The sequence below is a fragment of the Oryx dammah genome, unplaced genomic scaffold (assembly GCF_014754425.2).
Source record: "Oryx dammah isolate SB20612 unplaced genomic scaffold, SCBI_Odam_1.1 HiC_scaffold_16, whole genome shotgun sequence".
Classification (NCBI taxonomy): Eukaryota; Metazoa; Chordata; class Mammalia; order Artiodactyla; family Bovidae; genus Oryx; species Oryx dammah.
The window spans coordinates 15,322,915-15,611,272 of record NW_024070200.1 but is presented as its reverse complement, the minus strand read 5'-3'; the positions used below and the strand labels follow the sequence as shown (position 1 = coordinate 15,611,272).

At 37.8% G+C, this 288,358-nt stretch overlaps 1 pseudogene; it reads right to left on the bottom strand.

Moving 5' to 3' along the window:
* Window positions 1–99,843: 99,843 nt before the first annotated feature.
* LOC120875313 lies at window positions 99,844–268,696 on the bottom strand (annotated as a pseudogene).
* Window positions 268,697–288,358: the final 19,662 nt, after the last annotated feature.

Below are 288,358 nucleotides of genomic sequence, written 5' to 3'. Positions count from 1 at the left end.
TCCTTCAGAGCCTTCTGTGTCTTTCAAAGCTCTTTACTGTACAAATATCCTTGAAAAGAGACCAAAACAAGGAAAAACCAGTATTTCCTTTGACAAGCCTGAAGAAATGTGACAAACCTGTGGAAAACTGTCTCCCAATACTACTTTTTTTAAATGAATGATGCCCAGCGACAAAGGTATGATACTGTTTGGCTTCTCCCTCCTCTCTATATGATTAATGCTTACTGATGTTGAAATATTGGGGTGCCATCAATCACTCAGTTGTGTAAATATTTTCTCTTTATAACCATCCTTGATATTCCCCAAGCTAAATAATAAAGATTTTATCCCCCCAACTATATTTTAAATCTCTCATTTTCCTCCTATTTTTAACACTAGTGCATTAATCCTAAATGCTTCAGTGTTCTCTTATACCTCAACTTTAACAACCCAACTCGTGAAACAAGTATCTACCTTGACAGAGCACTATCATTTTTATAATGCAAATCTGGTCATTTCATATCCTTCTACCACAATAGCCTTAGAAAAAAATTAAAACTATAAATGTTGCCAGCAAGGTCCTGCAGTTCCTGCCTTTCCATTTCCCTCCATAAAATAAAAACCCTCTTTGCTCTCACTGCTTCTTCCTCACTGGCCATCTTCAGGTCCTCCTGTCTCCCATACACTCGGAGTCTGGGCTTTACTGTTCATTACTCACCTAACTGACTCCTCAACATTTTAGTTCATCCTTGGCAACTTTTCTGCAACCTGCCTTGGTAGTTAAATGTCATAACTGTGTGTGTACTCAGTCACTTCAGTCATGTCCAACTCTTTGCAACCCTATAGACTGTAGCCCACCCAGCTCCTTTGTCCATGGGGTTATTCAGCAAGAATACTGGAGTGGATTGCCATGCCCTCCCCCAAGGAAATGCCCTAATTATGAGATCCTAAAGTCCTGGGTATTTTTCCTTTATAAACAATTGAGACATACACAAATTAACATTTGCTGTGTGATCATTTAAAGGCTGCTTCTCCCACTAGATTTTAAGTGATTTTAAGGCCAAAATAATATCTGATTACTATTGGTAATACCTCATCTAATGCCCTAGAAGTAGTAGGCCCTCAATAGATGTAGGAAAATAAACACAAACTATATTGCTGAATTCACCACTGTGTGGATTAAGAAAAAAAGGGAAAAAATTGTTTAACAATGGCTAATTATTAGGTAAACAATATTATAATCAAATAGTTGATTATTGTGTACAACAATGATAGTATACAATATATATCTAAAACATATAGAAATTTTACAATATATTATTAAACTAAGTAAGTAGGCCCTGTGCTTAGTCGCTCAGTCATGTGTGACTCTTTGCAACCCCATGGACTGTAGCCCACCAGGCGCCTCTGTCCATGGGGATTCTCCAGGCAAGAATATGGAGTGGGTTGCCATGCCCTCCTCCATGGAATCTTCCCAACCCAGGGAAATAATATATTCTAAGTTAAACGTATAGATGTAAAAGTATATGAAAGTAAATACATCAAATTGCAGAATGGTTTGTTTCAAAAAAACTATTTTTAGCTAGCTAGCATTTTTGTACATTTTTTTTTTACCTCTTCTAAAATTTAAAGTTTTAAAAATTTAGTTTATTACCATACTGCCAAGTCTTACATACACCTCATAATAGTCATTTCAGAAAATACTGTACATGACTTGCAGTGCAACTGAATGATTTTAAAGAAATAAAATGTGTATAAAACTATCCTATGGAGACTAGAAACACATACACTAAGCTTATAATATCACCATAATGTCATGAAAGAACATATAAAATTGAATCATGTTGGAGACTTGAAAATATAATTCTTATACTTCACAACTTTTATTATTCAAGTAAATCAGTGGAATTTTCCCTTCCTTACATAAGAATCCACAGTTGTAATCAATATCCTAATACAGATCTGAATTTTCTCTTACGTTTACAAACCCACAATCGACACTACAGAACAACAGCAATATTTGTACATTATTTTCTGCTATAGTATGTTTTAGATGGATCCCAGATGGCCCACAGTAGTTATAGATTGTTCTCTGAGCATATACCTGAGTTTCAGAGAGTGACTGTACTACTGAAAAAAGGACATTTGAGATAGTGACTTTGATATTTCCTCTGAATCTGTTAGGGAAGTATAAAGAAAACTTTAAAAAGTAGCAGTCAGAGTTGAAATGGACTTTTCCTGGATGTAGGGAAAATGGTACACCAAAAAAAAAAAAAAAAGTGTACCAAGGAAAATCTGAAACACGCACTAGCATTTGGAAAATGAATAAATTATCTTTCATTCTTACCATAAATAGAGATGTCAACAGAATTATACTGAATCTCACATCAGGGAGCCAATTTTAGTCAACATATTCATAGTCATTGTAATCAATGCATAAAGAGTGACAGAAATGTTAGAAATAAAGGATAAAAGGATAAATTTATAAATAGCCTCAATTGTTTTCCTTATTTCTGTAACTCAATATTTAAATATTTATGGATAATCTTTAGTTGTTTGAAAAAAAGTAGTGATTTATTAACTACAGTGACAGAAATTCTGGTAAAGGCAGCAGTTTTAAATGCATGCTTCTAATAAATCTTGTCCTTAAAAATCAACCTTGAGTGAACAGAGAAAAGAAAGAATAGGTGGTTAAAGAACATGGAAACCCAAAACTGAACCTACCTTTGACTGTGTGGATAACAACAAACTGTGGAAAATCTGAAAGAGATGGGAATACCAGAACACCTGACCTGCCTCCTGAGAAATCTGTATGCAAGTCAGGAAGCAACAGTTAGAACTAGACATGGAACAACAGACTGGTTCCAAATAGGACAAGGAGTATGTCAAGGCTGTATATTGTCACCCTGTTTATCATGAGAAATGCTGGACTGAATGAAGCATAAACTAGAATCAAGATTACTGGAAGAAGTATCAATAACTTCAGATATGCAGATGACACCACCCTTATGGCAGAAAGTGAAGAGGAACTAAAGAGCACCTTGATGAAAGTGAAAGAGGAGAGTGAATAAGTTGGCTTAAAACTCAGCATTCTGAAAATTAAGATCATGGCATCCAGTCCCATCGCTTCATGGGAAATAGATGGGGAAGCAATGGAAACAGTGACAGACTTTGTTTTTTTGGTCTCCAAAATCACTGCAAATGGTGACTGCAGCCATGGACTTAAAAGACACTTGCTCCTTGGAAGAAAAGTTATGACCAACCTAGACAGCATATTAAAAAGGAGAGACATTACTTTGCCAACAAATGTCCAATCTAGTTAAACCTTTGGTTTTTCCAGTAGTTGTGTATGGATGTGAGAGTTGGACTATAAAGAAAGCTGAGTGCCAAAGAATTGATGCTTTTGAACTGTGGTGTTGGAGAAGACTCTCAAGAGTCCCTTGGACTGCAAGGAGATCCAACCAGTCCATCCTGAAGGAAATCATTCCTGAATATTCTTTGGAAAGACTGATGCTAAAGCTGAAATTTCAATACTTTGGCCACCTGATGCAAAGAACTGACTCATCTGAAAAGACCCTGATGCTGGGAAAGATTGAGAGTGGGAAGAGAAGGAAAGACACAGAATGAGATGGCTGGATGGCATCACCAAGTCAATGGACATGAGTCTGAGTAAACTCCAGGAGTTGGTAATGGACAAGGTAATGGCATGCTGTAGTCCATGGGGTAGCAAAGAGTCGGACATGACTGAGCAACTGAACTGAACTGAATGTTATTACCTTATATCACAAATATTGAGAGACTTCTTCCAGGTAGAAATCAAAGACAATCCAAGGATTCATTGTGAATCCAGGAAGAGGGAATTCTGGCCATCAGTTAGGGAAGTAAAATCTAGAAGCTATAGCAAGCCAAGGAAAGAATAAGAGCCATTCTCATCTAGTACACTCTTTCATGTACCAGATAAAGAGATGAAAACTTGCAGTGATTCTGTGTGGCTTGCTCTAACAACATTTCTTAAAAAGCATGAAGATCCACAAATAAGTGGGTTAGAAAATTTCTCTATTGTGAATGGTAAAGTGGAGCTGAATTCTGAAACTTTAATAGGCCTGAGAAAGATGGACCCAGTCTTGTTGTTGTTTAGTCTCTCACTGGGGTCCGACACTCTGTGACCCCCATGGACGGCAGCACACCAAGCTTCCCAGCCCATCACAAATCCTGGAGCTTGCTTAAACTCATGTCCATCAAGTTGTTGATGCCATCCAACCATCTCATCCTCTGTCATCCCCTTTTGCTCCCGCCTTCAATCTTTGCCAGCACCAGGATGTCTTCTAATGAGTTAGTTCTTCACATCAAGTGGCCAAAGTATTGGAATTTCAGCTTCAGCATCAGTCCTTCCAATGAATATTCAGGGTTGATTTCCTAGAGGATTGACTAGTTTGATCTTTCTGTCCAAGGGACTCTCAAGAGTCTCCTCCTATAACAGTTCAAAAGCATCAGTTTTTCAGCGCTCAGCTTTCTTTATGGTCCAACTCTCACATCCATACATGACTTCTGGAAAGACATAGCTTTGACTATACGGACCTTTGTCAGCAAAGTAATGTCTCTGATTTTTAATGTGGCATCTAGTTTGGTCATAGCTTTTCTTCCAAGGAGTAAGCATCTTTTAATTCCATGGCTGCAGTCACCATCTGCAGTTAATTTGGAACCTAAGAAAATAAAGTCTGTCACTGTTTCCATTGTTTCCCCATCTATTTATCATGCAGTGATGGGACCAGATGCCATGATCTTAGTTTTCTGAATGTTGAGTTTTAAGCCAGCTTTTCACTCTCCTCTTTCACTTTCATCAAGAGGCTCTTTAGTTCCTCTCTACTTTCTGTAGTAAGGGTGGTATCATCTGCATATCTAAGGTTATTGATATTTCTCCTGACAGTTTTGATTCCAGCTTGTGCTTCATCCAGCCCAGGGTTTCTCATGATGTACTCTGCATATAAGTTAAATAAGCAGAGTGACAATATACAGCCTTGACATACTGCTTTCACAATTTGTAATCAGTGTTTCTTCCATGTCCAGTTCTAACTGTTGCTTCTTGTTGACCTGCATACAGGTTTCACAGGAGGCAGGTCAGGTGGTCTGGTATTCCCATCTCTTTCAGATTTTCCACAGTTTGTTTTGATCTACACAGTCAAAGGCTTTAGTGTAGTCAATGAAGCAGAAGTAGATTTTTTTTCTGGAATTCTCTCTTTTTCTATGGTCCAACAGAGCTCGGCAATTTGACCTCTGGTGCCTCTGCCTTTTCTAAATCCAGCTTGAACATCTGGGAGTTTTGGTTCTTGTACTGCTTAAAATAAAAAAGTTGAAGAAGGCTCTGCTGGTAGGAAAATTCAAGTGGCCTTTCCAAACAAAAACCCACAGAAGGCAGTACTCTTAATTCACACAGAAGTAAGAAAGAACTTTCAAGAGGTGGGACAAAGCATACATCTCAGAACTAGAGAGGACAAAAGTGTAAATAAGGTTTGAAAATAAGCACATTATGTACTTGGAATAAAAATATGAATGAGAAGAACTATGGCTAAAGAACACTGGCTACCAGGGTGTCATTGAATACAGAGGAAAATTGCAGAAGAATCAAGTCCGAAATCTGGGACTGCCCAGAATCCCTGGGCATATACCCAGAGAAAACCATAATTTCAAAATATCTATACACCCCAGTGTTCACTCTAGCACTGTTTACCATAGCCAGGAGATGGAAGCAACCTAAATGTCCATCAACAGAGGAATGTACAAAGATGTGGTACATATCTACAATGAAAATAACTCAGCCACAAAGAGGAACAAAATAATGCCATTTGAAGTGACATGGCCGCACCTAGAGATTGTCATTCAGAGTGATATTATCATATAATATCACTTACACATAGAATCTAGAAAAATGGTACAGATGAACTAATTTGCAGAGCAGAAACACAGTCACGGAGGTAGAAAACAAACCTATGGCTACTAAGGGAGGAAATGGGGGCAGAGTGAATTGGGAGGTTGGGATTGACATATGTACACTAGTATATATAAAACAGATAACCTAATGAGAACCTACCACATAGCACGGGGAACTCTATTCAGTGCTCTGTGGTGACCTGGATGGGAAGAGAATCTAAAAAGAGTGGATAAATGTTTAACTGACTCATTTTGCTGTATGACAGAGTGACAGTAAGTTATAACATTGCAGAGCAACTATACTCCAATAAAAATCAATTTTAAAAAGACTGAATGAGAAAAAAAGACACAATGTTAATGTTAAAAGAGAAGAACTATGGCTAAAGAATACTGGCTACCAGGGTGTCATCGAATACAGAGGAAAATTGCAGAAGGATCAAGTCCCAAATCTGGGACTGCCCAGAATCCCTGGGCATATACCCAGAGAAAACCTTGATAGAAGATTACTCCCAGCTTAAAAAGAAAGAAAGAAAGAAAATCTGGCATAATTACAGTATTACCAGATTCTATATACATTGAGGAAAAAGGATTGCTAAAGAAAACAGTCACTGATTAGTAAAGGATAACAAAACCTCATCTCCTTTTCTAAGGACACAGTTGACCTTGAGCTAACTTTCTGTCTCTATTGCCCTAGAAACACAATAAAAGTTGCAAGTCAACTGTGTTACCAGGCAAGATTTGTGAACTGCATTTGACTTAGAACACACAAGTGTGTGTGTTAAGTCACTTCATTTGTGTCTAACTCTTTGCGGCCCTGTGGACTACAGCCCTCCAGTTTCATCTGTCCATGAAATTCTCCAGGCAAGAATACTGGAGTGGACTGCCATTTCCTCCTCCAGGGGATCTTCCCAACTCAGAGATCGAACCCACATCTCTTATGTCTGTTGCACTTGCAGATGGGTTCTTTACCAACTGCACCACTTGGGAAGACTAAGAGTACAGGAGTGAGTAGCCATTCCCTTTTCCAGGAGATCTTCCTGACCCAGGGATCAAACCTGGGTCTCCCACATTGCAGGCAGATTCTTTATCATTTGAACCATTAGGGAAACCAATCATGTGGGATCTTAGTTCCCCAATCGAACCCTTATCCTTTGCATTGCAAGGCAGATTCTTAACCACTAGACCACCTGGGAAATCCCAGAAACATGATAAAAGTTGCATGTCAGCTGTGTTACCAGGCAAGATTAGTGAATTGCTATTGACCTTAGAAATATGGATGGATGCTAAAAACCTATTAGAAAACCATAACTTTAGATTCCTTGAGGATAGTAATCTTTGTGCAGTGCTTATCTTTTATGGATACCTTGGAAAATATACTTTAGACATGTGACAAGAGATATTGTCTCTACTTGCATAAAATTCTGAGCCAACGTGGAACCCATGTTCACAAATGTGGAATGATCTCTTGCTCCTGAGCTCTCATCTGGAGGCCAAAGGAAATAGCTCCTGTATGACTGCATAGATCATTGCAAAGACTGATGCAAAAACCACATCCCCTGAAGAGTATGCTGCACTGCTGGCAGGCTATACTTCCTGACTCTGTCTCTCTGCTTAAATTAATGCCATGTGCACCCTATTCTGATTCTATGAGTCTGAATATGTTGTTGACCTTGAAATTCCCCTAAATATACACTGATGAAACATTCAGTACTTTATTGATGCTTCAGTACAGCAGCAGCAGTACATATAATAAAATATTAAAATCCTAAAGAGACATAACAATTCTAAATTGGTATTCAACTAATGTAATAGTTTCAAAGTCTCAAAATATATCTTAAAATTGATAGATGCACAAGGATAAGTAGGTAAATCTACAAGTATTGTGAGTTACTTTCATGTAGCCCTCTAAATATGAACATATTAAATAAAAAACTTAAGAATAAAGAAAAATTGATAATACAATAAGCCTGAATTAAAGCATATCTATAAAACATAGTGTCTTATTGCTATAGATGACACATTGTTTTCCGATCAACAAAGTTTGAGGCAAATTTCACAACATCTTGTATTATGGTATAGAGTAAGCTTTACTTTAATAAGTGGAAATGAACAAAGCAGACTTGTCAGTTGTTGGTTAAATAGCTTGTTCTGTCAGCCAGTCTTATTTAATGCTAGCAGTTTTTGGTGGTGATGTCTGGGAAACCCAGATTTTAGGAACCAATGGAAATTGCAATTTCCTTGACAGAAGGAGGTATTATCAGTTCTGTGGAAAGCTGAGCTCAGATTCAGTATTAAATTCTGAGAACATGGGTAACAAACAAAGTATACACACCACTCATATCCAGAATACTCAAAGCATTCCTACAAATAAATAAATTAGTTAAAAAAAATTTGAATAGATGTTTTATGAGAGACTATAGGTGGCTGAAATACAAAAATTGCTCAGGAAAATACAAACTTAATTGGACAGATTAAAATACATCTGATTAGTATATATTCAAAACCTTGATAATGCCATATATTGATGTAAAATATTAAGAACTTTGGATATTGCTGGGGTTAGTGCAAATTGGCTCTCTTTTTAAAAACACTTGGGTATTCTCTGGTAACATAATTCTGCACTCTATTCCTTGATCCAGAGATTTTCACAACACAGCTATACCAGGAAACATGCACGAGAATGCATATACCAGAATGGTTAACAATAGTAAAAAATTGGAAACAATACAAATCTCTTAACAGTAGAAGTTATATAAATTATGGTATTTTCCTGCAATAGGATAATCTGGTTGAACATGGATAAATCACAAGAGAATAATTTTTAGTGAAAAAAGAAAGTCAAAAATTATACATATAGTATGACCCTTTATGTAATTTCCAAATGATATTATATAGTTCAGTAGTTTAGAGGTACTTACATAGATAATAAACTATAAAGAAAAGCAAGAGAATAATTATACATGGTTCAAAATAGTGGCTACATCTGTAAGGAGTTCAGTTCAGTCGCTTAGTCATCTCTGACTCTTTGCAACCCTATGAACTGTAGCACACCATGCCTCCCTGTCCATCATCAACTCCCTTAGTCTACTCAAACTCATGTCCATTGAGTTGGTGATGCCATCCAACCATCTCATTCTCTGTCCTCCCCTTCCCCTCCTGCCTTCAGTCTTTCCCAGCAAAAGGGTCTTTTGATATGAGTCAGTTCTTCACATCAGGTGGCCAAAGTATTGGAATTTCAGCTTTAGCATCAGTCTTGCCAATGAATATTCAGGACTGATTTCATTTAGGATGGACTGGTTGGATCTCCTTGCAGTCCAATGGACTCTCGAGAGTCTTCTCCAACACCACAGTTCAAAAGTATCAATTCTTTGGTGCTCAGTGTTCTTTATACCCCAACTCTCAGATCGATACATGACTACTGGAAAAACCATAGCTTTGACTAGACGGACCTTTGTTGGCAAAGTAATGTCTCTCCTTTTTAATATGCTGTCTAGGTTGGTCATAACTTTTCTTCCAAAGAGTAAACATCTTTTAATTTCATGGCTGCTATCACCATCTGCAGTGATTGTGGACCTCCCCCGCCCACCTCCAAAAAAATAAAGTCTGTCACTGTTTCCATTGCTTCTCCATCTATTTGGCATGAAGTGATGGGACCAGATGCCATGATCTTAGTTTTCTGAATGTTGAGTTTTAAGCCAACTTTTTCACACTCCTCTTTTACTTTCATCAAGAGGCTTTTTAGTTCCTCTTCTCTTTCTGCAATAAGGGTGAAGTCATCTGCATATCTGAGGTTCTCCCTGCAATCTTGATTCCAGCTTGTGCTTCATCCAGCCCAGCAGTTCACATGATGTACTGTGCATATAAGTTAAATAAGCAGGGTGACAATATACAGCCTTGACGTACTCCTTTCCAATTTGGAACCAGTCTGTAGTTCCATGTCCAGTACTAACTGTTGCTTCTTGACCTGCATACAGATTTCTCAAGAGGCAGGTCAGGTGGTCTGGTAGTCCCATCTCTTTCAGAATTTTCCACAGTTTGTTATGATCCACATAGTCAAAGGCTTTGGCATAGTCAATAAAGCAGAAATCAATGCTTTTCTGGAACTCTTGATTTCTGATGATCCAACGGATGTTTGCAATTTGATCTCTGGTTCCTCTGTCTTTTCTAAATCCAGTTTGCACATCTGGAAGTTCACAGTTCATGTACTGTTGAACTCTGGCTTGGAAAATTTTGAGCATTACTTTACTAGAGTGTGAGATAAGTCAATTGTGTGGTAGTTGGAGCATTCTTTGGCATTGCCTTTCTTTGGGATTGGAATGAAAACACCTTTTCCAGTCCTGTGGCTACTGCTGAGTTTTCCAAATTTGCTGGCATATTGAGTGCAGCAGTTTCACAGCATCATCTTTTAGGATTTGAAATAGCTCAGCTGAATTCCATCACCTCCATTAGCTTTGTTCATAGAGATGCTTCCTAATGCCCACTTGACTTTGCCTTCCAAGATGTCTGGCTCTAGGTGAGTGATAACACCATCGTGATTATCTGGGTCATGAAGATCTTTTTTGTATAGTTCTGTGTATTTTTGCCACCTCTTCTGCTTCTGTTAGGTCCATACCATTTCTGTCCTTTATTGTGCCCATCTTTGCATGAAAATTTCCCTTGATATCTCTAATTTTCTTGAAGAGATCTCTAAGCCTTTAATCAGGGAGGGAAATAAAGAGAGTTTTTTAAGAGACAATTTTTTTTAAGAAAGTGACATATTCTCTTTCTTATTATGATAGTAGTAAAGATGCTTCATTTTAAATTATTCTTTAAGAGACTTATACTTTGATAATTTCAGTATGGTATTTTTTACAATGAAAATACAACATTTATAATAAAAGCATAGTGTTTCTCTCTATGTTTATCAATATATATAATCATAAATTCAAAGTACTTGAAAATAAATCTAATAAAAATTGTAAATATTCTGTGCAGGAACCTTAAAATATGCTGAAATATATTAAAATGGGCATGAATAAATGAAAATTTCCATTTCTGTAGAATACAGGACTCAGTTTTCTAAAAATGTCAAGTTGAACTACAATTTAATCAATTTCAGTCAAAAAGATTTTATTATACAATTGTGAAGCTGATTATAAAATTCACAGTCAACTGCAAAATTCTAATAACAGCCAACACATATTCTTAAAAGAGAAAAATAATAAGAAATTATACTACTAGATATCAGGATTTATTATAGAATCAAATAGAAAGCCCAGAAATGAATCCATATGTAACTGGACACTTGATTTATTCCACTACAGATTAATGGAGAAATGACTGACTTTTCCATAAATAGATCTAAGATATTTACTATACGTAAGAGAAAAAAAAGGATTTCCTTATATCATACCAAGAACCAAAGAAATAAATGTGAAAGACAAAAATATAAAACTTTTAAAAGATAATATATAACAATATCCTTCTGATCTTAGAATCTTAATACTTGAGGAAATGTAAAGATTAAAGAGAATAGAGATTTTTGCCATGTTAAAAATTACTCCTGTCAATCAAAAATTATATAAAGACACTGAAAGACAAAAGAGATACTTGGAGAACATATATGCCATATATATAGTACTATAAAAATATTTGCAGCTAGAATATATATAAAATTTTTAATAAATAAGAGAAAGGCAAACAACCTGAAAGAAAAATGAAGACATAACATGAAAAATGGTTGTAGAAATGAAAATACAAATGTCTTAAGCTTAAGGATAACTGTTCAACTACATTAATCATCCTAATAATGCAAATTTAAACCAATTTGATGGCATTTCACAAGCATCAGATTAACAAAAAAAAAAAGGTAGAGTGACAATATCACATATATCAGTAAGGATGTGGAGCAAAGGTATCAAATACACTCAATGGAAGAGTAAATTACTACACTCACTTTAAAATTTATATTGGTATTCCCTGGGAAAGGTAAAACCGTACAAACCCTAATACACCATACATTAATTGGTTTACATTTTAGTGTCCCATGATTTATCATACCTCTTATAACAAAGAATAGCTTACTCTCACATATCATCCTTATATGTGAGGACATATTTTTTTCTTCACTGGTTAGTTTTAAAAACAATTAGAACTTTGTCTTTTCTAATGACACACTGTACAAATTTTGTATTCTTATGAAAAATAAGCATCATATAATAGGCATTTCCTCTAGTCATTTGCCAGTCATATGATATTTTGAAATTAAGACATATTAAAATTCAAAGATTATAATATGGCCATATTATTTTCTAGAATGATTCTTAAATGGAAAACTACTTTTATGTTAAAATTAAAGATATACAATATTTTTTTAAATGTACAATATCTTAGATATTGCAGGTACCTTAGCCTTTGCAGGTAACTCTTTCAAAGCCAATAAGCTTTTTGTTTTGGTTTCCTTTCAAAAATGTCAAACAATTATTTTTTTTTAACTATATACAAATAAATTTTTTTCTTTCAATTTGTTGGTATGCTTGAAGAAACCAGTGAAAACCGCTAGACCATTCAGTTATGACCTAAATCAAATCCCTTATGATTATACAGTGGAAGTGAGAAATAGATTTAAGGGCCTAGATCTAATAGATAGACTGCCTGATGAACTATGGAATAAGGTTCGTGACATTGTACAGGAGACAGGGATCAAGACCATCCCCAGGGAAAAGAAATGCAAAAAAGCAAAATGGCTGTCTGGGGAAGCCTTACAAATAGCTGTGAAGAGAAGAGAGGCGAAAGGCAAAGGAGAAAAGGAAAGATATAAGCATCTGAATGCAGAGTTCCAAAGAATAGCAAGAAGAGATAAGAAAGCATTCTTCAGCGATCAGTGCAAAGAAATAGAGGAAAACAACAGAATGGGAAAGACTAGAGATCTCTTCAAGAAAATTAGAGATACCAACGCAATATTTCATGCAAAGATGGGCTTGATAAAGGACAGAAATGGTATGGACCGAACAGAAGCAGAAGATATTAAGAAGAGGTGGCAAGAATACACAGAAGAATTGTACAGAAAAGATCTTCACGACCTGGATAATCACGATGGTGTAATCACTAATCTAGAGCCAGACATCCTGGAATGTGAAGTCAAGTGGGCCTTAGGAAGCATCACTACAAACAAAGCTAGTGGAGGTGATGGAATTCCAGTAGAGTTAGTTCAAATCCTGAAAAATGATGCTGTGAAAGTGCTGCACTCAATATGCCAGCAAATTTGGAAAACTCAGCAGTGGCCACAGGACTGGAAATGGTCAGTTTTCATTCCAATCCCAAAGAAAGGCAATGCCAAAGAATGCTCAAACTACCGCACAATTGCACTCATCTCACATGCTAGTAAAGTAAAGCTCAAAATTCTCCAAGCCAGCCTTCAGCAATATGTGAACCGTGAACTCCCTGATGTTCAAGCTGGTTTTAGAAAAGGCAGAGGAACCAGAGATCAAATTGCCAGCATCCGCTGGATCATGGAAAAAGCAAGAGAATTCCAGAAAAACATCTATTTCTGCTTTATTGACTATGCCAAAGCCTCTGACTGTGTGGATCACAATAAACTGTGGAAAATTCAGAAAGAGATGGGAATACCAGACCACCTGACCTCCCTCTTGAGAAATCTGTATGCAGGCCAGGAAGCAACAGTTAGAACTGGACATGGAATAACAGACTGGTTCCAAATAGGAAAAGGAGTACATCAAGGCTGTATATTGTCACCCTGCTTATTTAACTTATTTAACTTAACTTATTTAAGCAGAGTACATCATGAGAAATGCTGGGCTGGAAGAAACACAAGCTGGAATCAAGATTGCCGGGAGAAATCTCAATAACCTCAGATATGCAGATGACACCACCCTTATGGCAGAAAGTGAAGAAGAACTCAAAACCTCTTGATGAAAGTGAAAGAGGAGAGTGAAAAAGTTGGCTTAAAGCTCAACATTCAGAAAACGAAGATCATGGCATCTGGTCCCATCACTTCATGGGAAATAGATGGGGAAACAGTGGAAACAGTGGCTGACTTTATTTTGGGGGGCTCCAAAATCACTGCAGATGGTGATTGCAGCCATGAAATTAAAAGGCACTTACTCCTTGGAAGAAAGGTTATGAGCAACCTAGATAGTATATTCAAAAGCAGAGACATTACATTGCCGACTAAGGTCCATCTAGTCAAGGCTATGGTTATTCCTGTGGTCATGTACGGATGTGAGAGTTGGACTGTGAAGAAGGCTGAGTGCTGAAGAATTAATGCTTTTGAACTGTGGTGTTGGAGAAGACTCTTCAGAGTCCCTTGGACTGCAAGGAGATCCAACCAATCCATTCTGAAGGAGATCAGCCCTGGGATTTCTTTGGAAGGAATGATGTTAAAGCTGAAGCTGCAGTACTTTGGCCACCTCATGTGAAGAGTTGACTCAATGGAAAAGACTTTGATGCTGGGAGGGATTAGGGGCAGGAGAAGAAGGGGACGACAGAGGATGAGATGGCTGGATGGCATCACTGACTCGATGGACGTGAGTCTGAGTGAACTCCGGCAGTTGGTGATGGACAGGGAGACCTGGCGTGCTGCGATTCATGGGGTCGCAAGGAGTCAGACATGACTGAGCAACTGAAATGAACTGAACTGATACTCCCATGACAAATGCTGCATTTCCATCTTTCCTTGTTATTATAAAACTGAACTATGGCTGAGTAATATTCCATTTTGTATATATACCACAACTTCTTTATCCAGTCATTTATTGATGGACATCTAGGTTGCTTCCATGTTCTAGCTATTGTAAATAGTGCTGCAGTGAACAATGGGATACAGGTGTCTTTTTTAGTTTTGGTTTCCTCAGGGTATATGCCTAGGAGTGGGATTTCTGGGGGATGGGTGGGAGATAGGAGGGAGTTTCAAAACAGAAGGGATATATGTATACCTATGGCTGATTCCTGTTGAGGTTTTCAGAAAACAGCAAAATTCTGTAAAACAATTATCCCTCAATAAAAAATTAATCAATTTTTTTTAAAAAAAGCTAACTTTGCTTATTATATCCTAGAGTTTTCTTCATTGAATTTTTGGCATACATTCTTATTTAGGATGGTTCAAATGACAACTTTATGATTTCATGACGATGTGAAAGCTATACTTAATCAGTAGAAAATGTACTTCACATTTTGAATTTTGATCTTTTCCCAGGCTGACATATGGTACGATACCCTCTTACAATGCTAGGCAGCAGTAGCAAAACCATAGCTACCAGTGAGCACCAAGATTATGAAAGTAAACACCCAATATACTTACAAGCATTACGTACCCATACAATCATTCTGTTTTTCACTTTCAATACAGTATTCAATAAATTACATGAAGCATTTAACACTTTACTATAAAACAGGTTTGTGTTAGATGAGTTTGCCCAACTGTAGGTTAATGTAGGGCTTTTCTGGTGGCTCAGTGGTAAAGAATCCACCTGCCAATGCAGGAGGCCTGGGTTCAATCCCTGGGTCAGGAAGATTCCCTGGAGAAGGAAATGGAAACCCATTCCAGTATTCTTGCTTGGGAAATTCCATGGACAAAGGACCCTGGTGAGCTAGAGTCCATGGGGTTACAAAAGTGTCAGACATTTAGCTACTAAAACAACCACCACCACAAAAGCTAATGTAAGTGTTCTGAGCATGTTTGAAGGTAGGCTAGACTAAGTTATGCTATTTAGTAGGTGAGATGTATTAAATACATTTTCAACTTAATGATATTTTCAGTTTATGATGGGTTTGTTGGGAGGTGATCCCATTGTAAATCCAGGAAGAGCTGTAATTTTCTGCTTTTCTCTACCTTTATTTTCTTTATTTGTTCAATGTTTTGATCATTTTTAATGTATTATCTTCAGGAAAAGCATATTTGTATTTATTATAATGTGAATGTAGGTATAATATCAATTAACTGAGGAATAAAATAAATATTTTTTTCTTTCTAGTATTTGGAAAACTATCTGGATTATTCTTAGCTATTGGCAAAGTATTACTTTTATCAGATTTTTTTGGCAAACTCGCCAAAAAGCAGAGTAAAGATTAAGTTACTCAAAAAAGTCTCCTTCAAAACACAGCTTACACTTCCTGCATAAAATTTTAGAATTTATAAAAAGCTACAACTGGATATTTCATTTAGATAGCAGATATGGTTAAGTGGAGAATAAGATAATTCAGATATATATTCATATATCTCTGAATATATTTGTATATATGATATATATAAATGATATTTATTTCTCCAAAGAAGACATTTTTCCAAAGAAGACATACAGATGGCTAACAAACACATGAAAAGATGCTCAACATTACTCATTATAAGAGAAATGCAAATCAAAACCACAATGAGGTACCATCTCACACCAGTCAGAATGGCTGCCATCAAAAAGTCTACAAACAATAAATGCTGGAGAGGGTGAGGAGAAAACAGAACCCTCTTACACTTGGTGGGAATGCAAACTAGTACAGCCACAATGGAGAACAGTGTGGAGATTCCCTAAAAAACCTGGAATTAGAACTGCATATGACCCAGTAATCCCTCTGCTGGGCATACACACTGAGAAAAACAGAATTGAAAGAGACACGTGTACCCTAATGTTCATTGCAGCACTGTTTATAATAGCTAGGATATGGAAGCAACCTAGATGTCCATCAGCAGGCAAATGGATAAGAAAATTGTGGTACATTTACACAATGGAATATTACTCAGCTATAAAAAAGAATACATTTGAGTCAGTTCTAATGAAGTGAATGAAACTGGAGCCTTCACTTTAGATGAGTGAAGTAAACCAAAAAAAGAAACACAAATACAGTATATTAATGCATATATATGGAATTTAAAAAGACAGTAACAACGACCCTATATGCAAGATAGCAAAAGAGATACAGATGTAAAGAACAGACATTTGGACTCTGTGGGAGAAGGTGAGGGTGGGACGATATGAGAGAATAACATTGAAAGATACATATTACCACATGTAAAATGGATGACCAGTGCAAGTTCAATGCATGAAGCAGGGGACTCAAAGCTGGTGCTCTGGGACAGCCCAGAGGGATGAGGAGGAAAGGAGGTGGGAGGCAGGTACAGGATGGTGGGACACATGTATATCCATGACAGATTCATGTTGATGTATGAAAAAACCACTGTAATATTGTAAAGTAATTAGCCTCCAATTAAAATAGATGAATTAATTTTAAAAACTATTGAGGAATAAGTAATTAAACTATTATAGAGTTTATTCGCCTTGTATGTGTGTGTCGGTAGTTCAGCTGTGTCTGGCACTTTGCGACCCAATGGACTGTAGCCCTCCAGGCTCCTTATTTGCCTTTAGGTACCTCATTTACCATCCAACCCACCACCCTCCCCATACCACCTTAACTTTTTCTAGTGCCATGTCTTTGCTAATGCTCTCTGCTTTTTATGAAATCTCTCTCTTCCATTTCTACATATCCAAATCTTACCTTCACATGCCTTTGCAAGCTACTTTCTCCATGAAGCTATTTCTAATCATCCTTAGCCAGATATAATCTCTTCCTTGTCTGAAATTTACAGTCATAACTCACTTATGGCTCTTTCACTTTTGACCTCATATTACGGCTCATTATCCATTTATACTGGGGCTTCCCAGGTGGTGCTATGGTAAAGAATCTGCCTGCCAATGCAGGCAGAGAAGGCAATGGCACCCCACTCCAGTACTCTTGCCTGGAAAGTCCCATGGATGGAGGAGCCTGGTGGGCTGCAGTCCATGGGGTTGCTGAGAGTCGGACACGACTCAGTGACTTCACTTTCACTTTCATGCATTGGAGAAGGAAATGGCAACCCACTCCAGTGTTCTTGCCTGGAGAATCCCAGGGATGGAGGAGCCTGGTGAGCTGCCGTCTATGGGATCGCACAGAGTCGGACACGACTGAAGTAACTTAGCAGCAGCAGCCAATGCAGGGGATTCCATCCCTGGGTCAGGAAGATCCCCTGGAAAAGTAAATGGCAACCCACTCCAGTATTCTTGCCTGCAAAACTCCATAGACAAAGGAGCCTAGCTGGCTGCGGTCCATGGGGTTGCAAAGACTCAGACATGACTGAGCAACTAAGCATAAACACACACACTTATACTATTTCCTTACTAAAACATAAATTCATCATGGGAAGAGTTTAATCTGAATCACTCCTATTTTCTCTTCAGCAGCTAACAATATCTTATAGTAAGCATTTGTTAAATGATTGAACAAATCATAGTGTAATATCTAGATAATTAATAAACTAAGAAATATGAAAAAATATAATTCAGAGATATATTCATATGTCTCTGAACATATTTGCATATATTCATATATATGATATATGTATCAATATATATTCAGAGATATATGAATATATAATACATTCAGATATATATGTATATTTATATATAGGGATATATAAAAATAGCTTCATTAATACGTATATCTACATAAGTCACTTAACCAGCTATTAAAACATTTCCTCAATATAAAGGCTTTCATTAAAATATATAAATTTAGATTATATTGGCCATCAAAATTCACCAACATATTGCTTTTGGAGTCTAAAGGGAGACCTCAAAATTAAAAGATGCTACTATTCCTATTGGAAATACAAATGATTTCCATTTACTATAAAGCTGTTTCTTAATAGTTTGGTTTTTCTAATCTTCTAAATTGCTAACATTTCATCATATAACATTCTTCCACATGCTCAGTATTCAGAGATATGCAAAGTAAAACATTTCAGTTCAGTTCAGTTGCTCAGTCGTGTCCAACTCTTTGCGACCCCGTGAATCACAACTCACATCCATCGAGTCGGTGATGCCATCCAGCCATCTCATCCTATGTCGTCCACTTTTCCTCCTGCCCCCAATGCCTCCCAGCATCATTGTCTTCTCCAATGAGTCAACTGTTCACATAAGGTGGCCAAAGTACTGGAGTTTCAGCTTTAGCATCATTCCTTCCAAAGAACACCCATGACTGATCTCCTTTAGAATGGACTGGTTGGATCTCCTTGCAGTCCAAGGGACTCTCAAGAGTCTTCTCCAACACCATAGTTCAAAAGCATCAATTCTTCAGCGCTCAGCTTTCTTCACAGTCCAACTCTCACATCCATATATGACCACTGTAAAAATCACAGCCTTGACTAAATGGATCTTTGTTGGCAAAATAATGTCTCTGTTTTTCAATATGCTATCTAGGTTGGTCATAACTTTTTTTCCAAGGAGTAAGCGTCTTTTAATTTCATGCCTGCAGACACCATCTGCAGTGATTTTGGAGCCCAAAAAGATAAAGTCTGACACTATTTCTACTGTTTCCCCATCTATTTCCCATGAAGTGATGGGACCAGATGCCATGATCTTCATTTTCTGAATGTTGAGCTTTCAGCCAACTTTTTCACTCTCCTCTTTCACTTTCATCAAGAGGCTTTTTAGTTCCTCTTCACTTTCTGCCATAAGGGTGGTGTCATCTGCATATCTGAGGTTATTGATATTTCTCCCGGCAATCTTGATTCCAGCTTGTGCTTCTTCCAGCCCAGCATTTCTCATGATGTACTCTGCATATAAGTTAAATAAGCAGGGTGACAATATACAGCCTTGACATACTCCTTTTCCTATTTGGAACCAGTCTGTTGTTCCACGTCCAGTTCTAACTGTTGCTTCCTGACCTGCATACAGGTTTCTCAAGAGACAGGTCAGGTGGTCTGGTATTCCCATCTCTTTCAGAATTTTCTACAGTTTATTGTGATCCACACAGTCAAAGCTAGTGGAGGTGATGGAATTCCAGTTGAGCTATTTCAAATCCTGAAAGATGTTGCTGTGAAAGTGATGCACTCAATATCCCAGCAAATTTGGAAAACTCAGCAGTGGCTACAGGACTGGAAAAGGTCAGTTTTCATTCCAATCCCAAAGAAAGGCAATGCCAAAGCATGTTCAAACTACCACACAGTTGCACTCATCTCACACGCTAGTAAAGTAATGCTCAAAATTCTCCAAGCCAAGCTTCAGCAATATGTGAACCGTGAACTTTCACATGTTCAAGCTGGTTTTAGAAAAGGTAGAGGAACCAGAGATCAAATTGCCAATATCCACTGGATCATGGAAAAAGCAAGAGAGTTCCAGAAAAACATCTATTTCTGCTTTGTTGACTATGCCAAACCCTTTGACTGTGTGGATTACAATAAACTGTGGAAAAGTAAAACATTTAATAATCCACAAATCTCTATGGCAAATAGAAAGATTGGGAAGTGTTATTTTGATTCAAAAACATAATCCTAAGGAAAAAAGTCATTGAGTCACAATAATAATCAATCATAATGAAAAATAAATATGTAGAAGTATTCTTTAGTATGTCTAATGTATCCTGTTTTGAAAAATAAAGCATGTGAATGCAAATGAATGGAGAAAAATAAAACAGCTTGGAAAATTGGTCTAATAAATCCTAGCAAAATCTCAGAGATACAATCCCTGTTTAAATACATACTTTTGGAATTTTTCTTAATCTGCTTTCACTCCATAAATGTTCACTACGATTGTGACATAAAATGTAAGTGAGTATTCAGAGTTTAGGAGAAGCAATGGCACCCCACTCCAGTACTCTTGCCTGGAAAATCCCATGGATGGAGGAGCCTGGTGGGCTACAGTCCAGGGGGTCACTAAGAGTCAGAGACAACTGAGCGACTTCACTTTGACTTCACTTTTATGCATTGGAGAAGGAAGTGGCAACCCACTCCAGTGTTCTTGCCTGGAGAATCCCAGGGACGGCAGAGCCTGTTGGGCTGCCATCTATGGGGTTGCACAGAGTCGGACATGACTGAAGTGACTTAGTAGTAGTAGTAGTAGTATTCAGAGTTTAGGTGTTTATTTGTGCCAGAATTCTATGTTCAGAGAATATGTTCAGAATTCTATGTTTAGGCAGTTGTCTTGAGAGTCAAAGAAACATTTTTTTGAGGGAACAACTGATGAACTTAACTCTTAACACTGAAATGCCTTATACTTACTCCTTATTGTGTTCATATGGTGTCTAGGCAGGCATATTAAATAGATATACTGATAGATTCTGACTCACTTTAGAGAATAACTTTGCATTCATTGAATCATCTTCTTAAAATTGAATATTTCAGCCTTTGTTAACTGTGTCACTTTTAGAATGCCTGAAGGCACTAATCTACCATATAAATTAATGAACTGAAAAACAGAACTTAAAGCAGATTTTGAGAGAGTGAAAACAAACAGAAAACATTCAAAATTATTTCTACCAATTCTATATGTTAAAATGCTGAAAATAATTTTTTCACCTAGAGAGATAAAATAAGTTCACATCAGGATGAAAATTTATGAACCTGTTTTATTTTTTTAATTTACACCTATGAAAAAATATCTGAAGAATAATGCCTACTGAAAATGTAAATATGGTAAAGAAACTATACAGCAGAAATGAATGAAATGTAAATCAACTAAACTTTGATAAAAATTTCTTTAATTTAAAAAACTTATGATAATAATACACTCAAAGTCACCATAAGGATCCCAATGTATAGAACCAGAAAAGCTGACTCTTGAAAACTGCAAAAGGAAGAACAAAGAAATGCAATAACATTCTTACCCAAGGAATTCTTCAACCTCCATGGCTACAGAGATGGAAAAAGAATAGATTTAGCAGCATGGCTTATGATGGCAGAGAACAGAGTCTAGGGATAAAAGATAAGATGAAAATTCAACTAGAAAACCTAAGAGAACTTCAAAGTGAAACTGCCCAAGTGCTTGGCTAATCTCAACTACTTAAGTACAAGAGAGACTCCGAGGACTCCAGTCAAAAGTAAATAAATAGGTAGATGATGGAGAGATGATGGACAAATAGATGATAGATAGACAGACATAAAACTGTTTATCCCTTTTTTTAGTTCTATTAGTTGTTGTTTTATGTATTTTGGCGCTCCAATGTTGGGTGCCTACAATATTTACAATTGTTGTATCTTCCTGAAAAATTTACTCCTTTATCATTATTTAATGACACTTTACAGGAAGCATCTCATTGGATTTTGGGGTTTTCTTTGTAATATATTCAGCCATCCTATATCTTTTGATATGAAAATGTAATTCACTTATGCTTAAAGTAATTATTGCCATTTTCTTAATTGTTTTCTGACTGTTTTTTGGTTCTTTTTTATTCCTCCATGACTGTCTTCCTTTCTGATTTTATGATATTTGAGGCTGTATGTTTTGACTTCTTTATAATAATTGTTCATGAATCTACTACAGATTTTTCTTTTGGGGTTACCATGCAGCTTGCATAAAGTATTTCATTAACCTTGTTTCTATTAGACTTGATCATTTCTAAAGTTTCTCACAGACTGCATGATAAATTTGAAGTTTCCTACTCATCACTTGGGCCTCCCAGGTGGCACTAGTGTTTAAGAACCCACCTTCCAGTGCTGCTGCTGCTGCTGCTAAGTCGCTCCCATCGTGTCCAACTCTGTGCGACCCCATAGACAGCAGCCCACCAGGCTCCCCCGTCCCTGGGATTCTCCAGGCAAGAACACTGGAGTGGGTTGCCATTTCCTTCCCCAATGCATGAAAGTGAAGAGTGAAAGTGAAGTCTCTCAGTCGTGTCCGACTCTTCGCGACCCCATGGACTACAGCCCACCAGGCTCCTCCATCCATGGGATTTCCCAGGCAAGAGTACTGGAGTGGGGTGCCATTGCCTGATGTAAAAGACACAGGTTTGATTTCTGGGTCAGGAAGATCCCCTAAAGGAGGGCATGGCAACCCACTCCAGTATTCTTGCCTGGATAAACCCATGGACAGGAAAGCCTGGCAGTCTACAGCCCACAGGGTCACAGTTGGACATGACTGAAGGACATGACTATCTTCTCAAAGTACTTTCCTCGGGACATTTCCTCTCTTGGGAAATTATCTACACATCACCATTTGTCAGGCCAACTCCTACACACACATTAGGTCTAAATCTGAACATTATCCCTCCCCAAATCGTTCCTCATTAATCTATATTTAAGTAGAAATTCAACCAACTATGTGTCAGTTATTATAATTGCCTATTTATTTACCCATGCTTCCCACTACACTGAAAGTTCAAGGGTACTTAGTAGCCATAATAAAGACCTAATAGGAAGGTATCAATGAATATTAATTAATATAACAGTTCAAGCATATTTCATATTCTCTTTCCTATTACAGTTAATTTTTCATAAATATATATATACAACTATAAAGCAAATGGAAAATTAAATATCCAAATGTCATAGTAGTAGTTTCAATATCTGTAACTTGGTACATTTTCCAAAATGTTTTCATGCTGGAGTATGCATAACATACTCCAGGGAGTTTCAAGAGTAAATGAACTGGGCTCATATAAGGTAGTAACATATAAAAAGTAAGAAAATTTCACTATGTAACTTACTCCACTGGAATGGGTGAGATATTGTACAAAGTACTAGTGATAAAATTATAAGTACATGTCATCTAGAACAGAATCTACTGGCATCTGCAACTGTGTGTCATTTGGTTACTTACATGTTTTGGGCCTCAATTTTCAAAGATTCTATTATAGGAAATATGCCTTTCTAAAAGTGTAAATTCCAATGCATTATGAAAATACTTGACACAAAACAGATGATTAGTAGATATACATGTAAAAATAATAAATATATAAAACAGAGACTATAACTCCATTCTGAGATGTAATAAAGATTAAATAAGAAAATGCATAACTATAGTTAGTATAGGCATGTGTATTAAGGCAAATTGAGTCTTACAATGATCATTAAAGAAATACTAACAAAATAAAAAAAGAGCACCAAGAATGGAATGGAATGGAGAGTTATCTACTGGAGGTAGCGAAATGTACAGAAAGACTTCACAGACAACGCTGATCAAACTCAGTGTTGAAATAATTTTACAGAGGATGATACAGAAGGGTTTTCCATATGGAAAGGTCTGTGTTATTAACATGAAAAAAAGAAAAATCAGAAGATAAAGGCAGAGCTCTTGTGTGCTAATATTATGACAGAGTTTAGCCGGTGTCTGATATGATCTGATTTCAATTTCCAAAAAAATCAATTTGGCAGCAGAGAATGTGTTAGAGAAATACAAAACTCAAAGAAGAGAGACTAATTTTGAAACTCCTCTAGTAATTCAGGCACAATATGATAGATGCTTTAATTATCAGTAGCTCTAGGGATAAAATGAAAAGACTAGATATGATAGATGATATGGAAGTTCAATCTATAAAGCTTGATGATTGAATGGGGATGAAGAATGAAGAAAATGGAGTTGTCTATAATGAATATAGGAAATACAAAGTTATTGTTTTTAGCTAAAAAGAACTAGATTTATATTTTTGACAAATCATCCTAAAGAATGTAGGGGAAAGAAGGGAGACTGGAGGTAAGTAAACAGTTTAAGAAACAAATGCAATGTTTCAGATAAAACTTGTTGGGGACCCAAAGTAACATAAAAGAATAGAAGCAAAAAAAAAAAAAAAGAATAGAAGCAACATATTATAAGTCTTGTTAAGACTCACCAATCCTCCCAAATTGTTCACGACTTCAGGTAATTCACATGGAAAAGAATGGCAGAGTCAGACATAGCCTAGGAATATATCTTTAAATAGAGATATAGCTATTCAAAATATCTTTGAATAGTTGGAGAAGAATCTGAAATTTTCAAGCATGTGTGTGCTTTATATATTAACATAAGTTTTCTCACTCAAAACCAATTATTTTGACAAGAAAGATACATTAAAAATTGAAATTTCTTATTTTGGACCATGATTGTCTACTGTAGAAAAATTTCAAATTTAACAAAGATTATCTCTTAATGTTTAGGAAAAATGTGTTTGAAAAGAACATTTTATTTATTTAGTAAATGTATATTGATAGCCTATTTTATATAGAGAGAGGCAACATACGAATCACATGGATATAGGTATATATTAATATATCCATGTATGTGGCTTCCCAGGCAACCCTCGTGGCAAAGAATCCACTTGCCAATGCAGGAGATGCAAGAGATGTGGGTTCAATCCCTGGGTCAGGAAGATCCCCTAGAGAAGGAAATGGCAAACCACTCCAGTATTCTTGCCTGGAGAAGCCCATGGACAAAGGAACCTGGTGGGCTGCAGTCCATAGGGTCGCAAAAGAGTAGGCATGACTTAGTGACAGAAACAAACATATACATAGCACTCGGGCCTGTGCCACAAATTGTATTAAGACAGCATAATTAAATATTTTCATCATCTTAATTATGTAATAGGATTTCAGTAGAAAAAAGAAAAGGCCTACAAAACTCTATGTGTGGTAATCACGTAGGTTCAACAGAAAAGGTAACGTCTAACTAGAGACCTAGTTGATGAATAGGAGATTGGTGCATAAATAAGTTAGTGATAGGCACATGTTGCAAAAGCATAAGAGGCAAAAGTATAAATTTTCCTAGTTCAAAATGCCAAAATGAATAGCCTAAGAGAAAGAACATTATCTCTACCCTCATACCCCCAGAGAAGGATCAGATCTGAAACCAAAAATTCATTCATGTTGAGTTAGGTTAAATATTAATACAGAATATCCAAGTGAAAACCACCGTAACGCTCAGACGAAAGAGTCCCACTCTGAGTTTCACATATTAGGAACACACAAAAAATAAATGTGTTAGAGTGCACCTCTGTCTCTTGGGATCTGGTGCTCAGCACTGACAGAATAACCTATATGCTTAAATTTTTATTCTCATTATTGACTTGACTTGAACTCCAGGCAAATGGTTTTATGCATCTCTTGGTTTACAGCATCATACAAAAGGTGAATGTCTCCAATAATTATAAATGCTTGTGCATTAGAGCTCAGCCAGCTCCAAGTATTGCTTAAAGAGCATCAGGTGTTTTCACCACTGTTAACCGTTTGCTCTCTGCCGTGAAAAAGACACTTCCCAAAGGGTTTCTCCTTCAGAATGAGACCCAGAATAATAACACAGGGGAAAGAGCCATAGCAGAAAACCACCAGGAGCTGATTTGTAACAATAAATGTCTGTTATTATACCACTGAGATTTGAGCGTTATTTGTTACTGCAACAAAGCTGACTGATAACATTAAAAAGAAATAAAGGCAAAGAGGGCATAAAGGAGAAAGAAAGAGAGTGTGTACTCTAAAGAATCCTTGATATGAAAAAAAATAATAACCTGTCAACTCTAAACAAAATTGGGGCAGTTCAGTTCCATTCAGTCGCTCAGTCATGTCCGACTCTTTGCAACCCCATGGACAGCAGCACGCCAGGACTCACTGTCCCTCACCAACTCTCAGGGTTTACTCTAATTCACGTCCATCAAGTCCATGATGCCATCCAACCATCTTATCCTCTGTAGTCCTCTTCTCCTCCTGCCTTCAATCTTTCCCAGCATCAAAGTCTTTTCAATGAGTCAGCTCTTTGCATCGGGTGGGCCAAAGTATTAGAATTTCAGCTTCAGCATCAGTCCTTCCAATTAATATTCAGGACTATTTCCTTCAGAATGGACTGGTTGGATCTCCTTGCAGTCCAAGGGACTCTCAAGAGTCTTCTGCAACACCACAGTTCAAAAGCATCAATTCTTTGGTGCTCAGCAGTCTTTATACCCCAACTCTCACATCCATACATGACTACTGGAAAAACCATAGCCTTGACTAGATAGACGTTTGTGGCAAGTAATGTCTCTGCTTTTAAATATGCTGTCTAGGTTGGTCATAACTTTTCTTCCAAGGAGTAAGCATCTTTTAATTTCATGGCTGCACCCACCATCTGCAGTGATTTCGGAGCCCAAAAAATAAAGTCTGACACTGTTTCTACTGTTTCCCCATCTATTTGGAATGAAGTGATGGGACCAGATGCCATGATCTTAATTTTATGAATGTGAGCTTTAAGCCAACTTTTTACTCTCCTCTTTCACTTTCATCGAGAGGCTCTTTAGTTCTTCACTTTCTGCCATAAGGGTGGTGTCATCTGCATATCTGAGGTTATTGAGATTTCTCCCGGCAATCTTGATTCCAGCTTGTGCTTCATCCAGCCCAGTGTTTCTCATGATGTACTCTGCATAGAAGTTAAATAAGCAGGGTGACAATATACAGCCTTGACATACTCCTTTTCCTATTTGGAACCAGTCAGTTGTTCCATGTCCAGTTCTAACTGTTGCTTCCTGACCTGCATACAGGTTTCTCAAGAGGCAGGTCAGGTGGTCTGGTATTTCCATCTCTTTCAGAATTTTCCACAGTTTATTGTGATCCACACAGTCAAAGGCTTTGGCATAATCAATAAAGCAGAAATAGAGGTTTTTCTGGAACTCTCTTGCTTTTTCGATGATTGCCAACATCTTGCCAGCACATGTTGGCAATTTGGTCTCTGGTTCCTCTGCCTTTTCTAAATTCAGCTTGAGCATCTGGAAGTTTATGGTTCATGTACTGTTGAAGGCTGGCTTGGAGAATTTTGAGCATTACTTTGCTAGTATGTGAGATGACTGCAATTGTGTGGTAGTTTGAACATGCTTTGGCATTTCTTTTCTTTGGGATTGGAATGAAAATTGACCTTTTCCAGTCCTGTGGCCATTGCTGAGTTTTCCAAATTTGCTGGCATATTGAGTGCAGCACTTTCACAGCATCATCTTTCAGGATTTGAAATAGCTCAACTCGAATTCCGTCACCTCCACTAGCTTTGTTCGTAGTGATTCTTCCTAAGGCCCATTTGACTTCACAATCCACGATGTCTGGCTCTAGGTGAGTGATCACACCATTGTGATTATCTGGGTCATGACGATCTTTTTTTGTACAGTTCTTCTGTGTATTCTTGCCACCTCTTCTTAATATCTTCTGCCTCTGTTAGGTTCGTACCAATTATGTCCTTTATTGTGCCCATCTTTCCATGAAATGTTCCCTTGGTATCTTTAATTTTCTTGAAGAGATCTCTAGTCTTTCCCATTCTATTTTTTTCCTCTATTTCTTTGCATTGATCACTGAGGAAGGCTTTCTTATCACTCCTTGCTATTCTTTGGAACTCTGCATTCAAATGGGTGTATCTTTCCTTTTCTCCTTTGCTTTTCACTTCTCTTCTCACTGCTATTTGCAAGGTTGGGGCAGAAGAAAATAATTATTTTGAGACAGTAGAGAATTGAGCATATTAAAATTCTAATCTAATGTAAAGGCGCTGTTAAGAAGGGAATATTGTACATACAGGAGAAGAAATAATCCAAGAATGAGATCCCTAAAAAAATGAGATGAGATGGAGTTCAGAGTACAGACAGAAGAGTTCTCTTTCAACGGAAAGGAATACGTTTTTTCTTGATAATAATCCGTCATCAAGTGAAAATATTGGGTACAGTGCATGTAAGTTAGTAACTGGGTAAAAAATTTAAACTCACTGTTTACCTTAACTATTGCACTGCTACCACACCCACAATATTACCACACTTACAACAGCAGAATTATAGGTTTTCCATACCAGGAAATTCTGACACTAATTACCTAGAGTTAATGAAGACTATACAGGTTAAAGGCTCAGTTCCACACACGTGCCCCTGCCTCTGGTCATCAATCACAAGCAATAGGTCCCTAGGTTACCTCCAACATCTGTCCAACTTGGCTACAAAGCAGAGGGTACTAAGACCCTCTCCTTGGTTCAATCATTTGCTAGAACATGTCACAGAACTTAGGAAAACACATTTGCTAGTTGATTACATAATAAAGTACATGAGAAAGAATAAAAATGAACAGCCAGATGAAATACATGGAGTAAGGTCTGGATAGGTCCTAAGCATAGATGCTTTTGTCCCTTTGTAGTTAGGGTGTGCCACCTCCCAACACATAGATGTGTTCACCAACTTAGAAACTCTCCAAACAACACACTTCAGGGTATTTTAATGGGAGCTTTATCATATAGGTATGATCAATCATGAACACAATCTCCAGCCCCTCTTCCATTCCCTGAGGGTAGAGAATGGGTTTGCAAGTTCCAAGCTTCTAATCATGGTTTGGTCTTTCTGGTCACCAGCTCCCATCCTGAAGTTACACATGAACCAATCAAGAGTCACCACTTCAGAACAAAACATACTCTTATTTCCCCAGGAAATTCCAAGGGATGTAGGAACTTTGTGTCAGGAACAAGGCCAAAGACCAAATATTAGGACAAAAGATGCCCCTAGTGATCTTATCACTTGGGAAATTACAAGGATTTTAGGAGCTCTGTGCCAGAAACTTAGAAGCAGAGATTAATAGATTTTTTTTCTATTATTTCACAGTAGGTAAACAGGAGTTGAGGGATTTTTTTCAGTGAAGAGACAAGATAGCTGAGGCTATAAAAAGGAAAGATGGGAAGAGATCAATTTCGAGGCAAGTTGACAAGTGTTAAAATATTTTTTTTAATCTTCCTAGCAATGGCACCCCACTCCAGTACTCTTGCCTGGAAACTCCCATTGATGGAGGAGCCTGGTAGGCTGCAGTCCATGGGGTCGTTAAGAGTCGGACATGATTGAGCAACTTTCACTTTCACTTTGCACTTTCATGCATTGGAGAAGGAGATGGCACCCACTCCAGTGTTCTTGCCTGGAAAATCCCAAGGACGGAGAAGCCTGGTAGGCTGCCATCTATGGGGTCGCACAGAGTCGGACACGACTGAAGCGACTTAGCAGCAGCAGCAGATAAAATATAGAAGAATTTATGGACATCTTGACAGACCAAATTAATTTGGAGATAGTGACTTTAAAATCTGCCACACTTCTTAGGAGTGTTTAGATGTCAAAGAACTATCCAGAAAAACCAAGACGCATCTAGGGTTGATGTTTTCCAGGCTAGTGCAATGGAATCATAGTGATACAAGGTCTCAGAGGATATCAGTGAGAGAAGCATTAACATGATAAAAATGATATTTAAAACTAAGGAAAAAAGATACTAATAGTAGGTGAAAAGATAGCAAGAAATGGGCATCCTATATGGGTCCAGTGAAGAAGGTAGTTTCAGTAATTAAACAAGAGTGGGTTATAAAAAGTTGTGGCCATAGGACATTATATAGATAAATATCACTTAGTTTAAAGAAATTAGTTCCTACTGAGCTTTCCAACTTTTAGGTAAGGTAGTACATGACATTCATTCAGAAGTTCCTCCTCTATGTCACTCCATGCAGCTCCTTATTCAGCTATTGTGTAAAATCCACTAATCTCATGTCAATTTTTAAAACCGACTAAAAACATTCCAAACCAACTGGAGTGATATTTTTAAAACTGTCTATTACTATTATTGATTTCCACTTCTCCCAAACACAGTATAAACTTTCTTAATGAGAAATAGATTAGCTTGGTTCAATTCTAACTTTGATGAAAAAATGAATAACAGACCAGAAACAAAACAAAAAGTATCTTAGTATGTATGCTATAATTGATTTTATCACTGGTATTTTTCTTGAAACCTTGTCAAGATTAAAAGAAAACATGCTGATATCCTCAAATTCTTTTTGGATCACAGACATGGAATTTCTATAGGAGATAATCGCAGGGAACCCACTTTTCCATTCTTCTTGACCTCAAAAATCCAGAAGTCATTGAAATTTAGGACTGTGCTAAATTGGGCTCATATTGAAAAAATCATTTTATAGCTCATTTGTCAAGGAGAGAAATTTTGAGGTTCAAGGTAACCTTCTGTCATCTTCCATTCTTTTGAAATAATGTGTGTTTTCCACCTCCATACACATACTGTTTCCCCAATTTTAGTCTAAAAGTGTTCAATCTATAGTGAAGAACTTTTGAAAGGGCAAGGGGAAGAGGTTAAAGAAAAGACCTAAGGAAGCACAGAAATCTATTTGAACCCAGTTCCTAAAATCCATCAAGAGTCTTGGAGATCTCTGTATGATGATCTTCTACTACCATGAGTTTTAAAATACCAAAGGATAAAAAACAAATATAGTCCTTATTTCAAAATCTAGAAAATACCCTTATATATTTAAAGGTTAACTATTTTTATTAATTGGTATGCAAGGTGTATCAATGATTCTCTGGTGGCTCAGATGGCAAAGAATCTGCCTGCAATGTGGGAGTATCAGGTTTGATACCTAGATTGGGAAGTGCTCTTTTTAGCTATAACCTTGTCTATCATTAGCACTTTCATTAAAACCACTTGCAAGGTAGGATTCATCTTTCTCATTTTGGTTTCTCATCTTAAGGCAATGATGAGTAAAAAGGAAGCAAATGACTCCCTCTGTGAAAATAAAGGTATTAATCTTTCATCTAATAGTTTCAGCATGTCATCAGTCTGAAGGTTTATATGATCTTCTGATTCTGGAGTCACAGGTTCACTAAAAGATAGGTAGGTAGTGAGGTAGATACATACATATACACATGTATAAAAACATAGGTAGGTTAGGGAATTTTAAAGCCCTCTACAACTCTCAAATACCTTTTGCCTTATTTTAGACCTATGTGTTCTCTGCCTCTTTGTTTTTACCTGGCTCACAGAATGGGAAAGACTAGAGATCTCTTCAAGAAAATTAGAGATACCAAGGGAACATTTCATACAAAGATGGACTTGATAAAGGACAGAAATGGTATGGACCTAACAGAAGCAGAAGATATTAAGAAGAGGTGGCAAGAACACACAGAAGAGCTGTACAAAAAAGATCTTCACGACCTGGATAATCACAATGGTGTGATCACTCATCTAGAGCCAGACATTCTGGAATGCGAAGTCAAGTGGGCCTTAGAAAGCATCACTACAAACAAAGCTAGTGGAGGTGATGGAATTCCAGTTGAGCTGTTTCAAATCCTGAAAGATGATGCTGTGAAAGTGCTGCACTCAATATGCCAGCAAATTTGGAAAAGTCAGCAGTGGCTACAGGACTGGAAAAGGTTAGTTTTCATTCTAATCACAAAGAAAGGCAATGCCAAAGAATGCTCAAACTACTGCACAATTGCACTCATCTCACATGCTAGTAAAGTAATGCTCAAAATTCTCCAAGCCAGGCTTCAGCAATACGTGAACCGCGAACTCCCTGATGTTCAAGTTGGTTTTAGAAAAGGCAGAGGAACCAGAGATCAAATTGCCAACATCCGCTGGATCATGGAAAAAGCAAGAGAGTTCCAGAAAAACCTCTATTTCTGCTTTATTGACTATACCAAAGCCTTTGACTATGTGGATCACAATAAACTGTGGAAAATTCTGAGAGAGATGGGAATACCAGACCACCTGACCTGCCTCTTGAGAAACCTGTATGCAGGTCAGGAAGCAATAGTTAGAACTGGACATGGAACAACACACTGGTTCCAAATAGGAAAAGGAGTACGTCAAGGCTGTATATTGTCACCCTGCTTATTTAACTTCTATGCAGAGTACATCATGAGAAACACTGGACTGGAAGAAACACAAGCTGGAATCAAGATTGCTGGGAGAAATATCAATAACTCAGATATGCAGATGATACCACCCTTATGGCAGAAAGTGAAGGGGAACTAAAAAGCCTCTTGATGAAAGTGAAAGAGGAGAGTGAAAATGTTGGCTTAAAGTTCAACATTCAGAAAATGAAGATCATGGCATCCGGTCCCATCACTTCGTGGGAAACAGATGGGGAAACAGTGGAAACAGGGTCAGACTTTATTTTGGGGGGCTCCAAAATGACTGAAGATGGTGACTGCAGCCATGAAATTAAAAGACGCTTACTCCTTGGAAGAAAAGTTATGACCAACCTAGATAGCATATTCAAAAGCAGAGACATTACTTTGCCGACTAAGGTCCATCTAGTCAAGGCTATGGTTTTTCCTGTGGTCATGTATGGATGTGAGAGTTGGACTCTGAAGAAGGCTGAGCGCTGAAGAATTGATGCTTTTGAACTGTGGTGTTGGAGAAGATGCTTGAGAGTCCCTTGAACTGCAAGGAGATCCAACCAGTCCATTCTAAAGGAGATCAGTCCTGGGATTTCTTTGGAAGGAATGATGCTGAAGCTGAAACTCCAGTACTTTGGCCACCTCATGCGAAGAGTTGACTCATTGTAAAAGACTCTGATGCTGGGAGGGATTGGGGGCAGGAGGAGAAGGGGACGACAGAGGATGAGATGGCAGGATGGCATCACTGACTCGATGGACATGAGTCTGAGTGAACTCCGGCAGTTGGTGATGGACAGGGAGGCCTGGCATCTTGCGATTCATGGGATCGCAAAGAGTCGGACACGACTGAGCGACTGAACTGAACTGAACTGATTGTTGGTCTTGATTCCTTTGATGACCTCTTGGTTCTGCAACTCTTCGTCAGACAATAAACACTATTTTCTTCTTTTGTTTCCAAAAAGTCCCACTAATCAAAGAATGTTTTCCACACCAGACTTTCACTACAAAAAAGTTATCAGTTGACATGTCCTACCAGCCTTGTTAGGCCTTATATTTCCTCTTTCTTCCATCCCTACATTTCTTGTCATCACCATATCTCTCTAGGCAGAAATTTAAATTATTCTTTCTGGATTATGCAAAGCAACTGTAGTCTAGGAACCGTGGTTGGAGTGGTAAAGAGTCTGTTGATGCACTTTCTTTTTTAAAAACTTTTCCTTATTGAAATATAGTTAGTCCACAATGTTGTGTTAGTATCAGGTGTCCAGAGAAGTGATTCAGTTATACTTATATACGTTATATATATTTGTTGTTTGGTCACTAAGTCATGTCCAACTCTTTTGCAACCCCATGGACCGTAGCCCGCCATGCTCCTCAGTCCATGGAATTTCCCAGGTAAGTATACTGGAGTGGGTTTCCATTTCCTTCTCTAGGGGATCTTCCCAATCCAGGGATCAAACCTGCATCTCCTTCATTGGCAGGCAGATTCTTTACACTGAGCCACAAGGGAGGCCCAAATTATATGTATATATATATGTGTTTGTGTGTGGGTGTGTGTGGGGGTGTGTGTGTGTGTATAGATAGATGCATGTGTGTATAGATAGATAGGTTCTAATTAGAACATAGAAAATGTTCTAATTTCATTCTTTTACATGTAGCTGTCCAGTTTTTCCAGCATCACTCATTGAAATATATATACATACATGTACATCATATTCTTTTCCATTATAGGTTATTACAAGATATTGAATATAGTTCTCTATGCTATACAGTAGGTCCTTGCTGTTTATCTTATGCATAATAGTGTGTATGTTAATCCCAAACTTCTAACTTATCTCTCAAAACTCTACTCCCTGCTATCTTCTTTGGTATCCATAAATTTGTTTTCTATGTCTATGGGTCTGTAAATAAGTTGATTTGACTCACTTTTTTAGACTCCACATATAATTGATATCACATATTTGTCTTTCTCTGTATGGCTTACTTCACTTAATATGATCATCTCTAGTTCCATCTATGCTGCTGCAAGTGGTATATTTCATTCTTTTTATGACTTACTAGTACTTCATTGTAAATATATACCAAATCTTTATCTATTCATCTGTCAATGGACATTTAGGTTGCTTCCATGTCTTGGCTATTGAAAACAGTGCTGCAATGAACAATAGGGTGCATGTATCTTTTTCAATTATAGCTTTCTCCAGATACACACCCAAAGATCACTGGATCATATGTTTAATACATATTTAGTTTTTTAAAGGAAACTGTACTGTTCTCTATAGCAGCTGCACCAAGTTATATTCCCACCAACAGTGTAGGAGGGTGTCTTTTTCCAAACCTTAGCCAGTATTTCTTATTTGTAGACATTTCAGAGGATGGCCATCCTGATGAGTGTGATACTTCATTGCAGTTTTAATTTTCATTTCTCTAATCATTAGCATATTGAGCATCTTTTCTTGTGCCTCTTGGCCATCTATATGTCTTTTTTGGAGAAATGTCTATTTAGATCTTCTGCTCATTTTTTATGGGGTTGTTTGTTTTCAGATATTAAGTTGTATGAGCTTTTTGTATGTTTTAGAAATTAATCTCCTGTCAATTTCATCATTTGCAAATATTTTCTCCCAATCTGTAGGCTGTCTTTCCATTTTGTCTATGATTTCCTATACTGTACAAAAGCTTTTGAGTTTGATTGGGTCCCATCAGCTTATTTTTGCTTTTGTTTCCTTTACTTTGGAGACAGATCAAAAAATTGCTGCAATTTATGGTGAAGGGTGTTCTGCCTATGCTTTCCTCCAGGAATTTTATAGTATCTGATCTAACATTTAGGTCTTTAATCCATTTTTAGTTTATTTTTGTGTATGGTGTTAGAAAATGTTCTAATTTCATTCTTTTACATGTAGCTGTCCAGTTTTTCCAGCATCACTCATTGAAGAGACTGTCTTTCTCCATTGTATATTCTTGTCTCCTTTGTAATGGATTGATTATATGTAAGTGGGTTTATTTATGGACTTTCTATCCTGTTACACTGATCTCTGTTTCTGTTTTCTGCCAATACCTTATTGTTTTGATTACTGTAGCTTTGTAGTATAGTCTGAGGTCAGGGATTGTGATTCCTCCAGCTCCATTTTTTTTTCTGAAGATTGCTTTGATTATTCAGTCATTTGTGCTTCCATACAAATTTTAAAAATTTTTGTTCTAGTCGTGTGAAAAAGCCATTGGTGATTTGATAGGGATTGAATTGAATCTGTAGATTGCCTTGAAAAATATGGTCATTTTAACAATATTGATTCTCCCAGCCCAAGAACATGGTATAACTTCCCATGTGTTTGTGTCATCTTCAATTTCTTTCATCAGTGTCTTATAGTTTTCAGAGTACAGGTACAGGTCTTTTGCCTCTTTAGGTAGGTTTATTCCCAAATATTTAATTCATTTTGATGCAATAATAAGTGGTACTATTTTCTTCATTTTTCTCATACTTTGTTGTTAGTATCTAGAAATGCAACAGATTTCTGTATATTAATCTTTCACCCAACAACTTCACCAAGTTCATGGTGAGTTTTAATAGTTTTCTGGTTAGGTCTTTAGACTTTTCTATGTATAGCATTATGTAATCAGCAAACAGTGACAGTTTTACTTCTTTTCCAATTTGGATTCCTTTTATTTCTTTTTCTTTTCTGACTGCTGTGACTAGGACTTTCAAAACTATGTTGTATAAAAGTAGGCATCTGTGTCTTGTTCCTGATAGAGGAAACACCTTCAGCTTTTCACCACTGAGCTGATGCTAGCAATGGATTTGTCATATATAGACTTTATTTTCTTGAGGTATGATCTCTCTGTGCTCACTTTCTAGAGAGTTTTTTATCATAAATGCTGTTGAATTTTATCAAAAGCCCTTTCTGCATCTATTGAGATGATCATATAGTTTTTATTCTTCAGTTTGTTAGTGTGGTATATCATGTTGATTGATTTGCAGGTATTAAAAAATCCTTGCATCTTTGAAGCAAATCTGACTTGATCATGATATATAATCCTTTTAATGTTTTGTTATGGGCTTTCCTGGTAGCTCAGACAGTAAAGAATCTGCCTGCAATGAAGGAGACCTGGATTTGATCCCTGGGTCAAGAAGATCCACTGAAGAAGGTAATGGCAACCCTCTCCATATTCTTGCCTGGAGAATCTCATGGAGAGGAGCCTGATGGGCTACAGACATGGGGTCACAAAGAGTCAGACATGACTGAGTGACTAACACTTTCACTTTTACAATGTTTTGTTGGAGCTGGTTTGCTAGTATTTTGTTGAGAATTTTTGCATCTATATTCATCAGTGATATTGGTCTGTAACTTTCCTCTTTTGTCATATCTTTGTCTGGTTTTGGCACCAGTGTAATGGTAGTCTCTTTCTTAAACAAAAGAACCAAACTAGAACATTTTCTAATACCATACACAAAAATAAACTCAAAATGGATTAAAGATCTAAACATAACACCAAAAACTATAAAACTCCTAGAGGAGAACATAGGCAAAACACTCTCCAACATACATCACAGCAGGATCCTCTACGACCCACCTGCAGAATATTGGAAATAAAAGCAAAAATAAATAAATGGGACCTAATTAAAATGAAAAGCTTCTGCACAACAGAGGAATCTATAAGCAAGGTGAAAAGACAGCCTTCAGAATGGGAGAAAATAATAGCAAATGAAGCAACTGACAAAAAACTAATCTCAAAAGTACACAAGAAACTCCTGCAGCTCAATTCCAGAAAAATAAATGACCCAATCAAAAAATGGGCCAAAGAACTAAATAGACATTTCTCCAAAGAAGACATACAGATGGCTAACAAACACGTGAAAAGATGCTCAACATCACTCATTATCAGAGAAATGCAAATCAAAACCAGAATGAGGTACCATGTCACACCAGTCAGAATGGCTGCGATCCAAAAGTCTACAAGCAATAAATGCTGGAGAGGGTGTGGAGAAAAGGGAACCCTCTTACACTGTTGGTGGGAATGCAAACTAGTACAGACACTATGGAGAACAGTGTGGAGATTCCTTAAAAAATTGGAAATAGAACTGCCTTATGACCCAGCAATCCCACTGCTGGGCATACACACTGAGGAAACCAGAACTGAAAGAGACACATGTACCCCAATGTTCATCGCAGCACTGTTTATAATAGCCAGGACATGGAAGCAACCTAGATGTCCATCAGCAGATGAATGGATAAGAAAGCCGTGGTACACATACACAATGGAGTATTATGCAGCCATTAAAAAGAATACATTTGAATCAGTTCTAATGAGGTGGATGAAACTGGAGCCTATTACACAGAGTGAAGTAAGCCAGAAAGAAAAACACCAATACAGTGTACTAATGCATATATATGGAGTTTAGAAAGATGGTAATGATAACCCTGTATGCGAGACAGCAAAAGAGACACAGATGTATAGAACAGTCTTTTGGACTCTGTGGGAGAAGGAGAGGGTGGGATGATTTGGGAGAATGGCATTGAAACATGTATAATATCATATATGAAACAAATCGCCAGTCCAGGTTCGATGCATGAGACTGGGTGCTTGGGGCTGGTGCACTGAAACGACCCAGAGGGATGGTATGGGGAGGGAGGGGGGTTCAGGATGGGGAACGTGTATACCTGTGGCAGATTCATGTTGATGTATGGCAAAACCAATACAATATTGTAAAGTAATTAACCTCCAATTAAAATAAATAAATTTATATTTGAAAAAAAGAACCAAATAAACAATGATTATTTTAGCATTCATCTAGGAGGCATCCATATTTTGCTTGCCATGGCCATTTACATATACTATTACCTAAGCATATAAGGTTGGCAGTATGATAGGGAAGGTGAAATGTGTACAAATATTTGGCAGAGAAAGTAGAAGAGCAGTGATAAATTGTGACAAAATTGCCCAAAGCTAATCTCAAATACTAAGTATATATAATTATATGTGGTAAGAAATCCACTAAGTAAAAGCAGAATGTTTATAAATGTGTCCTAGGTCAACAAATGTCCAAAACATTTGAATTGAAAGCAAAAAGGAGTATATCATACGGCAAGCAAGTGAAATTTTCCAACTGCCTCAGAGTGTTCAATAATTTTCTTTCAATCTGGTCTACTTTGTCCTAGATCTCCCACATAGTTCAAACCAAATCAGCACTTCTTAACAGCAGGCAATTGAAAAAGGAAAATAAGCTTATTTAGAGAGCACATGGACAAAAGAGAAAAGCAGAAGCAATGTCAAGTATCAGAAGCTTCCAATATTTCATGTCTGGCCCTTGAATGGAAGATTTAAGGTCTCCCACTCAGAATCAAGGCGTTTACATGTTTTCCGTGGCTCCCCTGAACATACTGCAGCTTCATGCATGCCTCTTGTACTGTCTCAATTAAAGCTAAAGCAGGAGGAGAAGGGGACGACAGAGGATGAAATGGCTGGATGGCATCACTGACTCGATGGGCATGAGTCTGAGTGAACTCCAGGAGTTGGTGATGGACAGGGAGGCCTGGCGTGCTGCGATTCATGGGGTCGCAAAGAGTCAGACACGACTGAGTGACTGAACTGAACTGAAAGTGGAAATACCCAACAAGATGAATGTAATTGCATCTAGCATGGACATCAGTTCATGTTTGGGGCTTGCGACTTTTATAGTGCCTCTCCTCTCTTCCTAATGTTCACCCTTTTGAATAATGGGGCATATTTCCCATTTGTTTTTGCTCTCAAAACTTAGAAGGAGAAGTATTTGGATAGTACTCAGCTTCTTTGTGTATTATATTGACTGTCTGACCTGTCACATGATACATTAGCTTCTTTTATTTTACTTAGGATAGAAAACTATATCCAAAGGAAGAGTCAAATACAGGACCCCAAGTTTAAGTACTTATAAACAGAACATATATATATATAATATATATGTATATATAAAACCATATGTTTTCCAGTATTCAGGGTTTTGTACCCAGAACCACTATATTACTTAAAATGCAAATGTTGAATTTCACATAAGCAGAAATCTCTAAGCAATGCCTTAATGATCACTCTCATCAAGCAATCTTGAATTTGTGTTATAATGGCAGCAGTGTGTTCTTGCAGTGATAACTATATAGCAATTTTTTTTTTACTATGTCAGCATTTTGGTTCTCCAGGCACTAAAATTGGGCAGCATACTTGCTTTTTTAGTGCTATTTTCCTCATGCTATTAAGTGTGCTGCTGAGTCACTTCAGTCGTGTCCGGCTCTGTGCGACCCCATAGACGGCAGCTCACTAGGCTCCCCCGTCCCTGGGATTCTCCAGGCAAGAATACTGGAGTGGGTTGCCATTTCCTTCTCCAATGCATGAAAGTGAAAATTGAAAGTGGAGTTGCTAAGTAGTGCCGAACTCTTAGCGACCCCATGGACTGCAGCCTACCAGACTCCTCCGTCCATGGGACTTTCCAGGCAAGTGCACTGGAGTGGGTTGCCATTGCCTTCTCCGGCTATTAAGTGTAGCTCTGTCCAAAAGTCAAAGAGTTGGAAGGAAATAAGAGTCACCAATGCTAAAAAGACAAAGAATCACTAAATCTTATTTAATTAGATATAATCTAATTCTACATGTACTGCCACTCCAACTTTGAGACTGCTTAGCAAAGAATTAGTGTCAGCAACAGTGCTAAGATATCAGCATCATTTAAACACATGCTCGCTAATAAGCCATGCCCAGATTGGAGCCAGCCTTACAGATTTCACATTATGACAAGAACATTAATTTAAGCTGAGGCAGCTTAGCATAATAGAACTTACATGGTAAAGCACTTAAGCTTTTGACCCCTTGGTTACAATAAGCCTCTAGATTCTCATTTGTAAAACAGTGATAAAAGGAGTATAAATCTCAGGAGTTTTCTGAGGATTATATGAGCTATCGCAAGTAAAGCACTGAATAAAGTAAAAGAGCACATACTAAAAAAAAAATGGGCAGAAGTTATGAATATTGTTCCTTTTTGTCTTTTTTGCTAAATTGCAACTGAGTGGAGAACAGTGAATAATGATATATAAGAAGCAAGTGGGATTTATACATTTATGAGAACATTTAACATTTTCTCATTAATATTAAGATCAATGACCTACAGGAATCAGTGATATTTTCAGTCTATTATACTCTCCTTTTGGTATCTCTTCATGTGAAATTCTATATTCCTACCAAAACCAAAACAAAAAAACTGTCCGTTCATGTTTGGTAAACTCTTTTCCGACATGGGAATATCCTTTTGGTAGTTAAAGACCACTAATTCATTGCAGTAACCATTCAAGTGAATTTAATGTAAAAAGTAATACTTGGATACCTGTGTGGAAATTGGAGGTTCTATGAGTCAATAATAAATAAATCCCAGTACTAAAAAGAGATGTATGGTTTTCCTATAAAAATCAACATATTTGTGATTAATTCCCACAGGCATATTTAAAAGAATAAAAGCAGAAAAAGTAAAAGCATTTCACAAATACCTAGTCATAAAGTTACAGATAATATCAACATGCTGGGAGACTAAGATAAACACCAACATGATGTGACTGCTTGATAAATAACTCTTCTGTGAAGGAGATACGAATATTGATTAATTTTAAAAATTAAATTTATAATCATAGAAAAAATAACATGAATGGCTAATAAAGATATGAGGGAATGCTTAAACTCATTTTTAATAAAGAAAATAAAATTAAAACAATATTATGTAACTTTATACCCATCATATTAGCAAGTATTAAAGTTTTAGGTAGCATAAATTGTTGGAGATTTCATGAGAATATGGAAATATTTATGCAGTACAGATGGTAGTTTAGACTGTGGAGCTATTATGGAGAGCAATCTGATAGTATAGGATGAGATTTAGTATATAAATACTTAAAAAATAGCAGCATTCCTTTTCCTGAGCATATATCTTAGAGAAATTGCTACTAGGTCCAAAAGGAATGACTTCTACAGCAATGCTTGTCATGGTAGGAAATTGGAGGCAATCTAAAGGGCCATTTTTAGGGAAAGGACATAAAAACATGGTGGATTCAAACCATGGAGTATTAGAAGGCCACAGAAAGCAATGGGCTAAATGTAAATGTAATTTAAATAGTTCACAGAAGCATTGCTCTATAAAAATTATGAGATAAAATGAGACCTATAATAGTTTATAAAATAAAAATATGTACTTATAAAAATAAAATGTATTTTTCAAGAATACCTATATAATAAAAGGATACAAAATAAATATATTAGAATGATTACCTTTTCAGGCTAGCGGTAAACAACATGATAAGAGATAGAGATATAAGACCTCATAAATATGTTAAAGAGGAGGGGCTTTTTTACATTTCCATTGCTACATAACAAACTACTACAAATTTAGCAGTTTAAATAATGCAAATTCATTATTTCACAGTTCCTGTATGTCGGAAATACAGACAAGGTTCAACTGGATTTTCTGCTCCAGGTCTCATAAGACTGAAACCTAAGTGACAGGTGGAGCAAGGGTCTCATCTGATGTTCAGAGTCCTCTTCCAAGCTAATGTGGTTACTGGCAGGAATCATTTCTATGAAGTTGTGGAAGTCATCAGCTGTACCTTCAAGACCATCAGAAGAGCATCTCTTTGATGCTTCAACTTCTTTTAAAAGGCTCATCTGACTAAATCAGGTCCACATAGAACAGTCTCCTCTTTGGTTAATTCAAAGTTAGCTGATTAGTAACTGAATAACAGGAGTATTAGCCCATTATATTCACTGATCCTGTCCATGTTCAAGAGAATTTGATAAAATAGGGTACATGTATCCAAATTTTATACATTTTCAAATAAATATTTTATCAGCTATATCAAGCAGATAAAAATGGGTAAAGACATAGAATATCAAAACATTATATTAATAACTTTGACTTAATGAACACACACTGAACTTTGCACCCAAAAATTGGATTATAAAGAAAAGGATTTTTAAAGATGTGCAATGAAAATTAGAAACAGGAAAACACTATAACTTGCATAGCTTGCTTGATTTTAGAAGGAACAGATGATATTACATACTTCAGTTCAGTTCAGTCATTCAGTCGTGTCTGACTCTTTGCAACCCCATGAATCGCAGCACGCCAGGCCTCCCTGTCCATCACCAACTGCCAGAGTTCACTCAGACTCACATCCATCGAGTCAGTGATGCCATCCAGCCATCTCATCCTCTGTCATCCCCTTCTCCTCCTGCCCACAATCCCTCCCAGCATCAGAGTCTTTTCCAATGAGTCAGCTCTTCGCATGAGGTGGCCAAAGTACTGGAGTCTCTACTAATATCATTTTATTAGTATTACTTACTAATAAGTAAGTAAGTATTAGCAAGTATTACTAATATCATTTATTAGTAAGTATTGCATACTTACTAATATCGTGTCTGACTCTTTGTGACCCATAAATGATAGCCCTCCAGGCTCCTCTGTCCATGGAATTCTCTAGGCAAGAATACTGGAGTGCGTAGCTGTTTCCTTCTCCAGGGGATCTTCCTGACCCAGGGATGGAACTTGAATCTCCTGCATTACAGGCAGATTCTTCACTGTCTGAGTCAATTGCGATATTTTCTTTATTTCAGTGGTCTAGAACTGAACCCACAATAGCATCAATAATATCTCTAATTGGCTGCTAAGTGAAATTAATAAATTGATGAAAGTTGATGTCAGGATTCTTTTCGAAACCTCTGAATCACCTCTATGAAAAGTTTGCAAGATGCCTGACCGGGAAGCTTTCCCACATAGTCTGCACACAGCTGTCAGTCTTTCCTCAGGCCATTCCCTATGCTGGAATGTTTTTCCTTGCCAGGGTCTCAACACCAACCAATCTCTTCAGGAAGAGATTTATACCTCCCACACCCCTCTTTGTTGAGCCTGCTCAGGTTGACCCAGACAGAATACATGTCCTTTCTATCTGGATCTATTGCTAGTCCTTCCTGTGCTTTGCTGTGTCAGCATGTTTATCCTCTGCTGAACTCAACTGTTTCAGTAAAAAGTTAGTGTATCACTAACAGTTAGCATACTGAGTGCCTCTCACAGAGTCAGTGTTTGATAATGACAGTTTATTTATAATTAATTTAATTTTTTGAAGAGTTGTTGCTTTACAATATTAGTTTCAAGTGCACAAAGTAGTGATTCAATATGTTTATAGATTTTACTGCATTTAAAGTTGCTATAAAATATTGGCTATCTTTCTCATACTGTACATTACATCCTTGTAGCTCATTCATATTTTACCAGGTAGTTTATATGTTTTAATCTCCTTCCCCATGTTACACCTCCCTCAACACTTATTTCCACTGGTAACCACTAGTTTATTCTCTATATCTGTGCATCTACTTCTGCTTAGTATATTCATTCATTCTAGTTTTTCATATGCACATATAAATGAACACATACAGTATTTGTTTTTCTCTGTCCAATTTAATTCACTGAGTATAATACTCTCCAAGTCCATCCATGTTGTTGAAAATGGCAAAATTTCATTCTTTTTTATGGCTAAGTAATATTTTATCATATGTGTTTATACACACATGAGAGTGAATGTGTTAGTTGTTCAGTCGTGTCTGACTCTTTGTGACGCCATGGACTGTAGCCACCAGGCTCCTCTGTCCATAGAATTCTCTAGGCAAGAATACTGGAGTGGATTGCCATTCCCTTCATCAAGGGATCTTGCTGACCCAGGGATTGAACCCAGGTCCCCTGAATTGCAGACAGATTCTTTACCATCTGAGCCACCATGTATATGCATTATATATAATATAAATATATACGCCAAAGAATGTTCAAATTATCGCACAATTGCACTCCTCTTATATGGTAGTAAAGTAATGCTCAAAATTCTCCAAGCCAGGCTTCAACAGTATGTGAACCATGAACTTCCAGATGGTCAAGCTGGATTTAGAAAAGGCAGAGGAACCAGAGATCAAATTGCCAACATCTGTTGGATCATCGAAAAAGCAAGGGAGTTCCAGAAAAATATCTACCTCTGCTTTACTGACTATGCCAAAGCCTTTGACTGTGTGGATCACCACAAACTGTGGAAAATTTTTAAAGAGATGGGAATACCAGACCACCTGACCTGCCTCTTGAGAAATCTGTATGCAGGTCAGGAAGCAACAGCTGGAACTGGACACGGAACAACAGACTGGTTCCAAATAGGAAAAGGAGTATGTCAAGGCTGTATATTGTCACCCTGCTTATTTAACTTATATGCAGAGTACATCATGAGAAATGCTGGTCTGGAAGAAGCACAAGCTGGAATCAAGATTGCCAGGAGAAATATCAATAACCTCAGATATGCAGATGACACCACCGTTATGGCAGAAAGCAAAGAATAACTAAAGAGCCTCTTGATGAATGCGAAACAGAGTGAAAAACTGGGTTAAAGCTCAACATTCTGAAAACTAAGATCATAGCATCTGGTCCCATCACTTCATGGCAAATAGATGGGGAAACAGTGGAAACAGTGACAGACTTTATCTTTTGGGGCTCCAAAATCACCGCAGATGGTGATTGCAGCCATGAAATTAAAAGACGCTTGCTCCTTGGAAGAAAAGTTATGACCAACCAAGATAGCATATTCAAAAACAGAGACATTACTTTGCCAACAAAGACCCGGATAGTCAAAGCTTTGGTTTTTACAGTTGTCATGTATAGATGTGAGATTTGGACTATAAAGAGAGCTGTGTGCCGAAGAATTGATGCTTTAGATCTGTGGTTTTGGAGAAATTCTTGAGAATCCCTTGGACAGCAAGGAGATCCAACCAGTCCATCCAAAAGGAGATCAGCCCTGGGTGTTCATTGGAAGGACAGAATTGAAGCTGAAACTCCAATACTTTGGCCACCTGATGGGAAGAGCTGACTCATTAGAAAAGACCCTGATGCTGGGAAAGACTGAAGGCAGGAAAAGAAGGGGACGACAGAGGATGAGTTGTTTGGATGGCATCACCAACTTAATGTACATGATTCTGAGTAAACTCCAAGAGTTGGTGATAGACAGGGAGGCCTGGTGTGCTGCAGTCCATGTGGTCACAAAGAGTCAGACATGACTGAGCTACTGAACTGAACTGAACTGAATATCATTTTGGTTAAATCTAACTTAAGTATTAGTTAGTATAATAAGAAAGTAAAAGAGATAAATTATATGGTTTTGAAAATTATTTTAAGAAACTGTCATTATTATGCATATGTCCATGTAACTATTAAGAGAAATGATTAGAATTAGAAGATTGAATTTAAATGTTATTTAAAGTAAGTTGGTTTGATAGACAATAAAAATTATTTTTATTTTTATATGGTAGCAACAAGCAGATAGAAAAGAAAAAGAGAAAAAGAAGTTGACAGGGAGGTTTTAGAAGCAGTTATGATTGGATTCTGAACCAGCAGCTTATATTATTTACTATTACCTTGTGTTTATTAATATCTACCTGGGCTCTGTCTTGTACATATTATTTACATTTCACAGTGTAATTCCATTGTGCTCCTCCAATTACATATTTCATTAAATCACATAATAACCAGTTCAGGCAGTCCAGACTTGGAGTACTATACTGTCCGCTGTTGAGGTGTCTTCCATGGCCCATGGAGAATAGGCGTCAGTGAAGTAAGGCATGGTTTTCTCTAATTTCCTTTGCAGATGCATCTCTATCTGCCATAGATCCTCCCGATACTAAGTCCTACACCCAAGTAGCAGGGGGACTTGGGCTCGGGTGGTCTTGCTCTATTCTAACTCCAGGCTAGAAACTGAATGGTAGATCTAGAACTTGGACCACAGTACAACTCACCGCAAGTTGTTGATATATGTTGTCTTCCAGATCATATGGAAGATATGATTTTGTCTCTATAGTAGGCAAAGTAAAGAGCAAACAATTTTTTTTCTAACTTATCTTAACATATCTCAAATAAACACGAAAAACTTCAACCACGTGACAGGACCCCAAACTTTTACAAGATATAAAATCTACTCTCCAGAATGCACATTTAAATAGAGTCCTTGGTTCTTAAAACTCAACAGGTCGGGGGACAGCGACAACTACAAATACTTTGCCATTCCTCCCATTGAGATGTAAAATTGAATTTCCTGCCCCTTGAATCAGGCTGGCCTTAGTGACTGACCTGCTATAGAAGTGATACTGTAGGACTTGTAAGGCTAAGTCAGAAGACTTAGAACGTCTACCTTGAACCTTTGGAAAGCTCATTCTTTGTCACGGCCTCTTGGACACTCTCTCTCAAAACCATGTAGCCATGCTGTCAGAAGTCCAGGTCATATGGAAAAGTTATGTGAGGCGTTTGGTCTATAGCTCCAGCTAAGTTCCAAGCTGATTGTGTATCAATGTCAGTCATGTGAATGAATCATCCTGGATGCCCAGCTTAGGCAGGCTTTCAAACAACTAAATCACCGACCAAAGAGTGAATGCAACCATCATGTGTTCCAGCCCTTCCTAAATTCCTTATATCCAAAATTATGAATTAAAATGACTGTTTTAAGCCACTAAGTAATTTATTATGCAGTAACTAGATAACCAAAGAAAGGTCTAATTGGTGTAACATTATCAGATATTCTCTGTGATATCAACACTATCTAGTTACTCCCCAAGTATATTAAGATAGAAAGCAACCAAATGGATGGGGCCCCAAGTCAAGAAATAAATAAATGCTTTTGTCACTGCTATATAAGAGTAAAATGATTTTGATTTTCTTTAATTATATGCATGGATGAATAAGTATTTGAGAGAGAAAGTTTCATACAAGCAATTAGTGGCTAGGCTTACTTGTGCTAGTAAAATATACAACTGGAAATGGAGCTGTAAATTAGCACAACAACCTGATTATATTTATCATAATCTACAATACTGGATCTCAAAATGTAGTCCCTAGATTAGATGACTTTGGATGTGGAACAACTTCTTAAGAAATATATTAAATAATATATATCAAAAATAATTAAATATAAAATATTTCATAATTTAAAAACATAAAAAGAAGTCACAGAGGAGCAGACATTCTACCTAGAATATAAAAAACCCTTTTAAACCAATAAGAAACAGAAAACAATCGAAACCATCGAACTACTTCCCCAAAATGGTCACAAAGCATGAATAAGCATTTCACAGATTAAAATACATGAAAGGCCAATAAACACTTGAAAATACACTCAATCCCACTGACAATTAGGAAAATGAACATTAAAACCAAAAACACCATTTCATTTTACAGCCTCTACAGTAGTAAAAACTGATAAGAATGCAGGGTAACAAGTAAGTTTATAAACTGCCAGTAAATGTGAAAGTCAGTACAATCACCACGAATCTAATTTTTAAAACTATACTTACCTTATAAGGTTGAAAACATGCCCCCCATGACCCATTAGTTCTACATGTGTAAAGCAGAAATGCTCGTACACACGGGCACCAAAGCCATGTGTAAAAATTTCACGGTAACATCATTTGAAAGAGCAAAAAAACTGAAAACAATGTCCATGGCCTTGAGAGTAGATAAATAAATCATGGTGAAGCCACATAAACAAATATTATATAACCTTAAAAAATTAGCAAACATAGCTACCAACAACCCACTCCAGTGTTCTTTCCTGGATAATCCCAGGGACAGTGGAGCCTGGTGGGCTGCTGTCTATGGGGCTGCATAGAGTCAGACACGACTGAAGTGACTTAGCAGCAGCAGCAGCTACCAACAACCCAATATGGATCAATACTGGGAACATAACATTGATTAAAAAAGCAACTCATGAGAAATACACTATATTTAACTTATATAAATTTTAAATGTAAAATATAAGAGAATATTAGAGAAATATAACATTTATTCAACTGAAATTAACATTTTTGGAGGACAAAAAAAGGACAGGTATTGGAAATTTCATATGGTTCAACTTAATATTGATAAAAAGGGCAAATTATAAAGAAAGGCAATGAAGTGATTGTTAAAAATTAATAAAGAAGAAACTCAATTAAATAGAGAGGCTTGAATGGGGAGATTTCATGCCCTATAATAATAGCTGAGCCCAATATGAAGATGAAAAACTCCTTCTTTCCCGGCAAGAGCTCAGCCATTGAGAGATTGTTACAACTGATCATCATAGACTCTTTGTTTACTCTGCTGCTGCTGCTGCTGCTGCTGCTGCTAAGTCACTTCAGTCATGTCCGACTCTGTGCGACCCCATAGACGGCAGCCCACCAGGCTCCCCCGTCCCTGGGATTCTCCAGGCAAGAACACTAAGAGTGGGTTGCCATTTCTTTCTCCAATGCATGAAAGTGAAAAGTGAAAGAAGTCGCTCAGTCATGTCCAACTCTTAGCAATCCCATGGACTGCAGCCTACCAGGCTCCTCCACCCATGGGATTTTCCAGGCAAGAGTGCTGGAGTGGGGTGCCATTGCCTTCTCTGTTTACTCTAGTTCTCCCAAATTCCTCTTCCCCTCTATACAAGAGGTCTCCTCTTCATTTTTGTGGGGGATTTGCAGGTGGCTCACCATGGCTGTAGACCCTAAACTGCAATTCTTTCATGATCCTTAGTAAGTCCTTTTTTTTTTTTTGACTGAAGAAATACCTTGCAGTGTGTTTCGGTCAAAAAACAGTTCTCAAACTTGTTTACAAGCAGCATTCATTTTAGTGGTAAGAGAAACAGTAAATAAATTTATTTTATATGGTGGTTAATCCTTGGAAAAGTAGAAATAAAGCAGATAAAGATGGATTTGGTGAGTTTGGAGGTAGGCTGGCTGCTTTATACAAGAGTCACAGAAGATCTCTCCAATTAGGCACAATTAGAAAAGATATTGGATGGAAAGGAATGAGGTCCAACAGCTCTCTGAAGGGAATGGCATTATTGGCAGAGTAAAAGCAAGAACAAATGCTCTGAAAGAGAGTTGTGCTTAGATCATTCCAAGAACAGCACAGAGGCCTGTGTAGCTGGGGAAGAATAGTTTGGCAGTGGAGTAGAGAGAGTAAATGAACTGAAGTCAGAGAAGAAGCCAGGGGCCAGATCATCTATGGCCTACAAGACATTAGAAGGACTTTGTCTTATACACTGACTCAGATGAAAAGTTGCTGGAGAGTTTCGAGCAGAGAAACAGATTAATTTGACCTTTTACAAGAAATACTCTGGGTATAATACAGAGAAGAGATTATAAGAGGAAGAGAGGGAGATAGAGAAGCAATCAGAAAGAAAGTGCATTAATCCAGGCAAGAGAAAATTATGGTGTGGAACTAGGATGATTTCCCTGGAGGTAGTAAGAATTGATTCTGGATCTAATTTTGAATGTAGACTCAAACAATTTCTTAATCCATTGAACATGGTTATGAGAAAAAGAGGAGAGTCAGAGAGGCGAAGATGTTTGGATTAGGCATCCGGAAGAGTTAAGGGAAATGAGAGAGGCAAACATTGTACAGCAGTGGCTACAAAATGAAGTCTGGATTTTGGATATTTTCAATTTGAGATGGCTTTTAATCACCTAAATAGAGACGCTGAGTAGGGAATTAGATATAGGAGTCTAGGGTTCAAAGAAAGTTCCTTGGTTGGCACTTAAAATGTGGAAATCCTTAAAGTAATAATAATTTTTAAAAAGCTGAGTCTGGGCTAGATCATTAAGAAAGTGATTGTACATAGAGGAAAGAAGAGTACTGAGGACCAAGACCTGGAGCATTTCAGTGTTTGGTGGTCTGGAAGAGAAGAAAATAGCAAAGATTTAGAAAAAGCAAAGATAAGATGAAATGAAGTGAAAAGGCCCAAAGCCAAGTGATAAAATATTTCATGAAAAAGAAACTTACCTCTGACAGAGAATGATGATAGTATAGGATGAGGGGGAGAGCTTTAGTGATATAAGTGGCACGTGTTTTCATAATCTGAGTAGTTTACAGTAGCAAATTCCTTTTCTGTTTGTTTTAGTATAGAGTATAACTTTCATATATAATAAATGCTTCACAATAAAAAATGAAAATAAAGTCATTGCCAAGAAAGTACATCATGGCATGGGGGAGGAGAGGAGAGAAATAATTCTTTTGACAATTTCTATAGAAAACAATCCACCATGGAAGGCAATTTTGCTGTAAAATGATGGAAGGACAAACATACATTAACAGTCAAACTTTTACCCCACTCTAGATGCTAGATAACAGATATGCTACCCAAAACGTATTCTTGTACTTGTGAAGTGAAGTGAAGTCGCTCAGTCGTGTCCAACTCTTTGCAACCCCATGGACTGGAGCCTATCAGGCTCCTCGGTTCATGGGATTCTCCAGGCAAGAGTGCTGGAGTAGATTGCCATTTCCTTCTCCAATTCTTGTACTTAACCCAAGACAAATTAGTAATTCATAAATAGTGTGCTTTTGGTAAAAAGTTAAATATTCTATCTGTTAGAAATGCATGATATATTAAGCTATACATAAGTTTATCAAATTTTCAAAAAACATTTTTATGAAATATGCTAAAAATGTTTGCAACAAAAACTGCAAAGTTAATAGAAGAACAATAATCAAAATGAAGCCTTTGGGTTTATTCATTTATTTTAAATTTCCTCTTAAAAATATAAAACTCAGTTTGAAAACTTTTCCCCCTTAAGAAATAATAATTCATTAGGAACACAACACTTTCGAAATTGTGTTTCCCTTTATTTTAACATTAAAAACTTCATTAAAAAATAATCTTGTGCTTTGAAAACTGCTTTCCTAATAAGAGAATAAAATTTTCAGATGGAATTTCTGTGCCTGAGTCCATTTTTAAAAATGACAAGAAGCAATTCTTTTTCCTGACCCATAAGTGGGAAAAAGAGTCATGGTAAGGATGTAGAAAGGAGCACCAAAGGTAGAGACCACATGGCAAGCAGCTCAACAAAAACATTTTGTCTTTTATTAACAAAGATAAACAGCAAAATTCTAGCCAGCAGCAGAATCTCCTTGTCTCTGTCTTTATCCCTCTGTCTCTCCATCTCTCCATCTCTCTCTCTCCTCTCTCTCTCTCTCTCTCTCTCTCACATATACACACACCTTTTACCTGCAGCTTCTTCCAACTTTCTTGAAGAATATGATGTAACTGCCTTACCAGGGTTACATAATTGGTCTCCACTAATGTTAGAGATTATTTTCTCCAGTTTTATTTGCATATATGTCAAGGGCGTCATTTCAAAAGAAAGCAAGCAGGTTTCCTGTGGCCTCCAGCCACATGCAGAAGATAGAATTAGACCCAATCTTTGAGATAATTTTCTAAATTAAAACTGCAAGGGAAGAACAGAGACATTTGTCAATCCCTTAGAGATAATCATCTTAAACCTGGTTTATATATACTTGAATCCTAAGAACACTGGATCCATTAAAAAATCCTATTGATTTAGTTATTTAAAATGTCAAATTGATAAACTGACATAATTCTAGCCAAAAAAATTATTTTATTTTTTTGGAATTACATACACATTGACTATGAATGGTGAATACATGATATAAATATTTTTTAAATTAAGCAACTATTTTGCCCACTGGCATACAAGCTTACAATTGGAAACTATTATTATCTAAGTTTCTCCTATCTTCTATTTAAATGGCTCATTTCCCATGGATACTTGAAAATATATATTATGGGGTAAGATTATTTTTATTCATAAAAAATGAATATTTTTATCTATTCTTCCATTATAGCAAGATTATTCATTTCTTTTTAACAATTTATTCAGTATTATGTAGTCATCAATTTTCCAACTAAAATATTATCTAAATTGATTACTTTCCTTAGCACTCACAATTTTTTAGAGAAATAAAACATTATTATCACTTTCATCAGGTCTCACATTACATTACTAATTACTATATATAGCTATGAAGCAGCATACACACCTATTCAGAAGTACAGTCTAAAAGATTAGTACTATTGCAGCTGAATATAAACCGACTCTGGGTTTCCCTGGTGGTTCAGAGGGTAAAGAATCCACCTGCAATGCAGGAAACCTGGGTTCAATCCCTGAGTTGGGAAGATCCCCTGGAGGAGGGCATGGCAACCCATTCCAGTATTCTTGCCTGGAGAATCCGAATGGACAGAGGAGCCTGGCGGGCGATATTCAACTGGGTCGCAAAGAGTTGGACACGACTGCAGCTAAGCACAGCACAGCATATAAACCCACCCCACAACTCTTTCCTGGAGAATTCGATGGAAGAGGAGTCTGATGGACTACAGTCCACGGGGTCACAAAGAATCAGACATGACTGAGCAACTAACACATAATCAAAACTTACACTCAACAAAAATAAATATGTGAATTGTTTTATTACTTTAGGACAATGTGTGAATATCCCAGAAGGAAATACTGACAAATGTATTAATTTAGTCCTTATTTACAGTTCTGTAATGAATATTTGGGGCTTCCCACGTAGCACTAGTGGTAAAATAAAATCCACCTACTAATGCAGAAGGCATAAGAGACAAAGGATCAATCCCTGGGTTGGGAAGATTCCCATGGAGAAGGAAATGGCAACTCACTCCAATAATTTTGCTTATGAAATCCCATGGATAGAGAAGCTTGATGGGCTACAGTTCTTGGACTCACAAAGAGTCGACATGACTGAGTGACTGAGCACAGTGAACATTTATTAGGTAATTGTCTTCTTAAATATTAATATCTGCTAGTGAATTTCAATGAGCTTGTGTGTGTGCGCATGCTCAATCATGTCTGACTCTTTGCAACCCCATAGACCGTAGACTGCCAGGCTCCCATGTCCACGGAATCTTTTAAGCAAGTATACTGGAGCGGGTTGCCATTTCCTCCTCCAGGGGGTCTTCCCAACCCGGGGACTGAATCCAGGTCTGCATCTCCTGCACTGGCAGATGGATTAAATTCTATAAATATACTAGGATATGTAATTAAATATGCAGTAATAATTTATTTCATGTTTTCCTACTAGACATTAAGGCAAGAGAAATGCTTACCTTGATTACTCCTGAGCACTCAGTGAATAGTGTTGAATGATTAAATAAGTAAATGATTGATTGAATTATTATAAATCATAATATCTGGTTTAAGTCAAAATTTTCTTACCTGATAAAATAGGATTCTATATCAAAAATTTATTCTTCAGAACATAATGATAAGCAAGTCACATATCTATCCTGACTCTTTAAGTCACATATCTATCCTGACTCTGCCTCATGTGATTCAGAATATGTTTATATAATTTTTAAAATTATAAACAAAATTTTAAAAAGATCATTTGGAGGGAAACAGGAAGAGCCCCAAGACCAAACTCTAGAGTCAGCCAATTCGAGCATGAAAAATACAAGAGATGGTTCAAGGCTATACTCCTTATAGTTCAAGCCAGTAAAGATACTTGAAAGAAATCACTGCCCCTAAATCATACTGAGTAGTAATCAGCTATTCATCCATTTGTAACATCAGCCCTGCTCTACAAACTATAAATACATGCTCATGTAAAAGGTTTGTAAATATCCATGCATGGTAAATATATGAATATGTTTATAAGAAAGGGCTTTGGGTATTAATTTTAGTACTATTTCCTTCAACTGTCCTACACACAAAGGAAAAAGACACTCCTTTCTTTATCATATGAAAACCATTCTCATACTAAGTAAATATACCCCCTAATAATGGCACAATTTTCACAATCTAGTAAAAGGGTAGATTAGGAAAACCACAAAGAGGAAGTAGAGAGGGAAGAGAACATCTATTGAGATCCTACCATACGCAATATCTCACAATGATTACATTGTTTTAATTAAATTTATTTTTAATTGGAAGATAATTGCTCTACAATATTGTGTTGGTTTCTGCAAGACATTGACACAGATGAGTCATAGGCATATATATGTCCCCTCCCTCTTGGACTTCCCTCCAATCTCCCAGCCCACCCCACTTCTCTATGCTGTCACAGAGCACCAGATTTGAGCTCCCTGCATCATACAGCAAAGTCCCACTGGCTATCTATTTCACATATGGTAATATGTATGTTTCAGTGCTACTCTCCCAATCTGTCCCATACTCTCCTTCACCTACTGTGTCCACAAGTCTGTTAACTATGCCTGCATTTCCCTTGCTGCCCTGCATAAAGGCTTATCAGTACCATCTTTCTAGATTTCATACATATGCATTAATATACAATATTTTTCTCTTTCTTACTTCACTCTATATAATAGGCTCTAGGTTCATGCACCTGATTAGAACGGAATCAAAGGCACTTTTTTAATGATCTACTAATAATCTAGTGTATATAGTGTATTCATCTGTCGATGGATATCTAGGCTGCTTTCAAATTCTAGCTATCATAAATAGTGCTGCAATGAACACTGGGGTACATGTGTCTAAGTAACTCTGAAAGAAAAGAAACAATTTTCATTCTAGTTCACTATGTAAGTGCTATTGGTAGTTTTTTCTATTCAAGTTCTTTATATTTTTTATCTTCACCTGAAAATCATTTCATAGATAGCAGCACAAAGCATGTAATCACAGTGTTGACAAACACATGTCCATGGGAAGGCAATGTCAGGGTCCACACAAGTGGTCACCAAGGCAGCAAGAATCAGGATGTGACCACGGAATGTTGATGACCACCCCAGGGTGATTTCTGAGAGCTAACTGAGCTTAGATACTGAGGCAACAACAACAATAGGCGAAAACGCTAGCCAAGTTATGGTTGATTCTAAAGATAGATAAAAAAGACAACAAGTCAAACTGTATGGCATAACAAAATAAATATTTATAATGGCACATCATTGCATCATTGACTAAGGAAAGACGTTACATGTTTTCTTTTTTAACAATGAGAATTCAACTGTGTTTGGCTAGACTGGATGAACATACTAACAAAATTAAATTTCTTCATGGTATCTTAATAAAACTAAACTCATAAAAATAAGTTTTGAAATGGTTTGTTATACTTAAGTCAATATCTGATAGAGAAAATGTATCCAAAAAATATAACTATAGCAATACTAAAAAGAGAGTTTTAAAATGTAAAAATATGCAAAAAGTAAAGAATAATACAATAATTTTTTAATGAGCTGAAGAACTTCAGTTTTTCAGATAAAAAGACATTTCCTGGTATCAAGCATTATTAGTGAAAAGTAAGCACATTAAATATATCCCCTTTTTTTCCTCTAATCTAATTTCAAAAATAAAGATGTAATCCTAAATTGGACTTCCAAAGAGGAAACATTTCAATTCAAAAATCAACCCATCCAAGCTACTATTATCATTAGAAAGTAAACAAAACTCTCAGGCACCTAAGTATTTGTGGAAGTGTACAAGTACACTCTTTACAAATACTTTCTGGGAAAAAAAAATCAAAGATGTATCTAATGAAACTAAAACTAATTAAATATTTTATGAATAGGAAACTATATGATAAAATAAATAGTATTTTAACATTCCAAATGGCACCTTCATATTTAGAGTTGCCTTTTAAATTTAACATAACTGCTAGGTACCTCATGAAATAAGCAATCATATGCACAAGACAATAGGTGGTCAAGGCTGTAGCATATGAATGTTTTAGTTCCTAGGTATTAACTTTCTCAATAAGACAGACCAGATTGGGCCTCTCGAATATTATAGTTCACCTGTGGATCAGTATTTGGGTTGATGGGCAAATGGCTATTTACAATAGCAATGTCTTGGCTATTGTAAAAAGTGCTGCTATGAACATTGGGGTGTATATAATTTTTGAATTACAGTTTTCTCCAGCTATATGCCCAAGAGTGAGATTGCTAGGTCATATGGTAACTCTATTTTTAGTTTCTTAAAGAATCTTCATACTGTTTTCCATAGAGGCTACACCAAGTTACATTCCCAACAATAGTGTAAAAGAGTTCCTTCACCACATCATTTCCAGCTTTTGTTATTAATATTTTTAGACTTTTTAATGATGGCCATTCTGACCAGTATGAAATGGTATCACACTGTAGTTTTGATTTGCACCAAGGCTTCAGCAATACGTGAACCGTGAACTTCCTGATGTTCAAGCTGGTTTTAGAAAAGGTAGAGGAACCAGAGATCAAATTGCCAACATCCGCTGGATCATGGAGAAAGCAAGAGAGTTCCAGAAAAACATCTATTTCTGCTTTATTGACTATGCCAAATTCTTTGACTGTGTGGATCACAATGAACTGTGGAAAATTCTGAGAGAGATGGGAATACCAAACCACCTAACCTACCTCTTGAGAAATCTGTATGCAGGTCAGGAAGCAGCAGTTAGAACTGGACGTGGAACAACTGACTGGTTCCAAATAGGAAAAGGAGTACATCAAGGCTGTATATTGTCACCCTGCTTATTTAACTTTTATGCAGAGTACATCATGAGAAACACTGGACTGGAAGAAACACAAGCTGGAATCAAGATTGCCGGGAGAAATCTCAATAACCTCAGATATGCGGATGACACCACCCTTATGGCAGAAAGTGAAGAGGAACTAAAGAGCCTCTTGATGAAAGTGAAAGAGGAGAGTGAAAAAGTTGGCCTAAAGTTCAACATTCAGAAAACAAAGATCATGGCATCTGGTCCCATCGCTTCATGGGAAACAGATGGGGAAACAGTGGAAACAGGGTCAGACTTTATTTCTGGGGGCTCCAAAATCACTGTAGATGGTGATTGCAGCCATGAAATTAAAAGACGCTTACTCCTTGGAAGAAAAGTTATGACCAGCCTAGATAGTATATTGAAAAGCAGAGATATTACTTTGCCGACTAAGGTCAGTCTAGTCAAGGCTATGGTTTTTCCAGTGGTCATGTATGGATGTGAGAGTTGGACTGTGAAGAAGGCTGAGCACCAAAGAGTTGATGCTTTTGAAGTGTGGTGTTGGAGAAGACTCTTGAGAGTCCCTTCGACTGCAAGGAGATCCAACCAATCCATTCTGAAGGAGATCAGCCCTGGGATTTCTTTGGAGGGAATGATGCTGAAGCTGAAACTCCAGTACTTTGGCCACTTCATGCGAGGAGTTGACTCATTGGAAAAGACTCTGATGCTGGGAGGGATTGGGGGCAGGAGGAGAAGGGGCTGACAGAGGATGAGATGGCTGGATGGCATCACTGACTTGATGGACATGAGTCTGAGTGAATTCCAGGAGTTGGTGATGGACAGGGAGGCCTGGCATGCTGCAATTCATGGGGTCACAAAGAGTCGGACACGACTGAGCGACTGAACTGAACTGAACTGAATAACTAGCAATGTTGAGCATCTTTCCATGTGCCTGTTGGCCATCTCTATGTCTTCTTTGGAGAAATGTCTATTTAGGTCTTCTGTCCATTTTTTGATTGAGCTGTTTTTTTTGTTGCCGTTATTAACTTGTATGAGCTGTTTGTACATTTTGGAAATTAAGCTCTTGTTGGTCTCATCATTTTAAATAATTTTCCTCAGTCTGTAAGTTGCCTTCTCCTTTTGTTTATAGTTTCCTTTGCTGTGTAAAAACTTATAAGCTTGATTAGGCCTCATTTGTTTATTTTTGCTTTTATCTCTATTGCCTTGGGAGACTAACCTAAAAAACAATGGTACAATTTATGTCAGAATGTTACGTCTATGTTCTCTCCTAGGAGTTTTATGGTGTCATGTTTTGTGTTTAAGTCTTTAAAGCTATTTTGAGTTTATTCTTGTTTTTGGTGTGAGTGATTGTTCTAATTTCATTGACTTACATGTACTGTCCAGCTTTCCCAACACCACTTGCTGAAAAGACTGTTTTTTTTTCTCCTTCAAGGGCATACTGATTACTCTGAATTCAACTTACTTAAGAAACAGTTAATGCAAGAGGAACATTTTGACTCTCCTCTCTGTCTTACTGAAAGCAGGAAATGAATCTCTCATGTGAAAGGTACACTTTCTGTATTTGCTGATAGAAGAACACGTCCTTATCACCAGAGATAGGGAATCTGAACTGAGAAGACTACCTAAACAGATCTTATTTTTGTAATATAGTACCCCAAATCCAAATCCTGTTTCGATTCTGTACTAACTCAGCCCTCAAAACTAAGTTTCTTTGTCCTGTCAATTCCTTACAAATTCACTGTCTTGGTCAAAAAGTATAAAAGTTGCTTGTTTGGACACTTCTTACGTCCCATTTCTATGAGACCTCCATGTACACAAGTTTTTTTTTTTTTTTCTTTTCTGCTGATCCACCTTATATCAATGTTATTATCAGTCTAGCCACTAGAACTCAAAAGGGAAAATTTTCCCTCTCTGACATTAACAATAATACACAATTTTTAAAAAACTGATACCATACAAGGACACACTGGCTTGAAGGTCTCTACATTTGAATATTCCATTTTATGGGAAGCTTTTCCTCCAGACAGCTGCTTAGCCCACTCTTGAACTTTCTTCAGATCTTAAGTCACTTTGTCAGAGACCTTCCCTGGCACATCTTTGTAAAACTGCAATCACCCTCCCCACTCTCAGCTCTTCTTACACTCTTTATTCTGTTTTATACTTTTAACACCATCTGACACATTACTTGCTTCCTGTCACTTGTTCATGGGAATATAAATCTCAGAAAGTAGAGACAGCATTTTGTTTAATTCTCTAATATTAGGGCATAGAGTACTGCCAGGCACATAGAATACATTCAATAAATATTCATTAAATGATAGGTGAATAAATGAATATTTTACACATCTAATGGAGATGTAACTTAGGTAGTTGTTTTTTTACCTTAAGCTCCACATCAATTATGTGTTAAGAAGTAAAAAAGGGAGACATTTTTAGAACATCACTTGACTGGTTTTATGATTAGTATTCTAAAGGACACACAATCAGAAAAATGGGCAAAGTGCATGAACTGCAATCCAGTACAGAAGAAAAAAATAATAACCCACAAATATGAAAAGAATATCAAATGTTAAAATAATCAAAAACATATATTCAAATTAAAAAGTTCTTCACTTTTTACTTCAGAAAGCAATTTTTTTGTTGTTGTTAAAATGCAGTTTGGGCAAGCCTGTGATGAAAGGAGCCCTCATGGACAAGTGATTAAATAGCATAATATAGTAGCAAAATAGTCTTCAGTTCAGTCGCTCAGTTGTGTCCGACTCTTTGTGACCCATGAACTGCAGCATGCCAGGCCTCCCTGTCCATGACCAACTCCCCAGAGTTGACTCAAACTCATGTCCATTGAGTCAGTGATGCCACCCAACCATCTCATCCTCTGTCATCCCCTTCTCCTCCCACCTTCAGTCTTTCCCAGCATCAGGGTCTTTTCAAATGAGTCAGTTCTTTGCATCAGGTGACCAAAATAGTCTTAATAAATCATATAAAACAAACTAAATGTTCACTCACAGGATGTATTATTCTGCTTGTGTTGCCATAACAAAATGTCACAGACTGGGTGATATAAGCAACAGAAATTTAATCTCACAGTTCTGGAGGCTAGAAGTCCGACACTTCTTTCCTTATCTTCCACAGTGCATCCCTTCTGTGTTCTCACATGGTCTTTCTCCTGTGGAGAGAGAGACAACAAGCTCTTATGTCTGCTGCTTTTCCTCAAAAACCAGTCTTACTGAATTGGGACTTCCACCCTTACAACCTCATTTAAACTTAAATTCCTACTTCAAGTCTCTATCTCAAAGTGAAAGTGAAAGTGAAGTCACTCAGTCGTGTCGACTCTTTGTGACCCCATGGACCGCAGCTCACCAGGCTCCTCCGTCCATGGGATTTTCCAGGCAAGAGTGCTGGAGTGGGTTGCCATTTCCTTCTCCAGGGGAAAAGCATAGTCATATTGAGGGTTAGGATTTTAACATATGAATTTGGAGGGAATAAGATTCAGTCCATAAGAGACTGACTAAATAAATCACTATACAATTACAATATGAACTGTTATGCAGCTCTAAACAAGGGTTTGCATTTTCTAAGAAGATTCAATAACAGTATATTTAACAATTACAATTAGTGAAAAAAAATAGTTTAAAAATGTAATAATCTCATTAAAGAAACTCATGATATTTTTAAAAAACCTAATGTAACATATATTTGAAAAAGCTCTCTTAAATTGCTTCTTAAACAGTTGGAAAGGACTTTGTTTTTATCTCATTTTGCCCTTAATGTGTATGCAAATAAGCTGGAAAAGAGCAAAGTACTATTTAAGTTCTTTCCTCACCTAAACTATATGAACAAAAATATTTTCAAAATTAAAAACAAAATTATGGAAAATATTTAACTTGGCATGCTCTCAAACCATATAACAGAAAGAAATTTACATTGCTAAGCCTCTTAATACCCTTCTGCATTGGTCAGTTATGAAACCAAGAGCTATGAGCTTAACATATCAATAAATAGAAATAATATTTACATTGGAGAATTGACACCATAATGAAGCATACTCTCCCCCATGGCCTTTATCAAAGCATTTACTTTATGTGCAAAAACTAGATCAGAAAAAGGAAATGGACCTACATCTCCTTCACTTAGAAAATGTGTGAAGTTAGTAAATGTCTCCCAAAGATTAACAGACAGTGATTCAGATAATAAGAGGAGGGCAAGTCACTGTCTCTAACGGTTTCAAATTTCTTTTATTTTATAATCTTCACAACTTTAAGGTCCCTGTCTTAGATAATGAGAGTCTGAGTGAGTCGCAAACTTGGAATCCTCCACTTGTTATATCAGGCCCTGTCAAAAGTACCACATGAGATAGTTTTGCCTTTATAGTCAGCAAGAGGCACAATGCCAAGGCCAGGCAGCTCTGTGTTCCCAATCCTTAGAAGGAAAGAGGTAAGAGAAACAGAAGTCAATAGTAAGATCGGTGTTCATGAAGCAATCTGTCTACAAAATGAAAAAAAGAAAAGTTTCCTCTAGTGTTCTGGATGAAATAAAGATATATTCACTTTAAGACCCAAGGCTAAAAATTTTTAAATACAGTAGAAACACAACTCTGTCTAAGTATTAATAATCTGAAATATATGACAGATATTTGCCTTAGCAAAATGAACAAAGTCAAATTTATAACATTATTTTTAAAGCCTAATTACTTAAATGTTAAAGTCACACAGCAGCATACAGCTAACATTTCAAATAATTTTATTACTATATCAATAACCTCAGATATGCAGATGACACCACCCCTATGGCAGAAAGTGAAGAGGAACTAAAAAGCCTCTTGATGAAAGTGAAAGAGGAGAGTGAAAAAGTTGGCTTAAAGCTCAACATTCAGAAAACGAAGATCATGGCATCTGGTCCCATCACTTCATGGGAAATAGATGGGGAAACAGTGGAAACAGTGTCAGACTTTATTTTTTGGGGCTCCAAAATCACTGCAGATGGTGACTGCAGTCATGAAATTAAAAGACGCTTACTCATTAGAAGAAAAGTTATGACCAACCTAGAAAGCATATTCAAAAGCAGAGACATTACTTTGCCGACTAAGGTCCGTCTAGTCAAGGCTATGGTTTTTCCAGTAGTCATGTATGGATGTGAGAGTTGGACTGTGAAGAAGGCTGAGTGCCGAAGAATTGATGCTTTTGAACTGTGGTATTGGAGAAGACTCTTGAGAGTCCCTTGGACTGTAAGGAGATCCAACCAATCCATTCTGAAGGAGATCGGCCCTGAGATTTCTTTGGAAGGATTGATGCTAAAGCTGAAACTCCAGTACTTTGGCCACCTCATGCGAAGAGTTGACTCATTGGAAAAGACTCTGATGCTGGGAGGGATTGGGGGCAGGAGGAGAAGGGGACAACCGAGGATGAGATGGCTGGATGGCATCACCGACTCGATGGACATGATTCTGAGTGAACTCCGGGAGTTGGTGATGGACAGGGAGGCCTGGCGTGCTGCGATTCATGGGGTCACAAAGAGTCGGACATGACTGAGCGCCTGAACTGAACTGAACTATTACTGGCATTAGTCCAAATCATGTATATTAGTAGTAACGCTTAAGTAAAACCAAACATGTGCTTTACATTGTGCACAAGTTGCCATAAATGTATATTCATACATACACACAAAGCAAGTTTTTCTTGCTTAACTGAGATTTTCTGAATTTAGGGTGATAAAGTTATAAAGATGGGAGATATTTTTGCCTCAGTGTGTGCACTTGTGCTTAGTCTCTCAGTTGTGTCCAACTCTTTGCAACCACATGGACTCAGCCTGTCAGGCTCCTCTGTCCATGGGGATTCTCCAGGCAAGAATACTGGAGTGGTTTGCCATGGCGTCCTAAAGGGGAACTTCCTAACACAGGGATCGAACACAGACAGGTGGATTCTTTACTGTCTGAGCCACTAGGAATACATATACACGAAGCAAGTTATTTTTTTCCTTGCTGAACTGAGGTTTTTCTGAATTTAGAGAGACAACGCTATAATGATGGGAGATATTTTTCCCTCAGTGGACCCGGTGCTAATGAAATCACATTTTTATTACAGTGACTAGTATATCAGTTGTAAAGAAAGGTTGCACAATTTTATTTGCTTTATTTATGACATATAGGATATTACATATATTATTAATTGCCTATACCATGTTAGGCAATGGAGCTAGGTCATGAACCAAACACATATGATCACTACCCTCAGAGAGTTGATAGTCTTAAATCAACCAGACTGAAAATGAAAATCTATATCACTGGATCAAAATCAAGTGCTTAGCAGGGTCACTCACCGTTTTCTAGAAGCTTATGAGGAGACTCCTTTCCTTGACCTTTCAGCTTCTAATGGTTGCTGGCATTCCTTGGCTTATATCTACATCACTCTAACCTCTACCTTCATCCTCACCTTATAGCCTTCTCTTTGCATATCGTCAAATCTTCCTTTCTGTCCCTCTTAGGATAATGTGATTGAATTTAGTATGTATCTTTATCACTTCAGTTCAGTCACTCAGTCATGTCGGACTCTTTGCAACCCCATGGACTTGCAGCACGCCAGGCCTTCCTGTCCTTCACCAACTCCCAGAGATTACTCAAACTCATGTCCATTGAGTCAGCAATGCCATCCCACCATCTCATCCTCTGTCGTCCCCTTCCCCTCCTTCAATCTTTCCCAGGATCAGGGTCTTTTCAAATGAGTCAGTTCGCATCAGGGGGCCAAAGTATTGGAGTTTCAGCTTCAGCATCAGTCCTCCTAATGAAAGCTCAGGACTGATTTGCAGTTCATGGGGTCACAAAGAGTCAGACATGACTCAGCAACTGAACTGAACTGAACATAGTCAAAGTCTTTGGCATAGTCAATAAAGCAGAAATAGATGTTTCTCTGGAACTCTCTTGCTTTTTCCATGATCCAGCGGATATTGGCAATTTGATCTCTGGTTCTTCTCCCTCTTCTAAAACCAGCTTGAACATCAGGGAGTTCACGGTTCACGTATTGCTGAAGCCTGGCTTGGAGAATTTTGAGCATTACTTTACTAGCATGTGAGATGAGTGCAATTGTGTGGTAGTTTGAGCATTCTTTGGCATTACCTTTCTTTGGAATTGGAATGAAAACTGACCTTTTCCAGTCCTGTGGCCACTGCTGAGTTTTCCAAATGTGCTGGCATATTGAGTGCAGCACTTTCACAGCATCATCTTTCAGGAGTTGAAACAGCTCAACTGGAATTCCATCACCTCCACTAGTTTTTTTCTTAGTGATGCTTCTTAAGTACCACTTGACTTCACATTCCAGGATGTCTGGCTGTAGATGAGTGATCATACCATCGTGATTATCTGGGTCATGAAGATCTTTTTTGAATAGTTCTTCTGTGTATTCTTGCCACCTCTTCTTAATATCTTCTGCTTCTGTTAGGTCTATACCATTTCTGTCCTTTATTTTGCCCACCTTTGCATGAAATTTTCCCTTAGTATTCCTAATTTTCTTGAAGAGATCTCTAGTCTTTCTCATTCTATTGTTTTCCTCTATTTCTTTGCACTGATCACTGAGGAAGGCTTTCTTATCTCTCCTTGCTATTCTTTGGAACTCTGCATTCAAATGGGTATATCTTTCCTTTTCTCCTTTGCTTTTTGCTTCTCTTCTTTACATAGCTATTTGTAAGGCCTCCTCAGACAGCCATCTTGCTTTTTTGCATTTCTTTATCCTAGGGATGGTCTTGATCCCTGTCATGAACCTCCATCCATAGGTCCATAGTTCTTCAGGTACTCTGTTTATCAGATCTAATTCCTTAAATCTATTTGTCACTTTGACCATATAATCACAAGGGATTTGATTGAGGTCATACCTGAATGGTCTAGTGGTTTTCCCTACTTTCTTCAATTTAAGCCTGAAGTTGGCAATAAGGAGTTCATGATCTGAGCCACAGTCAGCTCCTGGTCTTGTTTTTGCTAACTGTACAGAGCTTCTCCATCTTTAGCTGCAAAGAATATAATCAATCTGATTTCAGTATTGACCATCTGGTGAGGTCCATGTGTAGAGTCTTCTCTTGCATTGTTGGAAGAGGGTGTTTGCTATGACCAGTGCATTCTCTTGGCAAAAGTCTATTAGCCTTTGCCCTGCTTCATTCTGTACTTCCAGGCCAAATTTGTCTGTTACTCCAGATTTTTCTTGACTTCCTACTTTTGTATTCCCATCCCCTATAATGAAAAGGACACCTTTTTGGGTGCTAGCTCTAGAAGGTCTTGTAGGTCTTCATAGAACTGTTCAACTTCAGCTTCTTCGGCATTACTGGTCAGGATAGACTTGGATTACTGTGATATTGAATAGTTTGCCTTGAAAACAAACAGAAATAATTCTGTCATTTTTGAGATTGCATCCAAGTACTGCATTTCGGACTCTTTTGTTAACTATGATGACTATTCCATTTATTCTAAGGGATTCCTCCCCACAGTAGTAGATATAATGGTCATCTGAGTTAAATTCACCCATTCCAGTTCATTTTAGTTCACTGATTCCTAAAATGTTGATGTTCACTCTTGCCATCTCCTGTTTGACCACTTCCAATTTGCCTTGATTCATGGACCTAACATTCCAGTTTCCTATGCAATATTGCTCTTTACAGCATCCAACTTTATTTCCATCACCTGTCACATCCACAACTGGGTGTTGTTTAGCTTTGGCTCTGTTCTTCATTCTTTCTTGAGTTATTTCTCCACTGATCTTCAATAGCATATTGGGCACCTACTAACCTGGGGAGTTCATCTTTCAGTGACCTATTTTTTTTTTTGCCTTTTCATACTGTTTATTGGGTTCTCAAGGCAAGAATACTGAAGTGGTTTGCCATTCCCCTCTCCAGTGGACCGGATTTTGTCAGAAGTCTCCACCACAACCCTCATAAGCCTGGATAATCTCCCCATTAAGATGGATAATACTCTCATCTTAATCACATTTGCAAAGGCTCTGTTTCTATATAAGGTAACACGTTCCAGGGATTAAAAGAGGGAGGGATGGTGAGGCAAGAGAAGTGATGGCACCATTCACCTATGACACCAGTCTTCAATATTTGCATCTTCATATATTTCTTCTGCTTTATTGTTCATTTCTAAAATGCTACTTCTTTTGTTTCTAATTTTACCTAAATTCTTTTTCTTCTTCCTGAGGCTTTCAAATTCAGATTTATATTGTTCTTTAATGTTTTTAATTGTTTTCTTAATATCTTTTGGTTCATTTTAAGATATTACAGTTTTGATCTGCATTTTGAACAAATCTTTCTCACAGACTTTAATTTCTGTAGAAATATTCTCTTTATCCTCATACTCATTTTTTGTATGGCAACTGTACCTGAGATTTGATAATTTTTCTGTATTTCATTTTTGTGTAAATTTCATTTTCCTTCATTCTTAATAGATTTCATTCAGATATTTTCTAACGTCACAAAGCCCTCTCTGCTCTTGCTTTTCATAGTGTTTAAAATATGGCATCTTGTTTTCTGAGATTCTCTAATACTTTTGCCTTCTCTGTCTTCTAATTGTATTTCCTTTTTTACTTGGATTTGTCAGTTTACATCCCAGTAGTATTTTCCCCTCAGGGTAGAGTCCTGTCTTGAAAAAGTACCCTAGAATATCCATTTGAAAACTTCCTGGGGCTATACTGCTCCACATCCTGTGACCTGAACACAAATCCCTTAACACTCACTTTAAAGAGCTTAACACTCATCCCCAGTTGCAGCTGCTGTCCTAAAGTTCCCCTACTTCACTTTCAAGTTGACTATATTGGAGTTTTCTTGCTCTGGGCTGCCAAACTCTCAAACAGCTATACACCACACAGAGGCAAGCCTGGGGGCAGCCAGCCTCAGACCAGACCCAGCACACTTCTCTCTCCATTTTTCCCTTCTACTGCCCACAGCCTGGATTGAGCCCCTGAATCCACAGGGTTTTGTACTGTAGGAATTAAAACTCTCTGAATTAATGTAGCATTCGTGCGCTAAGCTCCATTGTCCTCAAAGCTCAGCCACCACCAGCTTTGAAAGCATGGAAAGTGAAAGTGTTAGTCACTAAGTCATGTCCAACTCTTGCAACTCCATGGACTGTAGACCCACAGGCTCTTCTGTCCATGGGATTCTCCAGGCAAGAATATTGGAGTGGGTTGCCATTTTCTTCACCAGGGATTCTCCCCAACCCAGGAATTTAACCAAGGTCTCCTGCATTGCAGGCCAATTCTTTACTGACTGAGCTATGCATGCTACTAGCCAAATAGATGTTGAACTTGAACTGCCCTCTACTCTATTACAGCCTTCAGCTCTCTGCACTCTAACTGTGCATGCATATGAAAGCCCAGGCTAGGAAAAGAAGAAATGAGACTCCAAAAGACAGAGAAAAAACAAAACAACTTTCTTCCACCCCTCCCACCCAACCCCCACCCCGCCCCCTGAGAAAAAAAGTGCCTCCCTCTGCTTTTCCTTACATAGATGTTAAAAACAGCCATGTCTGGTAGCTGTTGGTACTTTGCTCCAACTCATTTTGGGAGTTGAAGGAAAACATCGTTCGGTTGAAAATATTGCCCATGGATTTTGGGTTTGCTTTCTGTTGGCTCTTTTGAACTGTGGTGTTGGAGAAGACTCTTAGAGTCCCTTGGACTGCAAGGAGATCCAATCAGTCAATGCTAAAAGTAATAAATCCTGAATATTCATTGGAAAGACTGATGCTGAAGCTGAAACTCCAATACTTTGGCCACCTGATGTGAAGAACTGACTCATTGAAAAAGACCCTGATGCTGGGAAAGATTGAAGGCAAGAGGAGAAGGGGATGACAGACAATGATATGGTTGGATGGGTTCACCAACTCAATAGACATGAGTTTGAGCAAGCTCCAGGAGTTGGTGATAAAAAGGGAAGGCTGGCGTGCTGCAATCCATTGGGGTCACAAAGAGACATGACTGAGCAAATGAACTTCTGGTGGCCCTGTTTATATGCAATAATTTCCAAGATCCAAAATATATGCTGCCACTGTTACTACATTTTCCCCAAAACTCTCTTTGGTTTAATATTTTTTTAAATTTTTGTTTAAAGACATGAATATGGAATGTGCTCATTTGTAATCCCATTGTGCAACATCCATTTAGTCAAAAATTGAAGAAAACTGTACCATGATATCTAGAAAAAGCTGGAGGCACCAGGATTGTTGAGTTACATCCCCAGAGACAATAGAGCATACACCCAGGCCAATAGTTGATCTATCTTACTGATTAAGTCCATCTTTCAGCTTATAGGTAAGGAATGATGTTGGAGGTCAGAATATTAGGGTCCTAGGTTTAAAGGGCATAAACTGCACAGGGAGAAAAATTAAGGATATTAAAATTAAAGTTTTCACCATTAAATTTATCTTCTTTAATTTTGGGGGGTGCTTCAATAAGTGACATAGAAAAAAAATCATCAAAACTCCTAATAATCTGCATTATACATTTAAAAATTATAATTAATATTTTAATTTGTAATACTTCAACTAGACATAGCTATTCATAGTTATACTGAATATAACTACATTAAAAAGAGAAAAAACACATTGAAGATATTAATACAGGTATAAATACTCTAGAAAGTTTAAAGGAAAAAGATATGATAGAGAGCAAGAGAATCAGCATAGCTATATGGGAAATCAATAATCTACTATCTCTACTATGCTTCTGATTATCTTTACTGATAAAATTAGGGGGAAAGAATTTGTAATAACTGCATATTAAGTACCAGAGAAGGCAATAGCACTCCACTCCAGTACTCTTGCCTGGAAAATCCCATGGACAGAGGAGCCTGGTGGGCTGCAGTCCATGGGTTGCACAGAGTCAGACATGACTGCAGCGACTTAGCAGCAGCATATTAAGTGCAGGGGGTGTTTTTAGTTCTTCCAATAAAGGACATAAATCTAGAACTACAGCTGTGATTGACATTTCCATCTGTAATCATCAACAGTCACTCTCTAATAGCTACCTCGGTTTGCACCCAACAAGAATTAAACACTCATCTTTCACGTCTTTGTTGGCACCTTTAAACTCTCAACCCCCACGAAGATGCAGGGTTAGTTCACGATCGAGGGGCTAAAGGGGTAGGAAAAGATAAAAGGCAAATCCAAGGAATTGTTTGATATTTCCAAACCGAATGGCCTTTATTTCATGAATCATGAAGCTAATGTTGGGGTTCTTCCAATGACTTATATCAATTTTTACTCCACATTCTTAGGATGGTTCTGTGGTCGCATTAAACACGGTTTAGGAGGAAATCTAACTGCAGTTCAGGAGACTCCGGTTTGATTCTTTTGTCAGGAATATACTCTGGAGAAGGGATAGTCTACCCACTCCAGTATTCTTGGGCTTCCCTGGTGGCTCAGATGGTAAAGATTCTGCCTGCAGTATGGGAGACCTGGGTTTGATCTCAGGGTTGGGAAGATCCCCTGGCGGACTGTAGGGCAATCCACTCCAGTATTCTTGCCTGGAGAATCCCCATGGACAGAGGAATATGGTGAACTACAGTCCATGGGGTCGCAAAGAGCTGGACACAGCTGAGGGACTAAGCACAGAATGGATTTGATCTAAAACTTCATTTCTTATTTGACCTACAGATTCACCATTCTGACTGGTGAACCATGTAGCATTTGTTTCTAATAAATAGTATTAGTTCAGATCTAGTTTAATCTAATCTAATAATCCCTGAAATGTCTGTGTTTTTCTTTCTTTTTTTTTTTTAATTATCTGTCATTTTTTTTTCTAATGTGGCTAAAAGCCTCAGGCTCCTTTGGGATAAGTTTGGGGGAATATCAATGGTATGCATATCTTTGGACAGTATTACATGGTGCTTTCTATTAATATATTGGAGCTGGCACTACTCTCAATCAGAGGCTCCTACAATGCAAACTGGCTTAGTAAGAAATGGATAGGAAGCTTTGAATCTCCATTTAAGCATCTCATGTTATGTTAATGTCCACTGACCAAGATTTTTCCTATTTTGGTGAAGCAGCTCCTTAGTAGGCTATGTGTCTGCATATGTGTCTCCATAGGTAAGTGAGGGAAAGAGAGATGACTGATGATAGATAATTAAAGAAACAGATATATAAATATATATATATATATGTAAACTTTTAACAGCCCCAATATTTTCTAGGTTTCCCTTTTAATATGATGATTTTCAGAGATGAATTGACATGAAACCCTACCTAGGTAATAGAAAAAAGGAAATGAAACATTTTAATAACTATTCAATATAATAATTAAACCATTTCCAAAATGAATATAGCCTAATATTCCTTTTTCTAGAGGACAAATGCTTTGTAACTCATTCATTAAAAAAAAAATAAAGAGCTTTTATAATGGTCAGGACTCTTTTACAAGTACTAGGGATAACACAGTGAATTGAAGACAGATACAGTTCCAGATTTCAAAGAGTGTACATTCTCATATAGTAAGACAAACTAAATGCCAAAGACAACAAAAAGATAATTTTATATTGAGTTAAGTCTAGGAAAACATTATAGAAATAGCAAATAGGAACTGCAGTGGGTCTGGGATGTGTATTACTCATGTTAGGGTGGTCAATGAATGGTTCCTTGAGAAAGTAATCATTGAGCTGAAACCTGAGCTATAGAGAATTTGTAAAGACAGTGGAGTAGAGTCATTGACAGCAAGGCTTCTGGAGCCAGAGTCTTGAGTTAGAAGTCTTGCTCTATAATACCCTAGATGTGGAACACGGGGGATGTTACTTAACCTCTTTGTACCTCAGTTTCCTAGTCTGTAAAATATAACAATTATCATACCCACTTGACAAGCTTGTTGTTGTTCAGCTGTTAAGTTATATCCAACTCTTTGTGACTCTTTGGACTGCAGCATGCCAGGCTTCCCTGTCCTTCACTGTCTCCCAGAGTTTGCTCAGATTCATGTCTATTGAGTCAGTGATGGTATCTAACCACCTCATCCTCTGCTGCCCCTTTCTCCTTTTGTCTTCAGTCTTTCCCAGCATTAGGGTCTTTTTCAGTTAGTCAACTCTTCACACCAAGTGGCCAAAGTACTGGAGCTTCAGCTTCAGTCATTTCAATGATTGATTATTCGGGATTGCTTTCCTTTAGGATTGACTTGTTTGATCTCCTTGCAGTCCAAGAGACTCTCAAAGAGCCTTCTCCAGAACCACTACAAATCACCATTTGGTGATGTTCATGTGTAGAGTTGTCTCTTGTGGCTTGTTGTTAGAATTAAGTAAGTTAATACATATCAGAAATACTCCAGAGGAAATAGAATGTTCAAAGATTCTAAGGCAGGAAAGGGCTTTGTGTGCACAAGAAAATTGGAAGGTAATGATTGCAAGGTAGGGTGTCATGAAGTGAGCTTCAAGATTTGAATGAAGACACAAAGCATATAGGCCCCTAAGAGAGCAGAGACAGAAACTCAGGAACCAAATTCATCTATAAGAGACAAGTACCATAAGATACCGCTTATATGTAGAATCATAAATAAGTACAAATGAACCTATCTACAAAACAGAAATTGAGTTACAGGTGTAGAAAACAAATTTATGTTTACCAGGGGGTAAAAGGAGGGAGGAGGGATAAGTTGGGAAGTTGGAATTGACACATTGTGCTGTTGTTCGGTTGTTAAGTCATGTCCAACTCTTTTGCAACCCTATGAACCGTAGCTCGCCGGGCTCCTCAGTCCATGGGATTTCCCAGGCAAGAATACTGAGTGGTTTGCCATTTCTTCCTCCAAGGGATCTTCCCAATCCAAGGATTAAACCCAAGTCTCCTGCATTGGCAAGTGGATTCTTTACCACCAAGCCACCAGGGAAGCCCTGGAATTGATACATACGCACTATTATATACAAAATAGATAACTAATAAGGACCTACTGTACAGCACAGGGAACTCCACTTAATACTCTGTAATAGCCTATATGGGAAAAGAATCTTAAAAAAAAGAGTGGATACATGTATATGTATAACTGATCCACTTTGCTGTACACCTGAAACCAATACTGCATTCTAGATCAACTATATTCCAATTAAAAAAAAAAAAAAAAAAACTCCCTGCCAGTTACAAGGAATGTGGTTAACTGAAAGTTTCCAGCAGTCAGCACCCTCAGATCCACTTCACTTTTTAAGCTAATGCCATTCTTTCTTTGGGATGGTCTCAGCCAATGACTGAGCAAGACTCCAGTACAAGGCCAAGCCTTGTACTTCAAGACTCATTTAGGGAGCAAATATTGCTCCATGGCAAACTGTTGAGGTGGGGCGGGGGGGACGGCGGGGAGGCACTTTTAGATCTTCATTGTCCTCTGCCAAATCCTGCTCTGTCCCTTTTTCTTTCAAAGAGGTTTCTCCCCCAAAACCTAAGCATTCTTAACTCTATCTCAGCAAGAACCCAACCAATACAAAGACCATAATAATTGGTCTATATTTTAAGTTAAATATAATGGGGAGCCATTGATGGGGAGATCTCTTATGTAGAGAATAGATTTTAAGGGGGAAAGAGTACAAGCAGGCTATTGAAATGGCCTGAGAAAATAACAGTATAGGCTTAGGTTGTGGCAAAAGAGATGGAGAGAACTATTCATATTAAATACACATTTTGAAGCTAAATCAACAGGACTAGCTATAGGTTTGTACGTGAAGATCAGGAAAAGTGTGGCAACACAGCTGACTTCTAGATTTTTGTCTTGAGGCACTGGGTGAATTATGAGACCAAAAGCAAACAAACCAAAAAAGATAGGAACAACTTTGAAAGGCAGGGGAAATCAAGAGTTCCATTTTGACATGTAAATTTTTAACGCCTATTAGATACTGAAGAAGTGATGCTCATGTGCCATGAGGTGAGCTTCAAGATTTGAATAAAGACCCAAAGCATAGGGCCCTAAGACAAAGCAGGGACAGAAACTCACTACCCAAATTCATCTATAAGAGACAAGTACCATAAGATATCACTTATATGTAGAAGCTTAAAAAAAAGAGTTCAAATGAATCTATCTACAAAACAGAAATTGAAATACACTTAGATAAATACATATGTAGAAACAGCAGTATAAAATAGAGCTTGCTTTATAAGTTGTTTTCTGGATTATTCTTCCTTCTAGTATGAAACCAGCATTTGAGCATTTTTTACTAGCATTTAATATGATATTTGAAAATGATTCTTTCAATAATGTTCAACTCTCCATTGACATGCTTTTGACAAGACAAGGGTAATTGTGACAATTTCCTTCACAATATGTTATGAGATGGATAAATCAATTTAAATTTGTATGATCTCCCATTAGGGAACAAGTGGCTTATAGTTTTTTCATCTCAATGATAATTAATGATAGTTTCCACATTCAAATCACTAAAAGGGGCTTCCATTTAATTCCAGATAATTTTACCTAATAATATGTAAACATGTACTATATTATTATATATGTACAATATACATACACACATGAAATAAATAAAGGACCAGAGGAGAAAAAAAATCTTTTTAATTAATATTAGTACATTCCCTGGTGGTCCAGTGGTTATCATCTTGTAATACAGGGGAAACAGTTTCCATCCCTGGTCAGGAAATGAAGGTTCCACATGCCGAGGAGCAACTAAGTCCGGGTCCCGAAACTACTGAGCCTGCACCACTCCACAACTAGAGAGTCCATGTATAACAACAAAAGCTCCTACATGATGTACCAAAGACCCCACGTGCTGCAACTAAGACCCAATGCAGCCAAATAAATAAATAAGAAACAATAAGATGAGATTAATGTTAAAAGAACTATTATAGTCTAGCACAAAAAAATAATGGTAGATATTTTAAGAACTTAAAATGGATATTAAAATTTTGGCTTAATTAGTTATGAGAGTTTTCATTATTAATTACACTTAATGACTATAATTGACTTTAAGAATAAGACAAACTTAACACTTCATTTATTCCTAAATATTTGAATGCCTACTCTATTTCAAGTACTACTAATGGATATATGAAACACAATTCTTGCCTGCTGAAATAGATCTCAGTCAAGTGGGGAGATATATTGTATATTTATATAATTATTTCTCATTGAAATTAAAATATTTCTATAGGGGAAAAACATAGAGTGCTAATCTAGTTTTGGGTATGTGTGTGATGATGATTTCTCTTCCCCTTTTCTCTGATTTAGCAGAGATTGTAAGAAGGATTAAAAGGTAGAGGTGAGACTGAATAAGTCCACAGTGGCCTACTCATAACTTTTTGGGATACATATATATATATATATATATGTGTGTCTGTCTGTCTGTCTGTCTGTCACTGTGTTTGAAAAAAAAAAATTAAAACGATGAAATAGATTTCCCTTAAAAGAGGAAATAATTCAAAGAATATTAGATAACAGAATGGAAGGAAAGTCTCAAGATCTTGTTCTTAATCACTTATTGAAACTGTATGTATTTTCTAAGGCAAAAATGAAAGTACCATGGACTGAATGTCTTTAACAACAAAAATTTATTGTCTCGTGGTTCTGCAGGGGGCTAGAAGTTCAAGATCAATGTTGCAGCAGGGTATGAAAGAGAGTGTGTTCCGTGTCTCTATTCTAGCTTCTGGTGGCTTGCTGGCAATCACTGATGATTTTTTGGCTTCTGCTGCATCACCCCAATCTCTGCCTTCATCTTCACATGCCTGTTTGTGTGCATATCTGTGTCTAAATTTCTTTTTAATAAAAACGCTAATGATAGTGGAGTAGGGAGTCTACTGTACTCTCATATGACATCATTTTAACTAATTACATCGGCAATGACCCTTTTTCTGAATTAGGTCATATTCCTAGGTATATACTGTTTTTCCTTCTGTTAGTTTATTGCCACGCCCTGGGCTCTGTCCCCCTGAGATTCTCCATTCTTGATAAAATCTGGGTCATTTTGATGGCAGGCCCTTGTAACCAAGCAAGATGCTATGGGCGAACAGGACACTATTGGGCCTTCCCAGCAGAGACCCCTTGCCCATGTTCTCTGCTGTAGCTCCTCTCTGCAGTACCTAGACAACAGAATCTGATGCATGTTTCCTGAGTTAACAGATGTTAAAACCTCAACCAAATATAACAAAGTATCTACTTGATGACCAAGAACACAGTAGCCCCCAGACCTACTGGAGCCTAAGGGCTGATAACATTAACCCCTGTGATACCGCCCTGTTACCTTACCATCAACCAATCAGAGCACTGTGCACAAGCTAATCGCATACCCTGGGACTCCCCTTCCTCAGCTTGCCTTTAAAAATGCTTTGCTGAAACTCATCAGTGAGTTCTGACTTTTTGAGTGCTAGCTGCCCTGGCCTCCTGTTCTGGTGCCTGACAATAAACACTGCACTTTCCTTCACCACAACCTGGTGTCAGAAGATTGGCTTTATTGTGTGTGGGGAAGTAGACCTAAGTTTGGTTCAGTAACACTTCCACCAGTATTTCAGGCCTAGCGAGCCACAAAGTATTTTTTATAATAGATTATTTTTCATCAGCTTGTTGTTCCAGGCCTCTCTGGGAGCATATGTAGGATATAGGGCAAATTTAATCAGAGTTCTATTATTCAAAGTCTTTTTATTCCTTCCTTATCAACAGGGAACACAAAATCAAATTTAAACTAGTGCAGTCAATGGAAATAGTTGCTATAGAAAGTGATAAACCCATAGAAAACTGAAATTCACCTGCCCCATCTTAAGCAGACAGCAGCAAATTGTTGTCACATAGGAATATGAGCTCAGTGTTGTCAGATCTTTTCAAAGAAGGGTAGGAATAAAAGTTTTTCTGTAGGTTTCTTGGCATATAAATCAGCTGTTTTAAAAACACTGTGTGGGCCAAAACTATGAGGGCCAAACAAAGCATGTCAACAGGCCAGATCTAGACTGTGGGCTCCCAGATTGCAACCTTTCTTCTGAATAATACACAGGGATTCCTGGCCAATTTGTCTTTTAGCACAGGCCAACTGTGAATTCAGGTTTTTACTATTCAACCCAGAAATCATTAGAATAACAGCTCAAGTTCTGGCTAATCCATTAAATTCATAAACCCAAAAAAGTATAGCCATATCAATAATTAAATTTCATTCAATTTTGTGACACCTGCCTTACTTAGTTGACAACATACCTTCTAAACCAACTCTATCAATTTTTTTCAGATTTCTGATTCATCAGACTGGCAAATTTTTCAAGTTTGTCTCTGTGTAAGCTTTTATTCCCTCCTCTGACTTTTACACATCAACGTCCTGGCAATGTGAAGTTTGGATTTTGGCTGTTCATAAGCAACAGAACAGCATGGGTTTAAAGGGAATTATTAGCTTCCCCCACTTAGTAGAGGAGGATTTTTTTCCATCAAATAACATGGCATTAGGGAGTTTCAGATAACTTCTAATTTTTGATACATTCCATATCCAGATCCCCTAAGAAGATATATATATATATTGCATAGTCAAATCTCTATCAGTTATTTATTAGTTTCTTAACTTTCACATAAGAATTATTAAAGCTGGAAGTCTGGACTACCATTTTGATAAGCCTGAGAAGGGAAAAGCCTGGGGTTACGGATCCATAAATGGTTTATTTGTTTATTTGTTTGCTTATATTTCAGTTATTCCTTTAACTGCTCTAGGTATCAGACATATAGCAATAAATAAAATAATCAAAAATCACTGCTGTTATGGAATGTGGCATAGACAGCTAGGAATTCACCAAACATTCAGGCTCTTCATTGCCGTTGGAGCATAGCTGCCCAATCAAGGGCTACATTCCCCACATGCTATCATTTAGACGTGGTTATCTTACTGGGTATCTTCACTGAAATTGGAATGTAAGTAAAGTCATTCATTTCTGTGCTATAACCTTTAAGAAACAGGAATGGTCTCCAGTATGGCCTTAGATAATGACATTAGAAATGACAGGGCTTTTGAGAACTTGGGTCTCTGAATGAATAACTGCAGCAAAGTGCCCTCTTGAATCACTGATCGTAAAAATAACTGAACACCTATATGAGCCAAAACTAAACTGTGTTATGTTAGCCTACTGAAATTTGGGGGCTTGTTTGTTGCAACAGCCATTATTACTCTAGCTAATACATAGGGCTTATGCTTAATTGGGAAAGGCTCATGAAAACAAAATAAAGCATCTCTTATAATGAAAAGATTAAAGTAGTAAGGCAAAAATATCTTGTGAAAGACCATCACAGGCTGAAGCAATGCCAAGTAGAAAAGTCTCAGTTTCAAGCAAGCCAACATGTTTAAGGAAGAGCTGAAGACCTAAAGGGCTTTGAAAGAAGTAGAAGTTAGAGATGATGAAATAGAGGTAATTTTAAATGAGAATAAATAATGTAGTGTCCTGCAGATTACTATGAGCACTGAGACTCCATTCCCAGAATGGAATGGGAAACTTGGGAAGATTTTGAGCATGGCCCACCTTGAGTTTCACTGCATTTTCTCTGGCTATTTTATAGGTTAAAGTAGATGAAGGGAGATAAATTAAGAGTTCTGGGTGAGTGATAATTATGATTTTGATCAGGATAGAATACATAAGATATAGATATATATAAGATGGAGATATAAAGATTTGTGTCCTAGATATATATTAAAGGTAGAGCCTAAGATATCAAGTGTGTGTAGGGAAAAAAGACATTAAAGATGATACCAAGGTTTTGTTCTGAGACACTAGAACAGTGAATTTGCCATTTACTGCATTAGAGAACTCTGAGAACTCAGTTCTGGACATGTTCAGTTTATGATGCATGTCACATATTTGAGTTGAGGGGACAAGTAGTCAGGTGGTTATGTGAGGCTGGAGGTCAGAGTAAGAGATTTGTGCTTACAGTATTCATTTGGGAGTTGGCAGCTTATATTTAAAGTACTGAATCTTGATGAGAATTCCAAAGAAGGGAGTTTAAATAGAGAAGAGAAGCAAGAAGCAAGCCTTGCGCAGTCCCATATTGGAAGTCAAGGAGATGAGAAGGACTCAGCAAGAAGCAATGGAAAGGAAAAGACAAAGAACTAGTGGAAAACCAGGCAGCATCATGGAAGCCAAAAGGTGGCAATGGCTGAAGGAAAGGAATTATCAACTGTGGCCAATGTTGCTGAAATTTCACAACTGAGAAGGGACCACTAGATTTAAGTATGTCTGCTGGTAACCTTGATACAATTAACTTACTATGGGAAAAGGAGAGAAAGAAGTTAACAATAGGAGTATACAATACTCTTTCCAAAAGTGTTACTCGGAAAGGAAGACAGAAGTGAGTACTAGTTGGAGGTAGAAATGAGCAAAGTGGTTTTAGATGGAAAGATAATAGTATGTTTATATGAGGAGGAGAGTGACTATTTTCCTCAGCAGAGAGGAAAATAGTTATTGATGTTTCTATATATTTATAATAAAATTAACATGTACATTGTATTAACTTTGTATAACACACATTTAAATATTACATTTAAAATTGAAAATATACTCACATGCAGCATATTTAATTGCTAATAAGAAGAGTTCAGCTGAGAGGAATATATTAAAGATAAAGGAGAGAAGAGAATACTTAATAGCTTAGTTCCTGAAAGGGCAAAAGAGTTATCTAATCTACACTGTGGAAACAAATATAAACTTGCCATGTTAACAGGAGAGAAGGAGGAGAGAACAGTGACAATAAATTAGTAGGAGAAGAGTGGAAGGGGAAAATGAAGACGGCAATATCTCATGGTTTCTATTTCTTCTCTCTTCAGAGAAATATAAAAATCATCAACTGAGAGTGATGTGGGAAGGAAAGAGTGAGAGATTTTTTAAAAGTACAGAATGTGTGAGATTTTATTTGGGTAAATAGAAAAGCAAAATAACTCAGAGTTGGCTATAAGGGCCTGGTTGAGGTTGAAGTTACATAAAAATCATTTGTGCTGTTTAATTCAGCTCTGACTGTATTGTAGACAGAGAGTTGGATCCACTTAGGAATAGTAAAAGTATCTTAAGACTCTTAGAATCAGTGGCCAAGAATTTACCTGGCATTGCAGGAGACGCAAGAGACACTGGTTCGATCCCTGGGATGAGATTCCTGGAGGAGATTCCCTGGAGGAGGAAATGGCAACCCACTCTGGAATTCTTACCTGGGGAATCCCATGGACGGGAGAGCCCGGCACACTATAGTCTACAGGGTCACAAAGAGTCAGACACAACTGAACAACTGAGCACATTCTCATGCAAGTGTTTAGTAAGATGAAATACATCTTGTGCCTAATATAGTATCCAGCTTATCATAAATATCCTATAAGTGTTATCACTGTCTCAAGAATTCACTCTTGAAATGAATTCTTCAATTCCTAACTTACTAGAAGACTGTCAGGATATCAAAAATAATTAAAAAGACTTTAAGGACTGTGTCATTTTTTAAACCTTGAGTTTACTGTTTATAATTTTTAATTATTATAATTGTAAATCCTAAGAAGTTTTACAATAAATGAAATCCTAAGTTATTTTGCAATACATCAAAAGACAAGGAAGTTTTACAAGCTTCTACATCAGTGACAACAGCAAAAAATTTTTTGAGAACTGAATTAAATGAACCCAAGGACCAAATTTGGTCCAAAAGCCAGAAATTTCTTATATGAAGCCAACAATATTCCAGGAAAAATTAATAAGAAGAGCAATAGAGACACAAGAAGAGAGACAAAGAGAGAAGAGATAGAGAAGATATTTCTTATTTTCACTATTATGAATTTTACTCAGAAAGCTAACAGCTTTCACAGGGAAATGATATGGAAAATAAAACAATTTTAATACTACAGAGAATATGTTGCTCTATCAAAATTTTAGTGAATACAAGCTCAGAATCCAAAGAAAAGCAAACTTGAAAATGTACCGTGTGTCAGAGAGTCAATTTTTTTGTTGTTTTTTATGTGTGTGTGTGTGTCTCTGTGTGTGTGTTAGTTGCTCAGTCATATCCAACTCTGTGACCCCATGGACTGTAGCCCTCCAGGTTCCTCTGTCCATGGGATTCTCCAAGCAGGAATACTGGAGTGAACAGCCATTCCCTTCTCCAGGGGATCTTCCTGACACAGGAATCAAACCCAGGTCTCCTGCACTGCAGACAGATTCTTTACAGTCTGAGCCACCAATGTTATGCAAAGTAAAAGTGATGAGAATATTATAAGTAAAGACCTTTGGATATGGAAAAGCTAATAGTGAAACAGCTGTTAGAAGAAATATTAGCAGCAGGTTAAAAAAATGTTTAAGAAATAATCCTTCTGTAGGTAGTGATAAAAAGAAAAATCAAATTTTCTTGCCTTAAGCTATTTCTCTATTTTAGAGAGAGACAAAAACAAGGGCCTAAAAAGGAAACTTCAAGTAAAATGTGTTCTTTCTTTTATTCAACCAATAATTACTGAGTACCAGTAACTAAAAGTGCCAGGTTCTGTTCTAGACACTGGGGAACCAAAGATGAATAAGATAAAGTTACAGCTCTTACAAGATTTATATTTTAATTGAAGGAAGAGAAAGAATAAGTAACATAAATAAAGATAATTTCAAATAATGATGAGTTTTCATGGAAATAATATACGATGGTATGATATAGAATATCTAGGAGGGTAACATATATTCTATATCATACCATCGTATATTATTTCCATGAAACTCTTCATGGAGGAGAAGGGGACGACAGAGGATGAGATGGTTGGATGGCATCACCAACTCAATGGATATGAGTCTGAGTAAACTCCAGGAGTTGGTGATGGACAGGGAGGCCTGGCGTGCTATGGGGTCACAAAGAGTCGGACACAACTGAGCGACTGAACTGAACTAAGGAGAGTAACAAATTACCACAAAGCATAGCAGTTGAAAACATTCCACATATATTCTGTGGGTCAAGAACTTGGACCCAGAACAGATGGGTCCTCTACCTTAGGGTCTCTGCTGCTGCTGCTGCTGCTAAGTCGCTTCAGTCGTGTACGACTCTGTGCGACCCTATAGATGGCAGCCCACCAGGTTCCCCCGTCCCTGGGATTCTAACTAGGCCCCAATCCAAGTGGCCACCAAAGCAGCGACAATCTCAAGGTTCAAATGGGGTGGAATCTGATTCCAGGCTTACTCGGTGGTTGTTAGCAGGATTTAGTTCTCCTTGGGCTAGTAGACAGGATCTCAGTTTTTTACCGCAACATAGCAGCTGGCTTCATCAGAGTCAGCCAAAGAGGGAGGAATAGCAAGAAAGAAGGAGAGACAGAAGTCATTCTTTTATAGCCTTACATCAGAAACGACGTCTGGCATTTTTGTCATATAGTTTATTAGAAGCAAGTTCTAGGACAGCCTACTCACAAATAGGAGGCATTATACAAGAATGTGAACGCCAGAAATCAGGATTCAATCACTGGGAACCATTTAGAACCAGCCTACCCCATAGGGAATCAGAAAGGCAGAAGGACATGAGGTTGTGATACCATCCGAAAGAGAAATGCAGACCTGAATGATACTGGTGTGAAGCCGAATTTAGCTAATCGCCTTCTAAGGAAGATACTTTTGCATGGTATACAAAGATAGTCAAAAGAGAAAATATACTGCTCAGGTTTCACCATTTTTACACAGACATGTTGTAGCATTGATATTTCCATTTTTGGCTCAATATTTATTAAGCACTTATTACCTGTATAGTGAAAATATACTTATTATTTCAGAGATAATAATTTTCTTCTTCATCCCTTTCAATACCAGTTCCCATTCTCTTATCCAAATCTACATGCACTTCTCCAAAAACAAAAACTTTCTTGATTTGAAATTTTTTAGATTAGCTTTAGTCTAACCAAACTAGGGTAATGCCAGTGCTGCTGCTGCTGCTGCTAAGTCGCTTCAGTTGTGTCCGACTCTGTGCGACCCCATAGGCGGCAGGCCACCAGGCTCCCCCATCCCTGGGATTCTCCAGGCAAGAACACTGGAGTGGGCTGCCATTTCTTTCTCCAATGCATGAAAGTGAAAAGTGAAAGGGAAGTCGCTCAGTCGTGTCCGACTCTTAGCAACCCCATGAACTACAGCCTACCAGGCTCCTCTGTCCATGGGATTTTCTAGGCAAGAGTACTGGAGTGGGGTGCCAATGCTAGAGTTGATCTATTCATATTTTAATCAAAAGGCAAGTGAGCTTAAATGATTTAGAATGCCACAACATCAAAACACTAGAGTCTGCTAAATTCTAGAGGGTTTGCTTTGGGCAGATTATTTAACCTCACTGAGCCTCAGTTTTCTGGTATGTAAAACAGAAAGATAAAAATCATAATAACATTAATTCCAATTTCAACAGACAGATGAAGATTAATGATGTGTGTGTTAGCAATTTGTAAACCATAATATACTGTACATTTTTAGAAAGTTTTAAAATATTTAATCCAAAGAAATCAAAAAGTGATAAGCTTCTGAAATTATACAAGATTTTTTAATATTCCACTCATTTCTCTTCTACATAGAAAAATGAGAACATACTGACCCAGTTTTCCTCAATTTGCAATATTCTTAAATGTTACATAAATTCTTTACATATAATTTGTTGTTCATGCCTTGAAGTGTCCACAAACACATAGCAATTGGAAATTCTGAAAATTCTTAGAAGATACATTTGCTTACTAAACCACAGTAAAATCAAGCACCATAAAAGAGTTAACATAGGAATGAAAGCAAAAGAGAATATGATATGTGTTGGAAGAAAGAACTATATTAAAATGAGCTCATTTTTATCAGAAGAAAATGGTTCTTATTTTAAAATAGATGTGTGTCCTTTTACAATTACAGAAGCTGAAATATAACTGTAATCTACAACCATAAGGTAAGATTTCCATCTTTATATGACATGAAAAATGTGCCAAGCCAAGACTTTCCCATAAACAAAATTGCTTTCTTCAACTTACACTTTAATGCAAGATATCAATCATAGGGTGGATTTTATTACTCAGAATTTAGCTTTGTTTTTTGACAGATTGCTTGCAGGCAGCTTGAAGTACAATTGTATATCATCCCTATTATATACACATCAGAATTGGTGGACCCTTTATTTTAAAAAGAGTATTATAAATGGGAAGAAATGTCTGGTGAGGCAGAATTAGTTTGACATTGACCATTTTAACTGAATAGTGTATTTTTGATAACATATCATTATATATCTACAGTAGGTCTGAGGCTACAGGCATCATATAAGACATCAGGGGACAGCAATGTCTCTATTCTATGAAGGACCTCTCTGTTTTGACATCTTTTTCTCCCTTTTTTACACATCTCCATTTATTAAATCATTCTCATTTTGAATAAAGAGACAGTGTTGATATCAATACAATGCACTGCCTAGACAATATAGTTACAGGATACATATTTATATATAGCAGCGAGACCACCAAAAGTATATATATATATTTTATTAAAAAAATCAATCTACTGTGTCATACGGAGAAATGAATGTAGTGAAAACTACAGTGATGTAATTTGTGGTCAAGACCTGTTACATGCTACAAGTGGTTCCAGTTTAAAGGAAGCTACAATGATCCGCTTCACTAACAGCCACCATGAGTTTAGTATTCCTTGGGCACACAAATAAAGAACAGCAAAATGTATTAAAATGAAGATGTAGAGCCTTGAAATGAAGAGTTCACAGCTAAAGTTGCCATAAAATTTGCAGTCTATTTCTAGGTAGGAAAAGTGTAAAGAATTTCTAGTACTGTCCTTTAAAGGCCAAATGGAGATTGATATTCGCTGAGGTTGTGGCACATATGCAATCCTACTAAATTCCAGCTTCCCATGAATAAGCAGAATACTTTTAAAAAAACTTTTTAACTTATCTGTGATGAAAAATGCATGCTGGTTTAAACGGCCTTAGAACTTTAAATGAGCCACTCACTAGCAGCACATTCAGCAGCACAGCCCAGTATTCCTAAAACCACCAAAAGCTACAAAAAATACAAGTTTTTAAAAAAACAAAAAAACAAACATTAATTGAGTCACTTATGAGGCTTTCCTTCTCCTCAACAAAGTACTTAATTTCCAGGGATGCTTTAGCTGTCACACTGCTGGTGTGATTTTTGTTATTGAAAAGAAAGGATAAAAGCCTGATCCCAAAGCAATCAAATTTAACTTGGGATAAGTGACCAAGAACCACCTTCAAATGCTTAGAAGTGGAGATACTTCCAGTTAACTCATCTCGATGTAATCCCTACTTAAACGTACTTATACAGATGAGTCTCATTTCCATGATTTGACTTTAATATTCTTTTAACAACCCCAAAATGAAATAAAAGAGCTGCTAAACACACTTCATTATTGTTTTGAGAAGCCTGGTCTAAACCCTTGAATTGTGAGGCATCATGGGCTTGGTGCCTGCATGATCAAGCGTTCAACTTTTCTTAAGGCCAAATTCTCAACTGTAACTTTCAGTTATGTAGAAATCTGGCTTTAAAGGATAGGTTCAAATTTCCAAAAGTTATCTTTCTTCCCCCTCCTCCAACTAAAAGTCAAGAAATTATCTATTTAATTAAATAAGAAATACATTCTAATTTCATAATCCTTTAAAATCCTGCTCTTTGTAAGAAATTACTAATAATATAATATGATATGACCCATTATTAGGATACTGGCCACAGGATAAGGTTTCTAAAATAAGCTTATATCCTTAGGTTTCTCCTTGGAAAAGTATTTACATTATTAACTCTTCTTAGTAACGTGTCCTTGTACTCAATCAAACAGAGCACTGTTACTGTAGTCATTCACTAATGTTTGAAATTATTACACAGTCCCATGATGGTTGCCTGGGTAAGATATGGTATAGACAGTATTAAAGTTAGAATCAGTATCTGTCACATATGACGTGCTCAGAAAGTACAAAGATTGACTCTAGTTAGTTAGTTCAGTCGCTCAGTCGTGTCCGACTGTTTGCAACCCTATGAATCGCAGCATGCCAGGCCTCCCTGTCCATCACCAACTCCCGGGGTTCACTCAGACTCACGTCCATCAAGTCAGTGATGCCATCCAGCCATCTCATCCTCAGTCGTCCCATTCTCCTCCTGCCCCCAATCCCTCCCAGCATCAAAGTCTTTTCCAATGAGTCAAATCTTCACATGAGCTGGACAAAGTACTGGACCTTCAGCTTTAGCATCATTCCTTCCAAAGAAATCCCAGGGCTGATCTCCTTCAGAATGGACTGGTTGGATCTCCTTGCAGTCCAAGGGACTCTCAAGAGTCTTCTCCAACATCACAGTTCAAAAGCATCAATTCTTCAGCACTCAGCCTTCTTCACAGTCCAACTCTCACATCCATACATGACCACAGGAAAAACCATAGCCTTGACTAGACGGACCTTAGTCGGCAAAGTAATGCCTCTGTTTTTGAATATGCTATCTAGGTTGGTCATAACTTTTCTTCCAAGGAGTAAGCGTCTTTTAATTTCATGGCTGCAGTCACCATCTGCAGTGATTCTGGAGCCCCCCAAAATAAAGTCTGACACTGTTTCCACTGTTTCCCCATCTATTTCCCATGAACTGATGGGACCAGATGCCACGATCTTCATTTTCTGAATGTTGAACTTTAAGCCAACTTTTTCACTCTCCTCTTTCACTTTCATCAAGAAGCTTTTGAGTTCCTCTTCACTTTCTGCCATAAGGGTGGTGTCATCTACATATCTGAGGTTATTGATATTTCTTCTGGCAATCTTGATTCTAGCTTGTGTTTCTTCCAGTCCAGCGTTTCTCATGATGTACTCTGCATAGAAGTTAAATCAGCAGGTTGACAATATACAGCCTTGACATACTCCTTTTCCTATTTGGAACCAGTGTGTTGTTCCATGTCCAGTTCTAACTGTTGCTTCCTGACCTGCATACAGATTTCTCAAGAGGCAGGTCAGGTGGTCTGGTATTCCCATCTCTTTCAGAATTTTCCACAGTTTATTGTGATCCACACAGTCAAAGGCTTTGGCATAGTCAATAAAGCAGAAATAGATGTTTTTCTGGAACTCTCTTGCTTTCTCCATGATCCAGTGGATGTTGGCAATTTGATCTCTGGTTCCTCTGCCTTTTCTAAAACCAGCTTGAACATCAGGGAGTTCACAGTTCACATATTGCTGAAGCCTGGCTTGGAGAATTTTGAGCATTACTTTACTAGCATGTGAGATGAGTGCAATTGTGTGGTAGTTTGAGCATTCTTTGGCATTGCTTTTCTTTGTAATTGGAATGAAAACTGACCTTTCCCAGTCCTGTGGCCACTGCTGAGTTTTTCAAATTTGCTGGCATATTGAGTGCATCACTTTCACAGCATCATCTTTCAGGATTTGAAAGAGCTCCACTGGAATTCCATCACCTCCACTAGCTTTGTTCATAGTGATGCTTTCTAAGGCCCACTGGACATCACATTCCAAGATGTCTGGCTCTAGATTAGTGATCACATCATCATGATTATCTGGGTCGTGAAGATCTTTTTTGTACAGTTCTTCCATGTATTCTTGCCACCTCTTTTTAATATCTTCTGCTTCTGTTCATTTCTGTCCTTTATGGAGCCCATTTTGCATGAAATGTTCCCTTGGTATCTCTAATTTTCTTGAAGAGATCTCTAGTCTTTCCCATTCTGTTCTTTTCCTCTATTTCTTTGCATTGATCACTGAAGAAGGCTTTCTTATCTCTTCTTGCTATTCTCTGGAACTCTGCATTCAGATGCTTATATCTTTCCTTTTCTCCTTTGCTTTTCGCCTCTCTTCTTTTCACAGCTATTTGTAAGGCCTCCCCAGACAGCCATTTTGTTTATTTGCATTTCTTTTCCATGGGGATGGTCTTGATCCCTGTCTCCTGGACAATGTCATGAATCTCATTCCATAGTTCATCAGGCACTCTATCTATCAGATCTAAGTCCTTAAATCTATTTCTCACTTCCACTGTATAATCATAAGGGATTTGATTTAGTCCATACCTGAATGGTCTAGCAGTTTTCCCTACTTTCTTGAATCTGAGTCTGAATTTGGTAATAAGGAGTTCATGATCTGAGCCACAGTCAGCTCCTGGTGTTGTTTTTGTTGACTGTATAGAGCTTCTCCATCTTTGGCTGCAAAGAATATAATCAATCTGATTTTGGTGTTAACCATCTGGTGATGTCCATGTGTAGAGTCTTCTCTTGTGTTGTTGGAAGAGGGTGTGTAAAGAAATCAGATGATAAAGAATCCACATGTAATGCAGGAGACTGGGTTCAATTCCCAGGTCAGGAAGATCCCCTGGAGAAGGGAAAAAGGAAATGGCTACCCACTCCAGTATTCTTGCATGGAAAATCTAATGGACAGAAGAGCCTAGCAGACTACAGCCTGTGGGGTCACAAAGAGACATGACTGAACAATTAACACTTTCACTTTGCTAACTATAGTGAATAGTTTAACATATATTTCAGCGCCAAATAAATTCACTTCCTCTGTATAGTTTTTTGGAAGATTTTAAGTATTAGTAGCACATTTACTAATATTTCCAACACTGTTCTGAGACTTTTACACATATTATTTTGACAGATGCATAAAGGACCTACATAATGCCCAGCATTTAGAAGGAACTCAACAGTAATTAAAAATCAGAGACATCACTTTGCCGACAAAGGTCCATAGAGTCAAAGCTATGGTTTTTTCTAGTAGCAGTGTATGGATGTGACAGTTGAACCATAAAAAAGGCTGTACTCAGAAGAATAGATGATTTTGAACTGTGTTGCTAGAAAAGACTCTTGAGAGTCCCTTGGACAGCAAGGAGATCAAAAGTCAAAAAGGAAATCAACACTGAATATGCATTGGAAGGACTGATGCTGAAGCTCCAATACTTTGGCCACCTTATCCTAAGAGTCAACTCATTGAAAAAGACTCTGATGCTGGCAAAGATTGAGGGCAAGAGGAGAAGGGGATGACAAAGGATGAAATGGTTAGATGGCATCTCTGATTTAATGGACATGTGGGAGAAGGCGATGGTGGGATGATTTGAAAAAATAGCATTGAAACATGTATATTACCATATGTGAAATAGATGACCAGTCCAAGTTCAAAACATGAAGCAGGGCACTCAAAGCTAGTGCACTGGGACAACCCAGAGGGAAGGGATGGGGAGGGAGGTGGGAGGGGGGCTGAGTACAGGGGCACATATGTACACCCGTGGCTGATTCGTGTCAATGTATGGCAAAAACCATCACAATATTGTAAAATAATTACAATTGTAATTGTAAAGTAATTGTAAATTGTAATTTAATTACAATTTGTAATTACAATTTACAAGTAATTGTAAATTGTACAGTATGGTCATGTATGGATGTGAGAGTTGGACTGTGAAGAAAGCTGAGCACTGAAGAATTGATGCTTTTGAACTGTGGTGTTGGAGAAGACTCTTGAGAGTCCCTTGGACTGCAAGGAGATTCAACCAGTCCATTCTGAAGGAGATCAGCCCTGGGATTTCTTTGGAAGGAATGATGCTAAAGCTGAAGGTCCAGTACTTTGGCCAGCTCATGCGAAGAGTTGACTCATTGGAAAAGACTCTGATGCTGGGAGGGATTGGGGGCAGGAGGAGAAGGGGACGACAGAGAATGAGATAGCTGGATGGCATCACTGACTCGATGGACGTGAGTCTGAGTGAACCCCGGGAGTTGGTGATGGACAGGGAGGACTGGCGTGCTGCGATTCATGGGGTCACAGAGTCAGACACGATTGAGCGACTGAACTGAAGGTATTTTAAAGTAATCCAATTAAAATAAATAAAATTTTAAAATATTTTATGGAAGGATTTTGTGCTAAAATGATAGTGTCTTCCACAGTGTTTTAAGAGCCCTGATCTCCAGTATGTGTATCAATCAGATAACTAAGAAGCTGTATTGCTACCTCCACTATAGGGCAGCTTTTTTTAAACAATGGCAATTACTACTATGTGTCCAATGAGAAACTCTTTTATCATTGTTCCCTACTAAAACTAGAAGCTTCCACACAAAGCTTAGTCCTCATCACAGGGGTTCAGAGTGGTCTATTCAAAGTCCCATAAATTTAGAAAGATTCTCAGGTATCAAAATGCTATGTGTGATGGACACGACAGATCCCATGTTGAAGAGTAGGGAACTTAGATTGTACCCCATGGTGTAATATGGCAATAATATCAGCCGTGCACCCTAGAGTTTTACTAATTGATCTACAATTGACACCATTATTTGCAGCAAGACTAGATGTGGTTTATAAACATAGAATACATAACGCAGTGTTTTTCACAACGGCCAATTTCTGTTTCATGAGCCAAATCCACAAAGCTTACATATGAGTTGCACATTCTGTATTACATCTTAAATGTATCCTAGGTGAATGAGAAAAAAAAAAAACCTTTTTCACCACTCTATAGGCTTTCACTTGTCAACCTAACTAGTTTATGATAAGTTCTCTCTTCTTTCTCTCACTCCCCATTTCATTTGCTTTGGCTGATATAAGCCTTAATATCAAAGGATCTTGCTGGCTTGTTCATTACCAAGCAAACTAATTACTGAGGCAAAGGGCCTATAGTATAATAGCTTGTCAGACTGAAGCACCTGACTATAGGCAATACTGGAGCTCTATAATATCCTCAGTCATGATATTTTAATTTTAATTGGTACCCTATTAACAAAATATACCCAGATCCCTTTGACTTAAAACCTATTTGTAACAGAATCTTTCTTATCACCCATCTGGGCAAAAATTTACACCTTTAGAAACTTAGATTTGACACCCTTAACTGTAGATTTAATTGGGCAAGTTAGGTGCTGGCTTCCACGCCCTCTGGCTTCCAATTGGCTTTGCCTTTGGGAACCATTAGCAGAAAGTCCAGAGATTGGAAAGGAGTGATACTGGACGTCTGTCCTATTGGCATTCTCCCTGCAGGTTGCTGGGGATTGGTTGTGTTCCTTTGCCAAGGGCTTCCGCTCCTGTCAGGCGACGCTCTTACTCTGTGTGTGTTCTGATAACTTCTCTTTCCCCTGCTTCCTTTTTCTTCCCCCCTCTTCTTCTGCTGGCCCTATAGAATTAGCCTCTTCCTAGTTGGTTTCCTAAATCATGCCCTTACCTTTTAAATAATCCCTGTTTTAAACTCTTTTCAAAGCCTCTTTGAATGTACCATGTGATTCCTCTACTGAACCCTGATTGATTCTTTAGCCCATTTTCCATTCTTTTTGTTTCATTGATTTGTAGAAATTATTTTCATACTCTGGTTATCAACATTTTATCACTTGTATGCATTACAAAGTTTAATCTACAGTTTGCTTTAAACAGAATCATAGTATTTATTGTGGTAGAGATTTATATAAATAAAATTTTAAGGTTGTGAAATATATTAAATATTTCCACTTCTGTCCTTTTAAAAATTCTTCTCTACCCAGATATTTTTTTAAGAAAATGTTTCTATAATTGTTTTTAGAGTTACAAATTTGCTTTTTCATGTAAAAATAAAATATAAATTAAGTATTTCAGTTTGTTTTCCCACCTGGTTAGCTAATTGTTTTAGAACCATTTATCTGGTTCCATGAGCACCAGCTAAACCTTGCCTTTGTGGTAGGTATTAATTTTTTTGCCTTAATCAAACTTAACTGTTTTTCTATTGATTTCAATAAAAACAGTGTTGGCTCATATTGAGCATATGATATGCTGTAAAATGAGGTGAAAATGAAACTAGGAAAGTCCTAGTAAATCAGTAAAAATAATTATAACTAAATAACCAGTTAATTAAAGGCTTAGGAGTCTTCATGAGATCAAAGATTCAATTAAGCAGGGGGTGGGGAATAGTAGTGAAAGGCAAAGGAAACACTATGTTTCCAAAAATCTTTGAAAAGTAGAAGTTCTGAAAGATAACAAAATCCAGTGTGTGTTCATGGGACTGGGTTTCTGAAATTTCATGAAGGTGAAGGTTAATGGAGTTGAAGAAGGCAGGAATGTTAAGGCAAAGATATTTAGAGATATGTCCACCTGATATTGACTTCATTCAGGAAAATATCAGAAACAGCCAGCTATTTTTCCTACTATTTAAGGATGCTCATGAACTCTATCTAACCCATGCTAATGTTCTACTTAATAAATAAGGATAAAAAGACATACATTTTTAATAATCAGTAAGTTCATTAAAATCCACTAATATCTTCAATTTTTGTTTCAGATTTTAAAAGAAGAGAATTGGTACTACTGCAAAATTTAGAATATCTAGGAAAGATGAGTAAAGAAGAAATGAAATAGCATTTATTCAAATCAAAATTATAGTGAGGTACCACCTCACACCAGTCAAAATGACCATCATTAAAAACACTACAAATAGTAAATGATGGAGACAGTATAGGGAAAATTCTACACTGTTGGTGGGAATGTACATTGGGAAGCCACTATGGAGAACAGTATGGAGGTCCCTCAAAAGACTAAAATTAGAGTTCCACATGATCCTGAAATCCAACTACTGGGCATTAAACTGACAAAACTATGATTCAAAAAGATACATGCACCCCTATGCTCATGGCAGTACCATTCACAATAGCCAAGACATGGAAGCAACATAAATGTCCACTGACAGGTGGATGGATAAAGAAGCTGTGGCACATATATACAATAGACTATTACTTAGCCATAAAAAGAAATAAAATAATGCCATTTGCAGTGACATGGATGGACTTAGAGATTATCACCCTAAATGAAGTAGTTACAAGGGGAAAGACAAATACCATATGCTATCACTTTTATGTGGAATCAAAATTATGACACAAGTGGATATATCTATGAAATAGAAATAGACTGACAGACATAAAAAACAGACTTGTAGTTGCCCAAGGAGAGGAGAAGTAGGAGAGGAATGGATTGTAGTTTGGGATTAGCAGATGTAAGCTATTATATATAGAATGTATAAACACCTACTGTGGATACAAGGAACTATATTTAATATCCTATATGAAGCCATAATGAAAAAGAATATGAAAGAAAGTATATGTGTATATATATATATATACTTCTCCAGGGGATCTTCCTGACCCAGGAATCGAACCTGGGTCCCCCGCATTGCAGGCAGACAGTTTACCATCTGAGCCATCAGGGAAGACATATATATACATATATATGTATAAATAACTGAATCACTTTGCTGTATAGCAGAAACTAATAAAACAGTGTAAATCAACTATACTTCAGTAAAATAAATTTTAAAAAATAAATAATAATAATATAGCATTTATTGAGCACCTAATCTGCTTTATTTACATGTGATTACCCTGGAGTAGGAAATGGCAATCCACTCCAGTATTCTTGCCTGGAAAATTCCATAGACAGAGGAGCCTGGCTGACTGCAGTCCATGCGGTCGCGAAGAGCTGGAAGCAACTGAGATGTATGCATATTGCATGCACTGATTAGTTTCTTCAGTCTTGTAGCATGTAGGACAAGGAATCAAATCTAAAACTGATGAACCATTATAATGAACAAAGATCTGCTGTATAGCACATGGAACTCTGCTGAATGTTATAAGGCAGCCTGGATGGGAGAGGAGTTTGGGATAAAACAGATATATGTATCAATATATGTATTGCTGAGTCCCTTCAGTGTTCATCTGAAACTATCACAACATTGTTAATCGGCTGTATCCCATTATAAAATAAAATGTTTTAAGAAAAATAAAACCGATAAACCTTTAAAACATATCTCTTCAATATATCCTTTTTAAATACCTACTTTCATCTCCCACAAAAAGAAGAAAGGTGATAAAGAAAGAAAACATCAGTTACTTAAACTTATTTTCATATCATCTTACAAACTTATTTTACTTAATAGTATATCAGAACAAATTATAGGATTACCAAACATATTTACAGTAACTTTTTTTTCACATTAAACTTCTACTGAACTTTTCTCTAGTTAATTAAAAATCTCACCAGGAGATAACTTTTCTTTGACACAATGTCTTTCAAAATATATTCATTTGTTATATATTCTAGTATTAAATAAGAAAAGCTTAGAATAGAAATAAAATGGTTGAATTAATTAGTCAACAGTGACTAATTACACATTTATCCAAAGATTTCAATTCTCTTCATTCCATTGGCTTAATGCCATATTTTATTTATTTAGTCAGAACTCAGAACTCTCTCTTCTGTGAAGTTTATGAATAATTTAAAATTCTCACATTTATATACATACATTTATTTTGATAATACTTGGCAATGACAGTAACCATCCAGATTCTACATAATTTAAATAGTTTTTTTTTAACACTTTATGCTGAAATTCTAAAATATGTTTTAAGAGGATTATGACCTAAATTATGTCAGCTATTTGTTCTCTTAAAGAGATATTTGGTAAATTTAAATAGATAAATTTGGAACACTTTTCTATGAGTTGGCCTAACTTAAAAGGCATAAAAACATCTCTCCAAAATATGATTGAATTCTTTTTGACTTGATTTTAAATAACTATAGCATAGATGATGAAACTGTATACTAATTATACAAGTAATAATTGACTAAAAACTAGAAAGACTTTTTACACAAAGACTGTTGTTCTGATATTAGTTATTTAATGTCACAGCAATTAATACCATTTGGTTAATACCGTTAATATTCCACTTAAGCATTTATGGGTTTCCCAAGTGACTTTCTCCCCATATATTTATGTTTCAGGAAGCATTTCCCCTAAATATATTAAATAGTTGGATTCCAAATTAATTTTCATTTTTAATCAGTTTCTAATTATAAATTTTTATTTCACTGTATTCCTTTATAGTATTCTATATTTAATGATTTTGGAATGTAACATGAAATTGAGTTGTTGCAAATTCAATTAGTTTTATTTCAGTTTGTTAATATAGATATGAGATAAAAGTTCAGAAGACCCATAATTTAGAATTAATCCTCTGTTTAGCTCTTGTTGAGTCAAAATGCTGTAACCACTTTCCTATTTTAGTTTTTCAATTTTCTGACATTTTAGTCTATGCGTAAGTATACATGTTGGTTTATTAGAGCTGCTGCAACTTATTACCACAACTTGATGGCTTAAAAAGATAAAATTAAAATGTCCTCTCCCAGTTCTAGAGGCCAGAAGTCCAAAAAGTGCCAGCAAGATTGACTGACTATTGATATTCTAGGGGAGAACTTGTCCAAGAGATTTTCTCCAAGCCTCTGGTTGCTACAGGAATCCTTGGCAATTCTTGGTTTGTGGACACATCATTCCAATCTCTGCCATCATTTTCACATGGCTTTATCCCCTGTGTCTCTAATAAAGATGTGTTTCATTATATTTAGGCTCCACCTGGATCATTCAGGATGCTCTCATCTTGGGACCCTTAACTCAATTACATCTGTGAAGACCCTTTTAACAAAAAATTCACAATCACAGGTACTGGGCATTATAGTTAGGGCATATCTTCTTTTGTTGGGGTAGGGGAGGACACAACTCAACCCACTACAGTACGTTTCATTACAAATTATTTTAAACTACTTTTTCTAATAAAATGAAATGTGTAAGGGCAAACACATTACTATGTAGTATAAAACTATTTTTACTAGGATGCTTTTCTCTATGAATTCTATGTATGAATCACCAAACAAATCAACTTGTCCTAATTGGTATTTCCATTGTCACACTCACAATATTGTTTCAGATAGTTTTGAGTAACTGTTGCTGTAAATTGAAAGCTATATCCTTGAAAAAAAAAAAACAAAACAAAACACTGAGTTATGCTTTGACGACTCTACAGTTACCAAATCTCTGGAGCTTCAAATGTGATGCTTACTATTCCCAAAGATCCAGTGACATTAAAATCAAAGCAGAGAACACTGGAGAAGTGTCCAACTCAAGTGCCAAGTGCTAGCTCACAGATCTAAGAAACCATCTAACATACTGGCAGGCATGAGGAAAATAAACTGCTCAATATGCAAAACACTTTTATGTCACAAGTTTACAGACAAATGAGCATGCGTAAGCATTCAATTTTTTGTGTGGCTTCTGTTTCTATTACTGTGCACACTGTGTTCAGTCATTAGACTGAAAAAAATGCTAAAAAGAATTCAATGAGCTAATTAATTTATAATTTATCCACACAAGACTTTGGAAATTTGACTGTTGTTAATGTCATTCACAAAGAATTGATTGTTTTTAGCTTCAACTAGTCAACCCATTAAAATTTCTAATTTCATCTTCAAGTAAAACCACAGATTGGTCTTCAGTTCAGTTGTTCAGTTGCTCAGTCACGTCTGACTCTTTGCTACCCCGTGAACCACAGCACGCCAGGCCTCCCTGTCCATCATCAACTCCTGGAGTTCTCCAAAACCCATGTTCATTGAGTTGGTGATGTCATCCAACCATCTCATCCTCTGTCGCCCCCTTTTCCTCCCGCCCTCAATCTTTCCCAGCATCAGGGTCTTTTCCAATGAGTTAACTCTTCACATCAGGTAGCCAAAGTATTGGAGTTTCAGTTTCAAGATCAGTCCTTCCAATGAACACCCAGGACTGATCTCCTTTAGGATGGACTGGTTGGATCTCCTTGCAGTCCAAGGGACTCTCAAGAGTCTTCTCCAACACCACAGTTCAAAAGCATCAATTCTTTGGCGCTCAGCTTTCTTTATAGTCCAACTCTCACATCCATACATGACCATCAGAAAAACCATAGCCTTGACTAGACAGACCTTTGTCGGCAAAGTAATGTCTGCTTTTTAATATGCTATCTAGGTTGGTCATAACTTTTCTTCCAAGGAGTAAGCATCTTTTAATTTCCTGGCTGCTATCACCATCTGCAGTGATTTTGGAGCCCAGAAAAATAAGGTCAGCCACTGTTTCCACTGTTTCCCCATCTATTTGCCATGAAATGATGGGACCACATGCCATGATCTTAGTTTTCTGAATGTTGAGCTTTTACTGACCCATGTAAACATCTGACAAAAATAAGGAATAAAATGAGTATTTCATAAAGCAATTTTTTTAGTAAGATTTCTCTTTACTCTGAGTTTAGGCTCACTGTTTTGATGTTAAACTATCTTTTTTCAGTGAAAAGTTGATGACAGTAGTAGTTGTGCTGATGGTGGTAGGTAGCTTCTTATAAGTTTGGTAAAAATACTTTATGACTCTTGTTCTTTAATTTTAAATTATATTCAAATATAAAATATAAAAGCTACTGATTTATGTCATAAAATTATAAATTTAAAGGAAGTGTTAAGGAATTATTACACAAACCTCCTAGAATTGGTATAAGGATTAATGAGTTCATATATGTAGTATGCTTAGAACAATAATTAACACATAATAAGCACTATATATGTTTGTGTTTATTACTGTTATGAAGTCTTGAAAAAGTTGAAAACCACTAGTGAATCCTCAGATTTCCTGACTAAATACACATTACCAGGTGTTTTTTCATTTTTCTTTCTTCTTTAAAAGCCCCCAGAAAAGTTCTTATGTTTTTGGCTATTTTATCAGTAATTGGTAAATAATAATAATAATCAGTAATTTGGCACATAATAATGGTACAGGAGAAAACTACAGGGAGATTTTTACAAAGTTAAGGGCCTCTGTTATTTAACAAAACAAATTTAATGTATTAGTTAGCACAATAATTACTTTTAAAACAATAAATATGAATGCAGTTGTATGAGTTTATGGCTCTCAAGGCAGATCCAATTTCTTGAAATAAAATACATACTTAAAAACAGAATTGGTTCAGCTATACATTAAAATGAAACAGCATAGTGCCTCTGGCTCTCTGAACTCTAATCATCTTGGCTTCTATGAAGAGATAATTGAATTTCTTATCTAAATATTGGATATTCCTTACCAACTATCTGAAAGTCAAAATTCTTTTCTGGATAAAACTTTAAATCACCAGGTATGATCCTGGGTTAATGACTCCAAGGACCATGATAAATTACATATTAAAATAACTTTCAGATGATCTCAGTTACTTTCAAAAGTGTAAATGTGAAAATCCATATTTCAAAATCAATCTATTGTTCAAAAGCTAGTATATAAATTAGAATTGACTGCTTCTCAATTTCTAGTTGAGAGTCACCAAATTTTTGCCATCATGAGATTATTTAAGTTGAAATCATTTATACCACGAAATTGTTATTTTAAAATCTCAGATGATACAGTTTGAACTTTATAACTCTCAATATTCCATACATTTCCAGATGTGTAAATAAATGAAAACCACCTATATGTGAACAAGCAAAAGCCTTTTATTCAGAATTAGTCTACCAACATCACTTGCATTGGCAGAGATTTCAAGGCAGTCAAGGAAGGATAAAAATTTTACAGTGGAAAAAAGAGAAGCCTTCTGCTATACCCTGATGGGAAATTGTCAGCATGAAGAATCTGGAGACAGGTCAGCTTAAAAGGGCACCATATGTGATTAGTTTGTGAAGCGTGTTTGGTTTTCTCTGGTTGATCTGAAGTGAGAAGCAGGGCTAAAATCAGAGAAGTGGCAGTTATTGATCAAGGTTTGTCTTTTGGGGCTGATTGCTATAGAAGGTTCCATTTGGCTTCCTTTCGTTGTTGCCTAGGAGGATGTGTATCAAAGTTCTATGTTTTATTTATAGCCTGGCCATATTTCATTAGCATATTCAATCTCTCACAAATATAAACATATTTTTATCATAAAATTATTTCTACTATAAAGTCCAACATTAATCTGTAGTAAAAGCTGTCCTTTAATTTATTAAAACTCTCTGATATTTATTTATATCTCATCTACCAATTAAAATGTAATGCAAGCTATGAATTTTCATAGATCAAATCTTCAAAGGCATGTCAGAGATTTCCCCTCAACATTTCATAATGGATCTGAATGGACATTTTTCCAAAGAAGGCATACAGATGGCCAACAGATCCATGAAATTGTCCTTGACATTATAATTATCAGGGAAAAGTGAATGCATGGCAAAACCCACCACAATATTGTAAAATAATTAGCCTCCAATTAAAATAAATAAATAAATAAAATTTATAAAAAATTAAAATTAAAAAAATTAAGTTATCACCTCACCTGATAAAATGTTAAAATGCTTATTATCAAAAAGACAAGAAATAACAAGTATTCATGAGGATATAGAGAAAGGGAACCCATGTGCTCTGTTAGTGGGAATGTAAATTGGTGTAACTACTAGGGAAAACAGCATGGAGATTTCTCAAAAAATTAGAAATATACCTAACATATGATCTAGAAATTCCACTTTCAGATATTTATCCAAAGAAAACAAAACACTAACTTGAAAAGTTACCTGCACTCCTAGGCTCGCTGCAACATTATTTATAATAGTCAAAACATGAAAGGAAACTAAGTGTCCATCAGTGGATAAATGAATGAAGAAAATATGGAAATATGTATATATACAATGGAATATTACTTAGCTATAAAAAACAAGAAAACCTTGCAAAAACATGGACAGAGCTTGAGAACATTATGCTAAGTGAACTACATCAGACAGAGAAAGACATACTGTACAACGTCACTTATATGTAGATGATAAAAAACAATAAGGAAAAAAAATGAATGCGTGGATACAGAGAACAGGTTGGTGGTTTCCAAAGGCAGGGGTTGGGGGGATGAGTGAAATGGATGAAGGGCATCAAAAGATACAAATCCAGTTATAAAATAAATAACTCATGGGATATAACACACAGTATGGAAACCATAGTTAATAATATGGTATAGGCATGCCTTGTTTTACAGCACTTGAATTTATTGCACTTGGCAAATATTACATTTTTTTCTGTTTTATTGTTGTTTGGGCTTTTTTTTTTTTTTGTAACATTTATATTTTAAATGGATTACCAACAAGGACATACTATACAGCACAGGAAATTCTGCCCAATGTTATGTGGCAGCCTGGATAGGAGGGGAATTTAGGAGAAAATCAGTTCAGTTCATTTCAGTCAGTTCAGCCTTCCTAGGGCCCACTTGACTTTGCATTCCAGGATGCCTGGCTCTAGGTGGATGATCACACCATCGTGATTATCTGGGTCATTATCTCGTTTGTATAGTTCTGTGTATTCTTGTCACCTCTTCTTAATATATTCTGCTTCTGTTAGGTCCATACCATTTCTGTCCTTTATTGTGCCCAAATTTGCATGAAATGTTCCCTTGGTATCCGTAATTTTCTTGAAGAGATCTCTAGTCATTCCCATTCTATTGTTTTCCTCTATTTCTTTGCACTGATCTCTGAGGAAGGCTATTCTTTGGAGTTCTGCATTCAAATGGATATATCTTTCTTTTCCCCTTTGCCTTTTTCAACTATTGTAAGGCCTCCTCAGACAACCATTTGCCTTTTTGCATTTATTTTTCTTGGGGATGGTCTTTATTCCTGCCTCTTGTACAATGTCATGAACCTCCATCCATAGTTCTTCAGGCACTCTATCTGATCTAATCCCTTGAATCTATTTCTCCCTTCTACTTTATAATCGTAAGGAATTTGATTTAGGTCATACCTGAATGGTCTAGTGGTTTTCCTTAAAGAGGTCATGATCTGAGCCACAGTCAGCTCCTGGTCTTGTTTTTGCTGTATAGAGTTTCTCCATCTTCGACTGCAAAGAATAATCAATCTGATTTCGGTATTGACCATCTAGTGAAGTTACATTTTTTTTACAAGAATGAAGGTTTGTTGCAACCCTTCATTCTCAAGTGATGGTTAGCATTTTTAGCAATAAAGTATGTTTTAATTAAGGTATATATGTTATTTTTTAGGCATAATGCTATTGCATACTTAATAGATTCTACTAAGTATAGGATAAACATAACTTTTATATGCTCTGGGAAACCAAAAAATTTGTGTGACACAATATTGTCAGTTAAGTTGCTCAGTCATGTCCGACTCTGTGACCCCATGGACTGTAGCAGGCCAGGCTTCCCTGTCCATCACCAACTCCCAGAGCTTGCTCAAACTCCTGTCCATCCAGTCATTCACTGAGTTGGTGATTCCATCCAATCACCTCATTCTCTGTCGTCCCCTTCTCCTCCTGCCTTCAATCTTTCCCAGCATCAGGGTCTTTTCCAAGGAGTCAGTTCTTCACATCACTATATTGTAATGTTCCCTTTGTTGTTGTGGTCTGGAACTGAGCCAACAAAAACTCCAAGATATGCCTGTATTGTGTCCTTGAAAATTACTAAGAGAGTACAAGTTCTCAACACAAGAAAAAAAAAAAACTATATATGGTGAGGGATGTCTGCTAGATTAATTGTGATACATGTTTTACAATATATACACATATCAAATTGCTATGTTGTACACCTTGAAACTAATGTTTAATGTCAGTTATATCTCAATTTTAAAAATCTAATTGATAATAGCCAAAAGAAAAAATACTTAGGAAAATGTGATAAAGGTTCAAAACCTATATGAAGAAACAACAAAACCTTATTAAATCAAGATAAAATACCTTGTTAAAATAAGAGCTGAATAAATAGAAAAGCAAATCAGGTCTGAATGTAAAATTTAAAAATAAGAAAGAGAAAGAAAGAACAGGTAAATGTCTAAATATTAACTGACTCTATTCCCCTAACATTAAACAATAAACTTAATAGAAATTGAAATAAAATTAATATACACTTGTCAAAAAAAAATCTATTTGTGGGGCAGTAGGCAATGGCACCCCACTCCAGTACTTTTGCCTGGAAAATCCCATGGACGGAGGAGCCTGGTGGGCTGCAGTCCATGGGGTCGCACAGAGTCGGACACGACTGAGCGACTTCACTTTCACTTTTCACTTTCATGCACTGGAGAAGGAAATGGCAACCCACTCCAGTGTTCTTGCCTGGAGAATCCCAGGGACGGGGGAGCCTGGTGGGCTGCTGTCTACGGGGTCGCACAGAGTCAGACACGACTGAAGCGACTTAGCAGCAGCAGCAGCATGGATAACAAATGTGTAAATTTCAAAATGCGATAGATGAGTTGGGAGGCTGGGTAATCTGCCCCTCCTTCTCCTGTTTCAACACTTGGGCATCCAGTGTTCAGAATGTCAAGTTATCTCTCAAGCCTCTCATGTTAGGCATGCCTAGCATGTTACCATGCTATCTTTGTGTGATTCTTAAATGTATGAAGTTCAGCAATGGCATCATCAAAAGCTGACAATCTATCAACAGATTAATATACAAAGAAAATAAGGCATACATATATGATACAATAGTATTCAGCCATTAAAAAGAGGGAAATTCTACCATTTGCAACAATATGGATGGACCTTGAGGGCATTGTGCTAGGGAAATAAGTCAGACTGAGAAAGAACATATATATATATATTTGTATATATATATATATATCTTTATATACATATATCTCACTTACATGTGAAATTAAAATAAATTCATAGAAACAGAGTCGGACTTGTGGTTCCTGGGGGGAGAGTAATTGAGTAAAGATGGTTAAACAGTACAAACCTCCAGTTATAAGATAAATAACATATATTTATTTTCTAACGTTGTCTAATCTACAACATGATGACTATAGTTAATATTGTATTGTGTATTTGAACGTTGTAAGAGAGTAAATCTTAAAAGTTCTCATCACAAGGAAGAAAAGTGTAACTATGTGAGGTGATAAATGTTAGCTCAGCTTATTGTGGTAATCATTTTGCAGCATATACATTTTTCAAAACTTCATGTTGTACACCTTAACATAGAGTGTAATATGTCAATTATATTTCAATAAAACTGTAGGGGAAAATAGCTCTTTTTGCAAGAGAGCAGGCTTTCTCCAGGAAGTTCAGAATTGCACAATGGAACATAGAGAATTTACAGCCCAGACCCAATACAATAGGATGTTTTTGGTTGCATTTTCTTTTTCTGACTTGAAAAGCTTCTTGGTAGGCTTGCTGTGACTGATCCATAATCCTTTCTTGTTGTCACCACCAGTAACCTGAACCAAGTAACAGTAGTAGTCTCCTTTCATTTTCAAGTAAATGACTTTGTCTGGGCTTGTGAAACACTAGGGATGAAGGTTTTTTGTTGTTGTTGTTCAAAAGAGACAGTAAATCACTTGCAGATCTCAGAGCTCACTGTCGCCTTTCTCTCTGTTTTCTCAAGCTATTGGAACCTTCCCTCATTTTCTCAGCACTTGAGACAACCCTCCAAGATGATCTATGGGCTCCTGCAACATTTTCATAAGCAACTGAGAGAAGATGAAGTCAGCTCCTTATTCAGACTTCATGAAGGCAGCCATGTCAACATATCACTCAGCTTGCTTGCCCAGTTTGACTTTTGCACCAGCATATTTTCCACAGTGACTGGAAGTTTGAGCCAGAGGTGGGTCATAGTGGATAGAGAGGGGTTCTGCTATCTCTGAGCATTGGCAGTGGCAAGGATAAAATTGTCCCTGGATCCTGCTACTCACAGATTCTATCTTCAATTTGTAGCAAAGTGAATATGAAAGCAGTAATACTTGTATTATGTCCTCATCCTTCAATTTGTTAGGTAGTTAGAACAGGGAAAAAGAGTCCAAAATGGCGGTGGCTAAAAGACAAGAAAGAGAAAAGCCCATGAAAATAGAACAGTGGAAGGTCAAATGAAGGTCCAAGGACCTGAGTGAGGACTTCAGGTAGAACAGCACTCCTGACTAAGCCCAATTTGCATAGGGTAGGCCCAGGAGGGAGAAAAAAACATATAAAAAGAGGAGCCAAAGGGCTCTCTCGCTCTCTCCCCCCAACACACGCTGGGGTGCTCATCTCTTCACGTCTTTGGATCGATGTACCCTCACGCCTCGAAGATGGATTTTCCTGCTATCTTCTAAATAAAATAGAGCTGTAACACTGAGCTGTAACACTGATTTGTCTAAGAGCTATAACACGGTCCGTTCGAGACCCGAGAGCTGTGACACACCAAGGGGGCTTTAATGTCCATCACTCCAAATCTTTGTTGTGATGAGATGAAAACCGAGGAGCATACAATCGCCTGACAAATTCACCAGAGCAGCTTCTTTTTCCTTGTGGAAGAGAATTCCAAACTGAACCCATGAACTCTTGCAGAAACTGAACTCAGAAAATGATAAATATTTATCCCATCACCAACCTTTTCAGTAAAATTCTCTAGCATTTTACAGAGTTTGGGAATAATTCTTAGTTATTCAGGTGACTGCCTTGGGTGTCTCTGCTTCATTCTAAATCACTATTACCATAAGTACCGTATTTGAATAAAAATCAGCTTTTTCTCTATCTACATTTTTCTTTTAAAAATCCTTGAAACCTCTGTAGTTACAACAGTTGTATATAATACAACAAAGGTATAATTATGTATTAGCATTGTCTCTAATTAGCTACATAGCTTAATTCTTAAATTTACCTAGGCCGGACAAAGAATGTTGCCTGTTACACCAATAAACAATAGATGTTACAACCATCAAGCCACTGGCCACTGCAACAGCCCCCACCATCCAAGGGAATTCAGTTTGGAGAAAGGAGGATATTAGCTCTAGATGGTTCAGGTGAAAATCAAAGGAATGATTTCAATGAGTTTAGAAACTTGCATCTCTCATGCATCATAAGGTACTAAATTCATGAACTTGAGATGTCTGATGTTTCTTTAACAGTAATCTTTCCATGTTCTGACTACCTGTTTTATTTGCTTATTTATTCTTTTAGCAAAACTCCTGTATATTCTGGCTCTTCCCTCACCTCTTCAGAATAGTCCCTCAGGGCTATCTGAGACTCCTTTCCCGAGCTTAAGTCCTCAGTATCTCTGCTAAATAGAACACAACTCTTAAGTTTTAGGTCGTGCACCCTTTTTTTTAGCCAACACCTAATTAATGCAAAAATTTCCAAAAATTGAACACTTTTCTTAAAAGTAATTTGCACTGTGGTTTACTACCCTATGTTAGAAGAATAAGCAAAACTTAAATCTTTTCAAATATATAATTTCAACATGGTAATTTAGCAAAATGTGGCATGACAATTTGAAATTAACATGTAGCTTGTAATTTTATACATTAAAAATGCACAAAATATTTGATAATTTTTAAATCTATTCTAGTAAAGCCAACTGTGTTAATGATTAAAGTTAGATATATTAAAAAGACCAAAACAAGCCCATTTAGCTGTCCAGAAAAGAATCATTATCACAAAACCAAATCATCAAAAATCACAATAATGAGACTCAAATAGAACTTACTGTAGTATGCTACAGTATTTCTCCTTAAAACAAATAGAATTGCACGTATTTTCATATAAACAGACATCACAGACCCTTCCTGTAAGTTATTAAGTTATTGCTTTGTATCATGATGATAAGTAAGGTAAGTGAAAGTCACTCAGTCGTGTCTGACTCTTTGTGACCCCATGAACTATACAGTCCATGGAATTCTCCAGGCAGAATACTGGAATGGGTAGCCTTTCCCTTCTCCAGTGGATCTTCCCAACCCAGGAATCAAACCAGGGTCTCCTACATTGCAGGCAAATTCTTTACCAGCTGAGCTACTAGGGAAGCCCCTAACATAAGCCCTGTTTAGACTATAAACTCCCGACTTCCCTTAGAGCAAGTACGTTAGAAGGCTTTCCATCATAAAGTATTTATCTGTCCCTTTGAGATATAAATTTTCTCCTTAACTCAAGAATGTCTTTCTCAAGAACCTGGGAATCATCCCTTTGCAATTTATCATCAAGAAAGACAGGGATCCTAACTCCCAGTCTTCGTGGGAAGATAGAAGTCTTTTTTGATAAGTACCCTTAGCAAACACAGATGGCCTAACACACTGAACAACCTCCTCTGAAGTCCTCCAATACTTTTCCATCAGCTCAGCAAAGGGCTTAAAAATCCGCTGGCCTCTGTTTCCCAGGGTTGGGTTAAATCTCTCTACCCTGTTGCAACAGCCTTGAATAACACCTTTCTTTCCTGTTTAACTCTGTCCTGCATAATTTTTCTTTGACATTGTCTCTAGAATTTTTCACTTTATCCAAGAAATGTGTTCATTAACTGCCAACTATTTGCAAGGTCCTATCTTGGGCACTATCAAAATGAATGTTCCCCCTTAGAGGTTATATTTGAATGTAAATACAGAGGGTCTTAAACAAGACTACAATTTAGAACAAGTTTTGCTCAAGTGTTTTCAGATTCTTTTTTTTTAAATTATTATTACCTTCTCTAGCTAAAATAAGTACATTTTCCCTCCTTCCAGGTACTTCAGAAAAACACATGGAGTTGCAGAATGAAAAAAAAAGTCCAAATCGTCTAGTCTAACTGATTTGCTTTCTTAAAAGTGTTATGGTTTTAGATTTTATATTTGGGTCTATAATTCACTTTGTATTAATATTTTATATAATGCAAGTTTAAGATTAGACTTGTTTTTGGCACAGAAGTATCCAATTATTCCAGGCTACTTCTTGAAAGAAATGATCCTGTCTCCAGTTGATTGCCTTTGTGTTTTTGTCAACTATCAACTTTTCATATTTATGAGACTATTTCTAGACTCCTTAAATTCCACTGATTTGCTTAACTTTATGCCAATATCCCAGTCTTGATGTTGTAGCTTTACAATAAACCTTGAAATCAGGTTGTATTAGCCATTCACTTCTTTTCTTTATTAAGCATCTTTAAATTTGGGGGTGACATGTATTTCTTAAGGTCCCCAGAGAAAGAGGACAAAGCAAAGCTATCTAGATATGAGAAGACATTTTTGGTCTAAGCCATTTTGTAATCTAAAGATGGTCACAATGCTTGTCCTTGAACAGGTCTCAGCAATTAATGACTCTAAGGGAACAAAACAGTGCAGAAACACTGCCTGTTTTCAGACAAGGAAAGTTGTTCTCCAGTCATTCAGCTGGGTCCCACTCTTTGCAACCCCATGGACTGCAGCACACCAGGCTTTCCTGTCTTCACTATCTCCCTGAGTTTGCTCAAACTCATGTCCATTGACTAGGGGATGCCATCCAACCAACTCATCCTTTGTTGCCCCCTTCTCCTCCTGCCCTCAATCTTTTCCAGCATCAGGGTCTTTTCCAATAGTTGGCTTTTCCCATCAGGTGGCCAAAGTGTTGGAGCTTCAGTTTCAGCATCAGTCCTTCAGTGATTATTCGGGATAGATTTCTTTTAGGATTGACTGGCTTGATCTCCTTGCTGTCCGACACCACAGTTTGAAAGCATCATTTCTTTGGTACTCAGTCTTTTCTTTGGTACTCGGTCTTCTTTATGATCCAGCTCTCACATCTCTACGTGACTACTGGAAAAACCATAACTTTGACTAGATGTAACTTTGTCGGTAAAAAGTAATATCTCTGCTTTTTAATATGCTGTCTACATGTGTCATAACTTTTCTTCAAAGGAGCAAGTGTCTTTTAATTTAATTTCTGCAGTCACCATCCGCAGTGATTTTGCCTTTTCATACTGTTCGTGGGGTTGTCAGGTTAGAATACCGAAGTGGCTTGCCATTCCCTTCTCCAGTGGACCACGTTCTGTCAGACCTCTCCACCATGACCCGCATGGCTTAGTTTCACTGAGTTAGACTAGGCTGTGGTCCTTGTGTGATTAGATTGACTAGTTTTCTGTGAGTATGGTTTCAGTGTGTCTGCCCTCTGATGCCCTCTTGCAACACCTACTATCTTACTTGGGTTTCTCTTACCTTGGGCGTGGGGTATTTCTTCACAGCTGTTCCAGCAAAGTGCAGCCGCTGCTCCTTACCTTGAATGAGGGGTATCTCCTCACCGCTGCCCCTCCTGACCTTCAACGTGGGATGACTCCTCTAGGCCCTCCTGTGCCTGTGCACCGCCACCATGGTCTTAGTTTTTTGAATGTTGAGCTTTTTTTTTTTTTAATTAATTAATTAATTTTTTATTTTACTTTACAATTCTGTATTGGTTTTGCCATACATTGACATGAATCCACCATAGGTGTTGAGCTTTAAGCCAACTTTTTCACTCTCCTCTTTCAATTTCATCAAGAGGCTTCACTTTCTGCCATGAGGATGGTATCATCTGCATATCTGAGGTTATTGATATTTCTTCTGGCAATCTTGATTCCAGCTTGTGCTTCATTCAATCTGGCATTTTGCATGATGTACTTGGCATATAAGTTAAATAAGCAGGGTGACAATATACAGCCTTGACATACTCCTTTCCCAATTTGGAACCAGACTGTTTGTTGCCATCCAAACCCAATTTGTTCCATGTCCAGTTCTAACTGTTGCTTCTTAACCTGCATAAAAATTTCTCAGAAGGCAGGTAAGGTGGTCTGGTATTCCCATCTCTTTAAGAATTTTCCATTCTGTGTGATCCACATAGTCAAAATCTTTGGTATAGTCAATAAAGCAGAAGTGTGTGTTTTTCTGAAACTCTCTTGCTTTTTCTATGATCCAGCAGATGTTGGCAATTTGATCTGTGGTTCCTCTGCCTCTTCTTAATCCACGTTCAACCTCTGGAAGTTCTCGGTTCATTTACTGTTGAAGCCTTGCTTGGAGAATTTTGAGCATTTTTTTGCTAGTGTGTGAGATGAGTGCAATTGTGCAGTACTTTGAAAATTCTTTGGTATTGCCTTTCTTTGGAATTGGAATGAAGACTGACCTTTTGCAGTCCTGTGGCCACTACTATTTTCCAAATTTGCTGACATATTGAGTGCAGCACTTTAACGGCATCATAACAGCATCATCTGGGAATTAAGCCACATATTTAAAAAATGTTCACGGCATCTTCTCATTCCTATTACGATAAACAGATTTATTTATTTTGAAAAATGAGATAAGTTAAATGGCTTGATTTTTTAATGTCCAACCACTGTTTTCTAAGAATAGTTTCAGAGCTAAAATTTGGTTGTAGAATTTCAGACACCTTTGTCTTAAATCCAGTACCTTTTCACCATGGATAATTTAGGATTGAGTCGTGAAATCAATTAGGAAGGAACACATGAGTTCTGATTAACAGTATATCTGAGATACTTAATTGTTAATATATCATATAATCTATATTATTTCTAAAAAGAAAATAAACCCTGAAAAATAGTGTGCCTATATAAAAGAGATGTGAATGTTAATTTCTGTGACACCATAGAATATCTTCATTTGTATTAAATCTATTTACTATTTTGTTTATTCATCCTCTAATTCATTTATGAACCTAGTAGACAGTTATTGAATCTCTAATAATAGGCCAGATACCCTCCCAGAGTTTAAAGATAAAGATGAAAATAAATATGTTCCCTACCTTTAGAGGTTCTAATATTGTTAGAGTTATTTATCACTATTAAAAAAAAAGTCTTAGTTTTTTGAATGTTGAATGTTTTTTGAATTTTGTAGGAAAATTTGCCACCCTTAAGTCACCTGGTCACTGAACAGCAACAACATGGTCCTACATTCCTTTAACCATGTGTCAAGAAGTCACTTGATGAGCTTCTCTGGTCCTTTAACCTGCCCTCAGGTGGTCTTGCCTGAAGTGAAGAATGCCAGCATCTTCCATTTGTTGAGGGTTTTAATTCTGTAAGGAAGTCAAAGATGTTGTTTGATATGTAGCCCCTGAGGTGGAGAGGTCTGACAGAATGTCGTCCACTGGAGAAGAGAATGGCAAGCCACTTCAGTATTCTTGCCTTGAGAACCCCATGAACAGTATGAAAAGGCAAAATGATAGGATATCAAAAGAGGAACTCCCCAGGTGATTAGGTGCCCAATATGCTAATGGAGATCAGTGGGGAAATAACTCCAGAAAGAATGAAGGGATGGAGCCAAAGCAAAAACAATACCCAGTTGTGGATGTGACTGGTGATAGAAGCAAGGTCCGATGCTGTAAAAAGCAATATTGCATAGGAACCTGGAATGTTAGGTCCATGAATCAAGGCAAATTGGAAGTGGTCAAACAAGAGATGGCAAGAGTGAATGTCGACATTCTAGAAATCAGCGAACTAAAATGGACTGGAATGGGTGAATTTAACTCAGATGACCATTATATCTACTACTGCGAGCAGGAATCCCTCAGAAGAAAGGGAGTAGCCCTCATGGTCAACAAGAGTCCGAAATGCAGTACTTGGATGCAATCTCAAAAATGACAGAATGATCTCTGTTCATCTCCAAGGCAAACCATTCAGTATCACAGTTATCCAAGTCTATGCCCCAGCCAGTAACACTGAAGAAACTGAAGAAGAATGGTTTTATGAAGACCTTCAAGACCTTTGAGAACTAACACCCGAAAACAATGTCCTTTTCATTATAGGGGACTGGAATGCAAAAGGAGGAAGTCAAGAAACACCTGGAGTAATAGGCAAATTTGGCCTTGGAATGTGGAATGAAGCAGGGCAAAGACTAATAGAGTTTTGCCAGGAAAATGCACTGGTCATAGCAAACACCCTCTTCCAACAACACAAGAGAAGACTCTACATATGGACATCAACAGATGGTCAACACCGAAATCAGATTGATTACATTCTCTGCAGCCAAAGATGGAGAAGCTCTATACAGTCAACAAAACCAAGACCAGGAGCTGACTGTGGCTCAGATCATGAACTCCTTATTACCAAATCCAGACTCAAATTGAAGAAAATAGGGAAAACCGCTAGACCATTCAGGTATGGACTAAATCAAATCCCTTATGATTCTACAGTGGAAGTGAGAAATAGATTTAAGGGCCTAGATCTGATAGACAGAGTGCCTGATGAACTATGGATGAGGTTCCTGACATTGTACAGGAGACAGGGATCAAGACCATCCAATGGAAAAGAAAGCCAAAAAAGCAAAATGGCTGTCTGGGGAGGCCTTACAAATAGCTGTGAAAAGAAAAGAGGCGAAAAGCAAAGGAGAAAAGGAAAGATATAAGCATCTGGAATGCAGAGTTCCAAAGAATAGCAAGAAGAGATAAGAAAGCCTTCCTCAGCAATCAATGCAAAGAAATAGAGGAAAAGAACAGAATGGGAAAGACTAGAGCTCTCTTCAGGAAAATTAGAGATACCAAGGGAACATTTCATGCAAAGATGGGCTCGATAAAGGACAGAAATGGTTTGGACCTAACAGAAGCAGAAGATATTAAGAAGAGGTGGCAAGAATACACAGAAGAACTGTACAAAAAGATCTTCATGACCCGGATAATCATGATGGTGTGATCACTCATCTACAGCCAGACATCCTGGAATGTGAAGTCAAGTGGGCCTTAGAAAGCATCCCTATGAACAAAGCTAGTGGAGGTGATAGAATTCCAATGGAGCTATTTCAAATCCTGAAAGATGATGCTGTGAAAGTGCTGTACCCAATATGCCAGCAAATTTGGAAAACTCAGCAGTGGCCACAGGACTGGCAAAGGTCAGTTTTCATTCCAATTCCAAAGAAAGGCAATGCAAAAGAATGCTCAAACTACCACACAATTGCCCTCATCTCACATGCTAGTAAAGTAATGCTCAAAATTCTCCAGGCCAGGCTTCAGCAATATGTGAACTGTGAAATTCCTGATGTTCAAGCTGGTTTTAGAAAAGGCAGAGGAACCAGAGATCAAATTGCCAACATCCTCTGAATCATGGAGAAAGCAAGAGAGTTCCAGAAAAACATCTATTTCTGCTTGATTGACTATGCCAAAGCCTTTGACTGTGTGGATCACAATAAACTGTGGAAAATTCTGAAAGAGTCGGGAAGATCAGACCACCTAACCTGCCTCTTGTGAAATCTGTATGCAGGTCAGGAAGCAACAGTTAGAACTGGACATGGAACAACAGACTGGTTCCAAGTAGGAAAAGGAGTATGTCAAGGCTGTATATTGTCACCCTGCTTATTTAACTTCTATGCAGAGTACATCATGAGAATAGCCGGGCTGGAAGAAACAAGCTGGAATCAAGATTGCCAGGAGAAATATCAGTCACCTCAGACATGCAGATGACACCACCCTTATGGCAGAAAGTGAAGAGGAACTAAAAAGCCTCTTGTTGAAAGTGAAAGAAGAGAGTGAAAAAGTTGGCCTAAAGCTCAACATTCAGAAAATGAAGATCATGGCATCCGGTCCCATCACTTCATGGGAAATAGATGGGGAAACAGTGGAAACAGTGTCAGGCTTTATTTTGGGGGGCTCCCAAATCACTGCAGATGGTGACTGCAGCCATGAAATTAAAAGACGCTTACTCCTTGGAAGAAAAGTTATGACCAACCTAGATAGCATACTCAAAAGCAGAGACATTACTTTGCCGACTAAGGTCTGTCTAGTCAAGGCTATGGTTTTTCCAGTGGTCATGGATGGATGTGAGAGTTGGACTGTGAAGAAGGCTGAGTGCTGAAGAATTGATGCTTTTGAACTGTGGTGTTGGAGAAGACTCTTGAGAGTCTCTTGGACTGCAAGGAGATCCAACCAGTCCATTCTGAAGGAGATCAACCCTGGGTTTTCTTTGGAAGGAATGATACTAAAGCTGAAACTCCAGTACTTTGGCCACCTCATGCAAAGAGTTGACTCATTGGAAAAGACTTTGATGCTGGGATGGTTTGGTGGCAGGAGAAGGGAACAACAGAGAATGAGATGGCTGGATGGCATCACTGACTCGATGGACATGAATCTGAGTGAACTCCACGAGTTGGTGATGGACAGGGAGGCCTGGCATGCTGCGATTCATGGGGTCGCAGAGTCGGACACGATTGAGTGACTGAACTGAACTGAACTGATGGCATACAGTCCCATCTCTTCATGGCAAATAGATGGGGAAACAGTGACAGACTTTATTTTCTTGGGCTCCAAAATAACTTCAGATGTTAACTGCAGCCATGAAATTAAAAGATGCCTGCTCCTTGGAAGAAAAGCTATGACCAACCTAGACATATTAAAAAGTAGAGACATTACTTTGCCAACAAAAACAAGGGTCCCTCTAGTCAAAGCTATGGTTTTTCCCGTATTCATGTATGGATGTGAGAGTTGGACTAAAAAGAAAACTGAGTGCCAGAGAATTGATGCTTTTGAACTGTGGTGTTGGAGAAGACTCTTGAGAGTCCCTTGGACTGCAAGAAGATCCAACCAGTCCATTCTGAAGGAGATCAGTCCTGAATATTCATTGGTAGGACTGATGCTGAAGCTGAAGCTGAAGCTGTTATACTTTTGCCACCTGGTGAGAAGAACTGACTCATTGGAAATGACCCTGATGCCGGGAAGGATTGAAGGCAGGAGGAGAAGGGGACAACAGAGGATGAGATGGTTGGATGGCATCACCGACTGGATGGACATGAGTTTGAGCAAGCTCTGGGAGTTAGTGATGGACAGGGAAGCCTGGCGTGCTGCAGTCTATGGGGTCTCAAAGAGTCGTACTTGACTGAGTGATTGAACTGAAGTTAGCTTCCAGGAAGCTTAGCAGTAAAGAACCCATCTGTCAATGAAACGTGGGTTCAATCCCAGGTCCAATCCCTGGGTTGAGAAGATGCCCTCAAGGAGAAATGGAAACCCACTCCAGTATTCTTGCCTGGAAAATTCCATGGACAGAGGAGACTCACAGGTTACAGTCCATAGGGTCACAAAAAGTCAAACATAGTGACTAAACAATTAACAGAGACAATGCTATTTATTCACCCAGTTATTTCATATTCTTTCAAGCACAGCTAAGCTTCACTTCCCAGCCTCCCTGCATCTAGAGATCATCATATGAACATTCTCACCTAACCCTAACCCTAATTCTCTATGGCGAATGTGAGTACTAAGGGATACATTGCTTCTAGCCCAAGGACATGAAGAACAGGTAACTAAATTCAAGGTGGAAATGTTTGGGCCTCATAGTCCCTACCTGGAAAGGAGCTGCATGGGACAGCTACTCAAACTACAACTTGCTGTTGTTATTTAAAGACACTGAGGTTAAGAGTTTCTTTTTTTTTTTTTTTTTTTTTCCCCTTCTCAGCATAGCTAGAGCTACGCTAATAAATTTAAAACTTGCTAAATATAAGTAAAAAGAGGCTGGAAAGCTTTTCAGAATGTAGGAAATTTTGTATATACCACAGAAGTCAGTTTTGGTCCACGGTCCACTCATTAGAAACCAGATGTCATTTGATTTTGTGCTTTCTTGTGCCATATTAGGTGGTCTTTGGGTGACCAGGGATATACTTTCACAATTCCTTGATCAAATCATGTTGACAAGGTATGTCCTTTAGGTAATCCTCATGCCAACAAAGAGGGTCTATACTATATCTTCTTGCTATTTTGGATCATTCATTTATTTGATATACTATATGCTGAAGCTCCTATACTTTGGCTACCTGATGAGAAGAGATGATTCATTGGCAAAGACCCTGATGCTGGAAAAGACTGAAGGCAGGAAGAGAAGGGGATGACAGAGGATGAGATGTTTGGATAGTATCATTGACTTGATGGACATGAGTTTGAGCAAGCTTCAAGAGTTGGTGATGGACAGGGAAGCCTGGCATGCTGCAGTCCATGGGGTCTCAAAGAGTCAGATGTGACTGAGTGACTGAACTAAACTGAACTAAAAATTAAGTAAAATAATCCAAGCTGTTGGAATAACTATGATTGAAATAAGTACAATTTGAGGAATGTGCTTAGGTGCTTAGTCGTGTCTAACTCTTTGCAACTCCATAGACTGTAGCCTGCCAGGCTCCTAGGCCCATGGGGATTCTCCAGGCAAGAATACTAGAGTGGGTTGCTATTCCCTTCTCCAGGAGATCTTCCCAACCCAGGGATTGAATCCAGGTCTCTGGCATTGCAGGCAGATTCTTTACCAACTGAGCCACAGGGAAGCTCAGTTTGAGGGATAAATCTCTTTATTTTTCAGTAACACTTGAGATTTAATAACTGACTCAATGTCACAGCTTAAAACCTCTTCAAACTGTTTATTTTTTAAAAAAGAACTATCATTACATTTCATTTCTTAACTGGAAAATAAAGGCAAAAAAGCAAAATTGCAATGGAACAATAATTACTAAAATGCTTCTACAGGGAAAATATTTTCTAAGGGGGAAAATAGCATCACTTTTGGTGATGCTATTTTCACCCTTCTTCCTTCACTGTCACCTCAGTATTATCCTAAACATTAATGACACTGAATGAGTTTCTTCCCATTCTTCCATTCCTTTATGGAGGTTTGGCCTCTCTACAGTATCTGGGCATTTAATAAATGCCCAGGGAAGTATTTTGTCTAGCTGTAGTAACACCTGAACTGAGTCTCTATCTCAAGAATGCTTTCTCAATTTGCACACCAAAACAGGCTCTTATCATTTCATATGATGAGCAGACATTCACCTAAATAAAATCTGGTTTTGGTAAACCTTTCAGTCAACTTTGATAAAACTCCACAGTTTAAACGTGTCATATGACACTTCAAAATATAAATTCAAATCAAAAATCAAAAGCTAAGTAAGAAACATTAGAGTGATGCATGCATGGTCTTACTTCTAACAGTTTCCTTACATGAATTGATCAAGTTTAACTTGATCTACATAAAATGGTAATTAACTTAAAAGTGTATTTTCTTCAGAGGAATATAAAAGGATTTCTAGATACAATTTTATTAATACTATAGTTAGATAACCTTGTCTTTTTATAACTTAAGGATAATTTTAACTTTCAAAAGTATATGACAAGAAATACAAAATATCTAAGATTCCCATAGACTGAAGCTTTGAGTAACATTAATACACTTAAACCACTAGACCATTCAAGTATGACCTAAATCAAATCCCTTATGATTATACAGTGGAAGTGAGAAATAGATTTAAGGGCCTAGATCTGATAGATAGAGTGCCTGATGAACTATGGATGAGGTTCCTGACATTGTACAGGAGACAGGGATCAAGACCATCCCCATGGAAAGAAAAGCAAAAAAGCCAAATGGCTGTCTGGGGAGGCCTTACAAATAGCTGTGAAAAGAAGAGAGGCAAAAAGCAAAGGAGAAAAGGAAAGATATAAGCATCTAAATGCAGAGTTCCAAAGAATAGCAAGAAGAGATAAGAAAGCTTTCTTCAGCGATCAATGCAAAAAAAAAAAAAAAACAGAGGAAAACAACAGAATGGGAAAGACTAGAGATCTCTTCAAGAAAATTAGAGATACCAAGGGAACATTTCATGCAAAGATGGGCTCAATAAAGGACAGAAATGGTATGGACCTAACAATAGCAGAAGATATTAAGAAGAGGTGGCAAGAATACACAGAAGAACTGTACAAAAAAGATCTTCACGATCCAGATAATCATGATGATATGATCACTAATCTAGAGCCAGACATCCTGGAATATGAAGTCAAGTGGGCCTTAGAAAGCATCACTATGAACAAAGCTAGTGGAGGTGATGGAATTCCAGTGGAGCTATTTCAAATCCTGAAAGATGATACTCTGAAAGTGCTGCACTCAATATGCCAGCAAATTTGGAAAACTCAGCAGTGGCCACAGGACTGGCAAAGGTCAGTTTTCATTCCAATCCCAAAGAAAGGCAATGCCAAAGAATGCTCAAACTACCGTACTATTGCACTCATCTCACATGCTAGTAAGTAATGCTCAAAATTCTCCAAGCCAGGCTTCAGCAATACATGAACTGAGAACTTCCTGATGTTCAAGCTGGTTTTAGAAAAGGCAGAGGAACCAGAGATCAAATTGCCAACATCTGCTGGATCATGGAGAAAGCAAGAGAGTTCCAGAAAAACATCTATTTCTGCTTTATTGACTATGCCAAAGCCTTTGACTGTGTGGATCACAATAAACTGTGGAAAATTCTGAAAGAGATGGGAATACCAGACCACCTGACCTGTCTCTTGAGAAATATGTATGCAGGTCAGGAAGCAACAGTTAGAACTGGACATGGAGCAACAGACTGGTTCCAAGTAGGAAAAGAAATACGTCAAGGCTGTATATTGTCACCCTGCTTATTTAACTTCTATGCAGAGTACATCATGAGAAACACTGGGCTGGATGAAGCACAAGCTGGAATCAAGATTGCCAGGAGAAATATCAATAACCTCAGATATGCAGATGACACCACCCTTATGGCAGAAAGTGAAGAGGAACTCAAAAGCCTCTTGATGAAAGTGAAAGAGGAGAGTGAAAAAATTGGCTTAAAGCTCAACATTCAGAAAACGAAGATCATGGCATCCAGTCCCATCACTTCATGGGAAATAGATGGGGATACAGGGGAACAGTGTCAGACTTTACTTTTGGGGGCTCCAAAATCACTGCAGATGGTGACTGCAGCCATGAAATTAAAAGACGCTTACTCCTTGGAAGAAAAGTTATGACCAACCTAGATAGCATATTCAAAAGCAGAGACATTACTTTGCCGACTAAAGTCCGTCTAGTCAAGGCTATGGTTTTTCCTGTGGTCATGTATGGATGTGAGAGTTGGACTGTGAAGAAAGCTGAGCACTGAAGAATTGATACTTTTGAACTGTGGTGTTGGAGAAGACTCTTGAGAGTCCCTTGGACTGCAAGGAGATCCAACCAGTCCATTCTGAAGGAGATCAGCCCTAGGATTTCTTTGGAAAGAATGATGCTAAAGCTGAAGCTCCAGTACTTTGGCCACCTCATGCAAAGAATTGACTCATTGGAAAAGACTCTGATGCTGGGAGGGATTGGGGGCAGGAGGAGAAGGGGACAACAGAGGATGAGTTGGCTGGATGGCATCACCGACTCGATGGACGTGAGTCTGAGTCAATTCCGGGAGTTGGTGATGGACAGGGAGGCCTGGCGTGCTGCGATTCATGGGGTCGCAAAGAGTCGGACACGACTGAGCGACTGAACTAAACTGAAATGAACTGAATACATTTGGAGTTATATTAATATATAACCTTGCTAAAACAGGGAAATTGATTCAGTGGGAAAATAAATAAGCTAGATCTATTTAAGATTCTGATCCCAAAGTAAGTTGGAAGACTTTATGAGTCAATCCATATGAGCATCTTTATAAAATGAGAAGGGTAATAATTCAAGACAAACTCTCCCAGAAACAAAATCGAAATCTAGCAATTATTAAATGACTTTGTCTCTGGGTCTTAACTGAACACAATAGTGAGGAAAACAAGACTAATCATCTCTTGTTACCTAAGGTAATCTGGAAACTATAGGCAATGGTAGCGATAATAATATTAACAATAAAAATACACACACACACCTGCACACACCAGACTTCACCATGCCTTCTCAATGCCTTGCAGGTGTCAAAATTCGCTTCTGAAACTCCTCTATTTTTTATTTGTTTGAAATTTTATGTCTTTTTTATTAATTTATATACAATAAATTTGCTTTTTTTTGGTATAGAAGTCTATGAGTTTTAATGAATGGATAAAATCTTAGATCACCATGATTAAAATATAGAACAAGTCTATTAGTCGAAGAAAATTTTTCTACATTGCCCCTTTGTGGTCAACACCTCACACACTCCCAATCCCTAGAACCTTCTGATTTCTTTTCTGTGCTTTTAGCTTTACCTTTTCCAGAATGTTTATGTTTTTGATGAAAAATTAATTAAGTCAACCTAAGAAAGAAATAGAGAAATTTATTTGAGCCGATCTGAGGGTTAAAGCCCACCAGATAGTCTTTCAGAAAGCTCTGAGGACTGTTCTGCTGGATAGAAGTCAAAGCACAGCTGTACATGTTTTCGAGACAAAGGGTCACACATCAAAGTAACAGACTGACAGTTTACATGGTCCAGATCTGCACATACAAGGCAAGCAGTGGGTCATCATGACTCCTGACAGGATTTAGAAAGGAATCTTGTCTCTTAAGGAGTTACCTTGCTGACACCAGAAGAAAATCGCTCTTTTTGGTTGAGGAGATATTCTTGCATCTTCTAAGGAGGTCTAGTTAATGTATAATGGAGATGCACAATGCACACTAAAAAGAGTTAGTGGCCCAAATGGGCAGAGAGAATTTTATATGAAAACATTTTCTTATCCAGCCTTAAAAATAACTTTATCTCATATCTATACATGGGAGGGAGGCAAGAAAATAAATCATACAATAGTCTTTTGTGACTGACTGCTTTGCTCAGCATAATTCATTTGAGATTTATCTATATTACTGGTTTGTATCAATAGTTTGTTTCATTTTATTGATGAGCATTACTTTATTGTATGAATATATCATAGTTGGTTTATCCATTCCCATGGTGAAGGATATTAATTATCTCTGTTTGGGGCAATTATAAATAATGCTGCTATAAACATTTACTCTTAGATTTTGATGTACATACAAACTATGTGTCTCTTGTGGAAATAGTAGTGTGATTGCTATTCACTACTATTGCACAAATACATTTAACTGCATAGTAAACTGCCCAACTGTTTTCCAAAGTAGTTGCACCAATTTTGCATCAGCAATTAAGAAGCATTCCAATTGTCTCACATCCTCATCAGTTCGGTTCAGTCATTCAGTCGTGTCTGACTCTTTGTGACCCCATGAACTGCAGCACGGCAGGCTTCCTTGTCCTACACCTACTCCTGGGATTTACTCAAATTCATGTCCATTGAGTTGGTAAAGCCATTCAACCATCTCATCTTCTCTCATCCCCTTCTCTCACCTTCAGTCTTGCCCAGTATCAGGGTCTTTTCCAATGAGTCAGTTCTTCACATCAGGTGGCCAAAATATTGGAGTTTCAGCTTCAGCATCACTCCTTCCAATGAATATTTAGGACTGATTTCATTTTGGATGGACTGGTTGGATATCCTTGCTGTCCAAGGGACTCTCAAGAGGCTTGTCCAACACCACAGTTCAAAAGCATCAATTCTTTGGGACTCAGCTTTCTTTATGGCCCAACTCTCACATCCATACTTGTCTACTGGAAAAACCATAGCTTTGACTAGATGGACCTTTCTTGGTAAAGTAATGTCTCTGTTTTTCAATATGCTGTCTAGGTTGGTCATAGCTTTTCTTACAAGGAGCAAGTGTCTTTTAATTTCATGAGTACAGTCACCATCTGCAGTGATTTTGGAGCCCCCAAAAATAAAGTTTGTCACTGTTTCCACTGTTTCCCCATCTACTTGCCATGAAGTGATAGGGTCAGATTCCATGATCTTGGTTTTCAGAATGTTGAGTTTTAAGGCAACTTTTTAATTTCCCACTTTCACTTTCATCAAGAGGCTGTTTAGTTCTTCTTCACTTTATGCCATAAGGATGGTGCCATCCGCATATCTGATATTATTGATTTTTCTCCTGGCAATCTTGATTCCAGCTTGTGCTCCATCTAGCCCAGCATTTCTCATGATGTACTCTGCATAGAAGTTAAATAAGCAGGGTGACAATATTCAGCCTTGACGTACTCCTTTTCCAATTTGGAACCAGTGTTGTTCCATGTCCAGTTCTAACTGTTGCTTCCTGACCTGCATACAGATTTCTCAAGAGGCAGGTCAGGTGGTCTGGTATTCCCATCTCTTTTCCACAGTTTGTTGTGATCCACAGAGTCAAACGCTTTGGTGTAGTCAATAAAGCAGAAGTAGATGTTTTTCTGAAACTCTCTTGCTTTTTTGATGATCCAGCAAATGTTGGCAATTTGATCTCTGGTTCCTCTACCTTTTCTAAAACCAGCTTGAACATCTGGAAGTTCACGGTTCACGTATTGCTGAAGCCTGGCTTGGAGAATTTTGAGCATTACTTTACCAGCATGTGAGATGAGTGCAATTGTGCAGTAGTTGGAGCATTCTTTGGCATTGCCTTTCTTTGAGATGGGAGTGAAAACTGACCTTTGCCAGTCCTGTGGCCACCGCTGAGTTTTCCAAGTTTGCTGGCATGTTGAGTGCAGCACTTTCACAGCATCATCTTTTAGGATTTGAAATAGCTCAACTGAAATTCCATCACCTCCAGTAGCTTTGTTCGTAGTGATGCTTCCTAAGGCCCACTTGACTTCACATTCCAGGATGTCTGGCTCTAGGTGAGTTATCACACCATCGTGATTATCTAGGTTGTGAAGCTCTTTTTTGTACAGTTCTTCTGTGTATTCTTGCCACCTTTTCTTAGTATCTTCTGCTACTGTTAGGTCCATACAATTTCTGTCCTTTATTGAGCCCATCTTTGCATGAAATATTCCCTTGGTATCTCTGATTTTCTTGAAGAGATCTCTAGTCTTTCCCATTCTATTGTTTTCCTCTATTTCTTTGCATTGATCACTGAGGAAGGCCTTCTTATCTCTCCTTGCAATTCTTTGGAACTCTGCATTCAAATGGGTATATCTTTCATTTTGTCCTTTGCCTTTTGCTTCTCTTCTTTTCACAGCTGTTTGTAAGGCCTCCTCAGACAACCATTTGGCCTTTTTGCATTTCTTTTTCTTGGGATGGTCTGCATCCCTGCCAGACAAGGTCATGAACCTCGGTCCATAGTTCTTCAGGCACTCTATCAGATCTAATCCCTTGAATCTTCATCAGGAATTGCTAATGTCAGCTTTTTGTTTTGTTTTAACTATCTCACTGTGATTTTAATTTTTGTTTTCCTAGTGACAAATTACACTGAGCATGTTTTCATATGCTCATTTGTCATCTTTATATCTTTTCTACTAAAATCTCTGTTCAGATATTTTTTCTACTTTGAATTGAATGGTTTGTTTTCTTATTTTTAAATTTTGAGTGTTTTTTATACATCTGGTGGCTCCTTCTGAATTGTAATTACAACAGGCAATGAAATCTCCATCCAAGATCTTATCAAGAAACTCTTACACATAGTTAGGTGACTTGTTCAGAATTTTGTAGTAATCTGTTGTAGCAGTAAATCAAATCTATGTTTTATCCAATCATGCTTTTATTCTACCTCTACTTCTTTGATGACAATGTAAATTGTACATTTTGGGAATTTTATCAGTGTCTACCTCAACTTGAAAATGTATAAACCCTTTGACCTAGTAATGCCATTTCTCAAATAATTAATCAGTTACTTAATGTACCAAAGTGAACTTTTGGACTTAGGATAATGTTACTAATTGGTGTTCTGAAACTGTTAATGGATAATAAATTTTAGCAAAATTATATACATAGTTTGATCCATTTTTTAAATAAAAATTATATGCAAATCTACTCAGTCAGTAAATATTCACTAAATGTCTTCTGTTTGCCAGAAGTAACTGTGCTTATACAAGGAATACAGAAATAAGCAATCATGCTCTCAGAAGAAAATAAAAATCACAAAAAAATGCATTAGACCTTATGGATAGAAAATAAAGTAACAGTTTGGGGGACAGACAAAAGAAAATCAGGATCATGTGAAATATATCTCTGAAACATCCAAAATAAATCAGTTTGCATTATTCCTCATGGGCATCTAATAGTAAGGTAAACAATGAACAAATCATACTATAGTGACTAATGTTTGTGCGGAGGCAGAAGCAGCTGGTTCTAGAAGACAAAAGTTCAAATCTTAGTTATGTCAGTTTCTACCTGTTTTAGACCTCATTTATAAAATGGGGATTCTACAATTACTGTGTGAATGAGTGAAATATTCCAAGGCAGCATGATGTCTGTCACAGAGTAAGTATAAAATAAATGTCAGCTGTCATTACTGTTACCATTATTATTACTGTAACTGAGCAGGACCCTACTGGGACCTTCCCATGACAGACTCCACCCCTTGTTTGCTACCTGCCTCTTGATTGTAGAAAAAAACTTTAGTCTCCCAGGCCTCACCTGAGTCTCACAAACTGGCTCAAGAATTAATGACAGAAGAAACGTGAAATTTAGTAACAAAAAATATCATCAGTTGGGCCAAGAGAACTGGTGACAATTTAAACAATAGAAGAGCCATATAGCAAAATCATAGAATCTTTAGTCTTTCTACAGGACATAGATAACAGTGTCTGATGCCCACTCCTGAGTTGTTTTGCAGATACTGAATATCCCACCAAATGGTAGAAATAAACTGCAAGACAACTGTGAACACACAGCCCCCAGACTGTCTGGAGCCTGACAATTGATGTTAATTAACCCTTGTGACAACACCTTGTTACCTCACTGTCCTTCAACCAGAGCATTGTACACCAGCTGATCACACACCCTGTGACTCTCTCTTTCAACTTGCCTTTAAAAACCCTTATCTGAAATTTACCAGGGTGTTTGGGCCTTTTAAGAATGAGCCACCCATATGTCTTGTTTGGCCCTTGCAATAAACCTTTCTCTGCTCCATACCCCAACATTTTTTTGGCCTCACTATACATTGGGCACATGAATTTGAGTTCAACAACATATCTGCTATCTGAATGAATAAAAAATGGTAATTTTCAGTCAGGCATATCAATGATTTTTTCTGTATCTAAAGCAGACTTTGATTTCTAGGCATTTAATTTTAGAAATGTATATTTCTTTACATTATTTGTTATTAATTAAAGATGAATATTTTGTGAGGGTCATGGGAGTGGGGAGATCATTTGAGATATTCCTCATTAATATTATCTTCCTTTATAAGTAAAAGGATACAAAATTTACCTATTAAAGAAATATGCTTGAACACTGAAACAGTAATATTGGTATCCCTGAAATAAAAGACTTGGTTTGCAAATAATAGGAAGGTTGCAAAGGGCTTTGAAATTTCATGGCATCTAATAGCTATAATTAAGGGATCAGTAATGACCACAATTGCATAAGGATCATATAAAGAAATGAGTCACTCATCCTAATCCTTAATGATATTGGAAAGGAAAGGTTACATACTCGCAAATTTGTTAACATTTTCCTCACATTTCAAATCTGTTCCTGAAAGATAAGTGCAGCTGCTGCAGAGAGAATTAAAAGATAAAAGCAGTCTTGGGTTCTATAAAACTTAAAGATAAAGATGTTATCCCTGAGGTCTCCCTCAATGCCTATGCATGATGCTTCTGCAATTAGCATCGGCAGTTGATGTTATAGAAATGAACTGCTGAAAGGGCATGCTGTTGAGTAAGGAAATCCTCTAAACAGAATGAGACAGAAGTTTTATTTTATTTTTTCCATAAAGCAAGGGGGAATAATAATAGGAATTCATAAAGTATGCTTTGATTGCAAACTGGTCACCTAAGAGTGTTTTTGAACTGCTCATTATGTTGTCATGTTGCTAAACTCTCTTGACTTGGAAAAAATAAATATGTACTAGACAAAGAAATTCTTCAAATATCTTCCTGAAATTATTGAATTACATGATATAGAGTGACTATAAATCTGTTTTTATTATTTCCCCCTTTTCTACTGTTTTAGCTTTATTTTCACTTCAGAAGGAAAAGGAAAGTGGTTGTTAATGTGACATCAGAGACACAGTTTCAAAGATGTGTCCCCTGTGGTCTTCCAATCCCACTTGCTGTCTCCATAATTCAGGAAGAAACAAGATTACCTGTTTCATTCCAGCAACTTGACAGCTCTCCTAGTTGAGCTAATAGATTGTAAAGCCTCTCTTAAGTACTTTAGACAAAGAACGCAGTTGTATTCTTGCTTCTGAGATTCTTAATAATTAAACTTGAATGTGTGCTGTTACAAAAGGCTTGTCTCCTTTTAAATCTCTTTGAGTTTATTTTCTACAAAAGCAGTTAAATTTTCAAGAATGTTTATACCCTTAATTGCAAACGCCTTAAAGACAGGGACTGTTTACTCTTTTTATATCCTCTGCACCTAATACAGTGCCACCCACAATTGTCAGTGCTCGACAAATATGTAAGGAAAGGAAAGAGAAGAGAAAGGGAAAGAAAGGAACAGGGAAATTTCCTACAGTGAAATAATAACCAGACAGCATAATTCCCTGAACTTTACCCTTGTTCTGCTCAAGAAATTTTAAATATTAAATTGCACTTTTCATTTAGCCATAAATATGAATTTATTTAAAATTTATCCTACCTGAGCCAATACGTAGCTTCAGGGAATATTTAGTATTATGCTGTAATCTCTTTTATGCCACTCTTCCTAAAAATATCATTTGTTGAAGTCACCATCCCTCATTAAAAAAAAAAACAAAAATGTTTGGGGCTTTCCTTGTGGTCTAGTGGTTAAGAATCAGCCTGCCAATGCAGGGGGACGTAGGTTCCATCCATGGTCTGAAAAGATTCCATATGCCATGGGGCAACTAAGCTCATGTGATGGCAACTACTGAAGCCCACACACCCTCGAGACTGTGCTCTCCAACAACAGAAGCCACTGCAGTGAGAAGCCCCGTGCATTGCAACTAAAGAATAGCCCCTTTCACAGCAACTAGAGAAAGCCCACACACAGCAAGGAAGACCCAGTGCAACCAAAAATACATATTAAATAATTTTTTTTAAGTTTGGACTGTTTTTTTCATATATAAAAATTATACATGCTAAACCCAGTCTTCCCATCTATGTATCCCTAGCACCAGATAGCTACATAGTTAAGGTTTGGTAAATGTTGAACTGAATCAAGTAATTTTACACCCAGATTAAATGCACACATCTGAAAACTCCCTAAGGGCATTGGGGACAAGCTTTCCTGGAGATGAACAAGTTGTACAACTTGAGGAAACCAGGGCCACCTGGGGAGTAAAATCAAGTGTTCTGAGTTTTTCCCTGCAATCCTGCTTCTGAGGACGATTTTGCCTTCTGAGGCCAAGGAGGCCCTACTCTAAGGGCACCACAGACAATCTCACCAACTCCCACCACCCAATGCCAGTACCCTGGGCAGTGCAGTTGGAATCGATGAAGAGGAGAGGAAAAGTGCCTTCTCAGAAATGCTCTTTCCAAAGTTAGTGTACTCCCATTATCCAAGAGGGCATAAACCATTGGTCCAAATGATTGCATGCCCCTTACAGTGAGCAATTTGATGCATTTCTCTTTAATAAATGAACTAGCTGAAAAAAAATTATTCATGCTTAGCTTAACACTTGGAAAATGTGTTTTTTAAAAAAACAAACCTATTTTAAATACATATTTTTAAAAAGTATAAAAAAGTATGGGACTTCCCAGGTGGCTCAATGAGTAAAGAATCCATCTGCAATGCAGAAGACATAAAAGATGTGGGTTCAATCCCTGGGTGGGGAAGATCCCCCAGAGTAAGAAATGGCAACCCACTCTAGTATTCTTGCCTAGAGAATCCCATGGACAAAGGAGCCTGGTGGGCTACAGTTCATGGGGGTCACAAAGAGTTGGACACGCCCTAGCAACTGAGCACACAGCACGTTAAAAAGTATAAGCTTACCCGTGAAGACTGAGCAGAATTCGCCACCTTCACAATATACCTTTTTGGCATAAGGAATATAGTTGGTTATTTAAGAAACAGCAAACAAAGAGAAGCTCTGAAAATGTAATAGGAGTTACCCTTTTACAAGAGAAATTTACACTTATAAGGGAAATTGCCATTTGTAACGGTATCTCCCTCTCTATACCAGGAGGAGGAGAATGAATAATCTCTAGAAACTCTTATCAATGGAGAAGTCACATAAATCTGCATAATAATCATACCATTTATCATTTTTGCTTTTCCTAGTAATTTCCCATAACCAGCCTCTCCCTACCCTAACATCTTTATTTTACTTTTGCCTGAAAATGGTGTTTAAGGTGGTGACTTGGGCCACTTCAGGGAGTTACTCGGTCTTCCTGGGTGTCTCCTTTATGTACAGGAGGTATGCGTGTGTGTGATAAGTGACTCAGTTGTGCTCAACTCTTGCGATCCCATGGACTGCAGTCCACCAGTCTCTTCTGCCCATGGAATATTCTAGGAAAAAATACTGGAGCAGGTTGCCACTCTCTACTCCAGAGCATCTTCCTGACCCAGGGATGAAACCAGCATCTACTGCATTGGCAGGCAGATTCTTCACTGAATCATTTGTGAAGCCCATACAGGAGGTATAAATGTTATTAAACTTCTGTTTGTTTTGCTCATGTTAATCTGTCATTTAATTACAGGGACTCTCAGCCAAAACCATAGGATAGAAGGAAAATTATTGTTCCTCATCTACATCCTGTAAACAAAAAAAGTGGCCCACCATTTGTTTCCACAAAGATCAAGTCATTAGCCACTGCAATCTCTGTACAAGTACACCCTGAAAGGAGTTCAGGATAAAGTAGGATATATCTGCTTTGTATATATGACCCCTAGATAGAATTTATATCTAAGGAAGAATTTCATTGGTCCCAGATTCTTGCATCTTCCATATGTTGATAAGCATTAAAAATATTAACTGAGATACATGATTCTTGTGACTAGCAATAACTTTTTACCACGATGTGTATTTGATTCTCAGGCCAAAAAAAGGAAAAAAAAAAATCATATATATACTGACTCTTCCTCAGAAGCTGAGAAGCTGTCTCCTGTCCCCAACAAGCCCCCAATTAAAACTGAAATTCACAGCTCTCACATTCTGAGTTGTTTTTTCCCCCCCACTCAATAATCCATTCCCTACTTCCTGAGAATAATCACTATTTATATTTTGACATACTTTCTTCTTAAAAATTTTAATTTTCCTATTGTTTTAATAACTGAGACTTTGTATATAATATCTTGACTTTTTGCATGGTACTATACCTAATTATTTATGACCCTCTGTAAAATATGGTAGCAATTTACATTCCCACCAGAAGTAAATGAAATAAATATTATCACATACTGAAATTTTAAAATATACATCTTGAAAATTTCTATTTTTTTCATTTTTTAAAATAATTCTTATCATTCTGCTTTAGCTTCAAAAGACTTAGTGGTTTTCTAAACCACTCTCTAAATGCAAAACAACTCTCAAAGATTCAAACATTTTTAAAAATTTAAGTCATCATGTTTCATTTCTTTCCAGCGGAAAGAAGATTGCTTGATTATTGATCCTGCAATACAGTAGAAACTGGAGTGGAAACAATTCTAAGAGTCAAATTGCTAATGATCCATATGTATAGTATTTCCATTATCCCATCTCTTAGAGAAAGTTTCAGAACATTTTAGCTGAATAGGTAGGGTTACTTCTTATGGATACAAGTCTCAATACCAACTGGAATTGAATAAAACTATGACCATAAAGACCCCAGAATTAAGACAGGAGTGGGGCCCCTTCCAAAAACCGGTATGAACTTTCCTTTTGACTGTATGCTGAACAAGTCAACAGTTTTTCATGTCCCAGAACAGTTACTTAACTTGGACACGTTTATTTACAGGATCTGGTAGTATCTCATGTCTTCTTGGGAATTTTGAGAGTTGTCTTAGAGGTCAATGATTAAATTAAAGAAAAGAAATCTACTACTTTAATTCAAAATTTCTTTCTTCTAGTTCCCAATCACATATTAAAAAAATATGTATATAAATTTTGCTATTTGGTAAGAGGAATAGATTAATCAAAACTGAAAAGTACTGATTTTGTATTTCTCATAAGATCTAAGCAACAGCAAAAAAGAAGGCACAAAACAGCATGAAAGACTCACTTGGAAATTTCTATTCAGCAAGATGAATAGGTTGAGTCACATGAACTGCCACAATTCAGCTATTTTTAACCTATAGAAACAACAATTTCATATTATTCAACCTAATATACTAGTAAATGTTACTTTTAAAGAGAGAATTCTTGATTGCTGATACCAACTAAAGGGGCAGAAAACCATTCATTATATAATAGCAAGAGTATATGTTGCATCATTGTCACTAGCAATTATTAATAATTACTGTAATTAAGAACTTAAGAACCCTGTTCTTAGCCCACACACCCTACTTATGCTCTGACAGGTGCTATTATTATGGAGAGCACTCATTCAGCTCAGGATAATACAGATTTAAGTTGAGAGAAGGCAACCTAGGTTTCAGTGAGCACCATCAAACTAATGTGCATCTTTGTAGCATCTTAGATTCAATGAAATATGGTAAATTAAAGGGAAAATTCTTCAATATGATAAAGTGAAACTCCCCACACCTTTCATTGTCATGGAGTCACAAACTCTGTTGATGCCATTTTGGAACATTTCTTACCTCTCTGTGAGCAGTGACTCGGGCTCTGGCATAGCTCATGAGCTAAAGTGATGAGGCTTTAGTCCCGCCAGATTGTGGAGAACTTATATTACAAAGAATAAAGCCAATTCTTTATTTACTTTCTGGTTGCTATAGAATATTCTTGTACTGTCAGGCCATAACATCAGCATTGTCACATGTATTAAATATCTTAAACCATCTGGTAATAAAAGTGAGCAAAAGAATTCAAACGATAACTCCAAGATTGCGAACGCCCTCTTCTGCCTTCCACTTTACACAAATGGTCTGGATAGCTTTTTCTTTACTTAAGAGTTTGACAGAGCGCTGTCTTTCTCCAAATATAAATAGGACTATCTAAATGAAAAATCCAAAAGAGCAAACCATTTCCTCCAAAAATACCATTACTGTAATATCAGTTTTAGCTTTTGTTGGGTTCATGAGGAGCCGTGCTGTGTTTTGTACAGAGAGCCATCAATCCAGTGTTGTCCTCAGTAGAACGAGGATATTGGATCATATATTCTTGAAATTGTTAGTTCAAAATTTTCTTGATTCTGACTTTTTACATCTACCATGTGGTGAATATCTCCGAGACAAAAATGTCTGAATTCTTAACTGAACGTTTTCATTTTTGAATGTTTGCTACCATGCAGTTAGCTCAAATATATGATACAATAAAAACAACGTGAAAGCTGGAGTCAACAGCCTTTGAATAGATAAGATAAAGTCATGTCTTAGGACAACTAACCTTTTACTAAAGAGAAAGCGCCATCATTTCAGATTCAGCAGTCCTAGATCAGAGTCCCAGCTCTCATACTCATTAGCTGCTAAACTCAAAACAAGTGAGAATGATTACTAAAGCCTGTGTTACAGTTGAAAAACTGAGACTCACTGAGATTAAGAACTTAATCACTTTCTTAATGCACAAATTAAAACAATTGTTACCTATAATTAGTTATCAGTAATATAAATATTATTTTTATTCTTACTTGTTAGTTACATTGTTAATGTAAATAATATTGTTACCTGCAAATGTATTATCATTATTTAGTTATTGTCTCTGCACGGAGAAGGCAACGGCACCCCACTCCTGTACTCCTGCCTGGAAAATCCCATGGATGGAGGAGCCTGGTGGGCTGCAGTCCATGGGGTTGCTGAGGGTCAGACACGACTGAGCGACTTCACTTTCCCTTTTCACTTTCATGCATTGGAGAAGGAAATGGCAACCTGCTCCAGTGTTCTTGCCTGGAGAATCCCAGGGACGGGGGAGCCTGGTGGGCTGCCGTCGATGGGGTCGCACAGAGTCGGACAACTGAAGCAACTTAGCAGCAGCAGCAGCAGCTAGGCTAAGATCAGAGCAAGTGATCTTTGACTGGAGAATCCAATATAAGCAATAGTCTTAGTTTTGACTTTTAATAAATATTTTTATCATTATTCCATTACTGGAACTTTGTGCCCATATGTGGTGATGCACCCAAGACAACACGCAAGGCACCAGGAGCTGGTACTGAGAAGATCCTCGATCCCATCTCATCAAATAAGATTCATAAAACAATTAAAATTCAGTTCAGTTCAGTTCACTCAGTCCTGTCTGACTCTTTGCAAGCCCGTGGACTACAGCATGCCAGGCCTCCGTGTCCATCACCAACACCAGAGCTTACACAAACTCATGTCCATCGAGTCAGTGATGCAATTCAACCATCTCATCCTCTCTCCTCTCCTTCTCCTCTTGCCTTCAATCTTTCCCAGCATCAGACTCTTTTCAGATGAGTCAGTTCTTCGTATCAGGTGGCCAAAGGATTTAAATTTCAGCTTCAACATCAGTCCATCCAATGAATATTCAGGACTGATTTCCTATAGGATGAACTGGTTGGATCTCCTTGCAGTCCAAGGGACTCTCGAGAATCTTCTCCAACACCACAATTTAAAAGCATCAATTTTTCAGTGCTCAGCTTTCTTTATAGTCCAACTCTCACATCCATACATGACTACTGGAAAAACCATAGCTTTAACTAGATGAACCTTTGTTGGCAAAGTAATGTCTCTGCTTTTTAATATGCTATCTAGGTTGGTCATAGCTTTTCTTCTAAGAAGAAAAGTGTCTTTTTAATTTCATGGCTGCAGTCACCATCATCTGCAATGATTTTGGAGCCCAAAAATATAAAGTCTGTCAATGTTTCCACAGTTTCCCCATCTATTTCCCATGAAGTGATGCCATGATATTAGTTTTCTGAATGTTGAGTTTTAAAACTTTTTCACTCTCCTCTTTCACTTTCAACAAGAGGCTCTTTAGTTCTTCTTCACTTTCTGCCATAAGGGTGGTGTCATCTGCATATCTGAGGTTATTGAAATTTCTCCTGGCAATCTTAATTCCAGCTTGTGCTTCATCCAGCCCAGCGTTTCTCATGATGTACTCTGCATAGAAGTTAAATAAGCAGGGTGACAATATACAGCCTTGACTTACTCCTTTTGCTATTTGGAACCAGTCTGTTGTTCCATGTCCAGTTCTAACTGTTGCTTCCTGACCTGCATACAAGTTTCTCAAAAGGCAGGTCAGGTTTTCTGGTATTCCCACCTCTTAAAACATTTTCCACCATTTGCTGTGATCCACAGAGTCAAAGTCTTTAGCATAGTCAATAAAACAAAATTAGATGTTTTTCTGGAACTCTTTTGATTTCTCAATGATCCAACAGATGTTGGCAGTTTCATCTCTGGTTCCTCTGCCTTTTCTAAATCCAGCTTGAACATCTGGAAGTTCCTGGTTCATGTACTGTTGAAGCATGGTTTGGAGAATATTGAGCATTACTTTGCTAGCCTGTGAGATGAGTGCAATTGTGCAGTAGTCTCAGCATTCTTTGGCACTGCCTTTCTTTGGGATTGGAATGAAAACTAACCTTTTCCAGTCCTGTGGCCATTGCTGAGTTTTCCAAATTTGCTGGCATATTGAGTGCAGCATTTTCACAGCATCATCTTTTAGGATTTGAAATAGCTCAACTGGAATTCCATCACCTTCACTAGCTTTGCTCATAGTGGTGCTTCCTAAGGCCCACTTGACTTTGCATTCCAGGATGTCTGGATCTAGGTGACGAATCAAACCATCGTGATTATCTGGGTTGTGAAGATCTTCTTTTTATAGTTCTTCTGTGTATTCTTGCCACCTCTTCTTAATCTTCTGCTTCTGTTCGGTCCATACAATTTCTGTCCTTTATTTTGCCCATCTTTCCATGAAAGATTCCCTTGGTATCTCTAAGTTTCTTGAAGAGATCTCTAGTCTTTCCCATTCTGTTGTTTTCCTCTATTTCTTTGCATTGATCGCTGAGGAAGGCTTTCTTATCTGTCCTTGCTATTCTTTGGAACACTGCATTCAAATGGGTATATCTTTCCTTTTCTACTTTGGCTTTTGCTTCTCTTCTCTTCACAGCTCTTTGTAAGGCCTCCTCAGACAGCCATTTTGGCTTTTTTGCATTTCTTTTTCATGGGGATAAGCTTGATCCCTGCCTCCTGTACAATGTCACAAACCTCTGTCCATAGTTCTTCAGGCACTCTGTCTATCAGATCTAATCCCTTGAATCTATTTCTCACTTCCACTGTATAATCATAAGGGATTTGATTTACGTCATACCTGAATGGTCTAGTGGTTTTCCCTAGTTTCTTCAAGTCTGAATTTGGCTATAAGGTTCATGATCTTAGCCACAGTCAGCTCCTGGTCTTGTTTTTGCTGACTCTATAGAGCTTCTCCATCTTTGGCTGCAAAGAATATAATCAATCTGATTTTGGTATTGACCAACTGGTAATGTCCACCTGTAGAGTCTTTCCTTGTGTTGTTGGAAGATGGTGTTTGCTATGACCAGTGTGTTCTTTTGGCAAAACTCTATTAGCCTTTGCCCTGCTTCATTCTGTACTCCAAGGCCAAACTTGCCTGTTACTCCACTTCCTCCTTTTGCATTCCAGTCCCCTAGAATGAAAAGGACATCTTTTTTGTGTGTTAGTTCTAAGAGGTCTTGTAGGTCTTCATAAAACCATCCAACTTCAGCTTCTTCAGCATTACTGGTTGGGGCATAGACTTGGATTACTGTGATATTGAATGGTTTGCCTTAGAAACAAACTGAGATCATTCTGTCGTTTTTGAGACTGCATCCAAGTACTGCATTTCGGAGTCAAAATTGACTCCATATAAATGCTCTATGTGTACTAAAAAACTATTCCTGTTCCACTGAGTTTTGAGAAAAATGTCTTAATAAAGTAACATTACATCAAAATATCTCAATAAAATTCACTAAGATGTGAAGACAATATTTCACTAGAAATAATTTTTAAACATATTCTTTAGACACAAATATTTTTTTCTCCCTAGATTCCTGCACGTTTCTATATTTCCTAGTATATGAGCCACCCATAAACCATCTCAGGAAAATCTAGTTTAAAAGTTTCACCTCCTAGAAATAAACAGAAGAAATAAGCAGTTGTGCAAATCTCTGAAGTTAATTTCCAAAAACTCTTCTTTGGTATGACACTTAAATTTTATTATGATATTCCCTCTAACATTTTATTTCCTGCAGTGAATAATATACATAGGAAATTCTGAGAAAGGAGAAATGAAAAATACCTTTTTGAGTTGGGAGATGCATATTTTGGTAGTAGCATCACATAGGATTCCTCCTCAGCAATGAACATCTGCTTCCTTTCATTATGATTGCTGTTACAATTTCAAACTGCCGTATGACAGCACCGCCATATACTGGAAACGCAAATGTTCAAGAAATATTCTCAAATGCTCCCTATGAAAGTATAATCAAGAAATAATTGTTAATGATATATGAAAAGCAAAGAATAAACAAACATAAGGAATCAAGATTTAAATGTATATTTTGTGTTGTGCTTAGTCACTCAGTCGTGTCTGACTCTGTGACCCCCATGGACTGTAGCCTACCAGCTTCCTCTTCTAGCCTAGAATTTTCAGGCTAGATTGCCATTTCCTACTCCAGGGGATCTTCCTGACTGATGAACCAAACCATGACCCTTGTCTCTTGCACCTCCTACATTGGCAGACAGATTCTTTACCATGTATACTAAATGCAAGATGTCTTATAACCAGATTTTCAGTTCAGTTCAGTTCAGTCACTCAGTCGTGTCTGACTCTTTGCGACCCCATGAATCGCAGCACGCCAGGCCTCCCTGTCCATCACCAACTCCCGGAGCTCACTCAGACTCATGTCCATTGAGTCCATGATGCCATCCAGCCATCTCATCCTCGGTCGTCCCCTTCTCCTCCTGCCCCTAGTCCCTCCCAGCATCAGAGTCTTTTCCAATGAGTCAACTCTTCCCATGAGGTGGCCAAAGTACTGGAGTTTCAGCTTTAGCATCATTCCTTCCAAAGAAATCCCAGGGCTGATCTCCTTCAGAATGGACTGGTTGGATCTCCCTGCAGTTCAAGGGACTCTCAAGAGTCTTCTCCAACACCACAGTTCAAAAGCATCAATTCTTTGGTGCTCAGCCTTCTTCACAGTCCAACTCACACATCCATACATGACCACTGGAAAAATCATAGCCTCGACTAACCTTAACTTTGGGGATGCTATGTAATATGGAGAAAATTAGCCTGGAATGTTACACAAACTAATTTTTTTTTTTTCAAGATTCTTCTATCCTACAGGCAAGATCAAACTTAATTAACATCATTAATGACTCTGTAAACATATTAAGTTTTATAAAGCACCCTCTGGGTCACATTATATGTTGTATAAAACAGAAGGGGGATAAGTTTGATTCAAGTCTAATCATAGAAACCCTAACAATTAAAACTGTTTTCAAATAATTTCACAGACACATGTACTTTGTAAAGTTATTTTTCCAAGCATAAGCACTCAGCATTGAAGTGGAAATAAAGACAAAATATCTGGAAATTTAAGTTAGGGGATAATTTCCATTGTCATGAGTATTTTCTCCCTCCATAACTTGCATATGAGTGAGTGAAAGTCACCCAGTAGTGTTTGACTCTTTGCGACACCATGGACTATACAAGTCCATGAAATTCTCTAGGCCAGAATACTGGAGTGGGTAGCCTTTCCGTTTCCCTTCTCCAGGGGATCTTCCCAACCCAGGGGTCAAACCCAGGTCTCCTGCATTGCAGGCAAAGTCTTTCCCAGCTGAGCCACAAGGGAAGCCCAAGAATACTGGAGTGGGTAGCCTATCCCTTCTCCAGCATGTCCTCCTGACAGAGGAATCGAACCAGAGTCTCCTGCATTGCAGGCAGATTTTTCACCAACTGAGCCATCAGGGAAACCCAGGGAAACTTGCATATGATCATACACAAAAGCTCCCTAAAAATCACTTTTACTTAATTTCAGATTATCTAGCTTGGGCAGGCCTAAGAAATTATGAATATCAATAGGTGCTTCCAAAATATTACTTCACAAATATGATAAGAGATAATTTTACATTTTACATGTACACAAGGTCATAATTCCCAGACTAAACAGAAAAAAATAGTATAAAATCACTTACCTTTGAGAAAGCATTTTTCACTTCATTAATCAAAATAAGTAGGTAATGTGTCAAAAATTACACTCACCTGTGCACATACCCCATGATCAAACTATTGAGAAATTTAAAAACAAATTTCTTTACATACTCTGAACAGGGATAAGAGACCTTTCCACCCTATAATTTGAATGTACTCCCAGTCAAATCTTGGGATCTTTTGCACAAACTGCCATCTTTACATCAAATCATAATGAGAATCCACTTTCTCAGTAGGAATAAAGTATTTTCCTAAGCACTGCTACCACTGTGTGCATAAGAAGTGAAGCCAGAAGCTGTTGTAAACTAACATACCCAAACTGACATACAAATGCAAGACTCTGAAATGACTGCACTTACTTATTGAAAAGTTAATTTTTTCTGGCAGAGTAATGATTTCTTTCTAAAATTTAAGTGAAAACTGGAAGAGTATTTTTCAAACAAAATAAATTTTGTTAAATACTACCCCTTAAACAGAAGCAAGGAATTGTTAAGAAGAGTTCAATATATTTTCCTTATTTTCTGTAATAATGATTGTGCCAAAAAAAAAACAAAAAAATTATCCAGGAGTTTCTGGTCAATATTAGAGAAAGGGAAAGGGTGGGGGGGTGTACATTCACACCAGAGCTATGGCAGATGGCAACTTAAAGATCTTTTCTTGTTAGTGAATAGTTCCCTTGTTGCGTGATTGTGCCCTAAAATGGTTCTGATAGTGATACGGATCTTGGTGTTAATTTTTGAGTTAGGACTGTCATACATTTTCTGTAAAGACACAGACAGTAATCATTTTAGGATTGGAGGGCTACTTAGGTCTGTCATATTTTATTCTTTGTTTTCTTAAAAACCCTTTAAAGAAGTGAAAACCATTCTTAGCTTTTTGGCTATTCAGTAACAGGCTAAGGCTGAATTTGGGCCTTGGGACCTAGTTTGCTGACTCTCCTCTGAATTATCATTAGATGGCAGAGCATGTTGCAAGTTATGTAAGTTGTGTAGCAGTAAATATTAATCAAATGCAAAACCTGTTCTGACAATTTTTTAAATGGAATAAAATCAACAGACCTGGTGTTGCCTTAGGAGGAGCTTCTGAATTCGGCATCTTCTGGGAGTTTCCATTGAGACGGTGACTCCATGGGGCTCTGCAGTCAGAGGAAATTTAACCAGTGAAGATTTCCAAAGCTCACTAGCTAAACTACATTTATTTTCCTTCTTTTTTCTGTTTCTTTCTCTCTCTCTCTCTTTCCCTCTCTCTGTTACACGTGCAGTCTCTCACTAACACCCCCTCATCTTTGCATTAAGTAGATGCAGAGCAGCTGTGTGCAACTGTCTTCTGAACCTGAGCAAAAGAGCCTTCTCAATTCAGCGGTACTTTTAAGTTGTGTCTCTAAATATATGCTGCTGCTGCCGCCAAGTCGCTTCAGTCGTGTCCGACTCTGTGTGACCCCGTAGACGGCAGCCCACCAGGCTCCCCCGCCCCTGGGATTCTCCAGGCAAGAACACTGGAGTGGGTTGCCACTTCCTTCTCCAATGCATGCATGCATGCTAAGTCGCTTCAGTCATGTCCAACTCCATGCGACCCTATGGACAGCAGTCCACCCAGTTCCTCTGTTCACAGGATTCTCTAGGCAAGAATACTGGAGTGGGTTGCCATTTCCTTCTCCATCTAAATATATCACCTTAACCTTAAGACAATCCATCCCATTTGCTTTCTTCTGTCCAGAGTTTTTGGGTACATACGGATTTTTCTATTTCACTGAACAAATCTTTATCAAATGCCTACTATGACCACACCAAGATTCCCAGTTTTAATGTGGATATGAATCCCCTGGGATGTTGTTTAAAGGCAGGTTCTGATTTAGTATGTCTGAGGTGGTGCCCACGATTCTGCATTTCTAAGGAGTTCTCAGGCAAAGCTGATGCTGAGCGTTTCCGTGCCATAATTTGAGCAGCAATAACACGAGGAAAACAGGTGCGTATACAGGTGATTACAATACCACAGTGGTGAGCACTATTTGAAGAAAATGTGCTATGGAAGCATACAAACTTGAACAGAACACACATTTCAAAATTCAGGAAAAACTTCTTGGAGTGTGTAAGAACAAAACTGATTTTAGGAAGAGTAGGGGTGATGTGGATAAAGCAAAAGTGCAAGTAAGAAGGCAGAGAAAAAGGTGGGGCTGAAATTCCTGGTAGAAGAAGCAGAAGACCATGCAAAGCAGATGTACAGTGGCTGTCAGAAAAATCTGAAAAAAAAAAAAAAAAGCAATGGGTAACTTAGAAGATAAAGCAAGGAGTATTTAAAGGAGAGAGAGTGACAGTGGTTCAGTTTAGAAAAAGTTGAAAAGTATCTACTAGATTTAATAATGATATATTTGGTGACCTTGATGAAAATAATTTCAGTAACTGAGTGGACACAGAAACCAGATTACAGCAAGTTACAGAGTACTGGGAGGGTAAAGAAAGCAGATGTTTTGTGTTTGTTTTGTGATGGAAGAGACTTGAGTTTTTCAATTCTGGGAGGAAGAAAGTAGGGAGAAATTGAAGACACAAGAAAGAGGAAATGATGAGTACATTAAGATCCCTGAGGAGGGAGGAGATGAGCTCAAAAGCAAAACTTGGAAGATTAGGAGATTCCAAGGTATATTTCACTGTAACAGAAAGAAAGGAATTTTTTTAAGTGAGTGTAGACCAAGCCAAATCTGTATCTGTTGGTAGAAAGTTGAAGGAGATCCCCTCTGTAACTTTTATGATCATTAAAAATTAGGAATTATATTTTTATTCTGAGGGGAAAGGCAATAAAAGCAGGAGTTTCAAAAGCATGGAAAAGAAATTTATGGGAAATGGAAAAGATATTTAGTTAAAAAAAGGCTAAAAAATGTCCACATGTATTTGATCCCCCAACTGTTTTGTGTTTTTATGCTGGAAGACACAATGGATGTGGCAGTGGTCTGAGTCCTAGCCCACTTCCACACTGGCAGGAATTCTGTTTTCCTTTTGTCAAGGTGGAACTCTGCCAGGTCTTGGTATTCTGGCTGGATTTTCCTCTACCTCCCCTGTTCTGAATACAGGTCCCTTCATTCACATCCTATTCTTCAGGCCTGGACTCCCAGGTTACTAGCACAAACCTCAAGTTACTCAGAGTTTTTTATACTACATGGAACTTGCTTCTCAAGTCCTCTCACTTCATGCTTACTCAATTGTATATCCCTATGCAAATGTGTGTACACATGTGCACACACACACACACACAAACACATACTCGTATGTCCTCGAAACTCTCCACTTAGATCTAGATATCTACCACTATTCCAGACATCCTGGAATGTGAAGTCAAGTGGGCCTTTGGAAGCATCAATAAGAACAAAGCTAGTGGAGGTGATGGAATTTCAGTTGAGCTATTTCAAATCCTAAAAGATGATGCTGTGAAAGTGATGCACTCAATATGCCAGCAAATTTGGAAAATTCAGCAGTGGCCACAGGACTGGAAAAAGGTCAGTTTTCATTCCAATCCCCCAAAAAATGCAATGCCAAAGAATGCTCAAACTGCTACACATTGCACCCATCTCGCATGCTAGCAAAGTAATGCTCAAAATTCTCCAAGCCAGGCTTCAACAGGACATGAACCATGAAATTCCAGATGTTCAAGCTGGATTTAGAAAAGGCAGAGGAACCAGAGATCAAATTGTCAACATCCATTGGATCATAGAAAAAGCAAGAGAGTTCCAGAAAAACAACTACTTCTGCTCTATTGACTATGCCAAAGCCTTTGACTCTGTGGATCACAACAAAATGTGGAAAATTCTTCAAGAGATGGAAATACCAGACGACCTGACCTGCCTCTTGAGAAATCTGTATGCAGGCCAGGAAGCAACAGTTAGAACTGGACATGGGACAACAGACTGGATCCAAATCAGGAAAGGAGTACGTCAAGGCTGTATATTGTCACCTTGCTTATTTAACTTATATGCAGAGTACATCATAAGAAAAGCTGGTATGGATGAATCATAAGCTGGAATCAAGATTGCTAGGAGAAATATGAATAACCTCAGATATGCAGATGACACCACCCTTAGTGCAGAAAGTGAAGAAGACTAAAGAGCCTCTTGCTTAAAGTGAAAGAGGAGAATGAAAAAGTTGGCTTAAAACTCAACATTAAGAAAACTAAGATCACAGCATCTGGTCCCATCACTTCATGGCAAATAGATGGGGAAGCAATGGAAACAGTGACAGACTTTATTTTGGGGGGCTTCAAAATCACTGCAGATGGTGACTGTAGCCATGAAATTAAAAAACGCTTGCTCCTTAGAAGAAAAGTTATGATCAACCGAGACAGCATATTAAAAAGTAGAGACATTACTTTGCCAACAAATGTCTGTCTAGTCAAAGCTATGATTTTTCCAGTAGTCATGTATGGATGTGAGAGTTGGACTATAAAGAAAGCTGAGCACTGAAGAACTGATGCTTTGAACTGTGGTGTTGGAGAAGACTCTTGAAAGTCCCTGGGACTGCAAGGAGATCCAACCAGTCCATCCTAAAGGAAATCAGTCCTGAATATTCATTGGAAGGACTAATGTTAAAGCTGAAACTCCAGTACTTTGATCACCTCATGCGAAGAACTGACTCATTTGAAAAGACCCTGATGCTGGGAAAAATTGAAGGCAGGAGGAGAAGGGGATGACAGAGGATGAGATAATTGGATAGCATCACCGACTTGATGGACATGAATTTGAGTAAACTCTGGGAGTTGGTGATGGACAGCTAGGCCTGGCATGCTGCAGTTCATGGGGTCACAGAGTCAGACATGACTGAGCGACTGAACTGACCTATCATGTGTAAAATCCACAAAGCTCCTTTTCTTATCGGTGATTGACCAGTGCAATCTCTAACCACCCAATCTAACTCCAGAGAAGAATTGCAGACTATTGCATTTTCTCTATAATGCCTGCTTTTGATTCAAGACCACATGTGACAAGGATCTAATAAAATCAGTGTAAGATGTATGAGTCATTTTTCCTTCTGAGAGTAAAAATCTGAAGCTTGATTCCTGTTCACAAGTGCTGCTACAAGGCTTTACAGAGGATGGAAAAATTTCTAGTCCAGAGTTATCTGAAAGAAATTAATCTATGAATTCATCAGATTTCCTTTACCTGACTTAGTAGGAAAAAAAGTATGGTGGGGCAAAGGGGGAAGTTGATGCAGTTTAATATCTAAACTGTTTTAGGAAAGCCTTCAGGCATATTGATTATGAGTGTAATCCTCACACAACACCTGATTGATTCTACTATTTAGGAAAATTAACGTCTTAAATGAATTGACATTTAGAATTGTCCGAGTGTTTTATAATAATAAAGAAGAGACTTTCACCTAATTTGATAATTGTTTTCAAAACCCTCTAAAGACAAGACATGTCCCTAGTTCTTTTTCCCCTAGAGCAGACCACATCCACAGCCTGTGTTCAGAGGCCTTTGTCTACAAGAGCAATTGTTACTAATTTTGTTAATGACCTCCTCTCCCTTACCGGACCAAAGGTTAAATTTACCAGAACCATTAACTAGATACAATGGTTGCTGCTATTAATGAAATATGTATCAAGTCCTAAAGTTATACCACAGAAGAATTAAAAGAATACTGTTAATGATGTCACATTTTAAAATATAAATTTCTGAAAAATAACTATTTTACACGGTTAATTTGCTTTACTCAACACTGAGTTAACTTCAGCCAGAAAAATATGCAACCTTGAAGTAGAATTGAGTGTGTTTATACCGTCAGTTACAAAGACAGTCTAGCTCCTTGAAGATTCAGCTAACTCATTGATACAGATCAAGTTTAAGGTTATCTGGAGACAGAAAGCCCCTCATATTTTACAAATGTTCTGCAAAATTCTGGACATCTCTTTCATCTCCACATATATTAATAATTTGCATCCAGGCATTTCCCAAGTTCTAGGGCATACAGATATTCAAAGCAAACAAGGCATCTGAAGCTAACAGTTGAACCCATGCATAAATTTCCCACTTCTACTCTTTCAACAAAGAAAATTGGAGGATCCCCTTCTTACTGAAATTGTCACTCAAGATCCATGGGTCCTAAACCTTTGCTCCCCCTGCTACATGGGCCTCTGCTTTCAGGAAAACAAGTGTAATCAAAATCTCCTGGCAAGGAAATCCATCAGTCTCTCTCTCCCCTTCTCCCTCTCTCGACCTCTTGACTTGCCTCCTGTTCCCTCTCTTCTGCCTCTTTACCTCTCACCTCACTCACACACATGGGCACACACACACAGACATGTTTGTGGATGCAGTTTTCTTTCCTTCTGCTAAAAATGACTTTTTTAGCAAGCACTCAAGGTTAACACCTAACGCAAGAATGTTCCTCTGAAGAAACTTGTAGATAGTTATGCTTTGCTTTTCATTTTTTTAACAAGTGTTTTCCTGACATAGCTATTGTTTTAGAAGTCTATAATTAGTAAAGCACACAGCCACTATTTTTATTTTCCATCTGCCAGATGCTAAGTTGTCTCTGGAGTCTCCCAAAGGACAGAAGCCAACATGGCTCTTTTCATGGGCATTCTTGTTTACAGAGTGGGTGTCAGTGACAGCTGAAATGAATAGCCACAGCTTAGGGAAATGGTTATGTTTCTTAATTGTTACTGGGCTGTGAACAGGAAAAGCCCAGGGATAAACATAAAACAGTTTTAAAAAATGGTGGCTCGCTGTTCATTTAATTTTTTCAGAATCTACCATAGTGAATTGTGTTAAACACGGTTAACAGAATTATCTTTAGTTACTGAAGCAACTTCACCTGAACCTAAGTGAGTCTCAGGCTACAAATATGACTAAAGTGAAATGCATCCTTTCAATAATTAGCATTCTCTTCAGTAAAAGAAAATATTTAAAATCATAACTTTGAAAAAAAAAAAGTATTCCTTTCTAAGTGTTACTGGTGGGACAGGAGTGTAATTTAGAGGAATCCTCCTGCCAATGCAGGAGACTCAAGAGACATGGGTTCAATTCTTGGGTCAGGAGGAAGATCCCCTGGAGAAGGACATGGCAACCCACTCCAGTATTCTTGCCTGGAAAATTCCATTGACAGAGGAGCCTGGTGGGCTACAGTCCATGGGATCACAGGGTTGGACACAACAGAGCACGCACACAATACTATAGAATTGTGTTTAACTATTTAACTTATCCACCTTTCTCAGCATTCTATTACATTCTTACATTTACCACCTAGGACAAAAATATTGTGAAGAAAATTATTTTGAAAAGCATTTTCCATCAGTTAAAGATTGTAATAATAAAATCTTAATCCAATATACTCTGTGCTTATCTTCACCTTCTAAGCACCCTAATCCCTTCAGGTGAGCTGCTGAGTAGCACCAAGAAGGAAGAAAAACAGTCAAGACAGGTCAAAATAACAATCATTCACGAAAGCCACTACCTTCCAGTCGTGATTCCTCAGTGAAGCCTCCAGATATGCATGACCCCCCAAATTCATGAATTTACAATCCAATACAATCTCTTTTATTTATAAGACAGTCTTTTTATGTATACACCTATTTTTTTTTTAATTCATTAGAAGTCCTTGGGACCTCTTTTTCCACAATAAAAGATCCTCCCAAACTTCCTGCTTTAACCCTCCTCTAGTGTACAAGCCTGCTGGAACACTTGTTACTCCACTCCTAATTAAGACTTACATTATTCGCCTGTAACATGGTTCATTGTAACATCATTAGTGCAATAAGGAAACCCCATAACTTGGACAAATAGCATAGTGCTTCCCCACATCAACCTCAGGTGAATTATCGCCTTCATTTGGTTATATTCCCGCAACTCTTCACTCTTACAGTGACAAGAATATAAACACTATATATTCTAGGCATGCACAAATATTTATTGAGTACTTACTATGCCTGGCAGAGGTTGCAAAGAGGCAGACATGACTTAGTGACTAAACAACAGCAACTATGTGTCAGGTACTGTTTTATTTATCTTTCTCTCATTATCACTGATATCAAGAGAGTGAAAAACATACCATCCCTTAAGAAGTTTGCATTCTTCAGTTGCGGCGGGGAGACAATAAATACCAAAAATAATAAATGAGAAAATTAGAATAGAATAGAAGTAATAAGTGGAAGAGAAAAAAAAAAAAGCAGAGATGATTAGGGGGAGAAGGAATAGCCAGAATGGGGTTGAAAGCATTTGCTACTTCACCTATGGTGGTCAGATTAAACTTCATTGAGAATGTGACTGATACTGGCATAAAAAACATCTCATGTTTACCCTTAATCTACACTGATATAATATTACACCCCAATTCACCATGTATATTCTCTATTAATAAAATGACTATGTTTCCTCCTTCAGTACACAAGATTTGACTCTAATCTACCCTTCCACAAAAGTAGACTCTCTTAGCACTTAAGGTCTAAGCAGGAATTAATTAGATACAGCATTATCTATCAAACTATCTTGGAAATATACATTTCATTAGCATGGCATGTGTGAAATGGAATGATAGCACCTTCTTCCAGGCTCCTAGCAATAAATGAGCTGCAAGGGGATTAAGAAAGACCTGTGTTCTACACCAGGGATTCTCTTTATCCTACATCATAATAATTCAGAGGACTTATTAAAATACAGATGGCTGGACATCTACCCCAGGGCTTCTGATTGAGTAGGTCTGGGATGAAGTCTAAGAATTTGCATTTCTAACAATTTCCCAAATGATGCTGATCAGAACATTGAGAAACACTGCTTTGTACCAATTTTAGTAAAGTTACAATGATTTTCCCACTCAGTTGTCGAATGCCAAATGAAGCTCACATTCTCAATTCTAATTCTATATAATTAAAGGAAAGAGTATTATTTTAAAGTATTTAAAATCATTTATTTTTATCTTAATCTTTTCTTTATGCAAGGCAAGGGAAAGGAGAATAAACTGTATTTTTTCCAACTCTACTATCTGTCAGATATATAATACTATCTACCAAATCAAATGAAACAAATCCCTTCTTTCTAGAACCCAAACAATACTCTATTCCCCCAAAGATTACATCACATTCTTAAACTTGACAGTGTGTATTTCTAAGATGCTCCTAGTCACTCAAGCAGGTTAGCTCTAAGCTCAGCAAAAATTCACACTTTTCTCATCAACTGTGGAAAATCCATTTTTTGTGTATAAGAAACTAAAACACTGTAAATGAATACAAATTAAGAGTTTATGGGTAGGAAAAGCACAAAGAACTCCTTCCCAAGCACCAAAGACCTAGATTTCAAATACTTCTATCTTGGTTCCTAAGCAATCCAATCTCCATCAAAAAAAAAAAAAAGGAAAAGAAAAAAAATGGTACCCCAAACTGATGGATGAATTAAAGAGATAACTCGGTGCAACAATGGTTCACAACTGCTTTCAGAAACCCAGTGAAATGAAGCAAGGCTAGCGAGCTATGTTTTGCAAGCTGTAAGATCGTCTCAGCTCATTTTTGTGGAACTGAATGAAGCCTTGCCTATAAAGGTTTCTTAGGCAGGAGGGGAGCACTACTCCTATCGCTACAGAAATAAGCTTTATGTGCTGTACTTGTCAAGGTCTGCTGAATGTGTCAGGAAGACAGCAAAAATAACAGAGGAAAAGGTTTTGCCTCCTTATAAATGAACACTGGCAGTTGTTGACCATCTAAAGATTCCCTTCCCTTGATCAAGTGATCCTGCATACTTTATAAAGTCATATTCTCCAAGTAAATAATGAGATGTTTATTAAAATGTGTTAATTAATTTTCCTCTTTAAATCACACAAAGAAAAGATACCGAAGACCAAAGAACATGGGTTAAAAGATAAAGTAGATCTACTTGCTTGTTAAATATAACTGTTAAGAAAGTTATTCTTCACACTCTAATACTGTATAACCTGAGTCACTTAAGCCACACGCAGGTGTTCATTAATAAAAGGGTATCATGTTACAAGTGGTGATTGAATTTTGCTAGTTTTGCTACTAAATTTCCATCCCCATAAGATCTCCAGTTTTGTGTAAAATATCGTGAACTCTTTTTGGAGTTATTGAGAGTGGTCTCACCTGTATTCCTGAACTGGTCCTGCCCATTATCACTTGACTCTGCCATTTCCTCCTCTTCCACTTGTCCACTTCGACAGCTCACTTCCAGGCACTTCTGCCAAGGCCCCTATTGCTGATTAAGCTGCATGAAGTCATTTTACTTCTGTCTGTACTGTCTGTATCAGTAAAGTTCAGGCTTAAATTGAATCCCACGCTATATGTAAAATATTTTTCTAAGTTTAAAGTTTATGTATAGCTGACACCAAAAATGGTGGCTTGTCTGATGCATTGTACTATTTCATTTAAAAGGTATTAAATGAAATTTATTATACACTGGGAAGCAGAGAAAGAGGAGCTAAATAGATTACAATATGACAGGGATTATGGGAAGTTATTGCACTAACTGTAAGTCTTTGTTCTCTTCCTCTTTCATTGGAAGCTAACTGCCAATTAATTTTCCTTAGTTTTGTGTTTTGCAGTGCTTAGATTTAGCAGGCAGAGAGACTAGAGAGTATGAATAAGGATTTAGGCTTTAGGCTCTCCTGAGAGAGAAAATGAGAGAGAGACAGACAGACAGAGAGAAGCCCTTAACCAACTCTCTTGTGCATTGTTCTTGACAACAGTCTGAGGACCAAGTATGCAGGCTCTCAGGGGAAATATCAAAGCTCTGCACTAATAGAGAAAGCTTGGCTGGGGAAACTTACCCATGAAAAGATGGACTGGTTCTTTCTTATACTTCCTACTTCAAAGTTTAGAAGAACTCTAGACTTTGCAGCTAAGGAGAACTGGAAACTGAGTGGTTTCAAAGGAGCCTGACAACCTGCCATCTCTCACCCTTATTCTCCAAAAAGGCAAAGACTATACCACCCCAAAATCAAATATTCAGCCAAGATACCATTCACATAGGAAAGGGAATCAAAGATATTGGCCTATTGGCAAAATTCCTCAATGAAATATTAATAAACTGAGTCCAAAAATGTATAAAAAGAAATATGCACCATGACCAAAAGAGGATTTATTACAGGTATGCAAAGCTTGTTCAACATTTGAAAATGAGCTAATGTAATCTATCACATTAACAGGCTGAAAAAGAAAAAGCATTCGATAAAACCCAATACCCATTCATGAAAAAAATTCTCAGAAATTAGGAATAGAGGGGACCTTCCTCTCAAGAACATTCACAAAAATCTACAGCCAACATTGTTCTTAACGGAGAGAAACTGAATGCTTTCCCCTAAAATAGGAAACAAGAGACATTAACTGAAAGTCTTATCTAGTATAATAAGAAATGATATACAGATTGAAAAGGAAGAAATAAAATGGCTTTAGCTCACAGATGATATGAGTGTCTATACCAAATCCCAAATAACAGACCAAGAAACTCCTGAAACATATAAGTGATAATATCAAGGTTTCAGGATACATAATTTAAAACAGAAGTTAGTTGATTCCTATATAGCAGCAATAAACAATTGAATTTTTCAGTTAAAAATATAATGCCATTTGCAGGAAAATCATGTAAAAATCTAACAAAATATTGTAAGCTCTACATGAGAAAAACTACAAAACTCTGATAAAAGAAATCAAAGAAGATCTAAATAAATGAAAAGATACTTGATATTCATGTATAGGAAGACAACATTGCTCAGATGTAATTTATTCCCAACTTGATCTATAGATTCAACACAATCTTCTCCCAAAATCCTAACAAGTTATTTTGTAAAATCTAATTTTAAGGGTGTTATATGGAAACATGAAGTAGTCAGCACAATACTAAAGAAGAACAAAACTGGAAGACATAAACTATTAAAGCTAACTTCAAGACTCAATATAACAAGACAGTGTGGTGTTGGTAAAAGAAAACAAATAGTTCAGTAGGACAAAACAGAAAGCCAGAAACAGACCCATGCAAATAAAGGCAAATTCTTTAACAAAGGACCAAAGGCAATACAATGTAGAAAGGATGGCTTTCTTAGTAAATGGTGCTGGAACAACTGTATGCCCATATACAATAAATGTATAAACCCCTTCATATACCTCATACCTTTCAAAAAAATTACCTTCAAATGAGGCATAGATTTAATATAAAATTCAATACTACAAAATATCTAGAAGGAAACAGAAAAAAAATCTAGACAAGCTTGAGTTGAGTGATGAGATTATAGGTACAACTTCAAAAACATCATCCATGAATTTTAAAGAAAATTTGATGTTAGACTCTATTAAAATTAGAAACCTCTGCTCTCCAAAACATATTGTTAAAAGTACAGTAAGTCCCCTACATATGAATGAGTTCCATTTCAAGAGCCCATTTGATTCATAAGTCCAACCAAGTTAGCCTAGGTACCCAACTAACACCATCAGATATATAGTACTGTACTGTAATAAATTTATACTTTTTATACAAATAATACATACAAAGAAGTAAACATAAAAAATAAAACATTTTTAATCTTACAGTATAGTACCTTGAAAAGTACAGTACGATGGCTGGCATAAAAGGGGCTGCCATCGAGTGAACAAGCAAGAAGAGTTAATGACTGGAGGAAGGAGAGGAGGAAGGAGATGGTAGAGCTGAAGGATCTTTAGCAATAGGAGAAAGAGCGCAGGCTGCAGTTTTACTCACGCCTGACATTGATGACACAGGTTCTGGTTCCTTGCTGGATTCTATTCGGTCTACCCTCTTGAAAAAATAATCCAGTGAGATCTGGGTAGTCTCATTTCAAAGGTTTGTTCACATAATCGCATCTTGACACTCAAGAATACGGTCAGTAGATCGCCAGATCGGAGACGGCACTGAGAAACCTTGGAAGGAAAGTTATGACCAACCTAGATAGCATATTCAAAAGCAAAGACAATACTTTGCCAACAAAGGTCCATCTAGTCAAGGCTATGGTTTTTCCAGTAGTCATGTATGGATGTGAGAGTTGGACTGTGAAGAAAGCTGAGCACCAAAGAATTGATGCTTTTAAACTGTGATGTTGGAGAAGACTCTTGAGAGTCCCTTGGACTGCAAGGAGATCCAACTAGTCCATTCTAAAGGAGATCAGTCGTGGGTGTTCTTTGGAAGGAATGATGCTGAAGCTGAAACTCCAGGACTTTGGCCACATCATGTGAACAGTTGACTCATTGGAAGAGACTGATGCTGGGAGGGATTAGGGGCAGGAGGAGAAGGGGACAACAGAGGATGAGATGGCTGGATGGCATCACTGAGTCGATGGACATGAGTTTGAGTGAACTCTGGGAGTTGGGTGATGGACAGGGAGGCCTGGCGTGCTGCAATTCATGGGGTCGCAAAGAGTCAGACACAACAGAGCAACTGAACTGAACTGATCTGGGTAGTAGCTCTTCTTTTCTGTTCACAGTTGCACTGGGTTGCATTCTGAATGGCTGCTGCAGCCTTCATGTACCATTCTACATTTGGGGCCAGGGCCTCAAAAACTAACAGTAGCTCTTCAAATCAAGAAATCCCCCTCACCATTTTCTGTGCTGAGAATCTCTTTGGTTCTTTCTTCCTCTTGTCTCTCTTCGCCCTTTCTCTAGGCCTCCAGTTCTATCAGGTCTTCATTAGTAAGCACCTCATGTTGCACAACAGTGCTGGAAAGTGCAGAAAATCACAGCCTCTTGTCGAGGAGGCATACGTGTGACAATGTACACCAGACACATGAACTAACTTACATGATTGGACATGGGAATGTATTTCGCCTCTTTGAAAGCTCACAACCTGAAAGTTCATAGGTAGGGGGCTTATTGTATCAAAATATAAGTGATAAACTAAGGGAAAATGTTTTCAAAATACTTACCTGATAGAGCACTGGTATCCAAAATATTCAAAAACCACTTAAAACTCAAGTATAAATATAAAAATAATCCAATTTTTTTTTAAAAAGCAAAAAAATCTGAATAGGCTTCTCATGAAAGAAGATATACAGATGAAAAATAAACATAGAAAAAGATGCTATCATCATTGATCATCTTTTAACTGCAAATTAAAACAATGATACATCTACAACACCGCTACACACCCACACCTATGAGATAAATCCATGCTACTTGTCCCAGGGTAAAAGATTTTAAAGATAGAGAACAGGTTAAACTGAGTTACCCAAGGGGCATCTTGGGTACAGACATCTCCTCTGATAGCAGCAGCAAGCCTTCTGACTAGATCGTAATGGCCAAGGACACAGCAGATGCAGGAGCCATGCCACACACCAGTGGAGTCCCAGAAAACATAAATACCTGTCAGTGAATGACTAACCATGATAACATTATTCAAATTTGAACTTCTAGTTTCTCCTTATTGGGAAGGAAGTCTTTTGAGCCCCATGAAAAAAAGAGGATGGCGTGAGATGAGTGAACAGATGGTAACAGGCAAGGCTCCTCTCCAAGCAGCCAATGTACTGGTGAACTCGGATATCCTAGTGATGAAACTCACAGGCCAGATCCTGATACTTCAATTGCAGTCACTGAGACAGCTGACCACTTTTCATTTAAAACTCATTATTTGCAGAATGCCACATGGTGCTCTGAGGGACAGCAGTGCTGAAACAAAAACTAGGCTCCCTCTGAGATTGCTGTCATTAGTATCTGCATAAGAATATTTGAGGCTTTGATTTTGTTTGCATGATGAAGTGGCAATGTTGGCATTATTGCATGAAAAAAACTGGCAAGTATTGGAGGCAATACATATGACCCAATTTAACATAATGAGTTCTATGTTGACCAATAATGCTGGGTCAGGAATTCCTCTCCCATTCTCAACCTGGAAGTTTGCTGGGATTTGACGTATATCTACCATCAGGGAGATCTCCTTAAGAACATAAATATAAAAAGGAATATCATCACTGTGACTGTAGTCTCTTGAGACAACACACTGTGTTTACATGATTGCAAGGGAACTTGGGTGTCAGGGAAGTTCTAACTTCTAACTAATGTTTTTGTCTAATAGACAACCAAACGTATGCAGCTAACATTTCTACTATAATACACTTGATACTAAATTTGAAAACTTCACTTGTAATAGAACCATTATAAAAGACTGTCATGCCAAAACAAGAAATTTGGGGGCATGGGCAACACATAAAAAGCCAGCGACAACCCACAAACCTACTGTTTGCCAATTTGCGAGTTTCTTCAACACAAAATTCTAGAAGGCTGGTTGGTCTGGTTGTCTTTGATAATTTATTATTAGTACAAGACCGTATTTTACACAGCCTTGACTAAGCTACTGCTGCTGCTGCTGCTGCTGCTGCTGCTGCTGCTGCTGCTAAGTCAATTCAGTCATGTCCGACTCTGTGCGACCCCATAGATGGCAGCCCACTGGGTTCCCCCGACCTTGGGATTCTCCAGGCAAGAATACTGGAGTGGGTTGCCATTTCCTTCTCCAATGCATGAAAGTGAAAAGTGAAAGTGAAGTCGGTCTGTCGTGTCTGACTCTTAGTGACCCCATGGACTGCAGCCTACCAGGCTCCTCCGTCCATGGGATTTTCCAGGCAAGAGTACTGGAATGGGGTGCCATTGCCCTCTCCGGACTAAGCTGCTAGATATCTGTAAATCAATGAAGTAAAACATGAAAAACTCAGAAGACACGAATTCGAGGTTAGTGACAACACTCTTGTTTGCCAGTTTTCATTTGACTCTAGAAGACAGATAAATAGGTTAAACTGATTAGATCAAGGACACCTAGAAAGACACAAACTTGGATGCTGAATTGCCTCAGAGGGTTCTACAATCTACCCTTCTATCTTCAGATGACTATGATGACTAAATAGCAATCCCTGACTCCTTCCTGAAAAAGGAGAGACAGTCTGGTTCATTCCCAAGGGGAAATGGCAGACCTTGAGTGGTTGTTGGGACCCCACCCAAGTTCATAAACTGTGTTGATGTTTAAGGAGGATTTCATAACTCTCTTTCTCCTACTGTATCTCAACCACTCTAGCCTTTCTTAGACTCTCTCAAGCAGAGGCTTGAAGTACAACTTATTTTCATGTTAGATTTCTCATTCATAACCCCTCCCAGATTTTCCAGAACATTCTCACCACTCTACCAAAAGAAAAATGCAAATTTTGTCGCTGTTGATGTTGTTGATTTGTTCACATCCCTGGATTGTTAACCCCATCCAAACTTTATATTAATTTTTATCTGCATATAGTTGCTTTACATACTGTGTTAGCTTCTGCTATATAGCAAAATGAATCAGTTATATGTGTATCTCTTCTTTTTTAGATTTACTTCCCATTTAGGTCATCATAAAACACTGAGTAGAGTTCTCTGTGCTATACAATAGATTCTCATTAGTTACCTATTTTATGCATGAAAAGAGAAAAAGAAATACTGTATATTAACACTTACATGTAGAATCTAGAAAAAATGGTACAGATCAACTTGAAATAGAGACACAGATGTAGAGAACAAATTTTCAGATACCGAGGAGGAAGGGGAGGTAATGGGATGAAATGGGAGATTGGGATTGACGTATATCCACTGTACATTAATGGTTTTCAATTTTTAAAAAAAGAATTCATGTCTGTTTTAGGAAATGCTTTCACTGTACTAAATAGTATTTAGATAAGGAAAATAGCCCTGCTGGCACAAATTCTGGCACTGCATGACAAGTTTTAGTCAATGATTTTAAGAAGTACTTTAGTACAGCACAGCTCCCATATTAATGACACATTTCTCCCCAATATAAATTTAAAATATTAAATATACTACCACTGGTACAAATGAATGAATAGTTTTATTCATTCATTTCCATTTATTCAATAAGTATTTGTTTAGGCTTCCCTGGTGGTTCAGACAGTAAAGAATCCAGCTGTAGTGCAGGAGACCCAGGTTCAAGCCCTGGGGCAGGAAGATCCCCTGGAGAATGGAATGGCTACCCACTGCAATATTCTTGCCTGGAGAATCCCATGAACAGAGGAGCCTGATGGGCTATAGTCCATGGGGTCACAAAAAGTCAGATACAACTGAGGGACTAAGCACATACATGCATACATTAGTTTAGAGTCCACTACATGCCAATGCTCTTGGCATTATACCAAGAACAGTTAGCCAGGCTGAATGAGTCACAAGCTAGAATCAAGACTGCCAGGAGAAATATCAACAACCTCAGATATGCAGATGATACCGCCCTAATGTCAGAAAGTAAAGAGGAATTAAGCCTTTTGATAACTGTGAAAGAGGAGAGTGAAAAAGCTGGCTTAAGACTCAACATTCAAAAAACTAAGATCATGACATTTGGTCCCATCATTTCATGGCAAGTCAATGGGGAAGAAAAGGAAATAGTGACAGATTTTTACCTTCTTGGGCTCCAAAATCACTGTGGATGGTAACTGTAGCATGAAATTAAAAGACACTTGCTCCTTATAAGAAAAGCTATAACAAACTTAGCATATTAAAAAGCAATTACATCACATTGCTGACAAACATCTGTATAGTCAAAGCTATGGATTTTTCAGTAGTCATGTATGGATATAAGAGTTGGACCATAAAGAAGGCTGTGATGGTGGGTGGTTTAGTTGCTAGGTCGTGTCCTATTGTGACCCCATGGACTGTAGGATTTTCCTGGCAAGGATACTGGAGTCAGTTTCCATTTCCTTCTCCAGGGCATCTTCCTGACCCAGGGATTGAACCAGGGTCTCCTGCAATGCAGGCAGATTCTTTATCGACTGAGCTAAAGAAGTCTGAGAGCCTAAGAATTGGTGCTTTTGAATTGTGGTGCTGGAGAAGACTCTTGAGAGTCCCCTTGACAGCAAGGAGATCAAACCAATCAGTCCTAAAGGAAATAAACCCTGCATATTCATTGGAAGGACTGATGCAGAATCTGAAGCTCCAATACTTTGGCCATCTCATGCAAAGAGCCTACTCATTGGGAAAGACCCTGATGCTGGAAAAGATTGAGGACAGGAGGAAAAGAGAGCACAGAGGATGAGATGGTTGGATGGCATCACTGACTCAATGGACACGAGTTTGAGCAAACTTAGGAGATAGTGAAGGACAGGGAAGCCTGATGTGCTGCCATCCATAGGGTTGAAAAGAGATAGATACAACTTAGTGACTGAACAAAAAATGCCAATGTTCTTTATAGTATATCAAGAACTGTAAACCAAACAAAGTTCCCATTTTCATGGGCTTATCGCAAATGAAAAGAGAAAGGCAATAAACAAATTAATATATAATACATTGGGTGGTGATGAGCGATATTAACAAAGTCAAATTAAAGAAGAAAAGAAGCTGCCAGGACAGATGTGAAGAGAGGTGAAAAGAACTGGATTATTTTAGAGAAAGTAGTCAGGAAAGACCCCAGTGATTAGATGGCATGTGAGCAGAAAGCTGAAGGAAATGGTGAGCCAGGCAATGTGGATAGAGAAAGAAACAGCAGCAGCAATATCAGAGAGGTTGCTAGCCTGAGACAAGGTCTATAGGGTTGTATAGGCAAGAGTAAGAACACTTAATTTTATTTTGAGAAAATAGAAAAGTCATTGGAAATGTTGAACGAAGTCCACATGTGATTGGACTTACATTTTCCAAGAATCACCATGACTGTGGGAAGAGCCTTTACTGTAGAGGGGTCAAGATGGAAATGAAGAAGCCAGTTAGGAAATCTAGAAACAAAAGCCATTCAAATGGAATATAGCTAGTATTTAAGAGGCAATCCACAAGAAAGTAGTAACGCACACATTTTGCTGTACACAAGTATTGTGTTCAGTGTTAGTGATTCACAGGGAAAGGCCATGTAACTGGATAGGTCCACTGGACTGATCTAAATTGAAAGGAGAAGAAATTATTATTTCCAATTTTTCGTACAATGCAATAATATCAAAAGGGCAGGCAAGTAAAAAAAAAGCTCACAAAACAAATAATTTTTAGGACAGTCATACAGTTACTTACCCTCTCATCTCACAATGCATGGAGGTCAACTCCAGTAGAATTACTTCCCTATCATTTTCCAGACCTTAAGAAAGAAAGTTAATTCCTACGGCCATTGCTTGATTTACATTATTCCTCTCTCTGGAATGTCTTTCTAACTTTGTTTCTCTAATTAAAACACACAAATCCCTCCATAAGACTCATTTTCATCACTACATTTTTTGTGATTAGTGTCACCACATGTTGGGCATACCTCCTACATTGCAAGCAGAAGTTCTAAGGACAATACCACTTGTGCAACTTTATACACGAAGTGAGGGACAGCAGAGTCCACGGAAACAAATGCAGGCACAATCAGAAATCAGAATCTTAATCTGCCTCAATCGTGATCTTGGGCAAGATTCTCTAACCCCTCTAGCTTCACTTATCTTGTTTATACAATGGGAATAATAATGTCTATTCCCTGTACTTGTTGTGAAATCAATCAGATGATAATAATCGCCATCATGTATTAGGCACTTAGAATCTGGTTCCAGAGGCCACACTCTGAATCATTACCTGATATTGCCTCTGTAAAACGTCTGATACATAGTAAGTCTTAACACAAATAACAGTTGTTTTTTCATTTTTGCTTATCTTCCCCGATTGTTGCACTATTTATCATTTCCTTCCAAATAAACAGATAATTTATGGCAGGCAGGAACTGAAACTTTTCTAGGCTTCCCTGCTGGGACAGATCAAGTACTGTACACACCGTAGGCAATGGATTAGTGCCTACAGGACAATAAATAAAAGAAAAACATGTTTTTAATCAACTAATTAGAGATAGACATAGTAAACTGACAAGGTTTGCCAGGAAGTAAACACTGACAGTAACAACGCTACAAAATATTCCACTTTGTTTCTGAAAACTTTGGTTAGGTGCCAACACTTCCTTAAACCCCCATTCCAAAATTGATCAGCTGACATTCACAATCAAAACTACCTGCTGAAGAAATATTCAAAAGAATTCATCACACACATGCCTCTAACCTCAACTAGTAAGTCAGTGAGTCCCAGAAAATGTCTAATTTCCTTTTCCTTATTCCTCTTAGGATTTCCAATATTTTTTCCAAACTTTCACCAGCCATGACTTCTCCTTTTATTTTTAGCAGGACACAAGGAGCTTCAAGTGGCTCAAGTAATAACACTTCAATCCCTGTCCCCTTTATGAATAACCCTCATTGGAAAAAGAATCTCTCCTCCCCGTCCCACAATGTCCCTTCCTCTGCTCCATCATCCCAGCTCTCACGGCCACTTAAGTCCATTGCCTCATCTGTCACTTCCTTTCTTACTGGGGTCCTAACTTCTTCCTTCTGGTTTGCCTTCTTTACCTAGCCTGGAAACATTCCAGTTGCTGCTCTCATAGCAAAATCAAAAACAAAATCTTTACGACCCTCTCCCTTTTTCTTTTTCTCTCTATGCCAAATTCCCAGAAACAGAGTCTACATGTCCTGTTCCCATTTTTTCCATTTAAAAATTATTGAAACTGCTTCTGCCAAGGGCACTGAGTGTTCTCATTGCAAACTGCTTTTGTCCTTCTACCTCCTTGACATTTATGCAGCATTTGACATTAACCTTTCCTTCCTTCTTTAACATTAGCTGGCTTCTATTTCCTCTCTCTGTTTTCTCTGTATTCATCTTCTTTGCAGGCTCTTCTCCAAATTCCTACATTTATGTCCCAGACCATTTTCTCATACTCTCTTCCTGTGACCTCATTTCTTCCTTGCATTAACTTCCATCTATGCTAAAGACTGGTAAATCCATATCATTAACTTTGATCTCTGCCAAGCTCCAAACCACAAATCTATCTGCCAGAGGGTATAACAGATAACTGGGCATCTCCATCTCAGTCCATGCAAAAGTGACCTCATTTTTGTCCAGTTCCAAGTCTGTTTCTACTTCTTCTACAACCAGTCTTAATAATGTTGCCATATTCACCCCATCATCCATACTAGAAACCTACAAGTCACCCATAACTCCCCTCATCACAATCCTAAGGTTCAGAGGAAGCATAAGGATTTCAGATAGTCTCTGTCTTAACAAGAGAACTGGCAACAGTTGCCTGAGGCAATCTTGAGCTGGTCAAGGCAGGAGGAACTCAACAGGAAACTCACTGAACTCCCTTCAAAGAGAAAACTCTCTCCTTAAGAATCATCTTCTGTTCACCTCATTTTCTCTTCAAATCCCACACCCTTGAAAATGACTGTGTGTACTTCTTATTTGTAGCATTTCTTCCATAGCACTTGTCACAATTGTAATTATTACTACAATGATTTCTTTAATACCCACCTCCTCTATTTCACTGAAGGTCTTTACAGGTAATAGATCTGACTGTTTCACACTTTGTAAATTCTCAGTGACTATTTTAAAAATGAATGTATAATCCTCTATCAATTATCTATACTTAATTAAATATTGAGTTCATCCAGTGAGTTTTTATAATTTCAATTATTGTGTCATTCAGTTCTATAATTTCCATTTTGTTCTCTTTTATAAGTTTACATCTTGGCTGTGATTTTCTAATTTTGCATTTGTCTCAAGAGAATTTTTAGTTGATTGTCAATGCGTTTTCTTAATAGCTGCTTTAAAATCATTGTCAGATATCTCCAATAACTGATTCATCTTGGTGTTGACATTAGTGGATTGACTGTCTTTTCTCATTCGAGTTATGATATGATACTTATCTTGGACATATTCTCTGCTTTGTTAGGAGACTCTGAGTCCTACTTAAATCTTTTATTTAACAAGCAATCACCCCGTCTAGATGCAGCCTGTGGGTCTTGGCTTATATCCATGGGCTGTGCTTCCCATAGCAGTCTAACTTTTAGAGGTTTAGACTGTTACTTTTGTTAATTTGGTCTATCTAGTGCCCCTGGGGCTTCCACTGGTCCCAGCTGGTGAGGGAACTGGAAGAGATTCTTCAGGAAGCCCATGGGTGCCTGCCAGTGGGAGAAGGCTGTGGTAGGATCCCTCATCAGTGGCTCCTGGTTGTCCTGAGTCTTTGAGTGGGGAAGAAGAGTCTCCCTGGGAAACAAAAGGTCTTTCCTGAGCAGGCTGCCTGCTATAGCTGAATTCTCCTGCCCTAGCCTCCCTGCCCCTCTCAGTAACTCTCTGCAAAAAGAAGAGTCTCAGGGCCATAGGAAGAAATGTCTCCCCTGGATGCTTGTTTCTAGTGAGGCTCACAGTTGATCCTCTTGTGGGTGGTGTCCTGCTCCCCTGATGCTGGCAAAGCTACCCCCATTCCACCAGGGGTTGGGGGAGGAGCAACATACCTAGGCTGCCTTCTGTTGCCATTTCCATCTGAAAATGCTGGAGCTGAATGTCATTCTCTGTTGGGCAGAGAGACTCAAGACACCTTGCTGCTATGCTCTGCCTCACATCCTGGTGTTATAAACTAGTTCAACTCTTCTTAACACATTTCAGAGTTATCCTGGCACTGTCTCTTGCACCATTTCCAGGTTTATAGATATGCTTAGCAGGGCAGAGCAGGGGAAAATGAATCTATGCCATCTTGTCTGTTGGAAGTCACACCATTGCTTCAGTTAACTGTTTACTACTTCAAGTGTGTGTGTGTCCGTGTTAGCCACCCAGTCATGTCCAACTCTTTGTGATCTCGTGGGCTGCAGCCCACCAGGGTCCTCTGTCCATGGAATTCTCCAGACAAGAATACTGGAGTGGATTGCCATTTCCCATTCCAGTACTCTTGCCTGGAAAATTCCATGGATGGAGGAGCCTGGTAGGCTACAGTCCATGTGGTCGCAAAGAGTCAGACACGACTAAGCGACTTCACTTTCTTTCTTTCTATAGGTCCCTCTGGAGAAGAAAATGGCAACCCACTCCAGTGTTCTTGCCTGGAGAACCCCATGGACAGAGGGGCCTGGTGGGCTACAGTCTATGGGATTGCAAAGAGTCAGACATGACTAAGCAACTCACACACACACACACACACACACACACACACACACACACACACACACACACATCACTTATATAATTTACTGAGTGCCAAGTACTTTCCTTTTATATGATTTTCTGAGTGACAAGTACACCGTTATGGTAGAAAATGAAGAGGAACTAAAGAGCCTCTTGATGAATGTGAAATAGGAGAGTGAAAAAGTTGGCTTAAAACTCAACATTCAGAAAACTAAGATCATGGCATTCACTCCCATCACCGCATGGCAAATAGATGGGGAAACAAAGGAAACAGTGACAGATTTTATTTTCTTGGGCTCCAAAATCACTGCAGATGGTAACTGCAGCCATGAAATTAAAAGACACTTACTCCTCAGAAGAAAAGCTATGATAAACCCAAATAGCATATTAAAAAGGAGAGACTTTACTTTGATGACAAACGTCCATCTAGTCAAAGCTATGGTTTTTCCAGTAGACATGTATGGATGTGAGAGTTGGAGTATAAAGGAAGCTGAGCACCAAAAAATTGATGCTTTTGAACTATGGTGTTAGAGAAGACTCTTGAGAGTCCCTTGGACTGCAAGAAGATCAAACCAGTCAATCCTGAAGGAAATCAGTCCTGAATACTCATTGGAAGGACTGATGCTGAAGCTGAAACTCCAATACTGTGGCCACCTGATGAGGAGAACTGACTCATGTGAAAAGACCCTAATGCTGGGAAAGATTGAAGGCAGAAGGAGAAGGGGATGACAGAGGATGAGATGGTTGGATGGCATCACCGACTATAGGGACATGAGTTTGAGCAAACTCTGGAAGTTGGTGATGGACAGGGAAGCCTGGCATGCTGCAGTCCCATGGGGTTGCAAAGAGTTGGACATGACCAAGTGACTGAACTGAAGTATTTTCCTTGATAATGGTGATGAAGCAGTAAACAAAACAAAGACCCATCTCCCACTAGACTTACATTCTAGTAAGAGGGAGATAACCAATAAATGTATAAACATATGAAATGTCTGTTATTGAAACTGACAAATAAAAAAGAAGAGACAGAGTATGATGGAAAAGATGTTAATTTCATGCTTCACCTGCTCAGGAAATGCTTCTTTGAGAATACATCTGTGTGTGCCAAGCATTTTGTGGAAGAGAAGATAATTCCAGAGGAAGTGAATTCATAGTCACAAGAGGAAAAGATACAAAGAGGTCAGTGTGGCTGGAACACAGAACTTTAGGAAGAGACTGGTAGGAAGTAAGGTTGGAGATTAAGGGGCACCTAATAAGAAAATAATTTATAGATTTATTTCTAATAAAAGAACCTATGTTTCTATACATGTGATGTTTGGTGTTTTCAGTGATGCTCAAACTATTCTGTTGATCATGTAATGCCCTGTAGATTCTGATTCAGTTGGTTTAAGGTGGAGTCCAACAATCTGTATTTTTTAGCTAATTCATGGCTGATTTGAATGCAGAGTTCAAATCAAACTGTCAAGTATAGTTTGATAATCATTATTCTAGACCTGAACTGGTGAACGCAGTAACAATTCACCAAACGCAGCTACTGCTGCTGACAAACTGAATTTTAAATTTTATTTAATTTTACTTAATTTAAATGTTTAAAACGAATACTCAGAGTTCAGTTATTGGAAAACTTTCAACTGCATTTGGAATAATTCTGGATATGCAAATATACTTGATCAACTGTAAATTCCATGAAATTGAAATGCAGCTAAGTATTTCTATGAAAATTCAGCATCCAAATTGAGATGTAAGTATAGAATGCATACCACATTTCAAAAATAGAGCATTAAAAAGAAGGAAAAAATCCCAAATAATTTTGGTTATGCTAAAATTATATTTTGGCTATATGGAATTAAATAAAATATATTATTTTAATTATATACTAAATATACATACAAATAATATATTAAAATTAATTTTACCTATTTTTCTTTATCTTTACACCCTACACCCTAGAGCCCACAGAAATTAATCCAACTAGCAAATCTTAAACATTTTTTAACCTGCCTCTCCATTCCTTCTCTAGAAAATCACAATAATGGTTCTGGCCCATGTTTCCTTCTCAACCCCCTCTGCTTCCTGACCAACCCTAGTGCTTCCCAATGGAACCCCAAGTGAGGTGGTATACCCCCTCCTCTTGCAAACTGCAGCAAACTATCCTTTCAATTGCAGTCATCTCCTGATCTGCTAACTTCACTATACATGAATAATAATAAAATCTACATTTTAAAACATAGCCCCATGTCAAATTTCTGTTGTTAGTAGAAACTGTTCCTGGTTGTGACAGTGTGGATAGAAAACATGGTATAGTCTTGCTTTTGTTAGTTACCCAGGCCAGAAGGTACAATACTTAGTTGTGGTTGGCCTTATAAAATTAATTTTCATTCTAGATGGTGAGGTTTGGAAAATTTCAGCCATCTTTTACATGTCTCCACAGACCCCCAAGTCCTCCATATAAAAAGTACCCTGCTTACCTCAGGTTCAAATATATAAGGTTAATTATAAGCTAGTTAGCCAAACAAATTATACAGCTACCAATTTCTTTGACATGCTCAAATTTCTTTTCATCTGGCTCCCTTATTCACTGAAATAAAAATAGGTAAATAAATAAATAAATAACAAATTAAACTAAAGGTTAGACTATAGGCAATTATCCAAATTAACCTGGACCTGAACAACAAAGGGCTTCCCTGGTGGCTCAGCTGGTAAAAAAATCCATCTGCAATTTGGGAGACCTGGGTTTGATCCCTGAGTTGAGATGATCCCCTGGAGAAGGGAACAGCTACCCATTCCAGTATTCCAGCCTGGAGAAGTCCATGGACTGTATAGTCCATTGGGTCGCAAAGAGTCAGACACAACGGAGCGACTTTCACTTTCACTTTGAACAACAAAACAGTTGCTATGATTAATTTATTCTTCTACATCTTAAACTATAAAACACTGATGAAAGAAGTCAAAGAGGACACTAATAGATGGAGGAATATACCATGTTCATGAATAGGAAGAATCAATATAGTGAAAATGAGTATACTACCAAAGCAATCTACAGATTCAATGCAATCCCTATCAAGCTACCAGCGGTATTTTTCACAGAGCTAGAACAAATAATTTCACAATTTGTATGGAAATACAAAAAACCTCGAATAGCCAAAGCAATCTTGAGAAAGAAAAATGGAACTGGAGGAATCAATCTGCCTGACTTCAGGCTCTACTATAAAGCCACAATCATCAAGACAGTATGGTACTGGCATAAAGACAGAAATATAGATCAGAGGAACAAAATAGAAAGCCCAGAGATAAATCCACACACCTACGGACAACTTATCTTCAACAAAGGAGGCAAGAATATACAATGGGTTAAAGACAATCTCTTTAACAAGTGGTGCTGGGAAAACTGGTCAACCACTTGTAAAAGATGAAACTAGATCACTTTCTAACACCATACACAAAAATAAACTCAAAATGGATTAAAGATCTAAATGTAAGACCAGAAACTATAAAACTCCTAGAGGAGAACATAGGCAAAACAGTCTCTGACATAAATCACAGCAGGATCCTCTATGACCCACCTCTCAGAATACTGGAAATAAAAGCAAAAATAAACAAATGGGATCTAATTAAACTTAAAAGTTTCTGCACAACAAAGGAAACTATAAGCAAGGTGAAAAGACAGCTTTCGGAATGGGAGAAAATAATAGCAAATGAAGCAACTGACAAACAACTAATCTCAAAAATATACAAGCAACTTATGCAGCTCTATTCCAGAAAAATAAACGACCCAATCAAAAAATGGGCCAAAGAACTAAATAGACATTTCTCCAAAGAAGACATACGGATGGCTAACAAACACATGAAAAGATGCTCAACATCACTCATTATCAGAGAAATGCAAATCAAAACCACAATGAGGTACCATCTCACACCAGTCAGAATGGCTGCAATCCAAAAGTCTATAAGCAATAAATGCTGGAGACAGTGTGGAGAAAAGGGAACCCTCTTACACTGTTGGTGGGAATGCAAACTAGTACAGACACTATGGAAAATAGTGTGGAGATTTCTTAAAAAATTGGAAATAGAACTGCCTTATGACCCAGCAATCCCACTGCTGGACATACACACCGAGGAAACCAGAATTGAAAGAGACACATGTACCCCAATGTTCATCGCAGCACTGTTTATAATAGCCAGGACATGGAAACAACCTAGATGTCCATCAGCAGATGAATGGATAAGAAAAATGTGGTACATATATACAATGGAGTATTATGCAGCCATTAAAAAGAATACATTTGAATCAGTTCTAATGAGGTGGATGAAACTGGAGCCGATTATACAGAGTGAAGAAAGCCAGAAAGAAAAACACCAATACAGTATACTAACACATATATATGGAATTTAGAAAGATGGTAATGATAACCCTGTATGTGAAACAGCAAAAGAGACACAGATGTATAGAACGGACTTTTGGACTCTGTGCGAGAGGGAGAGGGTGGGACGATTTGGGACAATGGCATTGAAACATGTATACTATCATGTAAGAAACAAATCACCAATCTATGTTTGATATAGGATACAGGATGCTTGGGGCTGGTGCACAGGGATGATCCAGAGAGATGATATGGGGTGGAAGGTAGGAGGGGGGTTCAGGATTGGAAACTCATGTACACCCATGGCGGATTCATGTCAATGTATGGCAAAACCAATACAGTATTGTAAAGAAAATTATAGTAAAATTTTTTTAAAAGAATTTAAAAAAGTAATATACTAGCCTGTTTCAACTTCTCAATTTGTGCTACACAATAAAAATTGAACTGTGCTCTGACAGGTCAAACCATATATGAAAACATAACACCATGTTACTGAATATCCTAAAATCCTTGCATTCCCAATTTAAACACACTCTATTTAATTATGTTTTCTGGTACATGATTAATATGTCTCATAACTATGATTCTTAACCATTTTAAGTGTCACAGAGCCTTTGGAGACTGGGGTTTTAAATGATAGAATTTTCACAATAGGGGAAATACATGAATGCACACAAACATAGGGTTAGGATTATATTCTTTAAGTGGACTCATGCATATTGTGAAGCCCATTCATGCACTCCTAGGAGTTAATTCTCCCAGGTTAAAAACCTTTGTTTGAAAGGTAAGGCAAGTTATCTATATGTCCAACAATTATTGTGAGAAACAACATTTTCTATTTATAACTTAGTTTCTAAGGTAATGGAATGAATCTCTATTAAAGCATCTAAAAACAATAAACCTCTGAATTTTTGTTCTGCCAAGTTTTCCCTTGTAAAGAGGTGAGATAGACCCATCTCCTTACATAAGAATATATTCCAACTCTAAGATAATAGCTATAAAAGTTTTTAAAATGCACAAAAAATATGGTGTTTCCGTGGTAGAAAAAGGCACACACACGTCTATTTTCATAATAGAATTAGGTGCACTAACACACCCACACACAGATACCTTGATCCAGAACCACATATATTTTTCAATGGAATCTTCTACCATTGGTAGCCTTCAAAAAGTGTTAAATCACAAACAAATAATATGATGAAGTGGAAATAAAAGAATTTTTAGCACAGGTTATTTCCAACATATCAAATATTTTTGGTCAAAAAACTAGTGCTATAGTCCCAAAGTGGAACTTAATATAAATCATATCACTTATTTCAAATACAATTCCTTAATTCAGACTTCAGTTCAGTTCAGTTCAGTCACTCAGTCATGTCCGACTCTTTGCAACCCCATGAATCACAGCACGCCAGGCCTCCCTAACCATTACCAACTCCCGGAGTTCACCCAGACTCTCGTTCATCGAGTCGGTGATTCCATCCAGCCATCTCATCTTCTGTCTTCCTCTTTTCCTCCTGCCCGCAATCCCTCCCAGCATCAGAGTCTTTTCCAATGAGTCAACTCTTCGCATGAGGTGGCCAAAGTACTGGAGTTTCAGCTTTAGCATCATTTCTTCCAAAGAACACCCAGGGCTGATCTCCTTTAGAATGGACTGGTTGGATCTCCTTGCAGTCCAAGGGACTCTCAACAGTCTTCTCCAACACCACAGTTCAAATGCATCAATTCTTTGGTGCTCAGCTTTCTTCACAGTCCATGTCTCACATCCACAAATGACCACTGGAAAAACCATAGCCTTGACTAAACGGACCTTTGTTGGCAAAGTAATGTCTCTGCTTTTCAATATGCTATCTAGGTTGGTCATAACTTTCCTTCCAAGGAGTAAATGTCTTTTAATTTCATGGCTGCAGTCACCATCTGCAGTGATTTTGAAGCCCAAAAAGATAAAGTCTGACACCATTTCCCCATCTATTTCCCATGAAGTGATGGGACCAGATGCCATGATTTTAGATTTCTGAATGTTGAGCTGTAAGCCAACTTTTTCACTCTCCTCTTTCACTTTTATCAAAAGACTTTTTAGTTCCTCTTCACTTTCTGCCATAAGGGTGGTGTCATCTGCATATCTGAGGTTATTGATATTTCTCCCAGCAATCTTGATTCCAGCTTGTGCTTCTTCTAGCCCAGCGTTTCCCATGATGTTTTCTGCATATAAGTTAAATAACCAGGGTGACAGTATACAGCCTTGACATACTCCTTTTCCTATTTGGAACCGGTCTTTTGTTCCATGTCCAGTTCTAACTGTTAAACTCATCTCACATGCGAGTAAAGTAATGCTCAAAATTCTCCAAGCCAGGCTTCAGCAATACATGAACCGTGAACTTCCAGATATTCAAGCTGGTTTTAGAAAAGGCAGAGGAACTAGAGAGCAAATTGCCAACATCTGCTGGATCATTGAAAAAGCAAGAGAGAGTTCCAGAAAAACATCTATTTCTGCTTTATTGACTATGCCAAAGCCTTTGACTGTGTGGATCACAATAAACTGTGGAAAATTCAGACTTAGAAAGCTTAAATTTGAACTTAGAGGAAGCTAATGAAACAGATATCTAAGAGAAGCTAATGAAACAAAATTTAAGCTTAAAGAAAATAAAGTATATATAATATATGCTATATAATATATATTTATATATACTTTCTTTGTCATGTATGTTATATTTAACATACACACTCACGTAATATATACACAAGTATTTGTGGGCTTCAGATTCACAAACACAACTAGATTATCAGATTCTGTGACCCTACAGATTTGAGACAAAATATCAGTATACAATGGATCAGACTGGTCCTATGTATGAGGCAAACTCTTTTAGATATGGTTGCTAAGGAAAGAATGAAAGATGTAAATAATAGTTAAACAGAAGCCTTCATTAAAGTATTATCTATACTATTGAAATTTGGGGAAGAGTCTAAATGTCCACTAATAGAATGTAGTAAATTATATCTCCATAGAATAATATTAATCAATTAAAATACAAATATAGAAGAATATTACCATAGGAAAACATACTATTCATAAAATAATTTAAAAATCTAGTGCATAAAATGTTATTCAATATAGTACAATTTTTGTAAGGAAAATAATATATTAAAAACATTTCAGCTGTTATTATGTTTCAGATTTCTTTTTAAATTTAGTTTATTGTGTTCCTGTGTTCCTGCATCAAACTTAGGTTTTCATATTAATGGAAACTCCCTGATATATATATTTTCAAGGTAATTGCATACTAAGAAATCATTTTTTTCTAATAAGAATAAGGCATATTTCTTAAATAAGTTTGTCTCTTAAATGGCATCAAAATATCTAAAATTCAACTATTGTTAAAGTAACCTATGATACAATAATATTCAGTTTGTCTGGAAAATGTTTTCATGATAGAAATATGGTAGTTTGTGTAAAGCTGGAGAGCCAGAGATGACCATTTTATGAGTGATTCTCTAAAGCTGTGAAAAAGACAGACAGTCTAAGAGGTCTGTGTGATGCAGGCAATAGGAAAGTGCACAGTGCTGGAGGAAGGTCATCAGCCTCTACATCAGCCCATCCAGATTAAACATCCTGCAAAATGACACCAGTCTCTTTGCTCACCAAGCACACTTCTGATTCATCATTTGATTGCCTTAGTATCTTGATGAAAGAGAGCATGGGCCCAGCAGATAAGAGGTTATGATTGTTCCTGGGATAGCACTGCCCTCCCATAGCACCTCTATGCACCCCACTTATAAATTAAAAGCTGGCATGTATTTATAAATTATTTTCTTGCAAATTTCTTGATTTTTGTTTTGCTTTGGTTTTAGTACTATATAACCATTCTGTGCATTCTGTGTACTCTGATTTTCCCTAAGTAAACAGAAAAAAAAAAAAAAGAGTTTCTAAACACAGAAATTAACCATCTGGGTTTTCATAACCAAGCTATTACATATGCCACTAATTTTAACCTGGAAAGCTAGCCTCCTGGCCTCTTTACCAATACCCCTAAACATGCCAACTGAAACAAAGGAGGCAGCTCAATTTATAAATCCCTAATGTCTTAGCATTTTCTTCCAAAGCCTAAATTATCCTGCTGCCTCTTGTTTTGACTGTTGCAAGGACTGTAAATATAAATATTATGTAAGTCGAGCTAAAACAAAATTTTATAAATTTGTAGTTAGATAAATGTATAGAGAGGATATTTCTTTTAGCTTCACGAGTGTCTCTTGGCATGATGTTGTGTGGGAGAGCAGGTGTCAACCTGTGACAATAGACTTTCTCTGTGACGTGTCCTTATGGACTTTATCCTTGTTGAAGAGACAACTAAGGCTGTATTAATGCTTCAGTTGAGATAGTTTCCCTGGTAGCTCAGGGGCTTCTTTGGTGAGTCAGCCAGTAAAGAATCTGCCTGCAATGTGTGAGACCAGGGTTCAGTCCCTGGCTTGGGAAGATCCCCTGGAGAAGGGAATGTCTACCCACTCCAGTATTCTTGCCTGGAGAATTCCATGGACAGAGGAGCCTGGTGGGCTACAGTCCCTGGAGTAACAAAGAGTAGGACATGCCTGAGACACTCAGCATAGCATAAATGAAATTGTTTTATATTTTTTGGCTTCCCCGGTGGCTCAGCTGGTAATGAACCTACCTGCAATGCAGGAGATGTGGGTTTGATCCCTGGGTTGGGAAGATCCCCTGGAGAAGGGAGTGGCAACCCTCTTCAGTATTCTTGCCTAAAGAATCCCTTGGAGTGTATAATACATGGCATCACAAAGAGTCAGACATGACTGAGTGACTTTCACTCACTCACTCGCTGAAATAGTATGTATGTTTTGGCTTAAATATACAATAGATTAAAGAGATCCTAGAGAATTGTTCTGAATTCCAGGATTGCCACATCTCTTGATAATTAAGAAGCTTCACTCCCACCCACACTTTCAAAGTTGGAGAAGGAAAGCTCTTAGGAAGCTAGCCTTGCTCTGATGGACAGCACCCAGAGGGAGGGAGAGGGTGGTACTTTATTAAATGTTGTTATGCAGCTAAGGGTAAGGTTTTCAAAAATTCCATCTTGGTTGATGATACTCTTACTCAGATTCATGTCTACTCACTAAAACCAAATCAAACCATTCAACTGAAAATCAGCACAACCTGAACAACTGCACCGACCCTTTAGTAATCTTCTGCTTCTATCCTTCTATTCCTCCGGCCTTCCATCCACACTGCCAACAGCATCTTTTCTGTCATGCACGTGAAACATGTCCCTACACTTAGAATTTTTAATGTTTTCCCACTGACTATGGAATACAAACGAAATTCCTTGTCATGGTGTACAAAACTTGCCATAATCTGGCCCCTGCTATACACACACACAATCCTCCTAATCACATAGGTATGTGTGTCTCTAGCTTATAGATCAACATCTACGTAGTTCCCAGAACCACAGTGTTTGCCCCTGTTTCCACATCATCTCCAATGGTTTCCTCTCCATCTCGTCCCATGTATTTGCCTAGCATACTCATTCTTCAACTCAAAGTCTCTCTCCATTCACTCCTCTAACTTTGGGGAGATTTAGATGCAATTTTTCTTATTCATCTCTTAACTTGATACCAATCAATGAAATTAGCTTCTATAGTATCTTACAGTTGTTTTTGTGTCTTTTAACCTGCTAAATCCCTCTCTAAGTGTGGTTCTGGGACCAGCAGTATCAGCATCACCTAGAAACTTGTTAGAACAGGATCCACCTCCTGACCCACTGAATCACAGTTCTGAGAATAGGTGCAGCAATCTGTTTCAACAAGACCTGCAGGTAGTCACTAAAGTTGGAGAAGCCCTGCTTCTGGCAGTACATTAGGAAGTGAAGTTAAGAAACACATAATAGAAATTCAACTAATAATGGCTTAACCCAGTGAGGATTTATTGTTGTCACAAAAGATCAAGTATGGAGACAGGCAGTCAGAGGTAGCTCAAGGAAATTATTAAGAACCTAAGTTCTATGTAGCTTCCAAATTCTTAACATGGAGTATTCATCTTCAGACTTACAAAATGACTACTTGCCAAGTGAGTCTTCCTTTTATCAATGAAACTATAATTTTTCCAAGAAGCCAACTTATTAGGTTCTACACACATCACAGAAGTACACCACAAGGGTATAATCAACTGCAAAGATGCTTGGAAAACCACATTTTCCTGTGGTTTTTCCTAAGCTGGACACTTTGTCAAGTTTTGCAAAAATGGTTTTGATAGTAAAAGTTCAGGTAGACAACTAACATGTTTTTCTCAATCTGGAATAACTTCTTTCTATAATATGACAACAAGAAAATAAAGAGACAGCTTGTTTAAGAATGTACTCCTAATTTTTCCTATCCTTCAGCTGCTCAATTCAGTTCAATTGCTCAGTTGTGTCTGACTCTTTGTGACCCCATGGACTGCAGGACACCAGGCTTCCCTGTCCATCACCAACTCCTGGAGCTTGCTTAACCTCATGTTCATCAAGTTGGTAATGCCATCCAACCATCTCATCCTCTGTCTTCCCCTTCTCCTCCTGCCTTCAATTTTTCCCAGCATCAGGGTCTTTTCCAATGAGTCTGTTCTTCACATCAGGTGGCCAAAGAAGTGGAGTTTCAGCATCAGTCCTTCCGATGAGTATTCAGAACTGATTTGCTTTAGGATTGACTGGTTTAATCTCCTTGTAGTCCAAGGGACTCTAAAGAGTCTTCTCCAACACCACAGTTCAAAAGCATCAATTTTTCGACTTTCCTTAGGAGAACTTTAATCACCGTTTAGTCATTAAACTTACTACTTAGGTTAAATTCAGTGATGTTACTGATGTTTGAACTTTTTAATTTACAAAAATGACCATTTTTATAAGCTAAATATAAAAACTTCAATTTGGAGATGTAATTTTTTTATTAGAGTATTTCTACACTATAAAAGTCAAAGACATTTTAAAATTGTTTAATCAAGGGAGAGAAAATAAATCCTCAACTACACACAAAAGGTCTATGATTTGAATTCTGTAGGCAATAAGAATGACAGTATGCAATGACATGTTGTATCCTTCTAGAGAAATAGGCTAGAAAAGGTGACAAATCTATGCAAACTATACTGCCCAGATGACAACTTAATGTGCATGCTGACTTTTGATCAGTCAGGAGTACATTTATCTTTAAACACAAAACTTTACTCTTAATAGTTGAAGCACAAAAATTTGGCTGTACCTATGAGCATTATTTTGAAGAAATATATTTCCTGAAGTATTCTTTGTTGTCATCAGAGTGCCATGTAGAGTGGCAATTCCTATCTGTTTGAGAGTTATACAGGAGTGATTCATGGAACTATTCTGGCACCGGATCTGTATATACAGCCTGCTTTACAAAATAACACCTTTTCAGCAAAGTCAGGTTTTTGCTATGCATTATGCAGTGATAATTGATAGTTGATTGTTATCTCTTCATTATCCTTGATTCTGTATGTGGTCTTTAGTATTAATCATCTGTAAAATGTATTCCTTTATAGCTCCCCACAAAGAGGTGGAGGAAGTAACACTTTTAAAGAAGCAATGATTGAGGTTTTTTTTTTTTTTCCTTTTTAAGTGAGGAGAAAATAATCACACATCTAAGTGAAATGATTACTAACATTTATTTTAAGAACTATGTACTTTCTTTCCTGTACATCTGTGCTCAACATTTGGAGTAAGAGTACCTACAGGGTTAGAATCTGGATCAACTCAGGAAATAACTAGTTGAGTAAACGGGCCACTGTAATGAAATCACTTGGAAAATGCCTTAGATTTCAGGAATCTCTGAGTAACTTTTAGATTTTTTCAGTAGTGGATCATTGTGGTCTCTGAATGTAAGAAATGTAACTTTGAAAAGGAGGATGCTAAAATAAATTCTAAATAGATCAAACGTAAGAATAAAAATATTTTAAAAACTCAAGAAAACATGAGTGAACATTTATCTCAAGGTGAGTGATGACTTTCTAAATATGAAAGAGTCCACTGTACAGGTTCAATAATGGAATTAATTAATATGAAAGGCAATTCCTCCCTGGCTGTTAGCCATAGACCTCCCTCAGTTTCCTGTCACATGGCATGCACATGACTTCCCCAGAGTGAGAAAGCAAGAAGCATGAGCAAGATAGTCTTTGCAATATCTAAGTCACAGTCCTCTGTATTCTAATTTCAGAAATGGCATCCCACCATTGTTTAAGGATTCTATTGATTAGAAGTAAGTCAATAGATCCAGAATATTCAAAGAAAGACTATTTCACAAGAACCTGACTCCCAAACAGTAGGTATCATTGAGGGGCCATCTTGGAGACTTCCTACCCCAGACCTCAAATTGGTATCTGTTTATTAATACTTAAAATCATTCCTTTAATGATCTGCTCAAAAAACTCACTTGTAAACTCCATAATCTTCCTCACTATAAAAAATCATAACTATAGTTGTCCATTTCCAACCATTAATCTAATGAACAATCCCAGCTGCAAAATATTCTATTGAATGGGGATTATTAAAATATTCATGTCATATTAACTTTCAATTTTCCAATGTATTATGTTAAATTGCATTCATCATATTTAACATGATATTCAGTTTATTTGCATTTTCCAGTCCCTAAATTCCATAAAATATTTGGATATTTTCTCATACAACTTCTGCTATAGTGTCTCTTTCTTTCTTTCATCCTGTGATCATACAACTGAATCCTGTGACTCAGTATTTGGTCAAACTTTCTACATACTGTGAAGCTTTTCTGAATATGTATTTTAAAATGTAGGTTATGTTACATGAGTTTCAGAATGGCTTCCAGGTAAGCATTTAAAAGTCAGCCATTGAGTGCTTCAGGCTAAATTTTTACAGTTCACCTCCTTGACCTTCAAAAGGCAGCTCCCCTATCTTTCAGCCTCAGCTTTCCTAATATCCACTCCCCAATCATTTCTAAAAGTCTTATAATCCATAACCTCACACCAGAATATATAAAGTGGTTTCTATTTTCTTAACTGAACTCTCACTGAAGCAACATGTGCTAGACCTCTCTCTGCAATCCCAGAGAACTGACTGGAAGCAAACTGTAGCATGACACCTTCATCAATGCATTAAATCTTTTCTTTGCCCCAAAAGTTTTCTGCCCCTGAAATAATCAAAATAACAATGCTCTTTCACTATGTATGCTTTTGAATTTTTAATTTCTATCCTATTTGATCCCCTGTGAATGGTCATTTCTATTGTACAAATAGAATTGAGGCCCCAAGAGATTACATGAATGATCAAAATTTCATCATTAATAAGTAAAAGGATAAGAATTTGAACTCATGCTAAATCTAGTATTCTTCCTTCCATACCACAGCAAATACTACAGAGACATATATATATAAGTATGCTCAATAAGGCTTTCAAGTGATGATAATTGTGGGTCCATACATAAAGAATGAAGAACAAATTCCTTACCATGGACATACAAATCCTCTCCAAAATTTGGCTCCTCCCTATTTCTCCAGCCTTTTACCATTCTCGCCTCCCACCCCATCTTCTTAAATTCCAACCTCACAGAACAGCTTTTAATTCACACCTCCATGGCTTTGCTTCCTCTCCTATCTCTGCCTCTAATCCCTTACCCCTTACTTCCTACCTCTACCCTCCCACCATCATCATCCCCTCAAGAACATCTATTCATTTTTTACAACTCAATGTACAGGTTACTATCACCATGAAAACCTTTTGTCTTCCTCTTTTCCACTTCTACTCCCTTTTTATTAGTATAATATCATATTTATAGCATATACAATGTTTAAATTGCATTTATCTGATGACTTTGACTGTTTATTTACTATAATTTACAATTAAGAAAACACTTTCAGATCTTATTACAATTCATTTTCAATGGATGCTGACACCACCTTAACAAGCAAAGACTGGATTAAAACTAATCTTTCCACTCTCAGGTCCCAATATTAAGACTGGAATAAAGTACATGTTTAATGAATATTTGTTGAATAAGAGATAAAGCTTAGGTAGATATAGAACCAACTACCTGGTTCATTTGGGGAACAAAATATATCATGTAAAAAGCAACATAATCATCACCATTAATAACCTAGAAACTTTACTCACCATGCTGAGTAAAGCAACTGCTCCACTTTCCTCACCTGCAAAGTACCTCAGATGTCTAAAATGGAAGAAATAAATAGATTCAGATATAAGGAGTAAAGGGTATTTAATTAAGAGAATGATGTTAAAACAAGTCTAATTTTTCTGTCAGAATTGACAACTTTGGCTATTTATGAGCACTGTTTTATAATGTAAAGCACATTAAACCTTGAGCCTTGAAACTTGATTTCTCCCTGCTTTGCCACTACTAATTAACTAAGTGAAATTGAAGAACTCACTTAACCCCTCTGGCTTCAATTTTCTCTCATACAAAATGAAGAGGTAAGACCAGATTATTTCTAAAATTATTTGCAGTGCTCAAAGACCTCATACATTTTTATATCTTCATCTTTTGATTAACATGATTATGTAAAATCACTTTTGCCTACCACTTAATGAGAATCATCAGCAAGGCAGAGCATCTATAGTGGTCCTGGGGCCAAGTAGCTTATAGAATCTTATTTTTCTATTCAACTTTCTAGGAACAAGTCACATTTGAATATAAATCTATTGTGTGTAATTTAAAGCTATTAGCTTTGGTTCTCAAAAAATAATCTGGAAAAATTGCAGTTGGTATGAGTGGCATCTCTTTTTTATCCCTTGTATTTTATTTTATAAGAAACTTTCTCAGGGGAACACAGTCACACACTGTCACGGTGACTTTACAAGTATCATAAAGTTGCTGAGTGCCTAGGATGTATAAAATGCTAATTCTGGGACTTTCAAGGAGTCAAAGGAGTACAGCAATTTCTGTTCTCATACAGAACATGTCATTTCTTTTACTGTACCTTTTAATTGTGATTTTCACATTAAAATTAGCCATTCTGTAATCCATGTAAATTGTTAAGAAAATTGAAATGATTGGGGTTAGCAATATCTTGAGAGTAACACACATATGCATGTAACTGCCATCTGGTATTATAACTGCCCGATTTGTGTTTTGTGTTGTAGCTCTCACTCAGTAGAATGTATATTACAGACGGTAAACAGATGGAATTTGAAGCCACAGGAAGAGCTACGAATATCTAGGAGTGTGTGTGCATGTATGTAGAGAAGAGAGAATAAAAAAGAAAGAACAAGAGAAGCCATTCTGGAATCCTGAGATTCAGGAAGTAACCTCCATTAGAGAAACCTGTGAAGGTTGAAAAGGAATACTCAAAGAGGAAAAAAGAAGATAGAAAGAAAGATTGGTAGGCTGGAAGCCATGGGAGAAACAATTTTAATGATGGCAGCTGGTTATTGTTATAGAAAGGAAAGGAATGAAAATACTTCAAATAGACTATGTGGTTAAAACATCACCAGTGCCATTGAGAAGCATCTGCCTCAGAAATGAAGCATAATCAAACCTCAAATTACATTTTAAATTAATGACTAGGAAATGAAAACTAACTTTTGGATATGTTGACTCAAAAAATACAACTTGAAAGTAGAGAGTTCTTCTATTTGGTGAGAATGTTTAGGACTCTGAGCCCAGGAGACAGATTCCCAGTAGCTCTTAAAAAACTGTGCCAAGGAGGCAGGAGGGGGAAGTCAGGCTATATACAAGTTTGCAACAAAGGGAGCATTCAGTCTGAATATGAAAGGTCAGGTATCAAGTTAAGAAATTTAGCATTCTAAGTTGGGAAGATGCAAGCCTCTGGGCTCACTGAAATCATTCCTTTCATATGCTCTTCAGCTATCTGAGGCCAATACTGTTTCCTTGGATCCTCTGGATCACAGTTTTGGGAGCCCTCATTCACATTTGGAGGCCAGAAATTGCTGACGTTGGTGACATTTCTATTTTATTGACATGGCAAGAGATATTTTCCTTTCACAGATCGAGAAGTTTTTAATGATAAAGGTAAAGAGAGATGAGCTTCAAGTTGTATGAAAGTACTTCAGGGGAAGTAGACTTAACATTTTCAGAGGGAGAAACTTTAGCTTTATTTTTTAAATGAGGTAAAGAAACTAATCAAAAGAGAAAACTACATCTATAAGAAAGAGGAACTATTTATTGGACTAAATTTTGGAGAAGAGGAAGGCCTCCCCTCTGGGAGTGATGTCTAAATCTATAAGTGTATTTAAGAGATGGAGAAAGGCAAGATGGAGGGCTCATAACTGCTATTTGCTCAGCTAAGAAAGGTGGCTATTGCTGAGAATAAGGAACCCAGTACTGAATAGGAAATTTCAAAAGTGATAAAGGTTTAGAGCAACTTCCATGGGGAATGGAAAATGAATAAAGATGAATAGAAAAATGGAGCAATATAGCACCATTAGGAATGTATAACACACCTTATGCTTTATAACACATTGTAAATTCAAAAGTATGCATACAGTTTTGAAAAATACTTAAAAGTAGATTCCAACAAGTAACCAAGTGAGAACGGCAGGTCACTTGGAAAAAAAAAAGATGCAGAAGCTCAGGGAAAGTTCCACAACATAACACAGACAATAAGTTGTGGCATTCTTACAAGTTCTCAGTTCCCAGTGAGAGCAGCCAGTCTAGAGACAGATGAGAGCCTTGCCCTCTGTGCTACCCCAAGGAGAAGAGCAGGGACTGAGATGAAAAGAGCACTGGCTGAGATTAAGGGTTTTGACATTTAGGAAGGCACGCTTCAAGTTTTCTTCAGATATTGAAATCACCAGAGACAAGAGAGTCCAAGGGGGACACAAAAAATACCCCTTAAAGGACTGATTTCTTCAGCAAGAAATTCCATAATGTTCTCCAGGTGATTAGCTGTAGAAGGTCATTTTAGTAGGCCCAACAATTACAAACAAAATTTGTAAACAAATTTTTTGGAGTGATGCTTTTGTTATCATCAAATGCTCCAGGAAGGACAGCGTGGATCATGGAGTGCAGTTTATTATACCAGAGGGTCTGAAACAGAGTTTCCTCTTTAGCCAGGGACCCTGACCAACTTTTGTGAAAATCTTATATACCTTAAGTGTATGTGCTCAAACCCACACCCCCAAATTCCTTAAGCCTAGCCTGGAAAATGTTAGAGATACAATCATGTTACAGTCATGATTCATAATTTAAAATGGTTACACATTGTAGCTTACATCAACAGGTGCCATAAAGATTACAAAATGATCGACTACGTAAGTGGGTTATTACATTCTTTCTGGCGACGGGAAATCTAGGTATGGAATCTGGTGTTTATCATTTCAGGAGGCCTGTTCAGCCACAGGTATGTTGTCTCCTTGGCTACCAGGCATATAGTCCAAAGTTTACCGAGGATGCAAAAGGGAGTTTCCTTCTCAAGATGGAGTCAGTTCGGCCTGTTCCTTTCCTCCTTCACTTTAAATGATGTTCTGGCAAAAATTTGCTTTTCAAATCTATGGTGTTTGATTTTTAGGAGAACATTTTGCTCCAGGATGATGAAATAAATGCCACTATTGGGTTTGCTGCTTGAAATGAAAGCAGGGCTAGTGGAAAAGAATCTGCTTGCCAATGCAGGAGACACAAGAGATGTGGTTTTTGACTGCTGGGTCAGGAAGGTTCTTCAGAGAAGGGATCCTTTAGAAGATCCTTTAGCTAAAGGGATCCTTTAGCTACCAATCCCAGTATTCTTGCCTGGAGAATCCCATGGACAGGGGAGCCTGGTGGGCTATGGCCCGTGGGGGTCACAAAGAGTTGGATACAACTGAGCACACACATGAAGAGAATGTGTCTGAATTATTCAACTGATTGTTAGAAGGTACATTTAACGTCAGTTCAGGCACTCAGTTGTGCTGATCATACATTAAATATATAACATATAACATGATATTTAATGTATATTAGTATATATAACATATAATGTTATAATACATAACATTTAATGTATATTAATACAAAATTGAGTAGCTCCCTTTGTAGCCTATGACATAGCATCCAATGCTGTGTGAACAGGCATCCATTACCATAGTAAAAGCCTCAGCTACTACAATAAAAGCTCTGATGAAAATAGGCTTAGTCCTCTAGTCACAGGGTTTGTCACTGAAGAGCTACAGTCCAAGGATCCCAGCGCTGCTCAGGAGGAAAGCAAATAATCAGCATCTCTGAGCCTCAGACTCCCAGGATCATCACTCTCTCTTCCTGCCTGCTGCACAGACATCAATCAGGAGGGAGAAATGTGTGGGTGTTTTTTAAAAGAAAAATAAAGATCGTCAAAAAATGTGAAAAAGCTAAGCCTAGCTTGGCACATTGGAAAATCTACTAACAAAAATGCAGTAGTATGTTTTGCCTATAAGGATATCACGGATTCAAAAATAGGAATAAAACCAATGTTGATGAGTGTCCAGTCTCTTTCAAAGTTAGTGGGAGTGTAAATTAATACTTACATTGAAAAAAAAGGGGGGGTGGTGTATCAAGAACCTAAAATAACTGCAGATATTAACTCATGAATTTCACTTTTAGAATTTATAATAAGAGAAAGATAATAGATGTGCACAGAATGTGTCAAGGAGATAGTTCATCATAGACTGTTTGTAATTGAAATAAATAAAACCTGAATACTCAACAACAGTGGTATTTCTACAAATTTGGCATGTCTACATAGTGAAAGTCACCCTGTTGTGTCTGACTCTTTGCGACCCCATGGACTAGCCTGACCAGGCTCCTCTGTCCATGGAATTCTCCAGGCAAGAATACTGGAGTAGGTAGCCATGCCCTCCTCCAGGGGATCTTCCCAACCCAGAGACTGAACCCAAGTCTCCCGCATTGCAGGTAGATTCTTTACTGTCTGAGTCAACAGGGAAACCAACTGGCATATTATATAACTCTTTAACATTATCCTTTTTCCCCCCAAATATCAAATATCCTAAAAATTTTCCAAGTTAGAAGTTTCCAACAGCTAGGCAGAAGATCCTACAAAATGTCTGCAGTGAGACTTGGGGGGAGAGGGGGTTTGGTGGGGAAGGGTGGGCAGTGTATGTGAAAACTAAGAACTAAGCAAAAAGAAGCTTTTGATTGCGCTCAGCCCCATGGTGATGTAAGGTCTGAGAGGAAAAGGAAAATCTGCCTAACTTTTAAAAGAACTCAGGCCTCCATGCTTTACTTTGTTGAATTTGTCCTAGTTTCTTTTCTCAAAAGATTAGAAATCAGATTGTGTTGGCACACTATAAATAGAGGCATCTTTCATAAGCAGAAACTTACATGAACTAAACTCTTAAGACTATGATATAAATCCAAATTAAAAGGTATTAATTCACATGAAGAAATAAATGTCACAGAAACCAAAATACTTGTAAGCCGCTGGAACAGGGCATATCTACGTGAGAAGCTGCATGATAGGTAGAAGGCTGCTGGGTGAGACTGGAATCTGAAGGAATCTGATGAGTGACATGTTTAATGGCATTAAGGGAAAACAGCCTGCTGCAAGACTATAACCAAAAGGATGATCTTTCCAATAGGACCAGAATATTCAACTACAGCTCCCTTCCCTGATCTCCAAGCCAAAATCAGCCTTGCTGTGTCATCGGGTGACTGAAAGGGGAAGCTAGAGGGGATTCATGTCCCCTAGGTGAGGGGGTCTTCACACAGGGATAGGCTTAAACAATGTGGGTGAAACAAAGAGTGCTTTCATGCAGTCTCTCAAGACCCAGTAGGGAAGAAAAGGATGCCTAGCTGAAGAGGAGAGATAAGGGTTACAGCTTATCATCAATACAGAAAGGGTCTGAGACACACAGACAGCTGAGCCTAAGGGGTGGATTTATCCCCATGGTCCACCAATCCTCAAAGAAGCAGAGTTTCATGTCTGGCAAGAGCAGTAGCAGCACTTGCATTATTCACTCTCAGCCCACCGCCAAGAGGGCTCAAGGTAGGATGTGTTCAGTCGTTGCCTTCAGCCGTCCTGAAGAGACAGACTCCACACTTGGCTGGCTGGAGTCCTCTCTGACTGTGAGACCAGCCAAGCAAGGCAGGCAGCTGAATCGCAGTGAGCACAACCAGGTGCTTATGTGCGGCAGCCCAGGCTTTCAACTAAACCACAATCTACTGCCAATACTGGACTCTTGTGACCTACAAAAATGGCATTGTCATATGGTTGACTCTATATATCCAAGTTGGCCATAAAATCAAAGACTCCGTGTGTGTGTGTTAGCCAGTCAGCCATGTCTGACTCTTTGCAACCCCATGGTCTATAACCCACTAGGCTCCCCTGTCCATGGAATTCTCCAGGCAAGAATACTGGAGGGTGTTGCCATTCCTTTCTTCAGGGGATCGTCCTGACCCAGGCATTGAACCCAGATCTCCCATATTACAGGCAGACCCTTTACCATGCAAGCCACCAGGGAAGCCCAAGTATACTGTAATGGGTCGTCTATCCCTTTTCCAGGGGATATTCCTGACCTAGGAATTGAACTGGGATCTCCTGCATTGTAGGTGGATGCTTTAACAGCTGAGCTGCTGGGGAAGCTCTCAAAGACTCTGTACTCCCCACCAAATCATAAGACACCAGTTCCTTTAGAGAATAACTTAGTCCAACTCAAATCCAATTTAGATTTTAAGCCTAGCATAGGAAAGTAAATGCCAAGTCCTATGAGAAAGTTAATCAGCCAAGCCCCCACTATAATTTGAGCTACTTTAGAGTACTATCTTGCAACCAACAAAACAAGAAAGGAAAAAAAAAAGGGATTTTCTCTTTAGGTGTAAACTCCAGAGGACCTGTTCCAGGAATCCCTAACAAATCAGAGGGCAACACTGGACAGAGGTATCAGACTGAGACTCCTTTCCTCCTGGGAGCATTTGCTAGTAATAGCTTATGGCGAATGATGTCGGATTCATGATCTCCAAAGAAGATTTAGCTTCGGGACCATGCACCAGGCTTCAGTCACTCAGAACTTTGTGTGGCTGAAGTTTTATTAAAATATAAAAAGGGAAAGAGAAAGCTTCTGACATAGACATCGAAGGGGGATGGAGCATGCTCCCCTCCTAGTCTTATCAAGGATATAAGACATATACTTTTACCAGAAACACTCCCACAACATACATATTAAATTAACACGATTAGAACTAACAACACAAAGGTCTTAGCAGACCCACTTCCACAAGTTTAAAGATAACAAGATTAATCAGAAGATGCTTCTTAAGAAGGAGACACATGTCTTAGAGCAAGAAACATAGTTGCTATATAATCATTAGTACAGAGCTTAAGGAAAAACATACCCTTGAGCAAGTTGTGGTCCTAGTGTGATTAGATTGACTAGTTTTCTGTGAGTATGGTTTCAGTGTGTCTGCCCTCTGATGCCCTCTTGCAACATCTACCATCTTACTTGGGTTTCTCTTACCTTGGGCGTGGGGTATCTCTTCAAGGCTGCCCCACCAAAGCACAGCCGCTGCTCCTTACCTTGGACGAGGGATATCTCCTTACTGCCGCCATTCCTGACCTTTGTGTGGATCACAATAAACTGTGGAAAATTCTGAAAGAGATGGAAATACCAGACCACCTGACCTGCCTCTTGAGAAATCTGTATGCAGGTCAGGAAGCAACAGTTAGAACTGGACATGGAACAACAGACTGGTTCCAAATAGGAAAAGGAGTATGTCAAGAGTGTATATTGTCACCCTGCTTATTTAACTTCTATGCAGTATACATCATGAGAAATGCTGGACTGGAAGAAGCACAAGCTGGAATCACGATTACCAGGAGAAAGATCAATAACCTCAGATATGCAGATGACACCACCCTTATGGCAGAAAGTGAAGAGGAACTAAAAAGCCTCTTGATGAAAGTGAAAGAGGAGAGCAAAAAAGTTGGCTTAAAGCTCAACATTCAGAAAATGAAGATCATGGTATCCGGTCCCATCACTTCATGGGAAATAGATGGGGAAACAGTGGAAACAGTGTCAGACTATTTTTTGGGGCTCCAAAATCACTACAGATGGTGACTGCAGCCATGAAATTAAAAGACGCTTACTCCTTGGAAGAAAAGTTATTACCAACCTAGATAGTATATTCAAAAGCAGAGACATTACTTTGCCGACTAAGGTTCGTCTAGTCAAGCCTATGGTTTTTCCTATGGTCACGTATGGATGTGAGAGTTGGACTGCAAAGAAGGCTGAGTGCCGAAGAATTGAACTTTTGAACTGTGGTGTTGGAGAAGACTCTTGAGAGTCCCTTGAACTGCAAGGAGATTCAACCAGTCCATTCTGAAGGAGATCAACCCTGGGATTTCTTTGGAAGGAATGATGCTAAAGCTGAAGCTCCAGTACTTTGGCCACCTCATGTGAAGAGTTGACTCATTGGAAAAGACTCTGCTGCTGGGAGGGATTGGGGGCAGGAGGAGAAGGGGACAACCAAGGATGAGATGCCTGGATAGCATCACGGACTCGATGTAGGTGAGTCTGAGTAAACTCCAGGAGATGGTGATGGACAGGGAGGCCTGGCGTGCTGCGATTCATGGGGTCACAAAGAGTCGGACATGACTGAGCAACTGAACTGAACTGAACAAATTGAGTTGTTTTGTTGTGTAATTATTACCTCTGGGCTTAAAGAAAGTCTTAAATATTTTTGTCATAACAACTCAGAGTTTAAGAAAAAACATCTTATGTAACTGAGACAAAACAATGTAGAAAAAAAACATTTCTCCCTTTGCTCCTCCTTAAGGGTCCTGGACCCTTTCCTCCTTGAAGGCCCCAGACTCCTTATCAGCCTATCAGAATTAACTCTCTTACTAGGCAATACAGTGTGGTCCACTGGAGAAGGGAATGGCAAACCACTTCAGTATTCTTGCCTTGAGCCCCATGAACAGTACGAAAAGGCAAAATGATAGGATACTGAAAGAGGAACTCCCCAGGTCAGTAGGTGCCCAACACACTACTGGAGATCAGTGGAGAAATAACTCCAGAAAGAATGAAGGGTTGGAGCCAAAGCAAAAACAATACCCAGCTGTGGATGTGACTGGTGATAGAAGCAAGCTCCCATGCTGTAAAGAGCAATACTGCATAGGAACCTGGAATGTCAGGTCCATGAATCAAGGTAAACTGGAAGTGGTCAAACAAGAGATGGCAAGAGTGAGCATTGACATTCTAGGAATCAGCAAACTGAAATGGACTGGAATGGGTGAATTTAACTCAGATGACCATTATATCTACTACTGCGGGCAGGAATCCCTCAGAAGAAATGGAGTAGCCATCGTGGTCAACAAAAGAGTCCGAAATGCAGTACTTGGATGCAATCTCAAAAACAACAGAATGATCTCTGTTCATCTCCAAGGCAAACCATTCAATATCACAGTTATCCGAGTCTCTGCCCCAACCAGTAACGCTAAAGAAGCTGAAGTTGAACGGTTCTATGAAGACCTACAAGACCTTTTAGAACTAACACCCAAAAAAGATGTCCTTTTCATTATAGGGGACTGGAATGCAAAAGAAGGAAGTAAAGAAACACCTGGAGTAACAGGCAAATTTGGCCTTGGAATGTGGAAAGACTAATAGAGTTCTGCCAAGAAAATGCACTGGTCATAGCAAACACCCTCTTCCAACAACACAAGAAAAGACTCTACACATGGACATCACCAGATGGTCAACACCGAAATCAGATTGATTATATTCTTTGCAGCCAAAGATAGAGAAGCTCTATACAGTCAACAAGAACAAGAACAGGAGCTGACTGTGACTCAGATCATGAACTCCTTATTACCAAATTCAGACTCAAATTGAAGGAAGTAGGGAAAACTGCTAGACCATTCAGGTATGACCTAAATCAAATCCCTTATGATTCTACAGTGGAAGTGAGAAATAGATTTAAGGGCCTACATCTGATAGAGTGCCTGATGAACTATGGAATGAGATTCATGACATCGTACAGGAGACAGGGATCAAAACCATCCCCATTGAAAAGAAATGTAAAAAAGCAAAATGGCTGTCTGGGGAGGCCTTACAAATAGCTGTGAAAAGAAGAGAGGCAAAAAGCAAAAGAGAAAAGGAAAGATATAAGCATCTGAATGCAGAGTTCCAGAGAATAGCAAGAAGAGATAAGAAAGCCTTCTTCAGCAATCAATGCAAAGAAATAGAGGAAAAGAACAGAATGGGAAAGACTAGAGATCTCTTCCAGAAAATTAAAGATACCAAGGGAACATTTCATGCAAAGATGGGCTCGATAAAGGACAGAAATGGTATGGACCTAACAGAAGCAGAAGATATTAAGAAGAGGTGGCAAGAATTTACAGAAGAACTGTACAAAAAAGATCTTCACGACCCAGATAATCATGATGGTGTGATCACTAATCTAGAGCCAGACATCCTGGAATGTGAAGTTAAATGGGCCTTGGAAAGCATTGCTATGAACAAAGCTAGTGGAGGTGATGGAATTCCAGTTGAGCTGTTTCAAATCCTGAAAGATGATGCTGTGAAAGTGCTGCACTCAATATGCCAGCACATTTGGAAAACTCAGCAGTGGCCACAGGACTGGCAAAGGTCAGTTTTCATTCCAATCCCAAAGAAAGACAATGCCAGAGAATGCTCAAACTACCGCACAATTGCACTCATGTCACATGCTAGTAAGTAATGCTCAACATTCTCCAAGCCAGGCTCAGCAATACATGAACTGAGAACTTCCAGATGTTCAAGCTGGTTTTACAAAAGGCAGAGGTACCAGAGATCAAATTGCCAACATCCACTGGATCATGGAAAAAGCAAGAGAGTTCCAGAAAAACATCTATTTCTGCTTGATTGACTATGCCAAAGCCTTTAACTGTGTGGATCACAAGAAACTGTGGAAAATTCTGAGAGATGGGAATACCAGACCACCTGACCTGCCTCTTGAGAAATCTGTATGCAGGTCAGGAAGCAACAGTTAGAACTGGACATGGAACAACAGACTGGTTCCAAATAGGAAAAGGAGTACATCAAGGCTGTATATTGTCACCCTGCTTATTTAACTTCTATGCAGAGTACATCATGAGAAGCGCTGGGCTGGAAGAAGCACAAGCTGGAATCAAGATTGCCAGGAGAAATATCAATAACCTCAGATACGCAGATGACACCACCCTTATGACAGAAAGTGAGGAGGAACTAAAAAGCCTCTTGATGATAGTGGAGTGTGAAAAAGTTGGCTTAAAGCTCAACATTCAGAAAATGAAGATCATGGTATCCGGTCCCATCACTTCATGGGAAATAGATGGGGAAACAGTGGAAACAGTGTCAGACTTTATTTTTTTGGGCTCCAATATCACTGCAGATGGTGACTGCAGCCATGAAATTAAAAGACGTTTACTCCTTGGAAGAAAAGTTATGACCAACCTAGATAGTATATTCAAAAGCAGAGACTTTACTTCGCTGACTAAGGTCCGTGTAGTCAAGGCTATGGTTTTTCCTGTGGTCATGTATGGATGTGAGAGTTGGACTGCAAAGAAGGCTGAGCACTGAAGAATTGATGCTTTTGAACTGTGGTGTTGGAGAACACTCTTGAGAGTTCCTTGGCCTGCAAGGAGATCCAACCAGTCCATTCTGAAGGAGATTAGCCCTGGGATTTCTTAGGAAGGAATGATGCTAAAGCTGAAGCTCCAGTACTCTGGCCACCTCATGCGAAGAGTTGACTCATTGGAAAAGACTTTGATGCTGGGAGGGATTAGGGGCAGGAGGAGAAGGGGACAACCGAGGATGAGATGGCTGGATGGCATCACGGACTCGATGGATGTGAGTCTGAGTGAACTCCGGGAGATGGTGATGAACAGGGAGGCCTGGCGTGCTGGGATTCTTGGGGTCGCAAAGAGTCGGACACGACTGAGCAACTGAACTGAACTGAGGCAATACAGTGCCAATCCCTGGGCTTCCTAGTTGTAAAGAACCCACCTGCTAGTGCAGGATCCTGGGATGGGAAGACCCCCTGGAATAGGAAGCGGCAACCCATTCCTATAGTCTTGCCTGAAAAAATCCTATGGACAGAGGAGCTTGGTGGGCTACAGTCCACCAGGTCACAAAGAGACAGACACAACTGAGCATGCACAGACAGAGTGCCAACATCTCCTCTCTCTTGTCTTTATACATCCATTGCTAACAAAGCCCACATCTGACACAGTAATGTTTTAGCTGTATCAATCCATGCAGAAAGTTACAATATAGTCCTTTTGTCCTGGAAATCTACCCTTTGTTTCTGAGACAATTTGTTATATCTGCTCTGATCCCTTGGTTTTGCAGTTGAGCAGTGACAACCATCTTATTTCCAGGTTCTCAGAAGATTCATCAATGTAGTGTCCTTGTCAAGTAATAGTAAAAGTAACATAGTACTTATTGAGCCCTTACTATGTGCTGAGCACACAGTTAAGTTTTCCTCCTGTTAACTCATTCAGTCTTTCTTAATATCTCAGCTGGGAGAAGCAGGACTCAAACCCAGGAAGTCTGCTTTTAGGCTTCCTTAATCACCAGTAGTTAATTTCTTAACCACCATTATGCTAATATATAAAAAATAAGAAAGCAATGGGTAACAACAGGAAGTCTCTGAATTTCATTTTTTCTGTAATAAATATATTTATATAAGTAGGAAATTTTATTTTTAAAGGTTAACTTTTTTATTGCTTGTTTACTGTCTCTCCTTACTTCATTGAAAGCTCTTTGTGGGCAGGCTTTGGCTACCGCTAGTCTGAAACAGACAGGGAGCATTCCTTAAATGCAAGTACCATCCTTTAGTCTATATTTACCATCTTATATCTTTCCAGGAAAAAAAAAAAGGTCACAGTTATGATATACGCAGTAAATGATATGGTCAATCTATTTATAAATATTTCTTGAATGAATAAAATATCTGAAAAAATAATCCTTGGCATTTTCAATTTTCTTATATGTACATGGTTTGTACCGTCTCCCCAGATACCATCAGTTCCAAACAGAATTTATATAAACAGAAATTGGTGCCTACAAAAGAAGGTGTCCAGAAAAGCAGCACCCTGTCACAACTCCAACGCAGTAGGTAGAGAGTTCACAAAGAGCAAGCCTACAAGCTCTGCCCTCTCCGCATCCTTGATGGAGTCCTTTGATGCTGCCTGAAGAATGTCTATTCCCTGGAAGTCAATATCTATCTCATCAGAGATGAGGTACAGAACTCAGAGGTACAGAAGTGTGACTGCCAAATACTACTAGATCAGCTGTAGTTACTAGATCAGCTGTAGTTGCTAGGATCTCATGAAATGACAAAAGCAAGTTATTAAATAAGAAAAATACACAACAAAGGGTGTTACTCATCTAGGATCACAGGCAAAGAGGAGAGAGAATTTTGAAAAGCACTGTTCAGTAAAATAAGGAGAGAAAGTCTGAATGGCTGTTAGCATAACTGAGATAAGGAAGCAGACCTAGGTACATTCATTTGCCAATAATAAGGTAATAGTTGAATTCAGTGGGCTGAATTTCACCACAAAGATTAAAATGCACGTAAAATTTGCAGGTTACAAGTCAGGTTACAGAGCCCTCTCACCCATGTTATTATTGTCAGAAAATCTTCATGTGAATGAAATAAATGGTAGACAGGGATACAACTACATGAGTTTTAGCCAGATCATCCTTCAGGAAATGTCTAGAAAGAAGCTTGGAAGTATTTAAGAGACAGAGGGATAGTATATAATTTAATGAGCCAATATGGAGGGAATTCTCAAATGATGCAGATTCAACCCTGTTCTTTCACTCACTGACTTACCAGTTAAAATAAATAAACTAAATGTATTAATGGTCAGGACCACATAGTTGAAAATCCTGAGACTGATAAGTCTTATTCTCCTATTGTGTGGCTTTGGTTACTGGCTTAAAAAATTTGAAGAAAACTGGGAACAGCCTGATGCCTTGATCCTCTCTCAAAATGCTATCATCAAGAAAAGCACAGCTAGCCAAAAGGTTTACAAACGAGAAGGAAATGGCACCCCACTCCAGTACTCTTGCCTGGAAATCCAATGGATGGAGGAACCTGGTAGGCTACAGTCCATGGGGTCACAAAGAGTTGGACATGACTGAGCGACTTAACTTTCACTTTGGCAGACTATCACCTGTTGCCCAAATCAGGCCTGTCCTCTTGTTTCTATAAATAAAATGTTATTGGAACACCGGTACTCCATTTGTTTACATCTTATCTATGCAGTTTTGACAAGGGCAGAATTAAGTCGTTGAGGTAGAGAGCATAATATGGCCCATAAAACTAAAAATATGTACTACCTGGGCTTTTATAGAAAAGGTTTTCTCACCTCCTGGAGAGAAAGAGGACAGGGGATTATTATGAAGTGCTCATTAAAAAAAATCCTATTGTCTCATACATAAGGCAATGCTTGTTTGTTTGTTTGTTCCATGTTTGAGTTATTTTTTGGAATTATGATAGATAGTTTGAGAGATGCTCTTTATTTTTCAGGACTCTAGACCCAGACCCAGGTACCATTCCTTTTCATGTATAGAATATGGTATGCTAATGATCTGGGTCACTCTACCTAAAAATCATTAGAGAAAATCGAACTCATCTCAGAATAAAGTTCCATAAAATGTGGTGATTACTCTGTGTAGTATTCCATCAAACTGTTGAATTTTATAGGACTCTCATAAAACTTTAATGTTCTTCCAGTGCTGTAATCAAATGAACAAAGCCATATATTAACATAAAACACTTCTGATTATATGACATATTAAGATTTTAAAAACATATGTTCAGTCTACAATCTGAAAGCAACAGGATAGTATATAGTTGATGACGGTAGTTAAATCTGTCATAAACTACATTATTCTTTTTAAATCTGAATAAAATTTCACTGACAAAAATGGTTTATGCTCATCCATTAATGTGAATAGGCAGGATGAGTCAACTATAATGTATTAAGCAAGTCACATTTGTGAGCTGTTTATTAAGTAATTTATTTTATGCCATGTTTATCTCGGTTAGTCATCAAAATATTTTTGCCCCATGAAATGGTAATTCATTTTCCTTTATTTGAATGAAAATCTATACAGATTCACAGTTTCAAAATTTTTCATTTCTACTATGAGAGACTTTTGCCTAAACTGTTCAATGTAAATAAAATATTTTGAAACATGAAAAGATTTGCATTTTTTACAATAAGGAAAGTGTCACTTTAAATAGACTATTCAAAGAACAATGAAGAAGCAAAGAGATTACTTTCCCTCATTTAAACATCCTAGTGTATTCAACTGAATGACAAGAATAGGACCTTGTCTGTACACACCATGCAGCACCTCAGGATTTTGTATAAAATAGTTTATTAAAGCCACATTCTAAAAGAGAGGGGTCTCATGGACTTTTAGTTTTATTTAGCTCACCACATTCAACTTAAAGAGATGAGAAGAATGCATTCAATATCTATTTTTAACAACACCTGGAGGGGTTCTTTAGTTGACAAGGCTAAAAGAATTATAAAGGAGTCATTGACAAGGGCTGAACACTCTGGAGTAAGAACTTGAACATTTTTCTCTAAAGCTAATAAGCACAAATTTTTGAAATATAACACAGTGGGAGGAGAGAAAGATTTAACATAAGCTGATGAAAATACTTCACCCATTATGACTGAAAGAGCAGTCTTGACTCTGGTTGGGTCCAGATTGTGTGGTCCTCTCATACTTCCTTTTCTACATATCCTTTATAGGTTTCCTACATCTCTGTTTCTACGGAAAGTTTTTGGCCTCACTTACCCAAGGCCCACGTTGTTCAGAGCCACAGTCTTACCCTCTATTCAGACTGGCTCTTTTGATTCTGTGAGTGTTTTCTGTCACTATCAGGAAAAAATATCATCCTAATTGGCACCTTGCACTTCCTTGAGTTCTTCTATTAGAGAGTTATGTTGAATACTGTACAATTCAACCACACATTTCAAGCCCCTAAGATCATAGCGTGGGGAGTGTATACTGTTATTCATCTTAGACTTAGGAATGTAAGGCCTATATATGAACCCCAACAGTTCGTATATGTTAGATGGAAGAATCTATACTAGTTTTGAGGGGGTTTATTATTATTATTAAAACTCTCTCTAGCAGGGGGATTGACTTCAAATAAATCGAATAATCTTATTTTTCTAAAATAGATTTTCCAAAGACAACTAGAAGTATATTATCTTAAAGGGACGCTAAAGAAAACTGTTCCTTTAAGACAGTAGATATACAGTTTTGCTAGTTCTTTACAGACAATGTATTTCTAGTTTTTATTGTAGCATGAGTCTCGCCATGCCACTATGTTGTTTTGAATATCTTCTTTCCTCACATATCTTATTTTAATCTTCCAATTTTTTAAACAAATTTTGATATATTAAAATCATTACCTGTATTAGTCAGGGGCCCAGCAGGCTTACGGCTTCCCTGGTGGCTCAGTGGTAAAGAACCTGCCTGCCAATGCAGGAAACTTGACTTTGATCCCTGGGTTGGGCAGATCCCCTGAAGAAGGAAATGGCAACCCACTCCCATATCCTTGCCCAGAAAATCCCATGGATAGCAGAGTCTGGTGGGCTACAGCCCATGGGGTCGCAGAGAGTCAAACATGACTTCATGGCTGAGCACACATGCACACAACAGGCTTAAGTGAGGAGAGTTTAATGAAGAAACTATACTGGGTTGAATAGTGAGCCCCCAAAACATTTCTACCTGGAACCTTGGAATGTGATATTATTTGGAATAAAGGGCTTTACTGATGAAATTAAGGTGAAAATCTCAAGGTGAGCTCATCCTAGGTCACAGCTGGTTCTAAATTGGATGATAGATGTCCTATAAGACACAGAAGAGGAAAAGATACTGAGAGACACAGAGAAGGCCATGTGGAGACCAAGACAGAGGCTGGAGTGATGCGACCACAAGAAAGGAATACCAAGGATTTCTGACAGCCACCAGAAGCTGAGAGAGGGGTATGGGACAGATTCCGCCCACTCTCCTCCAGAGGAAAAGGATGCTGCTGGCTCACTTCAGACCCTTGGCCTTCTTAAGTTACCAAGTTTGTATTAATTTGTTACGGCAGCCCTAGGAATTTAGAACAGAGACTACTGACAAAGATTTCTCAAGAGTTAATCAAAACAAGAAGATGTGCCTTGTTTACTGAAAGAGGAATAGGAGACCATTGCCACTCCTAGGTTTTAAAAGTCGAAAGAAAGACAATCCAAAGAGAAGCAGCCTCTAACAGTTGATGACCCTGATAGGAGAGAAGGGAAAAATAAGCCTGGCTTCACTCTCTTCCACCTTCCAATACCTGCCAATACCTCTTGTTGGTCAAATCAAGGGAAGCAAGATGGGAAGTTCACAGAGCAGGATGGGGAAGAGAGAAGAGTAGGATTGGAGGAGCAAATGAAGAACATCTAACACTGTAACATGAACAATACCATAGAATTATCTTTGCAACAAATATGCCCATCTCATTTTTCTCTGAGGACAGGGAGGAATTAAAGATATATAATAGCTTTTTAAGTTGTCAAATGTCTTAATTAATGAGAAATAAATTGCCTCTCTACATTTCTGTCAAGGCTTATAGACTGATAAAGAATATTTAACTATGAATTTAAGGGACTTGGGTTATAAATCAAAAAACAGTGTTTCCTCTACAAACACTAAAAATATATTTTTTAACAGAGCACTGACTTTTATAGAGCAAATATAAAACTAACATTATATGCAAATAATACAAAGAAATTGACTTTTGCTTAAGTACTTACTGTGATGGAGAAGCATTTAGCATTGGTTAGAAGTTTGTACAGATACACATATTCAAGTTATTTTGACATCTTGATCTTTTTCACTATAGGGAAAATCTTATTTACAGACAATTTAATCTGTGAAAGTGGTGAATGATATGTTCTCCTTTGATAACATTTTAAGTTATCAACTCATAACCCCCCTGCTTAACTGAACGTTGTTTATAATCATTAAAGTACCCCAGCAGAGTAATGATATTTGCTGTGTCATTAAGCCAATCCAAATTCACAATGTAGTTGGTTGCCAACTCGAAATTAGGAGTGTAGTCAAACTTTAAAACATGTTTACCAAAATGACATTAATTACTTTATTTTGAAACTTCATTTCAGCATTCAGCAATGGGTGTTTCTACAATCAGCTGATATGATGACTTGAAACAATAAAAAGTATGGACTAGGCAACGTTATACCAATTTTGTTCCCGGTGCTTCTCGTTTCTAAGTTTAAAATCTTCCCCAGCCATACGGACAGGTTAGAGTCAAACAATATGAGCTGTAAATAAGTGCAGGAGAACTACAAAGATATTTTCCAGAGATAGCCTCTCAGCTGCAGATCTCTGATGATGCAGAACTCAGGTAGAGAAAAGGAATATTTTACATCGGGAGGTTTGTCAACCACAATCAGGGATTATGGTCCCTAGACCAATATCAAGAATGAAGATCAATGCTTCCAGCAGAGAAAACATTGCAGAGACTGACTTCCTGCCAGACTAGATGTTGAACAGTCTATTCCAAAAAGAGAGAGCTTTCATCAAGCCAGCAAGAAGAGAAGGCGTATCAGTGAGTGGCATTCTTTTGGCTCATTTATCTTAGCTGAAAGATGTTTCAAGTAAGAAAGGAAAATCTACTTGAAGGTCTTAAAGTAAAAAAAAAAAAAATGAACTTAACTTTGGAAATAAGCAATTAAACGATATAAAAATTGAGCTTTCTTAAAACTCAACAATATATTGCTGAGAGTGAAGCAGAATGAATCATAGTGAAACCAAAGGGGAGAACTGGACTCATGATCATAGCTTTTCCAGCTGAGTACACCTCCAGGGCCTCCAAGAATCAGGGACTTGTTACTTCTTTTGCCTCATGACCTAAGTGCAATGGTCATAAGCAATAAGACACCTCAAGCCAAGAACCATGGACATAAATAATTATATTCTCAATTTAAACTCAAAATAGACGTCAAACAGCAGGAGGACTCTCAGTAAGAAAATATGTCATAATCTCTATTTTCTGGCCTTCAGAGGAAAACTGGCAATGCACCAGGGACCTGTCAATCAATACTGTGTGCAATAAGGCAAACTGTAGAGGAAAGGGTATCAAGAAATAGTAACCCAGAAGACCACACTGATGACAAAGGGTTTAGGACTCAACAGGAGCACCCTTAATGGACACTTGGCAGAACGAGTCAACTTTAAATATGCTGCATTTCCAAATCAGAGTGTCCTCAGGCAGAAAGACAGTCATAAGTCTGAAGGCTCAGGAAAAGAGCCAAGAGCTATTCTGGTCTGCAGGATGAGGAAACAGACTTAACGCACTATTCCATGTCCAGGGAAATCAAATGTCCATTTTCTATTTTCCTCAATTCTAAGAAGCATCTGAAATCCTGTCCAATTTGTTAGATACCAAATAGTCTCTCTGACTCATTTGATTTCATTTATTTAAACCATTTTTTGTTTCAGTATAATTTGAGTCCAAATACTCAAAATTTAATACATAAATCATAAATTAATTTTAAAAGAATATGTAAGATATATATAGTTTAAACTTGGATTTACAAGATTTGGAAATACTCCTATAAAGTCAATAGCTAATGATTCGGTTCAGTTGAGTCACTCAGTCATGTCTGACTCTTTGCAACCCCATGAATCGCAGCACGCCAGGCCTCCCTGTCCATCACCAACTCCCAGAGTTCAGTCAAACTGCAGTCCATGCGGTTGCAAAGAGTCGGACACGACTGAGTGACTTCACTTTCACTTTTTACTTTCATGCATTGGAGAAGGAAATGGCAACCCACTCCAGTGTTCTTGCCTGGAGAATCCCAGGGACGGGGGAGCCTGGTGGGCTGCCGTCTATGGGGTCGCACAGAGTCGGACACGACTGAAGCGACTTAGCAGCAGCAGTAGCAGCAGCACATCCATCAAGTCGGTCATGCCATCCATCCATTTCATCCTCGGTCGTCCCCTTCTCCTCCTGCCCCCAATCCCTCCCAGCATCTGAGTCTTTTCCAATAAGTCAACTCTTTGCATGAGGTGGTCAAAGTACTCGAGTTTCAGCTTTAGCATCATTCCTTCCAAAGAAATCCCAGGGCTGATCTCCTTTAGAATGGACTGGTTGGATCTCCTTGCAGTCCAACGGACTCTCAAGAGTCTTCCCCAACACCCCAGTTCAAAAGCATCAATTCTTCAGCACTCAGCCTTCTTCACAGCACTCAACTCTCACATCCATACATGACCACAGGAAAAACCACAGCCTTGACTAGACAGACCTTTGTTGGCAAAGTAATGTCTCTGCTTTTGAATATGCTATCTAGGTTGGTCATAACTTTTCTTCTAAGGAGTAAGTGTCTTTTAATGTCATGGCTGCAATCACCATCTGCAGTGATTTTGGAGCCCCCCCAAAAATAAAGTCTGACAGTTTCCACTGTTTCCCCATCTATTTCCCAGGAAGTGATGGGACTGGATGCCATGATCTTAGTTTTCTGAATGTTGAGCTTTAAGCCAACTTTTTCACTCTCCTCTTTCACTTTCATCAAGAGGCTCTTTAGTTCCTCTTCACTTTCTGCCATAAGGGTGGTGTCATCTGCATATCTGAGGTTATTGATATTTCTCCCGGCACTAATGATTACATCAACTTTAAAGCCAAATGTATATGAAAATATCAGTATTTCATATCAGTACTGATATGAAAACATCAGTACACACACATGTATGTGTATATATATATATATATTATATATATAGTGTTATAGAATATGTTATATAACACATTATATATATATAGTGTTATATTATATAATGGTTCTGTTCCAGAAATTCTGTTCAACTTGGTTTTGTATAATTCAAAAAATTACACATATTAGCCAAGGCCTTCAAATAAATATGAATTTTCTGAATGCCAAACAAGTGATGATTTCAACATTCAGTGTCCAACTGTATTAACTTCAAGAAAGAGTATAAATTTATCTTGTTTTTATAACATCATTATTTTTCCTTTTTAAAAAATTATTTCAAAATAACCAGTTTCATTTAACATTAAGTATACCTTGTGCTATTTTATAATTCCAATATTTTTCACATTTCAGGATTTAATTTTGCATTTTCATATCAGAAAAGTAGACTCATAATCACTTTTACAATATAAAAGTTTGCATGAGATTGAAATCTATTGTACAAACCACAATTAATCATAAACTTTGATTAGAATTACTATGTTTTTTCACTACAGCATCAAATAAAGGCTCTTGTTTTGCTTGAGTTAGCATTAGACCAGACATCTTAAAGTCATATATTTAATCTTACATTCACATTCTGAGAAAACAGCATGAAATCAGCAGATTATGATGTTATGTATGTGTAATGTAATACCTAATGCAAACACTGAAAGACCTAAACAAAAAGATAGAGTAGAAAAAAGAAAGATTATAGATAAGTCAAAATAGAATTAAAAAATTTTTTTAATCTATAGGGATATAGGAAAAAAGATAACAGAGAACCAAAACAAAGAGGACAAATAGAAAAAAATAAAGTAAAATAAAATGGCAAACTTAAGCCCTAACATATCAGTAATTAGATAAAAACTTTGTGAATATACCACTTAAAAGACAGAGCTTCACAGAGTGGACTTTTAAAAAACCCAATGATGTCTTGAGTATAAGAAATTCATTTCAAAGAATATCATAAAAGTAGAAAAACTATACCAATCAAAAAAATTATGAAAAATTTTAAAAGCAAACACTAAACTAGGGATCTATCCTTGGGTGATAAATTCAAGGAGTGATTATTTTCAATGTCAATATAGTGGTCAATTACATTATGAAGGAAGCAGCTATGACTCAAATGCAACAGATGGTGGCAAAGGGGAATTCTTGGGTGGTGGTTCTATTCCTTTCTTCTACTAAAGTTTTGTTTCTTCCCTTAGGTGATGGTTGTAAGGGTGTCTAATTTATAATAGTTTATTTAGCTTTTGTTTGTTGTAGCTTTCTGTATCTGTGTTTTATTTTAAAAAGACAATTTTTTAAAAAGGAATGAATTTGGAATAAGGAAAAAACTGCTAACATAATCAGATGAAAATTCAAAAGATCAGGTTTCAAACAGTATAAGAACCATAGCAATGCTGGGAATCATGGTAGAAAAACTAATGAGACTTTCTTCACCATGCAGCCCATGATTAATATTCCAACTATTTTCTGTCATAAGGCCTTATGACTCAAGATTCAAATTCTAGAAGAGAGATTCTGATTGGCTGATTAGGTAGAGTGACCGTTCTTTTACCAAGAGAGTAGAGGACACTGGCAATATCACTAAGATTACACAAAGGGAGGAATGGGTAAATCCTTGTAGAAACCAAAGTGCTCTTTCCAGAATAAGAGAAAATAAAAGTGGAAATCCAAAGAATCTTATAGAATAAATTGCAGAAGTGAAATACAAGTAAAAATATATTACCAATCCTACAGGCATTTGTAAGCTAGGATTTAAAAATCAGTTGATATAAAAATTCCATGTGCCATATTAATAATTACTGAGGGCTATTAGAATTTGCAAGAAAATTTTTACCCTTATCATCTAGCCTCTTACATTTAACCCAAGAAACAGCTAATCCTCAAACTCCTGCAGTCTATTTAGGGAAAAATACAGTAGATACATATGCTTCAAGGAGAACTTGAAGATTTGCAGGCAGAAGTGGTTTATTTTCTTATTTTTTGTATTCTTAGATTTTTTAATGCACACATAGGCAAAACCAAACTTCCTCTATCAACTGATTTAATTCATATTCATAAAATTTTGTATTAAAGCATGGGGAAAAGAAAATATACATTAAAAATCAAAGTGAACAGAGTGAAATTGAACAAGTGATGTTCCTATAACTGCCTCTAACAGCTATTAATAATCTTCTAAGGAAAAAAGCTAGGCTGAAAATGGTTTTGATATTTTATCTTAAAAACTAATATATATTTATTATTAAAAATAAGATGATTCAGAAAGTTTAAAAAGGAAAAAATGAAAAGTATCTAAAATCTCATTACACAGAATGCATAGCCCAAATTCTCCCAGCTACAAATTCACTGTCTTATGAGTTAGAAAAAATTTTATCAGAAAATTTGAAATATTAGTTCTAGATCACCTGGAAACAAAATTCTCCTCTTGACTTTAAAATATCTTGAAGTATGAGTGCATATATAATTCTCTGTCACCAGGAGAATGAAAATATAACTGAGATTCATTTGGAAATCTATTTCATTTTTAGTCTGATGAAATGGGGAAGGTAAGGAGAAGAGAAAAATATTTGAATATAAAATATATCAAAAACTACACATTAACGTAATTCCTCAAATAAAATGTTCAACAAAATTATAACTTTCCCTGGAAGAAAACCACTAGCTCTAACACTTCTATAGAAACATAAACACAAAAATGTCTTCTAATCAGTATACTTACTCAACTCTTGCTTATTTTTAAATAAGAAGGGAAATGTATCCAAATCTCAGGAATTTTAATATAAAAATATATTCACTATAAAACTAACCATTGACAAAAATTACTCAAAATTTTCTTTCAAAAACCATTTAGCAAATAAAACTCTTATCTTCTCTCTCAAAGAGGAGACTACATTTCTGCTCTCCTCTGCCCTTTGAAAATAGGTAATTGAATGACAGATTTATAACAGGATTCCTTTGCAGAGTGTCTACATATTTGGCAACAGACCAAAATGGAGCAGTTTTAGGGCTTTAGAAACTGAAAAATTAAACAAGTTGAAAATAGATGACTTTTGAAATATTAAACACCTCAAGTAACCTTTTTCAAAGTTTCTTGAGGTGCTTAGTATTATTCTATTCTCAAAATAAGTCACTTTTCCAAATATTAAACAAACTTTAGTATTATAGAATAGCCCTAAATTCATGCCTCAAGAAGAGAAAAAGAACAAGCTATGGTTTCCATGGTTAAACCTCCCGACATGTCAGGACATCAAAGATCCCATTTCAAACCTTAAGGGGAAAGTGCTTAAGAAGAAGAAAAGACAAGACAACCTGAAGAAAGAGAGGCTATGACCTGCCAGTCACTCAACAGAAACTATTGACTACTTAGCCAGCAAAAACAGAATCAGACTCAGAAAATTAGCTTGACTGTGTGAAAAGGTGATGAAGCACATAGAAGAATAAAAATTTACTGAATTTAATTGGGATTAAAACTTGTTGGCCAGTGTTCTACAGAGTATTGCCATAGTCATAGTTCATTGATTAGTTGACAATTATAATATAAACTAGAAGACAGCATGTTTCATCTGTGGATGAAATGAGTTCTAAATGACAGCAATGGAAATATCTGTACAGTTTTCAAGTCATGTTTGAAAGTGAAAGTGAAGTCACTCAACCGTGTCCAACTCTTTGCAACCCCATGGACTGCAGCCCACCAGGCTTCTCCTTCTATGGGATTTTCCAGGCAAGAATACTGGAGTGGGTTACCATTTCCTTCTCCAGGAGATCTTCCTAACCCAGGGATTGAACCAGGGTCTCCAGCATTGTAGGCAGCCATTTTACTGTCTGAGCCACCAGGGAAATCCATGTTTGGATACAAGGAAAAGAAATCTCAAACTGACTCCAAAAATGAATTTGTAAAGAGATACAAATCTATCAGAATCCTAGAAAAATCTGAACAATCTAAGCATCTGATTGGCACAACTTATCCTATGGATTGATTTCTTTAGGTATCCACCCATAGTCCAATCAGCTGCAGTCCCTGACAGGGAGGGTTACAAGATATCAATAGGAGTATAAAGACAGGAATAAAATGAGTTGGAAGTGAATAGTGAATTAATTAGAAAGGAAATGAAAGAGAAATATGATCTGCTTAAACCCCCATGATTGACTTTCAAATATAATCTCTTCCAAATTTTCCATTATTCCTTCCCCTAAAGGGTCTAATGACTACATTCATAAAGTCATCTGTAACGACATTCTTCTTTCAATAGAATAGAATAGAATGAAAACTATCAGTGACTGGAACATTGTAAGGGTGGTATTGTTTCTGGAAATTTTTGTTTCTTTTTATATATGCCCCACACACATGTGTATGCACCAAAGTATATTGTAAAGTATACTTCTTAAACATCGATTTCTGCAATTTCTTTTCAGCAGTCCCAGTGTACAAACTGCAGACAGAAATAAATTCCATGGTTACATAATGTCTTTCTTTTGTTTCCTGAGCCAGATATTTTGGAAATTGGGCTTTTCCTCTTCATGCTATAAGTTATCCAATGCTCCAAAAATGACCATTCAACTTCACCACTATTGCATTTTCCATCCCTTTAAATTAATGATAGCAAATTCCCAAGCACCAAAAATAAACCATAGGCAACACAAAAATTGTTAGCTTCCCATTTTCAGATATAAAGGGATGTTTCCGTACCCTTTATTCTAATGCAATTCAGTAACAAATCTAAATATTTCATATCCTCTTTGCCCACTTACTCCCCAGGATCATTCTCTGCATTAGTCTCTGCTCAAGTAAAGATACATATTTCTTACTAGTTTAGAGCAAACAGAACCACCAACCCTCAATAAGGATAGGGTTTGAAAGGCTATGGAGAAAGACAATCAGGATTTCGGTTTTGTTCCCCCCCCCCTTAAAAAACAGATTTAATACTTAAAACACAGTATTTTTAAAATTCTGAATTTTGCATAGTAGTAAGAAAAAAGAAATCTCTGATATTAGTATTAGCTGCACTTCAGTGCCAAATAAGGTTAGGCATGAAGATCATAAAATGCAAAATCAAAGTCAGTCAAGTTTTCCCTCAGGAAATCCTAACCACAAATTTCACCCATGTCTTAGCAAGCAGGGACTAAAAGATATTTTCTAAAATACCAAGGATGTAGGATGTGTAGTCTATTGCATGTCAATATCATAGCACCTGCTGCTAAGTCACTTCAGTCATGTCCGACTCTGTGCAACCCCATAGACGGCAGCCCACCAGGCTCTGCCATCCCTGGGATTCTCCAGGCAAGAACACTGGAGTGGGTTGCCATTTCCTTCTCCAATGCATGAAAGTGAAAAGTGAAAGTGAAGTCGCTCAGTCACGTCCGACTCTTCACGACCCCATGGACTGTAGCCTACCATGCTCCTCCGTCCTTGGGATTTTCCAGGCAAGAGTACTGGAGTGGCACTTAACTATTTATAAATTATCTGTACACAACTTAGTAACATTCATTATATTATAAGCTCATTGGGCAAAGATTCATAATTCAGCTTTGCTTGACATGACACTAATCACATATATTCCATATGCTGTACAGTGCTCTCACTCGTAGGTAATCTATTTCCTATGTCTTTGAATTAAAAAGCTCTTTCTGATATCATTATAACTACATGCTTAGACCATATTGACTGTGACTGTTAACTGAGTTAAGATTCTGGTACTCCTAAAAGACAAGAACACTCTGCAGAATGTCCTATGGAAGACTCCTGATACCCATCATAGTAACTTAAACACACAACTTAATAGCACAACTAATTATGTTTTATATTCCAATGTACATGAGTCTGTGATGTCCAAAGGACTATATCACAGGTGATAACAGGTAAAAAAAAAAAAAAAGCGAGATTCAGGTTCCAATTTCATTACATGGCAGCTCTATGATTTCAGACAAATAACAACTTGTTCTTGCTTCAGATTTCTCATTTATAAAATCGTGGTTAATGAATGTTTATCTCATATAACACAATAAAACTGTTTTTAATAATATAGCACATTATCTGTCAGTGAGGAGTTGATAACTATTTATATTTTCAATTATAATGATAATTATTATTATTTTGACTATTAGAAAAGAAACAAAAAGAAGGAGGAGGAGGAAAAAAATGCCCATGTTATATTTTGAAGTAGGATAAACAGTTCTTTTAAAGAATAGACTGAATCAAGAAGAAATAACAGTCAATGTGAACAGACAGATCACAAGAAGTGAAACAGAATTTATAACAAAAAAAGAAAAAAAATGTCCTGAAAACCAAAGTCCAGGACCAGATGGCTTCACTAGGGAATTCTACAAAACATACAAAAAAGAACTTACATTATTCCATCTCAAACTCTTCCAAAAGACTGAAAAGTATGGAACACTCCCAACATCATACTTTGATGCTACCATCACCCTGCTACCAAAACAAAGACACTACCAAAAAAGAAAATTATAGACCAATATATTTGATGAATATGAATGCAAAAACTCTAAACAAAATATAAGCAAACTAAATCCAACAACATATATTGATTAAAAAAATACATTACAAAAAAATTGGATTCATCACAGAGTTCCAAGGATGATTCATCATATGCAAGTCAATGTGATACACCACATCAACAAAAGAAAGACAAAAAAAACCCCATGATTATCTCAATAGGTGTAGAAAAAGCATTTGATAAAATTCAACACCCATTCATAATAAAAACTCTTACCAAAGTGGGTATAGAAGAAACATCTCAACATAATAAAAGCTATTTATAACTAACTCACAGCCAATATAACACTCAATAGTGAAAAGCTGAAAGTCGTCCCTCTAAAATCTGAAACAAGACAAGGATGCCTGGTCTCACACTTCTATTTAACACAGTACTTAAAGTTCTAGCCACAGTAATCAGACAAGAAAAAGAAATAAAGGCATCTAAATTGGAAGGGAAAAGGTAACTGTCATTATATGCATATGACATGATACTCTACATAAAAAACCTTGAAGACTCCACACAAAAGCTACTAGACCTATCAGCAAGATAGCAGGATACAGGATTAACATACAGAAATCTGCTGCATTTCTTTACACTAACAATGAAATACCAGAAAAGGAAAGTTTAAAAAAATATATTTTAAAATCACATAAAATACTTAGGAATAAACCAGGATGAGGAAGTGAGAGACTCATGTGCTAGAAAATATTGATAAAGGGACTAGAAAACATTGATAAAAGAAACCAAAGATGATATAAAGAAATAGAAAGATATCTCATGCTCTTGGGTTGAAATAATTGATATTGCTAAAATGGCCATACTTCCAAAAGCAATCTACAAATTTATGTGATCCTTATCAAATTACTCATGACATTTTTCACAGAACTAGAACATAAAATCTTAAAATTTATATGAAACCATCGAAGACCCAGAATTGCAAAAGCAATCCTGAAGGGAAAAAAAGCTGGAAGCATAACCCTCCCAGAATTCCAATAATACTACAAAGCTATAGTAATGAAAATAGCATGGGATTGGCACATGAAGACATATATATGAATCAATGCAACAGAATAGAGAGCCAAGAAATAAACCCACATAGTTTCAACAAAGGAGGACAGAATCTGGGTATCTATGAAAAGCCTGGAACCAATACCGAGGGATGAATGTACATTTTTAAGCGAGCAGGAAAAATACTAAAATCACAATAGGTGCCATAAAGTGAATTACCATAGGAGTGTAAGGGACTTGGAAGCCACCTTAGATGAGGTATTTAACAATGACCTGTCTAAAAAGAGAGGCAAGAAAAGGTCTGGCACCAAAGCTGAGACCTATATAACCAGAGGTAAATGAAAGGAGTACATTCTAGAATGAGGCAACAGGTAATTATAAAGTCCTAGAGTAGGAATTATTGATAGATGAGTATGCTTGAGTAACAGAAAGACGCTACTGTGTCTATAATATATTGGATGAGGAGAAAGAGGTAGGAGTTAGATTAAAGGGGAAGTAAGAGTCAGATATTGTGGGGCTATTTAGGATAGAGTAGAGTTAACTTTATTAAAACATAATAAGAAACTGCTGGAAGATTTTAAGCTATGAGTGACCTTGGTTTACTTGCTATTGCCATGGAAATACATGAGATCACCTGGGAGACAGGAGTGTAGATGACAAGGGAGAATTGAGCCCTGCAGCACCCCAAGTATCAATAGTTAATCATGAAGCAACAGAGAAGAAAAGGGCCAAGAAAGAAGCTGAAAAGGAGCTGGTGAACTAGTGATATTAATCTAGTCACAGTCTTACATTCGCAAATATGAAAGAACAACCAAAATTAACAAATTAATACAAGTGGATGGAAATGAACGATGAGAACAACTGACTTTAGAGGAAACAGATAATTCAGGGAACTGGAGGAAAACTGAAAAACAGATAGAAGAGACCTCTAATCAGTGGAATTTTGATTATATCCATTATTTCCAGTGAACAAAAATAATCTGCAATGATAAACTGTAGTCAGAAAATAACAAAGTGTTCATAGTTAAATAAAATGACTAGTGAAATAATGTTTTCTTCTCAAAAAGCTAATAAAAATCTAAAAGAAATATACAAGGAAGTGTCCTAGAACATGGAGCAGATTCACTTTATAAACAAAGCATGGATCATTTAATGATAATTACAGAATAAAACAAAATATTGCAAATTAAGGGCCACACACAAACTCAGATGCTTACAGGCACAGAAGGGTGAAGTAAATGCATCAAAGCACCTGGGAAGAAATGAACATAAGCTTCATCAAAAGGAGACAATTACTGCCATGCAGAAATAGGGACTCAATAGTACCAGCTCTTCTTCCATTTTTCTAGAGAAGAAAAACAAAGCATATTCATATGAAATCTCTGTAGTCTCACTTATTATTAAATAAATTTCCTTTAAAATAGTCATCTTGTGAGTCAAACATAATACTTCTGAACACCTGTATCTGGCCCTCCTACCATCAGTTTTTAACTTCTATAGTTTAAACATTGATTACAGATAAGTCGGGGCTTCCCTGATGGCTCAGTGGGTAAAGAATCCATCTAAAGATACAGGTTCAATCCCTGGGTCAGGAAGATCCCCTGGAGGATAAAATGGCAATCCACTTCAGTATTCTTGCCTGAAAAATCCCACGGACAGAGGAGCCCGATGGGCTACAGTCCAAAGGGTCACAAAGAGTTGAATATAACTGAGCAACTAAATACACGGATAAGTAGCATAGAGCTGGCAAAACTGGAAAAAGAGAAGGAAGGAACTGTAAGAACACTGAACACTTTTTTGTTCTGCAGGAGTCAAGAGATACTGTTTCAAGTGGATAAATGAGAAAAATACAAATTTTAATTTTCTGAATAAAGAACTAAAATATAACAATATTGAAAGGTTGCCACTGTGAGCTATGTGTTATGCCAGGATTTACACCGGGAACCGTGACCTCCACAGGAGAGGATTTTGATCCAGGATCAGAGACGAGGCTTGACTACTTGGAGCTTTTTCTGTGGCAAAGTTTATATTAAACTATAATAGAAACAGGGAAAGCTTCTGACATGGACATCAGAAGGGGATAGAAAGAGTGCTCCTTTGCTAATTTATAGCAAGGTGTTTTATGTCTGTTAGAAAACTATTAATCAGATAAGAGAGACAACTCAAGGTTGAAGGAGTTTCACCAAGACCCCTTTCCCACAATATGCACTTTGGAGATGGGATGGCACAAGGTGTGTCATCCCCCAGCTATAAAGCAACAGACAGGAATACTGGTTTGTTGAGCTATTATCAGCCCAAGGTTTGAGAGAAGAAAAGTTAGTCTTAGGCAGAACCATTTTGAAGAAAGGCAAATTCCAAAGCAAACACATAGTTTCATTAACATAAGAAAACCTCATTGGTTAGCTCAAGGCAGAATCTGGTGTTGTCAACACAGAATTAAAAGAGGCTTTGTATAGAGAAAGAAAAAAAAAATTTGCCACTTGCAGTTATTTCCTCCTGCTGCTTGGGGACCTCTGGCCTTCCTGCCTGTTACCCTCTCAACATGACTAATAAAAATGGAAGAAAAAGTGAGGAGAAAATGTTGGCAGAGTAACTGAGTTCCATACTTTGTCAACAGTAGAAAGTATCAATAGTTCTTAATTTGATAATCAAGAAATGAAGTGTGACTGTATCATTTACCAGACCACCTGACCTGCCTCTTGAGAAATCTGTATGCAGGCCAGGAAGCAACAGTTAGAACTGGTGATAGAACAACAGACTGGTTCTAAATCAGGAAAGGAGTAGGTCAAGGCTGTATATTGTCACCCTGCTTATTTAACTTCTATGCAGAGTACATCATGAGAAACACCGGGCTGGATGAAGCACAAGCTGGAATCAAGATTGCTGGGAGAAATATCAATAACATCAAATATGCGCATGACACCACCCTTATGGCAGAAGGCGAAGAAGAACTAAAGAGCTTCTTGATGAAAGTGAAAGAGGAGAGTGAAAAAGTTGGTTTAAAACTCAACATTCAGAAAACTAAGATCATGGCATCTGGTCCCATCACTTCATGGCAAATAGATGGGGAAACAGTGACAGACTTAATTTGAGAGGGGGGGAGGGCTCCAAAATCACTGCAGATGGTGACTTCAGCCATGAAATTAAGAAACTTGCTCCTTGGAAGAAACCTTGACCAACCTAGACAGCATATTAAAAAGCAGAGATATTATTTTGCCAACAAAGGTCCATCTAGTCAAAGCTATGGTTTTTCCAGTAGTCATGTATGGACATGAGAGTTGGACTATAAAGAAAGCTGAGTGCTGAAGAACTGATGCTTTTGAACTGTGGTGTTGGAGAAGACTCTTGAGAGTACCTTGGACTGCAAGGATATCTAACCAGTCATCCTAAAGGAAATCAGTCCTGAATATTCATTGGAAGGACTGATGCTGAAGCTGAAACTCCAATACTTTGGCCACCTGATGTGAAGAACTGACTCATTTGAAAAGACCTTGATGCTGGGAAAGATTGAAGGTGGGAGGAGAAGGGGACAACAGAGGATGAGATGGTTGGATGGCATCACCGACTGAATGGACATGAGTTTGAGCAAACCCTGGGAGTTGGTGATGGACAGGGAGGCCTGGCGTCTGCATTCCATGGAGCTGCAAAGAGTCGGACATGACTGACCAACTGAACTGAACTGAACTGAAAGCATTTACAGTTAGACTACCAGAGAGAGAACTTAAAAGAGAATGTCAAAAACTAGTACTTCTGAGGTAGGAAAAGGAAGTGAAAGAAAGTAAAGATACTAAAGATACTTAACTTCTAAAGTTATGCCATTTTGGAAAGTTTAGAATTTTACTTCCATACTCATTTATGACTTTTCCAATTAACCAGCTAAAGAAAACCTTAATTGGAGGCATAGGGTTTTATGATTATATTTAAACAGAATGAGTATATTTGTTTTAAATGAATCAATAATATTGTTCTGAACTTTATACAGTGTATCATATAAGTTATAAAACTGCAACTTGAGTTTAGGCCCAATTAAAAAGAAGTCTAATATCTAAATGCTTTCTCTATTCAGAAATTAAAATTCTGTACACCCATGAGTTTTCCCTCTTTGCCTTGGTTACTTGGAAATATAGAGCCAAGATCAGTGCCCCAATTTTAACAATCATCTCCTCTCGGGTGTCTGTTCACCTCATTCCCTCTGCTATAGTTGGATGATATCTTTTCATTCTATCCCTAATTGCCTTTTTTTGCATTATGCCTAATCTCATAAGCCACTTCAAATCTGTTCAGAAATAGGCAGGATATAAATTCTAAGCAAAGGTAAAACAAAAAGTTATAAAACTTGAGAAACTTTTAAGAACTCCTCTGGTGACCTAAATGTAGCTTTTCTAGCTAAATTTTTGTAAAATAAAGAGATTTTATATAAAAACCAAAAAATGTAAAACTGTTGTAAAAAAATAAAGCCTATTAAAAGAACTCACATAATGAAGAATGTTAATAGAGCTCCCATATAATCATAAACTCATTAATAGAAGATTATAACTAAATAAAAAGCAATATGATGCTTTCAAATACTTTTTCAGTGTCATAGAAGTCTACATATAGACTCTTAAAATATAAACTATGTTAAGATTTATTCATCCTACTATTATATATAATATACATTATATATATATAAAACATATCTTTATGGGTATCCTCATTTTCAAGGACAATATTTTTATAATCAAGTTAAATAAACTTCGGGTTTATTTCTTTGGCATACACACCTTTAATAGCCTCAAAACCTAAGTAAGTTATTTTATTATTTTTCCTTAAGATCAGAAATATGCTGTAATTATTTTGTGAATCATTTTGTCTTTAATTACTTTGTGCTGTTTCATATATAAAAATCAGAGCAAGGAGAAGGCTGGATTTTGGTTTCTGTCTTTAGGTTTTGAGAGCTTTTAACTCACAATTTTCTAATTAATTAACTGAAATATTAGCTAATGATCCACAAGATTGGGAGAAAAAGTTCCATCCAAATGCAACTGCTACTCTATAAATGTATATATTACTATTGCCATTTTTCCCAGAAGACATGATTTGATTCTCATTCATGACTGAAGCAACTTAGCAGCAGCAGCAGCACTATGTTATGCCTAAAAATAGATTAGCTGAGCTTAAGAAAAATGCGTCATTATTCAATACTTCTTTTTCACTAGAACAATTCTAGCAAACTCGGAAAGCACTTCCTCTGTAGGAATTCAAAACTTTGACTTGGGTTTAAACTCAAAAACTAAATTGCCCTATATTTCCTCTGATTAGTCTCACAAAAGTTGTATAAAAATAAACCAGACCATGCAATAATATGATTTCATCACTTATCAAAATAATAAAATCATCAGAACTAAATCAACATTTTCCGATAATGCAGATTGGTACTGTTCTAAGCAATAGTTGTAGAGAATAATGTAATCAAGGACATTCACGAATGTACATTATTCACGTTATATTCAAATGTAAAACTTAGTTCTTAGAAAATTCAGAAAAGAATGTATAAATAAAGTATACTTTCACATCCTACTGTTTAACCTATCAAAATTATATACACCATCTAGAAAAACGTACTATGAATAACTATATTTTACTTGACAAAATGATTGATAATGTCTTTGAATCTTTCTCTGACCTTTAAGGGGCTTCCCTGGTGACTCAGTCTTAAAGAATCCTCCTGCAATGCAGGAGAAACAGGTTCAATCCCTAGGTCAGGAAGATCCTTTGAAAAAAGAAATGGAAACCCACTCCAGTGTTCTTGCTTGGAGAATCCCATGGACTGTAAGCCTGGCAGGCTATAGTCCATAGGGTCGCAAAGAGCAGGACATAACTGAAGTGACTTCGCACAAAACATAACCACTGACCTTTAACAAATAAGTCATCAATTGCTATAAAAGTTCCAAGGTAGAAAACTCAATATTTCAAATGTCAATTCCTCCCTGGTATTCTCTCTAGCCTCTCCTCCTAGCTGGGGCAAGCCCCCACCTTCTATCTTGACCCCAGTCCAATATCTTGAACCAATTATGTTTGTAAGTAGAATAAGTTCTGTCCTAATATTCTAAAATTTAGTAAAAGAGTATTTGGATTATTAGTCTCTCGATTCAGGATTTTTTAGGCTTTCCTTCATATTCTCGTATTTTAGTCCTTATTGTCCTACAAAGTTTCCTGTGTTTCTATCCATTTATTCCTTTATTTTTACTAGGATGCTATAGGTTTGTTTTGGATTCCAGACATAGATACTGATTCTCCACCATACATCCAGTCTAGGCTCCTGTACCCAGCTTCCCCAAAGATGGGAAGATTAGACAGTAAGTGAAACAGACCAATTACAGATTTTGGTCCATTCTTGACTGACTCCCAAAGATATCCATTCCAATCTTCTTTGAGTGGGAAGGATTGGATAATTGAAGATGACTAATCAGGAATTTCTGACCATTCTTTTTAGACTTCTCAAATTTTATGATCTTGAATGTAAGCAAGTCACATGGCTGGTAAGTGAAGTTCAAGCACATTTCAACATATTTGTATTATTCTCTCCCTGTCATCACATGCAAAGCATGTCTGATTAGGTGCCATAGTTCTTGTGGCAGATCATATTTCTTATGATGGTTACAACAATAGCTCTCATTTTACTTGCACTTGTGAAATATGACTTTAGTATACACCCATTATGATGTGGAATCTATTTCTCCACCTCCTTGAATCTGATCAGGCCCTAAACTATTTTAACCACTAGAATACAGTGGAAGTAATAAGATGATAGTGTTAGCATAGCCTTTAATTGGCCTAGAAGAACTCACTTTGTGCACCTTGAAAGGCATGCCCCACATTAGAAATTTGATCACCTTGCACCATAAAGCAACAAGAAACCTAAGCCATATAGAAAGGTTGGAAGATGAAACACAGGGTGGAAAGAGAGTACTGAGGAGCTCAAATGCACCAGATACATGCAAGAACAGAGCCATCAATCCAGTGGAACTTTCAGATTACTCGAGTCCCAGCTGCTAGCTGAATGCAATCCCAGTCACCCACAGAATCATGGGAAATAGTGGGAAAAAAAAAGTAATAAGTCACTATTTGGGTGAGTTGGTGGGGGAAGGGGGGAGGGTAGGGAAAGTGAATGTTACATAGATAACCAGAACTGAGGTATTCATGAATTCAAGGTTTTATTGGGTTGGTCAAAAAATTCGTTAGGGTTTTTCCTTAACATATTATGGAAAAACCCAAACTAACTCTTTAGCCAAGCCAATACAAAGTCTTCTTCATTGCCAGCATCTACATGGCTCCATGATATACATACAATTTAAAAGATTTAAAATAACAATTTCCTAAGCAATGCTCTAAATATAATGCCATTAAGCAATATATAAATGAATAGTCATCAAAAGATTATTTAGGAAAATAACAGAACAATACATCTCAGTAGCTTTCAACCTTTCTCAGCTAAAACACACCTGAGGGATACAAGACATTTCATTCACTACTGTGAGGGGAAAAGCATATGAAAGGACATGAGGAAACAGCAAAAAGACTTTTAGCTGAAAAGACCTCCAGACCATTTGATACCAACTCCACCCATCAGTTGATCATCACTGAAATAATTAATAAAAACTAAAGCATATTCTAAAAACTAAGGGCTTCCCTTGTGGCTCAGCTGGTAAAGAATCTGCCTGCAATGCAGGAGACCTGGGTTTAATCCCTAGGTTGGGAAGATCTCCTGGAGAAGGAAAAGGCTACCCACTCCAGTATTCTGGCCTGGGGAACTCCATGGACTGTATAGTCTAAGAGTAGGACATGACTGAGCGACTTTCACGTCACGTCACTTCCCTTATAGCTCGGTTGGTAAAGAAAGTGAACCGAAAGTGAAGTCACTCAGTCGTGCCTGACTATTTGCGATCCCAAGGACTGTAGGCTTCTCCGTCCAAGGTAAGCACTAGAGTGGGTTGTCACCTCCTTCTCCAGAGGATCCTCCCGATTCAGAGATCGAACCCAGGTCTACCACATTGTAGGCAGACGCTTTTACCGTCTGAGCCACCAGGAAGTAAAGAATCCACCGGCAATGCAGGAGACCCCGGTTCAAATCCTGGGTCAGGAAGATCCACTGGAGAAAGGATAGCCTACCCACTCCAGTGTTCTTGGGCTTCCCCTGGGGCTCAGCTGGTAAAGAATCTGCCTGCAATGCAGGAGACCTGGGTTCAATCTCTGGATTGGGAAGATCCCCTGGAGAAGGGAAAGGCTACCCATGCCAGTATTCTGGCCTGGAGAATTCCATGGACTCTATAGTTTATGGGGCAGCAAAGAGTCGGACCCTACTAAGCGACTTTCACTTTCACTTTCAAAGCCTATTCACATGTTTCCTTACCTATGGTGAATGATATTTAGTAAGTTTGATAAAGGACTTTACCTATGGTGAATGATATTTAGTAAGTTTGATAAAGAACTTATCAGTGATGTTTATTTATATAATTTCTTCATAAGATGGCAGTCATTTTTAAATGAAACTATTTTGAGACTTTTTCTAGCTACACATATCATTACATGTAACTTATGAAACTGTGATGTTAATAATCCCAGCTCTACTATTTGCCAGTGTATCATCTTGGACAAATTATTTAATCTCTAGTGCCTCAATTCTCTCATCTGAAAAAAAATGGTGATAACAGTGGTATCTACCTCTTAAAGTGGCAAAGAAGACTGAGTGAGTAAATAAAACACTGTCACCATTGCTGGAAGTAATGGGCACCATACAGGTATTAGCATTGTTGTAGCATTATTAGTTTTCAACTCATTCATTGTATTAGGAGTACCTGATTGATTACAGAAAAAATCCTGCTATCAAATGGGTTTCACTAGACAAATAACCTAAATTCTCCTTAGAGATTAGATAAACGGGAAGTATTTGTTAAATAGGATTCTAACTAGTGATCATTTTTATCACTACTTTAATCACTTTTATCAAAGGCAAGCAGGACTGTTTAATTAAAACTCATTGTGTAACTTTTAAGGGTGGTACCTAACCCAGAAATGTCAAATGGAGCTGACCAAATGAAGGCACACCCTGCCTCATCCAAAATGAACACCACTATCCCAACTCAGTTGATAGGGGTTTCAGCTAGACTTTTCAGTTTCTTTTAAAAGGGAGTAAAACTATCCACTGAAATGCACTTTGCCTGGTCAAACATTTGATGCAGTAAAAATCAGTCATAAAAGCTAAAGGCAATTAAGACTCAGATCCCATGCCTGTCATTCTAAAAAGCAAGCATCAAAGACAGTTGTGCTAGAATTCAGCCATTTGATTTTAGGAGAACAGGATGGGAATGCTGTGTATGTAGTTTATGCTTCCTGATCCAGGGCTTCTTGCTGCTAGCTACTGAAGCTGAGAAGCTCAATATTTACCAAAAGAAAACATTACTATTAAGAACAGATTTCCCAGTTCTTTACCCAACATCTATTCTGCCCTCCTGTCAAATTAACTGAATCCAAGTTTTTAAAACTCCAAATATATATTATAAACATTTTCATTTAAAATGTGTAAGGGTAGTCTTCATTTCCTGCCTTTTGATGTGATGCCAAAACCCTTTCTTTGAAAGACTCCAATGATCGCAATCTTATTTTTCTTACATAAATCATGTTCATAATTTATCTTCTAAAATTTCTAGTTTCAGATTCTTTAAAGAATTAAAAAGGGACATTTAGGAGGCAATGAATGTACATCTTCAAGCAGTTTGGCAATATTTTTAATGTTTTTACAATTGTTTCCCTTCATCTAACTTGGCAATATTTTTTAAAATAAAATTTGCATCCATGGTATATTCCCAAGGACTGAACTTGTTTTCATAGAAACAACAACTTTGCTTTTTCCCCACCAGGCTGTTCTGTCCATGGGATTTCACAGGCAAGAATACTGGAGCGGGTTGCCATTTCCTACTCCAGGGGATCTTCTCAACCCAAGGATCAAACCTATATCTCTTATGTCTCCTGCATTGGCAGGCAGATTCTTTACCACTGTGCCACCCAGGAAGTCCTAGCAATGATTAAGTGGAAGTTGAATATGAGAGATTTTACTATAGAAGATATCCTATAAAGGGCATTGCTTGTCTTGAAATGGGCTTCCCAGGTGGCTCAGTGGGTAAAGAACCTACCTCCAGTGCAGGAGATACAGGAGACTTGGGTTTGATCCCTAGGTCAGGAAGATACCCTGGAGTAGAAGAAACGGCAACCCACCCTAGTATTCCTGCCTGGAGAATCCCATGGACAGGGGAGCCTGGCAGGCTACAGTCTGTAGGGTCACGAATAGTCAGACATGACCGAAGCAACTGACCACACACGCGTGCATGTTCTTAAAGAAACGAGGCTGACTCTTAGTGAGCCCAGGTAAGTAATGTAACACGTCATTATTTCTCAAGAAATTGACTTCCATATTTAGCTAAAGTCATATCAGAATTCATTATATGGCTTTCTCTTCATAAATCTAAATGAGTTGCAAAATTTAACAGACTTAATACAGTCATGATAAAATTAAATCCTAGTTCATTTTAGAAAGCCAACCTGAAATTGCCTAAAGCATAAATGAAGAATTTTTTCAATGAAAAATATGTTTCTAGCTTACAGTACTGCAGTTGTTTCAATCAAGTAAAAAGAAGCTACCAAACATTCTTTTGAAAAGCTGATTTATCTTAGAATTGAATTAATGATTTAGAACTTTGGTGCTGCCTTCCCAATAGAAACCAGCATACTTTATCCTGAACTTGCTTCTAATCCTTCATTCACACTTTCACCTTAGATTGTCCCTCAGCATCTAGGATTTTGTTTAAAGATCTCCTGCCCCTTAACAGGAAAAGCACGCTCTATCAATCTTTATTTTTTTTCTTTTTTTTCTCTATAACACTTATCACTTAGCATTACTTTTTATATGTTTGCTGTCTCTTTTGATAGGATATAAAGCACACAAGAAATTTCTCTCATGTTTTCACAGCTATATGCCCAAGGTTTATAAAGTGCATGGCCCATTGCAAGTTCTCAACAAATATTTGTTGAATGATGGATAAAAAATGCATAGACATTACAGTGATATTGCTATGCAACTACTTCACAATCAATGTACTATGAGAAGAAGGTGGGAAACAGGATATAATCAAAACCACCAGTCAAAAATGAAATAAAACTCTTCAAAACATATTACAAAATTATTTAAATGTAGAATTGAGTTAAAATTACATCTAATATTTTAGCTACATACTCAAGGAACATAATCTGTACGTATAAAATGATATAAACTATACAGCAATGCTAAATGTCACATAAATTGCTTGCAAAATACAGTGAAATGTCACTATGTTTGTAATTAATGTGTTTACAATTTGTTATGTAAATCCTTTTTTAATTCAAATAATAGCATAAGACTTGATTTGGAAAGAAACTCAGTCTCTGCCCCTGACTGGCTCTATCTGCCCTTTGACCTCTATCTCCCATCTTCAACACATTGGAATTCACTCCCATACATATACCTTTACTGCCCATGATATGAATAATTATCTTTTAAATTCAGAAAAAGAGAAAAGTTATTTAAATGAGTGGTTATTTAAATAAGGGCTTGGTTTCAGTTTAATTTTACTTTTTTTTTCTTGGTTTATATTATTAGCATTGTGTTCAGTAGTATTTATTAGCAATACACAGTACATTTCAACAGTAGATACTTAATGACAACCACTCTCCTACTGACTGCCTGAAAGTTCCAAGATTCATTTAAATGAGAAATATATATGATACTATTAATATTAAAGACTGCACAAAACTGTTCAAAAATAAGTAGACTCTCTTCAATGAACTATGGGAGAACACACATTTCATTAAAGGCAACCAATCAACTGGCTGCAATGAGACTGAAATCTATTACTACCCACCCCTCTGTCCATCTTGACTTGGGACTTTATCATACTAAATAAAGTTAGCCATTCAAAGACAAATATCATATGATATTGCTTATATGTGGAATCTAAAACAAAAATTATATAAATGAGCTTATATGCAAAACATAAAAAGACCCCAGACATATAAAACAAACTTATAGTTACCAAAGGGAAAAGGGGGGCAGGGATAAATCAGGATGTAACAGATACACACTATTATGTATAAAATAGACAATCAACAAGGACCTACACTACAGCATAGGGGAAAATGCCATCAAATGTATTATAATAAACTATAAGGAGAAAGAATCTGAAAAAGAAAATAGACATATATTCATGACTGAATCACTTGACACCTGAAACATACAATATTGAAAATCAACTGTAACTCAATAAAAAAATAAATTTAAAAAAACTTTAAAAATATATTGGCTGACCCCTGCATTTTATACCATTCCATAGGAGGTTTAAAGGGTTCTAGTTGTTCATGGATCCCACTTCAAAAGACACTGTGATAGAATAATACTGAATAGTGATTAACTGCATTAGAACTAGAGAATATCTAAGGCTATGAATCTTAAAATCTCACCCACAGATTCCTTTATAAACCAGGTCATAACTCTTTAAAACACAGTAAAGAGTAAAGCTCACATTTTCTATGCGGCAATAAGGAGTAAAACGTGGGAGAGTTTATAGCTATTTATTTCCTTCTGAGCATCATCATGATTGATGTTAGTATATTAACCCAGGTAAGCAAGTTTTAAGGCAAGAAAAAAAATAATGGTTTTGCTATTGGCTATTGTACTCAACCACAACAGAAAAAAGAAGGAAAAATTATTAGTATTGAAGAGTGCTGAGGAGAAAACATATCTACCCATCTATAAAGCCTGTTGCAAGTTCTTATTTTAAAAAAGCACTATTGATCAGACTGTGCTAACTTTGCCTTTTAGCAACTTATTTAAAGGAAAACATTTCAGTTATTGTGATCTAAAGTAATGCTTACCACTGTAGTTTACATTTAACATACTGTAGTTAGTTCAAAAGTTATTCTATTTTGTCATGTTGAGATATTATTTCTTTTTTTCTTTTCATTTTGAACTGGTCAGTTCTAAAAGCTTCTCGTTTAAGCTTTCCAGAACAGACCACTATTTTTTGAGAGCCTATTAAATAAATAAGCAGAATAAAATAATAAGCTTAAATGGAGATGAGGGAATAAACACTACAGGAGGCTAGACTGATACCACTCATGAAATAAAACTATAAATTTCAATTTCTCAGCCCACTAAAAAAATTGATATGATGCCTATTTTACTGGTCTATAAGATTCTAAAATACTCTAGAGGAAATCAAATCCAGATGTTATTGCAAAAGTAAAAGAAAGCAAAGCAAAAAGCATTAGTATTGATAAAAGAATTGCCAAGGATGATAGCACAATCTCTTGTTTCCATTCATGGAAAGAGGAAAGGTTTATGATTCATTTTAATTTTACTTCGTTTGAGATCAGTATTATCTTATTTGTTTGGAAATTATATGTATTCCATGGATGGGTTTTCTATCAAGATTTTACTTGACAGAAAGTGATGTCATTGTTTTAGAAAGGTCCCCATGAGGAAATCACAACTATCTCTTTGCTTCCAAGTAGCATTAATTTTTTAAATTTCCTTAAAAGGCAGTTTCAAAAGTCCAGATATAGACATTTCATCTTAGCAACACACTCCCTCACGATCAGTACTGCTACACAGGAGAAGAAGGCAAACTTTATAATCAGAGATCTGAGCAACTGGAAGAAAAAAACACTCAAAGAGGAGAGAAAAGTTAAAGGTCATAGGTAGTAAGGATGTAAAGTGAGGAAGTGGAAGAAAAGAGAAAGGGCACATGGAAAAAGACATGTATTGTTACAAAAGCTAATAGAATTTAATTTTAATATTTACTTTATATCTGTTTCCTGAAAGTTTTAATAGGATAGTGATATTTGTATCATCAAATGCTTAAATTTTCAAGGAAAAAATAAACTATTGAAATCATTACTGACATTTCAAATAATATAAGACTTTTATTTCATCCATATCTAAAAAATTTTTTTCCAAAATCATTGTTAAGGTACACCTTTGTAAAATATTTACATTGTTTTGAAACCCAACTGCACACCGTAAAGAAGCAGCTTACCATGCGATGTTCTTACAGAGGGAAAGTCAAACCTTTATACCTTATTAAAGTGACTTTCTTAGCGAGATTAATTGCTACAGGTAACTTTTTATTCTCACACATTAAACATTATTCACAAATCCAGGAATATAGGAATCATACAGAAAATTTTTACTATATTCTGAAAATAATCTCCTATAGAAATATGACAGGGAAACTGAATTCTACAAGCATGACTAATTCTACAGCATATTTTACCCACACTGGGTAAATTTTCACTTTTCCAATAGAAGGAGGATGAAAGATCGTTTTGCTTAAAATATCACCTGTAGTCATTCAATCTTACGAAACCCTTTTCTGGGTGAGACGTGTTTATTCAGCTTTTCAGTGTAGTGCATTGAGTTAGGATTAGGAGTTCTACACAAACTTCAATGACACTAAAAAGCATGTTTCCTTATTCTAATAGTCAGTAATCACGCCATGACATACAGTGGTGTTGTTTGTAGACCTGGAGTCTAATTTCTAAAATTGATGAAGCACTCGTTTTATATCCAGTGTGCTTACCGCAGAATAACAGCTTATCCTCACCCTTTGGTAAGTCGATCCCGTTCATTTCAGTTGTACATGTCTGCCCTCAGGGCTCAGAAAAGGCAGACTTGACACAGATTGTGTGTGTAAGAGCAGGCACGTGCACAAAGGTCATCCATCATACAATACATGCCTTTATAAAAAGATGACTAGAAACCTAGTAGAAAATAATTATCCCTTGTTTCCTGTACACACAGTAGGGCAGCAGACACTGCATACAAACCCTTCTGCCTTTCACTCTGTTGCAGTGAATCAAATAAATTTGAGGAGCTGGCAAGTGCTTTCAGTACCAATCAACAATGCTTCTTTCTCCGTTGCTATTGACAACTGGAAGCTTCGAGGTCCTGAGTTACAGAAGCTGTTTTTTAAAGGGTTCCAGCTGTCATATTCCTCACATCAGTGAAGCATATTACTCTGTTCCATATTGTTTGACAAAGCTGTGGGTAATTGCCTTCTCATCTTCACAATGTTTTCACAAGAATCATTTATGAAGTGGCAATGTTTAATGGGAAATGATAGCTAAACTTTTGAACTATGAGAAAAAAAGTATATCCTGGTACATAATTTCTGGTTTCCAGAATTTGGATAATCACCAAACATATAATTCACATATAATTTTACTGCCTTATGCAGTAAACAACCTGAGCTACCATACTTGCCAACCCTAGAGACACATTTAGGTCATTATTATTATTATTATTTAACAATAGGAGGCACTTTTAAACATCTATTATCACAGTATCATAAAAGAAACAATGCGTGAGCATCTTAAAATAGGAAGTACACAATCTCAGAACTTAACACAGACTGTTAAATGAAATAACTCTAGCTTCATGAAAAGCTCCCTGCATTTTCCTCACATCACATTCTCCTTATATCACAGGCTAAGGAAAGAAAATGAATATCCTCTTCCACAGACCTGAGTTTGAAAAAGAATGCTTTAAGTGTTACTTTAGAAAAGCAAAAGGTTCTCTAACATTTAGTGAAAACTAATGTTTATAATTTCTGTAGCATGCAGTTATGTCCCTGAAAGAGTGACCTACCTGCCGTTGCCAAAATCAGTGAGGGATCTTGACACAAGCTGTGAAAGAGGCCTTTGTATGACTAACGACCCGGCACATACATTCACTCCGTGGCTGAGTGCCAATATTTTGTCTGGGTGGTAAGTTTGTATGTTTCTATCAAACAATTGCTGAATAGAACTCTGAAAGCAATATAACTCCTATGGATTTTATCTTCTTAACATCTCTAGACATCATCTTCTCCTCACCTACCCCTTTGCCAAATACTTTCCAATCCTCGAGAAGGTCTCTGTCCTCGTGAAGAACCAGAAGAAACAAAACGTGGGTCATCGGAGGCAGAATGTTCGAGCGCCAGACAGTCGGTGACACATCAGTGAGATATAATAATATGACCTGGGTTTCTATGAAGTGTTATCTATGCATGAACATACCTGTGGACCAATGCATTGCTCTCTGCAAGTGGAGTCCTCTTCTACATCCGGGAACTACTGACTTCCGTTCTCCACCAATCAGTTCTTTAAAGATTCCTTGCCCTTCCCCATCTTAAAAAGAACGAAGAGTAAATTCCACAACATCAAATAAGTTGAAGTCAGACATGCAATTAGGCCTCAAAATATATGTTTGGAATTTCCTGTATGCTTTCCAGAAGAGTCACAACCTTAGCTTTATACTTGCTAAAAATTCAAAAGGCAGAATCACAATCATTGTGTGTGTTTAGATAAGTGCTGATGATTCAGAGTTTAAGTGCTTATACACAAACAAGTTGTGAAGGAAAAAATATCTATGGGCTGATACTGACATGAGGGAGAATTTTCCTGTGGACTCTCATGAAAAGAAAGCTAATTGTGTAAGGTAGGGAAGAATTATTAACATGGCTTCACAGTAAGACCATGGGTTTCAAAGGTCTGTCCCTTCTCTCTTCACTCAGTTTAAGTTAACGGCAATATGCCACTCTGCAATTTAGTAAAAACCTTCCCATGAGGGCCAGAATAGTTTTCCAGAATTTATGCTTGTCTGGCTTAGATGGGGTAGATTTAAGAGTCGCTGAGTGAATGGACAGACTGCATGTCCTTCAGACAATCTTTAAAAAATACTGTTTCTCCCAGCTGAGCTTCTGATAAGTGCTGAATGGTGGTGAGTTGAGGATTATATTCCCTGACAAGTACCTGGAATGCAGCTATTCTGTTTTTTCCGGTTAAGTGCAAAGCCATATGTTTTAACAGCCCCTCAACGCAGAGGCTGGATTGACATTTTCTTGTGAAAGTTGACGAGTCGGACAAGAACATATGCTTGAAGAGAAAGCCACTCCATCTGCATATGGATATAAACAAGGGGATAGCTACTGGATAGGGCCAAGATTCCTTTAGAAGAGTAATTACATTTCTGCTCAGAAATAAAAGGATTATCAAAGTACCAAATATCAGTAGCACCTGATAAGAGCATAACAACTTTAGGCTATATTCATTTTAAATTTTTAATAATATATCGTGTCCACTGTTGGAACAAAATTTTGTTCCACTCTGCTTCCATTACCTGACTCTAAGGCTATTTCATTCCAATCTATTTAGAGTACTACTCAAAACCAAGAATATTTTTGTCCATTCTGCCAATGGATGGAGTATTCACTCTGATAAGGAAATTAAAGACCAGAAGTGGCAGACTGTTTTTCTTATCCATTCTTGATTGTAATATACTGAAAAATAGAAATAAGTTTGGATGTTATCCTTTTGGGAGAAATTCCAGCCATTCTCCTCTCCTTTCCTCCCTTGTAACTTTATCCTACATACGTGAGGTAAGATACTCTGAAAGTGCTGGCCAGAACCGCTGCCTCCATAAAAATCCTGGGTAGGCAGGTTACACTGTCTCTTCTCTCTTTTTAAAGAGATAGTATCTTGTCAACAAAATTGCAGTAGGAGCTATCTGTTTGCCCAAGCCTAAGTCATCAAAGTTCCATCTAGGAATCTGGAACAAAAGCTTTGCTGTATTCTGGCCCTCTACATACAGAAAGCTGAGCAATGAAGAATTGATGCTTTTGAACTGTGGTGTTGGTGAAGACTCTTGAGAGTCCCTTGGACTGCAAGGAGATCCAACCAGTCCATTCTAAATGAAATCACTTCTGAATATTCACTGGGAGGACTGATACTGAACTCCAATACTTTGGCCACCTGATGCAAAGAGCTGACTCATTGGAAAAGACCCTGATGCTGGAAAAGATTGAAGGAGGGAGGAGAAGGGGACAAGAGAGGATGAGTGAATTGGATGGCATCACCGACTGAATGGACATGAATTTGAGTAAACTCTGGGAGTTGGTGATGGACAGGGAGGCCTGGTGTGCTGCAGTCCATGGGGTCTCAAAGAGTCGGACGCAACTGAGCAACTGAAATGAAATGAACTGCTGCTGCTGCTGCGTCACTTCAGTCGTGTCCAACTCTGTGCGACCCCATAGACGGCAGCCCACCAGGCTCCCCCATCCCTGGGATTCTCCAGGCAAGAACACTGGAGTGAGTTGCCATTTCCTTCTCCAATATAAATTACACACAGAGGCCTTGAGGAGACACTTATCAAATTATATATATATATACACAAATACACATATATCTCGAAACATAATCACAATATTGTATGACAATGGTCTATAGAGGAATAATGAAGTCTTAGACTTGTTACTTGGAAAAATGCAAGCTTGAAACTAATGAATCAAGAAATTAGGCAGCAATGTTTTCAATGGAGTCCCTTTATAAAAACAGAGTTTGGACAAGAAACTACATCCCATCAATTGGGATTTGCTCAGAGATGATAGTTACTCTAAATGATAAATCAATGAGAGTCAGCTTGGGCAGAAAAACCTAAACACTACTGAGGCTATAGCAGCATGATTTTTAAATTACTTATACAGTATGTTGTCATTGTTCAGTTGCACAGTTGTATCCAACTCTGTGACTCCATGAATTGCAGCATGCCATGCTTCGCTGTCCTTCACCATCTCCTGGAGCTTGCTCAAACTCGTAGCCATTGAGTCAGTGATGCCATCCAACCATCTCATCCTCTGTCATCCCTTCCTTCTCCTGCCTTCAATCTTTCCCAGCATCAGGGTCTTTTCTAATGAGTCAGCTCTTTGCATCAAGTGGCCAAAGTATTGGAGTTTCAGTTTTAGCAGCAGTCCTTCCAATGAATATTCAGGACTGATTTCCTTTAGGATTGACTGGTTTGATCTCCTTGCTGTCCAAGGGACTCTCGAGTCTTCTCGAACACCACAGTTCAAAAGCATCAATTTTTTGGTGTTCAGCCTTCTTTATGGTTCAACTCTCACATCATACATGACCACTGGAAAAACCATACCTTTGACTAGATGGACATTTGTCATCAAAGTAATGTCTCTGCTTTTTCATATGTTGTCTAAGTTTGTCAGAGCTTTTCTTCCAAGGAAAAAGCATCTTAATTTCATGGCTGCAGTCACTATCTGCAGTGATTTTGGAGCCCAAGAAAATAAAGCCTGTCACTATTTCCATTGCTTCCCCATCTATTTGCCATGAAGCAATGAGACTGGATGCCGTGATCTTCGTTTTTCAAAAGTTGAGTTTTAAGCCAACTTTTTCACTCTCCTCTTTCATTTTCATCAAGAGGCTCTTTAGTTCCTCTTCACTTTCTGCCATAAGGGTGGTGTCATCTGCATATCTGATGTTATTGATATTTCTCCCTGCAATCTTGATTCCAGCTTGTGTTTCATCCAGTCCAGCATTTTGTGTGATGTACTCTGAATATAAGTTAAATAGCAGGGTGACAATATTCAGCCTTGATATACTCCTTTTGCAATTAGGAACCAGTCTACTTTTCCATGTTCTAACTGTTGCTGCTTGATCTGCATACATGTTTCACAGGAGGCAGGTGAGGTGTTCTGGTATTCCCATCTCTTGAAGAATTTTCTACAGTTTGTTGTGATTAACACAGTCAAAGACTTTCGCATAGTCAGTGAAGCAGAAGTAGATTTTTTCTGGAATTCTTTTGCTTTTTCGATGATCCAAAGGATGTTCGCAATTTGACCTCTGGTTTCTCTGCCTTTTCTAAATCCACCTTGTACATCTGGAAGTTCTTGGTTCATGAACTGTTGATGCCTGGCAAGGAGAATTTTGAGCATTACTTTGCTAGTGTGTGAGATGAGTGCACCTGTGCAATTTTAAACATTCTCTGACGTTGCACTTCTATTGGGACTGGAATGAAAACTGACCTTTTCTGGTCCTGTGGCCACTGCTGAGTTTTTCAAATTTACTGGCATATTGAATACAGCACTTTAACAGCATCATCTTTTTGGATTTGAAATAGCTCAGCTGGAATTACATCACCTCCATTAGCTTTGTTCATAGTGATGCTTCCTAAGGCCCACTTGACTTCACACTCCAAGATGTGTTGCTCTAGATGACTGATCACACCATCATGGATATCTGAGTTATAAAGATCTTAGTTAATAGTTCTATGTATTCTTGCCACCTCTTCTTAATATCTTCTACTTCTGTCAGGTCCATACCATTTTTGTCCTTTATTCTGCCCATCTTTGCATGAAATGTTCCTTTGATTTTCTTAATGAGGTCTCTAGTCTTTCCCATTATATTGTTTTCCTCTATTTCTTTGCCTTGTTCACTTAGGAAGGCTTTCTTATCTCGCCATTCTTTGGAACTGTGCATTCAGATGGGTATGTCTTTCCCTTGCTCCCTTGCCTTTCATTTCTCTTCTTTTCTCAGCTATCTGTATACAATACAGAGATGCAGTAATTTTTTAAGGTTTTTTTCTTGTTATTATTGTTTTTATTATTATTTATTTTTAATTAAAGGATAATTGCTTTACAGTATTGTGTTATTTTCTACCAAACATTAACATGAATCAGCCAAAGGTTACCCAAGTCACCTCCCATTTGAACATCCCTCCCACCTCATTCCTCATCCCACCCCTCCAGGTTGTTACCAAGCTCTATCGGAGATCCGTGAGTCACATAGCAAAATCCCATTGGCTATCTATTTTACATATGGTAATGTATGTTTCCATGTTACTGTTTCCATACATCCTACCCTCTCCTTCCTCTCCTCCTGACCCCATGTCCATAAGTCTGTTCTCAATGTCTGTGTCTCCACTGCTGCTCTACAAATAGGTTCATCAGTACCATCCTTCTAGATTTCATATATATGCCTTCAGTTTAGTTCATATCAGTCTCTCAGTCATGTCTGACTCTTTGAGACCCCATGAACTACAGCACACCAGGCCTCCCTGTCCATCACCAACTCCTGGAGTCCACCCAAATCCATATCCATTGAGTCAGTGATGCCATCCAGCCATCTCATCTTTTGTCTTCCCCTTTTCCTCCTGCCTTCAATCTTTCCCAGCATCAGGGTCTTTTCAAATGAGTCAGCTCTCCACATCAGATGGACAAAGTATTGGCGTTTCAGCTTCAACATCAACCCTTCCATTGAACACCCAGGACTGATCTCCTTCAGGATGGACTGGTTGGATTTCCTTACAGTCCAAGGGACTCTCAAGTGTCTTCTCCAACACCACAGTTCAAAAGCATCAATTCTTTGGTGCTCAGCTTTCTTTATAGTCCAACTCTCACATCCATGCATGACCACTGGAAAAGCCATAGCCTTGACTAGATGGACCTTTGTTGGCAAAGTAATGTCTCTGCTTTTTAATATGCTGTCTAGGTTGATCATAACTTTCCTTCCAAGGAGCAAGCATCTTTTAATTTCATGGCTGCAGTCACCATCTGCAGTGATTTTGGAACCCAAGAAAATAAAGTCAGCCACTGTTTACACTGTTTCCCCATCTATTTGCCATGAAGTGATGGGACTGGATGCCATGGTCTTAGTTTTCTGTATGCTAAGCTTTAAGCCAATGTTTTCACTCTCCTCTTTCACTTTCATCAAGAGGCTTTTGAGTTCCTCTTCACTTTCTGCCATAAGGGTGGTGTCATCTGCATATCTGAAGTTATTGGTATTTCTGCCGGCAATCTTGATTCCAGCTTGTGCTTCATCCAGCCCAGAGTTCCTCATGATGTACTCTGTATGTAAGTTAAATAAGCAGGGTGACAATATACAGCCTTGACGTACTCCTTTCCCAATTTGCAACCAGTCTGTTGTTCCATGTCCAGTTCTAACTGTTGCTTCCTGACCTGCATACAGATAATACCAAAGAATGCCAAAGGAAAATAGTATGGCAGTTCCTTCAAAACTAAAAATACAGTTATCATATGATCTAGCAATCCCACTCTTGGACATATATTCATAAAAGCCAAATCTCTAATTCAAAAAGATATATGCACCCCAATGTTCACTACAGCATTATTTATAATAATGAAGACATGGAAGCAAATTAAGGGTTCATCAAGAGATGAATGGATAAAGAAACGGTGAAAGGTGAAAGTGAAGTTGCTCAGTTGTGTCTGACTCTTTGTGACCCCATGGACTGTAGCCTACCAGGCTTCTCTGTCCATGGGATTTTCCAGGCAAGAGTACTGGAGTGGATTGCCATTTCCTTCTCCAGGGGATCTTTCCGACCCAGGAATCGAACATGGGTCTCCCACACTGCAGGCAGACGCTTTACCCTCTGAGCCACCAGGGAAGCCCCAAAGAAATGGTACATGTACATATACACACTTGAATATTACTCAGCCATTAAAAGGAATGAAATCCTGCCATTTGCAGCAACATGGATGATTGACATACTAAATGACAAAGAAAGGTAAATATTCTATTATATCACTCAATTGTGTAATCTAAAAAAAGTTGTACAAATGAACTTATTTACAAAATAGAAATAGGCCCATAAACATCTATAGACAGAAATTTATGGTTTACCAAAGAAGGAAGGAGGAAGGAAGGGATAAGTTAGAAGTTTGGGATTAACAGATAACCAGTACCATCTATGAAATAGATAAGACAACAAGGACTTACTATATAGCAAAGGGAACTATAATAATAACCTATCATAATAAAGTTATGGAAATGAATCTGAATATATATGGAAATGAATCTATTATGGAAATGAATCTGAATATGTGTATATATATATATATATATGTAACTGAGTCACTTTGCATATACCTGTAACCGACACAATATTGTAAATCAACTATACTTCAACTAAAGAAAAGATACTGCATCTTTGTATGGATGGTATACAATCTTTAAAAATATTCATGACTATGTTGTACACCTTAAACAAATAACATATTGTAAGTCTACTAACTTCAATTAAAATATATATGTATATCTAAAGATTGGTGTTTGGCTGCAACTGCAATTTGAAGTTTGGCAGCTGAAAATTTTTCTCTTCCTAGACGTTGTATATATAGATAGGAACCTTCTTTCTCAAAATATTTCGGTGAAATTGAATAGACATTAAATTTCAAATACAATAGCATGGATCTCTACTTTTATATTGACATAGCTTTCTAACAAATATCAGATGTCACAGTGGAAAAATAAAACTGTTTTTCCAGTCTATTACAGACAAAACCATCAATGTCAGTTATGGTCCAGAAAATCCAAGAAGAACATATTGCCTCCTCCTCCTCAGAAAAGGGTGGTCCCCATGGTGCAATCCATGATGCATGGCAATGTCTGAAGCAGGAATACATATGAACAATGCATGCACATGCCTGCAGCCATGCATTTCAACAAAATCTCAATAGAAAGGGACCTCAAGGTTATCTAGAGACTGTTAGGCAGATCTATTTTTAGCCAAGCAACTCTTTATCTACCCACTCCAGGAAATTACAGCCTTGATGTTAATTATAGCTATGGAAGTGTTACCTGAAAAATTAATTTTTATGATGTGCAAACAGTTAGGTAGATACACCAGGGAGAAATTGCCACTGATACAGAAAGTAGTTCCTCCAGAGTCCAATGAGACCATCTGTGCTTTTTCCTGAGATTTTTCCTTTGGTTACATTTGAGCTGCAACATCCACTAGTGGCAAATGTTCTTATTTCAAAAAAGAACACCAGGGAAGAACAAAATGAAGTATTTTTTCCTTGTGACTGTCCTTATTAGTATGTATGCTCAAATGCATCAAACTAATGAGGCTGCGTCATTACATGGAACAGCTGTATTGAGTATTTTGGAAGTTTCAGTACATTGGAAGGATAAAACAAAAAAAGCTATTAGTTAAACACAAGTAGTCATAAAGTAATAATGAAGACAGTCAAGCAATATGTTGACTTCACTAATAACTACTACATGTGGTGTAGAGTGGAATTTTAACATATTCATTTGTTTCCCCAAGCATAAATTACTAAAAGCTACATTCAAAATACAGGGCATGCTGTAAAAACTTTTTCCATTACAAAGTGTGATCCCAGTACATTTAAACTCTCCTTTTTATTTAGAAACAGGACAGAAACACATTAACTTGTAATATCACAGTATGATGCTCAAATCATTTGCTTACTCTCAAGGTTAAAATAAATCATATCACTATTTTGCACATTTAAGTGAGAAATCCAGTGAAAAATAATAAAATTTGGAGAAAATACTAAGTCTTTAATCTCTGTCCTCAGTATATGATAGTGAAATTGAACTCATAATTAAATCACGCCATGAGCATTCCAAAATTAAACAGAAATGACAATTGTATAATTACAAGTGGGAAACAAGAAATATTTAATCCTTCTGGCATTGTTGCTTAGTATATTCCATTATTAGCTGAATTTTTTCAATCACAATAATCCTACAATCCCTTCTGGTCCCTGTAACACAGCTTATTCAGCATAATATTAGATACAGTTCAATACAAGCCTACACTAAAATTCTCCAAACCTACCAGAGAGAAAATAAGAAGGCCTTCTTTTCATTCCGTGTATCAGAAAATTTATAGAATTTTACCTGCAATCAAAGAGCACATTGGAAGCCTCTTTCAATTGACCTTTACCTGATATTAACAAAGTCAAGTGATATTTCTCTAGAAACTATATCTATAGCTACCGCATGAATATTTAAAAAACAAAATAGCCCATTTTTTTCTCTCTACAACAGAAAGCACTGCTTCAGATCTTCTGAACAATATGCTAGTCTTCAGCTTTATCATGATGTCTCCATTTTTTCTTAGCAGTTAAGTATGGATAGGTCTAGACGAAACTGTGAAGTCGGTACCTTCTCCCAGATTCCTTTTCAATACCTCATTTTCTCCTTCCACTAACACCCCAACCTCCTCCTGGGCTCTCATATTCTTTCCTGAATGTAAGAGTCTCCTCCTTCCAGCTCTTATGTACTAGTTTGTTAATTCATTCAGTATTTACTGAATATTGACTATGTGCCAGGCATTAGACACTGGAATAAGTATGCTTTTCTTTCATGCGTGAAAATAGCCACCTGTTCAGTATTCTGCTCTCTCAGGGTCCTGTTCCTGTTATTTTAATAAAGTTATTCATGCAATGATATTGATGGGTGAAAACTGTATAATCCGCTACCTTTCAAATGATGTACAGCACTTCATATGTACATGCTGAATTTTAAGCAGCCAAGTAAATTAAGTTGAAATCTTCTTTTCTAGAATTTTTGGGGCCATGGGATGTTTCTTATGATAAAGGTGCATACAGAAGACTTCATTGTAGAACGGGTCAATGTCAGAGAGACTAGGACTGGAAATTAGGCTGGCCTCCAGAAGTGAGCACAATATTCTGAGGACTGACAGCGTCAGGGAAATGTAGAAGGGAGAAAGGCCATTCCAGCAGGTGTCAGGGGAGTAAAATAACCTGCAACTGTCACTTCTCACCTGCGTTTCTGCACACAGCCTCCTTATTGGAGGGACTGCTTCCAGTCTTGCCCCTCTTTAATTTGTCCTTGATGTCACTCGGAGTGACTTTCTGAAATATTATATTTGTTAGTGACTCTACAATCAAGTGATACAAATTTTATTATCTCTTAGTTTTTGTAGATTATGAATCTGGGCATGGTTTAGCTAGGGCTCCTCAGGATCTTACACAAGGCCATAATCAAGGTGTCAGCTGAAGCTGCAGAGAACTCAACTGTCAACTGAAGGAGGATCCATTCACATGTTCAGTCACAGGTTGCTGACAGGACTCAGTGCCTCTTAGGCTATCGCACTAAGGGCCTCAGCCTGCCTGGCTCCATCCTACAGCAATGTTGAACTAATTGCAGTCACTCAGTTCCCCCAATTCACTATGATTTCCCTCTGATCCATCCCTTGGCACATTATATTTTCATTCCCTGGAATTTCACTTGTAGTAAAGTGTATGCATACATGTCATACTTAAAGTCTTGGGTCTAGAAGAGAGTCTCAAGAAAATAAGTATAAAAAGTTCTCCATTATTTTTATGTTGACTCTGCCCCTGTCATCAGCTACCGTCCCATTGCTTTACATCCCATTGGAGCAGCAAAACTCTTCAAAAAATTATCTGTACTCTTTTGTGTAAAGCAGAGACATTACTTTGCTGACAAAGGTCCATATAGTCAAAGCTATGGTTTTTCCAGTAGTCATGTATGGATGTGAGAGTTGGACCATAAAAAAGGCTGAGTGCCAAAGAATTGATGATTTTGAACTGTGGTGTTGGAGAAGACTCTTGAGAGTCCCTTGGACTGCAAGGAGATCAAACCAATCAATCCTAAAGCAAATCAGTCCTGAATATTCATTGGATGGACTGATGCTGAATCTGAAGCTCCAGAACTTTGGCCACTTGATGGGAAGAACCAACTCATTAGAAAGGACCCTGATACTGGGAAAGATTGAAGGCAGGAGGAGAAGGGGGTGATAGAGGACAGGATGGTTGGATGGCATCACTGACTCGATGGACATGAGTTTGAGCAAACTCTGGGAGATGGTAAAGGACAGCAAAGCCTGGCGTGCTGCAGTCCAGGTGGTCACAAAGATTTGGACATGACTGAGTGACTGAGCAACAACGGCAACCCTTTTGTGTTCAATCCCCACCACCCATTCTCTCCTGAAACTACTTCAGTTGGGTGTTTATCTCTGTCATGCTGTTCAATCCAATGGCCAATTCTCTGTCCTGATAACCCTTCAGTTCAGTTCAGTCGCTCAGTCTTGTCCAACTCTTTGTGACTCCATGGACTGCAGCACGCTAGGCCTCCCTGTCCAACACCAACTCCCAGAGTTTACTCAAACTCATGTCCTTTGAGTCGGTGATGCCATCCAACCATCTCGTCCTCTCTCATTCCTTCTCGTCCTGCCTTCAATCTGCCCCAGCATCAGGGTCTTTTTCAATGAGTCAGTTCTTCACATCAGGTAGCCAAATATTGGAATTAATACTTGGCTATTAGCATTTGATACAGCTGATCACACCCTCCCTCTTTGCTGTGCTCTCTTCATTTGGCTACGACACCACACTCAATAGTTTTCCTTTAACCTCAGTGGTTACTTCTTCGTGGATTCCTTTACAGGTTCCTATTTCCTTCCAGAATAAATCCAGTACTTGATCTTTTTCTATTCTCTATCTACATTTATCCTCTTAATAGTCTCTTTCAGATTCATGACTTCAAATATCATTTATATGCTGCTGCTGCTGCTGCTAAGTCGCTTCAGTCGTGTCCGACTCTGTGCAACCCCATAGACGGCAGCCCACCAGGCTCCCCCATCCCTTGGATTCTCCAGGCAAGAACACTGGAGTGGGTTGCCATTTCCTTCTCCAATGCATGAAAGTGAAAAGTGAAAGTGAAGTCGTGTCTGACTCTTCGCGACCCCATGGACTGTAGCCTACCAGGCTCTTCCGTCCATGGAATTTTCCAGGCAAGAGTACTGGACTGGGGTGCCATTGCCTTCTCCATTTACATGCTAGTAACTCCCAACAACAGACTGGTTCCAAATAGGAAAAGGAGTACATCAAGGCTGTATATTGTCACCCTGCTTATTTAACTTACATGCAGAGTACATCATGAGAAATGCTGGACTGGATGAAGCACAAGCTGGAATCAAGATTGCTGGGAGAAATATCAATAACGTCAGATATGCAGATGACACCACCCTTATGGCAGAAAGTGAAGAAGAACTAAAGAGCCTCTTGATGAAAGTGAAAGAGGAGTGAAAAGGTTGGCCTAAAGCTCAACATTCAGAAAACGAAGATCATGGCATCCAGTCCCATCACTTCATGGCAAATAGATGGGGAAACCGTGGAAACAGTGTCAGACTTTATTTTTATGGGCTCCAAAATCACTGCAGATGGTGACTGCAGCCATGAAATTAAAAGACGCTTTCTCCTTGGAAGGAAAGTTATGACCAACCTAGATAGCATATTAAAAAGCAGAGACATTACTTTGCTGACAAAGGTCCATATAGTCAAGGGTATGGTTTTGCAAGTGGTCATGTATGGATGTGAGAGTTGGACTATAAAGAAAGCTGAGTGCCAAAGAATTGATGCTTTTGAACTGTGGTATTGGAGAAGACTCTTGAGAGTCCCTTGGACTGCAAGGAGATCCAATAAGTCCATCCTAAAGGAGATCAGTCCTGGGTGTTCATTGGAAGGGCTGATGTTGAAGCTGAAATGCCAATACTTTGTCCACCTGATGCGGAGAGCTGACTCATTTGAAAAGACCCTGATGCTGGGAAAGATTGAGGGCAGGAGGAGAAGGGGAAGACAGAGGATGAGATGGTTGGATGGTATCACTGACTTGATGGACATGGATGGACTCCAGGAGTTGGTGATGGACAGGGAGGCCTGGCATGCTGCGGTTCATGGGGTCACAGAGTCAGACACGACTGTGTGACTGAACTGAATTGAACTCGCAACTTATACCTCTAAGCCAGACCTCTTTTCTGAACTCAAGACCTGTATAATCAACCTGTTACTCTTTAATACAACTAGGATATTATATCATGCAGGGTCCAAATAAGAAACAGAAACAGGCACACTAAAATTAGACATTTGAAGAGGGCTTATTGACAAGATAACCATTCACAAAGGTGTGAGCATAGCCTAGGAGCCTCACAGTACATACTGCAGTGACTCTGGGTCATTAGCAGCAGAGTTATTAAGACCATAAGTATGAAGTGATGAGGGAAAGGGATTGTTACTAGAAAGTGGAAGGTTAGCAGGGAGCAAAGTAAAGAAGACTAGAGAAAGGATCTTAGGGAACAAAAGGAAATAATCTACATTCACATGTAACAGACACCTCAAGATTAACGTTTCTCAAGCTCAACATTTTCCCCAAAAACCTGCTCCACCTTCAGCCTTCCCTGTCACAGGATGGTGACTTCATCCTTCCAGTTGCCTAGACCAAATCTCTCGGGGTCATTCTTGCCATTCTTGACTCCACTATTTCTCTCAAAACTACAGCGAATCTGTCAGGAAACTCTCTGGTCTCTGTGTTTGAAATACAATCAGCCTCTCTATCTACAAGTTCTGTGTCTCCAACCATATAATAAAAAAGAAAAATACAGAAAGTTCCAAAAAGCAAAATTTGAATTTGCCTCTCACCAGCATCTATTTTATAGCATTTATATCTCATGGCTCAGATTGTAAAGAATCCAGTACCTGGGTTAGGAAGATCGTCTGGAAGAGGGCATGGCAACCCACTCCAGTGTTCTTGCCTGGAGAATCCCCATGGGCAGAGGAGCCTGGTGTACTACAGTCCACAGGGTCGCAAAAAGTCAGATACAACTGAGCAACAAAGGACAGCATGCATGGGTATCTGTATTTACATTTATTTATATTGTGTTAGGCATGTTAAGTAATCCAGAGATAATGTAAAGTAAATGGGAGGATGTGCCTAGGTTATATGCAATACTAGGTCATTTCATTTAAAGAACTTGAGAATCCATACATTTTGGTATCGCTGGGAATCCTGGAATCAATCACCTGGAGATACTGCAGGACAGCTGTATATCCAGAGGCCTAACATTTCCCAGCATCTTGGTAAAACCATTACTTCTTGACTGAACTTCCACAACATCAACAGGCAATATTGTTAAAACATCTTTGTGGTCAACTTTTATGAAACACCTGTGAAAACTGATCTATGTATAGAGATGAATGTGGCCCCTAGTTTTGATACTTAACAGTAGAAATTACATATAATTCTGCTTTTTGAATGATATTCCTGTTCCTACTCATCACCTATATTTTTTTAAAAATAAATACAGAGTTAATACAGTTGAGAGATTGGCAATTGCCTTTAATTATATACTTACAGTTTCACACAAAAATCTGAAAACTCCAAGAAAATTACGTGTCTGCCCCAGCAAGTCTGTAATGGTAAATGAGGAAATGAAGGCAGATTACTAAAAATAAATTTAAATAATCCTCTTTTTTAAAACATGCTAAGCTTTGCCTGTCTAAGTCAGTTTTGGCACAGAAACTCTGACTATGACAGTAAAAATATATGGATATATTTTGGAACTATCCCAGGTCCAGAAAATGCCAAGATAATTAGCAAGTTTACAAACTGGGCTGTGCTACCTTTTCTAAAGCAATACCTCAAACTTAACCAAAGTCTTTCCCACCTTAATGATTACCTGTTTTTGGAAAACAGGTTGCTCTAGCTCTTTGAAACAGAAATTAAAGTGAAAAAATCAGCTTCTTCTAACTGAAAGAAAGTTATCACTCCAATGGCACATTAAATTGGAAGTATGCAAAATAAAAGCAAAATTAGTATTAATTAGAAAAATGATCAACAGTCTAGATATATTTGGTGTGTCTCATTAAACATATACTAGTTCTTTTAGGTTTTAAAACAGAAAATAAAAATATTACATCTTAGAATGTACAGGCTTGTGTCAGCTTACATTTCACCATGATACATCAAGCTCATGTTACAATCATACCTTCATTAATAATGATCTAATAGCTCCTTTATTCTAGTCAATTATCTGTTTTCTATTCACAATGTATCCAACTTAATTTATTAAAAGAAATGTATAAAATATAATAAAATGCAAGTTAAACTGCATTTTTATGGCTATAATCTTTGAACTGACTGAATTATAATAAGATTATTGTTCCCTCCCTAGGCTGTCTAGAAACTTAGTCAAATAATCAGTAATTTATATGATTTATGTTGTATATGTACTTAGTACTATAAAAATAGTAATAGCTAAATTTTGACTGATTATTATCTTTTAACCATAGTGCAAATCAATTAAAACACATTAACTTATTAATAGTCATAACAACCCAGTAGGGTAGCTATTAATAAGTTATCCCCAAATGACTTTAAATTAGGGTTATCTACCAATAGGCAACTTCAGGAAGATGTTTGTGTGTGGCATGATGGTTTATTAACTTTGAGGGTTTCTAGTACACTTCCTTCTACAGACACACCACTTGTCCAAGGGGCAGACACTATTTCTCAGTGAGTGACAGAATGGTGAAATGTCCACCTTTTAACAAGTGAGCTATTACTGACAGATGCTCTGAGAGAGAAGAAGTTCAGAGGAGTGTGGTGTTCTCAGCCTCCTCAGGAGTGACACCTCCACTTGGAATTCTAATTTCAGTTTCTGTTACTAAGGAAGAGGAGCAGAACCTAACAGTACAGGCCGCTGAAGAGAATGAAGGAGAAACAAGGCTGTGAATTCTTAATTAACAGGATGTTCAGGGACACGCATGCAAGCTCTACACTGCTGCTGTGGAAGTCTGCTTTTAGAATAGATACAGAAACCACTCACTGTTATCACTAACTTCAGGAGGTAAAAAGGCAGTTTTCAAAGTTCTAGTCAGTGGTGAGAAGGGAAATTATTTCCTCTGGAAACCCTGAATCTATCTCTCTGAAAGCATTTTCATACTGTTAAATGACTTGGTTAATGGTAAGGCTCAGAGGTTCCAAAATTCAGTTTCTGAAATAACTCAAAATTTGCACTCAAGAAATGAAAGAAATAATCATAAGCAAAAATACCAAAGACAAACTGATTCCAATTATGCTAAATTCCCAGGGGAACCCTAACCCTAAGTCCCATCTAATTATTTGGGGAAAGAGGAAAATAACATAGATTCACCTTTTCTCTAAGAAAAATGATTGATTTTAAGTTTTTAGAGGAAATATTAAATTATGCATCAGTGGGTAAACACTGAAACTTTATATAGTGCTAGGCACTACATTAGGCACAAGAGCTACCAAGAAGAAAAGTTTTCCCTGAAGTGAAAGAAACCATAGTCTGTCTGGAATGAATACAGAAATCCCTCTGATAAGCCACAGATACCAGCAAGCTTTCAAATAGTGACTTAAGGAGGTAACCAGCACTTTCAGTTAACACTGTTATGACTCATTCAAGATGTACACAAGCTGGAATAAGCATAAAATATAAACATTTACTAGAACAGACAGTAACAGTAAAACTGAATGGTTAAAAATATATACCAGGCTGTATTTCCACAAATAATACTATTTATAGATGCATAAATATTATTTGAGGCATGTTTATAATCAGAGTTGTCTTCAAAGTTTTGATGACTTGTCAATTGTTAGTATAACTCTAGTCAGTATATATATAGCTCTTGGTCAGTATAGCTCTAGTACATTAACATTCAGTAGGCATCTATATCCAATTGGAATCATGCTGGGGGCTAAAGAAACAAAAGGAGAGACAGATCCCTCGTCCCCAAGAACTCAGTCTGATGGGAGAGAGAGGCAAGTAAACCATCCATTAGAGTATATCATATTGCTATTGCCAGCATACACATTCAGACAAACTGCTACAGGAGCCAAAGGAAGTGACTGTTCCACCACAAGGATAAGTAATAGGACACTGTCCATAGCTCTAGATTTAAATGCCCTGAAGATAATCACAACTGTCCAACAGAAGAATAGGTCACCTAGCTATAGAGGGATCCTTCAGACCTCAAGAAATGTTAAAAAGACTCCTGATCAAGATGTATACAATTTCTAAGAGATGACACTGGGTAACATCAAATCTTCAAAGATAATGCTGTTCAAGTGCTGCATTAACTATGCTACCAAATTTGGAATACTCAGCAATGGCCACAGGACTGAAAAAGGTCAGTTTCATTCCAATCCCAAAGAAGGGCAATGCCAAAAAATGTTCAGACTATCATAAAATCATGCTTATTTCACATTCTACCAAGGTAATGCTCAAAATTCTCCAAGCTAGGCTACCACAGTACATGAACTGAGAACTTTCAGATGTACAAGCTGCATTTAGAAAAGGCAGAGAAACCAGAGATCAAACTGCCAACATCTGCTGGGTCACAGGAAAAGTAAGAGAATTTCAAAAACATCTGCTTCATCATCTACACTAAAGTCTTTGACTGTGTGGATCACAATAAACTGGAAAATTCTTAAAGAGATGAGAATACCAGATCACCTTACCTGCCTCCTGCAAAAACCTGTATGCACATCAGGAAGCAACAGTTAGAACTGGACATGGTATTGACTGGTTCAAAATCGGGAAAGAAGTACATCAAGGCTGTATTTTGTCACCCTGCTTATTTAATTTATCTTCAGAGTAGTTCATCATGTGAAAATCCAGGCTGGTTAAATCACAACTGGAATCAAGATTGCCAGAAGAAATATCAACAACTCAGTTATGCAGATGATACCACCCTAATGGCAGAAAGCAGAGGAACTAAAAAGCCTTTTGCTGAAGATCAAAGAGGAGAATGAAAAGGTTGGCTTAAAACTCAATATTCAAAAGATGAAGATCATGACATCCGTTCCCATCACTTCATGGTAAATAGATGGGGGAAAGTGGAAACTGGTGATTTTATTTTCTGGGGCTTCAAAATCACTATGGATGGTAACTGTAGCCATGAAATTAAAAGGTGCTTGCTTCTTGGAAGAAAAGTTATGACAAACCTAGGCAGTATGTTAGAAAGCAGAGACATTACTTTGCCAACAAAGGTCCATCTAGTCAAGGCTATGGTTTTTCCAGCAGTCATGTATGGATGCGAGAGTTGGACTATAAAGAAAGCTGAGCACTGAAGAATTGATGCTTTTGAACTGTGGTGTTGGAGAAGACTCTTGAGAGTCCCTGGGACTGCAAGGAGATCCAACCAGTCCATCCTAAAGAATATCAGTCCTGAGTGTTTATTGGAAGGACTGATGTTGAAGCTGAAACTCCAATATTTTGGCCACCTCGTGTGAAGAAATGACTCATTTGAAAAGACCCTGATGCTGGGAAAGATTAAAGGCAGGAGAAGGGGATGACAGAGGATGAGATGGTTAGATGGCATCACCGACTCAATGGGCATGAGTTTGGGTAAACTCCAGAAATTGGTGATGGACAGGGAGGCCTGGCATCTGCAGTCCATGGGGTCGCAAAGAGTTGGACACGACTGAGCAACTGAACTGAACTGAACTCAACCATGGCTCTACTCTTCCTCTTCAATATATGACAGTTCTGACTCTTATGACTCAGGTGGGAACACAAACAAGATGAGTGAATTGTTAACTACTTCTCATTATAGGAATTAAGGCACAGAAAATGGGAGACAGGGACCAGCAATTTATTACCCCATGCACTCCAAGCCAGTGCAAGTCCAGGCATGGACAGACTTGAAGAAAGAATAAAAAGTACTCATAGTAGGTCCACTTTGTTGCTACAAATTTAGGAGACCTGAGCAAAAGAACTATAATCCAAGAGAGACTGATATGAAATAATAACTAAACATATAAGCTTTGCAAACATTTTCTGATGTGGAGAAATGGCAAGAGAGACAAGAGTAAAGGCCTTTCAAAACTACAGAAAATGTTACTTAGCAGTTTATTTTACCTGCACTATTATCAGGACCTACTCAGACACTGAAACACTGATGCTATTTCATTCTTTCATTATCAATCCATCTTTCTTCCTAAACTTCATAACAGTAAAAATTCATATCACTGAATTGTAGAATTTTGAGGAAATATCTAAGTTTTGTCCTTTTTTTATTTCCCCAAACTCCAAGAACAGTATTTTGATAGTAAAATACATTTAATAAATACATCTTGAAATTAAATCTATTAAAATTTAGATATCTTTCATGGGGGAAAATATTTCCTGAAAAATTCTGGAAAGAATTAAAGAAGAAATGGAAAAGTTTATTTTAGAAGAGTTTGAGTAGGACAGGTGTTAGCTCTTCTCTAAATTTTTGGTAGAATTCAGCTGTGAAGCCGTCTGGACTTGGGCTTTTGTTTGCTGGAAGATTTCTCATTACAGTTTCAATTTCTGTGCTTGTGATGGGTCTGTTAAGATTTTCTATTTCTTCCTGGTTCAGTTTTGGAAAGTTGTACTTTTCTAAGAATTTGTCCATTTCTTCCACGTTGTCCATTTTATTGGCATATAATTGCTGATAGTAGTCTCTTATGATCCTTTGTATTTCTGTGTTGTCTGTTGTGATCTCTCCATTTTTATTTCTAATTTTATTGATTTGATTTTTCTCCCTTTGTTTCTTGATGAGTCTGGCTAATGGTTTGTCAAATTATTTATCCTTTCAAAGAACCAGCTTTTGGCTTTGTTGATTTTTGTTATGGTCTTTTTTCTTCCTTTTGCATTTATTTCTGCCCTAATTTTTAAGATTTCTTTCCTTCTACTAACACTGGGGTTCTCCATTTCTTCCTTTTCTAGTTACTTTAGGTGTAGAGTTAGGTTATTTATTTGACTTTTTTCTTGTTTCTTGAGGTATCCCTGTATTGTTATGAACTTTCCCATTAGCACTGTTTTTACAGTGTCCCACAGGTTTTGGGTTGTTGTGTTTTCATTTTCATTCTTTTCTATGCATATTTTGATTTCCTTTTTGATTTCTTCTCTGATTTGTTGGTTATTCAGCAGCGTGTTGTTCAGCCTCCATATGTTTGAATTTTTAATAGTTTTTCTCCTGTAATTGAGATCTAATATTACTGCATTGTGGTCAGAAAAGATGCTTGGAATGATTTCAATTTTTTTTAATTTACCAAGGCTAGATTTATGGCCCAGGATGTGATCTATCCTGGAGAAGGTTCCGTGTGTGCTTGAGAAAAAGGTGAAATTCATTGTTTTGGGGTGAAATGTCCTATAGATATCAATTAGGCCTAACTGGTCTATTGTATCATTTAAAGTTTGTGTTTCCTTGTTAATTTTCTGTTTAGTTGATCTATCCATAGGTGTGAGTGGGGTATTAAAGTCTCCCTCTACTATTGTGTTATTATTAATTTCCCCTTTCATACTTGTTAGCATTTGTCTTACATATTGTGGTGCTCCTATGTTGGGTGCATATATATTTATAATTGTTATATCTTCTTGGATTGATCCTTTGATCATTATGTAGTGTCCTTCTATGTCTCTTTTCACAGCCTTTGTTTTAAAGTCTATTTTACCTGATATGAATATTGCTACTAACACCTATCCTACTCAAACTCTTCCAGAAAATTGCAGAGGAAAGTAAACTTCCAAACTCATTCTATGAGGCCACCATCACCCTAATACCAACACCTGACAAAGATGCCACAAGAAAAGAAAACTATAGGCCAATATCACTGATGAACATAGATGCAAAAATCCTTAACAAAATTCTAGCAATCAGAATCCAACAACACATTAAAAATATCATACACCATGGCCAAGTGGGCTTTATCCCAGGAATGCAAGGATTCTTCAATATCCGCAAATTAATCAATGTAATATACCACATTAACAAATTGAAAAATAAAAGCCATATGATTATCTCAATAGATGCAGAGAAAGCCTTTGACAAAATTCAACATACATTTATGATAAAAACTCTCCAGAAAGCATGAATAGAAGGAACATACCTCAACATAATAAAAGCTATATATGACAAACCCACAGCAAACATTATCCTCAATGGTGAAAAATTGAAAGCATTTCCCCTAAAGTCAGGAACAAGACAAGGGTGCCCACTTTCACCATTACTATTCCACATAGTTTTGAAAGTTTTTGCCACAGCAATCAGAGCAGAAAAAAAAAAAAAATAAAAGGAATCCAAATAGGAAAAGAAGTAAAACTCTCACTGTTTGCAGATGACATGATCCTCTACATAGAAAACCCTAAAGACTCCACCAGAAAATTACTAGAGCTAATCAATGGATGTAGTAAAGTTGAAGGATATAAAATCAACACACAGAAATCCCTTGCATTCCTATACACTAATAATGAGAAAGTAGAAAGAGAAATTAAGGAAACAATTCCATTCACCATTGCAATGAAAAGAATAAAATACTTAGAAGTATATCTACCTAAAGAAACTAAAGACATATATATAGAAAACTATAAAACACTGGGAAAAGAAATCAAAGAGGACACTAATAGATAGAGAAATATAACATGTTCATGGATTGGAAGAATCAGTATAGTGAAAATGAGTATACTACCCAAAGCAATCTACAGATTCAATGCAATCCCTATCAAGCTACCAATGGTATTTTTCAGAGAGCTAGAACAAATAATTTCACAATTTGTATGGAAATACAAAAAACCTTGAATAGCCAAAGCAATCTTGAGAAAGAAGAATGGAACTGGAGGAATCAACCTGCCTGACTTCAGGCTCTACTACAAAGCCACAGTCATCAAGACAGTATGGTACTGGCACAAAGACAGAAATATAGATCAATGGAACAAAATAGAAAGCTCAGAGATAAACCCACACACCTATGGACACCTTATCTTTGACAAAGGAGGCAAGAATAAACAATGGATTAAAGGCAATCTCTTTAACAAGTGGTGCTGGGAAAACTGGTCAACCACTTAGAAAAGAATGAAACTAGAACACTTTCTAACACCATACACAAAAATAGACTCAAAATGGATTAAAGATCTAAATGTAAGACCAGAAACTATAAAACTCCTAGAGGAGAACATAGGCAAAACACTCTCCGACATACATCACAGCAGGATCCACCTATGACCCACCTACCAGAATATTGGAAATAAAAGCAAAAATAAACAAATGGGACCTAATTAAACTTAAAAGCTTCTGCACAACAAAGGAAACTATAAGCAAGGTGAAAAGACAGCCTTCGGAATGGGAGAAAATAATAGCAAATGAAGCAACTGACAAACAACTAATCCCAAAAATATACAAGCAATTCCTGCAGAATACAAGCAACAATTCCAGAAAAATAAACGACCCAATCAAAAAATGGGCCAAAGAACTAAATAGACATTTCTCCAAAGAAGACATACAGATGCCCAACAAACACATGAAAAGATGCTCAACATCACTCATTATCAGAGAAATGCAAATCAAAACCACAATGAGGTACCATTTCATGCCAGTCAGAATGGCTGTGATCCAAAAGTCTACAAGCAATAAATGCTGGAGAGGGTGTGGAGAAAAGGGAACCCTCTTACACTGTTGGTGGGAATGCAAACTAGTACAGCCACTATGGAGAACAGTGTGGAGATTCCTTAAAAAATTGGAAATAGAAAGCAATCCCACTGCTGGGCATACACACCAAGGAAACCAGAATTGAATGAGGCACATGTACCCCAATGTTCATCACAGCACTGTTTATAATAGCCAGGACATGGAAGCAACCTAGATGTCCATCAGCAGATGAATGGATAAGAAAGCTGTGGTACATATACACAATAGAGTATTATGCAGCCATTAAAAAGAATACATTTGAATCAGTTCTAATGAGATAGATGAAACTGGAGCCAATTATACAGAGTGAAGTAAGCCAGAAGGAAAAACACCAATAGAGTATACTAACGTACATATATGGAATTTAGAAAGATGGGCAACGATAACCCTGTATGCAAGACAGCAAAAGAGACACAGATGTATAGAACAGTCTTTTGGACTCTGTGGGAGAGAGAGAGAGTGGGATGATTTGGGAGAATGGCATTGAAACATGTATAATATCATATATGAAATGAATCACCAGCCCAGGTTCGATGCATGATACAGGATGCTTGAGGCTGGTGCACTGTGATGACCCAGAGGGATGGTACAGGGAGGGAGTAGGGAGGAGGGTTCAGGATGGGGAACACGTGTATACCTGTGGTGGATTAATGTTGATGTATGGCAAAACCAATAAAATATTGTAAAGTAATTAACCTCCAATTTAAATAAATAAATTTATTTTAAAATTTTTTAATAAAATTTTTTTAAAAAGAATGAAAAAAGAAAGTTTAATCAAAATGGCATGCTGTGATAAATTGAAAAATATTAATAATTCTGAAAAGAGCAAGGTGAAGAAAACATTTTACTACTTAGGCAAATGTCACTGTGAAATAGAAAATGAATCAGAGAATGCAAAATTCAATTCAAATAGATACAAAAGAAATTGAGCTTTAAAAAATCAAAGTCACACTGGAAACAAGATGACTTTTCGTAAAACTTTTAAGCTCTAATCCTTGGCACAAATTCAAACAGGAGCCTGATTTTTGAGCGAGGATTTCTCTTGACATCTATGCCATTTTATTTTCACCCCCTTTAGAGCCACCTGTTGGATCATGCACCTGTCTGCTCTAAGGTGATTTACTACAATCAAGAGTTTGCATGTGTTTTCCAGCTGCCTAAGCATCCTCTTTTCAAAATGGTTTTGCAAAGCAAGAGTGAGAGAGAAGGTTCCTAGATAAAAGTATACTGCTTTACTCCCCCCATGACCATTATTAAAGTTAAGATGAAAGTACGAAAGTTTGATTTTTCTGCACCCAAGTCACCAACAATGATTGCTTTCCCACTTTCACCCTACAAGTACAAAGGTAGCTTGTATAACTAGCATCATAGAGTGTTAGTAATCTGTTCTCTGAATAGAAAAATTGCAGTAGCTAGATAAGTGAGCAACAAAGATGGCTTTTTGCTCCATCGACACATGACAGCTACAACTTGCATCTCCAAGGACTTATTTTGCAAAATGAACTGCTTATCACTCTGCAGCAAGCATGGAGTACTGAAGCCCCAACTGAAGGACCCTAACCTTTTCTTGAAAACGGTGTCCTTTCCTTTGCTTTGAAAATTAGGAAACTAAAAACAATTGCAAGTAAGATTACAAATAGTGTATAGTTTCTTCATGTCCTTATAGGCACAAATAGAGCCCTATTTATCCTTTTCTATCTCTTTTTCTCCCTCATCCTGCTTCTTAAAATCATTGTTAGCATTTGTTAAGAGTGTACCTCTGGTAAGCTATAAAACGGTGATGCTATTCATGATTATTTTAAAATACTTTTTGCAATCAAAATACAATTGGGATGCCAATGTCTACTTTTTAAAAAAGTTTTAAACTCTCTCAATATTCTTTCTAGAAAAAAAAAAAAAAACACTCCTAGGTTACAAACGGTCAAGGTGAAGCAGGCCAACAAGCAGCCCCAGGGGCATCAGAGTTCCAAAATGTGGGTTTTGTTGATTTAGAGAAGGGATTGGCAAACTTTTTCTGTAAAGTGCTAGATAGTAGATATTTTAGACTCTGTGGGCCATGTGACTTCTGTTGCAACTCCTCAACTCCACCACTGTAGGATCAAAGCAGTATCAAAGTAGCCACAGATAATATATAAACAGAAGAGAGAACTTGTGTTCCAGTAAAGCTTTACTCACAAAAGTAGATGGCAGGAGCCATGTAGCTTATGGATCCTAGTTTGCCAACCTCTGGTTTAGAGGCAGAAACATTTGACAGAAATTGGACATTGGTGTCACTTTATTTAGCAAGAGTGAGAATGATCCCTGGCCCAGGTGAAAATAACAAAGGGCAAAAAGTGGCACATAGAGTTGTTGAGCTGCAACTAATATCTAAGTGTTAGCCTTGGCATATTCCTTAGATTTTAGTTGGTATTACCCATCTAAGCAACAACTAAATGATTTAAGATCAAAGTAAGTCTTGTCTATGAAGAACCATCACCACAACAAATAGTGCATGGCTGGGTATTTGTAAATAATGTCATCTACCTTAAAATTTGGAGAGGGAGGGGAAATCTAGGCGGAGACTAACAACTGCATTAATTAATAATTCTGAGAAGAATTCAACTTTCAGTTATAAGAAGATAGCCAATATTTTAGCATGAACTATTCAGTATAGTCTCACTAGACTAACATTAAACACACATACACCTCCTTTTTACACAATCCTAGTTATGATAATGCTGCTGCTGATAATGATGATAATGATACTAGTTATCAGTAACACTACTGGACTACTGGATGCTGGGAATTATGACAGATTGTTTTACAAAATTGTTTCTAATCTTCAATGACCCTATAAAATGGGTATTATTACCCCATCCTTCCACAGATGAGAAAAAGTATATACTTATTAAGTGGCCACAGCTGAGATTATTCTGCCACTCGAATATAGGATCTTTCCACACATGACAGAGCAAAATTTTCTAGCTCTCCAACTTAGACAATAAAAGTTAATTCATCTATATAATATTAGGTTCACATTTCCAGATTTTTGACCTAATTTACCTGCTTGAGTGACAGCCCAGAGGACCAGTATGTGATGTGCACTCACTCTTCAAGACCAGAGCTCTATAGCAGAACATCAATTCGGGGCATGATGGGGAATGAGTCATGTAATAATAACCAGCCAACATTCTTCACCTACTGACTGAGGCAAAGGAGGAAGGCAACCGACCCTCTAGCTAAGCCTGAGAAAGGAATGTCAAGTTACTGAAAATTCCTAATGAGACTTGCAAGCAGGATGGCAGAATTGGAAACCACCACTCCCATTCATATCTGCCCTCAGCCACAACAATTTAGCAGCCACTCACAATCAAAAGTACCTTTGCGGGATTTGTAAGATCCGGGTAGAAAACTGTAAAGCCCTGGTGGAACTAAAGGAACTGAGGAAGGCCACTTTGAGAAGGCAAGTCAGTACCCAGGTGACAGGCTCACTGACCATGATGCAGGCTGCAGGCTCACAAAGAGCCTCAAACCCCCTGCTGTCGACTCAGCTACGGCCCTATTTGGTCTTGGTTCTGCCACCAACACCATCTGCCAAGAAGTATAAAGAGTCACACCTGCCTACATTCCAACTAGAAGGCTCATCTCAGTCCCAGATACGAACCCAGAGACAGCCTGTGACCTGACTCTAGCCCCTCTCAGCTGCTGGCCCTGCCTGCCCAGGACAGACTGAGAGACACACACGTCCATACCCCTGAGGCAGGTCCTCCGACGCTGGTCCAACTGCAGGCCTTATGCAAGCCCCATGACCTGGCTCCAGCCCCTTGAATCTGCATCAGAAAGCAGTTCTGCCCATCCAGGGACCTAGACGTAGATGCATCTATTTATCTCTGCCCTGCTGACCTCTGTGTGACAACAGATCCTAAAGCAACCCTGTGATTCAGCTCTTAACTCTGTAGATCCACAGTGTACAAGCAGTCCTGCCTATCCAGGGAGTCAGTGGGATAAACACTCCTCTGTACCCGCAAAGGGAGACCCACTGACTCTAATCCAACTGCAGATCATGAGGGAGCCCTGTGGCCAGGATCCAGACCCACTCAGTCATGAGCATCCAGGAGCAGTCTTGTTTATCCACGAATTCAACAGAAGGCAACTGATCTGTTACCCCTGATCACAGGCCTGTAGATCTGTTCTAGCCATGGACCCTGAAGCAGTCCTGTGACTCAGTTCTAAGCCCTCTCGATTGCAGTTGGGTCCAATCATGCCTACCCAGGGACCACCCAGTGTCATCTCAGGAGCCTTCCCAGGGACCCAGTGTGACCCATACACACCTACACATCTGGTAACAGGCCTGCCATCTGCAGATCCTGAAGTAGACATTTAAGCCTTCTCGAGCCCCCCAGACCAAGGTGCTGGAGGCAGTCCCATCTACCCATAGATCAGATAGAAACCACATTCACCTGAGCCCCTAGTACCAGAACTACCAACTGAAGACCTCACTATAGACCAAGTAGCAGACACTGGACCTGGCTCTAGGCTCACTCAGCTGCAGCCATGAAGGTAATGGCCATCAGTCTGAGACACAAGAGAGGTCTTTACATACCAAAAGCAGCCTGTAAAGACTGAAAGAGGTGTTTGATCCTTCAGATGCAGGGACAGAATTGCAAAACTGTGCAGATCATGAAGAATCAGCAAACACGACATCATCAAAGGAAACTAATGAAGATTCAATAGCCAATGCTGAAAAGATCTGTGAACTTCCCAGAAAAGAATTCAAATGAGTATCTTAAATAAGCTCAATGAGGTGAAAGAGAAGACATATAAACAGCTTCCCTGGTGGCTCAGATGGTAAAGCGTCTGCCTGCAATGAGGGAGACCCAGGTTTGATCCTGGGTCAGAAAGATCCCCTGGAGAAGGAAATGGCAACCCACTCCAGTATTCTTGCCTGAAAAATCTCATGGACGGAGCCGGGTAGGCTACAGTCCATGGGGTCGCAAAAAGTCGGACACGACTGAGCGACTTCACTTCACTTCAAACAATATTAAGGAACAATGGATGAACAAAATGAAAAGTTTAATAAAGAAACAGAAAACATTAAAAAGACGCAAACAAATTCTGGAGCTGAAGAATACAATAACAGTAATAAAAAAATTCAATAGACATCTTTAACAACATACTCGATCATGCAGAAGAAAGAATAAGCAAACTCAGAGGCAGGTCATTTGAAATTAGCCAGGTAGGGCAATGAAAAGTACCAAGAATACACAATGGGGAAGGATAATCTCTTCAATAAACTGAATATCCAAGTACAAAAGAATGAAATTATATCCTTATCGTACATCATATTTAAATTCACTTGGATTAAAGATGTAAACAAAAGACCTGAAACTATTATAAAGAGGCGACATTAAAGCAGATACTACAATAACACAAAGGATCATAACAGACTACTCTCAAAATTATACCAACAAACTGGATAACCTACAAAAAATGAATAAACCTAGAAACATAGAACTAACCAGGGCCTGATCATGAATATGATGTCTGAATAGACCAATTAAGAGTAAGGAGATGGAAGAAGAAATCAAAATCCCCCCCAACAAAGAAAATGCATGACCAGATGGCCTCATGAATGAATTCTACCAAATACTTAAAGAATTAAAATTGATTCTTCTCAAATTATTTCAAAAAATTAAAATGAGGGAACTTTTCCAGACTCATTTTATGAGACCAGCTTTGCCCTTGCACTGAATCCAGAGGAGGATACCACAAGAGAAGAAAATCACAGGCCTGATGAACATAAATGCAAATTTCCTCAACAAAATACAGTAAACCAAATTCAACAGCGTATTAAAAGGATCAAACACTATGATCAAACAATATTTACTCCTGGGATGCAAGGATACCTCAATATATGTAAATCAATAAAACTCTTAGAAGGAAGCATAGAGAAAAAGCTCCTTGATGTGGGTTTTGGTAGTAATTTTTTGGATACTACATCAAAAGCACAGGGAACAAAAGCAAAAATTAACAAGTGAGACTATATCAAACTAAAAATCTCTGTACAGCAAAGGAAACTATCAACCAAATGAAAAGATAACCTATGGAATCAGAGAAAATATTGGTAAACTTTATCCAAAAAAGTGGTTACATATATTCAAAATATATAAGAAACTCATGCTAGATGGAACGGAAATTCTGATACATTGCTAATTAGAATATAAAATGGTACAACCACTTAGAAAAGCATTCAAACAGTTTCTTATAAAATTATTTAGGAATTTATAATATTATAGGAATTTCTCTAAATATACCCAACCTCAGAAATATCGTGGCCCTCTCATTTAGTATTACATAAAGCTGCCTCAATATTCATCCTCAATTCTGTGCTACTTTTAGTTGTCAGCAAGTATCATGATTGTATTTCATACTTTTTTTGAAGAAACTAAACTGTAACACATATGGAAGTAATTGGTATAATTCACCTTACAAGAATATTAAAAATCTGATGTACATCTACCCCATCACCCAACCCTGAGCTCTCTACTATAGGAATCCCAAACTCATAAAAAATCCAGAAAGGCAATGTAATATATAAAGATACCCAGTATTAGACATCAGGGAGTGACTTGGGGACATTATCAAGGGAATTTGTCAAACAATTTAAAAATTGTTAACTTTATTGACTCTGCCAAAGCTTTTGACTGTGTGGATTACAATAAACTGTGGAAAATTCTGAAAGAGATGGGAATACCAGACCACCTGACCTGCCTCTTGAGAAACCTACATGCAGGTCAGGAAGCAACAGTTAGAACTGGACATGGAACAACAGACTGGTTCCAAACAGGAAAAGGAGTATGTCAAGGCTGTATATTGTCACCCTGCTTATTTAACTTCTATGCAGAGTACATCATGAGAAACACTGGGCTGGAAGAAACACAAGCTGGAATCAAGATTGCCAGGAGAAATATCAGTAACCTTAGACATGCAGATGACACCACCCTTATGGCAGAAAGTGAAGAGGAACTCAAAAGCCTCTTGATGAAAGTGAAAGAGGAGAGTGAAAATGTTGGCTTAAAGCTCAACATTCAGAAAACGAAGATCATGGCATCTGGTCCCATCACTTCATGGGAAATAGATGGGGAAACAGTGGAAACAGTGTCAGACTTTATTTTTCTGGGCTCCCAAATCACTGCAGATGGTGACTGCAGCCATGAAATTAAAAGACGCTTACTCCTTGGAAGGAAAGTTATGACCAACCTAGACAGCATATTCAAAAGCAGAGACATTACTTTGCCAACAAAAGTCCGCCTAGTCAAGGCTATGGTTTTTCCAGTAGTCACGTATGGATGTGAGAGTTGGACTGTGAAGAAAGCTGAGTGCCGAAGAATTGATGCTTTTCAACTGTGGTGTTGGAGAAGACTCTTGAGAGTCCCTTGGACTGCAAGGAGATCCAAACAGTTCATTCTAAAGGAAATCAGTTGTGGGTGTTCTTTGGAAGGAATGATGCTAAAGCTGAATCTCCAGTACTTTGGCCACCTGATGTGAAGAGTTGACTCATTGGAAAGACTTTGATGCTGGGAGGGATTGGGGGCAGGAGGAGAAGGGGACGACAGAGGATGAGATGGCTGGTTGGCATCACTGACTCGATGGACATGAGTTTGAGTGAACTCCGGGAGTTGGTGATGGACAGGGAAGCCTGATGTGCTGCAGTTTATGGGGTCGCAAAGAGTTGGACACAATTGAGCAAATGAACTGAACTGAACGTTATACTATCTAAAATAATCAAGCATTTTCCAAATATCAATAAGAAGTTTAACATACAAACTTCATTTTAAAACCTGACTTTCAGATGCTTAATCCACAGAAAATATACCTAAAATAATTTTTTAAATTCCCTTTAGGTTTCATTAAACTATGAATTTATAAGTTATTAATCAATGTTTCACAGAAAAATTTGGAGACTTAATGAAGATGGTAGGAGAAGGAAATTAAGTAAGGTGACGCTAGGGAGGAAAAAGCTTGAGTTCACCTAAATTTGAGGTCTTCATTAAGGTAAAGTGAAGAATAGAAGTGAATCAAAATGTAAAAGCCACATTTTTGTAAAGGACATTTCTGTCTTGATTTTGAACTTGATCTAAATGATTTGGACTGCCCATCTCTCCTATCTCATGGCTTTCTTATTTCATTTTAGGGAGTGTCCATATAAAAAAATAGTAAGTCATCTTTCCAAGTATATCATGAGCTTGAACTTCAATTTCCCACTAATCTCTTTCCTGCTGATGATAATGGTCATACCACAAAGTCCTGTTTCATCCACAACAGGGGGGCTTAAGTGGCATCGTGTTGTCTTCAGAAACTGCAGTGCACTTGTGAGATTAACTAACATAAAAAAATCAAGTTAAAATCCAAGGTTATGTAAAGAACAGGTAGGCACTCTTGAAGAAAAAAACTAATTCATTAATACCTGAGAACAAAATACTGCAGATAAAATAGAAATCTTTGTTAGGCACCTCAGGTTAAATAACAAAAAAGCCACATTTGTGTCTGCCTCTACGTGATCCATTTTTGTATTTAAATCTTACTTATTTTACACTATGGATATTTTAGGAACACAATTACAGAGCCATTTGGTAAACACATAGACTATAGACATTGTACCGAAATGATATCAAACTGTGGCTTCTGTGGCTCAGTAGCTTCTGCCACTGAGAAACCAGAAATAACCACAGGCAGCTCTGCTTAGCTGCAGCAAAGATTCTAAGCTCTGACAACCCAGAAATGACATGGGAGAACTGAAATCAGTCGTTCCAATTTACAAGATGCAGGAGCTACCAGGAAATCTTGTTACATTTTAGGCTGGAGACTAAGGAAGCACGGAGCCCCATAGGAATTAGAGAATAACTGAGGTGCCTTATCAGATCCTAGCACAGAAATATTAGTGGGACCCAAAGGATGAAAACCAAATCCTGCTGCTAAGACCAAAAGGAGCACTGAATTTTGAGTAAGGTTTTGCTTGTACAATCTACACTTCTGGCACTTTTGCAGAATGAACCAGATGAGAGTCCAGTTAAGGGAGGGAGGAAGAGAGGATGGGAGTGTGTGAGAAGAAATACAGGTATAGGCTCCAGGTCAGAGTAAGGGCTGTGGATTGAAAGTTTATAACTGTGTTTGTTGAGCATCTATTATCTCATTAAATCTTTATAATAAATGCTATGGAAAAATCCCACTATTTATTATTCCTGTTATCAGAGAAACCAAGCTCCCATCATGCTTGGATCTGGAAGCCCTGGTTGTTGTTCTTGTTTGTTCAAAGGCTGGCAGGGAAGCCTGGGCTAGAACCCATACTACTCACACAGAGAAACAAAGCTGGTGAGTTCCTTTACAACATAAATGAAGAAATTCCATTTCCTACACCAAATCTATTACATAAATTAAATAAAAATATAATGTTTCCATGTACTTACCCCAGAGTAAGAGTCTCATAGGAACAGTCTTTTTTTGGCTATTGTAAAACATAGTTTCTTTTCTCCTTCAGTTCACTTAAGTTGCTCAGTCGTGTCCAGCTCTTTGCGACCCCATGAATCGCAGCATGCCAGGCCTCCCTGTCCACCACCAACTCCTGGAGTTCACTCAAACTCATGTCCATCAAGTCGGTGATGCCATCTAGCCATCTCATCCTCTGTTGTCCCCTTCTCCTCCTGCCCCCAATCCCTCCCAGCATCAGGGTCTTTTCCAATGAGTCAACTCTTCACATGAGGTGGCCAAAGTATTATAGTTTCAGGCTCAGCATTAGTCCTTCCAATGAACACCCAGGACTAGGCTCCTTTAGGATGGACTTGTTGGATTTCCTTGCAGTCCAAGGGACTCTCAAGAGTCTTCTCCAACACCACAGTTCAAAAGCATCAATTCTTCAGCACTCAGCTTTCTTCACAGTCCAACTCTCACATCTATACATGACCACTTGGAAAAACATAGCCTTGACTAGATGGACCTTTGTTGGCAAAGTAATGTTTCTGCTTTTTAATATGCTATCTAGGTTGGTCATAATTTTCCTTCCAAGGAGTAAGCTGAATCAAATTTTCTGTTTCTTAAGTTCTGTTTCCTCACCACTTTACATATAAGAAGATTATAGCTTAGAGAGAGAACACCTACACAATTTCAGTTCAGTTCAGTTCAGTTCAGTTGCTTAGTCTTGTCTGACTCTTTGTGACCCCATGAATCGCAGCACACCAGGCCTCCCTGTCCATCACCAACACCCAGAGTTCACTCAGACTCACATCCATCAAGTCAGTGATGCCATCCAGCCATCTCATCCTCTGTCATCCCCTTCTCCTCCTGCCCCCAATCCCTCCCAGCATCAGAGTCTTTTCCAATGAGTCAATTCTTCCCATGAGGTGGCCAAAGTACTGGAGATTCAGCTTTAGCATCATTCCTTCCAAAGAAATCCCAGGGTTGATCTCCTTCAGAATGGACTGTTTGGATCTCCTTGCAGTCCAAGGGACTCTCAAGAGTCTTCTCCAACACCACAGTTTAAAAGCATCAATTCTTCGGTGCTCAGCCTTCTTCACAGTCCAACTCTCACATCCATACATGACCACTGGAAAAACCATAGCCTTGACTAGACAGACCTTAGTCAGCACATGTTCACATAGATCTAAATTGCCAGGTCAGAACTTGAAGCAAGGTCTATCTGATTTCCAGTCCCCTGCTCTGACCTTCCATATTACTCTATATCTTAGCTAGTAGAACAGCTAAGGCAATGGGAAGTTCAATGTAAATAAGAAGTACCAAGGGGCCAGCAGTCCGTATATATTTATACATAGGAGATGACTTTTTAGATTCAAAGTTTTGTGTGGTTTCCAGTATGGATGGATGGGGGGGTGGGATGGGGCATGGTTGTATTGGCAGTTTGGGACTAGAAGATGCAAACTATTATATATGGAATAAACAACAGGGTCCTACTATACAGCACTGGGAACTATAGTCAATAGCCTGTAATAAATTATAATGGAAAAGAATAGGAAAAAGATAGATACATAAAACAGAATCACTTTGCTATACACCTGAAATTAACACATTATAAACCAACTATGCTTTAATTAAAAAAGAAAAAATGCTTTGGTAAACAAAGGAAGTTAAATAGGATCTGTTTCTGACCCTGTTTTTGTACCCAAAATGTGCCTTATATATTTAAGCAACTGTGCAAAAACACCAAAGACACGAGAAAGCTGTGCCCCTATGTTCAATCTGAAAAGGCCAATTCCCTAATAAAATAGTCAGGGCACATCAAGCACCAAGTTATCAGAAATGAACCAAGGATGACTCTATTGGTGCCCACTAGAGGTAGCACTGTGTGATGGTTGTGAAGACAAGTTTCAAAGTCAAACTACCTGAAGGAGAATTCCTGATCCACGTCTTTATACTTGTATGTCATTGGCCAAATTGCCTAAGTTCTTCAACCTCAGTTTCCTCATTTATAAGTACAGTATCTATTTCACAGATTTATGGTGAGGATAAAATAAGTTCATATACCTAAAGTTCATATATAGATAATATAAAGTTACATAAAGTATGCTCACAACTTAGCATCAGTTCAGTTCAGTTCAGTCGCTCATTCATGTCCAACTTTTTGCTACCCCATAGACTGCAGCACACGAGGCCTCCCTGTCCAACACCAACTTCCGGAGTTTACTCAAACTCAGATCCCTTGAGTCAGTGATGGCATCCAACCTCTGTGTTCCCTTCTCCTCCCACCTTCAATCTTTCCCAGCATCAGTGTCTTTTCAAATGAGTCAGCTCTTTGCATCAGGTGGCCAAAGTATTGGAGTTTCAGCTTTAGCATCAGTCCTTCCAATGAATATTCAGGACTGATTTCCTTTAGTATGTACTGGTGGGATCTGCTTGCATTCCAAGGGACTCTCAAGAGTCTTCTCCAACACCACAGGGCAAAAGCATCAATTCTTCAGTGCTCAGCTTTCTTTACAGTCCAACTCTCACATCCATACATGACTACTGGAAAAACCATAGCTTTGACTGCTGCTGCTGCTGCTAAGTTACCTCAGTCATGTCCAACTCTGTGCGACCCCATAGACAGCAGCCCACCAGGCTCCCCGTCCCTGGGATTCTCCAGGCAAGAACACTGGAGTAGGTTGCCATTTCCTTCTCCAATATAGCTTTGACTAGACTGACAACTTTTGGTAAAGTAATGTCTCTGCTTTTTAATATGCTAAGTTGGTCATAGCTTTTCTTCCAAGGAGCCAGCGTCTTTTAATTTCATGGCTGCAGTCATCATCTGCAGTGATTTTGGAGCCCCCAAAATAGTCTGTCATTGTTTCCACTCTTTCTCCATCTATTTGCCATGAAGTGATGGGACCGGATGCCGTGATCTTCATTTTCTGAATGTTGAGCTTTAAGCCAACTTTTTTACTCTCCTCTTTCACTTTCATCAAGAGGCTCTTTAGTTCTTCTTTGCTTTGCTCTCATAAATATGGTGTCATCTGCTTACCTGAGGTTATTGACATTTCTCCTGGCAATCTTGACTCCAGCTTGTTTTTCATTCGGTCCAGCATTTGTCATGATGAAACACTCAGTAAATAACTTTTTCTTCAACAGGTAAAATGGAGATGAGAAGCCAAAGGCATCCTCCCTCCACCATCTGCTCTTATCATCTTAGGTTGGCAAGTTTGAGACCCTTAAAGCACAATGAATGACCAAAAGCCGTTAACAAAGACAGATTGTTTTCAAAAACACACGAGCTACTTTTTCATATGGGTTAAGTACACAAAGACTGCTGGCCACGCTGGACTCCTTTATTAGAAGTCTAGCAAACCAGACAGGTGATCTGCATATTTCAATGGAAGAATCCAGCCAGTTGCCAGAGGAATGTATTATTGGCAAGGATTAGGGTCAGATTGTGGCTTGGTACACACATTGGTGCTTATATTGGTCATGTTGAATGCTTGCGTTAGGGGTGGCAAGATTTGTCCTAATAGACTGACTGCCGTGGGGTGCTGAGAGTCAGGAAGTCTGGTTTAGGATTTTCTTAATTCAGTGGAGATTTGTTACTTGCCAACCAAGCATTTATCTGTTCTTTAGAGTACCATACTTTAGACAAGATTTCTCTAAGACTCTCTAGAGAATCATCTCTTACTAACTCTGTCTGGCTCCAACAATGATCCAATCTCAAAAAATAAATACATAAATAAAAGGAGCATAACCTCTGCTCTACTAGTCCTTTTAGTTCATGGTTAGGCATGTAACCCAAACTGCTCCATCAAAATGAATGACAGTATTTGATGGGAGTTCCCAGAGAAAGTTTTCACTTCTACTGTGTTTACATAGGATGACGTAGGCTTAGATCTTCTGGGTGACATTCTCTTTCATGTAGAGATGAGCAATGAAGGCAACAGAACAGAAGAAAAGAAGGAAAGAGGAGGATAAAGTCCAGATGACACTGTTTGATCCCCTGACCAAACCACACTTAAAATGAAACTATTCTCTGGATTTTCAAGCTATGTGAGCTAATAAATTTCTCTTATTTTTTAAGCCAGTTAGGATTGATTTTCTGTCACACGCAACAGAATCTTAACTGATATACTTAGGGAACTGAGAAAGACTAAATCTGCTGCTTGAAAGCATCGTTTCTATAGCAGGCAAAAACTGAAATAGTCAAATCTGACAGATTCATAGCAAGCTTAATGGCTCTCTTCAATGTCTTTGATTGGCTTTGTGTATCCTTACTCATGTTCTTGATTAGCCTACATCTGATTTTGGTAGTGTATTTTTTCCCAAATATTCCAAAATAATCTCTCCAACAGAAGGAATAAAATATCTTTAGTTTTACACATGTGGATGCCACATCTCCATTTGCTTTTAAGTATGTCTATAAGGCGCACAGGTCAAAACTGTTGTTTTATGACAAGTCTTAAGCGAAAACAAAACCAAAAAAACCATAAATATCTAATCTGGAATACTAACCAGATTGAAAGTAAACACAACAATATTATGGCCAAGAATTAAATAGTGAAAGTTCTTTCTGACTTTTCTTTAGGCTCCAATATATTTTGATAAACAAACAAATGTGGGGATCTAGTTTTAGGTATGCCACTTAGGCTAACCTGTCAAAGGTTAATCTGCAACACAGATTGCAGCAGTCTGAATACGAGGAGGATGTAGAAACCACACAGAAGGTTTAAAAGGGGAAGATGAACATAAAGAAGCTTTAAATATGATTAAAAACAAAAAAGTAACCATAAGATACAAGAAAAATGCTCTATGGCACCCTAGGGCAGAGGGAGAGCACCAAGGAAGCCCAAACTTGGAAGGCATTCAGACTTGGAGGAGGTGTGGTTTAGCCACTGGATAATAAAGAATTTCACTTGTTCCATCAGGCCTGGGCTGGTCTGGAGTTGCTGGGCAAGAAACAGGCAACTTCCATAATCCAGGTGGGGAGTGGGTGAATAGCAACCAGTGACATGGGAGTCTGAGTTGCTGATGGGAGGAAGAGGCCTTCAGAGATACAGGCACACAGTAGCTCTGGCTTCCATGCCAAGATGACTATGGGAAGCTGGTGGCCAGGCCAAGGCTGTAAGAACCGTGTTTGGGGCCTATGGCTGGGTCAAGAGGCACCCAGTGTTCTGATACCCATACCACCAAGCCCCACTGCCACACAAGAAACTGCAAGATAGCTTCTTCCTTCTCTGCAATGTCTGTCCAGTGTTCTCTCCTGGGTGGGAGCTTAACATTATACTCACTTTAAAGAAGATACAGGGAAGGAATTTCCTTAATACAAAGGATATATTGAAAGGTGCATGAAGAGCCAAGAGGCAGTAAATTAATAACTGATAGTCAAAAGCTAAGTCAACTCTTCTCTAGCCTGTGAATCCTTCTTTTTCTATTTTTCTTGCCCTCTTCATTTTTTACATTCTTTCAAAAAGCAATATTTATTTAGTATCCACTATTAATCAAGAAAAGATGAAAAAATACAATCTGTATCCTCAAGGGACGATCAAGGACACAAAACAAGGAAACAAACAATCGAAATGTAATGTGATGAGATTGTAACAGAGGTCTGTTCGCCAAATTAAGCTCTGCCCAAGGATCTCAAGGAAGGCTTCTAGCAGGCAGATTAACAGGACTATGCTATATAGCATAGCAGTATTGTGAGGCTTATAGCAAGTAACTTATTGCTAAGAATGATCAAAGTATTGTTCGGAATGATTTGGTTTTTTTTTTTTTTATTTCAGTGCAGTGATGTTCCCTATAATAATATCACTTTCATTTTCTTGAACACTGATAGGCTTTCTCAAGAATATGAAAACTTCAGAAACTACACATAACTCAAGTCTATGTGATTTATACTGCTGTGCACAATCTTGATGTGTCCATAGGCATATGTTATACTCACAAGACCATTTCCCTGACAGGCTACAGTCCATGGGGTTGCAAAGAGTCAGACACAACTGAGCAACTAACACATATAACACACAAATAGTATACGAAGCTTTCAGTTGACCTCAGACTTCTATAATCCTAAAATTTCTGCTGCTGCTGCTGCTAAGTCACTTCAGTTGTGTCCGACTCTGTGCGACCCCATAGACGGCAGCCCACCAGGCTCCCCCGTCCCTGGGATTCTCCAAATTTCTAATTCACTGCAGTTAAAAAATACCAAAATATAATCTCTCCCAGTGAAAAGAGGTAGTCCTAAATTTAACAAAATCTAAAAAAGTAGTCAGTTGTCCTTCTCAGTCTGGAATTTAGACAAGAGATATGAGTTGGAGAATATTAGTTTGAAAGGCAGTATATTGGCTTTTATTGAAGTCACGGGATTGCTTAGAGAGGAGCTCTAGGGAGAGACTAAAATGACTGTCTCAGGTTGGGTTTCCTAGGAATAGTCCAGGATAGGAATTCTTGTTCAAAGTATTTACTGAAGAGTATTCTCAGGAAAAGGGGAGTAGAAGAAGCAGGCTGTGCAGGGGGGAAAAAGCTAAGGAGGATATAGTTTCAGATGGAGCCAAGCTTCATCTTAATCCCACAGTAGAGTCTGAACCACCAAAGTATTACAGAGTTGGCCCCATTTTGAGGCAAGAGTCAGTTTTTTGGAGTCCTTCTCCCATCAGAGATGTTAGGTACAGGCTACTCTGGGAAGGGAGCAAATCATGACTTCCAGGACAGGTAGCTCTATGCAGACAAGTCTTCAGAGAAGAGGGTCAACTGTGAGCCATTAGTAACCAACACAAACAACAGCTGAGAAACTGGGTGACCTGCAGGTAAAAGGGATCTGAGTAGAGCAGCAACTGTGTCCAAAATAAAGATCAAGAAATGAACCCTAAGGAATCAAAATAGAGGAAGAAGCCCTTGAGGGAAACCAAGGAGAATTCTAAGATGAAAATAAGCCAAAGAGAATGGTTATATGAACAACAAGTTCCTACTGTATAGCACAGGGAGCTATATTCAATATTCTGGGTGGGGATGGGGAGGGAGGAAACAGAGAATAGCAACATTAGCAGCCAAAGTAGTGGGTTTGAACATCACCACAGAAACTGCAAGACTGAAAACACAGCCGAGTGGAGCAATTGAAAATAATTCTCCATAGTCAGCTTATTGTCGGGTCCTCAGATTAGCACTCTAAATAGAATACTTTGTAAAAATTACACATATTTTGTGTTGCTTTCATTCATTTTTCTATGATTTGTATAAAATAAAGCAAAATTAAAGTCTACATTAGGAGCAAGTACAATTTCTACCAACTTGTTCTTGCAAGATGCCAGTCTCAAGAGAGTATGACTCAATAATTAAGCAATTCTACTGGAATGCAACACATCACATGGGGAAGATCTTGGCAGTGACTTGGCTTCAGGATCTACTGGCTTCCCCACTTGCTGTCACTGAAAGGTTTTGGGGATTAATAAAAAAAAAAGTCTTCTTATATTTAAAAATGATATGCTAACTTACACTACAATAAAATAAAATGGAACCTTGATAATACAAAATTAAGTAAGAAAGTGCTAGATTTATAATTATTCCATCTTGAAAAAATGTATACCATAGGTAGTTTTGTTTAGATTATGTTGCTTTATTATACAAAGTCAATTAAAATTCATACCAGTTAAACATTTAAATTTTTTGATTTCTAATTGTATTAAGCATTACTTCCTTAAAACAGCTGAAGCAGTAGTAATTAACTCCTGATTAATTAAGCAAGTCTTAGGAGTTATGCATATGATTTTTCACCAAGTCAGACCAATGGAATTTAATAGGAATACAATGTCATGCCTTTGTCTCCCACCACCATTTACTGTATTCATTGGGCTGCTTTATTCTCTGCCCTTGGCTGAAAACAGCCAACTCAGTGATTTCCCTGGCACTGTTGACTGCATGGTCCTGAACTGGTTTCATCCTCTCTTGATTCAACAAATGTTTACATCTGACTTTCTCTAATGGAGCCAATTTGTGAATTCTTTGGAAATGTCCAGCATTAGAGTGGACACTCAGAGGTGGTTTCTTGTTCCAGGTGAATCTAACCTCTTCCAGGGTTTCTACCCTTCTCAGTCTCTACTAACTTAACAGTCACTTCTAACTTCCCTCTGGGCTGCCCTAGAGGTAGTATTAGGAACACTCCATTCCAGCTCCCTTTAGCTTGTGGCCCACCCCAGTCCAGGAAAACACTGCCTCCGCCTTTACATCCACAACTGAACCTAATGAACCTAGTGAACCTAATGTCCTCTTTGTTTCATTTGCCGACAGATATCCAATCAAGCTTTCCTGATAATCTCCTTGAATCCCTTCCCTCATAACATAAAATGTAGAGGGGCATGCCCCACGGGAAGAGAAACATTCTGAAGGTTTGTAAACTTCATTTTAACCTTCCTACAGTGTCCTCTGTTTCATGACCCACTTGGATATCTTGCAGATATATCTATGTCACCATTAAAATCTCCAGTTTAACATCATTTTTTACATTCAAAAGTCAGTGGGAAATAAGCCCCATGTCTTATCTAAAAGCTTCAGGTAGCAGCCAAAGTAGTGGGTTTGAACATCACCACAGAAACGGCAAGACTGAAAATACAGCAGAGTGGAGCAATTGAAAATAATTCTCTCTAGTCAGCTTATTGTCAGATCCTCAGATTAGCACTCTAAATAGAATACTTTTTTAGAGTGAGAACACCTCCATTCTAGTCAACAAAGCAGGGAAGAAAATGGGTGAAGTTCAGGCATAAAGCCCGGCTCCTGGGCACAGTTCCATAATGGTCTTCAGGAGATCCCCAAAGTCCTGGCAGCACCATCATGCGGGAGAACTTATGCCACACGAAAGAAACCTGCTTCAGAGGCTCGTGTGCGAAATTGGGGGCATACGTAGCTGGTATTCTAACTAGAATGTTGCCTTTTCTCTAATTCTTTGTCTAGTATCCCCTGTTAAAGGCCTCATTTCTTCTTTTTCAAAAATTGCACTGAATACTGAATTTGGTTGGCCATGAAGGGCTGATGAAGAAAGTGTGGCTCAGCAGTCACTTAAACAACTTTTTAGCCTCATTAAACTGAATATTTAAGGAGAAGCACTTTTTCCGTTGAAGTATTCAGGTAATTATTTTAATTCTCTGATTCCCTCTAACAGTATGGAACCATCCCAAGCCAACTACCAAGAAAGAAATCTGCAATAGAAATACATCCAATCTTAATAAGATGTGGATAATTAGCTTACAGGATGGAGCCTACATACTTCCCAAATTAACTAATTTTTGCATTCAGCCACAACTCATAAAGCTTCTTTATAATTAGCATTTTCTTGTTTTTAAAATGCTAACAATATACTCAAAGCTGTACAGTTTATAAACCAAGAGGCTGAACTAATGTTTTATGTTCTTTCTTTGGTAGAAAAGACTACCTTGGGAACTCATAAGGATATGAAATCTTTCTTCCAAAGTAATAAGTTTATAATATTACATGAGATAGGTAAAATATCACAACCATACATATCACAATTCACCAAAGTCCATGTATGCCTGAAAAGGCCTTCACTTTCATCTACTATAGTTATAAAAACCAATAGAATCACTTTGCATAAATATTCAGTCCTCAATACTTTTTCTTTAGCTAATTATCATTTTAAAAGAATTAGAGGAAAATCTAATCCTTCAGTCTAGTGTAAGAGAAGATTATAGGGCTTATCAAAAATGACCCTTTAATTTATTAGCAAACTTATGGAGAAATTGGTTGGCCATGCCTTCATCACATGAACAGACCGTGCAGTTTGAAAATGCAATTAATCTCAGCCACTGTAAAGGTTTAGATGAAAAAACAATCAAGTTTCAGGCAGATTTAAACATTCCCTTTCCTCAAAAAGAAATAATTAGTGTTCTGTTATACTCAGAATTCAATAAGCAATCAAACTGCTTGGAAATCACATTTGAAGCATTTACAGAAGGATAATTTCATTGAGGTAGCAGTAATCAATTGTAGTTTTTGAGAATACTGTAAAAAGTAAAATAAATATGTAAAACTTTTATAAAAGATTTTTTCCCAAATAACCTTTTGCATAATCACAAAAGTAATGAAAGCAGAGCTCAATTTTCAGGGAGAAAAATTTTATAGGGAAAGAGGCAGGGCAATGAAAGATGTGGAAGATAGGGGAAAAAAGGACAGGAAGAAAAATTATTAAATTTTTATTGACATGCCTGTGGAAAATTCTGAAAGAGATGGGAATACCAGACCACCTGACCTGCCTCTTGAGAAATCTGTATGCAGGTCAGGAAGCAACAGTTAGAACTGGACATGGAACAACAGACTGGTTCCAAGTAGGAAAAGGAGTACGTCAAGGCTGTATACTGTCACTCTGCTTATTTAACTTCTATGCAGAGTACATCATGAGAATCGCTGGACTGGAAGAAACACAGGCTGGAATCAAGATTGCCGGGAGAAATATCAGTAACCTTAGACATGCAGATGACACCACCCTTATGGCAGAAAGTGAAGAGGAACTAAAAAGCCTCTTGATGAAAGTGAAAGTAGAGATTGAAAAAGTTGGCTTAAAGCTCAACATTCAGAAAACGAAGATCATGGCATCTGGTCCCATCACTTCATGGGAAATAGATGGGGAAACAGTAGAAACAGTGGCTGACTTTATTTTGGGGGGGGGCTCCAAAATCACTGCAGATGGTGACTGCAGCCATGGAATTAAAAGACGCTTACTCCTTGGAAGAAAAGTTATGACCAACCTAGATAGCATATTCAAAGGCAGAGACATTACTTTGCTGACTAAGGTCTGTCTAGTCAAGGCTATGGTTTTTCCTGTGGTCATGTATGGATGTGAGAGTTGGACTGTGAAGAAGGCTGAGCTCTGAAGAATTGATGCTTTTGAACTGTGGTGTTGGAGAAGACTCTTGAGAGTCCCTTGGACTGCAAGGAGATCCAAACAGTCCATTCTGAAGGAGATCAACCCTGAGATTTCTTTGGAAGGAATGATGCTGAAGCTGAAACTCCAGTACTTTGGCCACCTCATGAGAAGAGTTGACTCATTGGAAAAGACTCTGATGCTGGGAGGGATTGGGGGCAGGAGGAGAAGGGGACAACAGAGGATGAGATGGCTGGATGGCATCACCGACTCGATGGACGTGAGTCTGAGTGAACTCCGGGAGTTGGTGATGGACGGGGAGGCCTGGCGTGCTGCGATTCATGGGGTCGCAAAAGTCGGACACAACTGAGCTAATGAACTGAACTGAACTGAACTGAACTGAACTGAACTGAACTGAACTGAGTGCTATCACTGAAAGAAGCTAAGCATTCAGCATTGTCATGTTTTGTTTTGTTTTGTTTTGTTTTGTTTTTCACAGCCGTAAAGGAGAATGTAGAAAACAGTAACATATTCACCTTAACCTGTTGTTTGCCTTCTGAAAGCAGTCCTCAGAATATCATCCAGCTTCATTTTTATAGCTTCAACACTTAACATTGGTATTCCAAAAAGGACGTATACCTAAAATCAGAAAAATGTATTACTTTTAAGTTTGTATTTCTTTACAGCAATGTATCTCAAGTATTAAATTTATAAAACTCATCATGTAAATTTGTTAAAAATTATAGGATTTAGCACAAAGATCATCACCACAATCATTACCAAAGATTTTTAATCAATAGGTCTACATTTTAATAAATATATAATTTTTTCCAAGTTGGAAAAACACTGATCAAATAATTTGAGATTCTCATTCACATCTGTAAAGAAAGCTGAGTGCCAAAGAATTGATGCTTTTGAACTGTGGTGTTCGAGAAGACTCTTGAGAGTCCCTTAGACAGCAAGATCAAACCAGTCCATCCTAAAGGAAATCAGTCCTGGATATTCATTGGAAGGACTGATGCTAAAGCTGAAACTCCAATACTTTGGCCACCTGCTGCAAAGGACTGACTCATTGGAAAAGACCCTGATGTTGGGAATGACTGAAGGCAGGAGGAAGAGGGGATGACAGAGGATGAGATGGTTGGATGGCATCACGGACTTGATGGATATGAGTTTGAGTAAACTCTGGGAGTGGGTGATGGACAGGGAGGCCTGTCATGCTGCAGTCCAGGGGTCGCAAAGAGGTGGATATGACTGAGTGACTGAACTGAACTGAACTCATATTCTCAAGAAGAAGCTATTGTTATGAAGAATATAATCAACTTTAACCTGTGACATCTTGAAGGAATTGATATAAGAATTAAACTCAAAGAGAGAAGGAAATGGCAAACCACTCCAGTATTCTTGCCTGGAGAATTCCATGGACAGAGGGTCCTGGTGAGCTACTGTCCATGGGATCACAAAGAGTCAGACACGACTGGGCAAATTTCACTTTCACTTTCAAAACACATAGAGTTGAAGAACAAGAAGGAGAAAGATAAATAGATTCACAGACAGACTGGAATCCAATGGGAAGAAATGCAAAGGCAGATGGGAAGTGAGAAAGGAAACTGAAAAGAAGAGAAAATGGAAAATTTTTAATACGTAAAAGTCGGACCTGAATGAGCAACTGAACTGAATTAAACTGAACTGAATGTTAAGTCCAGAAAATGGAAAACAATAATTTAACTTTCACATGAAATTGTTTAGTAACATATAGAGACTGCCTTTGGCTACTATACAACAATACATAGTCCTTTACGATCTATTTTTTATTCTCTTTATCTCTCTCTCATAATTAGTTCACCTGTCTTTCCACAGCTTTTTTTCCTTTTTGGATTTTGTTCACTCTTTCCAGTCATTTTCTCCTGGTCACATTATAAATTTCCTATTTTATTATATCTTGCTCCTGTGTCCACCATAAGTACAGGTAGTCACTTTATAGTGTGATTTAAAGGACTTCTGTCCATATTGGCTTCCCTTCTCCCTCTAGCAGAAATTTTAGAGCTTCTTTCTTTTAGGTTAAGTATTGCCTGATCCCTATCAAGTTCTCTTTTAAAAATCTATATGCTTCTAGAAGGGATATATACTACCAGATGATCAGGTCACTATCAACAAGAAAGCCTTTTTCCCTGACAGTCAGGAACTAGCAGGCTTGAAAGAATTTGAGCTTCCAACAGACATAAAGGGAAGACATCTTGGCCTAATTTAAAATTTGGAGACATGTCACACTAGGTACAAAATACATATTGAGTAATAGATTTTCCATGTTCCATCAATTGTTTTGGACACACTTTTGATTGGTTGGAACAACAAACTTTAACAAGACATTTTCCCAGATTTTTTTCCCTAGACTCATGGACTTAGAAAAGCAGAAGAAAGAAGTTGAGGAGAACAACAATCCACGAATTAATGGAATTAAACAATGAACTGAAAAATCTCTTAGAAAATAGTTTAAAATACACACACACACACACTAAGGCTAAGGACCCTCAGAATTATATACCCCTATCTCCTTTCTTTATCACTTAAAGAATGTTCCAAAACCTACCTAAATAAAAGTCCAATGCAGGGTCATATTAGGCGATAATCATTGTTGGGAAATCTTTTCAAGTATCAACTAAAAATTCTTCATGTCATGACTTAATTGATTTTCTGTTCATTTTCTGCACAGTGAAAATGAATAGCTAATCATGATCTGTCATTTAACACTTTTCTTTAGTCTGTACTTAGGTACAGAGTCTATCCTTGTGTTTGTTTCCTATTGAAAGGCTGTTGCTGAACCATGAAAGACACTGGGATTCTTGGCCTCCAGAGGAGAAGAATTCAATCCTGGCCAGAGACAAGGCTTGATCACTCAGAGCTTTTGTGTAATAAAGTTTATTAAAGTATAAAAGTCTAGTCAGGCTATGGTTTTTCCAGTGGTCATGTATGGATGTGAGAGTTGGATTGTGAAGAAAGCTGAGCGCTGAAGAATTGATGCTTTTGAACTGTGGTGTTGGAGAAGACTCTTGAGAGTCCCTTGGACTGCAAGGAGATACAACCAGTCCGTTCTAAAGGAGATGGGTCCTGGGTGTTCTTTGGTAGGAATGATGCTAAAGCTGAAACTCCAGTACTTTGGCCACCTCATGCAAAGAGTTGACTCATAGGAAAAGACTCTGATGCTGGGAGGGATTGGGGGCAGGAGGAGAAGGGGACAACAGAGGATGAGATGGCTGGTTGCCATCACCGACTTGATGGATGTGAGTTTGAGTGAACTCCGGGAGTTGGTGATGGACAGGAAGGCCTGACGTGCTGCGATTCATGGGGTCTCAAAGAGTTGGACACGACTGATTGACTGAACTGAACTGAAAGCATAAAAGAGACAGAGAAAGCTTCTGACAGACATCAGAAGAGGGCAAAAAGAATACCCCCTTGATAGTGTTAGCAATGGAGTTATATACCTTTTAATTAGTCATTACAATGAATCAAAAGAATGTCTCAAGTTTGTGAAAATTTTACCAGACCCACTCCCACAATTTACATTTTAGGATAACAAGATTAGAATCTAACAATAGAAAGATCCTACCAGACCCACTCCCATAACATACATTCTAAAATATCAGGATTAGTCAGAAGGTTTTCAGGAAGGAGAAACTGTCCTCAAGCAAGATACATTGTTGTTATATAATCCCTAGTACAGAGTTTAAACTGAGTTGTGTAATTGACTAAGACTAAGGAATGTAGAGTTATGACCAACCTAGATAGCATATTAAAAAGCAGAGACATTACTTTGCCAATAAAGGTCTGTCTAGTCAAGGCTATGGTTTTTCCAGTGGTCATGTATGAATGTGAGAGTTGGACTGTGAAGAAAGCTGAGTACCAAAGAACGGATGCTTTTGAACTGTGGTGTTGGAGAAGACTCTTGAGAGTCCCTTGGACTGCAAGGAGATACAACCAGTCTATTCTAAAGGAGATCAGCCCTGGGATTTCTTTGGAAGGACTGATGCTAAAGCTGAAACTCCAATGCTTTGGCCACCTGACGCGAAGAGTTGACTCATTGGAAAAGACTCTGATGCTGGGAGGGATTGGGGGCGGGAGGAGAAGGGGACGACAGAGGATGAGATGGCTGGATGGCATCACTGACTCGATGGACATGAGTTTGGGTGAACTCCAGGAGTTGGTGATGGACAGGGAGGCCTGGGGTGCTCCAATTCATGGGGTCGCAAAGTTTCAGACATGACTGAGCGACTGAACTGAACTGAACTGAACTGAAGGAATGTAGACAAAAAAAGTTTGTCCTTTCCTCCTCCTTGAGAATTCCAGACCCCTATCTCCACTTTGAGAGTCCTAGACCCCTTTCTCCTCCTTGGGGACCCTGGACTTCTTTTCAACCTGCCTAGGAATTGACTCATTATTTGGTGATTTATGCATTGATTCAGCAAAAGTTCTCCTAAGAATTTTTATTACTTCTCCTACCTTACAACCATTCACAACCAGAATCATTATTAAAGCTCATCTTCATATACTGCTTATATTTTCAGGAAAACTTCCTCAGCATTTAAAAAATATTTTTAATACTTGGCACTTAAGAAACAACATTTTTCAACATAACTATAGAAACAGAAAATGATTAAAGTTTAAATTCATTAGACATTCAATAAATGCTTATTGAATTCAGCTGAAGTGTCATGAATTGTTCTATTTTTAATCTTCACTATGATTTATTTTCTATTTTCACTTATTATGAGAAAACATTTCCATATTCCAATAGTTAGATGTAATTTTTTCCTCTCTTGGATAATTTTTTATTCCCTGTTATTATGTGTAATGTTTCAAACTAAAGTGTTCTTATTGCAAGTCGCTTGTCTCCATGTATCGTTTTTCTTGCAATGAATAAACATATTAAATTTCTTCTCTTCTTAATAGAAACTCTTACCACCTAAGTGACTTACAGGAACATTGTGAAGATTGATAAGGCCATGAATAAAACACTTGAAATTCCTTGCTTTTGGTTTTAAAAGATGACTGTGTAATGAAAGGTAGTAGTGTTGCAATTGTTTTTCTCTTTTTCTAAACATCCTATGATAATCCCTCGAAGAATTATTTTCTCTCTTTTGTCCTTGTAATAAAATTAGGAGTAAGCATGAACTTGATAGAATACGCATGCCTTTTAATAAGAGTCTGTTAATTTCTATTCAGTACAAAAGATAGGCTCACCATTGTCCATTCAGATAACAACTAAATGGGGCATGACCAGACCAACTGATTTCAAATTCAGATAGAGCAGTTTAATGGTATATCTCAGCAGTTGGCTTTTTCATAACTAGCCCATCAACCAATGGAACAGAGTAAATGCTCTCTTTTTAAAATCAGAATTATAAAACTTGCTTGCTAGGAAATCAGAGATTTTCAGGTAAGCTTTTGTACTCTTCTCTGTGTTGCCTCTCCACTTACACAATTTCCAATGGGTATTTCTCTGTCATTTGCATGTGTGATATAACAAGACTAAACTTGACATCAGTAACCTGGGTCCAAATCTTTCCACACCACTTACCAACTGAGAAATCTTGAGCAAGTGTTCCTAAATCTAAATTCCCTTGTATGAAGTAGAATAGGTTTTTGAGAGAATGGAATTAGAAAATGTATGTAAAGACACTGTATACATTTTATATTGCTTTATATGTTTAAGACATTGTGATACTAGGCTATCTAGCTTTATTGACACTTTACAATTTTATTTTTCAATTACCTCATAATTCTCATATAACAAACAAGTGCAGGAAGAAAGTCATTGTCAAACTGAATATTTTGTTTGGTAAATATTCTCATTTACCCAGCCTTGATCTACAAGTAGATCTAAAAACACTGTGATTTTACAATGGGTTTAAAATACCTGTTAATATCTCACATATTCCTTCCAATGCATTAAACAACTGCCCTGTGTCTGTTGACCCCTCCACTGGACAGCCCTGGCCCTTCCACCTAGAATGTCTTTCCAGGCCTGTTGAAATCCTACTAATTTTTCAAAGACTAGAATAAAAGTCACCTCCTCTATTAAATGATCCTCAATTCCTCAATTAAATTTTTCAAATTTCTTTTTGTTCTTCTAGCATACCTCTCTTCATATTACTTGTACTCCAGTCTCCTCTTAAAAGACTGTGACCAAAGTGAATTGAAGAAAGAAATTATCTTGTATTCATTGCTGTATCTTAGTGCCAAATAGAGGAACTTGAATGTGAAATTTATTGAACAACTCTCTGTTACTCTTATCATCTGTGTCACACAAATTAGTCTTTAATTTGTTTTCACTGCAGCTGCTACACAAAAACATGTAAGCATATAATTTTCCACTGCCTGTAAATCCAATTTAAATGCTTCAGTCTTTTACTCAAGACTTTGCATTATTAGCCATTGCTCCCTCCCGTCTTTCTTAACTCCTGATATGTAACTTATCCCAGTGTTCCTCCTTCTTGACATCCCAGAGTTTTTAAATTCCAGTCTTTACTTTCTCATATCTTGCATCCCATGTAATATCCTTCTTTACCAATGGCTTCAGGATCTAATGTAAAAGTTTCCTCCTCCAAGAAGTGTGGAGAAAAAGGGAACCCTCCTACACTGTTGGTGGGGATGTAAACTGGTGCAGTTACTAGGGAGAAGAGTATGCAGTTTTCTTCCGAACTGAAAACAGAGTTACCATATGATCCAGCAACACCACTCCGGGGTGTATATCCCAAGAAAACTCTAATTTGAAAAGATACATGCACCCTGAAGTTCATTGCAGCACTATTTACAATAGCCAAGACATGGAAGCAACCTAAATGTCCATTGACAGAATGGATAAAGGACACGTGGCACAGATATACAGTGGAATAATACTCAGCCTTTGAAAGAATGAAATAAACATCACTCGCAGCAACATGGATGGACCTAGAGATTATTGTACTAAGTGAAGCAGTTTTAGGGAAAGACAAATATCATATGACATCACTTATATGTGGTATTTAAAAATAATGAAACAATAAACTTATTTACAAAACAGAAACAGATTTACAGACAGAAAGCAAACATGATGACCAAAGGGGAAAGGGAGGATGCAGGGATAAATTAGGGATTTGGGATTAGCAGATATAAACTATATATAGAGAACTGATTAAAAAAACAAGGTTTTACTGTATAGCATAAGGAACTATATTCAATATCCTGTAATAAACTATAAAGGAACCACTTTGCTGTATACCAGAAACTAATATAGTAAATCAACTATACATCAATTTAAAAAAAAAAAAACTTTTGCTCCTCCAAGAAGCCTTATCTGATTAATCTTTCCATGTAGTTCCAAGCTCTCAGACACTAGGGCAGTATCCTTACGAAGTGAAGGAGAATGTATGACTCCACACTAGAAATGACTTAGGATATACTGCCTAAAAGAAAAACTGCCTTAAGGCAATTTATCACTACCTTTCAGGGTTTGTTTCTAAAGCATAAAACTAACAACTGCAGAGAGTTATTTTTTTCACAGTATATATATCAAACATTTTTCATCCTTACATTTGTGTGTGTGTGTGAATAGTGTATCTTAAGAGCAGAGAGTTTTGCATGATGCCAAGGGTTACACCATGAAGACAAAATGTACAAGCAACTCCTGTTTACTTATCATAATGTCTTCCTGGAAATTATTTTGTAAACTAGATTGCCATAATGTGAATCAGAACTGTTCATTGAAAGTCTATCACATCAGTAATGAACCTCAACAAAGAACCCCAAATCAAGTAAATCATAGACATAACTAATGATACTTTAAAGATGTATTAAGAAATATAAAGTTCTTGGGAATTTCCAGGCAGTCCAGTGATTAGGACTCAGCACTTTCACAGCTACTGCCCTAGGTTCAATCCTTGGTGAGGGAAATAAGATTCTGCAAGCTGTGCAGCCAAAAAGATTATTTTAATGCATAAAATTGTAGATTAAAAAAAGAAAAATGAAGTACTTTAATAATTCAAAAACTAAAATTTTTAATTTTAACAATAAAGCATAATTCATATTCTATAAAATTATTTAAAAGATCTAGATCATATATTAATTACCAAGGATTCTGAATGTACATGGAAAATATATTTGAAAATTGAATCAAAAAATCAAATCTACCATGTTGATTATAATAAACAATCATTTTCCAGAAATTTGTGAGGCCACCCCGCCCCCCCACCCTAAGCTAATGGCTAGCCTTGGGTCCGGCAATACCATTCCGTCCTGAGAGTGGCCAAAACCCTTCGATCTGCGCTCTGATCTGAGACCTACAGTTTGCAGATGCTGAAACTGAAAAGCAAAGCCATATACTGCTGGTGAAGCGGAAAGAACACAGGGTTTGGAATAAGTCCACAGGGGCGAATGTTCTACTTTGTAGCAGTGAGAATGCAGATAAGCTGTTTAAAATTTAAACTTCAGTTTCTATAGCTGTAAATTAAGGACAATTATACTTAATATTGGGCTTCCCAGGTGGCGCTAGTGGTAAAGAACCGGCCTGCCAATGCAGGAGACATAAGACGCAGGTTCGGTCCCTGCGCTGGGAAGATCCCATGGAGAAGGAAATAGAAATCCAATCTGGTATTCTTCCTGGAGAATCCCATGGACAGAGAATCCTGGTGGGCTACAGTCCATGGGGTCTGAAAGAGTTGGAAACAACTGAGCAACTAACACACTTATGCTGCTGTGCTGTGCTTAGTCCTTCAGTCGTGTCTGACCCCGGAAGCCCAAGAATACTGGAGTGGGTAGCCCTTCTCCAAGGGAACTTCCTAATCCAGGAATCGAGGCAGGGTCTCCTGTATTGCAGGTGGATTCTCCACCAACTGATCTACCTAGGAAGCCAACACACTTATACTAAACTTTATCAACTATAGTTGCTGAAGATCAAATGAAATAATGCATATGATGTGCTTAGCAGATTTCAAGTATATAGTTAAATAGTAAATACCATTAAATGGTCACCATTATTATATCCCTTTCATTGTCATTGTATCAGAGTATACACACCACTTACATGTGGTAGATAATCCAACATATGCTGTCTATCCATATAAAACTCCTAAAAGAATAATTAAGTGCTCTCCTCAGTGCTAGGGATATGATATATAGACCCAGGCAGGCCTCAGCAGTTGAAGAGCCTTGTGAGCTAACTAATAGCAGAAAGAATATTCATTATTTGTATTATTTTACTCTTTGTGTGTGCTCAGTCACGTCCACTTTCTGCAGCCCCATGGACTGCAGCCCAACAGGATCCTCTGTCCATGGAATTGTCCAGACAAGAATACTGGAGTGGATTGCCATTTCCTACTTCAGGGGGTCTTCCCAACCCAGAGATCAAATCCATGCCTCTTGCTTCTCCTGCTTGGCAGGTGGGTTCTCTACCACTAGCACCACCTGGGAAGCTGGCTATCATAATTTTGACAGATATCCATCATATGAATTGATATAATCTCCCTTACTTAAGAGTAATTTAATCTGTGTTGTCACTAACCCACTACTCTACTTAAAGTTGGATATCCTAGTGAAATTTGTTTACAGCCTTAATAAGCAATTTATTTTCACACAGGAAAATGACCAACGACAATAGTCTCACAGATCCTCTAAGAACTGGAATTTGAGGTCCTTGTTCTTTCATTTGTTCAGGTGTTGGAGCCAAGGGAAGACAGTCCTGTTTTAAACACTTTTGACTGTGCCTGTGGCGAGGCCTACAGAGTAGTTATCTCTTTAATACAGTGTTTTAAACTTCTTAATTTTAATAAAATTATGAAAAATCTATCCTCCATTTAGTAGATATTTAAGAATAGGAATCTTTCCTCCATCACTATAGAATAGCTCCACTCAAGGATTTTTGCCAGAAGTTATCAGCTCTATCTGTCTGCCAGAGATGCCCTTGTGGAGCATGGCCTAAAGAAGGTGCAATTCTATTTGGCTCCTGTGTGTGTCATCCAAGAAAAAATCCAGGCTACACTATCTGGGCCTTCCATATAATCCTTTTTATTAAATTATGCTTTAGTTTGATGGTTGATCCTACATTGAAAAATGCTAGCAGGAAATCCTGTAAGAAAATCTTATTATCCACTATTTCATTCTATAGCTCTATTATCACAAGTTTGGAATAAATTTTCTCTAGACTTCAAGGCCAGGGCCTCTCCTCAAGCAGTTATGTCGTATCATCTGAACATGATTCACCCAATTTGTCCTAATTCCAGCTTTGTTTTGACTATTAGGAAACTTAGAATTGATTTGTTGTCCTATCTTGACACACAATGAGAAAGTTAGAGCATATGTAGGAATCTATTTACTTCTCCGGTAACCCATTTTATTTTTCTTCCTTATTTCCTTTTATTTGTCTTTTATGTGGGTGTATACAGTAAAGAGGAAAGGGCAACCCACTCCAGTGTTCTTGCCTGAAGAATCCCAGGGACGGGGAAGCCTGGTGGGCTGCCGTCTCTGGGATTGCACAGAGTCGGACACGACTGAATGCGACTTAGCATACAATAAAGAATCTGCCTGCAATGAAGGAGACTCATGTTCAATCCCTGGGTCGGGAAGGTCCCCTGGAGAAGGGTATTGCAACCCACTCCAGTATTCTTGCCTGGAGAATTCCATGGATAGAGGAGCCTGATGGGCTGCAGTCCATGGGGTCTCAAAGGAGTCAGACATGACTGAAGTGACTTAGCATGTGTGTGCATGCACACACATACATACTTACATCTGTCTATGTATTTTATTCATCATAGTGCATTATAATTTGATTGTCTCCTTAAAGCTTAGAAGTATTGGAGGAAATGTCATATTTTTTAAAGCTATGTTATTAATTTACTGGTGGCAAGAAAAAGATTCTGTCATCACGTAATTCATTTCTGTTTCCCAGATTCTCATATATATCTGCCAACAAGCCTTTTCTGGCAGTCCAAATCACCAATCGTGACTTCTAAATAATCTGTCCTAAGATAAATATATCAATATCTATCTAGAATTAGATTGAGGTGAGTCCTGGGTTACTTATAGTTATTTATAGTACTTATAGTCTCTGAAGTCTTTTTTTTACCACCATAATCACAGCAAATTCTTGCTGTTTTTATCAGAATTCAACTGGTATTCTGTCTTGAATGGATGGATCACCTACATCAGCAATGTCTTCATCAATCTGATTTCAAGTATCATTGCTTCCAGAATATTTTCTGTTGCTAGGCCAGGATCAGCCTGATACCAGTCAGTTATCATGATGGTATTTTGGATGGTCCAGTCTACACCTGCCTCACATGTTATGCACTGTACATTTGACCAACCTATTGCCTTATGAGAAACAGCTTGTAGAGGCTGATTAATTTCCTCAGCACCTACCTTACCTGGTTCATGCTCTCTCCTTCCACACTAGAATGAAATTCTTAAATGTCTGGCATCCAATTACCACTGCTACCACCCAAATTCAAAAATGTGATATTTACCACCATAGAGCTCTATTGAGAGGTGATAATTGATATTAAGAAATAACTCATAATTCCCCTGCAGCCTACTTCAACACTAAATAGAGACCGGATTCCTGATCTTGATGAAATGAAAATGAAAGGTGAAAAGTGACTAAGTTGAAATGGATTACTTCAATGCATATATAACTATGAGATATATACATAATGGTATAAATACACACAGTTATAGTTTTAAAAGCACACCTTAACATCAACAGTAAGGGAAAAGAATAGTAAATTCATGATATTTCACTTAATGTGGTTCCCAAGTTAACATTTGGGTAAGCTATAATGTCATGATTTTGGCCAAGACTGTCTACTATATATAAAACTTTAAAGATTTCACAAAAAAAGAGCAAGGTTCAGCCAACATATTTATGTAATTAAAATGTCTAATAAAAGTAGAAGGCCTTCTAAAAGCCCTGTATTACTAATATAACTATGAAAATTACCCATTTCATTTTTAGTCATAAAACAAACTTACACAATGTTAACTATGGAATTTAATTCATCAGATCCCAGTTTTTTTATAACAGGACACACCAGAAAGGACTAGAATCTAAAATTAGTTCCATTCCCTAGTGTAGTTCTTAAGTGTGACCCACAGACCATGTGCTTCAGAGTTATCTGGGAAGTCCATTTAGAGCACGAATTTATGGCAAACATTCAGCCTTCTAGAATTAGAATTTCTGGGGTTGGGATCCTAGAATCTAATTTCTTTTAAAGATCTCTTGATTCTAAGTACACTAAAGTTTAAGAATCACAGCACCAGGAGAATAAAGATGAAAAGCAGACAGTCTAAGCTACAAGCGGGGAGATTCTTCATAACAGGCAATGGATAATATCCAGGGAAGTAGGCAGTGAACACGGAGAAGGCAATGGCACCCCACTGCAGTACTCTTGCCTGGAAAATCCCATGGATGGAGGAGCCTGGCTGGCTGCAGTCCATGGGGTCGCGAAGAGTCGGACACGACTGAGTGACTTCACTTTCACTTTTCACTTTCATGCATTGGAGAAGGAAATGGCAATCCACTCCAGTATTCTTGCCTGAAGAATCCCAGGGATGGGGGAGCCCGGTGGGCTGTCGTCTATGGGGTCGCACAGAGTCGGACACGACTGAAGCGACTTAACAGCAGCAGCAGCAGCAGCAGGCAGTGAACAAGATATGGTGGGGTATCTTCCATGACTGCATCAATGCAATTGGGTTTGAAGCTTTACTATGTGCTAGCTATGACAATTATAAAGTTTTAAAAATCTATAGAACCCTCCTACACTGTTGGTAGAATAAACTGTTACAGTCACTATAGAGAAAACTATCCAGATTCCTTTAAAAACTAAAAATAGGGACTTTCTTGGTGGTCCAATGGGTAAGACTGCCTTCCAATGCAAGGGGTATAGCTTTGACCTTGGTTGGGCAGCTAGGATCCCACAAATCTCATAACTAAAAACCCAAAACATAAAGAAGCAATCTTGTAACAAATTCAATAAAGACTTTAAAAAATGATCTTAAAAAAAACTAAAAATAGAATTACAACATGATCTTTCAATCCCACTCCTGAGTATATAGCTGGAGAAAACCATAATTTGAAAGAATACATGCACCTCAGTGTTCATTGGAGCACTATCTACAATAGCCAGGATATGGAAGAAATTTAACATCTATCAACAGAGGAATGGGTAAAGAAAATGTGGCACATATATACAATGGTATATTACTTAGCCATAAAAGGAATAAAATAATGCCACTTGCAGAAACATAGATGGACCTAGAGATTGACATACTGAGCGAAGTAAGTCAGGCACACAAAAAAACAATATCATTTACCACTTATATGTGGAATCTAAAGAAATGGTACCAATGAACCTATTTACAAAATAGAAGTTGAGGTAGAGATGTAGAAAAGAAACTTGTGGTTACTAGAGGGGAAAGGGGAAGAGGAATAAATTAGGAGATTAGGATTGACATACACATACTACTCTAATTAGAATAAATATTAATAACTAATAAGAACCTACTGAATAGCCATAGGGAACTCTATTCAGTACTCTGTAATGACCTATATGGGAATAGAATCTAAAAAGTGAATAAATGTGTATGTATAACTTCCTGCCTTTGCTGTACAGGAGAAACTAACATAACATTGTAAATCAAAAATATTCCAGTCTATGTTCAATACAGGATACAGGATGCTTGGGGCTGGTGCATGGGGATGATCCAGAGAGATGATATGGGGTGGGAGGTGGGAGGGGGATTCAGGATTGGGAGCTTGTATACACCCGTGGTGGATTCATGTCAATGTATGGCAAAACCAATACAGTATTATAAAGTAAAATAAAGTAAAAATAAAATTTAAAAAAAATTCCAATGAAAAATAATTTTTAAAAATTAAAAAATAAAGTCTATGGTTCAGTTTCCACCGTCATAAAATAAGGATGACAGTCTCTAACTCATAGAGTAATTGGGGGGATTAAACAATTTAAAACCTGTAAAGCACTTAGAGCAATGTCCAACGCTCAATATATGTTAAGTCTTATTGGTCACAAATAATACTCTCCTGAGAGAATAAAATCATTGATTCAACTTTGAAAATGCTTATTATCCAATTCTTTGAAACTGAGTATAAGTCATTGTTGTTGCTGTTCAGTCGCTAAGTCATGTCGAATCTTTGCAACTTCATGAAGGGCAGCACGCCAAGCTTCCCTACCCTTCACTATCTCCCAGAGTTTGCTCAAACTCATTTCCTTTGAGTCAGTGATGTCATCCAACCATCTCATCCTCCATCATCCTCTTGTCCTTCTGCCCTCAATCTTTCCCAGCATCAGGGTCTTTTCCAACGAGTGAGCTCTTCATATCATGTAGCCAAAATATTGGAGCTTCAATTCAGCATCAGTCCTTCCAATGAATATTTAGTGTTAATTTCCTTTAGGGTTGACTGATTTGATCTCCTAAGTACCCAAGGGACTCTCAAGAGTCTTCTCCAACACCACAGTTCAAAAGCATCAATTCTTCGGTGCTCAGCCTTTTTTATGGTCCAGCCTTACATCCATACATGACCACTGGAAAAAACATAGCTTTGACTAGACAAACCTTTGTTGGCAAAGTGATGTCTCTACTTTTTAATATGTTGTCTAGTCTTTTAATTTCCTGGCTACAGTCACTGTCTACATTGATTTTGAAGCCCAAGAAAATAAAATCCGTCACTGTTTCCATTGTTTCCCCACCTATTTGCCATGAAGTGATCAGAACAGATGCCATGATCTTCGTTTTTTAAATGTTGAGTTTTAAGCCAGTTTTTTCACTCTCTTCATTCACCCTCATCAAGAGGCTCTTTAGTTCCTCTTCACTTTCTGCCATTAGAGTGGTATCATCTTCATATCTGAGGTTGTTGATATTTCTCCTAACAATCTTGATTCCAGCCTGTGAGTCATCCAGCCTGGCATTTTGCATGATGTACTCTACATATTAGTTAAATAAGCAGGGTGACAATATACAGCCTTGACATTCTCCTTTCATTAAAATACAGTAGTTTACACAGAAAAAAAGTCATGAGTATTTTACACAACCTATTTTTGATGATTCCTCAATTAAAAGAAATTCATATACTTTTCTCCTAAAAAGTAAAAATTACTATTCCCCCAGGTTTGGCTCAGTTTAAACTCCCTCCAAAAAAATAACGCAAATCCATGAAATAGAATTTTCATGGGAAAATTCTAGCACCAAGTAATAGAAACTTCATCAGCCTCAGTGTTAAGTGGATAGAACTTTTGAAGTCAAGCCTTTTTCCCAATTCTTCATCACAGTTGCAGCTTAGAATCTTTTCTTTTAAAAACTGATCATCTCAAAATCAGAGGGCTTCTGAATAAAATGTTGTTGCAGGAATTTCAATACTTTCTATGACATTTCTTCTAAAGAAAAAATTGATTAGCCCTGGGATAACATTGTATAGGTGAGTCATTCTAAAAGTTCTGAGACTTTATCCATGAATATTATACTGCCATCATTAGCCGTATCCTGGGTTGTTTCTAAGCAAACTTGAGATATGAGATTCATTCTTGACATCATCTTCTCCCTATTTGATATCTTTCTCTCTTGAATCTCTTTCATTCCATGTTCCTTCTCCATCTGCCTTTTCTAACCTAGATACTATGGTGTTCTCATCTTCCCACAGCTGGCTGTTACATTTTTACCCCACTGAATATTATATGTTCTATACTACATTATCTCATGACCCAGTATTTCCAATCACAGATCTAAAATTATATGCTACCACATTAGAAGGAATGTTGCCAGCTATGCGTAACTGAAATTTGGCGGACAAATCCTTGTCCCTATAGTTTTATAAAGACTATTGGTAAAAAAGGATACAGAAGGGTGAAAAAAGCTATTTAAGAGTAGGCAAATTGCTTAGCAATCATGCATGGCTCAATGTTCTATACCTGCAAAACAAAACTTTGGAAAGAGTAATACACCAGCACCAAAGCTACTTTAACAGATTAATTTTATTGTGTAGATTTTACCTTTCATTAGTTCCCATTCCCATTCATTTCAAGGACTAGTCATAATTTTGCCATTCCTCTTGAATTCCACACCTCCACTCTGAGTACATGATATTGAAAATCAAGTAAGATATCTATTGCCTTCCTACTTTCCAGCGTTAAAAGGTTTAATGGCACCCCATTCCGTACTCTTGCCTGGAAAATCCCATGGACGGAGGAGCCTGCTAGGCTGCAGTCCATGGGGTCACTATGAGTTGGACATGACTGAGCAACTTCACTTCACTTTTTACTTTCATGCATTGGAGAAGGAAATGGCAACCCACTCCAGTGTTCTTGCCTGGAGAACCCCAGGGACGGGGGAGCCTGGTGGGCTGCCGTCTATGGGGTCGCACAGAGTCGGACACGACGGAAGCGACTTAGCAGCAGCAGCAGGGCTGCTCCTAGCTATTTCTCCTTTCCTGCGTATGAGGGTAGAACACGTTCTTCCTCCTATTGAAGGCTGATATCTCCACTTGGACTCTGAGTTCTTTGTACAATTTTACTCTCTCTTTTCACTGTTTTCAAATGGCTTCCTCTCCTTATGCTCACTCTTAAAAACTCCTCCCTTAATCCTGTATCCATCCTTACCTCCTTTCCCATACCTTTCTTTGTTTTCTACCCAATTATCTAATTCCCAACATTGTCATGCAGCTTGCTTCTATCCTCCCATCTTGAAAGTTAAACTTTCTTGGCAATAGCCACATTGCCAAATCCAATGGACTGAAATTTCTAGCACTTGACACTATTGATTAGACTTTCCCTCTGAAAATATTGCCCTTCCTTTGCTCCCATAAATAACACCATCCTAAATAAAAGAGATTTACTTTCAGTCTCTTTTAATAGATCCTTTCATTCTGCTCATGCCTAAAATCCTCTACACCAGACCCACTTGGGTTTTCATCTACATTTCTTCCTTTGTGCTTCAATCTAATCCCACAAGTTTACAAGTATAAATTTGAGCCCCAAATCAGAATCTCTAGCCTCAGATCCTTCTGAACTCCACAATCAAATATCTGATAATCTGTCATTATGTATACCTTCATATCTTTTTCCCCAATAGTCATGTTTTGATATAAGAAACTTCTATCTTTGCTATCAATCATACCAGAAATCTGGGAATCATTTTTGAACCCTCATATGTTGTCATTTCCCATATCTTCAGAGTACTAAGTCTTGTCAGTATACATCCCAAAGACATCTCTAATTTATCAACTTCCCTCCAACCCTATGTGCTAGCACTGCCTTTGTACAGATTACATCATCTCATCCCTTAGGACAGACTTGTTAAAGAACAAAATTTAAAGATTAAGATGATGAATTTTATACAAATATAGAATAATATTTATCAAGGATTTTATTTAACTGACTAATTAATGAGGCAACTGATAAGATGCTAGAATGGGTTCAAAGGAGTAGTCAAAGAACCACACTTATATAGGCTAATCAGGAATGCTGAACTAAATTTATAAATAGTTGCAAAACTTGCTTTTTCCACCGTAGGGAGGGAAATTGATTTTCCTTCCACCAGACAGAATTCATTTGCACATCTATGGATAAGAGTCATTTTCACTGCCGTGACCTACAATTTACAGTTTTAAATAGCTCAGACAATGAAAGATGCAAATTGTCTAAAATCAAAATAACCCAGAAGAATGTGCTCTAGACAGCACGTACATTTTTATTGAAGGCACCTAGTAATGTGTTTGGTTTACTTCAAAGTCTTTCATAATTTTTTTCTGACAGACTTTAGCATCTTACTAAAACAAGTGTAATAGTATTTCTCTCCTGTTCAAAATTCCTTGTGGCTTCCTACCAACCACAAAATAAAATCCAGTCCCACCTCAACTGGGTAGGATCATCTCCTGATCTCTACTCACCCCACCCTTACATCTGAAGCGGTACCAAAATTATTAAGCTTTCCCAGATACACCTAGCTGTTTCATATTCATCACCTTGCACAGTCCATAACCTCTTCTTAGAATGTGCTTTTAAAGGGTTATTAATTTCAAAGCCAAGCTCAGAGGCCTTATTTCCCAGGAATGTTCTTGCCTCTCCAAATAAAATTAGTCATTTCCTATCAGTGCAAATTGTTTTCATGTATGATTTCCCTAATAGACCAAGAACTGCCTTGGGGACAAATCTTGAAAATATTTATTGTGTTGCTATTAACGATAGAGACTTTAAAGTCAGATCTGAGTTCATGTTCTGAATCCATCACCTACTAGCTGAATGACATGGGCAAGTAAGTTAACCTCTCTGTTCCTTAGTTTCTTCACCTGTAAATGGAAGCATTATAGCTTTGAGTGCTGGCTCTAAATTAGATGGGGTCCCTTGCGGCTCAACTAGTAAAGAACCTGCTGGCAATTCAGGAGACCCGGGTTTGATCCCTGGGTTGGGAAGATCCCCTGGAGAAGGAAAAGACTGCCCACTCCAGTATTCTGGCCTGGAGAATTCCATGGACTGTATAGTCCATGGGGTTGCAAAGAGTCGCACACAACTTCCATTCCACTTTGAATTAGATTAGCTGTTTAAATACTTGTTTTATAACTTACTAATTCTGTTATCCAAGGCAAACCCCTTTTCCTTTTCCTTCAATTCATTATCTGTAAAATAGCATTGGTAATAATACCTCATAAGGTTGTTGAGAGATGTTAAGATATATAAAGAGTGTAATGATTAAGTTTTTGTGTCAACTTAGCTAGGCCACAGTACCTGGATATTTAGTCAAATATCAGTTTAGATATCACTCAGAAGGTTATTTTTTAGATGAGATTAACATTTAAATCAATAGACTTTAAGTAAAGCAGACTACTCTTCATAATATGGGTGGGCCTCATCCAATCTGTTGAAAGCATTAGGAAAAAAAGATTCATGTACCCAAAGGGAGGTTTCTGTCTCAATACTGCATTTGGACTTGAGCTGCAACATCAGCTCTTCCCTGAGTCTCCAGCCTATCAAACTGTCCTACAGTTTTCAGATTTGCCAGCCAGTTCCTTAGTGTAATTAGTTTTGTTACTAGAGCTCTGGTTTATTGTTTGTTTGTTTGTTTTCATGTAATTATTTTGTTACATGAATTACTATATGCCAAACACTTAGCACAACATCTGGAACATAACAAGTAGTCAACAGAGTTTGTATAGTATCATTAATCATTCCCATATTTCCAGGGTCAAACATAGTACCTGGCCAAATAAATATTTGGGGAGCCTGGTGGGCTGTCATCTCTGGGGTCGCACAGAGTTGGACACGACTGAAGCAACTTAGCAGCAATAGCAGCAGTTATCTGAATGGGTGGATGAATGGATGCAAAAAAGGATAGTATCAGGTCAAATGGGGATAGTGGTAAAGAATCTGCCTGCCAGTGCAGAATATGTAAGAGATACAAGTTCGATCCCTGGGTAGGGAAGATCGCTTGGAGGAGAGCATGGCAACCCAGTCCAGTATTCTTGCCTGGAGAATCCCATGGACAGAGGAGCCTGGCAGACTACAGTCCATAGGGTCATAAAGAGTCAGACACAACTGAAGTGACCTAGCACACACACGCACACATCATGTAAAATATAGCAGTCACATTAATCTCACATATATTATATATTTTCATGTTAATGATATGACTTTAACATTAAATATGTTATTCTGAATACACTTCTTGTAGAGTACAAGAAACTCAGAGAAAGGGAAAGTGCTTGAGGAAAGACTAACAAGTTTATTGTGTTGGAAATCTCTTTTGCCATATCACTCAATGAACCTACTTTCACTAAAGTTTCACATACTAAAGCTAATATCAATATAACTTAATTTTTATTTTCCTCATTCTGTCTGTTGTTATTGATTGATATCTCTTTGAGGCGTTCTCCTCCTCTTAGATGTCTTTACAACATGCTTGCCTGGTTCTTCCATCTTTTCAGATATTTCTTGGAGCAACTGGAAGTCTTTCTCTGTTGATTTGCTTTTTAACTTGTTACAATGTGTGTTCCTAAATGGGAAACCTTAAAAAAGAAGGGCTAGCTTTGCGGTTTAGAGCTAAGATGGTGCCTGGCGGAAGAGATGAGGGCGCGGCCTAAGTTGTCTGTCAAAACTTTTGATTGGCTCTCTTGATTTCCGTGCACGTGGACAGTGCGTGATCACCATAGACTCCTGCTATAATGATGGCACATGACGATTTGACCTTTAATGTGATTGGTGCAACTATGGAAAGTCCCTCACAAACCGCCCCCTGCTTGCCTTTATAAACCAAGAGCTTGCGGCAATAAAGCGGAACTGCTTAGATGGAACCCCTGTCGCGTCTGATTGTCTCTCGCTCGCCAAGGGGCTGGGTTGGCGGACAGCAGGCTCACCTCTCCTCGGGACCCCTCGGCTTTGCTGAGGGAAGTTCCACTGCCTCTCTCTTTCTGCGGAGCGCCACCCGCATTACACAGGTTTCTTTACTCACTTCCTTTTTTCTTCTGTTTATACTATAATATTCTGTTATAAAAATCACTTTCGCCATCCCAAAGCAAATACCATAACTTCTCAGGAAAAAAAAGTCTTTCTTGTTCACAAGACACAGGAAAACCCCAACTGAGTATTAAATGAGCTGCAAATTTGTGAAGCACCAACAGCCATTCTGTGTGTCTTGTGTCACTACAAAATTTGCAATTCTTCATCAAAATCAAAAGTAACACAATAGAAAAACTGCCCTTTTGACAAAATCTACCGCTACATTCTTTGGAAGGACTGATGCTGAAGCTGAAACTCCAATACTTTGGCCACCTCATGTGAAGAGTTGACTCATTGAAAAAGACCCTGATGCTGGGAGGGATTGAGGGCAGGAGGAGAAGGGGACGACAGAGGATGAGATGGCTGGATGGCATCACCGACTCAATGGATGAGAGTCTGAGTGAACTCCGGGAGTTGGTGATGGACAGGGAGGCCTGGCGTGCTGTGATTCATGGGGTCTCAAAGAGTCGGACACAACTGAGCCACTGAACTGAACTGAACTGAACCACTACTATGGCAGTTTAATTCTGTTAGCACAATCACCATCACCATGTTAGTTTCACTGTCCCTCTGCTCCCTGGATGATATCATCTAGTTCTCATCTTCATTTGAATATCACGTGTGCTGCTAAGTCCCTTCAGTCATGTCCAACTCTGCGTGAACCAATGGACCCTAGCCCACCTGGCTCCTCTGTCCATGGGATTCTCCAGGCAAGAATACTGGAGTGGATTGCCATGTGCTCCTCCAGCAGATTTTCTCAACCTAGGGATCACATTTAAAACTCAACATGCCCCCAATTCAGTGTATCTTCTTACCCCAAACATGCTAATCTCACTCTATGATTTCCCATCTTATAAATGACGCCTCCATCCATACAGTATTCGTAGACCCCTCTTTTTTCCCCTACCCAATCTGTCAACAAGTTTTGTCTATCCCCTCTCCCTAACAGCTGGTCAGTCTTTCACATCTTCTCTACGCCTGCTGTCAATGCCTTACTTCCATCCTCATTGCTCATCTGAATTATTTCAGTAGCCATCCAACAAATTTCTCTATGTTACAAATCCTCTGACTGAAATACAATCTTTATGCTTCTATCAGAGAAATTCTTTCTCTAATGTCTAATTGTTAGCTTCCTGATTCAAATCCTTCAACAGATATCCTCTCACTTCACGATAAAAATCCAAATTCATTATGATGACAAATAAGCTCTTTCAGAATCTTCTGCCTGCTTCTTTAGTAGCAATCTCTCACCACTCTTATCCTCAAAATATACGCCCTGAACAAACAACTATCTGAAGCTGCAAGAATGCAGTGTGCTTTCTGTCACCTGCTAGCTTTCCTCTCATATTGTTCTTTCTGGTTTCAAAGCCACCTGCCCATCATCACTACCACCTCATTTGCCTAGGAAACCTCTCTCCTTAGCATATCCCTTTGTTTCAGATATCTCCTCATTAAAAAGGTTAATCACATGGATAACGTGCATCTAACTGTTTAAATAAATTGAGAGTATTTATAGCTTTTAACATATACAGTTGCTCTTGATATTTAACCAAGTTTTAAAAAGAGCATCTTGCAGGAAAACATACATACATACACACAGAGAAAAGCACATTTGTATATTTGCAAATGGATAGCAAAAAGTTTGAAAGAAACATATTAACAGTGCCTTCCTCAAGGAAGTAGTACAGACAGAAACAAAGCTTTAGTTTAAATTTTTACTCTTAACATGATTTTTATAATAAACATTATTATTTTTGTAATTTAAAAAACCAAAATATTGAAATAATGAACATGAAGAGCAGGGTTAAAGGAGAAGATCCGACTCCAAAATGTATCCCTAACCTTTTTGCTTTTTCAAGCCCTGTAAAATCTGCGTTAAACACATTTTTAAAATCTGTTTATTAACACCCCCCCCCACACACACACCTTGGCATGTGATGGAATAGTGACCAATGTTGATGAATGGCTGGATTTAGAGCAGTGACGTTATCTACACCAAACTAGAAAGCCATGAATAAATCTGAATATAACAATAAACTATTTTTGGCCATCTTCTGAATTCCAAATTAGATAGAGTTCTCTAACTTTAGTGTGAGCTCTGTGTATGTGTTGGAGTGCGGAAGCCAACAAAGGGTGGTGTTTGTCCCACTGAATTTCAATGTCTCTGCATATTATCCTCTTGGCTGGCCCGATGACAGGCCCTTGCCAGTCCTACTCTTTAAACAGAGAGCTACGCTTTTTAAATAGAGCTTTCTTGTACCAGGAAAGGTTCTCTTTCCTTGTGCTCAAATTTTGTTCTTTAAGGGCAAATGAGCCTTTATGCCATCAGTAGCTCATGCACAAATTCAAGAAGTGTCTGACTTATAAGCAGGTTTTTGTTCAAAAGGTTAAATAAAAGTCTTCTTTTTTAAATAAATAAATAAATAAATAAATAATAAATCCTTCCCTATGCCGTCCCCAAACTGACCTGGTAATCTCTCCTCTCTGAGCTCATGGTGACCTGCACTAACCTCTTTCAGTTCCCCATCATATTGTATAGTAATAGTGCATTTATTCATTTTTCCCCCACTCCAGTAAGAATTCTAAAAGTAGGAACTAATCTCTTACATCTTTATCCCCAGTCCATGGAAACTGCATTCATGTAGTCAAATCTAGGCTTCTTCTTCTTCTTTTTTTTTTTTTAAAGGAACTACAGCCTCATTTATTATACGTAAATCTTGAACTAGTCTCCATTTACCATTTGATTTCTTTATACCCAAAATAGGACTGTTGCAAGGACTATTACAGGGAATTAACAGTCCCTGTTCCTTTAAATTTTCGATGATGGGTTTTAACCCTTCCTTAACCTCAGGTTTCAGTGGATACTGCTTCTTATGTGGAAATAAGTGTGGGTCTTTGAGCTTGACAACTATAGGAATAGCATTTTGTGCTCGACCCACAGATTTTCCATCGGCCCATACTCTAGGATTTACATTTTGTTCAACTAAAGGGAGAGAAAGGGAGGGCTCCATATTCATGAAAACAGAGGCATAGAACTTGCTCAGTATCAGTTCAGTTCAGTTCAGTTCAGTCGCTCAGTCGTGTCCGACTCTTTGCGGCCCCATGAATTGCAGCACGCCAGGCCTCCCTGTCCATCACCAACTCCCAGAGTTCACTCAGACAGTCAGTGATGCCATCCAGCCATCTCATCCTCTGTCGTCCCCTTCTCCTCCTGCCCCCAATCCCTCCCAGCATCAAAGTCTTTTCCAATGAGTCAACTCTTCTCATGAGGTGGCCAAAGTACTGGAGTTTTAGCTTTAGCATCATTCCTTCCAATATATCCCTCCCCAAAAGGGGTGAGGGAGACTCTGGCATGATCAGAAACTCATGTGAAAATAGCACAGAATCCCAGTTGCAAGATAAAGAATAACTAAAATAATACCTTTTGGGTAGTCCAGACAGTCCCATTACGGAAGCGGATTGGGAAGAAAGTGGGCCAGGGGCTTCAGTAAGCACAGAGTAAGTTGCCCCAGTATCTAAAAGGAAATTGATGGATTGCCCCCCACACACACACAATTATTAATACCTGAGGTTCCTCAGGTGTAATTAGGATGGGAGCTTGTGTGGGGACCCCCGGGCACCTTCAGTCCTGATTGTCTTGAGAGTCTGACCCTGGAGACCTACGCCTCTGAGGGCAGTCTCTCTTCCAGTGTGGTCCTTTGCAGACCGGACATGGAGCAGGGAAGGCTTAGATGCCTGAGGGCAATCCCGCTTGAGGTGCCTCCTTTCCACAGTAATAGCAAGCCCATCCCTTTTCACCTGGGTCCCCCTGGGCATTTTTCTCTGGCTGTTTAAGAAATCTATCTTTTAAGATCACTTTTCCTTCTTCACTTTTGGGATCAATCTCAGTGAATCTGAGAAGGGCTTCTCTTAGTCTACCTAGGAATTTACCAGGAGCTTCCTTCGCCTTTGTTCTATGTCTGCCAATTTGCTATAGTTTAAAGGCTTAGAACGCACCTGCCTGAGTCCTTCAAGAGTACTTCTGATAAAATGACTCTGATCCCATCTTCCTCTAGCTGTGTTGTAGTCCCAGTCTGGTTCTATAGTTGGGACCACCTGATTCCCAGTGGGGAGGACTGCTATCTCATCCTCCCTCTTCTCTACTGATTCATTACCAAGCCATTCATCTCCATAAGCAACTGCTTTTCCCAAAACTCGAGTCTTTGAGTCGGGAGTCAGCGTTTGTCCCAAGATATACATCACATCCTTCCAAGTAAGGTCATAAAGCAGAGCAACACCTTTAAAAGCTCTAATATATTTTTCTGGGTCCTCTAAATAATCTCCCAGATCCTCCTTGATTCTTTGTATTTCTTGATAAGAAAAAGGCTTATTAACTCTCATAGACTAATTATTTCTCCCGGTGGGTGTTTCATGAAGAGGCAACAGCTTGTGTGGCTCTTCCTCAGTCTCTCTGGCTGCTCTGCACATATGATCCCAGGGATAGACTGGAGAAACATGTTTTTCTTTTTCTCTTTGTCTCCTGTCCTCCATCTCATCTCTTACTTCGATGGTCTGAGTTTCTACTGAAACCAGAGTAGTCTGAGGTCGTACTGAGACAGGAGTTGTTTGGACCTCCATGTGCGCAGTTTGAATCTCAGTGTGGATTTCCACTGAGACAAAGGCAACCCTTCTAAGGGGGATTCTCTGGTTTTCAGTTTGCTCAGCTTGGAGCCCTGGGTACGGGGGCAAAGTAGGAGGACAGGAGGGAGCTGAAGGTTTCACGCTCAAATCTATACCCTTAGGACATAAGTCTGGCATATTTCGCAGAGAGAAAAAGGGCAACACATATGCTACTTCTACCTACTTCCCTTGTTCCTTACAGAGCCGGTCTGATTGTATAACAGTATTATACTTAAGAGACCCTTCAACCGGCCACCGTTCGCCATCCTCCAATGGATACCTTGGCCATGCAGTATCACATAGGAAGACCAGGTGTGTCTTCTTTAAGCCCTGGGGATCAAATCTATCCCAGTTTTTCAGGACACAGTTCAAAGGAGTGAGGCTGGAATTGTTAGCTCCCATCTTGTCCTGAGGATCCCGGACGAGCCCCCAAGATGAAAGATTGTTGTTGAATCATGACGCCGGGATTCTTGGCCTCCGGAGGAGAAGAATTCAATCTGGGGCCAGAGACGAGGCTTGATCGCTCAGAGCTTTTGTCTAATAAAGTTTTATTAAAGTATAAAGGAGATAGAGAAAGCTTCTGACATAGGCATCAGAAGAGGGCAGAAAGAATACCCCCAAATCTAGGCTTCTATAAGGTGTAATTTTAGAGCTATGAAATCACATTATATAATGTATATAAACATTCAGCCAAAAGCATGATGAAGCTGGGTTACATGACAACAAAGAGAAATTGTTATATGTCTTAGTATGATCCCCTACCTAGATATTTAGGGAAACATATCTATTAGACACCCTAGCATTTGTAGAATTCAAACATACAATTTAGTGTTAAAAGTTTAAAAGAAAGGGAGAAAAGTCCTAAAAACTATATGGCCTGCAATAGGGTATATCATGTTATACAAAGTTTCTACATCACCTTATAGTCCCTGGAAGTTCAGTGAGATCCGTGATTTCTCAGTGTCTCAACACAAACAATTTTCTCAAGATCTCCCATCAACCATGGGCCTAGAAGGCTGAGGCTCCTGTCCTATGCTCCCTATGCAGGTAAGAAATAGGAACCCTATTGATGATCCCATGTGGATCTGCCAATTTCCTCTCCTAGATGTCCCTCAGTTGCATAGGATATATATAGCTCTTTTTGGATACCCTCCATCTCAACAGAGGTGACCCCCATGTTCTAGCCCTCCTAATTTTAATATCAATTATTCTCATGCCTGTACTGACTACCCCCTAGCTTCAGATCCTCACTAGTTGTGTATACTTGCTCCCTAAAATGAATTCTCAGGTTTTGTGACTCATTAAGACAATGGTTCTGAAAAATGCGTACACATGAGAATAACCTGCTACCACTTATTAAACCAAAGATTTGCTGAGTCCCATCTCTGGTGATTCTGTATTTTTAATAAATGCCCAATATCACTCAAGTGGATCTGATCCCAGAACCAGAATTTTAAAGCCACTGCTAAGGAATATTTTCAACCCTACTTCTTCATTTTATCACTGATATTGTTGGTTACAGATTTTTTTCTTTCTGTATTCCTTCCTTACTGGTGAGAGACAATTCAACCTAAGGAAAATTTTGTGATTTGGGATACAAAACACAAGTTTTATGGTAACTACAATGAATACCCCTTCAGGAGGCCAAACATATTTTTCTCTGAAATGTCCCTATGTCGAAACAACCACAGGACACTGAAGTAGGCCTCAAAGACAACCAGCTAAAAGTCTGAATGACAACTTTTTACTCTTCTCTCTTGTTGACTAGATATATTTGAAAACATTCTGGAAAATGCAAAGAACTATGCAACACAGGGTATGATTATTACTACCTTCATATTAATGCCTAATGTATGCCTTTTGCTTGTGGCAGGGTTCAGTGAGCCCTACTTATCTGAGAAAAGTATTTCTTAAAAAGGCTGTGATAAATGGGGCTCACAGAATTAGACATTTCAAAGAAGCTCAGTTCACTTTTCACCAAGAAGGTTTCCAACTCTATTGTTTATGATCTAAGATATTTGGGGACTACTGTATTATGATTTAGTTTTTTCAGCTTAACCTAGAGGGATTATTTGCCCATTAATAAACCTCTGTATTGCATGTCTTAAAACTATTCAAGTCATTCAACAGCTACTAGGACTGATAGGCCATAATAATTTTAATAATTTTAACTATAAAACTATACAAGGAGAAAATAATCATAGATTATGTGGAGAATAGGAGATGAAGACAATGCTCTTATAAAATGAAATTCATTTTGGTCTGACAAGTAATATGCAAATTTTATCACTGTTTAAAGAGTACAACCAAGAGCTTTTTATAAAGTCACAAATGATTCTCCAAGTTCTAGCAGTTTTTATATTTAAAAGAAATGTTCTGTAATACTGATATAACCTAGAATAATCTTCCTGATGTTACTGTACTCAAGTGTCAGTAGAAGGACAAAAAAATATATTCTTGGCAATTAAGAAGTCAGTAAGACAGTGCTCTTTTGGAAAAAAAGGGACCATCATGACCCATAATGTTTTTTTCAAATTCAGATGGTAAAGTAGTCTGTCAATAACAAGAAAATCATGAACCATTGGCTGAAACAAAATTTTTGGTTTGTCATATGGACTTTCATTTTAGACACAAAAACATATTTCTCAATTTCCTTTATCATGACAGGCTACCAGAAATATTTCTAAGCATTTTCTGAGTCTCCACAACTCACTGGAAATATTTTCCAAAGGCTATTTGTGTCTTCTAAGCCAATTCCAGGGTCTTATGAATACTACCTTCCATGACATCATACAGCTTTGAAATAATGGGAAATCACAGGACCTAAATAAGTAGGCTTGACTCCTGGCTTATTAAGTACTGGCTCTGTGATTTGGATCAGGTTACTCGTGGTAATTTAGAATTTTAAATTAAATTAAATTTTTTTAATTTAAAAGTTAAATTTTTTAGTTGAATAATGGAAAGGATTGGAGAAATACTGGTCTTAGAAAATGGAAGACTTCAGGTTGGTAAGACATATGTTGCATAATAACAGACAAATCCTGCTACTATTTAAACTGGAGGACTTTAAACTTGTTTAAATTTTTAAAAATTAAAATAATAATAATACAACATATAAGTTCAAATCTGAGTCAATTGTTTATAAGCTAATGTAAGGATTTTAGAAAAGAATACGTGTAAAAACATCTGAAGCATAGTGAATCCTCAATAATTTACACACATATATGTCAAACTCAGCCTATATAAGTTTCCATCGCTCAACTATGTGTAGCAAAAAATTTGGCTTTGCCCAAAAACAGATCTGACTTTGCATTCAACTTTTGGAACACAATCTATGTCATACCTGATAGGGGTATCTTTGTTTAGGGGAGGGGCTGGCTATGCTAGAAAGGCCAGACATGTTTTAGGGTGTGATAGTTGGGTCACATGGCATCTGCAACCTAGCATCTGCAATCAAACATATGGGCAATCAATCAATCAGTTAATTCTGGGGAGAAGGCAATGGCACCCCACTCCAGTATGCTTGCCTGGAAAATCCCACGGACAAGGAGCCTGGTAGGCTATAGTCCATGGGGTCTCTGAGTTGGACATGACTGAGCGACTTCATTTTCACTTTTCACTTTCATGCATTGGAAAAGGAAATGGCAACCCACTCCAATGTTCTTGCCTGAGGAATCCCAGGGACAGTGGAGCCTGGTGGGCTGCCATCTATGGGGTTGCACAGAGTCAGACACAACTGAAGCAACTTAGCAGCAGCAATGGAGCCCCAGATGAAAACCTGAACACTGAAACTTGGATGAGATTCCTTGGTTGGCAATACTATGTGCTTATGTCGCATATCAATGCAAGGAGGGTAACATAGCCAGAGAACAAAAGAGGCTTCCCATTTGGAACCTATCCAGACTCTGCCTTATGGGTTTCCACCCTTGACTAGATCCTTTCCCTCTCATAAGCCATACTTGTGACTATAATAATTTTCAGTGAGTTCTGTGGAACTTTCGGGTGAATTATCAAAACTGAGGATGTCTTAGAAAGTCTCTTCAAATTTGCAATTGGTCTCAAATGTAAGAGCAGTTTTAGGAACACTCAAACCTCATAGTTTGCTAACACTGAGTAAAAACGATCTCTATTATTTAAGTTCATGTAAATAGCAATCCTTAACTAAGAGTTTACCCTTTGTGGTAAAATCTCCAAAAAAAAAAAGAAAGAAAAGATAAAATAAGCAAATTATTAAATCTTTCTTAAATACTACTATTCTATCTATCATGTATTTTATTACAATTGGGAGTTACCTAATTTAAAAAAATACCTCCAAGTACAATACTTAATGCTTTTTCTGATAGAAAATACTCTATATCTGTGAAGACAGATGTAAAGGCCATGCCTATATCAGCTATCCAAATATTCAAGGTTTTTGCAAATTAGAAGTGTTATCCTATTATCAACATTTTGGCTTTTTAGAAAATTATGATAAATTGGTCTAAATCACAATGTCCAGGCCAGAGTCCTACGATACCTAACCTACAGATATCTTAAATTCAAGAAACAATATCCCATCTTTTCTGTATTTGGAAGCATACATATCCCACCAATATCAAGCTTGAGAGTATATACCATATCCTGCGACATCCAGAGAGGCCACAGTATAAAAGACCAGGTCATTACAGGAGCCCTTTTTATCGATAGTATAAAGCTTTTCAAAGTTTGATTAAATTACAATCAGTGCTCTAACCTTTCTCTAGAACAGTGGTATTAACTGAGTGTGATTGTACCCCCAGGGATATGGCCGTGTGTAGAGATATTTTTTAGTTGTGGTTAAGTGTGAGGCGATAATATTGGCATCTTGTGGGTAGAAGCCAGAGATGCTGATAAACATTCTACAAGGCACAGGGAAGCTTCCCACAGCAAAGAATCATCCACCCTCAAATGTCAATAATTCTAAGGTTGAGAAATCCTGCTCTAGAGATATCACAGTCTCAGTCAAACTGAATTTTTATCAATGACATCAGTTCAGGAGGATTTCATCTTGGTTCTTTCTGAAGATATCACTGTTCTTCCTATATTTAATGGGGCCACCATTCCTATAGGCCTAAATCAAATGTTCCTCCTTATCTGAAGACTGGCTACACTCAACAGTCTTTTGGGGAAACTGAAAATACGTATTTCACAAGCTCCTTTTTCAGCGATTTTTAATCAATATGTATGGGCTAGGACTTAAGGATTTTTATGTGTGATCACTCTCGAGATGATGCTAATTAGAAGCCACCACTGGGAACTGCTAATCTAGAGAGTCATCTGCAGTCCTTGTTGAAAATACCGATTATCATGCCTGCCCTAGTAGAGACACTGAATCAGAATTTCCAGAGGTGAGACCTAAGAATGTGTCTTCAGATGACTCATCACATCATAGACAGGTTTGGGAAACATTGGTTAAGAGAATACCAAAAAATCAGGATCTGTGATCAAAGCTTACAGAAAGGGCAGCATCCTTTCACAGGATGACACAACTAAAAGAAAAACATGTTAAAAACTAAGCTCAGCCCAACACATCCCAGAGCAGCAGCAATCACTGATTTTTGGTTACAAACTAGTAGAAGTCTGACAGGACTTCATGGGAGATAGTACTTGACCTCTCTGTGGAAATACTAGCCTTAGAAATGTTGGAAATGGACTTTGTAGAGAGAAGTGTCATCAGTAAATTTCCCTTTCTGTGGATATTAGAGACTATTCTCAGTCACTGCTT